Source organism: Cyanistes caeruleus, chromosome 17 (assembly GCF_971803275.1).
Source record: "Cyanistes caeruleus chromosome 17, bCyaCae1.hap1.1, whole genome shotgun sequence".
Lineage (NCBI taxonomy): Eukaryota > Metazoa > Chordata > Aves > Passeriformes > Paridae > Cyanistes > Cyanistes caeruleus.
The window spans coordinates 14,326,275-14,599,910 of NC_141717.1; the positions used below are offsets into that span (position 1 = coordinate 14,326,275).

Consider the following 273,636-nt stretch of genomic DNA (forward strand, 5'->3'; position numbering starts at 1 on the left):
TGGTTGTTGTTGGGTGGTGGAGACGGGGGGGGGGGGGAGTGGAGGGGGGCTGGTGCTATATTTTTTGTTGTTGTAGGTTTTGCTTTTTTTATTATTATTTTTTCCTCTTTTTTTTTTTTTTAATACCATTTTCAGCTCACCAAGGAACCGCCAGCCAGCCAAACGCGATGCTCGCAGCGAACCCACAGCAATGCTGCTCGCTGGGAGGGGCCCCAGGGCAGCTTTCATCCCCAAAATACCTCTGAAAGCTATTGAAGCTCGAACTGGGGCCGTCTTCCTCCTTCCCTTATCCCAGTCCCCCTTCCCAACCCTCCGGGCTTCTCCTGCCAGGCCTGGAAGAAGCCACTCGGCCACACAGCAGGGATGGCCTCAAGCACAAGTGACTGCTCGGGGCGTTTTGTAGTGCAGCTGATTTTGCTCCTCAGCTCTGCTCCCTCCTCCTTCCCCTTCCTTTTTATCTCCCTCCACCTGCTTTGGTGGAGGAGGAGGGGGTTTGTCACCCTGCTCTGCCAGCTGTGGTGGCCCTGGGTCCCGACCAAAGGAGGGACACCGCGGGGAGGGGGGACAGGGGATAATTTCTTATCTCTGGGACATCTGCATGCAAATAGCCCCGTGCTTCTGCTGAGTTATCAGCACCTGAGGATCTCACCGACTGCCTAATTAATGTCTGCAGCTCTCTTTCCTTTACAGCTCCCTTTACTCCATGAACCACATTGCTCCTGCCACCTGGCCCTGCCAAAACAGTCCTTGTGCTCCTGCTGGGGGCTGGGGGAGGGATGGAAGGATGGATGGATGGATGGATGGATGGATGGATGGATGGATGGATGGATGGATGGATATACTGGAGAGGGATTTTGGACAAGAGCATAGAGTGACAGCACAAGGGGGAATGGCTTCCTACTGTGAAGGCAGACATGGGATATTGGGAAGAAATTCTTCCCCGTGAGGGTGGTGACAGGCTGCTGGAGAAGCTGCCCCAGCTGGGGGATTTGGAGCAACCTGGGATGGTGGAAGGTGTCCCTGCCCCAGGAGGGTGGAACTGCATGGGCTTTAAGGTGCCTTCCAACCCAAACCATTCTGGGATTCAATGATTCCAGGGAGGGAGGGAGGGAGGGAGCGATGTCTTCTCATGTCTGGAGTTGCCCTGTGCAAAGCAGCCACCACCCCCTTGTCCCTTGTGAATTGGGAACTCAAAGGGGAGCCCCTTTCCCCCACTCCTGAGTCCCCAACAGTGCTGAACCCTTGTCCTTACTGCCAAGGGAACAGCTGCCCATCCTGGTGTGACACCAGCCGTGCTACCCGGCCTGGGATGTGCTGCAAGAGCAAGTGCAAGGGCAGGGACTGGAGCTGAGCAGCTGGGAGGGCTGAGGTGCTGCTGACAGCATCAGTCCAGGTTGCCAGAGGTGGCTTTGGAAGGCACTGCCAGCTTGGCAATGCTCTCCCCACACCTTTCCCGCAATGATCAAGACACACTGCTCTATTTAATTAATGTGGCACAGCCTTCAGCTACTAAAATAAGTAAATAAAATAAAATAGAGGTTTCTTCTGGGTTTTTTTTTTTTTGTGGGTTTTTTTTTTTTCTTGGTTTTTTTTTTAAATAATGGGAAACTCCAAAGCTCATAAAGTTGGAACTGTGTCCTGGCATTAAGTGACAGGAGGGGATTGCTCCTTGCATCAGGCACAGACCCAAAACACTTAAAAGCAAGGGCAGGAATGGGTAATGCAGGTCTGCCATCCCCTTACCCAGCCAAGAGAAACGCAGTGTCCGTGACACAGATCAGCACCCCTTCATATTTCATCTCAACGCAATGCCCTTATCTTTGACCCAAAATAAAAATTATTCCTTGCTCAGCGATCTCAAAATACAAAATTATCTACGCGTGCACTAATGCCACGTATCAATCAACTTCAGATGCAAATCCCCACAGCGTTTAGCCCTAATTTTACCATAAAAGGATGGGTCCACGCCAAGCACCTCGCTCAACATTATTCTAGGGAACGGCAGCTTCCATCAGCAAATCTTCTCCTGGTCATTGACAAATACTTGGATCCTCAGCTTTTCCTAATGGAAACAATCTGGCCAGTTCCTGAGAAAGGGAGAAGCACGGAAGGAGAGCAGCACATTCTCTTCTCTCCCCCTGTTTCCAGCCTCTCTCCTTAAAAACCTCGTCAGGTCTGGAAGCTGGTGCAGGGCTGGGTGCTGGGGGAAGGAGAGCAGAGCCAGACAAACCCCTCTGCTCTCTCTGCAAGGGCAATGGGAGGACCAGCATCGTCATCCACACCGGGGAGAGCCTGCACCCCATCCCTGCTGACAGCAGCGCTGCTCAAAGGGAAGCCCGTTTGCCAGGATGTGCGGTGGGTAATTAGGGATTTGCAAGGCTGGGCACACTCTGCAAGCCTTTTTTCTTCCTTTTCACAGCAATGAGGGAGCGTTGGTGGGAAAAGGTGCTGTGCAAGCGACAGGAAAACACCAGGGAACACTTGAAAGAATGTCAAAGTGCAGATCAAACCCAGCCTGTATTAAATGTCTTTCCAGGTTGCTGCAAGGCTGGTGGGGTGCGGGTGGAACAGGCAGACAGCAGAACTACTGCAGGGCCACAATAAATACCAGTAGAAGCTCTGGAAAGGCTGACAGTCCTTGGGCATGTGCCACGCTCCAGCTGCAAGGTGCAGGAGAGCCCTCTCAAGGGGGTTGTTCCACTGGTGAGTCCCACCACCACCATCAGCGACCTCTCCACCAAACAGCGTTTAATGAATTCCCACCCTGATCCACTTCAGCACATCCAGCATCCCTCTCACTACGGGCTCAGTCCCGGCAATGCTGGGAGCGCGGCACGCAACGGCTCCATCCAAATTTCCGCCCCACATCCTCGAGGAACAATGGCCTGTGTGTCCCTCCGAGGCCCCTCCTGCCACACGCGGCCGCAGCCGCCCTCCGAACACTCTCCCTGTTGTTGGCTTTGGCCGGGAAGCGGCGGAGCAGCAGGTATTTCCTGCCATCGGCTGCCATCCCCGCCCGGCCGGCCCCACGCTGCTCCATCCCTGCGATGCCCAAGGGACCTGCCACCCCTCGGGGACAAACAGGCACCCGCAGCGCTTGCTGTCCCTCGGCAGGCAGGTGGCCCTGCTCCAAAGGGACACCAGCAGCTCCACGCACACCCCCGCTGTGCACATCCTGCTGGAAAAGATTTCCCTTCTGCTGTTCCAAGTCCCAGCTAAAATGAGGCTGAAAAAACGTGCAAAACGCTGGTTTTGCCTCGTTTCCTTTGTGTGTTTCAGTGTGTTCTGCAAACAGGGCACTTCCTCAGAGCTCCGCTTTGGCTCTCACGTTCGGGAATAAGAGAGAAGCTTTTATTTTAATAGGAAAACAGGATTATAAATTAGCAGTCAAGCTGTGAGAGCACAGAATCTTCTTCTTAAAATATCTGCACACGTCGCCTTGGCCAAAGCTGGGTGTCAGCACTGGGGACACAAGCACGGAGGGGTCCTGGGTGCCACCTCTCAGCAGGTGCTGGTGGCCGCTGGCACATCCGAGACGCTCATGAATAACCAGCTGCCAGCACCCAGCAGCGAGGGCTTACACCCGATACCTGCTGGAGAGGAAAATCCCAGGCAAACATCAGGCAGCTCTGCTGGCTGCAGCCAATTTTCCTCACTTAATATGTTTCCTGCACTCATCCCCCTCCCTGACCTCGGCTCCTCCTTGGAGCACGTTCAGCCCCAGACGCACCGCTGAGCACAGCCAAGGCCAGCGGGATCGCTGCCATTTCGTCCCTCCCCTCTGCTCCCCCGGTCAGGGCTCCTGTCACACTGCTGCAGACCCCAGCTTCCCCCTGAAGGCCTCCAGGCTGCCCAGAGCAGGGTAAGTGGGCAGTGATGAACACCTCACCATCAGTGGGGTGATGGTGCTCTGAGCACCCATGGAATGCTCGGGGAGCAGGGGGTGGGAAGGCAACATCCATCCTTTGTGAAAGATGCATGTCCCAGACTCCGATCCAGATGAGGATCTGAATCCAGCTCTGGAGGCAAGTCCAGATGTGGATCCAAATTCAGCTCCAAATGCAAATCCAGATGTGGATCAGAATCCAGTTCCAAATCCTGATCTAAATCCAGACACAGACCCAAGCGCAGAGCCTGATCCAAACGCAGATTGAAGCCCAGAGACAGCCCCCGCTCCAAACCCGGCTCCAGGCTCTGGTGTGTGTCTGCAGGGACCTCATCCTGCCCCGTGCCAGCACCCGTTAGGTGCACCCAGCACCGGTGTCACCCTCCAGTGCCCTGTACCAGCACCTGGCAGGTGCTGCCCGGGGGCTCCCTGCACCCACCGCCGGTGCCACTCTCTCCTGAATGGTCCCCGATGCCCAGCGCCTGCACCCATCAGGGTGCCCGGTACCCAACACCGCTTCCACCCTCCGCTGCCTGGTCCCCCAGCTCAGGAGCTGCCATACGGCTCCTGCTGCTGGCACCCAGCACCCGCTGCCCGGCGTGGAGCGCCCCGGTGCTCGGTGTGCCGTGTCCCGGCTCCCGCTGTGCCATGTCCCGATTCCCGCTGTGCCGTGTCCCGATTCCCGCTGTGCCATGTCCCGATTCCCGCTGTGCCATGCCCAGCGCCCGCCCCGCTGCCCGGTGTGCCGTGCCCCATTGCCCGGTGTACCGTGCCCCATTGCCCGGTGTACCATGCCCCATTGCCCGGTGTGCCGTGTCCCTGCCCGGTGTGCCGTGCCCGCTGCCCGCCCCGCTGCCCCCGCTGTGCGCAGCCCCCGGTGCCGTTCCCGGTGCCGCTCCCGGTGCCGCTCCCGGTGCCGTTCCCGGTGCCGCTCCCGGTGCCGCTCCCGGTGCCGTTCCCGGTGCCGCTCCCGGTGCCGCTCCCGGTGCCGCTCCCGGTGCCAGCGGCGGCGCTGCCGGCAGGTGTCGCCGCGGTCGCGGGCAGGCGGCGGGCGCGCGTGCACTTCCGACGGCGCTCGGTCATGCCCCCGCCGTCCCTCCCCTCGCTCCCGGCGCCGCGCGGGGCTCCCGCCCGCTGACACCGCTGAGGCGGCTCGCACGGCGCGGGAGAGCGGCGCGGCCGCCCGGGCATGGCCGCCGGGGCCGCCCCCGCCCAGCGCCGCCGCTGAGAGGCAGCGGGGCTCGGCCCGCCAGGTAAGGAGGGCTCCGGACGCGGCTCCGGGGGAACCGGGCGGGCCGCCGAGCCCGGGGAGGGCCCGGGGAGGGCGGCTGGTGATAGGGGCCGGCGGAGGGAGCGATGGGAGCGGAGGGGCCGGGCGAGCGGGGCGCTGCCGGAGGTGGGGGGGGCCCTGCCCGCCGCCCCGTTACCCCCCCGGGGCTTCGCGTCGCAGCTGCGGCTGCAGGCTCCCTCCGGGCCCGCTGTGGCACCGCGAACCCGCCGCCACATCCCCTTCTCTTCCCCTTCCCTTCCCTTCCCTTCCCTTCCCTTCCCTTCCCTTCCCTTCCCTTCCCTTCCCTTCCCTTCCCTTCCCTTCCCTTCCCTTCCCTTCCCTTCCCTTCCCTTCCCTTCCCTTCCCTTCCCTTCCCTTCCCTTCCGCCCGCGCTCCCACCGCACCGCACTCGTATTTCCAACCCTAGCGCGTTCCGGCCCCCCCCAATTCCCCCCCCAACCCCTCCTGGTGTCCCCCCAAAACGCGAGCCTGCCCCTGGCTCGGTGACGTCACGGAGGGGCTCCCCGGCCCCCCCGGTCCCGCGGGTGCGGGTGGCCCCGGTGCTCCCGGCCGGTGGTGCCGAAATGCCGAGCGGGGACATGGTAATGGTGCATCTTGGATAGACAGCCCTGAGCCCCTCCTGTGCCCTTTTGCTGCAGCTGTGAAATTCCATTTAAATTCCTGTGTGTGTGTGTGTGTGTGTGTGTGTGTGTGTCCCCATTCCCACTCTCCCTGGAAATGTGCAGCTGGAGCAGCACCTTGAGCGTGGCGCTGGGATCCCGGCGGAGGTGCTGAGCTGCCCCTGGGGTCGGCATCCCCAGGGCTCTCTGGCCGCTGGAAGCGTGGCTGATGTTGCAGACCTGCCGGAGGTTCTCACTGACGTCAGAGCGGGATGCTGTTGGGGTGCCTGTTTGTTCCCCACTGCCTTTGATGGAGGGTGATGCCATCCCTTAGATGTGAGCAGATCTTGGCTTGCTGAAAGCTCTCGTGGTCACTGGCCCCTGCCCGCTTTACCCTTGGCTGCCAGCAGTGCCCGTGTTGGCTGCCCTCAGGTGACCTCCCAAAATGAAGGTGTGGAGGAACAAACCCAACACCGGGGTTTTGCATGGGAGAGTGCTCCTAGGGCCGTGTGCCAGCCGAGGGAGGGCATCACTGGTGGTGCCCTTCCAAGGGCTCTCCCAGCTCAGCTCCAGCTGCCCCTGGCATCGCTGGAGCCTCTCTGATGGTGCAGAAATGGTTCCCTGCTATGTGCCAGGACTTTGTGGAGAGCTTGTACCCCACAGCTGCCTTTCCCAGGGTGGCAGTGTGTGTGCCCCAGGTGGCTGAGCGGATGTGGGTGCTGTCACCTGTGTGCTGGTGGCAGAGGGTGAGGGGACCTGCGGCGGGCGAGGCACAGGTTGGCTCTGTGTGGTGCCTGCTGGTGCTGAGGCTGCTTCTCCTGGTGACTGTCACTGCCTGATGAAAATGGACCTCAAGCTGCTGGGAGATGGAGTGGGGAAAGATGGGAAGAAGCCAAGTGAGATGGAGAAAAGGACATGTTCCCCCTGAGTGCTCTTTCCTCCCTGCTCCCCATGGGATTGAGGTGTGCCTCGAGGCGTGGCGAGTGATGATGGTGAGGGGTTTGATGAGGGTCTGTGCACGGGGCTGGGAGCACCCACCCACACCCTGAGCAGCAGCTCTGCAGCCCTGGCCAGGAGCTGTGTGAAGTTCAAGGCAGGAAGTGAGAGAAAAAAAAAAAAATTAAAAAAAAATAAAATACCACAACTGGTAGAAACCACCAGGGAGATTTAGGGAAGCAGCAGTGCTGTGCTGTGGAGCCCAGAAGAAGTGTGTATCCTCGTCTGATGAGGAGCTGCCCGTGCCAGGGACCGCAGACCCACCTCTCCTCTCCCGGCTCTGTCTCCGCTGCAAGCCCCAGGGAACAATTGCATACAGAGTGCTTCGTTTCAGAGCCGCCACAGTCATTTCAGAGACCTTTTAGGCAGGAAAAGTGCTCTGTAGCGTGTAATTTGAAGGCTCTGCTCTGAACCTTCACTGTCGCTCTGCTAAATGATCCTCTGCTCTTCCAAACCTTTGCTGCCTGGAAACCAGCAGCGGTGACCTGGTTCCTGGCCCCGCTGGGTCCCTGGTCTCCCTTCAGCTCCGTGCTAAGGTGAGGGGAGTTGCAGGTTGCAAGGAGCAGCCCGGGGTGGTTCTCTGCCTTGCATGGGGCCTCTCAGATGTCAGAGTCCTGGGAGATTTCAGCCAGTCTTAATCATCTCTCGCCTCTGCCTGAGCTGCAGAGGTTGTCAGCGCGCACTAAGGATTTTCCAGCCTGGAGGGTTGAATCCTGTGAGGGCTCTGCAGGAAAATCTAGGAACTCCAGCTGATTTTCCCCCGAAATGCGGGAGGTGCAGGATTCTTTTCTGTAGCATCCCTCAGGCTTGGCAGCTCACGACGGGGAAGGACCATTTGTTCTGCCATCGGAGGAAATGGCACAAATTTGGTTTAACTGATAGAGCTGTGCCACAGCCTCGCTGGGGGCACCAGAGGTGAGCCTGGAGGTGCTGGATCATCAGTTAGCCAGGGAGTGTGATATCACCTGGGGTTTTCTTGTCTTTCCTCTCCTTCTCATCCTTGTTAGCTGCCCTACAACTTTTGTCTGCTGGAGGCACACCTGCAGGAGCAGAGCGAGCTGTGCATTTCCTCTCACCGTGGGCACTGCCTGCCCTGCCAGATGCAGGCAGGGCCCCGAGTTCTTGGCAGCCAGGACGTGCAGGCAGCCTGGCAGGGGGGTGCAGGAGAAGGGTACAGGATGGGGAGAAAGAGAAACATTTGGATATGAAAGGTTTGGCTGTGACCTCTTGGCACAGTCTGGTCCTGTGCCAGGTTGGCACAGTGCGGGCACCTGTGTGGCTTCTCCTGCCTCGCGCAGCTTCGCTCTGCTTTGGATTCGCTCTGTTTTGGATTTGCTCCTGGTTCCTGCTCAGGCAGCAGAGTCCCAGTGATGCAAATCAGACACACAGCCAAGGCAGGAGGCTTGAGTCTGTCCTAGAGGGCTGCATCAGCCGTGCTAGTGCACCTCGGTGTAACCTGCTCTTAAATCCTGATGGTGCTGGGGACCCCGCCCTGTCCCCAGGCGATTGCTGCCACCCACTGATGACAAGACTTCCACTTGGCTTCCGCTGCTTGCATCCTATCCCCCCCAGGAGGTCATGGCAGCAGGGCACGAGGCAGAGGAAAGGCAGTTTCCCTTTCCCTTCTTCACCTCTCAAAGGGATCCTCCACAGCTACAGCCCTTCCAAAGAGCAGGCAGGATGCATCGCAGCTGGGGTGGAGCAGGCAGAGCCGTGCATTGTCCTGCCACCATCCTGTCCCACTGCCTGCTTGAAAACACGCTCCAAATCCACCTGCTCGGATTTGCGTGGATTTGGGATTTCCCTCAGGAGGACTGGTCCAGCTGCTTGAGGCCAGCAGCAGCGAAGCTTTCACCTGGTGTGGAGCAGGAGGAGGAGGAGGTGGGAGGCAGGTGCAGGTGCTGATCTTCCAGCATCACATCCAAGCACAAGGAGCTCGCTCCAAGCAGCGCTCACCACCTGCGCCCACCAGCACCCAGCTGGCAAAAACTACACGTCCCAGCAAGCAGAGGGCCACCACCAGCCCTGCAAGATGGAGAGTGGCATCCTGGGGTTGGCAGTCACCCCCGGTTCCCCTGGGGGAGGTTGGGATCGCTGCGGGAATGCCGCTTCACCGCGGGAAGGTGGCAGCTTGGTTTTTGCTTTGGTTGCACGGCCTAGTTTTGAGAGCTGGAATATGCTCAAAGCTGGGCTTTCTGAGTTGCTTTTTTTGGTTTTGTTTTGTTTTAAATGACAGCATTTCCCCTTTAAATTTACATCTCTAGCTGGGGAACACAGAGCCTAGTGAGAGAGGGAGTGTGAGACTTTTATAAAAAGAACGAGTCGGGTTTTATTATCCCTTTGAGACGAGCAGGGAAAATCTATACTGAAGGCATGAAATAGCAATAAAAATGGACTTTTTGCCAAAGCAAAATTAATTGAGTGAATCTCAGTCCTCAAGCCTGAGCTCTGAGAGGCTTATGAGTTGGATATGAACCACTCTGCCCCCTTCTAGGCTCTCATCCCCCAAGGAGGAGAGGCAAATCCTCCCTCGGTGTGCGATGTGATCAGCGCATGGGAGCAAAGGACTCGTGCTTGGGATACAGCGAGGGTGAGGATGCCTCCAGCCCTGGTGGTCCCTGGAGCAAGGACCTTCTCCAGGTCCTTTAGCCTGGGGATGCTGGCGGTCATTCAGAGGTCATCGCCCCAGCGTTTCCTTCACTGGGAGTCACAGCATCCCATCTGGACTGTGGATTTGGGGGAGTTCAACAAGAAAGAAGAGGAAGACTGGACACAGGCTCCTTGAACCCACTGTAGAAGCCCAGAGAGGATTCTGCTGTCTTACCCTGGCCTGGGCTTGCTCTCATTGATCATTTTCTTCTCTCATCTCTGCATCCTGCTCCTGCCACGCTCTGGGGTCTGGCTTTCCGAGGTGCTTTCTGGGCAAATCCTTTGCAGAAAAGGAAACCTCCCCATCCTGGGTTTTGCTCTTCTGGACGTCACATGCAGTGGCACTGGCTCTGCTTTCCCCCTTTTTAGGGGGAGGGTGGCAGGAGGAGCCGCTGGACAGAGCAGCAGGGGAAAGGCGGATTCTTTTCAGCAGATGGTGCAAAGAGGATGAAGCTGTGTAAACCTCCTGAGTCCACTGGAGAGACGGAGATTAAATAGTGAGAGGGCTGAGAGGCAGCTCCAGGCGGGAGAAGGAAGGAGAAAAAAGGAAAATGGGGGTGGAAATGGGATTGGAGAGTGGAGCTGGGGAGAGGAGTGTTGGTTTGAACCGGCATCCCTCTCCCACTTGATGTCTCCCCTCCAATTCGGAGGGCCTGGATTCAGTGCCATAAAAATATAGCCCTTTTCAATCCCTTATCTTGCAGGAGCAGAAACAATTGGCCTGCAAAGAAGGAGAAAACAATCTGTTTGACTGACAAACAAAACCACATTTCTGCACAAAAGGAGGAGGAGGAAGAGGCAGCTGTCTGGCTGCTGCTTCGGCTTTTTTCCTTTCCCCTCCCTCTCCTGTCCCCTCGCTGACGGTGTCAGAGCAGAGCCTCTACCCTTGCCAGCAAAACACCCGCCGTTCTGACTGGCTGGGTTCAATGTCAGGCTCCTGCAGCAAATGTCATTGTCCTCCCTGCTGTCCCCAGCCACGGTGGAGATGCACCAGCCCTGCTGTGATGCCCTCCTGGGGATGGTGCTGGCACAGGGGGCACCCCAAGATCAGCGGGGCAGAGCCCACTGTTGGGAGAGGAGCTTGGGAGAGGAGTTTGCTGGGTGCCAGAGGCAGAAAGTGATGCCCAAGAGAGGGACCAGGGCCAGCAGCTAATGGGACAGAGGGGACACAGGAGATCTCTTGTTGGGGGACCTTGGGAAGTTCAGCCAGGTTGTGGGTGATGCTGATATTGCAGCATCCATGGAGCACCTGAGTGCTGCAATTGGAGGTGCTGCTGGAGCCTTGTCCCTCTCCAGAGCCAGCCCTGTGCCTCAGTTTCTCTGTCTGCGAGGTTAGCAAGGTAACAGGCAGATGCTGTAGGAGAGCTGGGGCATAGAAGTGCCCTGTGCACCTAAAGTCATTATCCCAACAAATTGTTATCCCTAAAAATTCATTATAGCAACCACTGTACCAGCCAAATTGATGCTGGGGGGAATCCATCAGACAGGCAGGAGCAGAGCCCATGGGAATCTCTGTTCTCCATCTCTCCGGAACAAACTCTTCACTTGGAGGATTTTTTGAAAAAGAAACTGATTTTCCCCATGTGATTCCCTGACCAGGAGCAGCAGCAGTTTCCTGCCTGGAACAGTTTTCCGAGGGGACTCTGCTCTATGGGGACATGTGAAGCAAACACCCACGCTCTGAAAACAGCCAAATGCAATAAATACCCAGTGCCTAAACCTGGAAAAGCAGAGGCTGGAACAGGGCAGTCTCTGCAGGGGCTGGTATTGCTGCCACAGAGGGAACCAACAGTAAATAAAGGGGCACAAGAAGCAAACACTGAAGCCCCCAGGACACTCTTTTGATGCAGTTGCTGGTGACCTACTAGAATCCACTAGAAATATGATCCTTCGCTGCTGGGTGGTTCACTTTTTCCTTCTTCTATTTTTTGAGGAGCTTTTTTCGCTCTGCAGCCAAGTAGCAAAATAGCATGTAAGAAATCAGAGATTCCAGGTGAGTTAATAACAAATAATGAGTCTCTCAGTTCCTGAGTGGTTCTCTGGTTGCCGCAGTCCAGGCATATAACAACCAGGCTTTCCTGAGCATCCTCATCCAGGCTTGTTGAAGCTACAGATTGATAGCAACATCCTGATGAATTCAAGGGAGTTGAAGAGATGTAGCTTTTACATTCTTAGATTGTCAGAACAGAAGCTTTGGGGAATATTTGACCTGAAACATTGGAAGAATTTGATTTATTTTTAATTCCTGCACCTAAAATGCAGGATTTTCTGCTTTCTTTTTCGTCTTTCATTTCAAAGAAGCAGAGGAAATATCCCTGCACGCATCAAACTGCAGGAAGGAGAAGATACAAAAGATGACTGGACTACTTTTTACAACTTTGGCTCTTGACTTTCCTTCCCAGAAGGGGAAGATGCACTGTCAGCCTGTCTTGTGATCAGGCTGTATCCTTTTGTTACCCTGATAAATGTCAGCTGACCAGGCTGGGATGTGAAAAAGCTCCATCTCTACCAGATCTTTGCTGCTCTTCCTCTCTCAGTATTGGTGCAGGGAAGAGCCCAGCATCTCCCCACCTGAGCGGTGCTTGCAGACTTTGCCTGGCCCTACAAGGTCCCCATCTCCTCCATGCCCTGCTGTGGTCCCCCAATGTCCTCCAAAACCCATTCTCTTTGCCTGCTCCTGTCCCCCAAATTCTCCCTGCCTTCTCCCTTCAGATCCTTCCTCCCAGCTGGATGCTACAGGCAGTGCTTTGGCCTCCATGCTCATTGCTGCTAGGTGAAATGCAGAGCTTGTGCTGTGATAAAGTAAATTGACCAAAGAGACAGATTTTGGCTCCTGGACAAGAAAGACCATTCAGTTTTCAGCAGATTCTTGCTTCTCTGGTCCTGCATGCTCTAATCATGGCCATGGGAACAGCTCTCAGCGTGAGGCCAGAGCTTGGCTCAGCCCAGCACTTGAAGGGAGGTGGCAGAAGCAGAGTGGGTTCTGCTGGAGCCCCATCTCTCAGCTTCAGACCCTGGGGATACCTGGATACTCACAGTCCCTGTCTGATGGGACAATATTTCCCATGGCAAAGCTAGTATTTGGTGATGCAGCACCCACCTGTGTTTAATCCAGACCTACCTGGAACCTCTCCTTTCCCTGGGCATCTCCCACCCCTTCCACCAGCCACAATCACACAGAAGCTTGTCCTTGGTGTTCCTCTGTGCTTGTGCCTCTTGGGATTTGGCCAGCATGTGTCAAAGCTCCTCTTCCTCTCCAGCTGCTCTCCGCTCGGCTGCGTCACCCGGAGCATCCCTTCCTCCTGCCCGGGGCTGCTTTGAACATCCTGTTTCCCAAGTTATTTCACCCTGATTTCACCAGGTCACGGGCGTGTTGGCTGTGGTGGCACAGCCTCTTTGATTAAGTGGATCTCCAAGCATGACTTCCATCTGTCCATCAGTCTCTATTGCTAATTCTTGCAGCATTTACAGCCAGGCAGGGGCCTTGGTCATTTGGAATAGTCACTGGTGGTGGCAGGACTGTGCTAAATGATCTATTCCACGCGTTTCACCTCTTTTCTGTTCGCAAATTGTTGGTGATTTTTTTTTGTAGTTGCATTAAGTATTCCAAGTGACTGCGATTTCCCCCATCGTATTCATTATTCAAAATTGTTCTCCAGATAATTTCTGCAAATAATTCGCGGTCTTTGCTCTTTTGTGAGTACTCGGTCTCAAGAATGAGAGTCTTTTTAATTGGGATCTCAAATCACATGATGGGTTTTGGCTTCCCGATTGGGCAGCCTTAATTTTTAGACTTGAGGTTTGGGGAGGGAAACTGTTGCAGTTAAGAATTTGAAACTCACTTTCTTCCAGGATTTTTCGTTGATGCTTAAAGTTAACAGAAATTAACAGTCTGTCTCACTTTTTTTTTTTTTTCTTTTTTCTTCCCCTTCCTGGCCAAAAATCCCTGCCGGTAACTTGTTGGCAAGAAACACTTGGAGAATATAAACAAAAAGGTGGCACCGAAACAGCTAAATTTAACATATCTAAAAACTGGAGTGATGATTCACGGTGGTTTGTTGTGTATTATTCACCTCACTCTGGTAAAAAATAATGATCAAAATAATTTAGAAACATAAAAAGTCACATAGCAAGGGGACATTTATAGCACTTGGTTTCATAAAATCTTCCATCAGCTGCTCTCTGTGTGCCTGAGAAACATCCTGTGGGCTGGCTGGTGTGTTGTACCCTGGCCCTCAGTGCTCCAGCCCTGTGCTGAGGCTGCTGCCAGCTCGGTGGAGGTGGAGAAAAGGAAGGTTCAACCATCCTGGCACCCCACACTGCCTCGATCCTCACCCTCGGCAGGCAAGACTCCAGTTGCCTCTCACAGAGCTCGACTCCAGGCAGAGGGTGACCGTAAGTGACTTGCCCAAGGTCACACTCCAGCTCCGTGGTTCAGCTGGAAATAGCTCCAAGGTCTCCTGATCCCCCCAGCAGCCCCCTCGCTGCCGGGCGAGACGGAAAGGTGCGGAGTTCACGTGTCTTCTCTAACCGACAGCCTGGCTCCTGCCACCTCACCTAAAACCTCAAACCTCCTTGGCTCTGTTTTCTGCCCTCCCTGCCATCGTGTTGGGTCAGTACAGCCCCCCAAGCCCCCCTGAACAGCCTGGGCTCCCGTGGCATATTTATGCCTCCGGAGTGAGCGTTGTGCCGGCGTTCCCGTTGGTGCGGCACCCGCACAGCCCGGCTGCTCGCTTCCACCAGCTGCTGCTGCCGATTTCCCTTAAAAATAAAACCCCTCTAAAGGTACAGCAGGGACACCTTAAATGCAGAGCCGTGGCGTGCAGTTAATCATATCCTCTTAACGGGTTTATTCGCTCATTAAATATTTAAGACTCGTTTCTCTTTATCAATAGTGTGGAGGCGTGCAGGCCCCGGTGCAAAGATTTATGCACACAATAGGATCGGTGCATTTAGATTTGTTTGAAGGGATCTGAGAGCCATTTAAAACCCGACCGAGGGGGACGGTTGCTGCTGCTGCTGTTTTCCTCCAGCGAGGTTTCTGCCTCCTGACTGTGGTTGGGAGGTGGCAGGAGGTGAGGGTGGGGGGCACAGGCTGATGGCTGCCTCTGGTACCCCCATAGTTCCTTCTGAAATAGCTGTGCCCACTTTTTGAGGGATGCTGGGGTCTTAGAGGGGGGCATGTTTGGCTTGACTGTCTTGTACTGATGAGGATGGAGGCAGGACCCAGTGTTGGGAGCCTGTGTGTGGAAGTGGTGTTTTGATCCCTGTTTCCCACTGCTGTCTGTGGGAAGAGCTTTGCTGTTGTGGCTCAGATGTGAATTCCAGCTCGTCTGGCGCCGTTCGGGAGCCGTCATGCAGGTGCAACATCTGTTGTTCTTCTGTTGCTACCTGGGCTCTGCTCTTCACACAGGTGTAAGAGCAGTGGTGGCCTGTTTGGTTCATAGGATGGGGAGGGACAAAACCCGTGCCATCATCCTGCTTCATCCTCCCTATCATCTGCCCCTCTGCCCACCACAGACCTCCATCCAGAGCATCTTCATCCAGTAGCCAGCATTTCCTCCTGCCCGGTCCCTGGTGCCTACATGGGGCTTTGTGGCTTCCAGCTGTTTCCAGATGTGTCACTCACCCTGGGTGCAGGGAAGCAGCTCCTCCCACTGATGTGTGTACACCTGTTCCCTGAGCTCCGAGGGCTCTGGGATGTGGTGTGGGGTGTGGGACAGGGACAGAGGCCTGGGTGTCCAGTGCAGCTGCACAGTGTGACCTGTCCTTTCATGGAGAGCATTGCTGGAGCTTGCAGGGACAGCAGGTCCCGGCATGCAAGACTCAATCTCCATCTCAGCAGCCTCTGCTTAGATCAGGAGGGAACATCTCATGCCAAGACCTGTCCTCCCCAGGCTGCAGCTCAGAGTCAGAGATGGCAGCAGCTGACGCCCATTTTTTTTCACCCCCTGTGGCATCCTGGCAGATTCTTCCCGCAGCTTTGCATGCAGCCAGACATGCCTGTTCCAAAACCTCCTCTCCAGGAGGTGCTGGGGGTGGATAGGAAGGGTGAGTAGCTGCAGTGGCAATGGGCAGAGCTGGCAGCTGCCTCCTGAGGGTGTGAGAAATACCCCGGCTGGATTATTGACAGACAGCCCAGAGCATGGGAAGTGCGTGCGTGCGTCAGATATTTACCCAAACCTCTCCTGCTTTGCAACGTGCCCACAAAAAAAAGGATCTGACAGCAATAAAACTGTCGGGCGGCTGCTGCTGCTTTTTTTTAAAGTTCTATGATAGCTTCTCCCCCCGCCTTTTTTTAATAGCTAATGCATCTGTCACTACTTTCCTAATGAGCTTTCCGAAAAGGGCCTTGGGGACCTCTACCTATCCATGTGGGCTTGGATCAGAGCGTACTCAGGGGAGGCAGAGAGAATTCAGCTCCCTGTTTCACCCTCATCCCCTCCTCAAACTCCTCTCTGAGGGCAGGTTGTCCAGAGGGAGGGGAAGGCAGCAATATCTCAGCACTCGGCGAGCTGGCGTGCACCCCCTGCAATCACAGCCAATAATGACAAAAAGACGGGGCTGCTGCCAGAGATAGAGAGCTGAGCTCCAAGCGTTACAGCAATGTCACAGCCTTGGGACTGCTGCTGGCTGCTACTGGAAAGAAATTTCCTCACAACAGGCAGAGTTATAGGAAGGAGCCATTGATTGCATTAAAAAACACCCTCCCCACCTCTTTTTTTTGGCATGGATTTTCAAGGCTTTTTTTTATTTTTTTTTTTCCTTTCCTCTCCCCCCCCCCCCCCTTTCTCTCTCCATTTGCCATTGAAGTTGCGTTCAATAAAACCCATCGCCCGAGAGCGTCTGTTAGCATGTTCTCAGCAGTACAATGGGCAGAGGACTGCAGTGTGCAGAGCCCCAGCCAGCCTCTGCAGACAATGAGGGGCTGGCAGCGGGGCAGAGGGGGTTTCTAGTTTATTTTATTTCATTTTTCCCCCACCTGCCAGCCCCCACTACTAATTGTAATTACAAAAGGCAAATGGGAAGGGACTGGGGGAGCAAGGCTGTGGTTCACTGGGGTCATGGTCTCCATCAGTCATTCTCCCAGCCTGTTGCTGGGTAAAAGCTCGGCTCCTTGGTTTATCAAAATGACTGTGCAGTAAATGCCTCTTTGCCCAAACCTCCCCACACACCCCCCTCAAAAAAAAGCTGTTTACTGACTCAAAAAGCCTGAATTTCCCATTACCATCCATGAGAGACTTTCCATTGACTTCTCTAGGCACAGAAGGGAAAACAGAGGGTTTGGTGACTCAGGCACAAGCCTGGGATCTCTTCCTCTTGCTGACGCTGTTGGCAAATCTTTTAGGATTTAGCCAGATTCATCCAGGGACTGAACACCACCACCTCTGTGCCATTGATAGGACACAAGAGGATGTACCACTTGGCAGGAGTGAATTCCTAATTGTGCTGTGCCCGAGTTCCCCTCAGCTGTGAGATGTAACAGTGCTCACCTTATGTTGCACGATGGTGGAGAAGCTAATAGCTGTTAATGCCAGAGAGATGCTTCCAGATCTCTAGATAAAAGGTGCTCAAGGAGGGAAAATTATTATCATCATGGGCCAAAGAGCTACAGGGGATTCGAAATCTCTTTGTGTTTGTAGGATGTAACCACTAAGGAGGGAGAGACTGGGACAATGGAGCATGCACAGCACTAATGGAATGAGCGTAGGAAAGAGGATATCTCTGGAGACCCTTAGAAACCATTTCCCAGTGGTAAGATCTACTTGGGTTGTTTGTTCTTCTTCCCAGATGAGAGCTGCAGTCGTGGACGCTTTTATCACTTACGAGCTGGACTAGATGGAGGCCAGAGAGCGCATTGTAGGGACGAGCCTGTGTGGCTCTCCAGTGGGTAGGTACTGATTTATCCGGTCTCAGCTTCCATTTCTGGCTTTCAGAGCTGTGCTTTATAATAGGGGAACCTGGAGTGGACATTTCAGGCCTGTTTTTCAAGCTTATGGGATGCAGGTTTGGCCTCTGATAGAGATGCAAGGGCATGACGTGGGCATCTTGAGGCTGCAGCAGAAGGGTTATTCATGCCTTGGGATACAGTTTGAGCTGAGGTGTGGGTTTGGAGCGGCTCCATGGTAGCATGTGGTGGTTCCTTGAAGACATTTCACTTGGAGATTCACTTTTTCCAGCTGATTCACGTCCTCGTGCGAGCCCATTTCTTGCCATGGTGACAGTGAAGCTGGCTGAGGCTCTGCGTGATAACGCGCCTGGTCCAGGCTAGAGGCTCCTAACGGGCTCTGAGCCCAGAGGGGCCAAGGGCTCTACAAACACAGGTTGTTCCCTTGAGATTAAAACCCAGCTAGACAAGCTGTTTGCAGTCTGTGGCCTGGCAATGCTGAGTACACCGCTGTGCAAAGTGTTGGGCAAGCAGGTGAGACACAGGCAGCATCCATCCTGGTTCCCCTGGAGTGTGGATCCTGCTTGCCCACAGATCCTCACTTCCATCCCGCTCCAAAATCACCATGTCGCCTTCCCTTTGCTCCCTGAGACAGCCCCATTTTGTGCTCTGGGGGAGATGCAGCCTTTCTCACTGGAGACCTGCAGCACACCATGCTCTTTTTTCCCCTCTCCTGTCTCTCTTTTTTATTTCTTTGTTGTTTTTTTTTTCTCCCTCTCCTGGACACTTTACTTAGCTTCTTTCTTCCCTCTCATTTTCTCTACCATCAAATGAAAGCCATTCAGACCAAAACGGTTCAGTCTGCTCTTTGTGTCTGGAAAACAGAACACCAAAGACAGCTGGACCTACCCGAGATGGCCACGGCCGTGGCAACAGTGGCTCTTTGTTAGTGCTGTTGTCTCTGCCCCTATCTCCAGTGTCTGGGGCCCTGTCTCTTTAAAGCTTTAGTGTGCTGTGTCAAAGCCAACAGAGAGTTCAGCTTATTAATGGATTCGCTAGGTTAATATCCCAACAGTTTGGTGTGGTGTATTTTTTTTTTTTTTTCCACCAGCATAATTTAGAAAGAGGGGGAGGGGGAGAGAAAGATAACCCAGACCCATTTCTGGGGAGGAGGGCACGGCATGGCTCATTGCTTTGGAGAAATGGAGATGGAATGGTTGGTCGGGGCCACGAGAAGGTGGTGGCCCAGCCCTTCGCCTTCCTGTCTGTATGTACATCTCTCTCTATCTCCTTCTCCTGCGGGGTTCCCTGCATCAAAGCTTCTTCCAGTTCTTATGCTAATGAGGTGCATTAATGCTTAATGACTGTGAACAGGCTTGTTTAATTGCACCTATCTGAGCAGGAGGCACGTTGCTGTATAAGAGGGAACGACCATGTAAGCAGCTGCATGCCCTCCTGGACAGTCTTAATTACATGTAAAACTGATGTGATCTAAACCACCAGGCTGGTGATTAGTTTAGTGAGGCAGGTGGTACTTTGCAATTCAGTGCCTCAGAAACTCTAGAGCAAGTGAGATCAGATTCTTTCGTAGGCTATGGAGGATAAGGCAAACCCTGATCATCCTTGAATTTGATGTTGGGTGGGGACAAGCACGGCATAGTAGATTAATTTAATTAATTTATTGCAGTTAGTTTGCAAAGACATTATCCGCCAGCGTCTGTGCAGAATACTGAGCAGTCCCATTAATGCAATGCTATTTTGCCTGTAAATCCTCTCCCCCCGCCCCTTACAGGAGGAATGAGCTGCGATGGTCTCAGCTTTCTGCAGCGTTATCTTGCGCTGGTTGAATGCAACTGATTGTCTGAACTACAAAGGGGCCCGGCTAATGCAAAGCCATCCCTATTGGCACCAGACCTAGATTAATGACTCTGCATGCATTGACTTGGCTCCAAACTGGATTTCCCTAAAGCAGCTCGCTGCTGTCTGCACTCCCATATCCCCTAGCTGGGCTGGAACTGTTGGGCTGGCGAGAGCCATGGAGCTGGGAGCTTGGGAGCTCTGAGTGGGAAGGCTGTGGATTAGGGGTGCACAGGTATGAAGGTACCTGTTATCACCAGCCATCTGCTGCTCATCACCCAGCTCACTGCTTGGGGTTATTTGTTTCGCTTTTATTCAGCAGATGGGGGATTTTTTTTAAAAAAATAAAACAACCTTTATTAGAAATCGCTTTGGCAGGGGAGTAAACCAAATCCAGCAGGCTTTTGGGATCAGTTGTTCTCCCACGATAGGTGTCTCCCAGCACACCCCTGCCCAAGTGGATGCTCACACCTTCCCCATCCCTGCACTGGACTATTCTCTGTCCCCTCACCAGATCATTCTCTATCCCCACACTGGACCCTTCCCCATTCACACACCAGACCCTTCCCCATTTCCACACTGTCCCCTCATTATACTCTGTCCTCTCACTGGACCATTCCCTGTACCCTCACTGGACCTTTCACCATCCCCACAATGGATGCTTCCCCATCCCCACACCTGACCCTTTCCTGTCCCCACACTGGGCTCTCACCAGGCCATTCCGTGTCCCCACACCAGACCCCTCCCCGTCCCCACACTGGACTCTTCCCTTGGCTCGTGTCCCTCAGCGCTTCCTCCCCGTAGCCATCCCATGAACTCAGATCTCCCCTTTCCCTGAGAGGCCCCAGCCGAGGCTCTTCCTGACGTTACTCCCACAACAACCACTTCCTTCCCGTCCCGGCACCCCAGCTCCACAGCCATCCCTGCCCAGCCCTGGCCCCTCACTATCTCCCTGATACCCCTCTGCTGTTCCTCTCCTTCCAGCCACCGCTGTTTATTTTGTAAAAGGACTTAGAGACTGTTTTCTCTGGAGTGAGGCCTATGGCGGAGCTGCCGGGTGGGTGGTCACTCAGTGTCCCACATCCACCCTAGAAGTTTCCTCTTGGTGTCCACAACACCTGTGGGGTTTTGGGGTTAGAAACCCAGCGTGTGGGACGTCTTTTTAGCCGACATGTCAGCATCATCTCCCCCAAATGAAGCGTTCCCCCAAGCCCGCCATGTTTCAGGCTCAGCAGGGAGGGAAGGCCTGGCCATGGCCTCCGCCTGCATGTGGTGTAAAGGTGGCAGGGCAGGAGCTGGGGAAGAGGCAGGTGAGGTGTGTGGTGGGGAATTGGGGTGCTGTGATGTCTTCCTCAGTTTCTTTCTCCCGGTGGGCACGTTTTGTGGTGGCAGAATGCTCAGCCATGGCAGGAGCAGCAGCTGGGGACAGGGGGTGGCAGAGGGAGGCATGAGATGGAGGCAGCTTTGAGGGGGAGAGCAGAAACCTGCCTGGATTTTGGTGGGAGCTCCGTTTCCATGTGGGCAAGCCCTGCTCCAAGGGGCTGCAGCTGGCTCCCCACGGGAAGAACAAGCCATGTGCCCTCCCAAGACATTTTGCTGTGCCAACGCTTGGCCTTGCAATGGCCTCAAGGCAGATTTTGGGTGGGAAAACAGACTTTTCTTCTCAGAAAAGCCTCCTTGAGCACAGCTCCATGGTGGTTGCACCAAGGCAGCCCCTGAGCATCTTGGTGCTTCCAGGGGCTACCCGAGACCTTGCTGTGGTGGCAGTGGCATGGCCACCCGCAGTGTCATCCCTGTGAGTGGGACAAGCACCCTGAGACATGCCATCACTGTGAAATCGGGAGTGTTTTGCTCTCCTGAGAGATGCTGTGAAACCGGCGCCACGTCAGGGTGCATCCCCTGCGGGGGGGGTTCAGCCTTGCCTCGTCTGTGGGCGAAACACCCTCGCACTGAACCCCCAGCCTGAGCAAAACCTTTTTTTAGCACTCCCCTATTTGCCAAGCGTACTTCCTTTCTTTTGATTCTTACCACCTACATACAGTCTGACTGCAACGGCAAAAAAAAAAAAAAAATAGGTGGGGGGGGAAAAAAGAATTGCAACATTCAGTCGAAGGCTTTTCTGTCTAATGACGTTAAATTTATTAACCAAAACTCCAGCTGCACCAGGCTGGGATCTAATAATATTCAGGCTATGGAGACATCAAGTAGAAAGAAGCTTAAAGCCCTTTTTATTTCACAGTAAAACTGTCAGTAAATAACTGGATTGTCTTGAGACTGAGAAAATGGGGATTTATCTTCCTGAACATGAAAAGTGTGCTTATTTTTTTTTATCAGCTTCAAAAAGCCCCAGCAACCTTGATTTTCCTTCCACACCGTTCTCAGCAGCTCTGCCAAGCCCCAAAACCACACAAATCAAGAGACAGGCTCTAAAGATATTTTTAATTAAATTAATTCCTTTTCCTTCCTTCCCCATTTCTCCCTTGTCCCCTCCTCCATCCTCTCTTTCTCTCTCCCTGTGTCCCCAGCTAATGACTTCTAAGCACTGTGACATTTCAGCACTGGCTGTCACTAACACCACACCTCCGTGCTGGTTATAAATTGGGCACAGAGACATAAAATTCCCCGCAGAAGGTCCCCGTTTGATGATATTCTCCGAGGTAAATCTCCAATAGCTCCCTGTTTTCTTTAATAACGCTAATAGGCATAGATTAATTAAACTGTTATATTACTTCCTTCTTTCTACCAGCACCAGTTAGAAATCTTATTACCTGCTCCTCTCCACTTGCCTTTTCCCCAAGGTGGTTATATTCCAACCAGTTACCAAGGTTTCTCAGAGCCTGTAGCACAAGGTGAAACGGCAGACAGCATCTCCATGAGGCTGGATCCTGCTCCCAGCCCTCGGCTCCCAAACCCCACCGGCCTCGGCAGAGCCCGGGCGGGCATAACTGGGGTCAGGATTAAGCCCGGTTTGTCTGAAGAGGTTCTGTCTTGAAAGCAACAGCAGGGCTATTGTTGAGTCTGGATGCCCCCTCTAAAAGGGACCACAGCTGTAGGAAAGGGAATTGTATACATCCATCAACTCCTCCAGGGCCTCAGGATGTATTAGTTAAGATTGCGGGATAGCATGTCTCGGCTCCACTGAAGGGCTCCTTTGAATGACATGTTGGATATACTGTTGCACATCTGGCCGCTGTATTATTGAATTGCTCTACGGTTGCATTTTCCAGACCGCGGGAATGTGTTGGTTCAGGAGTGTAGAGGGGGGGGGAAAGGATGAAGGGGACAACATGTGGGAAAATTAGAGGGATGCATCCCGCAGGGTGGGGTGGGTTTGGATGGAGCCGCGTGGTGGAGGCAGGGAGGGAGCGGGGGTGGGGGGAGCGAGGCAATGCTTTCACACAAAATGCCGTGTTGCCATTTGAAATCCACTCCAGAGCTTCCTGCTCTAATTAAATTTGTCACCATCGTTACTATAATGCCTGCCATTCCTCCGGTGCTTTTTGTTCTCTGGGATCCCAAAACATGACAGAGGCAAGGGCAGATCCTCTGTGTTTCCTCTGCGGGAGCTTTTTCAGAGCAAAGCAGGGAAAATGCTTTGGGGTAGGAGCACAGCCACTCCTGGTTTGGGGACACCAGAGTGAGGGACACTGAGCCTGAGGAGTCTGGGCAGCTCTTGATTGCCTTTCCCATCCAACCTTAATGATTCTATAAGGTGTCTCCTGGGACTGCTGATTTGCAGGAGCTTGGGTGAGTGCCCTGGAAAGGCCTGTTGAACACAGGACCCCTCCTTGGGCTCTCACTCGGCCCCTCTGGACCCGCAGGGAGGTCAGTGTTCCCACAGCCACCTATGCTCTTGGCACCACGTACGCCCTCTGGCCACTGCCAGCCTGCCAGGAGTGTCTGGTACGGCTGCTCTGCGCTGCACTGGGGCAGGAGGAATTCACTAATTACTCGCAGCTCTTAATATGGCCCCTGAACGCTGCCAGAGTGGCGTGAAGGGCTCAGAGCAGGAGACACAACCTGCTCCATCGTGTCTTCTGTGTCAGCTTGCAGCGAACTGAATGCAAAAAGGCTGTCTGAGCTGAAAACAGCAGAGCCCTTGGAAATTTAAAGGTGCAGAGCACAGAAAACAAAGGCATTTAAGCTGCTGAATATTCATCCTGGCGTCTGATCCTGCCAGGAGCAAAGCCTGCACAGCTTCCGTGAAAGCTGATGGGAGGGAACCTTGGTCTCAACCTCATCTTGGGCTCCAGCCCAAATCTGAGGGGGGAGAGCAAATTAGTCCTTAATGCACATATATCTTAGACTAAAACCTGATAAGGGAACTCTCCTATGTTAATTTACCTGAGTTATTTACTATACTGATTGCTGAAGGTACTCTGATTAGCGCATGAAATATTTCTATACCTTCGGTCTGATTAACCCATATCTGCAAAATAAATATTTGTCTCATTATAGTTATGCGATCGTGCAATCAAAGACCCTATCATAATGGGAAAGGGAGAGAGTATCCGTGTGGAAAAGGCAGGGAATGGCGACACAGAACGAGCAGGTTGGAGAGCAGGGAGATGAGGAGCAGGGGCATGGCTGCAGGGGGAGGCTCAGTGGTCCCAGCCTCTGGCTGGGGGGGTTGAAATGCCGGGGAGGGCACGATTCTCCTCCCGTTTCACCGGTGCTAATTGGGACTAATTCCGTTTGACTCAGCAGCGCTGCGCCAGTCCCAGCGAGAGGAGGGTCAGACCTTGGGAATCACAGGGGTGAGTCCCAGCAGGCTCCCAGCCTCCAGCTTTTTTGAAACAGAAGCAGGGAGTTCCCGGCAGCGCGGTGCGTGTGCCAGTCTCCCAGACGAGCTCTTAAAATAGCCCAGCGCACCAGGCTGTGGCACCGGGGGAGAGCGCGGAGGATGAAGTGTTCCGTCTTCCTGGCCCAGATCCGGGGAGAGGAGGGGTTGGCAGCTCCCTGCCCAAGGCAAAGGTGTCTTACAGTGCCATTTGGGGACGAGGGCAGTTGTCACCCTTGAACCAGGTGGCAGGGAGCAGAGGAGTCACCAGCCAGCAATGCCGGCTCTGTTGAGCATGCTGGACATCCTCCCTCAGCGATGGGAGCTGTAAGTCATCTGGAGGAGAGGATCCCCCCTCTGCCGTTACAGGGCTGTTTTGCATATGCTCCGTTAGGAAAAGAGGAGTTTTATTGTGGCTGTACAGAAGAGCTAAGTCAAGAGGTTGCTTTATGGCTCATGGATCCCAGCGTGGAGAGGCAGGCGTCCCAGATGCGGCATATAGCAAAGCCTGGCAGCGGCGTAGAGCACTGCTGCAGCACAGAGCAGGGCTCAGAGAAAGAGCTGAAGTCATTTTTCTTCTAAGGGCAGGGGGTAGTGGGGAGGAAATATGAAGGCAGCCCTGTTGCTAAGGAAATCTGCTCTTTGTACGGTCGTACATTTAGGTAATGCTAATGAAAGGCCATATAGTAGCGAGGTGCGGATGTCAGCACTGTGCACTCCTGGATATTTGATTAGCATTTCTTTGACTTTGCCTCCTCTAACAGAAATACCTGAGTACATGGATATTAGGAAAACAAAATCCCCCTTCTCGTCTGCCAAGAACCCGGTGTTACGCAGAGAAACGAAAAGCCTTACCAAAATATGACACTCCATAATGAATGTGTGATTTTTTTTCCCCCCGCACACACCCTGGAGAGGATGAGAGCAAACATGTGATGAGAACAGAAATAGTCACATCACTTAATGCATTGCTGGACGGTACCCAGCCGGCACAGCGATGAACCTGGCGTGAGACCCGAGAGCAGCAAACCAGCATAGCATCCCATTTAATGGCTGATGGCCCACAGATGTTTTAAACCTCAAGACTGCATCTCTCAGAGGTTTCCCTTTCGACTCGAGCATCAGCAGGCAGCTTTTGGAAGCAAAGGCTGCGGATGCTCTATCCAGGGACCCAGCACATCTGCGGATTAGCTGGTGTGTGTGTGTGTGTGTGTGTGTGTGTGTGTGTGTGTGTGTGTGTGGCATCCGAGCCCAGATCCGGTGATCTGGCTTAGGAAGCAGGAGAGGACCCACGCTGCTGCTACAGAGCTCGAGCACCGTGTCCTGCTCTCAAGCATTGCTGGAAGAATGAGTCAGCCGTTTTCCTTCTCTTGGGGGTCGAGTGGCTGCCCCTGTCTGAGTGTCACTAATGAAAGCACCCAGGAATGGAAGGGTTCTGTGCTTGCATGGCGTGCTTGCAACAGTCTTAAAGACCAGCTGCTCTGCGTGAGACTTCCAGAGAGCAAGAGCGCTTGAATGAAGCCCTTATATCTGTCTCTCTTTTTCTCTTTTTTTTTTTTTTGGCCACACAGTGCAGCGTGGGCTCTGTTCCTCCTCGCCTTTTGCTCTTGCTCCCTGGGGCAGCCCGCTGTGTCTCAGAGGCATGAGGAGTGAGTCCTCCCGGGAGTCCTCCAGCTCGTGTGAGGAACGGCCCCTCGGGGGGATAAATCCAGCAGCAGGGCCTGAGGTGGCAGAGACGTCCATGAGCGTCTCTCCTCGGTGACAGCAGCGCCTGGGATGGAGATTTGGAGGTTTGCACGCCTTCACTCCCTCCCTGCCAGCACCTGCCCCTCCCTTTCGCCGTTGTGCAACATCCCAAGGGCAATTACAGCAATGCTTACGTGGAGGAGTGATATTGGGAAAGTATTTAGTCATTTTAACTGTTCTGCTGGTGGCTCCCCTCCCTTAAGGTGGCTCCTATTTATTCTTTTCCTTCTCCCAGCAATTTGTCGCTGGACTCTCACTGCACCCTGTGTACCTTTTTGGTGCGTCCTTGGGTACTGAGGGCTCCTCTTGGCAAGGAGGAGTGGAAAAGCCACATTCCCATCCGATCATACTTTTCCTTTCCTTTCCTCATCCCTCCCCTTTTACTACAGTGATTTTAAAGCTTCCGCCCCTTGACAGTGATGCACGAGGCGAGGCGGGGGGAATGATCTTGTAAGCAAGAGGAAAGAGTCTGAAGAGCTTCTCCTGCTCTCAGAGGCTTCTGGACGTTTCTGTGTCTCCATCCCTGGAGTGATTTTCCCTGGGCCCAGTGTGAACAAGGCGATCCCTTACGGCAGTTTGAGTGTTACTCCACAAACACGCTGCTGGTCCCTGCCCCCACCGTGGGCTCCCTCTGCTCCTGCTCTTCCTGCGCCATGCCCGGATCCTCAGTGTGCCATGGGGGTTATCCATGCTCATCCACACATGGGAGCGACCTCCGAGCATCCGAGGGTGACCAAGGCTCCAGCAGGAAGTGGAGTTGAGCCTGAGCAGCCCCACCACTCGTTCTGCAAAACTGGGGAGTGTTCAGGGGAGGTTGGGGACACTGATGCACTCCCAGGGTGGGATATGGAAGAGTCCGTGGGTATTGTTTATCTTAACAAGAGAGTGAAAAGAGGAGCCTGCAGTAAAAGGAGATAAGCTCACGTGTGCACAAGAGCAACACGAAAAAATACATGATTAAGGTTACAAAGTCAGCACGGAGCATGTAAGAAATCCTGGATTTAAGGACATCTGAGCAGCTTATGGCCGTGGAACGCCGTGCATTCATTAGGGGACAGCCGTAACTCTGGTCTCAAGGTGTTTCCTCTGCAGTGTCTGTGCCTCAGGGAGTGTGTGGGATGGATGGAGCTTGGTTAAAAGCAGCTGTGTCCAGTTTGTGACTGTCCCCTCAGTGTTCTGTCTGCAGCCCCAGTGCCTCATTTGCTGTGCATTGTGCAAATCCTGCTTGGGGGTTGAAATTGTTCCTCCTGGACTTGTGAAAATGCTAAGCCTGCTCTTGCCTCTGTCTTTCCCTTCCTTCCCTGTGTCCCACCTCCATGCTGCTTGGTGGCTGGCAAGGGGGAATGGCAGGATCTCCACCACCAGTAACCCTTTTGGGGAGGTTGGGGAGGTCTGGCCTTGCCCTGGGACCCCGGAGCAGGAGGGAATACACTGCAGCTCCAGGAGGGCTGATGCAAGTGCAGCCCACATGCTTCACACTGCCAGCATTTGATTTTCCATCTGTTTTTTGTTTTGGTTCAGTTAAAGGCAGAGAGGAGAGGTGGGTTTTGGTGTGAACCTCCTGTCTGTCTGCATGCAGTGTGTGGGACAAAGGCATCTTAGCACGGAAAGCCCCAGAAGCACCCCAAGGAGTGGGCTGGGGGACTTAGAAGACATCGTTTCTCCTGAAGCTGTGGGAAAAGTGTATATTTAGGACAAGCAGCCTTGCAGCCTGCTGTATGTATACACTGTCTGAGAGCCGAGCCAGCCAGAGCCTGGAGGGGACAGATGGAGGAATTAAGGACATCTCAGCTGGGCAGCAGGACCAAGGGATGCTTGCAGGGGAGCTGGCTCCCACACCTGAACCACTTTGGAGACGAGGCTGGGAGTTACCAGAGCTTTTCTTAGCAAGAGAGCCCTCCACCGGAATAATGTGTTGTGGACATAAAAGGAGATCTGGAGAGGGAATATTTTCACTCTGGAAGCTGCTAAGGAACTTGCATTTAGCTGCTAGCAATCTGTTTCAAACTGGGTTCCTGTCCCAGGAAAGAGAAAGCAGAGCAGTCTCGCTGTGTGGACCGACTGTAAATTCTTTTCTGGCTTTGCTGGGGGAAAACAATGTGCTCTCAGTGAAAACCTCCCAGAAATCCAGGACGTGGGTATTTTATAAGTCAGCCCTTTGGAGAGAGCAGCTAAGGAGAGCAGTCAAGTAGATCCCCTGACTTTTATTTATTGGCAAGTCAGTGGAGTGGCTGGAGAAGGATGGAGATGCTGCTGCCCTCACTGAGATGGGCAGGTCACGGTGACACACGCGTGACCACAGGGGAGAGGCTGGGAAAGCATTCCTGAGAGAAGAGATTTGAGAGGGATATGTCTAGCAGAGCACAAAACTCAAAAAGCCATGGTGAAACTTTGAATTTAGGTGCCTGCAGCAGCAACCCAGGCAGCTTTCCATGAGGACCAATAGATTTCCCGCCTCACGGCATTTGCTTAAAAGGAGTTGGTAAATATACCCACCACTACTAACCATCCTTTTCTGCTGGGAATTACCATTAGCAGCTAAACTCAGTGTTTTACATATAAAAACACCGAGACTTAATTCTGTGCAATGCTTTCTTCAAAGTCTTTGTAGGAGAGACAGCTCCAAGCTGGATCTGGGCTGAGTTACAGGAGGTGTTGGGAAGGAGGGATTGTATCAGTGCACGACGTGTGATGGCAGCACCCAGGAGGTGCATGTGGTGCAAGATGTTGTGAAGGATGGGGTGTATGACCCTGAGAGGGACCTGTCAGACCTGTGAGTCACTGCACGTGGAAGTAGCTTCCATCAAACATGCACAAATGACACTCACTGGGAGACCAAAAATGGATGGGTTTTCCTGGATGTGTCAAGAATCAAGAATGGTTTGGGTTGGAAGAAACCTTAAAGATTGTCTCGTTCCACCCCCTCTGCCATGGGCAGGGACACTTTCCATAATCCCAGTTTGTTCCAAGCCCTGTCCAGCCTGGCCTTGGACACTCCCAGGGATCGAGGGGCAGCCACAGCTTCTCTGGGCAACCTGTGCCAGGGCCTCCCCACCCTCACAGGGAAGAATTTCTTCCTAATATCTAATCTAACCCTGCCCTCTGGCAGTTAAGAAGCACAAGAAGCACATCCCTGACTCTTAATTATCCCATCACATTGCAAATCCCTGCTGCAGCACCGGAGGCTGTGTGAGATGTTCAGCCTTTTGGATAGGCAGGAAGATTCCTATTCCCTCAGCCACTTTCACAGCAGGAGCTGGACTTTCCCAGCCAAGGTTGTACCCCTGCTGAAAGGAGCCTGGAGTGAAGATCCCCATGGAGTTACTTGTTTGGAAGGGAGATGCAGTCTCCTGCTCTGGTCTGCGGAGGAGTTACCAAACACAGGGAATTAGGATGGGATTTCAATGGAAGCAGATTATCCTGTTTCTCTCTGAGCACATTTCTGCCTCTGAATCAGCACATGACAGGCAGGGCAGCTGGGGCAGGCAGCGGGGCAGCTCCCATGAATGCCAGAGGGGACCGAGCCCAGCTCCAGGGAGGGTTCCCTGTGTTCCCAGTGTGGCTGGAGCAGGAGCTGGGATGGCAGGAGAGGGATGGAGGGGGAGCAGGCGGCAGGCACAGAGCTGCGGTGCGGGATGGGCGGCACAAAGCGCTGTCAGAACAGCAGGGACTCGCGCTGGCGACGGCTGCAAATGGAGATGGAAAGGGCTGGAAAGGAAAGGACTCGACACAGCTGGTCCCCTTCGGCTTTGATCTTGAAAGCAGAAGGGTGTTGGCCACAGAGCAGGAGAGGGGAAGAAGGAGGATGACTCATAAAAATATTGGTGTTTCCATGAAGATGCTGTTACCTGAGGACAGGAAGGAGGAGGGACCTTCCCTGCAAATGTGGAGGGAGCTGGAAGAAAAAGTCCCCCTTGTGTAGAAATTTCCAGCCTGCTTAGGAACACAGAGCTGTTTGCTCAGGAACCAGCAGTTTGGTTGTTTGCTGGGAATTGCAGGTTTTGTGCAGAGCAGAAGGTGGTTTGTGTGCTTGTTGCTTCAGGGCAAAAAAAAAAGAGAGAGAAAAATAAAGGAAGAGCTGGTTTTCTTGGAGGCCTGTGTGGTGGAAATGTATTTGGAAGAGGAAAGAGATCCCTCCTTCCTGCTGCTTGAGGAGTCAAGGGGTATGATCCAACCCCAGGTAGCTGGGGGGAAGTCAAACATTCCCCAGGATCTTTGGTCAGAGACTCTGGCCATGGGAGGGCTGAGGTTTGATTTCCTGACCACCACGGGGACTGTGCTGGGGAGAGGGTTGTGGTTTACTCACAGTCACGTAGATTTGCTCCATGTACCCATCCCTTCCGCTCACAAATGACAGAAGTGGCTTGACCGGCACAGGAGGATGCGAGAAGGATGGATGGACACAGGTGATGCCAGCTCTGTACCAAAGCAAGCTCAAACTTTCTCTCTCTGCCCCCTCCACGAGCCCTCGGGGGATTCCAGCTCACAGAAGCCATACATGCAGCGTCGGACCAGCTCTAATTTTTATCCTGGAGGCAAAAATCACTGGAAATAATGCTTCATCGCTCTGAAGGTCCTGACACCACCCTTAACCACCACATCACGAACCTCCTGTCGCAATTGTGATCTGCGTATGTGTCAAATCTTGCCTCGCAGATAAAAGCTGCTCCGCAGGCACCTTTTGTACTAAAATACGGAGCCTTTAAAATGTGAAAGAAACAACAAAATGTAGGACGCCACACAAAGCTGACCCACTGGGGACCGGGGGGGGGGAGAAAAACCCGCAAGAAGGAGGGCTTGACATACAAAAATTGTTTTGTTAACAAAGCATCATTGTTCCACTCTGAATCGGTTTGACTGGAGTGGTAGAAACACCCCATCTGGAGACAGATGGAGAGTTTTCTGGCTAAAGAGACGGCGGGAGGAGGGCCGGCTGACAAGCCAGCAGATAGCATTGTCTGCTGCTACCTTGGCAATGGAGAGGAGAAAGGGCTATGGCAGATTAGGCGTCCCCTGTGCCACCCGCCTTCTGCACGGGGAGGTGTGCGCCCAGGTTGTCTGCTCACACCTCAGGATAATCCTCCTTCTTTTCTTTTGGGGCTGGTTGGGTGTTCATGGGGATCAGACAGGTGTCTGGGGAAGCTGCAAGCCACCAAGGTGGCTCTTGGTGAGATGGTCCTGCTCCACCTGTGTGTTGTGCCAGGCCTTTGTGTGGTGTGGGTTTAGGAGCACTGAGGGACTAAAGTGCAAATGTTATCCCAGTGAAAATGTGGAAGGCTCACTCCTGCTTTTCCATGGGATTTGCCACTAACTTCCAGGAGAGCAGGGTTTGGGCTGCCGGGAGGATGCTGAGTGGAAGCCAGTGTGGTCACAGCTGCAGGGAGTGAAACTGGTGGGAGCAGCAAGAGTTGGTGCGATGCCAGAACGCCCAGGGATGTGTCATGTGTGGGGTGCTCAAGTTGATCCAGTAGACCTGCAGGATGCCTGAGCATTCTTGGAATTGCCCTGGCCACCTTGCTGAGGAATGAGCAAGGAAAAATCTGTGTTGAATGCTCAGGGCCTTTGAGCTACAGCACAGGTTAAACGTGAGGTGGTTTATGGCATCAAGCTCTGCTGGCACACGGTGTCTGCTCTGCTCCTGAGAGCTCACCAACAGCCCCTGCTCCCTCTGCTGCCTTCCATGCCTGATGGGAAACTCCAGGGTGGGTATGGCTCCTGCCAGAGCTTTGAGGGATCGTATCCTGCCCACCCTATCTGAATTCCTGATGACTTGCTAATTGCTTGACACACTCTACTTGCAATGCAAGAGACAGGCTCACGTCATCCTCTGTGGTTTGCCAGGGGAGAGTGTGAACCTCTTTTTGACTTGCCTTGAAATAGATGAAAAAGAATAGGGCTTGATATGATTAATGTGAAAACTTCAGCTCGGTTTCCTGCCTTGGCATCTGGGCTTTGGTCTTCTTAACATCACCGTGCCTTGTTTTTTGAGGATTGGCCGCACGTGGGAGCATCTGAGAGCTGATGGTGCTGGCTGTGCTGTGGTAGTCCGGGGGCTCCTCTGCAAGGTCTGTCCATAATCCCCAGCTGCTGGAGACATTCCAGGTTTGTGCAGCAGTCAGGGAAGGATTCAGGTGGTTGCCTCGAGGCACTGCTGAGATAATACCTCAAGGGGCTCCTATTCAAAACCACTGGGGCCTTTACAATTGCATGGTGGAAATCTGTTCAGATGCACCACGGCTTTTTGGGGAGCCAGATGAGCAGCCCAGCTTGGCCACTGGCTGTGGGCAGGCGGTCACAGAGTGGACCAGCACGGCTTTGATGCACCCTGCAAAAATCCGTGCAAGGATTAAAGTAAAAGGTGGATTTGGTCCTTGAGCCTCGGGGCTGCAGATGCAGCAGCATGGTGGTGGCAAGGGGTGTCCTGATGCTCTGGTGTCCCCAGACACATCCAGAGTGTTCCCATGGGATTGCAAAGCTGGATTCAATTTTAGCTTCCCTGCCTGGTTTACTGGGTTTATCTTCTGCATGCCCTGCTCTGGGATAGATCCCACCTGATCCAAGCTGAGCTGGTCCAGAGGGACACGGCACAGGGAGGAGTGTGAGGGTAACAGGAAAGTCTGTGTCACATCCTGCTGTTGAATCCACGTGTTTGCATCCATTGTGGCACCATGGGTGACTTTGGGATGAAGTGGCCTCAGGGGGGAGAAGTGAATGGGGTCAAGGAATGCAAGATGGAGTAGAACAGGATGGATTTGTTCACCTGAGCTCTCCTACAGTGTATTGTGGTTGTCCCAGAAGGAAGGGACCTGGACGTGTGAGAAGCAAAATGCTCGGACAGCCATCCCCTGCTTTTGCAGTCATTTGCCTGCCCTGGGCTGCTGGGAACACCGTTCCTACAGCCTGCTCCAAGAACCCATCCTTTAGCTGTCTCGGATTTCAGCCCTGCTGCTGCACCAGCTGCACAGTGCTGGCAGGAGAGGAGAGGGAAGGTGAGGCAGGGCGGGCAGCTCGGCTGCTGTCACAGCACAGCGCCCTTGACGTGGCGTGGATGCCAGGGACCAGCTGGGGCACGGACCCAGCCACCGGGCACTGGCTGCCCTGGAAGGAGGAGATGGGGTCTGGATTGCCAGTGATGCATCAAAGCATCCAAGAGTGAGGTCTGACACTTGCCTGGCAGCAGGTCAGGCTGCTGTTCTCTTTGCCCTACCACCTGGAAGGCAGGGTGCTTCCCTGGGGAGGTGCCATCCACCCCATCCCGCTGTCCTGGCATCAAATCTTTCACCTTGCTTTCCTCCGTGCAGAAAGGGGAGGCAAATTCGCATGCGAGCTCTCCCGGGAAGCAGAGGGATGGATTCACCTTGCTGAGAAGCGAGGGAATCGCTGGGAAAAGGTGCTGCAATAAGCACAGAGCAGATTAATCTGCATCGACTCCGCTGTGGCCAGTCCCGGTGTGAAGGCGCCCGGGGAGGTCGGGTGTGTTGGGGCGGTGTTTGCTGCTCTCTGCCTCCCAAACGCCTCCTGCTCTGTGAATCAGCATTTCTGCAGTCGGAAGGAGACAGCGGGGAAAGGCAGGAGGATGTCAGGGCATGGGGAGCCTGGCGGGGAGGAGGAGGATGGAGGGAGACCTCGTTAAAAAGGGGCAGCCTGTGAGTTGGGGGTGGTCTCATGCCGTGGCTCTGCAATCGGCTCCCTCCAGGTTTTTGCTCATTACCGCTGTACACCCCTCGTGTACCGTGCTGAGGTAAACGAGCGCTGGGAGCGATGCCTCCCCTTCCCACCCGTCCCCTCCTCGCTGCCGGCAAGGGGGGAATGTGGCAAGCTGGCACTGGGAGAAGGCAGGAAAGCGATGTGATCCACCACAGCTCCTGAGCCCAGAACCTGCGGAGATCCAGTTACAGCAGCGGGGTTAGAACAAAAGAGATTTGCCTCCGGGATCAATTCCTCTCCATTTTCCGGACTGTGCACGTGTGTGCGTGTGTGTGTGTGTGTGTGTGTGTGTTGGGAACAGCCTCGGTCTCTGCCGCACCGCCAGCCCGGGGCCCGGCTGAGCACCTACCTCCCTAACGCTCTGAAATGCTTCTTTTTCCCAAAACAGGGAGGGCAGGGTAATCCCCTGGGACAGGCCTAGAAATAGCAAGGCCAGGCCAGGCTTTGCAATGCTTGGAAATCAGCAGCCAAGCTGGGCAGCTGGAGGTTGCTGCAGCTCCAGCCTTTGCTCTGCCAAGGGCTGAGCTCTGGGTTGGGATGTGAGACCACCCCTGATCCCCGTGGTTCACTCCCAAGGCATTTCCAGGTGATGCCTCCTGGCCAGCAAGCAAAACCCCAATCCCTCAAAAGCTTTTTCTGCCCCATAATGGCTGTGCCAACACCATATTATCCGAAATAACCCACGGCCGTGCTGGGGCTGGGGGAATCATGAGCCTTTCACATGTGCTGCAGAACCGGCTCAAGGAATCAGCAGGATCCTGCACCCTGGGATGCTTGTCGCTCATTTCAGGGGGGTTGGATGGCTTATTTGGGGGTGGGGTTTTTTTGGCATATTGCCTTCTCCCAAATGCCGCCAGGGATGAGCCATGGAGAGCACAGATGTGCATCCCGAGCATTCCACAACGAGGTTCCTGATTTAAGGACTGTGATTAACCTCTTTCCGACAGTTGCTAACCAGGTGCAGGATTGTAACGGGAAGAGGAGAAAGCTCAGTGAAAACAGCCACTTTTCCTCCGTCACCTGGAAATGCACACAGATGCCATTTTCTGCCTGGAAATCATGCAGATTTTAGGGTTTATAATGGGTGCAGGGACACCCTGTTTGTGTCAGTACTGACCTGTAGCTGCTCCCCGGAGCCTGTCTCCTCCTTTCCTGCTTGGGATCCCATAAACAAGGCATCGATGGAGTGAATCCAGCACAGGACATGCTGGTGTGTGGGATCATGGGCCACCTGAGGCTATGCATGCAGGTTGCTCACAGGAAACAGGGCAGAAAATCACTCTGCATTTGCCCCCTGCAGTTTTTCCTGGGATTTTGCTGTTTGGAAAGCTGGGTATCCAGAGGAGAAGTGGTATTTCACAGTTAGGCATGAAAAGGGGAACCATTGCAGCTTGTGTTTTGCAGGCAAGAGTTAAACCAGGAGCTGCCAAAGTTGCTCATTTTCAGGAAATCTGGTATCTGTGGGATTCAGTGCTCCTCTGGCCAGGACTACAAAAGCTGGAGAGGGACTCTTTCCAAGGGCATGGAGTAACAGGACAAGGGGGAATGGCTTCACATCGACAGTGGGCAGGGATAGATTGGATATTAGGAGGAAATTCTTCCCTGTGAGGGTGGTGAGGCTCTGGCACAGAGAAGCTGTGGCTGCCCCATCCCTTGAAGTGTCCAAGGCCAGGTTAGAAGGGGCTTGGAGCAAGCTGGTCTAGTGGAAAGTCTCCCTGTCCATGGCAGGGGGTTGAAATGGGATGGGCTTTAAGGTCTCTTCCAACCCAGACTATTCTGGGATTCCATGACTGTCACTGGCCTCCCAGGTTTGGCTTTCATGTGTGTCACTCACAAATGCTGTATCTCATCCCAAATACCCCTCTGGCATCGTGGTGGGTTTCAGATCAGCTTCAGAGTTCCCTGTGGGTTGGCTGGGTGGTTTTAGGACCCCCTTGTTGTACCTCCTCCCCTTTCCATCTCCCCATTTCTTAACTGCAAATCCCTGTATTTCTTCCCAAAGAAGAGGCTGCAGTCTGTGTTTCACACTGGGACTCCAAACACTTTGCAGAGTCAAGAGCTGTTCCTTGAGGGAACAGCAGGGAAAGAGAGAGGGATGGGGGCCTGGGCAAGAGGACGCCCCCCAAAGTGGGTGAGTAGAATATAGGTTTGGGAAATATGAAGAGACAGAAAAATTTATTAAAAACAATTAATAGCTGCTCCAACCAAGAATTTAACCTGAAACCAAAGCCTTAGGGAGGGAGGAAATGAAGTGGCGTACTATTGTTATTTTATTGCCTAATATTTTTATTTTTTAAAATATGATATGCTAAATGCAAATAAGCATTTGTACTGAGCAGGAGAGGGAGGGGATGGAAGACATGCCGGGAAAAGTGAGTGGGATCTAGGTTTTGCATCGTTCGCTGAATTACTGGCAGGTCTTTTGTAACATCTGTTAAAAATAAAACAAACATTCATTTCCATTTTTCGCTGCCTGAGATGGCTCCTGCAAAAAAATTTCAACCTGTCCAGGAATTTGTCTTGAAAGTTGCCCTCCCTCTCCTCACGCCTCCTCTTCTCCAGGGGAGATTTCCTTCCTGGACTTCCCAGGGGCTCCATTAGCCCCACATTAAAGCCTTTCTACTTTGCTCTAAAACTCTCCATCGAAGTAAAAGGAATTCTAATAAACCACTGGGAAGACTCTGCTATTCACTCTTTCCATGGAAACACGGCGCTGCCTCGGAGCAGAGCTCCTCTCGACGGAGCCTGGGTCACGGCAGGAGGAGACCAAGGAGGGATGCAGAGATGGTTTCCATTATAAGAGACCTTTTGAGAGAAATAATCGCTGCTCTCCCACCAAGGAAAGCCTTCGAGATGTCAGGGGCCTCGGCACGGCGCGGGAGCGAGGCCGGCCTCGGAGGGGGTGGTGGTGGGAAGTGGGATGTGCTGGCCGCTGAGAAACTCATTAAAACATCTGATTAGTGGAAATTAAGGTGCCCAGCACTGATTCCTCACTCCCAGTGGGAGGGATGAGTCCAGGAGGGTTGGATGGACCCGGTGCTGCAGGAAGAGGCTGCACAAGGGGGCTCAAGGCTGGGGACGTGGGGTACGAAGAGGCCACGAGGTCACAGGAGGACAGTGGTGGCTCCACGCCCAAGGCTGTGCTGCACAGACCAAACATCACACCACGAAAATACATTTTTCAAGGCCATAAAAAGCCTGTTTGCTCTGGAAGGGGATTTCTGGCTGTTCCCTGGGTCCCAGATGGGAGCTGGACGAAGAGGTCAGTGGATAGATCCCTACCTAAAGCCACTGTGATATAATTAATTTCCAGCCCCCTCGCAGGCACAGTCATCCCGAGTGTTGCTGTTCTGACACAGCGCTGCAAGATGAAGGATTTTATTTTTTTTTTTATTATTTTTTTTATTTTTTAAAGCGTGAGGAAGCTCGTTAGAAATAGCCCGAAGGGCAAAGTTAGGAAATGAAAATCCATCGGATCCGCTCGGAGCCGATGCACGGAGCTTGATGAGAGCCGGAGCAGGGCTGCTGCTCCCTGCCTGCAAGGAGCCACTGCACGTGTGGGGTGTGTGGCACCCTGGCCAGGGGAAGAAAGCAATCCATTGGGATGGTTGGGAGTGGGGCTGAGTGAAAATCCACCAGGAAGAGGGATGAAAGAAAGATGAATGAGAAGGAGCCAGCTTAGGGCACCCAGTGTAGGTACTGGGGAGGTCCTTGGAACCCAGTTTTGCCAGTCACGTCAGGGCTGTGTGAAAGGGGAGGCTGGAGGGGAAAAGCTCGGGGAGATTTTCTCAGGATGCCTTATCATTTAGGTCGAAGTGGTGAGACACTGAGGGAGCCAAGGGAGCCAGAGTGCCTTTGTTTTAGCAGCTCCAGAAATAACATTGCTATGAGTCATTATTTTTGAGCCTCTCTGGGGCAGGAGGTGCCGGGTTACGTCCAGGGAAGTCTCTGACTTTGATCAGCAAGGTGAGCCCTGCTCTCATGGCAGGGAAGATGGGAGGAGGGTTTTTGATGCTGGCAGTGCTGTTTTGTGGTAGCTCAGGGTGAGATCTGCTCCGGGATGCTCCAGATCCAAATTTTATCAAGGAGTTGGAAACTTTTCTGTCTGAACAACTGAGCAGCATCATCCTCCAAGCTCACTTGGAGGTTTTAATGAGTGAAGTTAATTGGTGTTAGAGGTGGTGGTCTCCCACCCAGGCAGTGGTTGGGCTTAGATAGACATGACCGTGTCATGCAAACAGAGGTGATGTGGGTGTTGACACCTCAGAAATGCTGAGAAGTCATGAAATCAGCCTTTTTGAACCCGTAAATGGTAGGCACAGAACTGTAAAGGTTCCAGAAAAATAACAGTGTTTACCGAAAGCCAAAGTGTTTGGTGGTGATTTAATTTGCATATGGGGCTCTCTGGGGCTTGTGGTTTCAACCTTTCTTCCCACCACAGTGAGGTCAGGGCTGGAGGAGAGCAGGGCTGAGGTCTCTGTGAAATCACAGGACTGCTGGAGGTGGGGATTTCAAACATAGCAGAGATGGGAAATAACATGGACGGACCAGATTGTTGAATTTATTGGATTGTAGTGTAAAAATAACAAATCCTTTAGTCTTCTGTCAATCCCAGAGGAGAAGCTGGGGGTGACATCCTTTGGGTCCATCCCACCTTGGCTTTGCTAGGGTGGCAGTCACGGCTGGTGATGCCAAACAGTGCCAGGCTCTTCCGTGTGAAGGGCAGGGCAGATTGGTGATTACAGGGAATAACACCAAATCCCTGGAGAGCCACGAGGTCCCAGCTTGATTTACCATCCTGCAGAGAGGCATGTGTGAAGCTGGAGGTGGCTTGGAGCATATTGTGGTGTGTTACCTACAGACAGCCAGGCTGGGTCTGCCATGGAGATGGGGATGGGGATGGGGATGGGGATGGGGATGGGGATGGGGATGGGGAAGAAAAAGACAGGGGAGATGAGAACAAGCAGTCTGCTTTTGCAGGTGCTGTGTCCCCTTATGAGGCTTGGTCTGGTTTGCAGCTTGATGCCTCCTATCTCGAGTAATTAACAGGGAAAAGAGAGGGCCTGGTTATCCATCCTTCAAGAGCAAGGGGTTGAATTGAAAGGCAGCGCCTTGGAAGTGGATCAAATAGCTCTCCAGCCCCCCGCGTACGGCTCGGAAACTTGCTGCCGTGCTGCGTTATCAAGGTGAACAGCTTTAGTTCAATTAACGGGAGGCTGAGAGCGGAGTCGTGGGAGGAGGCAGGGCTGGGCGTTTGCTCCCTTCGGGCAGCGATCCGGTGTGCCAGGACCACCACAGCTCCTTGGCGAGGGGACCGGCTCCCCCTCTTCGCCTCTGCGACGCCTTTTATTTACCCCTTGGAAAAACCAGTGCGCGTGTGGAAGGGTTGTTCTTTGTTACCACCTCCCTTTCCCCCTCCTGCTAATAATAAGCCTCCCCAAAATCAATCGCTCCCAGCGATGAGTTGCCAGCGGCTCACCGTGCACCTAAAATCCCCGCAGATGACGGTGCCGGGAGCCCGCACGCCTGGATTTTTCCTGCCGGTCGCTGCCTGGGCTGCAGCTGGCTCCGGCACGCAGAAAGCTGCAGGTGTGATTTGTTCATTTGCCTCCACCTCCCCGCTTCCCCCCCTCGCTGCCTCCCTCCTGCTCTGCTTCCCTGCCGAGCCCACCTAGCTCATCCCACCCAGCTCATCGCGGCGGCCAGACCCGCATCCCACCCTGCGCCGACTCCGGCATCTCCCCGGTGCAGTGCTGGCGGAGGGTTGGGATGGCTGGGGCTGGAGAGAGAGAGTGTGTGTGTGTGCGTGGAGGGGAGGGGGGTTAATCTGATCCTACGAGGTTGGAAGAAGGAAAAAAAAAAAAAAAAAATCAAAACTATAAAGAAGGCAGCAGCCTCCTCCTTTTCCCTCTCCCCCGCTCCAGAGGATTAAGCCTACAAAAAAAAAAAAAGAGAGAGAGAGAGAGAGAAAAAAATGTCTGCAGCTTTCTGTTGACCCTGCATGATGGCATTTTTGCGCTCTGTGTGCTGCCTCTGCTGATTGCTATTCCTGGCACAAACACACACACACACACACACACACACACACACGCAGCCCCAGCACGGCTCACACGGGCACGGCGAGCCCACTCCAAAATCCCCCCCAAAAAAAAAAAAAAATTCCAAAAAAAAAAAATATAACAAAAACAACAAACCAAACCCAACCCAAACCGGTGCCGCTCGGTGTCCCTGGCCACCCTGATCTCTGTCGGGAGAGCTGCCAGCACCCGCTGCCGCTCGCCCTCTCCTCCACCCCACTTCTCACCTCGGTCCCCAGCTCCAGCGAGCACTTTCTGCCGGAGCCGCCCGCAGCCAGAGCCCTCCACCACTCCTACCGCTGGCATTACATTTTCAGGCTGGATGCTATAGGGCCGTTTCTAATTACCTTATATCCCCTAGTGGTCTATGAATAATGGTTAGTGAAGGAGCTCAGAAGGGCTGCTGAGAAGGGAAGAAAAAAAAAAAAAAAAAAAAAAAAAAAGGAGAATTGTGCTATTTCTCACATTTTTTTTTCTAAGGATCTAATCTGGCTACTGTGCTCTGGAAGAGGAGGAGAGCGAGCCAGCAGGAGAGAGAGGAGAGAGCGAGGACCATCGCAGGTATTGTTGCAAGCTACATCTTTGTGCTTTTTTTTTTTTTTCTCCTTTTTTTAATTTTTTTTTTTTTTTTTTTTTTTTTGCTGCTGAAGCCGCAGCAGAATTGGAATTGGGGGCGGTGGGTGAGTGAGGGGTGTACGGACAGAGCTTTTTCCGGATTTATTTTTTTCTCTCGTGCAACTCGTGTGCTGCTGCGATTGAATGGATGCACGGCGCCGGCATCGCGGAGTTTGGGGAGGGAGGGGGGGATTATACGTGTGTGTGTTGTGTGTGTTGTGTGTGTGTCCTGTTTGCAGCAGCAACGGAGGAGCCGGGGGGCGTGTGGAGATGGTGGAGGGGGGGTTGTTTTGCTTTTCTGGAAGTAATAAAGAAATTTGCAACCGGTCCAAAACCCCTCCTGACTTGCCGATTGATGGGTGTCTGAACAAAGATACAGCTGAGACTTGGAAATGTTTGTGTGTGGAAGGGGATGGATTTCGTTTTGCTTGTCCTGACTCCCTACTTTTGCAAAGTTAAAATAATAATGGGCACGGGGCTGCGAAAGCCTCTGCAGAGGGAAGTCTTCCCGGGGAGGTTTATTTAATTGAGGAGTTATGGATGTGCATGGTTTTATACTTCCAAAAGTTGCGGCGGTGCCGCGGGCGGGCGCCTGGCTCTCCTTGCCGTTGTCTGCACGTGAGAACGCTGACTTGATGGATTTTCTTTCTTTTATTCTGGTGGCTGGCGGGGCAGGAAAAAATGGATCTAGCAGATAACCCAAGGAATCGTGGGGTTTGCACATCTGGCTGCGCCTTTGGAAAGCCCCTCGGTGGGACTTTCACCTCCCGCTCCCTTTCTCCCACGGCAAATTTTGCCTCCAAATCTCCGTTGACATTAATAAACAAACAAACCAGGGAATAGCCGTGGAGCCCGGTGAGGGGGCTCGGAGTGCTGCCCGGGGGTGGGGAACCGTGTGCTTTTGTTTTAAATAACGAAACGGCGATGATTGAAAACATATGAATAGGATGCAATGCAGAGCGGGTGTGTTACGGGGCGGGCGGGGGGGGAAGAGCTGGAAAACTGCTTATACGACAGAAGCAGAGCTTGAATGAGTGTGGTGAGATGAAAGGAGAGGGGTCCGTCCCTCGCCCGGCTGTGAGGCTGCGATGGGGGGATGATTCCCAAAGGCAGAGGAATGATTTTGGGGGAAAACCTCCCCCCTCCCCAAAAAAAAACCCCAAAAACAACCCATCAAACCTGAGGTATGTGATTATATCCCGTCCAACTTTGCCGGTTGCGGCGTTAATGGAGCTAATTGTCCTCAAAAAAGAATAAAACCAGGGGAATATATGCGTGTGTGTGGAGGGGGGAGATGTACGGGGAGCAGAAGCAGAAACCTCACCGGTCCCCCAAAAAAAGCACCACCGAGGTGGGGGGTACCGAGGCGGTATCCAAACGTGGCCGGATTGTGTTTATCTGGGCGAAAATAAAGATGGAGCGACTGCCCTGGGGAAGGCTGTAATCCCCCAGGGAAGGGCTCCCAAACCGCGCCGGTGCTGCCCTTCGCTGCCTGCCCTTCGCTGCCTGCCCTGCCTGGCCTTGCTTTTGTGTTTGTTTGCTTCCGAGGAGGGGGGAAAAGGGAGCTGGGGGGGCCACGAAGGCGGGGAGAAGCCATGAGGGCGGAGAGCCGATTTAAATTGGACTTAATGGATTCCCAGGGCAGCTCTTTTAGATGAAAGTCAAAATAAGAGCCAAAGTGAATCTCAGCAGACCTGTCTGTTGCATTAGAGATGCAGCCCTTCCTCTCCCTCCCTCCCTCCCTCCCTTTATTCTTTAAAAGAGAGGGGGAAAAAAGTGTTATCCGTACAGAAGACGGCGTGGAGTTTCTCATTCCTATAATGCGAGCTCTAATTGAAGAACTTGCAGCCTCTTGGGAGAGTCTTTACTGATCGCTGCTTTTGTTATTCATGCCGTGCTCTGTTTTCTTGGGATTTTTTTGGGGGGGCTGGTGCAAGTCTGGCTGTGCTGGGTGTGATGCTGTGTCCCCCCCCAGGCTGGCTCTGTGGGCTGACGGCAGGTAGGACCCCCCAGTACCCTCCTCAGGGGTCTCAGTGGGATCCTCTGGGTATGTTGTGCTGTGCTGGAGGAGATGAGCAGCTGAAACCCCCCGGGAGCTGTTGGGGTGAGATGCTGCAGCCTGGCTGCGGGTGGCTCTCGTCCTCACAGGACCCCCTGGGATGGATCCTGCCCAGCGTGGCACATGGGAATGGGAGCAAAGCAGGGCTTCTGCCTCCTGCCTGTGCTCCCTGCAATGATTTTGGGGTGCTGTGGGATGTCACAAACCTGCTTGGTGCAGAGGGCACAGTGCAGCCCTGCTGTCACGGCTCTCCTGTCCCACGGGGGTCTGCGGTGTCACCTGGAGGGGACAGGTGTTGTGCCAAGGCCACGTGGATGCTCTGCCCACCCAGGCTGAGGAGCAGCACACAACCACTGAGCCTGCAGGACCCTCCTCTCCTGCCTTTCCTGTTGCTTAGGAATTCAGTGCAGGGGTGCACAGGGAGACTGGCAGATGGGGCTCCCCCCTGCAGAAGTCTCATTGTCCCCACTTCCCTCCCAGCCCCCTTGAGTGGCCAGAGGAGGTGGTGGCTGTCCCCAAGCCCTGTGTCCCCCACGAGGTCCCATGGTGGTGCTGCCCTTGGCAGTGGGCTGGTTTGATACAGCCAAAAGCTCCTGGAGGGCAGGTCCTTGTTGTCCCTGTGTCCCTTTCCCAGCCTTGGGCACCCATTTGAACTACACTTGAGCTCTGCAGGGATGAAAACAAGAGCCACAAGCCCCAGGGCTGCTGTCAGTGGCATTTGGTGACTGTGGGGTGAGTGTGGCTGGGGAAGAGGATGTGTGAGCAGGATGGGGCTCTGCCAGCCCATCGGCTTAGCACAGAGGCAAAGCAGTTAACCTGGACATCTGATCTCCCTGGGAATTGTGTATTGACCCTGACAGCGATGCATCAGGAGCGACAGACTCTCCATCATCGATCCCTCTCCTCCCATCACCAGGTGTCGACACCGACAGTCGTGGAGCCGGCTTTAATTTCAGGCCTTTGGCTCCAGCACGTAACACTTAGCCACGGTCCCAAGGTGCCACCAGGCTTTGCAAACAAACACCTCCACAGGCAGGTGACCGTCCCCATTTTGTGGCAGGGATGGCACTTGCTGTGGGTGGCCAGCTGAGCTGGGGACAGGGCTGGCAGGGACCATCCCAGGGCCACTGGGCAGGGAGACTTCGGTGGGGGATCCAGGGATCACCCAGAGTTCCTGCTTTGCCAGTCTTTGCTAGGAAAACCCTCTGATCTAGCACCCCTTGTGCCATCAGTGCTGAACAGCAGAGGATTTGCCCAAGCTGGGGTGTCCCAGTCCTTTTGCAGCCTCTTCTGGGTGACCTCATCTGGCCTGGATGTGTCTTGTTTTCCCCACCTTTAAAATGGCCTCTGTCAAACCTGCTGGGTGCTCAGGTGTGCGTGTCACCCCGCAGAGACCTGCTGGGGAGCGTGGTGGCTTTCTCAGGTACCTTGATTTTGGGCAGGGCACTGGGGCTGCCTGGGGCTGGCTGGCACATCGCCTCTCCTCCTTCCCAGCATCTTGAGATTTCCGAGACACACGCAGCCAAGCTGAGGCTGAAAAAGCTGCTTGTGGTTCAAGAGCATCTCCTCGACAGAGGAGAGAGGGAGGCTTTTCATTTCTCCCTTTCTTTTGGAGCTATCCAAGCTCCCCTCACCGGTGCAGGGGCTCTTCCCGCTCCCCCCTGCAAGGGAACGTTAAAAGCCAGGGGCAGTGGATATCTTGACACCCCGTCAATCCGAGCCTTTTACAGCAGCAGTCTCTGAAGGCTGGCACTGCTGCACAGAAGAAAACAAGTGAGAAGAGGGGGGGAGGCGAGAGCAAGCCTTTGCAGCCGGCAATCGATAATTGTGGTGTCACTCACTGCCTTGGAAGTTCCCGCATCCCCACGGTCGCTGCTGGGGGGAGAAGGGGAGGGTGAGAGCTGGGCTTTGCCCTGCCAGCACCGGGCATGGGGCAAGGAGGATGGCAGAGGGTGAGAGCCTGGCCCCGAGCAGGAGCCTCCCGCTGCATTACTCACCACTTGATGTAGCTTGAACCTTTCAACTCCCTCCCCTTGGGGATGGAGCGGGCTGGGCAGAAGGTGTTGACGGAAAACGCTCTCCTTTCTTAGCTTTGAGGGTTTTTATTCCCCCTTCCTTCGTGTTTTTTTTTTTTTTTTTCCTTTCCTCACCTCTCTCTATGTGCATTTTGGGCTTTAATAATCCCCCCAAAATATAAAAGAAACCCAAAAAACCCCCCAACCCAGCTCCCCCTCATGTGTGTCTCCGTCTTAGCAAAAGCCGAGGCAAAAGATCAAGGAATTCTTCCTTTTGTGCAGCTTTCAAGACCAAAGATGTGCCGGTGAAAAGGGGAGGCTCAGAGTACCAGGCACACACAAGTGTTAAAGGAGAGGCTTCCCTTTTGTCTCCAAGGCAATCAGCCAGTGAAGGGATCCACAAATTAATTAAAAATTGCTCTGTCTTGATTGAGTTATTCCTGCTCGCATCCCACCTGCCTATCAAAAGACTGGGAATGGCAGGAGGAAATTCCTATTTCTTTCCCAAACAGCTCAGACACGTACCACGGTCTGTCTCGCTTGCCTTTTATCCCAGGCAGCAAAGGAAATAAAAAAAAGAAAGGGCTGGCGCGGTATCCAAAGAGATCTCTCCCGGAGGATGTGTCCCCTCTCCTGCGCTAACAAATGCTGCGGTATTTGGACGATTTGGAAGAAAAATGAGCAGATTTACGTGTCAGGCATGGGCCAAATTGTAGTTGTAACTCCATGAAGTTGATGGAGATCCATCGGAGATTAATTTGGCCCCAGGTCTGGCGCTTGCTCCGCAGGGAATAGGCTGGATCTCTGCCTTGGTTGAAACAAGAGGTATTCAAATGGGTTTGTTGTGGCTGTGTTATGCCCAAGTGGTAGAACCGAGCAAAAATCCCAACTGGTTGTATCCCCGGTGCCAAAGCACCATAAATACACCTCGAGCTGTCAAGTCCTGCACAGTCTCTACTGCATTCACCCCTGAGAACGCTTTAAGGGGGTAGATTTATCTGCAGGGGCTGTACACAAGTCTCCCTGTGTGCTTTGCTAAGAGGCTTGAACTCCAGCCCGGTGTCCTGATGGGAGAAGCCTTTCTCCCCTCTTGTTTATGGGATTTCCACCCAAACCGAGCCTGTGCTGGGGCTCAGCGTGAACCCCAGAGAGCCCAGCCCTCCTTCACCGGGCTCAGGCTCTGGTTTGGGGGGGGCATCATCAGTCAGTGCCTCTGAGCAGGATTCAGGGGGGGTGGTTTGCTGCTTTGCAGTCAGACCTTGCTTCCTCTGCTTTATTGTCATCTCCGCTCTTAGTCACCGCTCGATGCCTCACCAGAGGACACTGCTCCTGCTGCATTTATGGCAGCCACTAAAATTGGCTGCTCCGACAGGGAGGGACAGCGAGCATCAGGGAGGCTCTGCCCAGCTCCCTTCTGCTCCTTGGCATGGTGTGGGGAGCACAGGGGAGCTGCAGGGCAGGTGGGTCACCAAATGGATCCCCTGTACTGAGGATGGACCTCCAGCTCTGCTGGGTCACTCCAGCTGATGCGTGAGGGAATATGGGAGCAGTGCTGGAAAGGAGCAGCAGCGGCCACGTTCTCAGGTGGAGATGGCTGGCGTGTAAATGAAAATGAGATGCTCGATAAAGTAGGAAAGCATAATTAAAAACGTTCACGGCTGCTGGCTCGCAAAGCGTGGGCACTCAGCGATCCAGCGAGGCACAGCCGTCCCCCCCTCCCCAAACCCCACGGCTCTCAGCTCGCCTCGTCCTGTAATAGCGTGTCCTTCACATGCCTGTCGCTACATGATCTATAGAACAGGGCTGGCCTCTCATACCACTGCCTTCCACCAGGCCAGTGACTGGATTCTCCAGAGGAGACTCTAGTCCTATCATAGCATGTCCTTCACCGTGACTGCTGCTGCACAGAGACACGGCAGCGCGGGGCTCTAATACCTTGTAATTCACTGTGACTGCTGTGGCAGGACCTGCACCGTGCTGTGCTGCCGCAGCCCTTCAGACCTCTTGGCTTTTGCATCTGCTCTTGGGCTTCAGAGCAAGGGCTGGGTGGGAAGGGACATGTGGTGGGGGGACCTTGGAGGTGTCCCGGGCTTGGAGCGTGGTCCCTGGCTCCCGCTGGGCATGGGGAGGTGCCGAGTATCCCCAGGACACGGACCCATCCTGCCTCCTGGGAGCTTTAAAGGAGGGAGTGCTGGGGGCCAAGCCCTGCCTTGGCAAGAGAGGAATCCCTGTGAGTGTGCCAGGGTGAGAAACGGCCCTGGGATGCAAGGAATTCATCCTTCCTCTGGGTGGTTTGGGCATCATAATAAATGTCAATATCTCTGCGCACACAAAGGAGAAGGGGACATTTGGCTACCGAGCGCGTTTGTTCCAGGAGCTGATTTACTTAGAGGACTTAAAGGGTTCTCTGATGCTTCCCTCTTCGCTGCTTAACCCTGTTCCTTTGCCAGTTAAATAGAAATGCAGCTGCCATCAATAAAGCCCTCCTGGAGGCTGTTCCATGGATGTTGCCACACTGTTTCCAGCGCTGTGCTGGACACTGTTCCCTCTTCCATTGATCTGGTTTAGCTCCTGCATGGGTAGGAGGTGACTGCACCCCTGAGCTGCCGATGCCCTGGCAAAGTGAGGATCCCTGTGAGGGGTGAGAGTTTTCCAGCCAAGTGATGGAGATCCCAGTGCTCACGGCATCCCCTTGGAGCCATGCCGTGCATGGAACAAGGTGTGGGTGACCATGGCTCAGCCAGAAACCAGATTGGGGGTTGTTGCTTTGTGTTGCTGGGTTTTATTTGGAAGGGAGGCATTGGAAAGCCTGGGAGCTGGAGCCTGTAAGAAGAGTGAGGATGTCTTGTCAGGGCTCCCAGGATGGCAGAAGAGCATGTTTGGTAGTGAGATGGACGAGGGAGCAGATTTTGGGAGCTAGTGCTTCCCTGCAGCTTGGCTTGTTTTCCAAAAACCAGGAGTTGGCATCTCCTCTTTTGCTTCCATACAAATCATCAGTGTTGTTGTTGCTCCTGCTTGGACTGAGGAAGGAGGAATTTGGCCCAGTGGCTTTTTTTCCTCCTCCTTCCCACAGCAGCCTAGCCTACAGATCTGCAAACAGCTGTAAGGAGAGCAGAGATCATTAGCTGGCAGGATCAGATGAGATAGTTTCTTAAAAGGATTGTCTGATTTCTCTATTGATCAGCCTGATTTAAAAGGGGGAGTTGGGTCAGAGGGCATAAATTATCATTGAAGGAGGGGTGAAGGCCTCAAAGGCTGTGCTGCACTTAGCTGCAGTGCTGAGGAATGTGTCTCTCGGCGGGGACGTGCAGAGCTGAGCGCCGTGGCTGCCGGCCAAGCTGGGTCTCCTCTACGCTGAACTGGGAACCGAGTCAAGGGAAGTGCATTTAAACTTGGGTAAAGAGCCTCTCTCTCTTCGCCAAACTGGTTTCTGCAGCCCCACTGTTTAGGGTCAGAGGGGGAAGGGGTGCAGCGTGTGGCCCCAGGTGAGGTTTGGGGTGTGGTGATGGGTTGGGGCCGCTGTGGGGTCCTGCTGGCTCTGAGCTCCCTCCCTCCCTGGAGAGAGGATGCTCTCACCCCGCAGAGACCTGCGACCTCTCCCTGGCTTTCCCCAGGCTCCCTGTGTGGTCTCCAGCAAGATGTTGAACCACAGGAGGTTTCTGCCTCCCTGGCTGTCAAATGAAGCTAATCTGCAACCTGAGGTTGCTGCTTTTCCTGTTCTTGTGATCGCTGCCCAGGGCTCCTGCATCTCCTGCCACTGGAGTCACGGGATTTGCAGGCTTTGCAGTGGCCCCCTCAGCTCTGGATTATGGGAAGAGGAATGGGAAAACATCCAGGAAAATAAGACACCATCCACATTGATGGTAAAGGGTCTGGTTTTGGGGACATGGCACATCTTCCACACCGGCTTGTTCTGCTGCAACGTGGATCCTTATTCATTATTCCCTCATTCTCATCCATCCTCGTGACGGAGGAGCCTAGGTCAGTGTCCCATCTCTACCTTCTCACAGGGTCTGCATCTCCCACAGGTCTCTGGGGCAGGACTTTGGGGATCTGCAGTGGGGTTGTGTCACTCTGACAGGGTTGTGTCACCCCAACAGGGCATGAGCTGGAGCCTGGACAGTCTGTCTCAGCAGGGAAAACTGCAAAGCACTTGTGGGGTTCCAGATCATCCTCTGATTTGGGTTTTGTGCCCTTTCCAACCCCAGTGTAGCTTGTTCCTCTTATTTCTGGCTGTGCTGAAATAAAGCGGTGCAAGAAGTGTGATTTGTGGAGCTGTGGGCAGGTCTGAGGTGCCCTGGTGAGCGCTGGGCTGGGGCGTCTGCCTGGAGTAGCTCCATGGAGGAGGCTGACACAGCCCCAGGCTGGAGACATGTCCTGAAACTTGGTCCATCTGCCCTTTCCCAATGCTGTTCCACGTGCCAGAGGTTCAGCCAAGGCTGCTGCCTGCCCCGGTGCTGCCCATCCTCTTGTTCCTGCCCTCCTGCATAGAATCATTGAATCACAAAGGTTGGGAAACCCCTCTAAGACCATCAAGTCCATCCATTAACCCAACACTGCCAAGCCCACCACTGAACCATGTCCCCAGGTGCCACATCCACACATTTTTTGAACACTTCCAGGATGGATGAACCCTCTACCAATGGGCAGTCTATTCTGATGCCTGACCACCCTTTTGGTGAAGACATTTTTCCTAATATCCAACTTCAACTGCCCCTGGCTCAACTTGAGGCCATTTCCCCTTGTCCTATTGCTTGTTACCTGGAGCAGAGCCAAACCCCCACCTGGCTGCACCTTTCTGTCAGGGAGTTGTGGAGAGTGAGAAGTTTTCCCCTGAGCCTCCTTTTCTCCAGGATGACCCCCTCCAGCTTCCTCAGCTGCTCCTTATGCTCCTCATCCTTCTCCAACTCCATTGCCTTTTCCTGGACACACTCCAGCACTTCAGCATCTTCCTTGGGAGTGAGTGGGACATCCCCATGTGCCCCATCCCTGTGCATGGGGACAGCAGCGTGGTGGTTCCCCATGACGTACGGTTTGGAAGGAGATGAGCCAAGTCATTATCACAGATCACTTCTGCCAGGTGGAGAGCAGGGGACCAGCATCCCGGCCCAGGGCACGGCTGGGAGCGGGCAGAGGGTTCAAAGGCTGAGCCAGGGCAGCAGGGGCTCACAGCAACCTCACTCCCACCGAGGAAGAGAGCATCTCTTCCAAGCATCCACCAGCATCGGCCTCCCGGCACGGCTGTGGGAGCAGCCACCAGCGTGCGGCAGCTGGGCCGGCATTATCCTGGAAATGTCATCCGAATGCCAGCCCGCCGGTGAGCGCCAGGACGTGGCAGGAGGCGGTGACTCGGCTCGCCGGCATTGGCTACCATTTTAGAGGAAATGTGGAGCGGCGGGTAATTATTTCTCGTTCTTAATTGAAATTTCAGCCTCAGTGGTTCGCGAGAGCGGGCGGGAGCAGGAGCACAGGCGAGCGTGACACGAACACAGGGCTCGTTCTGGGATGAGGGGGAGCACGAGTGAGCTGAGCCTGTGGGGTGGCAAAATATCTCCCAGCTCATGCAGAGTCCAGCACTCCGGGGAAGGAATTCCCATAGCCCTCAGCACGGCCTGCTCACAGTTGCGAAATCAAACCGCAGAACGCCAAGATTTTAATTTTTTTTTATTTTTTAACTTATTTTTTTTAAGCGGGGGAGGATGCTTTATTGTTTCTTTATTCCTGTATTTCTGTTTTGCTTCGGATGAAGGGCCAATTAACTGGAATTAGGCGCTGCAGCCTGGCACCCCGCGTCGGCTCGGAGCAATCAGGTGTAGCGCAGCATGGCTGATGAGAGCCAATCAAGATGTATAAATGAGGTGTTGACATTCAAACAGCAGGTACCCGCGCCGCCCGGCCGCAGCCGCGCTTGCGTGCTGCCAGCTCGCCACACCGATCCAGGCCCAGGAGCCCGATGGGGCAGCTGGGTCTGCTCTGGCTCCAAAGCGTTCAGTGTGGTGGTGGGGATGATGAGCTGCCCATGCTGGGGGTAGTGGACATCCCTGCCAGGGTCTGTGTGCTGGAAATCCCTGTGCCCAGTGCTGATAAATCCCCTGGTCGAGACCCTTAGCGCTGCTCCAGGGTGGGCAGCCAAGCAAAATACTGTTCCTGTGGGGAAACTGAGGCACGGGGCAAGATGGTGGATAAGGTCCATAATACTGGGGCCTGGTTTCACCCTCAAGGTTTTGTATTTCCATTTCCAGGGTCAGTTTTGCCTTCAAGTCCCTGAGAGGTATTGGGACACGTTTGTCCCCCCTCTGTCTAGAGACCATGGATGGTGTGTGACCACCGTGGTGGCAGGTGCGGGGCCAGCTCCCTCCAGCAGGTTGTCACCTTCAGCTCTTGGGTTTGCCATAGCTGCCACTGTGGGACACCCTGGGAGGTGGGGACCAGGGGCACCAGTGGCTCATGGCACAAGCCAGAGGAGCCATCCAGGGAGGAGAAAGCAGCCCCGTGGCAAACAACCTCATCAGTGTTTCCTGTCTCACGATGGAGAAATCGCACGTGGCGAGAGGCTCTAAAAATAGGCTCGGCAAACTTTTAACCACATTTGCAGATGTTAAAGGTAAAGCCAGAGCAGTCTTGGGGAAGAAAACATCCCTGGCTGTGCCTCCCTGGTGCTAACCCCCATCTCTGCCGGCGGTGGGGAGCTCTGGGGGGCAGGAGCCCCGAGATGGGCAGCGGGGCCGAGCCTCTGCCTCGTCGCGTTGCTCTCCTGTGTGTCCCCATTAAGAGTGTGGCAGGAGGACATTAGGAGCAGGAGCACGTACCGGCAGGCTCTGTCTAACAGCGCTGCCGCCTGACCCTGATTTGTAGCAGGGCTGAGCAGGGAGGTTTGCTGTAGTGTTACAGCTTTTCCTGTGGTAATAACCGGCCGGGCAGCACTCACATGGCACCGGGAGCCCACAGTGGCACAGGGAACCCCTGGCTGCTGGGGTGCATGGGGTGGGAAGGAGATGCTGTAGCTGGGTCATGGTACATTTGCTTTCAAGAGAGCTGAGGGGGCATGTGGGGACACGGTGCTGCTGCTGGAGTTGTGTCTCCCCATGGCAGCAGTGCTGGCTCCCAGCATGGTGGCAGAAACACAGCTGGATCTGCCTGTCCTTGTCCCCACCAGCCCAATGACTCCATGTCCAGTGGCTTGTCCTGCGCACTGCAGTGGGTGCATGCCAGTGGTGCTGCTGTCCCCTTGCCTTGTGCCCCTGTGTCGCATCTCCAGGGCTGGAGTCATTTGGGGACAGTGGCCAGGGCTGCCAGGTCCTCTCCCAGATGAGGTGTCCCTGATGGCACTCAGGGGATGTTGTTTCATTTCCCCTGTTCCTGCCAAGCCCAAGGGTGACAAACCAGAGGGTGCCAGCCCTGTGTACACAGTGGCCACAGCGAGGTTCCTTTGTGGGGATCTCTGTGTGGGGATGGATGAATGCCATTGCCATGCATCCCCAGGGACTTGCAGAGGCAAAACTGACCTGGTAATGGAATGGAAATAAAAAACGTGGAGGGCTGAGGTGATCCCCAAGGTTGTGGTCCTTGTGGAGGGGTAGCAAAGGACGTTCTGCCCACAAGAGGTGGAAGAGGCAGCACCGTCTGCCAGCATCGCTCTGTGGTGCTGTGGTCCCTGGCCTGTGCCGGCCCTGCAGCCCCAGGTGGGAGATAGCAAGAATCTTTAACCTCACAAACATGGAAAGTTGACTCAGACCATCAAAAAGATGAAAGAGACAGAGAGAGGGAACGATTAAAGGGAAGAAATCGAGATTCTTCACATTACCTTAGCTGCCCGCTGCCTGATACCGACAGCTCACACGCCCTCGGCACCTCTCGCCTGCAGCTCGGTGCTGGGGCAAGGGAGGGCACATGACTTTCTCCTCGGGAGGGAACTTCCCAGGAAGATTTTAATAGTTGCTGTTGGTGTGATGTCTGGGGGAATCCGTTGCTTTCTATCTGCCACTGCCTGGCTTCACCTTCTGCCGGCAACTGATGCGTCCTCACGGCTGCGTCTGGGGTGATGGTTTGGGTTGTCAGCCTTCACCTGCAACCCTGGAGGGGAAAAACTGCCCCTCAGAGTTTTATTTAGCTAAAAAACCGACCCAAACCCAACCTCAAACAGGTGCAGGCTGTGGGGGGCCTGATGGTGGGATGACCAGGATGCTGGGGAGCAGCACTGCTCTGCAGGAATCTCCACTGGCCACATTGGGATCGGTGTTTTGGCAAAAGACATCACCTTGCCAGTAGGAATAATAGCCAGGAGGGGGAGGGGACTGGGGCAGGCAGACAAGCAAATCCGTTTTATCAGACGCCGCATATTTTATGAAAGCACATTTCAGCTCTTCAGCCTTGGAAAGCTTTTCATACCCTTTAATTTTCTAATAAAAAGGAATTACGTTTGCTGAAAAGCCAGTAACAAGATTCACTGTCATTGTCTTTTGTACAGACCATAATTCCTGGCTCGGGCTCCTGCCTGCAGCCCCGTTGTGTGGTCCCAGGTGTGGGTCCGGAGTGCTGGCAGGGGGCAGGGGAGGGCTCTGCCGGTGGGAGCTTGTGGCAGGTGCCCAGGAATGACTTGGGTGAAGGTGAGGGCGATGTGACACGTGTCTGCATCCACAGTGATGCCTCTTGGTACCCAACACAGATCCCTGAGAAAGCAGCATCTGGTTTTGAGGTGGTTCCTGCTGTCTGAGTGTGCCAGGTGGGACGGCCTTTGAACCAAAAGTCAGTTTAATTGCCTGGTCATTGGCCTTGTAACCGCGAGCTCGAAGCGACGTGAGGTCCTGACGAGGCTGGTGGCTGGCAGACAGCTTTCCTGGTCTTTGATGTGGCTGGGACAGGTTGTGGTTACCCATGTGTTGGAGCAATGGGGTGTCTTTGCTGAGTGAGGACAACGAGCCAGTGTCCCCTGGCTCTGCACCGGCCCTGCAGGTCTGGCTGGTGAAAAGGTTCAGCTGGACAATTCCCGGTTATCTCCCGCCATCCCTCCTGCAGGCTGCTGAATCTGGCATGCAAACAGCAGCCACCACACGTGAGACCTCATCAAGCCCAGGGCACTCCCAAAATCCAACCAACCACAGGTTCTGACAGTGGGCAAAACACGTCTGGGTGCCAGCTGGGGCCGGCACCAAGAGCCACCAGCTCCCCGCAAACCCTGAGCACACGCTGGTGGCGTTCGCAGCATGGGGAGCCCTCACAGCTCACTTGCACCCCACTGTCCTCCAGGGGTGCCTCCTCCTCCAAGCTGTGGAGCCTCAGCTCTGCCCGTGTGGCCCGGGCTCCCAGCCGGCTGCCACGTGGCGCCGGAGCCGCGATGCCGCAGCCGCTGGCGCTCCGTCTCCTTCCGAGTTGCTCATTTGAAGTTTCAGCTCGCCGGCTGTTTTCGTGCAGGTGGGATGCAAAGCCAGCCCACAAACACCAATAAATATCTTCTATATCCTCCCTCCCACCCCCCCACCTCCAATTCTCGTTTTCATTCTTACTTCCCAGCTGGTTTTGGGGGGGAAAACGGGTTTTCAAAGCTTTCCCTAAACGTGTGTAACAATAGGAAGCGTTGCCTTTTAGCCTGCGGCCGGCACAGTTTTAAATGAGGTCCCAGGTAGTCATGGTTACCTCTCCTCTTCAGTAAGAGATGACTTTTATTTCCTGCCTTTTGTATTTGCACATCTCAGATATACATTCTCCTAAACCATAATTGGTATTCACGGATAGACAGGAACGCAGGAGCGAGCTGCCACAAGAGGGGAAGAGCCAGATGGACGCAGGGGGTGTCAAGGTCTCCAAGCCCCTAAACATCAGGAAATCTTAATTTCAAGTCATTTTTCCTCCCCTGGCAAGGGCGGGGGAGGCAGACCTGTCTCTCCACAGCCTCAGGGCTTGTCCTGATCCCACCTCCCTTGCAGCATCCTGGTTATTCCGGTTGCTGCGCCAGAATTTGGGATTTACCCTCTGATCCTGCAAGGCTCTCCGTCATCCTGCGTCCCCCCTAAGCATCCCTTGATTGTGCTGAGCTGGGAAGCTGAAAGAGGGGCTTCCCTGTGCCCCTTGTCCCCAAGCAGAGTCCTGACCCCCCCAGGCACTTGGGGGTCCAAGCCTGCACCCCTGGTTTTTGGAGGCACGAAGGGGAAGCAGAGCTGTGGGGCTGTTCGCTCGCAGCGGGCACAGCCCAGGGAGCGGGCGCGGGAGGGAGAAGCGCTCGGCAATGATTGATGAAAGATCATAGCCTCATTCCACGGGATCATTGCTCAGAGTGTGGGCAAAGCTGCGAGTCCCAAGGGGACCATCGCCTGGATGCATGTGAGCCTGCGATTCAGGGCAGAGGGGATGCAAAGCCACATATTTTATGCCTTTTTTATTTTTTTTTCTCTCTCTCTCTCTTTCTCTCTCTCTCTCTCTCTCTCTAAAGCACCAGGAAAACAAAAACCCAAGCTGTCTAATCAGAGACAAGCAGATTCCACCCACTTCCTTGGAAAACTTGCATTTGCTAGGAAATCATCTCACTGCATTTACAGCAAGCAGAGTGCCCCAGCGGTAGCTCGTGCCTTTCTGGCAGGATGATAACCAGTGCTGAACAATTATTGCGCTGGAGCGGGAGCAGCAGACATATTGGCTTTTCTCAGCCAGCAGGAAAGAATTTGCAAAACTAAGCAGGCGACTGGAGCAGCTCGGATTTGCAGCGTTGGATGCGCGGTGCCGCGGATTCACAGCTCACCAGATTTGCTGGTGGCAGCATATCAGGGACTTGCACACCGCATGCACCTGGGCTCCTATTTACATGATTTTTTTTTTATTTTTTTTATTTATTTTATTTTTTTTTGCAAGGGAAGGGCTTGTTTTTGCTGCCTGGAAAATGCGTCTGATTCCCAGTTTCCCCTGTGGATGCTCAGCCCCCCAGGTGTGCGCTCAGGCAGTGGGGAGAAGTTGTTTGCTTTTGTATTTTTTCCCTTTTAATGAGAAAAATGTGTACTTGCCACAGAATCATAGAATGGCTTAAAGACCATCCATTTCCACCCCCTGCTACTGGGCAGGAACATCTTCCACTATCTCAGGTTGCTCCAAACCCTGTCCAACCTGGTCTTGGGCACTTTCAGGGATGGAGCATTCACAGCTTCTCTGGGCAACCTGTGCCAGGGCCTCACCACCCTCACAGGAGGGTGTTCTTGAAAGGAATTCTCAAAAAATACTGTCAAAATTGTTGTCAAGGAGGTTGTCCTTAAAAACCAGTTCTGGGAAGAAAGGCAGCAGTTCCATCAGGATCCTGCCCTGTGCCAGCCTGGCTGCCCATAGCATCACCAGAGGAGCAGGGTCTGTCCAGGAGTTCCCAGGGGAACCCTCTTGGGCCACAGCCACAAATCCCCAATCAAGGCAAAAGTCCTTTGCTCAGTTGTAATTTCAGGCAGAGATGTATGGGATTGCTGGAGCAGCTCCCATCCCTCGGAGGTTTTTGGTTCTTCCACAGGTAAAACCCTCCCTGACTGCAGGTCCCACCTCTGCCTTGTCTTCTCCATGGGCTGGGCAGAGTAGAAGCAAAGAAATCCCTTCCCTTCAGGCTTGTGGGGTTGGGAACTGGATCTGTTCCCATTTCCCTCTGCCCACTCTTAGCACTCCCTGTCTCTGCTGGAGCATTTCCGAACGGGATGCTCCAGTGTGGAGAAGAGGCACGGTGGGGTTTTGGTGTGGATCTGAACTGCATTCCCACTGTGGGTGCTGTTTGGCAAGGACAGAGGGCAGAGCCTGGCCTGGGATACTCTTCCCATCCCTGCTTGGGATGTAAACTGCGCATCAGTTGCACCAGCAGCTGATGGAGGCTCCAGTATATTAGCAGCATTAATTAAGTTACAAAAATTATGCATGTTATCAGTTATGAGACGACCTTTCATAAACTCCGTTATTAAAGCAATAAAGCATGACCCGCTGGTCCTAACCAGTCTAATGGCTGGCTAAGAGCACGGTTTTTCACATAATACTTTTAGCAGGTCATTAGCTGAGCAATAAGATAACGTGGAGAGCCAAAGTGATGTGTGGGAATGGCAGTGGAGACAGAGACAGTGCTTGATGAGGGGACATGGGGCTGGGGGTCACCTGTCCTCCCATATGGCTTGTGCGGGTGTGCACGGCTCTGGTGGTGGGTGATGGTGGAGTGCTGGGTGCTCCCAGCCTGAGCAGTGCTGAAATCCCAGTGCCATGGGGCAAACCCTGCCCTAGGGCAGGTGTGGGGCTGGTGTGGGTCCCTCTGAGTCCTGGTTTCACTGCCAGAGCCCACCCTGCAGAAGGGAGATGGGGCGTTGTGATGTGGCCATCCTGACTGCAGTCCCAGAATGAGGATGGAGACCCTGACCTTCCATGAGGCCAGGGGTGGCATGGGGTGGCCTGGGCTCTCTCCACCTGAGTGCTCTTGGTGTCTGGACAGTGCTGGACTCAGCATATGGTTGCTGTTGGTCTCTCTGGGCTGAGACCCCAATTTGGGGGGCATACAGGTTGGTCCCCTCCCTGCTGTGCCTGTGGGGACATGCCAGGCATCCAGGGCCACCCAGAGGAAGCCACCGAGCCCTGGCCCCCAGGTCCTGCTCCCTCCACACACTGGTGCTGTTATTGAGCTCATCCCAGCTGAGTATGATGCCCTCCCTCCCCCTGGCTATGCCATGAGACCTAGGCATGCCAAGAGCTGCGCCACAATCCAGCACCCCCAAAGCGCCTTTCCCGGTCCCCGCCAGCCGTTTCCAAGCACTGACCCTCTCCATAAACAAAGGAGAGGGAGAGGGAGGGTGGCTGGCATGTTAATATACTCTCCCCCCCTCTTTTCCTCCCTTCATCCCTCTGGGAAAGGCCTTTGCAGATATAAGCAAACCTTGATTAAAAGCTGCCTGACAGGCAACGGCAGCAGCAAGCAGCAGGCAAGGAAGCTCTCCAAGTCCAAAGGGAGCTGCTTCTGCTGCTGCCGCTGCTGCCTCCATTCTCAGATGTCCCTGATCCTTTAATCAATCACAGCCGCGGAAGAGAAGAGCAAACAGCCGTGCCGGGGCAGAGGTATGTGCACGCATTCGTTCCAGCCGCAGCCGAGGCAGCAGGGCGGCCGCACGCCTTGGGCTGGAGGCTCGGAGCCGTCCCCGCGCCCGGAGCTGCTCTTTCATCTCCTGGAGACACGCAGGGGCTGTGTCCCTGCCGGTGCCTCCGACAGCCCCGAGGGATCCGGCACGGAGGATGGTACCCCGTGGGGTGGAGGTGGCAGGAGGAGCCTCTTGCCTTCTCCCCAGGTGCTCCAAGACGCATCCCCGGGTAGAGGATTCTTCCAGCTCCCATCCCATGGGTTGTGCCACACCGGCGCTTACGTGCCTGGCTAGCAGCGAGAGGGGAGAACGGGGTGTTTGTAGATGTTGGGGATCTGTGGGAATGGGGGTAGCCACAGCCTGGCTGTTGTGGCTAACACTGGACTGGCCAAAACCCATCCGTCCTTTGATGGCACATCATGGCTGGGCACACGGAGCAGCACCCGTGGCTCCTGCGGTGTCTCCATCAAGGGGCAGAGCCCCATCCTGGGCTGTGTGGGGTGGGCAAGGATCTGCTCCAACCCCAGAGGGACAGGCAGGGCCTCACGCCAGCTGTGGCCATGCCCGGAACCACCAGCCTGCAGAGAAACCGCCCACCCCCAGGATGATTTGTCACCAAGTGCTGTGTGTCACCGCGGGGCTCGCTCCTTAGAGAGGCTGGAGATGGGGGCGGAGGGAGGGGAGAAAAACACGTCCTTTTAATAAAACCCAGCAAAATCCTCTCGTTCCTGACGTGCTTCCCCAGCTCGCGTGCGGCAGCGGGAGCTCCTCCGGTGCGAGGCCGGCAGGGGCAGGCAGGGACCGCGATTTTCCTGCTTATTTTTGCTGTTGCTTATTTTTAGCGCTGCGTCTTAATATATTGTGACAGTGCCCTGGGACGTAGCGCGCCTCCGGTCGCAGGAGAAGGTGTCTGGGGCAGAGCTGCTCGACGCCACGAACGAGCCGCAGCCAATCGTCGGCACAAGGCCGGCTAACGAGGCACCCGCCACTAACGGGGGTCCCCGGGGGAGGCCGGGGGCAGTGGTGGGGATGAACCTCTGCATTGAATTTGTCAGGGTTCTGCAGGGAGGGACTTGCTCTCGTGGGAGTCACGGGTTGGAATATGATTTTAAATTAGGCAGTTCTGCTAATGACGGGCTGGTTGCTGGCAGAGCTGGTGCCAGGCTGGTGCCTTTGTAGAGTGGGTGCCTGTGCAGACAGGGACATGGATGGTTTGATGTTTCAGGTACCTCATGTGTACTGGGGGACTCCAGTGCTGTGCTGACTTCGATCTCCCTCCCTGGAGCTGTTTTTTGGGAAGGGTTGAGTGGTTTCCGTGCCAAGATGTGCCTCACAATTGCCTTTTTGGACCTCCAAGTGAGTTTTGATGCAAGGCAGAGGCAGCTGGCTGAGGCACAGGAGCTTACCGGGATCAGGGTGAGATCCCACCAAGCCAGAGGTTGCCAGCACTGGCTCGGCCATGGGTGTAATTCCAGTGGGGATGCTGTGTCCGTGGGGAGATCTGAGTGCTGGGTTTAGCACTGGGAGCCTGTGTGCATGGGCACTGACTGCCCCAAGCCCATTAGTAATGGATCTTTGTGGAATCACCCTCCTCATTAAGGCGAGCTACCCCGTGTGTCAAAGCCACTTTATAAGGAAATTATACTCGGCTGCAGCTGGGATGTGCGTATGTAAATACAGCAATGAACAGTCCTGATTGAGACATCATGGGGCAGCTCAGCCCAGGACCCCTGGGAATCTTCAGTCCTGGGGGAAATGGGAATTCCTGAGGGGCTGGAGGGTGTGGAATGCACCTCAGCCGCCTCCTGGGGTCTGGCAGCCCCTGTGTGCACTCAGGGCTTTGGCAAGAGCCGTGGAGCTGGTTAGGGCTGGAATGTCTTCAGGTGTTGGAGGCTCCAGTCACCACATCCTCCCAACAGCATTGCAAATATCTCCTCTCTGTGTCTGGGGGAGTAGAGGGGAAACCCCTCTCTTCCATCCCACCCCCCAGTTTTGTCAAGATGTCACTGCGTGCCCAGCACTGGTGGAGGAAGTGTGGAATCCCCCTCTGCTTCTCAAGTCATGACCTGAAGCCCTACTGAGCTGGGATTAAATCCTTCTGGACCACACATCTGAGGTGCTGGAATGCTCCACACACGCACTGTAAACGTTGGGATGCTCCAGCATTTGGAAGAAGCAGGAAGAATTTACCAGAGCTGAAGCCATCACAGGGCTTTGGTGCCCCTAACAGGACACTGAGGACACCAAAGGACACCATGAGACACCGAGGTTCTTCACACAGCACCTGTGCTCATCGCTCCTTTCCAGGGAGGAGTGGACACCAGGCCCCTGGGGATCGAGCTGGAGCATCCCCACGTGCCAGGACACTGTGGAAACAGGGTGACAGCTTGGCAGGGAAGTGAGACCCTTCTTTTTTTTGGCAGCGTGTTCCTAATCAGCAGGACCCGCGCGCCCCGCCGCAGGCACGCCGCGCGCTGCTATTTACGGAGCTACTTGAAATACACCTGCAAGAGAGGAGAGGAGAGAGGAGCGCCAGCAAGTAAATAACCCAGCAACCCGCCGGAATGAAAACAGGGAGAAGAGATGGAGGCAAAAAAAAAACCCAGAATGAAGTGTGATGTGGAATTGAGGGGCTCCGTCCCAGTCGTGCCCTGGTTTTGTGCCAGGGTGCTCACTGGTGTTGGTGGTTGGTGGGGAGACCTCATCCCATTGTTGGCCATGGGGGATCTCAGCACATCTCTGGAACAGGCAGGGGGATGGATGGATGGATGGATGGATGGATGGATGGATGGATGGATGGAACCTTTTGCCCACCTCCCCACTTGCTTTGTTTACCTCGTGCTGCTGTTCAGCTCCTGCCTCCCCCCACCCTTTTCTGAAACATTATAAATCAAACAGCTTAAAATGTAAAGCATCAAAAATTCTAAAACCTTCATCTATTATTAACTGTGACAGTAAATTCTACCTCTGAATGTTTCACATAGCAACTGTTACCAGGACTCAGCATCCAAAGCTGATGTTCCAGCAACTTTCCATCACAGTGCTGCTGCCACTCCAACAGTGCCACACCAGCCTGGTGAGACCTGCTGCCACTCCCAACACTTTCCAATGGGGTTGGGATGCCAGCACAGAAACCCTGCTCAGATTTAGTAAATACAGCCCAGGATTAGAAAGGAACTTGGTGCCTGCATGTGGGAGCTGATGGTGGGATCCCCAATATTGGTCCTATCTCTGTGTTGGTCATGCAGCCCCCCAGACTTCATTACTTTCACCGTCATGTTATATGAAGCACCATAAATAACAAAGATGGGAATGCAGTGGTTAAAATGGATAGATAGGGAAGGATTTTGGCAGGGGTTGTTCTACCTGCACTTCGTCCCAGTGCTGGAGTTGTGGAGTTGTTGTGGCAAAGTGGTGATCCTCACCCTGGCATGGGCAGGGGTTCTCACTGCTCTGAGCACTGGGTTGTGGTGAGTTTGGGGTGTGCCGGGTGCCCACAGGGACCAGGAGCCAAGTGTTCACTGCTGAGGTTTGTTCACATTTCGGTGTTTGCTTGCCTTCCCCATGTGCCATCATGGTTCTGTTCTGTGTTGTGTCCCCTGCCTAGAGGTTGAGCTGGGCTGGTTTAGGTTGGATTTGGCTGTGTGGCAGCACTGTGAGCCTGGCTGGAGGTAGGGAGAGCCGTGGCTCTGCAACCCCGTGGAATGCTGAGCCTGCTCTGGTTAAAACCCCCCCAAGTGCACAGGCACCATGACCAGGGCAAGGCACCAGCACCCCAAGCACCCAAAACCACACAAATTCCCCCAGCAGCACCCAGCAGGCCATGCCTGGTGCCCCCATACCCTGGCACAGGCATCCCTGCCTTGCCATCATCCTGGCTGTGCCACCATCCCTGTGGCTGCCCACTGGGATCTCGAGTCGTGCCATGCCGTGCTGTGCTGGCTGCGGGGCCAGGCAGCAGCGGCTGCTCTGTGTCTCCCCAGGGACAGGCAGCAATTTTCCTGCTCTGAAGAAGCTTGTGAAGGTTTGAGTGAATCTGGGAAGCAAATCTAATTGGCAACCTGGTAATTCCTCGGGGGGACATGTACTTTGGTCATATCTAAGTACATTCCAGCCAGTGTTTAAGACACGCTGAATCCAAACTTGGACAGTCAAATACCAGCAGCTCTAAGCTCCTTATCTATTTCAGGCAGATTAACTCCTTAATCATCTCTTTTGGAAGTTCCCTGCCCCAAATTCCTCTCCCCTCCTCTTCCCCCTCCCCAGTTTTTCAGCAGGAACAAAAGGAACCGATTTTGCGGGGTGCCAAAGGTGGGGACGGCGCCCGCTGTGATTGACAGAGTCAATAACCTGGAGCCGGGAAAAGGCCTTTGGAAATCTGCTTCCCACTTCACCTGCCCCAGTATTTGTCTTCAGGATTTGAAGCTGGAGAATGTATAATTCCAAAATAATTTACCACACAGCATCAAACCTCAATTTATTATTTTCAACCTTCCTTTCTTTTATATATATATATTTTTTTTTATATGATTTGTTTTTTCAACACCGTTTTATTCTTATTTTTCCTTTCCCCCAGGGGAATCTTGCTCAGCATCCCCTAGCAGGTGACCACTCTGCAGCCCCCAGCCCTGCTTGTGGCAGGGGGATGCTCATCCCCTCCCTGGCAGGCAGAGGAGGCCGTGCTGAGCCGTGGGGACACAGCCGGTGCTGGCCACTGTCACTCATGGGAGTGTCAGAGCATTACACTTCATTACCGAGCTGTCTGCTGCCGGCAGGGGATGGCTTAGGGCAGAGCTCGACAGCGGCACAGCCGGGTTTGGCTCTGCTGCATGGACCTGTCTGAGGGCAGATGCTGAAATGTGGCATCTGTGGGGTGCCCATATCCGATGGGTTTTGTTGTGATGGCAGTGGAAAGCTGCTGGTTGCTGGATCACAAGGTTGGCTGCCTCAAAAGTGAAGGCAGGAGTTGCCACAGGAAGGCAAAATGGGGACAGGGTAATGCCCCCTGTACCAGGAATCCCAGTGAGGGGGTCTCAGTGAGACAGGGACTGGGGATCTCTCTGGGATAATTGAATAGCGCTCCTCTAAAACACAGGTGTAAATGTCCCATGTGCCCGACATGGGGGGGACACTGGGACAAAGCCTCATCTCCTCCCGGACAGGAAGAGAGAGTTTGGGATGGGGAGAAGGCATGGGATGGTGCCAGGGTCTGTCCTTTGCTGTCAGCAGCCATCCCACAGCACCTGGGGCCTCCTGGTTTTGGATGTGGCAGAATTTGCTGGAAGTTTTCCTGATAGAAAAACTGGCTGTGACCAGAGAGCCTGGACCAGTGGCACATTCAGAAGAGCTGGGAATGTCCTGGGAATGCCACCTGTCATCCTTCAGGGTCTCCAGTTCCGTTGGGGATGGAGAGACCCACTGAGGAGGAGGTCCAGGATCCTCCAGGAGCTGGGACACGAGCCTGCTCCATTCCAATGCTCCTGGGCTGGCACTTCCCACTGTCAACAATGGACCCCAACAGAAGCCCAGACCACTCTACAGTGGGGAAACTGAGGCACAGCTAGAGAGAGGTCCTGGTTCCAACCCAGTGGATTTTCCAGCTGAAAGGTCAGCAGGTGCCAGGGGACCAAGAGCCATCCCTGTCACATTCCCCAGGGAGTGCAGCCTTATGCATCCAACCACATCCATGAGCAACCAGCTCACGAGATGCAGAGCAGATCCAGGACTGGGATCCTTTCCCTCTCCCATACTTGGGAGAGCTTTTATTTGCTTTTATTTTTGTTGCAAGCAGGATGAACCCCCCTGGGGAATCAGCATCCCAGAGGAGGGTGCCAAGGGCATGGCGTCTGCCTTTCCTTGCAGGGATGGAGCTTCTGTCCTGCTTCAAGGGGAAACTGAGGCAGGGGAGACAAACAGGATGTGGGAGAAGAAGGGAGGGTTAATATTAGCGGTCACAGTAATGATTGGAATGGTTAAGTATTATTGGAATTGAAGTGAGTCAGGCCGAGAGCAGGAGGGGAGGGATGAAGGAAGGGAGGAAGGAAGAAGGATCCCAACCTGTCAGGCAGAAAATGAGTAAAGAAGAAAAATGTGAGCATGTGGAGAACTGGCCTGGCTGTCACGCTGGCCTCGTGCTGCTCACTTGGGGTGAGCTGGAGGGTTGGCTCAAAGTCACCATGGTGGTGACAACAACCCCACAGCCACAGTTGTGCCCCTCGGTGCCCTGGCACTGTGGTACTGACAGCTCCAGGCAGGCCAGGATTTGGGTTTGGGATTGCTGCATCCCTCCTAACCTCGGCTGTGCTTCCAGCCTCCTGCAGGGTTGGTTTTCCTCTCCCCTCAGAGCCCCAGGGTCGATGTCCAGCCGCTGGCTGGGAGCGGGATCATGTGGAGCCTCACTCCAATGGCACATACAGCCATGAATTTTGCTCTGCAGTGGAACATAGTTCACCTCCAGAGAGGGAATTTGCCCAAGAAGGCTCAGGCTGAGCATCTGTTTTGCTGTAAGCCTCCAGCCTTTTTTTTTTTTTTAATTCTTTTTTCCTTTCTTCCCCCTTTTTTTTTTGTCTTTTTGTCTTTTTTCTTTTTATACCTTTTATCTTTTCCTTTCTTCTTTTCTCTTATTCTTTTTCTTCCTCTTTCTCTGTGTTTTTCTTACTCTTTTTTATTTTCTTTTTCTTCTTTTCCTTTCCTCCCTTTTTCTTCTTTTTCCCTTTTTTCTTCCTCTTCCCCCCCCCCTTTTTTTTTCTCTCTTCCTTTTCAAATCCTCCCTTACCAACTGACATTTTCCACCACCAAGAAAAAAAAACCCAGCGACTTGCTTTGACTCCCAGAACCTCCCATCATCCTCCCCAGCCCAACCCTCTGCAAACCTCCCATCCCTGACATTAAGGACCCAATCCCCCCGTTCTAAAATAAAGGAGGAAAAACCAAGGGGAGAGAGGCTGGAGCTGGCGGCTGAGCCGGATTTCCATGTGAGGGGATGAGGTTGGGGCGGCCACGGGCTTCCCCTGGCAAGCGACAGAGGAACCGGGGCCAGCAGAAACGTTGAGTCATGAGTGCGGTTCGCAGGCGGTGGATTTTTTCCCAAGGAAAATTCCTCACTGGGGAGGAGCAGAGCTGGGAGGGGGGGCAGCAGTGAAGGACTGTGGCCCCTAAACGAGCCGCTGATCTGGGGATGGGGATGCGCCCCATTGCGATGGGAATTCCCTGGGCAGGTTCCAACCCCCGGGGAGGGCGGTTTGGGGAAGGGGGGGTCCTGCCTTGGGAATTCCCCAGCAGCTGGATGGGAGGAGCAGCGTGATCTGGGTGGGGGCTGCAGGAGATGAGGACCCCATCCTTCCCCCTCCTCCTCCTCCTCCTCCTTCCCCACATCCGCCCACCCCCACGCAATGGGCGGCGCAGCCCCAGCTCCATTTATCATCATCTGCGGGCAAGTGAAGTGTGCAGGGAACAGCTGCTCCGGTCGGCTGAGCGCCGAAATGGGGCGGGACGCGGGGCTGGGGGGGCTGCGGGCTGCCCTGGGGTACCAAACCCCCCCAGGCGCTGCACTGGGACGGAGCACTGGCGTGCTGGGAGATGCTGGTGGTGATGGGAGGGATTGGGGAGGTGTATTAAAGGGGTTCACTGGGGAGGGGGACCATTATTGGGGTGCATTAAAGGGGTTTATTTGGGACAGCGCATTAAGGGGTGCACTGGGGAGAGGGTGCATTAAAGGGGTTCACAGAAGGGGACATTGAAGGGGGGGCTGCTCTGGCAGTGGGGTGTCTGTGGGGTGCAGGGACAAACAGCAGCAGCTCCACAACTGCGTGCAGGGTTTGCTCCCACCCCCGGCGAGCCCCAGGGGTCCCTCTGCACTGCTGGGGGGGCTCAGTCTGGGTTCCATCCCCCCAGTTCCTCTCATTCCCAGCTCCTGAGGCAGGACGCCCTTTCCTGCTCTGTCCCACACACCCCGGCTCCCCCCCGCAGCCTCCCCTTTTCTCTCCTCCCTTAATAATCAAATTCTCCGGAGCACTTTGCGGTGTGGCAGCCAGCCAGAAAGGGTTTCTTTAAACTCCACCAGCTCACAATTAAACAAATCCGGGGCTGACGCTACTCGATAGGCGCTTATTCCCCTCCCTGAGAGCTGCCGGGGGATCCGGGGGGGTCCAAGCGCTTCGTTCCCAGCTCCGGTAGCACCTCACCGGATGGGGCTGCACCCCTGGGTGTGGGAGCCGGCTTCGGAGCGGGTTTGGGGTGGGGAACGGGGTGTCCGCGGTGCCAGCGCTGCTCCGATGGAGGAGCATCCCCCTGCGAGAGCACGCTGCTATTTTTAGTCGCTGAGTCCTTGTTGATGGCACAGCAGCGAAGGCGAGGGAGCAGCCGGAGGAGCAGCAGGGCTGGATCAGGCCCCGCGGGATGAGGCAGCAGCTGGGAAGCAAGGCCGGCGTGCAGGGAACCGGGGAACGCCCTTTGCCCCCTGGGGCTGAGGCTTTGGGGGTCTCGGGTGCTTACCGAGGGTCCCTGCCACGGGAAGTCCTGGGCTGCCTTCAGAGGGCTCCGGATCCGGCCATGCCATGTCCCTGCCAGGCAAGGGGAAGGGGGAGGAAAGGGGAGAAGGCAGGGGAGGAAGGAAGGAGGGAGGAGTAGTGGGGAGGAAAATAACACGGAATCCAGCCACGCAGCACAAATCCTCCCGAGCAGCAGGCGGGCTGCAGGCCACTGTGTGTGCTGGCCTGGCAATGCCATGCATCAGCTCCCGTGCCATGCATCAACCCCTGTGCCATGCATCAACCTCTATGCCATGCATCAGCCACCGTGCCATGCACCAGCCCCTGTGCCATGCATTAGCCCCTGTGCCATGCATCAGCCCCCGTGCCATGCATCAGCCCCCGTGCCATGCATCAGCCCCCGTGCCATGCATCAGCCCCTGTGCCATGCATCAACCCCTGTGCCATGCATCAACCCCTGTGCCATGCATCAACCCCTGTGCCATGCATCAGCCCCTGTGCCATGCATCAGCCCCTGTGCCATGCATCAGCCCCCGTGCCATGCATCAACCCCTGTGCCATGCATCAACCCCTGTGCCATGCATCAGCCCCTGTGCCATGCATCAGCCCCCGTGCCATGCATCAACCCCCGTGCCATGCATCAACCCCCGTGCCATGCATCAGCCCCCATGCCATGCATCAGCTCCCGTGCCATGCATCAACCCCCATGCCATGCATCAACCCCTGTGCCATGCATCAACCCCCATGCCATGCATCAACCCCCGTGCCATGCATCAACCTCTATGCCATGCATCAGCCCCCGTGCCATGCATCAGCCCCCGTGCCATGCATCAGCCCCCGTGCCATGCATCAGCCCCCGTGCCATGCATCAGCCCCCGTGCCATGCATCAGCCCCTGTGCCATGCATCAGCCCCTGTGCCATGCATCAGCCCCCGTGCCATGCATCAACCCCTGTGCCATGCATCAGCCCCCGTGCCATGCATCAGCCCCAGCACCGTGGCAGCATGACCCTGTGCACCATCACGGCCCCAGGCTGTGCCCTGGCGCTGGGAGGTGCATCAGGTCCTTGTGTGTCCCCCATGAGTGAGATGGGGGCTGTGCTGGGGTGTCCGTGCTCCCTTGGCACCAAGGGGATGGATGCTCTGTGGTGGCTGTAGCCAGCAGTGAGCACAGCACAGGAACAGGGTGGTGCTGGTGCTGGTCACCGTGGTGGCCCCAGGTGCCTGCCCTCTCCCTTCCATGAGCCCTGGCCACAGCACGGCTTTGCCAAGGGCAGGTGTCCAGCCACTGCCATGCACCGACAGCCCTGTATTGATTCCCATCTCAGAGGCAGTGGCTGGAAGCTTCTTCAGGGTCAGGAGAGCACATCCAGCAGGGACAGTGAGTGGGCAGGGCCCCTGGGACCAGCCACAGCCACCTCCCTCTCCGGGGGAAGGCCGTAACCTCCCTGCTGTCGACAGCTTGATTTGATGCCATTAAAGCGTTTGCTCGCAAACAGCCTGCATCAGGCACAACATCTGGCACGGCCCTTCCCCGGCAACGCTGTGGCAGATCCGAGGGCAGAGCTGGCCTCTGGCTCTGCCAACAGCTCCGGGTGCTGCTGGTGATGAGCGTGTCCCCTCCCAGGGGCCCACAGGGACATGGGACCGTGGCTCTGGGCTTGTAGGATTTCAGCTGGAACGCGTTCCCTCTGTGCATCCCCACCTCTGCGTGCCGGTGACTGATCCGTCCCCTCGCACCGTGCGCTTTTGCTCATCCCGACATTGTCCCATCTGTTTGGAAAATTAACAATAATTAATTAATAACAATAATTAATTAATCACGATAATTAATAATAAAGGAGAAAGGGGAGAAAAGCTCCCCCTAAAGCTTCAGCCTAGGGTCTTCTCAAGCCAGTTTCATTTTTCAAACCCACTCCCACACAGCATGAAGGGCCCTTTGCTCCCATTAATTCTCCCACCACAGCCCAGGGCTGCCCCACAGCCTGCCTTTGATTTTCCTGCCTTTGTTCCAGCAGCACCGGCACAGGGCTGGCACAGGACACCATGCTGTGGCAGGGGCTTTTTGTGCCAGCTTTTCAGATTTTTTTGACCCATCTTTTCCCTGGAATTTAGGCTTTAGCTGCATCCAGTTGTCCACAGAGCCTGCAAGAGGGAACTGCAATATGTGACATGGAAAACATCCCAAAAGGGGATGGGGAACAGGGAGGGATGGGGTGCTGGGCTGGTGTGGGTGGCACTGAGCCTAGCTCCAGTGGTGCCCGAGGACACTGTGTGCTTGGTGCATGCCTGAGCAGCTGGTGTTTATGGAAACAGAGCTAAGTAAAGCCCTGTGTGTGTGTGTAGACCCCAAAAAGGTGCTGAGGTGTTACTGGTGGGTGCTGCAAGGAAAAGGGCTGAGCTGGGACTCATCAAACCAGCAGTGTAGTTTAAGTGGCTGTGGCAGAACTGCCAGCAAAGGGACCATGTGGTGTTTGCCATGTTGTGGCAGTGGCATGAGGGTGATGGAGGGACATGTGGGGACACACAGAAATCCATGTCCCAGCTCAAGGCTTCCTGGTTCCACAGGGAAGTGTGCCAGGAGCTGGGATGGGCTTGGACAGACGCTGCCAGCGTCAGACCCCATCCTCTCCTCTTGTTATACTCATTGCCTTGAGGGAGGCCGAGGGGACAGCACTGGGGATGTCCCTGGACAGCAACAGACCCTTGGGGCTGCCCTAACCCAGACTGACAAATCTCTGTCTCATCCAGGCTTGTGTCCACCCCAGGACCTTCAACCCACTGGTGCTGGGGACAGGCAGGATGCATCCCCCTGCCACCAAGCCCTTCATTAGCCCCCACAAGCCACTTGACTGCCTTAAGAGATCAAACCAGTGACCCAGGTGTGTCCCTGCCCCCAGAGCAAGAGGGGTGAGGAAATGGGGAGCTTTAATGACGACGGTGCCGAGGCACTCGGTAATGACGGCTGCTGGCGGGAGCAGACAGCTTCCAGATGGCATCGCGCCGGGGCAGGGGGATCGCTGGGGCCGGGGGGGCTGCGGGAGGCAGCAGCCGGCAGAGATGGGCAGAGCCAGCCAGTTGAAATGACTTTTTTTGCAGCAGAGCCTGCGGTTCTGGCCCTCCGCGCTGCTGCTTCCAGTAATTAGCCCAATAATTAAAAAGAATGGCGATAAGAGGGGTGTGCAGAGGCGCTGGCAGGATCCCGGCATCCCTGGGGAGGCGCGTGAGAAGGGCGGGAGTGATTTGCGGATGTGAGGGGTGGTGGGTGTGTGAAACACGAAGCAGAGGGACCCCGACATGGTGTGGGGGGTCACTGCACCAGGTGACCAGGCAGGGAGGGGTGGGCAGCAGGGATGGGCAGCTTCAGCAGCAGCAGGGGCAGGAGGGTGGCTGAGCCCACTGCAGGCGGGGAGGAGACAACCAGACCCCAGCACCCTCCTGCCCATGGGCACAGTGCTGCGATGCAGGGAGATGGGATAGAGGAGGATGCAGGATGCTGCAAGATGGAGATGCAGCGCCAGGCAATGCGATGCAGGGCGACACGGCACGATGACACAGAGCCAGCTGCTGCCCTCCGGGGCGGTGCAGCGCACAGGGATGGGATGCAGGGCAATGGGATGCTGTGCAGGGCAATGAGATGCAGGGCAATGCAAGCCGATGCAATGCAGGGCAGCACGATGCAGGGAGATGAAATGCAAGGTGATGTGGTGCAGGGTGATGTGAGGTTAGGCAGGAGGAGGCGATGCAGGGCAATGCAAGGCAACACAGTGGTGCAGGGAGTTGAAATGGAAAGTGATGCGATGCAGGATGAGGCAAAGCAATGTGATGCAGGGCGATGCAAATCAGGGTGATGAAATGCAAGGCAACACGAAGCAAGGGTAGGTAGTGGGAGGCGATGCAATGCAGGGCAAATTGGGGCAATGCAATTCAGGGTGAATGCAAGGCAACAAGATGCAGAGGTGGAACACCAGGTGAAGTGTTGGAGAGCAATGCAAGGCCATGCAGGCAATTCAGTGCACCATGGGGTGATGCCAGACAATGCAGGGCAATGTGAGGTGATGCAGCATCACGTGCTGTGTTCCAGGGCGGCTGTGAGATGATGCCCAGTGGGGCAGTGCCCAGCAGCTGAGGTGAGGCGAGGCAATGATGTCCCCATGGTGCAGTTGACACCGGCCTTCTCGGCCTTCTCGGTCCCCGGCCCACCGCGGTGGCGACGCTTCATTTGAATTCTCGCCTCTCTCTCTTCGCAGATAACAAGCCCGCGCCATGCAGTCCTTTCGAGAAAGGTGTGGTTTCCATGGCAACCAGCAGAGCTACCAGCCGACTTCACAAGATACATCACGCCTGGAGAATTACAGGCATCAAAGTCAGGCAGGGCCGAACTGCGAGCGGCAGAGGCTGGTGGCGAAGGAGTACTACAGTCAGCAGCAGCTGCCGTACGCGGGCTATGAGAACAGCGCCGTGGAGAAATACCACCGGGGAAACAAGCAATTAGCGGGGCAGCAGCTGCAGGGCAGGCCAGCCTTTTCCAATTACACCGTGCAGGAGAACAGCCCTTATCCGGCCCGGTATTCTGGGGACGAGAGCCTGCAGGCGTGGGGTGGCCAGCCACAGGCACTGCCCGGCGGTGTGGCCAAGTATGAGGACAACCTGATGAAGAAGACAGTGGCATTGGCGGGTGGGCGGCCATACCATGAGCCAGCGGCCACCTCGCTGCCCTTCCGGACTCATTTCCAGCAGCAGCCTCAGCAGCAGCAGGCGCAGCCACAGCAGCAGCAGCAGCAGCAGCAGCCGCCCGCACTCCCCTACCCCAAGCTGCAGCGACAGAAACTGCCCAACGATGTCTCCTCACCCATGCCCTTCTCACAGAGCCCTCATTTCGGGCAGCACTCCCAGTCCTTCCCTGCCTCCTCCACCTACTCCTCGGTGCCGGGAGGCAGCCAGCCAGCACACTCCTACAAGAGCTGCACGGCGCCCTCGGGGCAGCCGCCGCTGGAGCGGCCCCTGGGCAGCGCTGCCAGCCTGGCCCCTGGCCCCCGCGTGCCCAACCTGCACGGCTACCAGCCCAACCGCATCGGCTACGAGCAGCCCCCACAGCCGCCGCCGCAGCCCCCGCAGCCGCCACCACCGCAGCCCCCACAGCCACCGCAGCCCCCGCAGCCCCCGCAGCCCATGCAGGGGCGGCATCACGCCTCAGAGACCCTCCACTACCAAAACCTGGCCAAGTACCAACATTACAACCAGCCAGGCCAGACCTACTGCCAGGGCGATGCGCCGCCCGTCCGGACGCCCGAGCAGTACTACCAGACCTTCAGCCCCAGCGCCAGCCACTCGCCGGCTCGCTCTGTCGGCAGGTCCCCATCCTACAGCTCCACTCCCTCCCCTCTGATGCCCAACCTGGAGAACTTCCAATACAGCCAGCAGCCGCTGAATGCTGGTGCCTTCCCGGCCGGCATTGCTGACCACAGCCATTTCATGCCGCTGCTGAACCCTTCTCCCACTGATGGGACGAGCCCTGATGCTCAATCTGGGAACTGCAAAAACTTGCAGAAGGAGAAGCTGCCCGAAAACCTGCTGTCAGACCTGAGCCTGCAGAGCCTGACGGCACTCACCTCCCAGGTGGAGAACATCTCCAACACTGTCCAGCAGCTGCTGCTCTCCAAAGCAGCTGTACCCCAGAAAAAGGGCATCAAGACCCCAGCAAGGACCCCCGAGCAGCTCAAGGGGCAGCACTGCAGTCCTGAGAGCAGCACCTACTCGGCAGAGCAGGTGGGGACCCCCCTGTCTGACCCACTGAGCACCCCCCAGTCTGTCCACGCTGAGACACAGGACACTGACTATCTCAGTGGGTCAGAGGATCAGCTGGAGAGGAGTTTCCTGTACTGCAACCAGAACCGCAGCCCTGCCCGCGTGAACAGCAACTCCAAGGCAAAGCCTGAGTCAGTGTCCACCTGCTCTGTGACCTCTCCAGATGACATGTCCACCAAATCAGATGACTCCTTCCAGAGTATCCACGCCACCCTGCCGCTAGAGACCTTCACCAAGTATGTGAGCAATGAACGGGACTGCCCCCGACTGCTCCTCAGTGCCCTGTCCCAGGAGGAGCTGGCTTCTGAGATCATCGTCCTGCAGGATGCCATCAGCGAGAAGGCAGACAAAGCCTGGGCCAACTTGCCCATGCTGGGCAAGGAGACCACCAAGTCCCCCTTCCAGCTGGAGAACCACCGGCCCAGCCTGGACTCCATGGTGAAAGGTGCCTGGCCCAGCCAGGGTGACTCCAGCACGCTCACTGAGCCCCTCAAGCTGGACAAAGCTTCAGGGGCCAGCACGGGGAAGGACTTTAGCGAGGAGGTGTACGAGGGTTCCCAGGTGGAGTTTGCAGCCACTGAAAGCAAGGATGTGCTGAAGGACACTGCCCCACTGGCCTTCAACTCCAAGCCCAGCATGCCGGCAGCGACGTCAAGCGCGGGTGCCACCGGCTACAGCTGCTACTCAAACACCACCGCCAACTCGGTGGCGTCCGAAAATGCCATGGAGCATTTTGACTGGCCGGAGGAGAGCCTGGGTGAGGCCTGCCTGCGGTGGAAAGATCTTCAGGCCACCGACCTCCCCAAGGGCTTGTTCCCCAGCAAATTGGTGAGCTCCTGCAAGGAGAAAAAAAACGCCTGCGGCTTGGACCTGTGCGATGGAGAGCAGCCAGCAAAGAGTGAGCCGGTCCAGGACTTTGGCCAGCAGGTGATGGAGGAGGAGGAGGAGACACTGACCTACGATGAAGCAACAAAGGCAGACAGTGAGAGATGGCTGCAGGATACCCGGCACTGCTGCTCAGCTGGGGACTTCAGTGAGATCCCCATCATCTCCTCGCCAGATCTGAAGGAGTCAGACCTGGAGGCAGAGGAGTACTCCTCACTCTGTGAGCTGGCTGGCTCGGAGCAGAAGTCAGTGACGTACGATGCCTCACCACCCAAGCCTCCGGAGATGCCAGCTGTGCTGTCCTCCAGCGAGGTGCCTGTGTCTGCTGAGGAGACTGTCAGCACAGTGGAGAAGGAGAGCTCAGCTTCCACCCCACGCCTCTCTGGCCAGTCTGTCATCCTTCTGGGCCCTGCTGTGGGCACAGAGACCAAGGTGAAGAGCTGGTTCAAATCCTCTCTGCCCCACATCCAGCCTGAGGAGGAAAATGGCAGAGGGGAGACGTCCCACCTGGAGGCAGCTGATGCTGAATCCACCTCAGCGGTAATGGTGAAGCAGCAAATCACACCCGAAAATGTGCTGGGGAAGATGGAGCCTGTCTCACGGGGCAAGAGCCTCCGCAACAAGAGGGTCCACTGCCGGCTGCCTGAGGGGGATGGCCCCGGCAGCACCGTGCTGAGCCCATTCGATGAGCTGCCAGCAGCCAGCAGCGTGGCCGGTGCCTGCCTGGGGCCAGACGGACAGACGGAGGTACCGAGCAAGAGTGCCCAGAGCCAAACACCCCGGTTTCCAGCCGAGGGTCTGCCGGCGCGCATGTGCACCCGCTCCTTCACCGCCCTGGCCGAGCCCCGCGCCCCTGCCCCCCTGGAGGGACTGAAGGCCCCCGCGCATCAGGAGAAGCTGGGGAAGAAGCCTGGCTGTGGCGTGAAGCAGCGGGTGGCTTTCAAAACCAGGAAGCGCAACAGCCGGCCCGCTCCCAGGGTGGTCCAAAACACCAGTGATGCCACCCTCCTGGTGCCCGGCTTGGTGGCGGCAGAGGAGGTGGCAGGGCCGACACCGCTGGAGGGGGATGCAGTGGAAGCCGGGGAGAGGGACCAGAGGTCGATGATCCTGCGCTCCCGGACAAAGACACAGGAGGTTTTCTACACCAAGCGGCAGAGGGGCAAGCGGGCAGCTGATGTCCGGCTGAAGAACTGCAAAGCACCCAAAAAGCTCATATCCAACAACCATCTCCCACCTGCCTTCAAGCTGCCAGCGCCAGGCAGCCCCCACAAGGAGGGCAAGGTGGGTGCCCGGATGAAGCTGCCCAAAGCAGGGCCGGGCGTGGGGGGCAAGATGTCGGAGCGGCCGCTGCACTCACTGAAGAGGAAGTCCACCTTCATCTCCCCCATCCCCACCAAGAAGAGGAACCTGGTCCTGCGGAGCAACAGCGGTGGTGTGAAGGAGGAGAAGCCAGAGGGTCCCCCCAGCCTCTTCAAGAAGATGCCGGTGGCCAAGAAGGTGAAAGCCAAGCTGCCCCCCAAGAGCTCTGGCGAAGCCATCCCAAAGCCCCCCCTGCCAAAGGAGGCTCCTGATGTCTGCATCAAGATCACCTCCCGGGCGGCCTTCCAGGAGGCCACCAAGACCAAAGTGCTGCCTCCCCGCAAGGGCCGCGGCCTCAAGCTGGAGGCCATCGTCCAGAAGATCACCTCACCCAACCTGAAGAAGTTCACCTGCAAACCAGCGGCCACAGCAGTGGCAGCCACAGTAGCTGCCTACGGCTCCTCCCTGAGCCCGGCTGGGGCAGAGCGGGTGGTGAAGCACAGTGGGGTGGCTGTGGCAGTGGGCGATGCGCGGCTGCCCAAGCTGGCGGCGGCACAGAAGGTGCCCACAATGCCGGTGGCTGAGCCGCTCTGCCGGAACCCCAACGGCCGAGCACCAAAGGGGAAGCCGGGTGGTGGGAAGAAGCTGCCCCATGACGGCTGCCAGGGAGAGGCTTGTGGGTCAACGCCGGGGGGGACCCAGTCCAGCCCCAACATGGTGGCCAAGAACCTGGGGCTCCTGCCCAAGAAGAGGAACCGCAAGGGCAAAGCAGCAGCGCTGGGCATGGCCAAGGTGCCCCTGAGCCCTGCTCTGCCACCAGCACTGCCCCGGGAGCGCGTAGCCGGCCCGGGAGGTGCGGAGGAGGCGCCTCGGGAGAAGAAACCAAAGACTGAGGAGAAGGAGGCGGGGAGCAGTGATGGCCCTCCTGAGGGACGCTCCGCCGCCGGGCCGGCGCGGGGGCCGAAGCCGCGGGCCAACCACTCCAACTACAACGGCTACTCCAAGCGGCAGCGGAAGCGTCTGGGCCACGGCAAGGCCAAGGCGGTGCCGGCGCGGTGCAAGAGCCGCGGGAAGCGGCGGCGGCAGCAGCCCCAGCAGGCCCCGCTCCTGCACCCCGCCGAGCCCGAGATCCGGCTCAAGTACATCTCCTGCAAGCGGCTGCGGGCGGACAGCCGCGCCCCGCCCTTCGCTCCCTACGTCCGCGTGGAGCGGCGCGGAGAGTTCTCCACCACCTGCACCGTCGTCAACTCGCCCGGCGACGAGGCGCGGCTGCAGCGGGGACCGGCCGGGCCGGCGCCTCGGCCGCGGGCGGCCCTGCCCGCCTCCTCCACCATGCACATGGGGCCGGTGGTGTCGAAGGCGCTGAGCGCCGCGTGCCTGGTCTGCTGCCTCTGCCGCAACCCCGCCAACTACAAGGACCTGGGGGACCTCTGCGGGCCCTACTACCCCGAGGACTGCCTGCCCAAGAAGAAATCCCGGCTGAAGGAGAAGGCGCGGGCGGAGGGGCCGGGCGAGGACTCCACCGTGCCCGCCGCGGCCGAGCGGGCGCCCCGCGGGACTGAGGGCGGCTGCGGCGGCGGCGGGAAAGCGGCGCGGCCTGAGGCGGCCGCCGAGGCGGCCAAGCAGAGCTCGCTGCGCTCCAGCCCGCGGGGAATGTTCCGTCGGCTGCAGAGCTGCTACTGCTGTGACGAGAGGACAGAGGGCGAGGAGGCGGCCGAAAAGCCCCGGCGGCACGAATGTCACAAGGCCGAGTCCCCGCCGCAGGAGCCGGCGGGCGACACGCAGGAGCACTGGCTGCACGAGGCCTGTGCCGTATGGACCGCTGGGGTTTTCCTGGTGGCGGGGAAGCTCTATGGGCTGCAGGAGGCTGTCAAGGCGGCTGCCGACCTGGTAAGAGCTCGGCCACACGCCCGAGGCGGCATCTTCCGCTGGCCTCCTTCAGCCAACGTCATTCCCGTGTCTGCGCCTCCGGTCGGGATGGAAATGAATAGTTCTGCCCTGGGAGAGCAGGGCAGGTGCTCAGCATCATGAGTCCCTCTGAGTCCCTGCGAAATCTGTGCTGCTGCGTCTGTGATAGCGCCTGAACTCTCCCTTTTAGGCACAGAAATAATCTATGGTGTTGTGTTTTAGGAAGGCAGCTGGGCTCCCCTGGGATTGTCACATCCCCTGGCCCAGTGGTGTGTTGCACGGGGTGGCTCAGAGCAGGACAGGTGCTGCAGGGTGGGAGATGAAAATGGGCACAATGTAGCCTGATGCCACCGTGGTGGGCAGCAGGGGAAGGGGAGCTGGAGGGAGGGGATGACCCTGCTCCTCTTCCACAGTGATTGGAGCAAGGCCACATCGCGTGAGCAAAATTGGGAGGTTGCTGAGGGGGATGAGAAGTTGGGGCTGGCCCGTTCCTGAAAGTGGTCAAGGCTGGATGGGTCTTGGAGCAACGTGGTCTAGTGGAAAGTATTCCTGCCTGTGGGAGGAGACTGGAATGAGAGGAGGTTTTTTCAGGTCCCTTCCACATCATTCTGGGATTCTGTGACAGGGATTTTTAGTGCTGGAGAGGAAGGGTACAGCCTCCCATCAGAGGCTGTGCAGGGGGTTTCCAGCAAGTCCCCCAGTGCCAGATTTGGGGGCTGGCTGTGTTCCCAAGCCAGTGTGCTCATTTCATGGCTGGCTGGAGGCTGCTGCCCTCGCTGCAGAACCAGGTGCTCCCATCCCTGCGGCAGTCACCAGGCACAATCCAGGTCATGTCCCTTCACCTCCTGGCCTGTGGAGTATGGCTGTGGGCTCGTTGTCATCCAGGGGAGTGGTGTGACAGGTAGAAACCTTGTGGATGGCTGCAGACAGCCAAGTGACAGGCATGGTGTGGTTCACAGTGCACTGGCACAGGAGGAAGGATGTTGCCTGGGAGAGGCAAGGAGGGGCTGGAGAGGATCAGGGGACACTCACGTTGCCCTTGCTGGGGCTGTCGTGGTTCTCTTCTTCTGTGCTGGGCTTTGACAGGGTGTCTCTGTCTCTCCACATCTCTCCTTCCCTGCTCCGAATTCCTGGGTGTGTGTACAGAAGTGCTCGAGCTGCCAGCAAGTGGGAGCCACTGTGGGCTGCTGCCAGAAGGGGTGTCCCCACACCTACCACTACGCGTGTGCCGTCGACACAGGTGAGCCCGGCCACGGGGTTGGGGCACGGGGTCCTGGGCAGCTGAATGATGCTCCAGGGTCTCTGGATCTCTGACCCAGCTGAATGATGCTCCAGGGTCTCTGGATCTCTGACCCAGCTGAATGATGCTCCAGGGTCTCTGGATCTCTGACCCAGCTGAATGATGCTCCAGGGTCTCTGGATCTCTGACCCAGCTGAATGATGCTCCAGGGTCTCTGGATCTCTGACCCAGCTGAATGATGCTCCAGGGTCAGGGGTGCGGCTCGCTGGCTTGCCAGGATGGTGGTGCCCGCTTTGCCAGCAGCACTAGCAGGTGTCACAAGCTTCTCTGGCCTCAGCTGAGCCCTTCACACAAATGCTGTGAATGGTGGGTGGCCGTGGACCAGGGGGACACTGCATCCCCCCACTCTGGGGCAGCTGCCTCACAGTGCAGGGTGTCCCCTGACACATCCTTGTCCTCTCCTTGCAGGTTGCTTATTAACTGAGGAGAGCTTCTCTCTGAGATGTCCCAAACATAAGGTAAGCCCAGAGCCCCCCTGTGCACCCCTCAATGATCTGCAGCTCTCTGTGGCAGGAGGACCTGCCTTCAGACCCCGAATTCCTGGGGACACCCATCCTGGATGCTCAGCTCTGTATGGGCATCACATCCCTGGGGATACATCGGTGGGTGCTGCTGGGTCTGGGACACCCCAGCTGGGTCTGAGGGGTCTTATCCCCTTCTCTGAGCACAGAGGAGGTGGTGAATGGATGGCTGAGCCCCTTCTCAAAGCGCTGCGTCCCGGGTGAATGCCCGGTTATTGGCGGGGGTGGCCGAGGACAACCCAGGGCCACTCCCCGCCTCTCCGTGATCCTCGGGCTGACAGCTCCGTTCTCCCTGCAGAGGCAGCCGGTGTAGCGCCCGCGGGTACCCGCCCCACCGCCAGCGAGGGACCGGCAGAGGAGGCAGCGCCTGGAGCAGAGCGGGGCCGGGCCGGGCCGTACCGGGGACCCGCCACTGCCCGGGACCCCCGGGATCCCCCGGGATCCCCCGAGCCCGCTCCGAGCGGGCCGAGCCAGCGCCGGGCTTTCCCTCCCGCCGGGTCCCGGTAAAACCCGGTCTGGATACGCGGGGGACGGATCGGGATCCCCCACCCGCGATGGCTGCACAGGGGGGCGGGGGGTGTCCGTGTACAAGGGGGGGTCCCGGCGATGTTGTCTTACTGTGGGGCCGCCGGACCCTCCGTGGGTCCCGGCTCTCAATATCACACTGATCTGATCTGAGATGTTGCCTTCAGCAAACCTCATTGTGTCTGTATATAGTTCAACGAAGAAGAGGATAAAAAAAGACAAAAAAAAAGACCAAAAAAAAGGAGAAAAAAGAGAAAAATGGGAAAAAAAAAAAAAAAGGCAAACAACGGCCTGCTGTTTGAAACACCACTCTGCTTTTTCCGTTTTGTTCTTCCATCTCCTGTTTGTCCCCACCCGCACCCAGGGTGCTGGGGGGCTAAGGGTGCTTGGCCAGGCTGATGGGCACCCACTGGGCTGCCCCAGCCCCGCTCCCAAACCCCAAACCCTGACTCATTGCACCCACCACCCTCCCACTCCATGTGGCGCTGGCACTGCTGGGCTGGGGACACCTGGTCCTGCTGTCCAGGACCCCCCAAAACTCGCCCTTCTTCTTGTGCTTGGCCTCACCAGAACCCCTTCTGTGGCTCCTCTTGTAGGAGCTTTGCTCTCTGTGCTTGTGCTGAACCCCACAGCTCTGTGTGCTGAACTGGAGGAGGAGGAGGAGGAGGAGGCATTTGTTTCCTCCCTTCCACATGGGCCTGGCTCACCCCTCACTGCCCTGCCTTTGCTCAGCTCCCTCGGCTTTTGCTTCCTGGCCACCTCTGGAGCTGAGGGGCTGTCCAATACTTTGGTGACCCCAGTCTCCACAGCCCATCTTTGTGTCACCCACACCCTGACACAGGTAGCAACCAGCCCAGGGTGAGCCAACCCCAAATCTCATCCTAAAAACAGCCACTGGCTGCCCCCAACCTCTGCAGCATCCTGCAAAAGGGGGCACACTGCTGGTCCCATCCATGTCCCCCACAGAGCCAGCGCCCCATGTCCCCACCACCTCTTGTGTCCCCTCCATCTCACCCACCCCAAGGTTTGCTGGCCACACAATGTCTGTTGTTTCAGCAGCTGCCTTGGACACAGGAGTGAAAAACAAAAAAAGGAGGTGAGAAAAAAATTTTTAAAAAGGGAGAAATAATAATAATAATAATAAAAAAAATTAATTTAAAGAAGAAAATAAAAAAATCCCTGTGTCCTTGGCAGTGTTGCCTGAAATCTGGCTATTTTTAGTGACATCTTGTACATATGACTGTAAAATGGTAAACCGTGTGTATTATATATTGCCTCATTATATAGTGTATATATATGTATACATATACATATATATAATATATATGAAGACTGTAAATGTTAAGACTAGTGTTCTTATTAGTATATTGCTTCACACTGAAGATTGTGTGTAACAAGCTGTTTCTAAAAGATGTTTATTTTCCTTAAGAGTAAAAAAAACAGGTCATTGCATTCAGAGCGTCAATAAAGATACAACGATTGTTTTGGAAGTACGTGGCGCCCTGCTCGTGGCCTCTCTTTATCCTTGGGGGGCTGCTGGGGTCCCCCCCGGGCTGTGACAGCCCCTGGCTGGTCTTTTGTCCCCAAGGGTCTCTCTGGAGGGGGTGTTTGGGGTCCCTCAGCCCCCAGTGTCCCCATCCCTGCCACCCTTGCCCCCCATCGCGTGCAGCCCTGTGGGGACAAGGGGTCCACAGCTGTGGGGGGCCCCTTGCCCCCTACTTTTGGTGTCTGTCCCCCTCCAATCCAGCACACACCAGTATAAATAATCAGCTTTAATTGTCTGTACAAAACTCTCCGACTATGAAAATACCGTTTAAAAAGGGAAAAGGGGAGTGGGGGGAGGCGAGGGGAGGGGGGGGTCTATGTACAAGAGGGGGTGAAGCAAGGACACAGAGGCACCCACCAGCCCCCCAGGAGCCCCGTGCCACCCTGCCATCCCTTCTCCCAAAGCCTGCCCGTGCTCCGGGGTGGTGGCAGCTCTCAATGGGGGGGATCAGTGCTGGGGACGAGGGGCTAGGGTGGGGGTCCCCTCTTGCCTACCATGGGCACGGCTGGGGAGGGGGCACTTCCCCGCTGCCGTGGGGCCACGGCTCCAAAAGCGAGCCCCAAACTCAAACCCTGCAGCGGTGGGGCCGGGCAGAGACCCCAGGAGGGGCCCCCGCTGCGGGGTACAGGTGACAGCGGGGGGCTGCAGGTGGCACTGGGGGGGTTCGGGTGGCACCGGGGGTCGCTGCCGCTCCTGCCGGTGCCCTGCAGTACCGCGACGGTGTCACTAGAGGTCCCCACGCCCCGTCCCCCACGCGGGCTGGGGACACGGACACGGTCCCCGGGGGGACGGGGAGCCCACCCGGGGTACCCCACGTGTGGCTGCCCCAGGCTGGGACCTCCACCCCGCACCCACGCCAGCTATCACCCCACCCCTCCCCACCCACCCCTTCACCTCCAAACCCGCTCCCTAACATCATCCTGCGGGGAAACTGAGGCACGGCCTCCCTCCGCCCCACATTCCGCACCCACGGGGGTGGCCGGGGGCTGGCGGCCCCTTCCCCACCTATCCCGACGTGACGGTGGTGCCGCTGCCCAGCTTGATGATCATCTGCTGGCAGTCGTGCAGCGTCTGGCGGTCACCCAGCTTGTCCAGCGTGCGGGCAGCCTCGGCCAGCATCCCCACGCGCTGGCCCGGGCCCGCCAGGAAGCTGGGAGGGAGGTAGCAGCAGGCCAGCAGCAGCGCCTCGGCGTGTTCCCGTGGCGTGGGGTGGCTTTCCGGCTCGCCAGCTACGGGGGACAGAGCCGAGGTCAGCACCGAGGGTGCCCATGGAGGTCGCTGAATAAATCTTGGGGGGATGGGGTTATTTGCCCACCCTGGAGCTGGTGACACCATCAGTGGAGGGGCTGGGAGCTCACGTGTCCCAGCTCCTGGGGTGCTGCAGGTGGGGTGTCCCACCCGATGACCCAGAATCTCTGGTGTCAGAGTGCTGCAGGTGGGAAAGGGGTGTTCCACCCTGTGTCTCACCCCGTATCCCACCATCCAAGGTTGGTGGGGTGCTGTGGGTGCAGAATGGGGTTTCCCACTCTGTGTCCCACCGCCCAAGCCTTGTGGGAGCTGCTGTAGGTGTGGACCAAGGTGCCCCACCCCATTTCCCATCCTCCAAGGTGGTGACAAAGGTGTCCCGCCCCATGTGCCACCACCCAACAGGCTGGGATGCTGTCGGTGCAGAGCAGAGTGTCCCACCCCTGTCCCACCACAAATCCAAGGCTGCTGGGGTGCTGCAGGTGAGGACTGAGGTGTCCCACCCCATCTCCCAACCCGTGCACACCTGTTTTGCTGCCCTGCACCCCTCTCCTCCGCAGGCTGCGGTCCAGCAGCTGGTGGGTGCGCGTGGGGCTGGCCCGGGCCATCAGCCTGGCAGTGGCTTCGTGCAGGAACACCTGGATTGGGGGGAGCGGTGAGCACAGCCAGCTGCAGGGCACCAGGGGACCCAGCAGGTGACGGGCCGGGGGCTCACCCGGCGCATGGCGGGGCGCAGGGTCTGTGCCAGGCGCCGCAGGCTGCTGAGGTCCTGCTGGAAGCCGCGGAGCTCCAGGGCGGATGCCTGGTAGAGGCAGCTGCGCTGCTGGCTGGCCCCCATCTGCTGCTGCCACAGGTTGGTGCGGGTGACCAGGAGCAGGTCACAGAGCAGGAGCTGGACCGCCTGCAGGGACAAGGGCATCGGGGTGAGCAGGGGGTCGCACAGACGGACGGGGGTGCCGAGGGGGGCGCTGCGGGCAGGCGCTGCTGCGCGGGACCCCCGCCGGGCTGCATGGCAGGGGCATTGCACTCCCAGTCTGACACATGCAATGCAACTACAATGCACCCCCGCGAGGGTCGGGGGCACCTCCCGCCAGGGCTGGGGGCTCGCGGCCACCTCGTCCCTCCCCAGCCCAGCTCACCTTGTCGATGGTGCCCTTGGAGGGGCTGCCCAGCTCCAGGCTCTCCCGCAGGCAGCTGCTGGCCTTCTCACAGTGGCTCAGGGTGGCCTGGCTCCCATCCTGTTTGCTCAGCAAGGCGCGGACAGCTCGGAAAGAGTGCAGGGCAGCACGGGGAAGTGGCTTCCTGTAAGGTGGAGGGGACAGGGTCACTGCAGACCCCTCGCTGTGCACGGCTTGCGCCCTTCCTCAGCACACACCAGGCGCTCCAAGTTCAGAGAGGCCGTGCCAGTGCAAGGGGGAGAGGAGACACGCAGTGAGGTGCCACCCCTGTCCCCGATGTCCCCAGCACTCACTCAGAGCTCTGCAGTGCCCGGGGCATGGTCTCCACCAGCGGGTAGAGGCGCTCAGCCCCCTCCTCATCTCCCTGCAGCCAGTGGATAACGATGCCAATGAAGGATGCCCACCACTTGGACACGGGGTCGGTGCCTGCGGGGTGGGAGGGACACAGGAGCAGGGTGTTTCCACTCCCACGGCCCTCCACATGAAGTGATCCCAATGGGGGACACGCCAGCCTCACCTGTGACAGCCGCCAAGCCAGAGGCGATGGAGGGCGTGGGGCCAGGTGTGCCACTGACATCTGAGCAGCCATTGAGCAGCTGGAGGTACTCGAGGGCGTCGGAGAACCGCCTGTGGAAAGGGGCTGTGAGGGGGCTGGCCCCACACCAGGCAGGAGGAGAAGGTGCCCACCCCAGTACTCACCCCTCTCCCTGGGCAGTGGGGCGGCCGGGCTCAGGCATGGCCACGCAGCACAGCGCCTTCTCCAGGAGGTGCTCACGGAAGAGCTGGGTCACCTGTGCCAGCGGGTCCACTGGGGCACAGAGATGGGGTCAGCAGGTACACCATGCCCCAAATCGGGGGGTGCAGGGTTTGGGAGCTTGGGGTCACCTGGGTTGCCGGCAGAGCTGTAGATGGTTTCCCTGGGAACACCCTTGACTGCCCAGTCCCCGTCAACGAAGAAGCGGTGGCCCAAGGGGTGGCAGAGCCACTGCATGGCAGGGGGCACGGCCCCGCCGTGGGACAGGGCCACGCGCCGGGCGCTGCAGAGGAAGGGGCGCTGCGGGGAGAGCAGGGGGTGAGGAAGGACCTGAGACCCCAGTCCCAGGGGACACAGGGGACACCCCAGAGCACCACACTCACCGCCAGGAAGTGGAAGCAGCGGTGCAGGCTGGCCTTGATCCGCAGGGCAGCCGCCACGTAGATCTCGGCCAGCGCTGCCACGGAGATGGCGTCACCGGCGCACTCGGCCAGGTTGACAGCGCTCAGTGCCAGGTTGATGGCCAACAGATGCCCCCCAGCCTGCTTCCCTACAGGAATGGGAACGGGAGGCTCAGGCATGGGGTCAGCTTGTGGGGACATGCAGGGCACAGGGCTCCTTTCCCTCAGCCCCACGGGGCCGTACCGGTGAGGTGGAGCTGGTGCAGGCGGTGATAAGCCATGGCAGCGTCGCGGGCACTCTGGCGGACGTGGGCAGCGGGCGGGGGGTCCGGGCGCAGCCCCCCAGCGCGGGCAGCCAGCCAGCGACCCACCCAGAGGCGCTGGAGCAGGTGGCGCAGCAGTGTCCAGAGCAGGCTGCAGGCCAGGTCCCCGTGGGAGGCCGGCAGCGGCCGCCCCAGCGCCCCGAGCGCCGTGCGCAGGTGCTGGGCCCCCTGCGCGAAGTCCCCCTGCGCCCCGGAGAGAGAGAGAGGGTCAGTGTGGCCAGGATAAGGGGACAGGGCAGGTGGGGCAGGGGACGGGGGGCACGGTGGGACGTACCCGGTCGAGGTCGAGGTCAGCCTGCCTGCGGTGCCGCCAGAAGAGGATGGAGGGCTCGGAGTGGGGGCGAGTGACGGGCTCCCCGCAGACGAAGAGCCGCACCACCGCACCCAGCACCAGCGCCGCGTTCAGTGCCCAGAAAGCCAACGTGGGCCACAGCCACTGCGTCCACCCCCATGGGTCCTCTGTGCAGGGATGGGGTCAGCAACACCCCACCAGTGCTGTCCTGTGCCCACCCCAGGGTCTCCATCCAGTGGCCTTCATCCCACGTCCACCAAAGAGCCTCCACCCAATCGTGTCCACCCCAACAGATTCCACCCCAGTGATCTCTGCCTCACACACACCCCAGGATATCCATTCCACTGGCCTTCACCCTGTGCCCATCCCAGCAGCATCCACCCAATGGCCTCTGCCCCAATCGTCGCCCATCGCAGACCTACCCAGAGACCCTGATGGCCTTCACCCCATGTCTACCATGATCACCTCCCCTGCGATGGTCACCACTCTGACATCCCCCATCCCAACAGTCTTCACCTCGCACCAACCCCAACAGCCTTGAGCCAGGTAGCTCTGACCAAACACCCACCCCAACATCCTGCACCTCGATGGTCTTCAACAGCCCATGCCCACCCCGACAGCCTCCATCCCCCACCCATCCCAACAATCTCCATCCCAATGTCCGCCAGCCCACTGCAGAGCTTACCCAAAGTGCCAGACTCAGCCATGATGCTCCTGCCGGGACCAGCGGTGTCCTGACTCCCCAGGGGGGCTGGGGAGCCAGAACCCTGGAGAAGGGAGGCCAGGGGGTTGAAGGAGAGGCAGAGGAAGACGAAGGTGCACAGGGCCATGCGGGAGCGGTCCAGCATTCCCTGGCTGCTGGGCGAGGGCGGCGGGCGCTCCTGCTTCACCTGCATGGGGAGAGCTGCTGTGAGCCTGGGACATGGGCATGGACGAGGGGTGGGGGGCACAGGCATGGGATATGGGGCATGGGATATGGGGCACGGCATCCAGAGCATGGGGTACACGGTGTGGAATACAGGGTGTGGTGGTGGGGGGCAGGCATGGGATACAGGGCATGGGGTCCAGGGCACGGTGGTGAGGCACAGGCTGGAACACAGGGGCACGGATTTCAGGCTACGGGCATGGGGCACAGAGCACATTTTAGGGTAGAATAAAACTGCCTCCACACCCAGCCCCAGATCATGTGAGAAGCAGCCTCAGAGAACAAGACCAGGGCTCTCAGCTCTTTCCCCATCTGGTACACTTTGCTCTTGGCACCTCCTACACAAAGCAGGAGATCCCCTGCCCCACTCAGGGCAGGGGGATCCTCCCACAGCCCTCCCTCACCTTGCCATGGCCACAGAGGGGGCTGTCGGGCTCTGAGTCGCTGCTGCTGTTGCTGCTGCCACCGCTGAGCGAGAGTGGGCTGCTGTGGGACGGCGAGCCCACGTCTGAGGGCGGTGGTGTCAGCATCTCCATCACCTCCGCCTTCACCACCTCCATGGGGGCCTCTGCCTTGGCCCCCCGGCTGCAGTGGGTCCCTGGGTCCTTCACAGGCTCTGCAGAAAGCAGAGTAAGCTGACGGCTGCTTGGGCGCACGGAGCTGAGCCCTCCACCCCAAGAGCTGCCCTTCCACTCACGGTTCTTCTGCATGGCCATCTTCAGGGCGAGGTTCTCCTGCTTCAGCTTCTGGTTGCTCTGCTGCAGGAAGCGGATGTACTCGATAGCCTTCCTCAGGATCGCCGACTTGTTGAGCTGCCAGCGGGCAGGGATGGATCAGCCCAAATGCCGGGCAAAGCCCCCCATTGCCCAGGCCTGCCCCACTGCCCCCTGCTCCCACCTTGGCCTCGGTGCCCACCACCAGGTCCTTGAGCTCCACGATCTTGTCGTTGATGGAGGAGCGGTAGCGCTTCTCGATGGCGTTGTGGGCCGTGCGCTTCTCGCCCCGGCTCTGCACCAGCGCCGGTTTCCCGCTGGGCGCCAGCCGGTTGATGGGCAGCTTCTCGGCGTCCACCACCAGCGGCACCGTGGCCAGGATGGTCCCTCCGCTCACCAGCGCCTGCAGGGGTGCAGGGTGGGGTCAGGGATGGTCCTGAAGCATCTCCCCACCTTGCAGCTCCCGGTGCTGGCACCTACCGGCACCTGGAGCGGGGTGGCAGAGCCGCTGGCACTGGTGGCCAGGGAGGCGATGGTGGAAGTCTTGGCGCTGCTGGCGTCTGTCTTGACGGCCGTCAGCAGCAGGGAGTCAGCCTTGATGAAATGGGGCTGCAGGAGAACCTGAGGGGCAGTGGGGGTCAGCGGGGCCGTGGGGGTCAGCGGGACCCCCCACCCCCGGCCCTGGGCTTACCGGCACCGACTGGATCTGTGGTGACACAGACTGGCTGCTGGGGGCGGCGGGGGCCAGGAGCTGCTGGGGTGCCACACTCTGCACGGGGCCGGGCAGTGTCACGGGCTGGCTGGGTTGTGGGGTGGGCAGGGGGCTGGGCAGGGTCTGCCCCACACTCCCAGGCTGCACAGCTGGGCATGGAGCAGAGAACAGCGTTAAGAGAGCCCCTGGCACCAGCCAACCCCGCACAACCCCATCCTGCAGGGAACACATCCCCCCTCCAGCGAGACCTTCACCCTGGGAGCCCCACTCCACCCCCTGCACCCCCAAATCCTCACCAGAGAAGCTGTGCTGGTTCTGGTAGCCCACCAAGGGCTGGGGAGTGAACGGGCTGGGGGACGCAGGGACGAAGCTGGGGGCCAGCATGACTCCGGGCTGGGGCTGGGGCTGGCTGCTGGGCACCACCGGCGGCTCCTCCTTGACACCCAGGGGTGGCGCCGGCAGGAGCGGGGCCGGGGGCGGCGGGGTGAAGGTGGCCATCCCGGGGGGCCCCGTGTAGGCGCTGCCGGTGGGGGCGGCGGGGGGCGGCTTGCTGGGACCCAGGAAGGTGTTGAGGGTGCCCGGTGTGGAGGGGGGCACGGCGCTGTCCGGGGCACTGAACTGCGAGTCGAACAACCCCGAGAAGTCATTGTCCGGCGTGTTGATCAGCTGCAGCATGTCTGTAAAACACCCCCCGTGCCGTCAGCTGCTGTCCCGCACCTCCCAAGGTGGGCCTGGGCTGGCCCCCTGCTGCCCTCCCCACAGTTTAGCATTTAGGAGGCAGATCCCCATAATTCAGAGGCAAAACTCCCCGAGAGCCCAAGAATCTGCTGTGCCTGGATCCTCTCAGCCTTCCACCCATCCTGAAATTGTGGGAACTGAGGCACGGTGCTCAAAACGGGGGTGCCAGGGCTTAGCCAAGAGAAGTCAGCGTTTTTCAGCTGGTCTGGGAGTGGCAGGGCACATCTCAGCGTGTCTCTGATATCGATGGAGGCTTTGCCAGCTCATTCGTTCATTCATTCATTTATTCCGTACTGGGAGCCCCAACAATCCCCAAATCAGCCCCTGTATCGAGGGGAGGGGGTGCTCAGACTGGGACAGTGGGGTGGCATCCCCGGGATGTGCCAGACCGCAGTGCCAGGTGTGTTTGACCACAACAGTGCTCAGGAAGGCAGCTGGGCAAGCACAGGGCTAAAACAGCCTGAGCGAGGGTCTGTCCCACTCAACGGGACCTGGGCGCCCTGGGGTGTCCCCACAGACACATCGGGGTCTCTGTGACACCTCCACTGAGGAGTCCTGGGACTCTCCCACCATGCAGAGGTGCTCCTATCCCGGGCGCATCCCAGGACCCCCCACACTCCGCTGCCCCCAGGCTCACCCCACCGCACGCAGGGACCCCGGGATACCCCCCAGGGCACCCCCCGCCCCGCACACACCCCCGGGATGTCCCCAGCGAGCCACACGGCCCCCGGACACCGCCCTCCCCACGGGGTGCAGCGCTCCGAGAGGAACCACGGCGGTGACCCCGGCAGGCGAGGAGGAGGCGGCTGGCGAGGCGGGGATACCTTCAAAGGTGCACTCCATGCAGGCGGGAGTGGGCAGGTCCCCAGGAGGAGGCTGCAGCCCCCGCTCAGCCCCGTGCCCGGCAGCGGAGAGGCCCCGGGATATTTTAAAGCCATGTTCTCGCCTCCTCCCCGGCGCCCTCCCCGCGCCAGGGCTGGAGCGCGGCCGGGGATGGGGTGATGCGACTCCGCCAATCGCCGCCTGCGCGCCCGCCGGCCGCCCCCGGCCAGCCCCCGGCGCCCAAGGTGAGCCCGGCACCGGGTTACTCTCGGGCACCCGCCGCAAGCCTCCCGCGGTTACTCGGGGTCACACTCCGCTAACCCCTCTGCCCGCCCCCATCGCCCCCCCAGCCCGCTGTGACCCCCCTTTCATTGCCCAGGGGTCACCCCGCAACGATCGGGGTCTGCACGCAGCACTGGCACAGCCCAAACAACACCCAGCCCTCGGCATCCTGCCCCGGGCAGGTGGGTGTCCTTCCGGGGGGCTCCCAGCCCCCCCCTACACTCAAGAGACGCCCCCCGCCCCCCGCCAGGGCTGCCCCGTGGTGCAGAGCAAAGGCTGGGGTGGCAGAGAGGGGGTGCTCCCTCCTGTCCTCCCCCCGCCTCCTGTTGCCCAGCCTGGGGGTGGGCACGGCTGTCCCCCCCTCCTGGCACCTTCCAGGTGTTTCTATCGCGCGGCACCCGCTGTCACCCACCAGTGCCACCTCCTCCCCCGTGGGAACGTGTGGGGCAGAGCCACTCATCTGTGGGTCCTGGCAGGTCCCAGCAGGCTCAGGGCACCCGCATCCCTGGGCACACGCCCGACATCACCCTAGGGTTGGGACAGGGATGAGGGACAAGCCGTGGCCAGCCAGGGACCGGTGACAAACCCACTTTGGGCAGCTGTGGGGTACGAGGTGGCCCGGCTGGCTGTGATACAAAGGAGCACGGCAAAACCCCACAGCGGGAAAACCTCATCCCATACGGCACCACTCAGCCCTGGCATAGCTCCTGCTTCCCTGCCCACGCCAAAACGTCGCCAAGAAAAGCAGGTGGCACCTGGACCTGCTTTGATCCACCCTGACTGCCACCGGGACGAACCTGCAGACCCGGGATGGCATCTCCACCCCAGATCTTGGAAGGGAGACCACCACGGAGCACACAGCGGGGCAGGTCTTGGAAGGTTCACGTCCCGTGCCCGCCTTGCCCCGCGTTCCCCCGGCTGTGCGGGCTGGCGGGGATCGACAGAGCTGCTGGAGAACGTGGCAAGGGGGGCAAGGGGCTTGCCGAGAGCTGGGACCCCCAGTTTTTTGAGATCACAGATTTTTGGGATCCCCGATTTTTTGCTAAAGCCTTGGAAACACAGAAGTCGGCACACGTGGTGTGCCGCTCTATGGCGGTGGGAAGCGGGTCCCCTTGAGGAATGTGTCCCACTGGGAGGTGGGTTCCCTCCGGGAATGGGTGCCCTTGGAGCATCCGCATCTCACGGAGCCCAGAGTGGCGGGGAGGGGAGTGGTGCCAGCCCCGGGGCTGGGGCAGAACCTCCCCATGTCACCACATCCCGCTCGGATGGGCTGGGAGAGCCCGGGCGGCCTGGAGGGAACGACCGAGAGTAACCCCGCCGGTGACGTCACCGGGGGGCGGGGCTACCGGCGGCACGATGCTGTGACCGGGAACGGGGGGGCATCGTCGGGGCTGTCCCGGCAGCGGCACCTCCAGCCCGGGGGTCCCGGTGTCCTGTGCTCCCCCACCCCGAGCCCCCCGCTATGGACCGGCCCCGGTAACGGAGCCAGCGCGGTTCTGCACCGACTCCGCGCTCCAGCAGCTCGGGGTCCCCCCTCCCCACGCCGGGCCCGCCACCGAGCCCGGTCCGCCGGCCGTGCACCGAGTCCTGGCTCTGCACCGATCTCGCTGCCCCGGCCAAATGCCGGTACCAAGTTCCCTGACCGAGCACCGAGCCTGGACCCCCCGGCCACGGCCACGCACCGAGCGCGCCCGACTATTCACCGAGCCCCGGTTACACCCCAGCCCGGTACCGGCCGCGCACCGAGACCCGGTTATGTCTCCAACCCGGTCCTGGCCTTGCACCGAGCCTGGTTACACGCCAGCCCGGTCCCGGTTGCGCTCCAAGCCCCGGTACCCCCAGCCATGTCCCGACCACGCTCCGAGAGCCGGGAGCGCACCGTGCCCAGCCCCCGGCCGTGCACCGAGCCTGCTTTTCCCCCAGCCCGGTCCCGGCCGTGCCACAGCCCGCTCCCGGTCATGTACCGATCCCCAGGACTGCACCGAGCCCAGAGCCCCGCCGTGCACCGAGCCCCGGTTACAGCCCCAGCCCGGTCCCGGGAATGCCGCAAGCCCCGGCCGTGCCCCGTCCCGTCCCCGCCGGGACGCACCGTCGATGTCGCTGAGCAGGGCCGTGTCGATGTCGCTGGCCCCGGAGAGGCCGAGGGAAGGTGCCAGCCCCTCCAGGGCCGCGTCGTCGAAGGCGAGAGCGCTCATCCCGGCGGCTCCGGTGGCTCTCGGTGGCTCCGGTGGCTCCGGTGGCTCCGGTGGCTCGGGCGGCTCTAGGGGTGGCGGGGCCGGTCGCCCGCCATGGCCGCGCTGGCCCGGGCACAGGCACCACGGGGACGAGCCGCCAAGTTGCTCCCGCGAACCGTGCCCGGAGCTGCCACCGGGAGGGGGGGATGGACGGAGGCGGGTCCGCCGCCGCGTCCCGCCCCGCGCCGCCTCCCCGCACCGCCCCGCCGCACCGGGACCGCCGGAGACACCGAGCGGAGACCCCCGGCTGCACCGAGCGGGGACCCTCGGGGTCACCGGGCAGGGACCCGCGACACCGGGCAGGGACCCAGCGACACCGGGCAGGGACCCGCGACACCGGGCAGGGACACAGCGACACCGGGCAGGGACACAGCGACACCGGGCAGGGAGCTGGTGCAGCCGGAGCTGGGCAGGGAGAAGCGCAGGCTGCAATCCCTGAGCAGGACACGGTCCTGTGGGGATGTCACCGACCCCTGGGGACGTCACCAAGCCCTGGGGATGTCACTGACCCCAGGGGATGGGCACCGAGCCCTGGGAACAGACACTGAGCCCAGGAAAATGTCATCGATCCCTGGGGTTGTCACTGAGCCCCTGGGGACGTTATTCCCCCCTGGGGACAGGCACCAAAGCCCTGGGCTGGGCTCTCATCACCTGGGCTGGGCACTGAGAGCCCCCTGAGTCCCAGACGGGGCACGCAGGGAGCAGGTGGCAGGGCCGGTGTGGGCAGGTGGTGGCCCTGGCTGCACAAATCTCTGCACCTCATGGAAGCCACGTGCCAGGGCGAGGTTGGGCCACTGAACCAGCCCTCTCAAGGGCCCCGGGCCTTCCCTGTCCCAGTTCCAGCGCTCAGAGCACGTCCCACCTGTGCTGCCCGCCCACGGCATGGCCTGGCATGGGAGAAGCTTTCACTCCCCTGCTTAGGGACACACCAACGCTGCCCTGCGAGCCTCAGCTGAGCCCGTGCACCCTCCTGGAGGCCATCAGCTGTGGGATCCAGGAAAAATGCTGGTGCCATTGCTGTGGCTGCTGCCCAAGCGTGGCAGGTCTCAGTGTGGGAGTTGTGTGCCAGGAAAATGCTGTGCCCTGTGCACTGCAGAGCTCCATGATCTGTCCTGCTGCTGGGATTCATTTAGGACAAGAAAATGTGCTGCAACATCAGCTCTCTGGAAGTTTGCCCTCTCCTCTTCTGTGCCACCAAGCACAATCTGAGGCTGCCTGGGAATTCATTAAACCTGGCTGCACCTTAGAAACTTCTCTTTGGTCTCACTGGCTCCCACACGGAGGCACAGCGAGCACCCCTGGGCGATACAAGATCCCCTGCGTGGCACAGAGCACCCCAGGGCTCACTGGGGACCACACAGAGCTGGGACAGCAGAGCTGGGGATGCAGAGCCCTGCTTGTCCCCTTTGCACCCTCACCCCACTCCAGCCTCCTCAATCTGGGGACATTGACCTGTGTCCGAGCTGGGGACGAGCCCAGGGAATCCTGGCTCAGCTCTGTGCCAGCAGCTGGGGCAGCGTCACCCACACATGGGGCACCATCAGCAGCTCAGACATCCCTCAGCCTCAGCAAACATCACTGGGGGAGCAGTGATCACACGCTCGGGAGTTCCATGGGACGTGCAGGGGACCGTGTGCTTGCCCCCCGTTTTTATTGGGGTCACTGGGGAGAAGCCAGGCCCCGTGCTGGGGGAGTTTCCCTTTCCTTGGTGCAGTCCATGTGCTGTGGGAGGAGAGGGCAGCTTTCCAGGGCTGGGGAGATGGATGTGCCGTGGCCCCCCATGGATTTAGAGCAGCCTTGTGCAAGCACAGGGGTCACAGACCTTTAATAACCCATGCAAGATCCGGGGCACAGCCTTCCCTGAGGGATACACACAGGCAAAAGCACACAAACACAGAAGGGGGAAAATCACACATAAACGTGGAAGGGAGAAATAACACACGCCAACACAGCTTAATTTTTGCACAAACTGAATGTGAAGCTATATTTTTTCCAAGCCCCTTCCCCAATCCCTATCCAGAGGCTCCGAGGACGCCGGGAGCCCACCCGTGCTGGAGGACACAGCAGCATCTTCTCCGCGCTGGGGAAGGCCGAAGCTGTTGCGGGCGATGGATTCCACGCGGGGTGGGGCTCCCGGGGGTGCGCTGGCTTGCGGAGCAGGGAAAACCCCGCCCGTAGGACCAGGGCCACGCAGCCAATAAGCGCGGCGGCCCCGAGTGGAGTGATTCTACATCACGGCTCGGGATTACATCATGTCAGTCCTGCGGGGATGGAGCACGGGCCACGTGCTCGCTCCGGAGTCGCGGAGACGTTTTCCTGAGAGCAGGCTGGGAGGAAACCGCAGGATGAGACAGAAAACAAACCGGCCCCGGGATGGTTGGGCTCTGGCCACCGAGCCGGCCGGGCAGGCTGGTGCGGCTCCGCGGGGCTCCGGCTGCGGAGCATCCCCCCGGCCGCTCCGGGCCGCGCCTGAACGCGGCAGCCCCAGCACGGAGCATCCCCCGTCCTGCTGGCCCCTCGCTCGGCCAGCTGGGCTCTCCCAGAGCGAGCCCCCGGCTGTTTTCCCCTTGCCAGCACACCTCAGCCCTGCGCTGGAAGCTCCGTGCCCAGCCTCTGGCATCCTGCCTGCCCCGGGGGTTGTTTTGCTCTGGCAGAGCGCGGCGTTAATCATTAATTTCTGTCGCAAACACATTTAAAAGCCTCTTCTCTCCTTCACTGCCTGTAACTCGGCTGCCAACTGTCCCTTCCTGAGCCACAGCTTGGGGAGGCGCAGCCAAGTTTGGTGGCACTCCAGTGCAGCCCCCGCTGCGGGTTTATTTACCCTCGGGTGGAATGGTGAAAGGTAAACGCACCTGTGGTCATTTCCCATTTGCGCTGGCATCCAAAGCTGCTGCCCAATGCCAGGAAGCAGCGACACTCGGCTTGCCCGAGGCCGTGCTGTGTGCCCGGGCTTGGCAGCCCACGGTGGAGGGCAGTGAGGTGTGGAAGCCCCCAGCCCACGCTGGGAGCTTGCACGGAGCAGGTTGGAGGAAGAGAATCCCATCAGGGTTCACAAACCTGGGGAAGCCCTGCTCAGTTTGGGGAGTTGGGTCACCAGCGGCTGGAGGGGCACACGTGGGAAAAGCAAAGGAAAAGCAAGTCCCCATGTGTTTGTCTTGCTCTTACACTCTTCCCTTTGCACCCACTTTGGCCCTTGATGGAGGCACAATTTGGGGTTAGAGGGATCTTTCCCTCATGATGTAACCGTGGGGCTGCAGAGGACAGTGTGGTGAAGCCCCTGGAAGGAGCAGCCCCTTGTTCCCACATCCCCTGCTCCCACAGTCCCTGCTCCCAAATCTCCCACATCCCCTGCTCCCACAGTCCCTGCTCCCAAATCTCCCACATCCCCCATTCCCACAGTCCCTGCTCCCAAATCTCCCACATTCCCCATTCCCACATCCCCTGCTCCCACAGTCCCTGCTCCCAAATCTCCCACATCCCCCATTCCCACATCCCCCATTCCCACAGCCCCTGCTCCCACAGTCCCTGCTCCCAAATCTCCCACATCCCCTGCTCCCACAGTCCCTGCTCCCAAATCTCCCACAGCCCCCATTCCCACATCCCCTGCTCCCACAGTCCCTGCTCCCAAATCTCCCACATCCCTCATTCCTACATCCCCTGCTCCCAAATCTCCCACAGCCCCCATTCCCACAGTCCCTGCTCCCAAATCTCCCACAGCCCCTGCTCCCACAGCCCCTCCTGCACAGCGCTGGACATTTCTGATCTGGTGTTTTTTGTGTGATTCTGCCCTGTCAGGGCAGTAGCAGCTCCACACCTTTCCCAGCAGATCCAGGCCAGGATCCTCCCTGAATGTATCCGACACTGAGCCAGGCACATGATCCGTGTGAGGAAAACAAGCTGGGGCAGAGCTGTTAAATGCTAATATGTGACTACAGGGAGGGGAAACCCATCTTCCCAGCTATTCCACACCCCCCTTCCCCAGATTTAAACAACCAGGGTGGATCTCCACATGCAGAACAGAGGGCACCATTCTGCCAGACTGGTTCAGTTTTGGCCAGTGCCATTTCTCTGGGGTTCCTAAGCTGGTGCTCTTCCTTCTCTGCCCATCAAACCCACCATCATAATGGGGATGTCAGAACAAATTCCTGGCTGATGAGTCAGGAAAGTGGCCCTTGGATGGGCTGGGAATATCACATATCACTTTCTAGGTCACCAGGGTGGTGATCCACAGTCGCCCTCCAAGGACTATCAGTGGTGGGCAGTGTCCCACCAAGCACCCAGGTTGTCACCACCGTGTCTGCCTGATGCCACCCTCAAAAGATGTGCCAGAATTTGGTGGGACACAAATTTAGCAGCACTGGCAACACAGCACAGAGGACAGCACGAGCCATGCAAAGACACAAAGAGCAACTGCTGGGGACAAGCCTTCTCCCAGTGGGAATAGCCAGGTTCTGTCTCCTGGAGGAGACCAGCTTTGACATCTGGTGGGTACCCAAGGGCTGCACATGTCGCCTGTGCTCAGGCCAGGCAGTGGAGCCAGGCGAGTCCCCAGCTGAGAGACAGATGATAGCACCCCCAGCTCACACTGATAGTGAATTTATTGGAATATCTCACATGCAGGAACCAAGGAGATGATTTCTGGAGCAAGTTAAACAATGGCAGATTAATACAGTTGTCTCATCTTTAACGGAAACACTCTACTTGAATACAGCGATGTTTTAGTGTTGGGTTTCTCTGCTTTTTGTGTATTTTGTTTCTCTTTACATAGTCGATCTCTTTAAACAGTTATGTCCCTTTTCTCCCCCTACCCCATTCCCAAACAAAAAAATATCCAGTATCTTCAGTAAATAAATATTATCCACTTTTATCTGGAAAGCCTACAGCTGTAATATACAGAGAAGCTATTACACAGGTTACGTTTGTAGGGTTAACAACAGCTCATAGGAGCATGTAGGGAATGAGGAGCTCGTACTCATAAAAACACGGAGCAGGGTGGGAATTCTGGAGTAGTGGATTTGCCATGGGCTAAAGAGAACCAGCAGCAGAGCTCGGTGCTGCTCAGTGCCAGCTGGCTTTTGGTGACACACAGCCTCACCTCTCTCCAGGTGAGGAGGAGGTGTGCAGAACCTGGGCTGGGAGCAGGCAGGCACAGCCTGCTCCGGAGGCTGCGGTTTGGGTTGGATGGGTGGAAGGGGCTGTGTGGGCACCTCGCCTCCTTGGCTGGTGGGAGCCCACAGCAGCGGAAGGGTTACCTCCAACACAGCTCTAAATCCACTCACTGCTTCACTAATTCCATAAAAATAACTGTTGTGAGCTGGTTTTTTCCAGGGGAGGCTCCACAAGGCTTGTGGTCAGCCCTGAGGAGGTAAACAATGACGGAGCTGGATGGGGATGGACAGGGATGGAGATAGCACAAGCAGTTCCCACTCCAGGGCTCCCAGCACCCACAGGAGACTCATGAAACAGAGTGTTGGAAATCCATCTTGTTTGCTCTCCTGGGCTGCACATCCTGTCCCTGTAGGGGATATCAGGGGAGCAGGGAACAGAGGAGCAGGGTCAGGCTGTGCTGGCTGGGAGCTCCTGCATGGAGGGACCATCACCCCTGCCCTGGGCCTGAAACCACGGCCTGGATCTGTTCTTCCACCACTGGAGGGAAACATCTCGCCACCACAGCCAGCTCCCAGCCCTCCATGTCAAAGTGGAAACAGCCAGTGTATCCCATCAAAAAATGCTGGATGAAGTCAAACAAACAAATAAAAAAATCCTTCAGCTTGGAGTTGCAAGACCAGCCCTGGGGATGACAGAGCTGGTTTGATCAGCACATCCCAGAGATGGAGGCTGTGATAATCAGAAGGGAAAAGGTATGTTGGAGGCTACGTGAGGGTCCCAGTATGGACCAGTTTCAGTGTTTACACTGTTCCCTTTAAGAGACACCGTGCTACGTTTTTATGAGCAGTTCTCCTATGAGCCTTACCTACACCCTAAACACCCTAAATGTTTGTACAGCACATTGTTATCTATTACACCTGTCAAAGATGCAGCTGAAATCTACACAGAACAATTAAAAAAACCAAAACAGAACCCAAAGGGTATATTTAAATAGAAACCATTGATTCCTTACATCTCAGCACATGAAGAGTTAACATAAGAGGTTAAAAAACACACTGGAAAGAAAATATATAGACAAAATAAATATTTTAACCTAGAATAGGGCACGATTAGAACTTACAAAGGACCCCGAGAATAATTTAGTGTCGTTGAGTGTCAAGCTGTGATTCCTAAGATGCCTAGAAAGCGCTGGGATGTTATTTCTTATGGAAAGTGGATCAGGCTGCAGCTCCATCCCTGTTCTCGCAGGAGCCACGCGAGTCCTCTGCCCACTTGCACAGAGGAAGCACTTAAGAGTGAAAGCGAGGAAGGATAAATTGAGAAGTTGGTCTCCTGAAGTGGAAAGCCCCTTCCCTTTCCCTCAAACAGTTCCCACTGCTCTGGTTTTCAGCAGACCACAAGAGGACAGGGAAGATGAGAGATCCTGATACAGGACATTTGGGAAGCTCTAGCGTAGCTCTTGTATTTGTTAAAGAAGGTTTGGGCTAAACCACCTGTTCTGCTGTTCCCTTTGGTGCTTCCAGCCCTGAGAGACAAGTGTGGTGGATCTGGGCTCCAAATCCATCCCAGGTCTTTCCAAAAGTACGTTTCCTCCCAAGGAAGGCATCTCCTGGGAGCTGCCCTACTTCCAGCAAAGCCACCACTTGTGCTGGTGGCACCTGCCACTCCCTGCAAGCAGTGCCACGGCTTTCCAGAGGATAATGCACAGTGTCAGCAGGGACCACGGGTTGCCTGGGGCTGCACACACCGAAAGAGCCCCCTGAGCTCTGCCAACACACACTCTGTATTTTCCCCCCAGCCCCAGCCTTCTCATTCCACCTCTTTTCCTCCCAGCTGGAGAGAGCAACCACCGACAGCTCTGCAGAATCTTCCAGAAAGGAACCAGATTCTTCCTAAAGCAACACCTTGGAGGTCACAGGACAAGTTTAGCGTGACAGAAAAAAGCCTTAAAAAGCACACTCCCCCAGTACCTTTTGGCTGAGGGGTGGGGGATGAAGGGCCAGCACAGCTGCAGCAGTGGGACGCTGCAGGGGCTCGGTGACGGTGACATCCGTGCCACTCTGCACCATCTGACAGTGTCCCCATGCCTGAGCAATGCGATTATCTCCTCTGGCTTGGCAGGGAAGCTGGATTAACATGCTTAGAATCACCTGATGTGGCCATTTACAGGGTCAATGTGTTTCAAGGATTTAGAAGAGAAAATTCACACTTATAACACCCACAGAGCTTTCTGCATTGACAGGAATACCAGCAATTCATTCTGTGCTGGCAAAACTGCTCAGGCGATCACCGGACACCGTCTGAAAGCAAATCAGCGTTGCCACAGAAGTTTCCTCAGGTTTCTGGGGACTGGTGGCCACATCTGACGTGTTGCAGCAAGCTGGCAGTGCCAATCCCTGAGCATTAGGCTCACCTTGTGTTGAGCAGTGGGGGCAGTGGGTGAGAGCAGGAGGGTGCAATGCAGCTGAGGGAGACTGTTCCATTAGCCACGGAGAAGATGGAATTGGAGAAAGCCTCTGCAGACTCACACAGAAGGGCTTCAACTGGAGAGAGGGCCAGCAAGTGGGGAGAAAAGCTTGATCCTCAAGTTATCTCCATCTTTAAACTGGTTTCCCCTGTCCATTTGTAAGCCGTGCTACACAGAGCAGTGATGAGGTGTCACATCAGTGCAGAGGGGTGGCAGGACAGCCTTGCCTGGGCCCAGCTACATATGGAGGGATCCTGCAAGAGGCTACAGGCAGGGCAGGACAGATGAGACGATGAGCAGGGAGAACACAGAGTGAAACCTGACCTGGGACGGCCTGGAAATCCTGCACCAAACAATGTTTCCCTTCAAAGATTAATGTGTCCGCTGTCAAAGTCCATCAGCGCTGCAATCAGGCATTTGGTAACAGGCTTTGTGTGTCACAACGTCCCAAAGGGGGTGGTCCTCAGAGAGAATGGTATGGGCTGATAAAATGCTATGCTCAGATAAAAGCTTCTATCACTTGGCCTAGAACAACTTTCAAGAGAGCTTGACACACATCAGCATCCTGGGAAGCTCAGACATGTCAGGTCAGAAGGAGGTTGCCTAAGCCAAGGAACACCCTGAGGAAGAGGGGCTGGAGCCTGCTGCCTGCACGGGTGTTTAGATGATAAAGTGCCTCTCTGTCAGGATGGGAGATGCTCCTGCCATGCACTGCTCAGCTCTCTCTTTGATCCTGCCATCCTGCGCCACTGGCTTCCTCCCAAGGAACACGCTGGGGGATGCGGCGATGGCTGGAGCTGCCTGCTCCAGCTCTGCCTGTCAGCTCAGCAAGGCAGGCACACATGCTGGAATCCCTTCTGGCAGCCCCAGAGGAGCAGGAATCCTGGCCATGCCTCTGGCAAGCAAGGGAATATGCTTGTTTGCACAGAGACTGCAGCCCTGTAGGAGCCGGGAGCTAATGAAGGGCAGAGGGATCAAAGGACATTCCAGAAATTACAAATAGCACGGTCACAATCATTTCAACACTTTCTCAGGCCTAAAACTGAAAGGAAATGAGGAGTTTCACCTCCAGCACTGGCTGGCAGGGCTAATCCCTCCATGGTAACCATCTCCCTCAGCATTCCATACAAACCTCTGAGGTTTGCCTCTTTTCCTCGTCCCTACCCCCAAGAACCAGCGTGTCTATCCTACCAGGCATGGCAGGGAATCCAGGAAGCTCAGTTCACACCCAATCCTTGAGCAAGTCCCATCCATCTGCATGGGTGTTTACACCAAATGCAGAGCTCTACAGTCACCAAAGAAGGAATCTAAGGTAAGGAGAAAATAACTGAGCTATTTTAAAAGGCAAACACACCAGGAAAATTCCTGTGTGGGAATGGTCTCCCAAAGAGCAAGGTGCTTCCCATGCCATTGTTACAGCAGCCATTTAGCCCAGCATTTTCCATCCTTATCAACTGCCAGAGCTACTGGACATGGCCAACAGACTGCTTCAAATTAGAGCAAGCCCAGATAAAACACAAGGCAAAAAATACCCTGTGAGATTTAGAAATGAAACGCCACAGAAAGTGGGGAAAAGCGACCACCATATGGTACCAGGAGATGTGTGAGTGGGAGAGTAAAGGATTTTAACTTGTGAAGCACATGTTGAAAGGGGAACAGTTGTTCCTTGCTGTCGAATCCAACACGAAAGCCAATACATTAACATTTTATCTAAAAATAAAGACACACTCCTCCTGAACATTCCAGCTCAGTCAATTACATGCTGATTGACAGAGCCGTCTACTTGGCAGGACCTGCCTACAGAAGAGGATGATCCCTACATAAATTGAAGGGCAAGGCTGCTCTCTTCCCCCTGGGCTTTTGTTTCAGCCCAGTGTGACGTACTCGTGCATTCTGAAGGGGTTTTCAGCATCAAGAGCTGGTTTTGTGCAGCTGGGACAGGAAGGAGGGGATTAAGCGAGTGCTGGAGAATCGTGGTCTGGCAGGAATAGTGTTGGATTTAAATAGAAAGAGTCAGCTTGTGGGGGTGGATCACTTGGGGAGGGAGGGAAGGAGAAGCAAACTATGGAATGGGGGGGACGGGAGTCGTCGTTAGCCAAGGACTGTGGGAGGACAGAGTGGCCGTGCGGCGACATTCGCCGGCGGAGCACAGGGCGGGAGAGCGGCTCCGCGCCGCCTTCACAGTGCAAACAGGGCATCCTCCGAGCGCTCCTGCTTTTTCCTGCTGGAAGGATTTGTCGGAGGAGTGGGGGCTTCCAGGGGAGGGGATGGCAGATTTGGAACCATCTCCGCCGCTTTGGCTCGCTCTTCTAAAAATTTGTCAAACTCTGCAATGCAAAAACAGAAGGAAGACAGGTAAGGACGGGGGCCGTGGGTTTGGCCCCAGCGACAGAGGTTGGCAGGGGCTGAAATTCCAGGGCCTGGCATCCTGTCGGGCTGTGTTTGCAGGCACAAATACTGGTACAGCCTGACTTCCTCGGGAAAGGGTACAGCCGTCCTTGGAGACACCCGAGCTCAGGCAGCAGCTGGAATCAAACCCACACTATGCCACCGGCTGTGACAGAACCAGGGAAACATCATTCCAAAGGGCTGAGCAGCTCGGGGACACATTCCTGCTGGCACAAACACAGAGCACAGCCAAGGAAGATGGCAGGGAAGCACTTACAGCCAGGAGGGCTCCCCACACCATAAATATGAACCTTTTGCTGTGAAATGCTCTCCTCCCGCCTTTCTGAGCATGGAAGCATTTGCTGGGGAACATCAGGCTGGGAGAAGGGAGCATCTCAGCAGGGATCAGAGCAAATTCCATCTGAGCACTAACCTGAGAATGGCTCATAGCCACGGGCATCTCTGCTTACCTTCACTGGTCACTCCTTCTTCCAGTTCGGTGCCTTTCTGCAATAGGAACAAAAAGGCACGTGAGCACAGGCAGTGTTTCCCCTTCCCTGTCATCCCCTCCACCTTTAATACAACTGGACAGTTTCCACCACTTGTTTCCACATATTAACCACTGGAGCAGGGCGACCTGGGGAAATCACACGGCTCCCACGTCGGGAGGCCAGTGGGGACTGACATTTCACTGCGCTGCAGAGCAGGAGGGCGAGCACTGAGGTGCTTCTGAAGATTGCTGGTGGATAGCTAAGCTTTCCCTGTTGGATCTCAATGTCAGTCCAGTGCTGTTTCCTCTTCAGACAGTAATTCTGGTCCAAATCTGAGCTGTGTGAGTCATACACACACTGCACCAGATGGCATCTTTTCTGTCACACCATCCTTAAAAAAGTCAGGACTGTGGTTTGCATTGTGTCTTCAAGTAAAATGCATTTTTAGCTGACAAAGGACATGTGCAAAATTGTTTGGGGTCAACATTCTTCCTGTGAGAGTTTGTTTTAGGTTTCATACAAAAATATAGCAGCTTTCCTGTGCCCATGCTGTACAAAGACAAGACCAGGGTGAACTGGATGAAGGATACTGACAGCAGTTAATGTTTGTCCATCAGAATCAAAGGCTGGGAATGCCACAGGGTCACTGCATTTCCACCAGTTTGTGCAATTCAATGTGCACTTCAAATAAGGAAATTAAAAGTCCAGGGAAAGGCATCCTTGTCAATCTAGCAGGATGTTTAAGCTGGGTAAAAATACTGGTTGAAAACCTCAGGTTGAAACTGCTTTGAATACGTAAAGTATTTGTTTATACTTGGCTTCTCTAGCAGGAGTGGGAAGATACTGACTGGCCTCACATTTTAGAGCCTGAGCATCTCCTGGCTTCCTACTGCACTGAGGTTTCCAAAGGTTCACATAGCAGCCCCTTCACAGGCAGAGTTGTGTCCAGTGGACCCCAAAAAGGGTAAGGAAATAACAATTATCTAACCTTCAACTTCCTCGCCTGGGAAACAGAGAATTGAAATGAGCTGCTAACAGAACAAGGAGGAGGGGACCCAGAGTGAAAAACAAAAATCCAGTCCAAATTTTCACAGGCATCTCTCTGCTGCACCCACATAGGGTTGGAATGGGGACCCAGGGACATCCCCAGGCTTGCTCAGGCATTTCCAGGACACTTCTCTGCTTTGTTCCTTTTGAGCAAGTCTGTGCTGGGGATGACAGATGCACAGAGCTACCTCCATATCTCTCCATCAGATCTTCTCTCCCTCTAAATTAATTTAAATAGCAAAGGCAAAAGTTTATTGGTTAAGCAGAGTGGACAGGCTACATTTACTGTATTTTTTTAACAAAATGAGGCCAGTTTGTAATTAAATTTGGAAGTGACTCCTGTACTGAGGCCTGACAAACCTACCTGCAGCTGGAACCCAGTGACATTTCAGAGACAGCCAGTCAGCCTGCCAAAATCAAACACTGAACCCGGAATGTGTTTAAGCACTTCAGGCACCTTTGGAGAGCTGGAGAATTTTCCTCCTTGCAGTAAAGCCAGCTCCTCCAGTGCCAGAGCACAGGGCTGACGTGCCAGAGCGTGCCTGCAGCTCTGCTTCCAGCTAAATCCCACAGCTCCCAGCTGGGAGCTGAGCAGGCAGCAGCAAAGGGCTGGGGGACACCCTAAGGGAATTGGGAGTTTCCTGCCTGAAGCTGGAAGAATGGAAGGAGATGATCCTTGGGGATATGGTGAGGTTCAGTTCACTAAAACCATGTTTAAAAGAACAGTGTGAGCACAACCCACCACCCACCCCCCAAAATGCACTTGGTGGATTTGAGTCATGCTTACAATTGAAAAAAATCAAAACAGAATAAATGTGTAATAGCTGTATCCTGCTTAAACCAAATGTGTGTTGGGACAGGAAAACAAACTCCAGGGTGAAGGCAAAGCTACTTTTAGTTCTGCTTTCTGTTTGTTTGTTTAATAATTACCAGACAATAACCATTTAGGAGAAAGTTATAAACATCGAAGAGAGATTGTTATAAATTTTTATAATTACTATTATGAAACATGTCAAGATTGCCTGCCAGTTTAACAAAGACATCTTGATTTGAAAGGAATCTAAACCCTGATCCAGCATCTCTTAAAAGCATGCCTCAACATAAGCATGAACTTAGATCCTGTCTAAATAATGCAGCTTTAAACATGGACTTTAAGTCTGGTGCAGAAAAATTCAGCCCATATTTAATGCTTCCCTATTTGAGGATCAGAATCCCACGTTTTCTGGAACACATGCTATTCTGTGATGTTCACATGGAAAAGGGAAAATAAAACAGCTCAGAAAAAAAAGTGTTTTGGTTGAATTGCTGAACACGACTCTGATTCCTCCTGCTTATATATTCCCTTCAAAGGGAACCAAACTCTCCGCTTGGGAAGTTTCACTGCTTCCCGCTATGAGAAGTACCAGGAACTCAGCAATGCATTGAAAGTTACCCGTGCAAGTGAAAAATGAAAATATAAAGAGTCTCACCAAGTCGGTACTGAGCCACTCCTCAATGTCATCCATGACAGAGGACTGTGCAACAGGGATCTAGGGAGTGCAGCGAGAGAACAGCAAGGCAGGCAAAAACCAAAACACATCCACAATCATGGCCACAGAGCGATGGAAAACGCCAGAAATAAGATTAAAAACAAAACAAAAACAAAGATGTAAGATGTGCTGGAAAAAAAAAAAAAAAAAGGCAACAAAATATAAATGGCATTTCAAATAAAGAAACAACTTTGGAAAGGAAATTGTGAACAACAAGGCTAAAAAAAACAAGAGAAAGATTATGGGGAATGACGTGACTGGATGCCAGCGTAAGATGAGTAACTTCTTGACCACGTATTAAAACCATCAAGATGGACTGATGATTCTAATCTTGATCGTGAAATGCTTTTAAGGGTAGAATACTGGATATCAGTTAGGTTTTGAAATGTTAAATTTACACCATTTGTTTTTTTAAAATGGGTATTAGCCACAGTGAAAGGTTAGAAAAAAGAGGGGCTCACAGTCCTCAGGCAACACTCCTATGAAAACAATTTGGTTTTCCCCACAGGTGGAGAAGTCAGAGCTCAGGGTACAGTCATGCTTCCTCCCAGATCCTCCTCCCACCACACCATCGAGCCCTGGCAAGCCTTGGCACAAGGGTTTAAAGCAAAACTTTCACAGTTCCCAGTTCCTGCTCCTCTGCCAAGGGTGACCCTCGGCAGCAGAGCCCAGCGTGTATCAGTGCAAAGTGCAGAGTCTCAAAGGTGAGGGAGGAGGAAGAGGATGGGGCAGAGGAGGAGAGCACAGCCCCAGAGCTGCAGCAGGGCTCTCCAGAGCAGGTTCCAGGGATAGTTTAACACTCAGGCATGGAAGGTTTGCCTCTGCCCCTGCAGGGCAGAGATTTCACACAGTGCTAAGGGTAACTGGGTCAGCAAAGGGAAATTACTGAGTATTAGGTGTAGAATTTCCTGACTTAACTACACTGCTTAAATACAACAGAGGCCTGCCGAGGTAAACAGGAAAACACCACAATAGATCTAATAAGGACAACCTGAAAAATAGTTGGAAAACAATGTTAGACATGCGAGTTCCAGGCCAGGGCAGTGGGGCTGGCAGGGAGGAGGCCTGGCACTCTTAGAGGGACTCTCCTAGACAGAAAAGGTGTCAGGGGTTCTCCACAGCTTTGTCTGAAGTCTCTCACAGGAATCACCTGCCCTGGAAGTGATAAAAATCCCTGTGGATGTGGTGCTTCAGGACATGGCTTAGTTGTGGCCTTGGCAGTGGTGGGTTAATGGTTGGACTCGATGGTCCTGGAGGTCTTTTCCAACCTTAATGACTCTGTGATTCAATAAAAAGAGCTGGAAGAGGCTCTGCAGATGCATTTCCTGGGAGGTGAAGTTTTCTCAGGCACTTCTAGCAGAGAAAGATGGACAGATGCTGGATCACAGAGGCTGAGGCTTTTTAGCAAAGCTCCTCAGGGATTTTTTCACAGATTCAAATGGCCATTTGTACTGAGGAGGCCAGTTAAGACCTTGCTTGAGGTGAGGTGCTGAAGTGGGTTAGTTGTGTCAAAGAACTGGAGATCCAGAACTCAATCCTGGATTGAGCATCTCCCCCAAAGAGCAGCACCAGGAAGGTGGCCAGGTTCTGACTTGACAGGTGGTTGGACAAAGTGACAATTATTTCTGGGATCAGAGGTACAAGGTGTCATTTTGCTTCCAGCAAATTCATAAAGATCCCAAACAGAAAATAAATTCCTGTAGTTTCCTCTGGAATGGGCTGGATTTAGGATATCTGCCCCTTTCTGATTTCCTGCATCATGCACACACAACGTGAGCTGAAGCTACTCACAAGGGAACAGCTCTAAGCACTTCCCAACACATTCCTTCCCAAGGCCAAGCTGCATTTTGTAAAACTGTCTCCTTGGTTTAACAGCTTTATAAAATATTGTCTTCAGAGATATAAAGTAATGGATCTATTCAGTCTACAGCAACCTAAAGCCTACTGCAGAAGTTGAATTGCTGCCTCTCTCCTGTGTTGCTTAACCTGCATGCACAAGGTAACACTGTGGAAGGTGCAGCCTCTGAGCTGTTGCTTGGTTTGCAGCTCAGAAAGGTGCTTATGTTTCTCTAAGGATAAGAACACGTGCATGGAAGGGAGGAGGAAAATAGCTGGTTTATTTTTCCTTTCCTGTGAATAAAATTTACAGGAACACAGGGGGCTCCAAGAGAGCTAGAGAGGGATTTTAGATAAGGGCCTGCAGTGACAGGACAAGGAGAAATGGCTTCAAGCTGAAAGAGATTTAGATTAGATATTAGAAGATATTATTCCCTATGAAGGTGGGGAGGTTGCCAGAGAAGCTGTGTTTGTCCCATCCCTGAAAGTGTTCTCCACATCCAGGTTGGATGGGGCTTGGAGCAACCTGGGATAGTGGAAGCTGTCCCTGCCCATGGCAGCAGGCTGGAATGAGATGAGCTTTTTTCCCAACCCAAACCATTCCAGGATTTTATGATTTTATGAATATAAGAGCAGCTGTTCTAAAAAGTGTGGCAGTACTGTGTCCCTGTATTAGAAGGAATACAGCATCTCAAATCTTGATTATCCTGAAAACACGACAGATGACTGCTCAAGCACTGAGTTCCTGAGAATCACAGGACTCTTGAATTTGCAGAAGTCCTCAAAGAGCAGCTCAGCAGAACGAGAGTTTGTGCTGTGGTGTTTCGTAAGAATTTTAAAAAATGAAAGAAAAAAAAAAGCAAAAAAAGGGAATTCTACTTTCAGCTAGAGCTAGTTACAACAAACAAACAAAGCCCTCAGAAGTGCAAGAGCACTTCTTGCAGAGAAGCAGACAAAGCTGTAAGGTAAACATCTGAGTGTGTCAGCTGTTTTCTATTCAGCACTGACCTTTTAAAAAGCTTCCCCTGTCTCCCAGAGCACCCACAGAAGTGCTGAGGTTCTGTATCTATTTGCTCCTTCCATGCTCAGCTTCCAGTTTATTTCCCTCAGACTCTGAGCCCCATTTCCTCATAAAACACGGGTTACATGTGTTTGGTTTAATTTGTTCAAGAATAAAGATGGAGGAAACTCTCAAAGAGCAACTGGAAGTTTTAAATTATTTTAATGATAACATTGTACCATTCATTTTTCATTTTAATCTGACCATACAGAGAAGCTCAGTTTTTGCCAGTCAGTTGGGTACTTGGCAAGTCTTCCCCTTTCAGAAGCCCTAAACTGAAAAATGCGCAGGGGAATTTTGTTATAACTAATCCCTAAATTCCAACAGGGGCAATGTAAAATTAACTAGTTTGCACATTAAAAAAAGACAACAGTTTCTGGGAACAAGCAGCAGTGGCAGCCACAGACTACATGGAAAAAACTCTGGAATGGGACACTCTTGTTGATAGTTTGATTATGCAAACTTCCATGGTCTAGTGAAGCTCTCAGTCTTGGCAAGAGAGCTCCCCAGATAGTCAGTGCTGGCTGCAAGAGCTGATTGTAAAAAAGATATTGTGAATTTTTATTTTTTTTAAAGTCTATACTTAAAGTAAATGGAAATTAAGTCACAAAATATTTTTGGATGCTTTAAGTAACTGGCTTTAATTAAAAGTTGGGCTGATTGTTTAAATTCCTTTTTTATTTAGTCTTTGGAAAATCCTACAAATGGGATCATCTCAACAGTCCTGAAAGGGAAATGGAAATGAGGGTTGGAAGAACAAAAGTGAGTGTTCAATCCCACAAAACCCACAGGAACCTGGAATTGAAGTTCCTACTTATCTAAGTTAGATTGTGTTGATGTTCTCACTAGCAATCAAAAGCCAAAGAGTATTGCCAATATATTTCCTCAGAAGTCATAAAATCCAATATTCTACCCTTAAAAAGACAGTTTAAGGTTATTATTATCACATTTTATTTCTATTAAAAATGATCCCACTGGAAAAGAAGCAGGTATGAAATGACAATTCAGGTCTCTGGGTGAGCTCATTAATGTTCTTAAAATGTTTAACAAGGTTTATGCTAATTGTTGCTAGACTACTGCCTTGTAATAGCTTAGTTAATTCCACTTACTTCTAGATGTTTAACAAAGCTGACACCAGTTCTTGGTTAGTTGCTACTCACTCCCCCTCGTTGGTTAGCAGTAGTAAAGGTCTGCCATTCCTACAGCAGCACTAGCAGCACTCTAGCGGGCTACTCCAGCTTACTACTACAGCCTTACCATCTATTTAAAGCTGTTGTGATCTTGAAATAGCTGCTTGGCCTCAATATTAGAACACTCTTGACTTTAGGTGCAAGGATTAAATTAACTCCTTGTTTCCCCATAAGTGTGTTTCGGCAGTGGGGAGCTCGGCTGCAGAGCCTGTTGTGCCCGTACAATAACCAGCACATCTGGATGTGACAGGCGTGTGCCAACAGTGCCAGCCCTCGCTGACACGGGGCACTGGGATGTGCTCTGGAAAACACCACGCCTGGGTAAGGACACCCCCGTGGTCTTGGGCTAAGGGAAAGCACCTGCTTGCCTTCAACAGGGAGAGGGGTCCCACCAGATGGAAGAAATGAGATCTTCACGTGTCTGTTTTGGGGTTTATCCGCAATTCAAGCGCTTCAGTCTCTAAGAAGATGTTATTCAACAGTATCACGTTACCCAAGTCATTTCCACATCTCAGATCTTATCTCTCTCTTGAAGGCACATAGCAGCATCCCACTTGGTTACTAATTAACAGAGGTTTCTTTTAATCTTTACTCACCTATCTTCCCTGCAAAGAAGGCTCTCCTCTCTAGCCAGGCATGCTGCTGGCGGTCAAGATAGAATGCTGAGTGGTGTTCACATCACTTCCTGTGAATTCTGGTTCAGTTTCATCCTTCCCCTGCCACTGTCCCAATTAATGTCCTGACATGGTGGCTTAAGCAACACCTGCTTCTTACTTTCATAACAAATAATCCATTTGGCATGTGAGTGGGTTGACTGATTTTTCTAAGAAAGGAATATATTAATGCAAATCTCAATAGCTGTCCAATCTCATGAGAAGGGAACTGAGACCTGAACTAAAACATGGCTCTGTGGTAAAGTCTGTGCCTAAATGCTGCTGCTGTGGAGCCTGCATGGCAAAACCCTGACCTCACACTGCAGACAGATCTGTCACTGGAACAGCTCACCTCCCATCCCTCACACATGTGAAAACCAGAAACATTTTCTCTACTATAGTTTTTTAGGTAGAGCTGGGATGGATAAAAATGTGGCTTGTGTCTGTCTCCACGGTTCTGGCATCATCTTGATGGCAGAACTGAGCCACAGGTTAACTGGAAACAAGAACAACGCTGCCAAATTCACTGGGAGAGGAGAGCCAGAGACTGCAAAGGTGTGTGGTGAACTGGGATGCAAAGAAATGGAGTGGGAAGGACTCAACCCAAAGCTGAAATGTATCACAATGTTAGGTCGTGAGGGATGTGAGAACCACTCTGGCAGGTAGGGAATTCCTTTTGAGTGGTCTCAGTGTTGTACAGGCACAGGGAACAGCAGTGTCAGCTCACCCCTTTCCTCCTCATCAAAGTACAAAAAGTCCCCCACAGAAGGAGCACATCAAATTCACACCTGGGATTCTAGCTACCCACTGGCATTGTAAATGCTACAGGTCATATTAATAAATACTGTTAAGAACTACGGCCAGTTAAGAGAGAAACGGAGTTAATGATTAGTTTAGTTTTATTTAAGGTATTTCTCTCTTGTATTTAGCATACAAACACGGTGACAGGTTTGTAAGAGCAGCAACTGGTTGGACAGCCAGGACCCCTTCCCTCCCCAAATCCATATACCTCCATGAATGCTGCAGTATCCTTTTTCCAGACTGAATAACCACAAGCCAATGAAGGAATATGCTGTTTGCTTTTTTAATAAAGCAGTGGTGTGAGTGGTGTGAACAGCAGGGGTGCCGATTTCATGCTTCCCCGCTCTTGTAAACAGTGGAAAGGCAAAGAAGAGGAACTAACTCAATCACTGGATTATTCATTATGGATGAACATCTAACAGTGGCACAGCACATCCCTGGCTGCAACAGAGCCACCGAACAGCGAGAGCTCTGTGAGCCACAGTCAACAGTACCAGAGGCAAAGCTGATACTGCTGCTCATTTTACAGCTTTTCACTCTCACCTTGTGAGCTGACAGCACCAAAATGACACCCTGGCTCCCAGGGACAGGTACCCACACTGGGCTTACCCACGTGTGTGAGCAGGCATGGAGCTGCTTTTGTGCAGGCAGATACAACACCTGTCCCATCACTGTGTGTGCAAACTTCTGCCAAATTTCTAAACTGGCCCTGAGAAATAATTTGGATTAGCCCTAGATCCAGAAGAATAAATACAAGTGTTTCATAGAGTAGATACTGCACACTCTGGATTTTCTAAACTTTGAATTTTCTGGGATGTTTCTCTTTTTTAGGCACTGGAAAGCTTAATCAGGGCTTTCCCTGGAGTGAGACATTCCTGCTCCAAGGGATTCCTGGTGCCCAGCCCCACAGACTGCACTACCAGCACAACCCAGAGCAAACAAAATTCTCCATGCACCTCTCTCAACTCGCCTGCAGCCAGGACTGTCTCAGGAGGATTTTCTGCAGTTAGGTCACATTATTGGTACTAATCTCAAACACTTAAAATGATGGATTACATCATCCAAAAAAACGGTCTTAGAACTTGGCTTTAAGGTATAGCTGAGGCTATTTTTCCCTTCTTCTGGCTTCTGCACCTAAAGCAGGCTTTGAACTTCTCTTTGCAAACACATTGATGAAGGACAACTTCAAAGAAGGTCAGAATGTGCACAGGTTCAGTGATCTTCAGAAGCCTGATTTTATCAAGGCACTGGCATCACCAGACATAGGAATTAAATCCTTAAAGCCAGAAACACTATTGTACCCCTACTGGAGTCTGATTCCTAATGGCACTGGGGTTGAAGATGTCAATCTGGTCAGCCGTTCTCCCATTCCATTTCTTGCATAAAGAGTGATCCCTACATTACTCAATTCAACTACATATGGTCCTACAACTTCCCTATGTTTATTCCAGACCATGAAGTTAAGCACTACCAGAAAAGGCTGCTTTACAGACACAGAACAAGTGTTCTCTTTATGAATAAGATCCATGAGACTTGTGTTTATCCCTCGAAAAGTGGATACTGCATAAATAAATCAAGACAGTAGAAGGAACCAACTGGATCCCCAGGCCTCTTCTGAAGGTGATGTGGGATCCTACAAATGATTCGGTTGTTTACAGGTCTTTGTGCTGTATAAACCAGAAATTGGTGCAAATCTTTCCCTTTGCCCCAGGTAATGATCTAGGTGGGAAATAAACTCCTTGTACTGTCCGATTTCAAGCGGTTCAATAGGGCAGGACGAGAGGTGAACAGAGGATGGTTATTCTGGGTCAGGGACTGGGGTGGGCAGTAGGAATTGCTTCACTGGTGAAGTCCTCACCATTCCTTGTGTAATTAGCCACTTGTCTATAGGCTCCATGTCTGAGTTCCCACCTTTACCTCTCCTCTGTGTTGAGAACAGAAAGGTCCATAAAGAGAGAAGCCACAGCAACAACCCGTGATAAAGTAATAAAACAGTTAAAAACTTCACATACACAGACACACACATACACACACAGAGTTGCCTACAGTAGCTTCTGGCAGCAGCTGTGTCCCCCTCTGCCTGTCAGCTCTGTCCAAGGGGGGACAGACCTCACCCAGAATTCTGCACTTCCTACAGACAGTTCACAGCGTTTTAGCACTCCCTCCATGATGTCCTTAAAAATAAAAATAATAATAAAATAAACCAATCACTGGCTAGTAGTGAGGCTGATGTTTGTCATCTTCTTAGAAGAAGGAAAAGTGAGGCTGTACAAGCTTCTGCAGCCAGTCAGACTGCAATGGAAACTCTCGTGTCACACTCTGTGGAGTCCCCCTTGTTTATGAAGCCATGGGTTGCAGCACACCCTGCTCATGTCCTTGACCTCAGCAGGCAGACTGCCCCACACAGACAGCACAGCAGCTCTGAGATGGTGTTGAGTGGAGGGGAAGTCAGGGCAGTTTGCTGCAGTGTCCTGGCAGCTTTTCAAGCTGCCCCTCTTGAAAAGCGCAGAGGTCAAAGGACTGCTGATGCATCCAGCTCCCCTGAGCAGGCTGCAGAATGCGTGGCACAGCACCACAAACACTCTAAGATGGTTTTGTGTCCTTCAGCATCTCCTCCCTGAGTCAGGGTGGGATGCAGAGTCATCTCCAGCTCTGGAGGGGCTCAGCAGAGTGCTGTGGCTCCAGCCCAGAGCTGGGTGAGCTCAGCAGAGAGCCACTGGTGTGTTATGTACATCCACCCTGCCACCTGCACACACAGGACACCTCTCCTGTCCCCATTAACACAGGTAATGGAGAATCAGCTGCAATCTTTTATGATTCATTTTCTGAGGGAAAAAAAAAAAGGGGAAAGTGGGGGGGAAATCATTCCAATTTAATCTACTCTCTGTGTAACACCAGAGAATTGTTTCTTGGACACCTTTCCTCCCAGTTGTGATCATGCAACAACTCTGTGGCAACAAAAGCAATTCCCAACATGGAAAAGCAATATTAAGAAAACAGTGTATTTTTAGCTCATCTTGTTTCCAGCTGCTAAATCACATTAAAAGACAGCTAATGCCACGTGATCAGCCTCATCTCTGCAGACCATTCCAAGAATGACTACATTAGAAACGTCGGATGTGCTGAATTCTACCACTGGACAACTGTGCTGGAACGAGACGTGTGTGAAGAATGTGTTGCAAAGCTTTTGGCTCCTCCCCAGAGCTGTTCTTAAATTAGCTCTACCCAAATTAAAGCCTGTCTTTTCATTTACTGAGCACTGCCAGTTTTTTGCTACACATGCTGGGGCTGGTAACTTTAGGAGAGTTTAATTTTTATTTCCTTTAAGAAGAGACACTCACAAGCCTCACAACAGTTGAGAAAAAGCATTAACCAATTACAGAGCGACTGCATTTCAAAACAAGCTCTTCTGACTGCATGATACAGTCTCCAGGACCTTTGAAAAGAGGCTGGAAGTCTCAACATCTCAGAGCCCCAAGTTCCACAACCCCTAGGGCATTTACCCCAAAAAACTTTGACCCTCAGATGAGCATAGCCACAGCCCTTTGAACTGACAGCACTCAGGGAAGAGCAGCAGCTCTGCTGGTGTGAATGACACGTTGTGCTGGTGCCTAAAGCAGAACTGGCTGGAAACAAAAGTGTTAATAAATAAAGACATGACCCTGAGGCCACTGAGGGAATACAGCCCCCTTGACCAGTTAAATTCAAGCCTCTTGCATTTGTTTAGTCAGGAACAAAGAGTAGAAACTCAAATCCTTCCCCAGGTCCTGCCAGTAACAGCTGAGTGATACTGGAGGCTTGGGATGTCACACTGGATTCAGGAATTCCTGTGAAGGAATATTTCTGCCCCTGCCTCCTCATGCTTCCCCTTTTCCCTCAGTAAAAGCAGTACTGCTGCCATGAGTTTTTGTGGGGCTGAGCTCCAGCTGGTCATGGGGCTGACCTGGGTTATAAATGACCCTTTCTGCAGGAGGACAGGGACAGGAAGAAGCAGGTAGGTTTGTGGGGTATGCTCTGTAGGAGCTGAGGCCCTGCTCCCACTGAATGATGGCCCAAGCAGGCAGGCAGCTGTGATCTGACCCCAGCTGGCTCCCAAAACAAATTCTCCCTGGCTTGGAGCACAAGCTGCCAGGCATGCCAGCTGCCCAGAGCACTCCCACTACATGTCATTAAAGAACCAGGGTGGATCAGCCAAGGCAAGGGGAGGCAATTCTCTCTGGTGAGAGGCATGTGCACTCTGCATTTGCTCTCCCATACTATGCTGGCTCTGCCGTGCTCCCTAGTGGTCATCACAGCCCAAAATTGGACTGGAAAAAGCTCTGAACTCGCTCTGGTCTCTAAAAACTTACACCCAGCTGCGTACAAAAGAGCAGCACATTTATAAAAAGCAGGGTGGTAGAAAGGGGTTGAGGGATGATCTGAAAGCTCCTTCACTGGGGGATGCAGACAAAGCTGCCTGAGTTCTCTCACCCGTGTTTTAAGTGTCAGCTGTTGTGAGGTGACAACACATGGGGCTCTTCTGCCCACACAAGAGAGCAAGAGCCTGCCCTGGGCAGACAGAACAGGCTGCAAGTGAGGGCAGTTATGGCAAATAATGTGAAGTATTAAAAGTCTGCATCACTTCTCTCCCTGTAACTTGCTTGTGTATCCATGCACTTGGAGCAAAGTCTAATAGATTAAGACTTTCATAAGCAAAACCAAACCAAGCCAATGCACATCAGTGTTCACAGAACATTCCCCATTTAATTCTTAGCAGTGATTCCAGCCAAAGAGCTGGACTCCCCAGACAAGCTGCAAGGACACAGGAGAATTTACCCACTATGATTGTGAAGTCTTTTAGACTGGAGTGCAGCAGATCATTACTGAGCAAGTATTTGCTCCCAGATATCAGTTTCAAAATAGCCATTACTACCACGCTGCTGGAATACAGAATGAGAAGCTCAGTCAAAGCAGCCGCCTCCAGCTTGGATTCCACATGGATAACAAACACAGAGCCGTGACCTACCCCTCCCGTGTTCTGTTTCCGAACATCCAGGGCAGATGCCAGTCCTTTGACAGCCTGTGGATCCTCGTACGTCACACTGGAAGAAAAGAACAAACCACAGAACTAGAAAGAGAGCCCAGCTGTCACTCAGGAGCAATCATGGAACCATAGGAAGCCCTGGGTTGGAAGGGACATTAAAAGATCATCTCATTCACCCCTGCCAGGGGCAGGGGCACCTTCCACTATCCCAGGTTGCTCCAAGCTCTGTCCCATCTGGCCTTGGACACTTCTGGGGATGGTGCAGCCACAGCTTTTCTGGGCAACCTGTACCAGTGCTTCACCACTTTCACAAGGAAGAATTTCTTCCCACTATTTAATCTAATCCTACTCTCTCAGTTTGAAGCCATTCCCCTTTGTCCTGTCACTCCAGACCCTTGTAAATAGTCTCTCCTCATCTTTCTTGCAGGCTTCCTTCAGCTACTGGAATTAGGTCACCCCAATACCTTCTCTTTTTCAGGCTGAACAATCCCAATTCTCCCAGCTTTTCTTCATGGGAGAACAATACTCTGGATACCCTGATTTACTCCCCTGGGAGCCATAAAGCACATTATTTTTCTTAATAAGACTTAAAGAGTACTCTGTGTACCCCAAGAAGATGAGCTTGCTCTGTACAAAGGCCACACATTAGTTTTGGAAAGTACCTTGAAGCAAAGAGAGTAAGATCAGTATTATGAAAGACAGGCAAACAGGTCATGAGGCACCCTAAAAACGTCCAAGAGCAAGTGGGGGACTGTGAAAAGAGGCCTGATTGCAGATTATGTTTAACAAAGATTTGGAGATGACATCTGGAAGCCTGACCTTGATATGTGCATGGCGGGGGGAGGTAGAGCGAGACTTGAGGAGAGATGAAATTATGCAGCTGCAGTGAAGCAGACAAAGAAATGCACTATTTACAGAGCTGTCAAAAGCTTCTTAAATTGCAATGCAAAAGGGGACATGCAGCAGTCAGGTGACAGAGGCAGCAGCATCATCTCGCAGAGCACACTGGCAAACCATGAGCTGCAACAGACACAAACACGAGCCCATAAATCAGCTCCTGGGAGGGGCTGCCTGCCTGAGCAGGGGGAGCCCTCTCTCCTCCTTGTGATGGCTTCTCCCAAGCTGTGAGCACAGCACTCAGAGCTCTCACACCCAGAGCTGTCAGCTACACACCACAGCGAGTCACACTCATGCCTTTCCTCCTCCCTGCTGCTCCGTTTATACAGTGCACAATCCAAGGAAGACAGAGCAATCCTCCCTTGTGAAATCATGGATGATCCGTGCTCCTTGTTCCATTAGGTACGGTGTGGGAAGAGTAGTTTTGTGCTTCATTTAGCACAAGAGACAGAGGGACCTCGATTAGATCTCTCCTGCAATGTATCTCCTTTCTAACTGCACATTAAGGCTCCCAACCCAAAATCTCTAGTGGTGGCTTATCCCTCTACATTAGAGCATTTCTTCTCAGCACTGATACAGCTGAGGCAGTACCAATGGCTGTATTGATAACTGCAAATAAAAGAGCCCAGTATAGTAACAGGCTCAAGTTTTCTAAATTTTGGTTATTTAACACCATTTCTTAGCTTGAGACGAGATACTGATGATGTTCTGACTGCTGGCAACCATTACTTCCTCTAAAATCTGAAACCAGGAGGCAAGATAGAACATAGGAAAGAAAAATACCTGAGTGTGTCTTTTGTTGAATATCACTTGACAGGGATCAAAGGATTTCTTAATAACTGCATAGGTTTATTTTACATTAAAATAATTTGACCTGTTAAATGCCCTTGAAAGTGCCAGATTTGCAGCTCTAGAGATGCAAGCCCTATGCATATAAACAAACCAGAGGTAGCATGGAACCAAGCAAGGTACAGTGCCTTGACAGCCTGTGAGAGTCTGACTGGGGCCAAAAGGAGAGTTAACTGGATGGTAATTCTTCTCCAAGAATTCCAATTGTTTCCAAGCCTTTGATGACAATAATTCAGTCACCAAAGCACATCTATGACCTTCAGGTGAAGGACCCCTCTGTTCCTGTATCTCAAACACGGGTGGAAGGGATGACAAGCCTTTAGAAGGCAGAAGTACAGGCAAGCACACTTCCAAGTTTCCAGTGAGTTCATTAACTAAGAGAGTCTATACCCAGCCAGACTGCTCTGTCCAGCAGCAGGAACTTCTCCACTTGCTCATATTAATAACAACAAAAAGGATAGGGATAGGATTAAAAGTACAAAAACATACACCAAATCTACTTTTTCAGTGTGAAGTCAAGAAGTTTCAGATTTATGCCCTCAGAAAACAGCAGTGCCATGACTCAGTGCTAAAGACAAACTCCAACTTACTTCTTTCTCTGCTCAGCCAAGGAGCTGCCTCTTGTCTGTGCAAACATGTCAAAGTCATCACGAGGATTACTGTGCTGGAGGGAGCTGAGTGTGCCACTGACACTGTTTGTGCCCAAGTCTGCAACCAGAGAAGAAAAAATAGTGAACCAGTGCAATAACAAACCATCATCATTAACAGCTGCAGCACTGAGGAGTTCTGTTCAAAAAAGGTTGGAGGATGCTCATCATGTGCTCTTAAAAGAAAAATACAGAGATTATCTAATTCATCCTGGAAGTACCATTCCATAAATGCTCCTCATCAAGAAGCCAGTGTTTGGGAATTGGTAATGAACCTGTTGCCAATATCTTGAAATATTCACTGGTCACTAACACAGTCCAAAATTTTGGGCATGGACAGTAGTTTTCTCTGCAATGTTTTCTCTCAGTTATTGTGAAATCAACACTTTCAAACTAAGGGATATGGTCTTGGTGCAGTGCTGAAAGAGGTGGAGAACCTTCAATGAAACCCAGTGATCCAATCACACAATCTTTGGTGTGATTTAATGTAAACCACCTCAGAGTTTCATAAAACCTTTCACCCAAAGGTTTCAAATATTATTTGTAGAAGGGGAATCAAGAACATTCACCAGGATGATTTCACAGAGAACTATAACTAAGCAGAAATAGTAGTACAAGTTCTGCCATGAACAATAATCTGCACCCTTTCCACCAATCTTCCCTCTGATTAATAAATCCCTCCCTTCGTGCCAGGCTGGTTCTCAATTGCAGAATGTCACAGTGCAGGAGAGTGGGAATGCCTTCTAATCCCCCTAGAAGCCAAATACCCAAACCTTTTGGAGGACACATGGCAACATTAATAGGTAGTGGAGAGCATGATCTAGATCAGGCACTCACCAAGCCCTGCAAGCTGTGAAGAAAGTGAAGATGGAGGTGCTGAGTTTCCAACCATTGGGCTCACCACAGCTGGAGAGCCAGGACCCAAATCTATTAAATTATCTTCTGTCACCTCATTCAGCACCTGTCAGGACACAAGAAACACAGAAGTTACATGTCAGAAATTTCTGCTTGCAGTACAACATTAAACATCACAATTTTCCACATGAGGTATAAACTGTTTTCAGAAACAAAACTTCTTTGTTGTGACTGAAGTGTCAATACAGAGTCATTGCTGAAGTTTGCATCACACTGAAGAAGTGGTAAAACAAAGTAAACAGAGGAAATAATTATGAATGCAGAATAGAAAACATAATAGAAGTACAGATCCATCATTAACTCAGACCTTGAATGGTATAAAACAACCATAGAAGAGTTTTCATTTAAAGAAAATTATTAGATAATTAGAACTTTGCAGCTTTGAAAGGGGCTGCTTAAATACGAGATGAGAGTGGCTCCTAAAATTATGAATGGCATGAAGAAAATTAACCTGAACAGTGGTATTGTAAGACACAGTGAAGAAAAATTAGGTGAAGCAAACAAAAATCATTAAGTGACTTGATCAAATGTAAACAAAATATTTGTTATATATAAATTCAAAATAAATATGTAAAAATGTATAGTGAAACTGTGGAACTTATTGCTTAAGGACATTGTGAACTCCTAAGTCCACACAGATTCAAAAGCAATCAAAAAAGTTAATAGAGGAACAAAAATCTATCAAGGATTGTAAACACAGAGATGTTTTAGTGTGAAGTGACTTCCTGAACTAAAAGTTGTCCCTTGGGGTTTGTCACATTCTTACTTTTCCTGGCATCCATCATTAGCCAGTACAGGCAGGACACAGGGCTGGGGAGGTAAAAGGTGTGATACTACTGATAGTACTGCAGCTGATGGTACTGACAGTACTACAGAGGGAATCAGTGGAGTAGGTACTTACTCCATTACTGGTGTTCTGTGTTGAGCGTCCCGATCTGTATCGTTCAAATCTGTTTAGGAAAAAAAACCAAAATCCAACATGGATTAAGAAAGACACCAATAAATAATAAAAACCACGAGTTTATAACCAAGCCATGACATGCTTGCCACTGAACTTAGTTTTCTCTAGCTCCAAAGGGAAGCCTGAAAGCTTTAACTCCAAACCAGGACAAAGGGAGGATTCCTGAGAAGTTGCACTCTTGGCAAAGGTGGATTTTAAATTGACTAATCTGATCTTGCAGCACAAACATGCTTGAAAAACACTGCAGGTTTGTTGTGTTTTTTTTGGTTTGGGGGGTGGTTTTAATAATTAAGTGCTTTGTGACAGACTGTTGTGTGAGCCAAGGGACAGGAGGAACTGCAGCAAGATTGATGCCCACAGCTCAACAAGCCAAGGACCGCAGCTCATCTCACGCCCACTCAGCAGCTCTCTCTTGCTGCAATAATGTAAATGAGGAGCCACATGTGTGTGGCACAGCCCAACCCAGGCACGGGTGGCACAGGGGACAATGAACAGCAGATTCACTGCTTGCAACACCCTGAGTCGAATCAAAGATGGTCACAGTTGGTGCCCAAATAGGTTGGTACTTTCCAACAAGGAAAAGTAATGATGTCGGATAAAACCTTCGTACTTCTAAGGAGAAGTCAAGCTCTGATCTCTTCTTTACTCTGTGTACCTGGGGCCACAAATCTAAACTCAGCTTTCATTAAAGTCTTCAAGGCCAGGCTGGATGGAGCTTTGAGCAATCTGGTCTAGTGGAAGGTGTCCTCACCCATGGCAGGGGGGGTGGGATTAGATGAATTTCGAGATCCCTTCCAACCCAAACCATTCTGTGATTCTATGAACTCAAAACAGCAGGGGAACTACCTGCTCCCATGGCCTGTCTGAGGCCAGTCTGATCTCCTTCCTTACCATGGAAAAGCACCATGATTTCTTGGAGGTTTGAATTTTTCAAAGTAGTTTCAGAAGTAGTCTCTCTTTCCAGCAAAATGCCCGTAATATTCATATAATCCTCCGGGTTTTCTCCCAGATGGACAAAATACAACAGGGAATGTCAAGCAAACTAAAATGTTTTCTTAATGTAACAGAGGAAAATGCAGACTTAAAAGGCAGCAAAACCAAATTCAGGCCCAAATTTCAATTTTAGGAAACTGTGGGTGTTTGCTATTACTGGAAATCCAACTCCCTTTGCTGGAAAAACCTAAGACACCTCCCACCTCATTTCTCACCAAAAGGCTTCTGTTCATTTACATCCCAAGGCTTCACAGCAAAGGCCAGAGCTCCTGCTTGAGTCACTGACGGAGCTTGGTCCCTGTGCTAGGAATCAGAATGATGGATGTGGAGTTTTTGGAATAGCAGAGGAGGAACTGGAATTTATTGAATGCTCAGACCAGTGCAGCTATTCCACCACAAACGGCTTGCTAACATCACTCAGCTCCCCTTTCATGAATAATAACTACAAACACATCAGCCACAGTCAGCAAAGTCACAGAGGGGGGGAAATAGAAAGAAAGTTAAGGGTGACCACACTAAACCTCTATGATAGTTGCACTCTGCCACTTGTAGAATCCTGCTTGTGCATGAAACACACAGCATTTCACACAAAAAGCCAGCGTTTGTTTCAAAGTTTGCCCCATCTCCTCTGAACGAGGAAATCAAAGGCAAAATCGAGGGCACCGAGTCGTCTTTGCAGCCTTTGCCGTGACAGCACAAATTCACAGATCTCGAGTCTAATTTATTTTTAAAGGCTTGAGAAACAAAGCCCTGTGCTAAGAGCAAGGAACAAAGGGTACTCTTTAGTGCCTCGCTCCCCAGGCCTGTCATTAAGGGGAAGATTAAACTTTCCCAAGACTGCGGCATCACGCGTCACCTCCTGCAGCAGATGTGCCTGACAGCGCCTTTGTCTGACGTGTCGAAAGTCCTGTGCCCCAAGTCCTGTCCCTGGGGATCATTCCTGCAGACCAGCTCTTCAAAACATTAACTCTGAACAAGACAGGCTGCTTTTTCTTTTTCAAGATTTTAAGTGTTGCTTAAAAACAAACCCTTTGCATGCACGATGCTCCTGCCCACCTCAGGCAGCTCCCCTTGAAGCAGCACTGGGACTGGAAGGCTCAGAGATCAGAGGGCAGAGAGAGCTCATGGGAATCTCCCTAAGCCAGGAAGCAGCACAGAGATTTGTGCAGAGCCTGGGCTAGCAGGGGAACTAGTAACTGTGGCTGTGCTATTTTTGGTCCCAAGTCCTGTACAGCCCTGCACAACAAGGACTTGCAGGCTTGAGTCTCTGCATTCAGATAGTTTTCATAAGGTTCCCTTGCATTTTATGGATATGGCCCACAAAAATTCAGTGCATAGTACAAAAAAAATAATCATGGTATTGAAAGAATCAATTGAAACAGGAATGCTACCATAAAAGGCCATAAAAACACTGTGTGAATGATTCCTGTGGTTTGGTTCTCTGTGTCATGTTAGACCCTTGGCCCAGGAGGCCCAATTTCACCAACTGACCTATTTTATTCTTAACTGAAAACCCTGAATGAATGTAAATGGTTGCTGGGAGAGGTGCCCCACCTTTCATATCGGAGGAAGACGTTATTTAAATCATCATTCACGTGCAGCAGCTCCTCTGTGACTTCTTCATTGGACACTCGTGAGATAAGCTCCACGATTCTCTGCTGCATGGCTCTGCAGGTTCGGTTCAGTTCCTAGGAGGAATGCATTGTGCACACACAGTCTGATAAGCAACAAGCAATAAGTAGATTTAGTTGAGCTCTGTTCACAGCCAAACATATCCCCCAGCTGAGAAACACTAAGACAAGTTTATCTTTGCATGATTAAATGTCACCCAAAAGCACATCTAATCAAACGCCCTTCAAAAGATGATGGCACAAAACCTTGAGAGCCTATTCACAATTCAACTTCCTGATTCTTCTTTAACTCTGAGCACTTCAGAAAATAAATATCTGTATTTTAGTCATCTTTTTTAAGAATAAAACATGCTAATACAACAGCTTCCCAGAAGAGAGCTTTCAAGGAAAATTCAATCTGCTCTTTTTGGCACTATCATCCTTAAAAACTAAATTATGTGGATGGTGGAACATGTTGGGGGAAAAAGGTTCATCAGGGCTACCACAAGTACTAAGTGTGTGCTAGGATGAGAAGTGTTGGTGACACAGAATTTACCAGCTACAGAGCATGAGGGTAAAGACAAACCAAGGAGCAGGAGCATGAAAAGGTGAGTGTTCACACACCCTCCAGCACTGAGACACACAGAAATGTTCCCTTCCACTGAACAAGAGCACAGACAAGAGACTGCACAAAGGCTATGGGGAGTTTCAGAAGAATTGTTTTAAGGAATGCAGAGTAAGGGTCTATTTGTTTTAGAAGTCTATCATCAAGAAATCTAGATTTCAGTTTGCCTAGACCAGGATTTCTCATGCTTCCAGGACATCTCTTCCATCACCAATTACTTAGCAGAATTCTGTAGTCCTGAAAGGCCTCAAGAACAAAGGTCAAACTGGTCTGCTGAGGAGAACTGCAGAAGAAATGTGACATATGGCAGGGTGCCTCTGATCAGGCCAATGGTTTTACTTCAATAAGCACTGACATTCCAGCTAAAGCATGTCCCTCTGTCATCTTCCACTCCTCCCAGCTCCACTTCACAGCAAAAATTCAGCACTAAACAAGGATGACTTGTTGGTACACAACCTCCAGGATGAAAGCAAAAATGTGTTTGTTTTCCTTGCATGGTCTGACATCCTAAGCTCTGGATAAATTTCACCTAGTGCAATCCAGCTGCCTTAACAGCTTGAGGAATGTGTTCTCCAATGTCAGTTTTGATCCCATCACTTTCGAAGCAGATTGTGACATTTCAGAGGTTTGTTTGCTGCCTTTCCGAGAGGGCTGACAGTACCTATCTATTCTGCTCAGAGCTGGCTCTCTAGCAGGCTGTTTACATTTGATTGTTGGAGAAAATGTCAGGAATTATTTAAGGAGGAGGGCTATATAAACCTCAAAGCAAGGAGTCCTTGCATGCAGCACCTAGCTCACAGCTCTCAAAAGACTAACCATCCTTTGTGATCAAAAACAGGTTCTCCCCAGCTCTGTGATTCAGATTTAGGCTGCATCAGTCACAGAAGGGAACCAGCTGGAATAAAGAATCGTCGCTGTCTCTCCATTTTACGATCAAGTTCTTTCACCTTAAAGCTGTGCTCTAAGGTTACACTGTCAAGATGCTGGTGGTTGTTTCTCAGTGTAAGCAAACTGTTTGGTTTCGGCCTGTCATGGTTTCCTGGAAGCTGCTTTTGTTTTGAGCAGTTCGACCCAAATGGGCAGTGACTGAAAGGCTCTTTATTGCAAAGCCTCTCATCAGCTGCCATGATGGCTCTGAGACAAACACACAATGCCACTGCATGGGAGAGACCAGTTTTTGGATGGATTTCAAACTGATGTATCATAGAGAGCAATTCCCTGCCTTCCTCCGAAGGGATTGCTGTGGCTGCCCATCCTCCCCACTGGAGGATCAAAACAGAAGGCTATTTCTGAAGCTGTGGAAAGGCAAATCTCACATTAAGGGCAGCAGCTGGAATGTCTGATCACAATGCTCCTCATCTGTGCTCCTCATCTGTGGGATTCTGTGACTTTCCTCAGCCAAAAGACCACCCCACGACCACTGGCCTTGGGAAATAGGTGTGAAGCCTGAGACACCAGCTCAATTTATACTGTTATCTCTCTTGAGGTGCACAGTGCTGCACTGGATTGAGATTTTCCAGCAAAGAAATCCCTCCTGATTACAATCTAGCCCTTTGGACACCTGAGCACCTGCCTTAAGACACCACACCTTCAGGAAAACATATTTTCTGGAAAGACAATTAGTTCATAGATAAGATTTCATGTGGCACAGAATCCACAGACCCTTAGCATTCTTTAGTCCAGATGGAAATATGGCGAGTTTTTTCCTGCACAGTGACTGGGAGTGTTTTGACACTGTACAAGTGGTGATAGGGGGTGTAAAAGAAACAGGAATGCTCAGGGCTTACAGGACCTGTGGCAATTCTAAAGCTGCTTAGTGGTAAAGGTGACCTAATATTCAACAGCAGGAAAAAATTCTAGCTACACAAAGAGGAAAGCACTGGAACAAGTTTCAAGGGAAGTCAGGAAATCCTTGTCACTGGAAGACTTAAAAAATGAAGAAAATCAAGTGATGGCACTTGCCAGGGTCAGGCACAGCCTACATCCATTATGAATCCAAGCACGGGCTTGTAGCTGTGAAGTAACAACAAAACACACCCCCCAGAGAAACACAAGCACAGAAAGGATCAGAATCATATTTTCTATGAAACTTACCTGGAGTAACTCAAGGTCTGAGGAATCTTCTTGTCCAGGGACCATTTCTGTCAGCATTTCAGACATCACTTTTGTATTCCCACGAACAATATCCAGCTCACTGCGCAGCCGGGCAATCTAAATTAGGGTAACAAGACAGAAAAACACTTCATAATCTTTTGGTTTAAGCAGTTCATTTTCAAGAACTGACTTTGAGATATCTCTGGTTCTGTCTGACTTGATATCTCAGGCTCCAGACATTCTAGCAGGAAAAAACCAAAAAAGATAAAAAGTTTACCCAGGAGAAAAGGAACAGAAAAAGAAAAAAATTATCATCACAAACCCAGATGTGCTGTGTCTGTATGGAAGGGAAGCAATTGCAAACAACACCTAAAGCCAGACCTTGGCTGTGTTGCCTCACTTCACTGTGGGGAAAGATTCATATTTTAAGTAGAATCTTTGGCTCTGAAGTTATAATTTTGTAGGAAGAAAAGAAAATCCTGTATTAGGACATTTGCAAGGGCTTGACTTCCTGCATCTGCAAGACATTCTGTGCCTTGAAAGGAGATGGGCTAATGGGAATAACTGCTAAAATAACTGAGCAGGCTGGACCAACAGATTGTGCTGCCATGACCAGGCCACAGAGACACATCCAAAGCCCAGATTTTACAGTATAACAGGAAGAAAGATTACTAAGTAGAGCCAGACCTAGGAGATAAAGTCCAAAGAGTTAAAATGAAAGTTCCTCTGCAAATTAATTTCTAATTAGATTTGCTGAAAGAGTCTCACTTGAAAGAATCAACATGCCAATACCTGTTCAGAATTAGCAGTGATGGGACCAGTCACATTCAAGGCTGGGGCCTGAGGAGCAGAATACGCCGTTGGAGAGGACGAAGAGTAAGAACTGCTGCTCATCCTTTGCTGAGACTGGGAATTGTGCATATTTGCTGCAGGATCAACTTCAGGAACACTCTGCCACATCAGAAAGACAGGAGTTCAAAAGCTGAGCTGGGACAGCACTTGCTTTGTCAGCAACCTCAGGCCAAACAGGCTCAAATATAGAACATAATTGCACCTTGTGGGAAAGGTCAGTGCAGCTACTAGAAAAGACTGGCAGCTTCAAAAATCTTCCATGCACAAGCATTTAAATCCATTTACTTTTACAAGCAAAGTGAGAAGCAAAATAAAAACAAGAGCCAAAGAGAAGTCATTATAAATTATTTTAAACTAGGAATTAAGTTGCAGGCTTCCAAAAAATGATGTGATACATAGATACTGAATTTAATTAACCTTGACACAAGAATTGTAATCTCTCAGTCCTTGATCACTTCCATTTGTGCTTCAAAGATTCATTAACTTCAGTTTTCAGAGTGAATAATCAAAACACCTGTGATCATTAAGTTACTTCCAAGCAGCAGTTCTGTCAACTTTCCAGACTTTCCAGAAGTGTAAAGTTCTCACATTACCGTGGGATCAGAGAGATTCAGACTCTGTACACCTCTAATAGACAGGCAGACCTTGGCTCAGGGTTATCATCAACAAAAGCAACCCCACTTTTGAGCAAAAGAAGTAAATCTCAATCATAAATCCTTTTGGGCTCTCTTTGAACAAATTAGTTGCCTTTGTTTGGTGGTTTTGTGGTACAAGATTAAATATTACAAACTCTTTCCCTCTTCTCAGATGGATGTTGACTCAAGGGAGGAGATAGCTTATCAGTCTGTATCATGCCTCTTTTACATGCCCTTTCACTATTAACATGTCCTTCCAGGAGGGAGAAACTGAGCCAAATTCAGAGACATGGGAGGGGAAAAACAAGTAGTTATCCAGCTATTTAGACATCCTGGGAAAACATCCCTGGAACTGCAAGGCTGCAGCTTACCCTCTGTGGTGTGTGTATTGGAGACAGAGCATCAAGATCTGCCATGGGGAACTCAATGCCTTTCCTCTTGAGTTCTTCATAAATATGCACTACTCCAGTTAAATCAGGGCTACTTCGGAAGGCATCAGCCCAAGCCTGGAAAACACAAGGTATTATCCATAAACCTTCCAAATGAAGCTCCAGCCCCACACTAATCTCAGATACTAACTGAAAAAGCTTTCATGGATTTCAGCTTCAAAGGAAAGCTGGAATCATCAGACCTGGTCTAAAAACTCCTGCAAATATTAAGACCCATAGATTTTATTCAGATATGAAATAGACAGGAATGCAGTGCAGAGTAGCTGTGAGTAGCCCCTGACAGCACCAAAATCCATGAACATACATGAAATTCTCTTCCCATCTCCTCTCCTCAGCAGTGATTGATGCTGATCTTTCCTAGCACATTGTACAGCAAATGACCCACCAGAAAAGGTCTGTGTGAAAGATTCAACAGATCTAACCAAAATTCACAAAGCTCTACAATCATCTTAAGTAATCTTCATTCACTTTGTGAAATGAATCCTCATTTATTGCCAAAGGAAAAACACAGCCATCAAGTTGTCTTCAGTGTCTGATTTGGACCAGACATAAATTCTAAAAAAAAGTTCCTGTCTGAGGTTCTTGTCTTGTGAAAGAGACAGTCCCCTGAGCAGCAGAACTAACAACGCCTGGGTTCTGACAGAGCATATCCAACACTCAGACACCCCAGTGTGGCACAAAGGATGACTTTAAAAGAGAGAAATTCCCACAGCCAGAACATTCATAATATCTCTCCTGCATCAATTCTCTGGTGTCTAAAAAGACTTCAATTCTCATTTGAGCTTTTCCTTCGGTGGGAGTACTAAGTGCTTCTCTTGGCTAGCCAGCCTCCTGCACTCACAAAGCTGCTGGGAGCACAACATGCTGAAAGCCTCAACCCCTATCACTTGTGTTGGAAATTAGCCAAATATTAAAAATGTAGAGGAAGGAAAAACTTAAATATTATGACTCAATTAAAAAATGAAGCATTCCACAAACCCCCACATGTGTGGAGCAGTGTAGCAGTGTGCTGGATCCAGGACTACAGCGAGACGCGTGTGTGGGTTCTGAACTTAATTCATTTAGTCATCACTTTTACACTAGTTCTTTGACTATTTTTACTTTAAAAGCTCTTTGAACCATTTTTTATATTTGAGAGAACAGAAATCCAAGATAGCAAAGTAAGATAAGAAATAATATTAATTTTTAACTTGCTTTTCTATCCTGTTCAATTCTAAGAAAGAGCATTTCCTACCATCTGTGCCCAAGAGACAATCCATTATCAGGTGCAAGCAGACAATCCTGGGGTTGCTTCTCAGCTTTGTTAAGAGTAAATTAACTGCATCAACTGTTCTGATGCAGTGCAAGTCCAAACAGCCCTGCTTGAGCCAGAGAAAACAGCTCTGGCAGCACACAGCCATTGTTTCCTTGGAACCGACCTTCCAAAACATCCCCAATTCTGATGGAGATTTTGACTGCACAAGTAACTCCACCTTTGCCATTTCACTGCCTTTTCAATTTTCATCAGAAGCCATCTGAATGATGCTTCTACATAATGGTGTTCACCACTTCAACTCTATTTGCAAGCAAAAGAGAAAAGTGTTAGGCGAGAGATGTTCTATTTAATAATCATCACTCTAAAGAAACTTAGAGGCAAAAATATGCTGCATTCGGCCCCACAAGTTTTTAGTGAAGCTTGTTTGTCCAGGAGCATGTACTAATGCATCCCCTCTTTCATTGGCTTTCTGTGGATTCTGCAAAATGATCTCATTTCTTCTGCACTCCACCTTTTAAAAATATTCTCTCTTCTGCAATTCTCTTCCCTGGAGAAAGGAGTTCCATTTATATTCTTCTTCACCTGAGCTGGGAGCATTATCTACATTAGTGTGTCTCAGAGGTCACAAGCAGGACAGGCACTATTGTCTTAAGTGCTGTCTACACACATTGTAAGGCAATCCCTGTCCTAGACAGCTTACAATCCAACTAGGCAGCTGCAATATAAGCTCTGCTTTATGGATAAGGAGCTACACTAGAGCTTAGGAGTTACACTAGACCTGCCCATTGTCCAAACACACGTAGGACAGAGGGGAGATTGAATTCAGAGCTTCTAAGACTTTGGGCCAGACTATCAAATGTAGATACTTCAGGATAAATCCCACTTGGATCCTCAGTGTGCCCAAACAGGTCACTCAAATACCACTGTAAATGGTATTTATATTATGGTACCCCCTAAATTGGGGGCCATCTCAGTGTTTGGACACTGGGTGACAGGTGAGCTCTTACCAGGGGCACAAGGGATATTTCCAAGGCCTCCTAGCGAGGTGAAGAAGGAAGGATAAACACTATATAACATATGCTAATTCATGTACTCTGGGAAATAGGTTGAGAAAGTGAGACACAAGATGCTCAACATCTCAAAACAAGTCTCTAGATAAGAAATTGATGGCAGCTTTATCTACCCTTGTTATGGAAAGACCCAAGAATATCCCAGCTGTGTGGCTGAAGACACAAGCTGTTTGTACAGCTCTCTTCCATGCTTCCAAGTCTGGGCTATTAATCCTCTCATTTCTGTTCTTATTAATTCCCCAATATCAAATTGGGTAGAGAAAGGGATAAATGCAATGTTGGTGGAGCAAAGCTGAGATCAGCCCTCTGGGACAAAGTTAACTCCAACCCCAGGGAGCACAGCCTAAGCTGAGTGAAGCTGTCACAAAGTATTTTGGGGGTGTGTGTCCATAGGGCACCTATGATGAGTGATGCAATCACTCTCCCAAACTTGTCAGGCAATCTGGAAAACAAAGTCCCCTACCACCTCCAGCTAAAGACACACGAACAGAACCCACCCACAGGCAACCTTCATAATTTTCAGGCTTTTTATATCAAAAAAACATTTAGTACCCAGAGTGAGGCTTTTAGCTCTATTGCACTAAGTCTCCTCAGATAAAGCTGTTTAATACACTGAGGCAATGACTGTGGCTTTCTGATTATGTTACAAACACTCCCATCTTAGCTGCATTCACGACTGGGAATCCATTTAAACCCAGAGCACAGCAAAACCAACATTCCCTAAAACAACATGGAAACACACCCGGTTTGTCTTTATGGGACAGTTTTTAACCTCATCTCCTGGTCACTGCATGCATCTGCTCTCCCACCATAGCAAGCAGAAACCTGAGGGCTCTGTCAGATGCACAAGAATTGCTTTCAATAATTTCATTAATTTTGTGCTAATTTTAAAAAAAGCCATAAAATCATAAAGCAGAAATAAAGAGACCCCACAGACCCCGACGCCATGCCCACTAATTCCACCACCCTACCCATTTCCTGGCTGAAAATCACTTATTTACATTCTCATGCTCTAAGGATGCCCTATCCCTGTATCCAAGGAAGAAATAAAGCCTCAGAAATCCAAGTGCATGATTTGCCATAAAAATCAGAAGTATATCTGGCAAATGATGCTGTGCATTTGCAAATACAAGGAACACTGCAGCAGGTTTATATCATTTTAAATACGCAGTGTCTTTTAGTCTCTGGTGTACGCAGTAGCCTGTGGAAGCTTAGTGATAAAGCTTCCTATAATTGTCAGATTTCCTCCAGGCAGGCACCAATGTTTCCTCATGTGTGGCTAATGGTTTGTGGAATTAACATGGCTGTTTATTGTTGTGCTGCACAGAAGGAGAAGTGGCAGACAGGCCCATGTCTGAACTTCCCACTGCAGGCAAGGATCTGACAGCGCGCTTTTACTGCACAATAACCAGAGAAAAGACACCAAAACCATTTTAATTCCTATATGGTCATTTACTTTTCTTTGAAAGGAATGCAGAATGCTTTCTAATGGAGGGAAACAGCTCCATTTTCCGGTCAGGGAAACAGACACAGAAAGGCAAGTGTTCTGCAGCTGACACCAAAAGCACAATCCTCTGAAATATCCTGGCCTCGGATGACAAGCTCATCACTGAGGCAAGCCTCCAGCTTCTAGATATGACTGTTAAATTGCAAAAGCATCCATTTACCTTTTATTAAATACTCCTGTTTCACAGTGGTACCTCTCTAACTAGAATCCAGACAGTTCTCCCTGGATAAAAGATCTATGTGTGTACATGTCTGCTTTTTCCCACCCATCTGGATATATTGTTTGAGTTTATATATAAAAAACCTGCCACATTTTTAACGATGACAGCGTGTTTAGTGATGCGTAGCATTGAAGCAGACAGTCCTCATTTCAGGCAGCAACATATGGAAGCAGAGACAAGCTGTGTACCTGAATCAGTGCTAGGACTTTATCCTGTACTATAGTGGGGGGGTTGTTCTTGGGTGAGATGATTTTCACCAGAACGCCATCGATGAAGTCACGGTTTGCCACCAAGACATGGAAGCGATGGCCACAGTTCTTCACACAGGTCTCCAACACCTACACACACAAAAAAATCCAACATTCATTGTTGGAGCAAAGCTTGATCACATACACAGCACCTGTTTTTTTAATTTATTTTAAATTTTTTGATGGGAGGGTGAGAAGATGGAGAGAAGACTACACTTTTACTACCTCTCTTCTTCCCCAATTTTGCCAAAAAACTTCTCTACACATTCAGCTGTACCTCACCCACTGATAGCATATCGGGCATTTTTGTGATCTACCTTTCCTGTTTTCAAGGTAAAGAAATAGAAAGTTTCTTCATCTTCAAAGCAGAACTTTTCAGCTGGTGCAGCTGAACAGCCAAGTACACAGCAGCACATCAGGAGCAGGTAAGACAGAGGACATCCTGTCACAGTGAGATATTATCGTGCTGTGCCACTCCACCATTTTCTATGTGCCTGGAACACAGCTGGACCCAGTTGCTCTGAGCTATAAGCCATGTTTTAGAGTTGGGAATTCAGGTGAATGATCTTCACTCATTCAAAACACTCCCCTGTGAATGCTCTGACAGGTTATACTTTGACACATTTTCCCCCTGCAACCTAGCTGGAGGCACCTTCCACTTGCCATTCAACTGCCATGGAAGAACAGCTGTTGATTTCTCTCTGAAGAACATGATTAGCATGGAGATAAATCCAACACGTCACTTCTCCTTACAGCCATGCCTAATAACCACTGCGACTCTGTACCGAGGAGTCTGTAATTACTCTCCTCCTTCAGCTGCTTTCATCAGCCATGATGACACGGGCTCATTCCTGATGGATTTTGCTCTTTCCTGCACAATGGATAATCTCATGGTTTGGACTTTGGTAATCTGTCAAAATGACAATCCAGGATAGGAAATGGCAAGAAGACAGAAAGTACGGTTACGCCTCGTCAGGGAGATGCAACAAGAGCTCTGTGAAAGAATCGTACAGATCACCTCCCCACAGCAGGATAACTCCATCTAGTTACTGCCAGAGCCAGCCCAGCACCCCACTCAGGAGAGCTGCACTACCCAGGACACCTCCAGCTAAAGCCATCAGCAGGAAAGGTCACTGCTAAATTATCCCACACCTTAGCAGTGCGGCCTAAATGCACAGAATATAATTTACACTTTATTGAGTGAAATTAGATCAGCATAAATTAATGTGTTGTCTCCTACAGAGATTCATTCACAAGGGAAATTGTGCATCAGCTACTTATGAAGCCAAAAATATGGCAAGTTCATCATCCTCGCTTGCAGATATGCCCACAGCTGTTGCCTTGGAGTGGAGGAATGGCTGGACACAGGGAAATGAGAGTAGAAAGGAAAACCTCTAAGAGTAACAGATCCATTTGAGCCACTTTAACTTTCCTCAGTCGGTGCTTGGGATGAATAAAAGCCACAAAAAGAAGCAGAAATCAATTGAGTCAGAAAACCGCTATGCAAAGCTTCCAGCAGCTCTCCCCAAGGAAGTGAGGAGGCAATTGGAGAGAAGAAAAGGGCAGAGCAGTGGCTGTTAAAGGAAATAGTGTGTACATTCAAGAGAGTGCCAGGAAGAGGAAAATGACAAAAGGGTTCTGCCCTTTGAGGCATTCCAGCCTGCCCCCACTCACCGTCAGCGCCAGCATGACCTCTCTGTAATTTTTATTTCCATTCAGCCTCTTCTTCAGCGCTCGAATGGCATCCTTGGGCCTGAAGGAGAAACACACCATTTTAACAGACAGCTCAGACAGGCTTTTCACATCCCATCAACTGTGGGAAAATGAATCCTTTGCCATTTCCAGCTGGACATAAGCATGTGGGTTAACTTCAGATCATCTGACTACAACCAAACCGGGGTCATGGAAAAATATGTGAGGAGACAAGGCATCACAGAAGTCAAGACTGGAGGAATGCCCCAAGTTTCCAAAAATCTGTGCTGTTGATTAGGTAGGAAAGACTGACAGCCACTCTGACAAGCTTAGGGAATAAGAGCAGTGATCACTTCTCTTGCAGACTTCAAGCAGGAATGCTTTCTGGCACTAAAGAAGGTGTGTCAGAAAAGCTGGCTATACAAATAGCTGAAATTGAAGGCATTGCAGAGATACAACTGCTGAAAAACAAAGGTAGCACCCTCTCCTAGAAATTTTTCATGCCAGCCCTCCCAAGCAGAGATTGACCACAGAAAGTATCACAGAATAATTTGGGTTGGAAAGGCCCTCTTAGATAATCCAGTCCAACCCTTAACTCAGCACTAAGCCCACCACTATATTACATCCCCAAATGCCACATCCACATGGATTTTGAGTGCTTCCAGGAATGGTTGTTCCACCACTTCCCTGGGCAGCCTGACCCAGTGCCTGACCATCCTTTCAGTGAAGAATTTTTTCCTAATATGTCATTTAAATAAGTTTCTCTCCTGGCACAACTTGAGGTCATTTCCTCTTGTCCTGAATCCTACAGGTACTGCATCATACAGTATTTTCTGGCAGCAGGAGAGGTCTAAGGAGCAGGAAAACCAAGCAACTGATCTGCAAACTGCATTCAAACCATGAGCATCTGCCCCCAGCCTCGCTGCACCTCCTCACATGCTGAGTACAACTGGACGAAGATTGTGTTCAGGGACCTTTCCAAGTCTGCTGAAATAGCACATACCCTTCTTCTGTCTCGTTGATAATGTCACAGATCTCCATGTTAAGTGTCCAGTCTTCACTCTGCAAAGAGCCATCTGTGGCCTTTTCTGTAAAGTAAAGAAAAATAAATCTTTTCACATCTTCCTGGTTAGGTCTATACCTCAATCCATCTTCAGTTACTCTGAGCTGAAACTATTCAGAAACAGACAGAAAAATACAAATCCCTGCAGACAGTAAACAATGTCAATCCTTCCATCCTGGTTTTAGGGATCAGCATAGAGGTTTCCAGACAGAATCAATTATCCCTCCAGCCCACATAGATGGGCTGTTCTTCAAAGACTCCTGAATTCCTGGGAGAGTAGGAAAATGTCAGCTAATTCCAATTTAAACTCTTCAGAAGCTGCACTGCTGGCAAGTTATGAGCTAGGAAAATATCCCCCCAAACCAACATGACCTCCTCCCTGTTTCAGTAGATAATACCTCCCCATGAATTAAGGGAGGAAACATAGCAACCTGGAGATAGAATTCAAGGAATTTCAGCATGAAAAGATCCACCAACACATGAAAATATTTAGCACATAACAGTTCAGGTCATGATATCGTGACATCTGTCCCATGCTATATGCCCCTCTCCACGCTGGGGCTCTGTACACACCTCCTAAGCTCTGCCTTCCTCCCAAATCTTCCCTCACTATTTCTGTGGCAGGTTAAGTCACTCTGGCATCACTCAATTCCCAGGGAAGGATGACCTATAGCACTGTGACAGTGGCAGATGCCAACTGTTGGCAGTTTAATTTATAGACATCTGCAAGAGTAGCATAACCATAACTTGTAGTAATCAGTTGACAAGAACTATTTCCTCCTTGGGATTTCCTTCTAAATCAATATAGTTCTGTCTAGCAGTGCCTGGAACATCCCTGGAATTTTTCACACTCCTGACTTGCAGTATTCAAATCCTATCTGCTACCCACAGTCAGGAATAATGTCAAGCTGAATGTAAAGCCTGTCACTAGAAAGATCTAAAAAGGGGCCCTTCGAGCCAAGCATGACCTTCTCTAAATTAGTCTGGGTTTTTCTACAGATCCCTGGCATCCAATGCTGGAAGGCAAAGAGGCAAATCCACTTTTAAACATTTCAAAGCAGAAACAAAACCACAGGTACCATCTTCTCCAACTATCCTTCTGTATTCATCTAATCCCAATCTGTTCCCCAGAACAAAGCAGATTTTGTTTGGAAAGACCAGGCTCCAAGGACTTCACACATCTCTTTTTGTTTATCAACACTGTTTTTTTCCTGTTAATATTTCCATGACTGTGACTCAGGATACAAATGCCCACAGGCCATAATTATGGGACATTATTTGGAGAAAGACTGTGCCTAGGTAATTCAAGTTTCAGTGACTTGTCTACACCAAAATCGTGGTTAAAGCAGCTCCACCAAAGACAGCAATTACAGAAGTTTGAGGCAGATATGCAAAACCCCAGAAGAGAGAGCTGAACAGAAGGGAGAGGACATCATGGAAAAGGAGATTATTCTATATGGAACAGGAAAACATTTGTAACAGCCCTCACTTCTCATTCTGAGAAGCAGCACTACAAGGTACCCATTGGGGAGGGAATGGAGGCTGAAAATCTCCCAGCTGGATCTTTTTTTGCTGTCATCACCTCATACTAAAGTTCACTTTGGTCAATGAAAATTCTTTATGCTTTAGAGATGCACAGCATCCATAATGTCCAATAAATACTGGGCAGATTACTGAGTGGTTTTAATTTACCGTGTTTACAGCACAGGCAGAGCTGTTAAATGTTTTCTAGGATACAAGAATTTATCTTTGTGCAAAGCTACTTGTAAGAATCACTTCTATTAGTTGCTTTTCATTCTTACAGTCTACATAAGGTTTTATTGCTATAGAATGTCAACTGCCTTCACCTCCATATAGTCTTTATCGCTTAGGAAAACATTTTATTTAACATTAGAAAAAAACCCTTAACATTCAGAGATACAAAAAAAAAAAAATCACTACATCTGATCTGCTAGAGAAGGTGATCCCCAGAGCTGCAAAGGATTTACAAGCCTAATGCTCCAAAATAAGAGATTATGCCTTAAATAGAGAGTATTCCTGAAGCTGGGCACATGATTTGTTTCCTTAATCTTAAACTATATTAATGAATTTTTGTGTTCTTGACAGCATTTGGCATCAGGCAGCAACTTAGCAATGTTCAGACTCTCTGCTCTGCTATAATCACTTTTTATATATGATTTTGGAAAATGCTGATCCTGCACGAAGTTGTGCTGGCAGTCAATTCACTCGCTGGTCTTGTAAAACTCATGGAGTTAAGGTTTATTTTGACAAAATGTGGATATGGCAGCACTCCACAGGTAAAACTTGTGATATTTTGCCAAGAAATGCTGCTGCAGCACTGTACAGAGGTTAGCACTGGAATGCTCATCTGTGGTCCCTGATAACCTCGGTCATATTCCCTTCCAGAGACATTCCAGGGAAAACAAAATCCCCTTTCTCCCAAAAAACATGGTTACTACCTTTTTATTTTTGCATTTCTGCACAGACAGCTGAGACTGTGTGGGTTTAAGACATAACAGTTGCCTTCTTGAGAATTATTTTTTTTTCCCCCTTGGGTAATTTTTAATTCAAGTAAGAGTCAGAAGCTAATTTTAGTCTCTTCTTCAGCAACAGAGAGCACACGAGCACTTGTCATCTGGAGTTGTGTGTCCTTTGTAGGGTGTGTGACCCAGATTTGCTGCTGCAGTGCTCTCTCAGCTGTACAAAGGAGTTCACTGGCTGCAGAGAAGGTTTGGGTGGGATTTGCCTGAAGAGCAGTATTGTGCTGTGATGAATTGCAAGCCTGCAGAGCTCTTCTAGAACCAAAACACAGCAGGTTGTAGTTCTGGATTTCTAGTGAAACAGCTCTGCACTCAGCTGTAAGAGAATCCCTACCCAACATAGCCAAAATACAGTAAATTAAAAACACCCAATAACCTGTACAGCATTTCATGGACATTTTGGAAGGTTCCTCCTCAAATAGCACCCAGATATGACTGACAAGATTAAACAGATTTTGGAAACTATCACAGAACAAAGGAATGGCAGGGAAATCGTGCAAATCCCATTTGAAAGAGTAATCAGTTCCTTGACCTCTTTCATGCTCATTAAAAGGCATTGAAATGGCACCAGTTCCTTCACACACGGACTCTGGAATGTGACCAAAGGATTCCAGGGTGCAGTAAGAAATCATAAGAGGGAAGGTGATGAGGAGGAGTTTGCCCTGAACTGAAGAGTTTATGGCATAGTTTAATTGCATCACAGAAGGGCTGGCAGCTCCCAGCCTGGTGCCAAGGGCTCCTTGCACAGCTCCTGACTCGGGAGCAGCTCCGAGCGCTGGGATAACGCCGGGTTTGTGTCTCACACAGAGACACCATACCACCAGTGAGATTATCAGAAAGTCTCTCTCTGAAACAAGATGCTATCAGTTCCCACCACGTGTCCCAAATTAAAGTATAAATGTTCTGGTGGGAAGAAAGACAATCTGGCACTCCACGCCTGACATGCAGCAGACCTTGGGCACTGCATATGCACACACAGCATCAGCTTATCTGTAGTCTGCTACAGGAAAAGGGGAATAAATCATGCTATTTTTTCCATTCACACCTTCCCTCTGAGATCCAACTCTTGTGGCCACATTTCCACGCTCTGCCAAATGGCAATATCAGCATTTCCCTGCTCACACTGAAATCCTGTATAAGTTACAGCACTCTGAGGGTTCAGCAGTGTAAAGTTCCCAGTACAAACAGTCTCGATGCACACACCCCCAGCCAAGCCTCTGCCCAAACAACCTGCTCCGACCTGAAATGTCACCACAAGGAAATCAGGTCAGAAATTCCTGTACAATCACAGATTGCACAGGGCAGGGCAGAAACTAGCTTCTAAATACAGGAAGAAAACAGAAGAACTTTTATCACCCATCCTGAAATCAGGTCAAAAGTGACCTCACAGAGAAACACCAACACTGGTTGTCCTGAAGAAGCTCCTCTCTGCTCTTTTCAATGCAAACTACTGCTCCATGTGCATGTTTATACAGCTGAGACTGGAATTCTGACTGCTGGAAGCACTGAGAGCAGCTATTCCAGCCTGAATGATGACAGGACCAAGGTAAAAATCTCTCCAAAAGTCCATCTATAAGTACCAATAAGTCTTTATGGTGCTGTAGAATGGTCTTGGGAGAAAAGGCAAAAGGGAAAATTAAATGTAGCACTTGCATGAAATAACATTAAATGGAAACAGCACAACTGCTGTTTTCTGTTTGAATATCAGAATCTCATGAATGAACAGATCTTTTTGTTCAGAGAACTCACAGTTTTTCTCTCTTGGGTCTTCTCCAGATGTTGCTTCAGAGACTCTCAATTCACACATTTTTCTATTACACACAAAAAATCACCTTCTATTTATGCAAGAAACCAGTGCATCGTGTTAGAGAGATCCAAACCCAAGAAAGATCCAAGTCCAAAATTCTCCCCTTCCCTCCAACAGTGTTTGGTGTTCAAATAGCATAAAACATCTTGGGGTTTGTGGTTGTTCTTCTTTTTTCCTTTTTGCTTGGAAGTTCATAAGATTGCAGATCTTAGATCTTTGTCTTGTCTCTTAACAGTCCACCTGCCTCCCAGCTGTGCTCCACCACTGAAATTAGTGAATCAAACAGTCAGATATGTTATATTTCACTCTGCATAACAGGGATCAGAAGAAACCACTGTATCACCAGGTTTTTGCTTCCATCCTGCTGCCCCCCCTCCCTTCAATGCAGTGTTGCTCTCTCAGAAGTGAGGGGCATCAGCTGAGGGTAAGAGAAAAACGCTTTTACAGACTGGGCTTTCAGGAAAATAGCAATAGTTTTACAAGGCAATGCAAAGCAGACAAGATTTCTCAAATGAGCAGGACAATTACATCTCTGAGCTGTAGCCTATAGAACTGTTTTACACTTTAAAGCACCATTACATTTTGTGACTGCAGTTGTCTCTCTAGGATTCAATAATTCATCAATGATCCCCCTGCAGCACCATCAATAAGATCCAGGGAAAGACCATAAAGAGGCCATGGAAACATATTTCAGCTGTCCAAGTAAAATGAAGATAAGACCAAAGACCTCCAGTACTCACAAAGCTGCTGAGTTAAAGGCATCACACTTGGGAGACAGACACTCAAATAACACACTTGGATACTCCTGGACCCAACAGTCTATTCTTGTTTTTCTATATTTGCTTTTAAAAAGACAGTCACGGCCACTTAGACATTATGGTAACCAACAGGAGGATTGTTCCTTTTTATCAAAACGCTCCTATTAAAATATAAATGTGACTCATTCAAAATTCAAGATCAAAACTCAACTCTGGAGTGACTTACTCATAAAACCCTGCCAGCTTCTTTGTTAGAGCGCACAGCTCCAAGAGCATTTTTCAATTAGCCACCTCACTGCTCCAAGTCCTTTTTCTACATTCCTTATTTCACACTGTTCTGAAAATGCTGAGCTTCACACTTCCAAGGAAAAAGCCAGTCAGCTAGAACAAACGGGCTCAATCTGAACGGCAAAGCACTACAGAAAACGTGATTTGGGTTGGACTGCTGCAGCACTGGCCATCCACTTGTCATGAGCACTGTGATTTTTCACTTGGTTTTTTAGCTATGCTCACACTGAAACTCTTTAGGATCGAGTCATTTATCCTCTGTTAATTGTTTTGCCGAAGTTTCTGGTGGTGAATAAATGAATAGCTGGCAATGGCTGCAGAGTCTATGTTAAAATAAAATAACGAGACACTGTGGACATGCATACATGCAATCCTAATGAGTATTTAGCTCGAGTGCTGTTGGAAGGCACAGCAGTAAACTGGGAACTGTCATTTTCTCCAATTAACTTCCAGGTTTTCTTCTTTTTGAAGGTGCCACCCAAATGCCAAACTTCCTCCAACCTGCTTTCCAGATCACACATACCTGCAATCATGAATATATAGTACGCAATTACAGTCCTTTTTAAGGACCTCACGGTACTCACAGTCATGCTACAACATTCTCGTGATTTAGATATGCTGCAGAAAAAACATCACCCATCATCTCCCACAAATTCAGCCTCTCAGGTGCAGGAAACTCCAGGTGATTAACTGAGCATAGCTGCACTGCAGTTTCAGAAGCAAGGTGAATGGATTAATACATACTAAACAAATATTAACAGCTGTACAACAAAGAAAACTTTTCTTTCGTGCTCAGATCAGAGCTTCACCTGAACAAAAAGAAAACCAAAACAGAAAACCCTATATTAATATCAGAGCACACAAGGGAACATATCAGCATGGTTCACTTAGTTTATCACATCTCAAAGGTCTTGATACATTTGCAGGGTGTAAAACCAGCCGGACCTTCCCATCTGCAATTGTACTGCACAAAAAAAGGCCTGGCAGGAGAACCTGGTCCAGGCAGCTTCTGCACTCAGATGTCTCTCATCTCAGGCATAAATGGTAGTTTAGTCACAGTCCTTAAAAGCATTTGGAAGCTGGATCCCAAGCAGAACGGTGTGTTTCTATACAATAAAGACTTTTGTTATGAATCTTCTCCCTGAAGTTCTCCCATCAGCAGAAATTGTTGCTGCTGACAGCAAACTCCACTGAATGACATGTGTATGTGAGTTGCTGTCTTCCAAAACAGATGGCAGAGAGACACTACTGCGTCTTTAAAACACAGTGAAATCCATCTGACTTCTCCACTCTACACAGCTTTAGAAACAAAGCACAGAAAAACACCTTCCTCCCATGCCCTGACACTCATCAAAGCTCACATGTTGACCCATGTACTGTAAATAGCCGTCCTTCAGAGCGAGGTCATACACCAGCAGCTCCCAGCTCATCAAGCCATTTGCATGATTCAGAGGCACTTTCCCCCAAAATTCAGCCTTCACTGCACGTTTCCTCATCTCTTTTAGCAGTGACCTTGGCTACATTCCCACCTCGCTGCCAACCCACGATTTTCAGATGATGGTGCTACTTTACGATTGACAAACAGGGACCTGCTCACGTCAGGAATCGATACGCCCAAGCCTTCAATCAGAAATGTCAAAGCCATTTTAAAATCTGCGCCCTGTATTAATGGATTTTAATGGATTTGAATGGAGATGTTTGATTTACAGTAGGGGAGCAAGAAATCGATGATCCTTTATGACATGTCACATCTCGTGACAGTGTCCCCTCGTCCTGCTGTGTCGGGGGGATGATGACTTGCCACTTCACAGACATCTGTGATCTATTAGGCAACACTTCCAGTAGTTTAATATCATCCCACTCTGAGTGTCCATCTTTCTTCTCTGGATGAGAGGCATGAAAGCATAAATTAAAATCTCCTGGGTGATGAAATGGTCTCCTTCAGATTTGCCTTTTCTAAATTTAACTGCGACTGCTGAGACGTGTCTGTATGATTCTGTGTGGGAGAATTTATCAGCACGGTGTTGTTTAAACAGGTCAGTGCATCAGGATGGGTACCCAAATCTCCTTCTCCTTTGAACACTGTCCAGCAGCCAGTGTTTTATAACAAAATCATCAACATTTAGTCATTTCCATAGACAGAACTTAGATTGTACCCCACCACTTGCCGAGGAGTTTTCATCCCGTTTTAGTTTCTCCATGGAATTTGGACCATTGGAGGGGCTATGTCATTCCTTAACTTGGGCTACCAGTTCCTTAACTGAGAATCTTAGGTATTAAAGCACTGACATACTGGATGAGTAACATCTGTTGATTAACTCTAGAAATACCAAATTTCTTAACAGTTTTGGCTCTCCAAAAAACCCCCCAAACAAACAAAGAAGCTCAAAAAAATCGTCATTTTCCAAGCACCCATTAGTGGCTGAGAACTACTCATACAGACAACCCAAATAATCCAAAACCAATGACTGCATTAATTTTTCCTAATGCCAGAAAAACCAACTGCTAAAAGAAAAGAGCAGACTCCATTCATTTTATCAGCCTTAACTTATGAATCTCAGAGAAAGGGGCAGCTGAAAGTAAGGAAAGCAGGCAGAGAGGTATCACAATTCTATATCCCAGCAGCACAACATGCTGTAATAACCATCAAGAGCAAGGAGGTGTCCTGATCTGTGACTATCTGCCCCATCCAGGACTTCAACAACATCCAGTAATTACAGGTGAGCCCAAAAAAAATGACTTTATGAAAAGTTATGGATGATCAGTGTGTCAGTGAGCTATATTTGAAATCTATCAGCTCTTGATGGCCAATTTTGTACTACATGAGTAAAGCAAGTCCTAATAACTCACTTGGGACTTCACTCCAGTACTTACAAGCTACGTGCTTTTCATATTCATAAAACAAAACTAATTGCCTTTCATGGATGAAATGTTCTAAGAATTTTTAATCCACGTCAGCTGCAAACTCTAAAAATCCATCCCCATATATTTCAAACTCCCCCTCCCACCTGCTCACTTGTAACATGTTTGCTGCAAACAAACTAGGAGGCAGAAAGAATCATCACGCTCCTACATTAGAATTATTTGTATTATTTTTTACAGGTTACTCCTAAAATCAGTTGCCCACATTTTCACATGCCTAAAATAAACTGAAAACACTACTGAGTGAGGGGAAAAACTAGGCAAAATCTCCCATTTCTACAAGGAGGCACTCACAAGAACAGGTTTACTCCTTTGCTGCAGTGTGCTACATGAGAGTTCTAAGCAAGTATTCACAGGTGATAATTAAAATGTGTTACAAGTGAAATGCAACAACTCTTGCATTACATATTCCACATGCATGTTCCCACCCCCAGCTCTCCTACAACTATGAAGGTGAGAGCTGTGTCCTAGACAGAGGAAGCTTTTGAGGGTTGATGGGTCATGTTTTCTAGTGTGAAGGCTTCAGTTTGCATTTCAATTTTTCAGCCTTCCCTTGCACTGCTGTACAGGATGACACCAGGCCTGTGCAAGAGGCAGCAAGCTCCAACCCCATCCCAATTCTCCAAAATCTCCATGGCTTGAGGATCAGCGTTTGGAATACACTAAGTGTTCACCATGGGAGAGGGGAGAGCTGGCTCCTCTTCCAGTAGGTGACAGGAATTACTTTTACCAATGTTGTGGTCACTGAAAGGCTCTGCTGCCAGCTGCCCATTCCATGAAGCTATGGCTGCAGAAGCTTAGCAGATAAACACTTCCAAGCAATCTCCTCAGGAAACCCGAGTGCAAATCAGGCAACAGCAATAACGAGATACGTATGTGCAATCCCATCTTGGGGGCTGAGAAATGTGGATTTCTTGGTCTCTAATAACCCTACTAAAAATTCTGTTCCATTTTTACAGCCCTGTTTCTCATGTGCCACTGCTGTAGATAAGCCTGAAAAAGACTGATAAATAGAAAATGTAAATACCAGAAGTTTAGGTCAAGTATGCAAATGCCTATTTCTGAGACTGTCATTTTAATTTTCCCTTAAGTCCCCATTCACCAACTTGTGTTATCTAGGCACACGACTTTGTAAATTCTTCAGGTCAGGAGCTGTCCCAATCCATTTCACGTTCCACTGCAATTGCCTCTATTACATCACACCATTACTGTGGCAAAATTAATAAAAATGTAAATGTATCAGGGGACTGCACCGTAATTTTGGAAAATAACTCTACTGGTTTAACTGTCTTGGACAGTTAAAGTTCTAAATAGAACACAAATTTTGAGCAAGGTTTACAAACAGTTTGGCTTATTTAACACATGCAGCAGGGGAGCAAACCCCAGCAATGAAACAGGCTGATCTGGTGCAGAGCATGGATGGGAGGGTCACCTTCCCAACTGAGAACATGTTCAATCTTTTGGAATTTGCAGAGAACCAGCTCCTGCTGCTTGGGAAAACCATGAGGATAAGCAGCCTGTCCTGCTCAGTGTGACCAGCCCAATGACAGAGCTTCACCAGCTTTGACCAAGGTCAGCCTCTCCTGGGCATTCCTTCTTGTTTCTGGGTGAATCACGACTTTCTCCACTTCCTTTGGGTTTAATGTTCATGTACACTGTGCACATCCTTCCCCTGAGCCCAGCAGCAGCTTCCTAAGCAACCAACAACTGCATAATGCTGCCTTTAATGAAAGGGAGCCTTTAGAGGTGCAAAGGCTGAGTGAGGCTGCACCGCTCCAGCTCCCTCCTGGTGATCACCACAGCCAGGAGATGATTCTGCACCCAAACTGAGCTTTGCTTTAAGGAATGCTACATGTGAAATACCTCATTACCCACAGCAAGACTCCAGGCCAATACCCATTAAAGAACCTGGTAGGAAAAAGGGGTTTTTCTACTCATTGGCTATGCCAAGTCATTGGCACGGATGGGGATTTAAAAGGCAGTTTTAATTATAGTAGGTAAAACCCACAGATGATCAAGCTGCAGTGTCAGAAAACCATCAGAACTGAACACTGACCCATTTGGGTTGTTTGCTGAACTTTAATCACTTTCCAAGTCTGACAGCTGCTCAAACTTAATTGCTCATTACACTTGTAAATAAAAACTGATCTCACTCTCTGATTAGCCATCTTATAGTTGCCATAACAACTTCTTGTCTAATAAGTGATTTCAGATTTACCATTATTTGTACTAGCAGAAAATTTCACAAAGGTCTGAGTTCGCTCTTTTCAGCAAAATACCCTTCTAATTAAAACCACCGAAAATCAGTAGAGAAAGGGCAGCTCAAAGATAATGAAAAATACAAGATATTTACTACAACAGCTTAAATGTGAGCTCAGGGTAACACAAACCCAAATACATGCTGCATCCAGCCCAACCTCTACATCCCACTATCAATCATCTTATTATCATGCCTATATCCCATAACAACTGCTCAGGAAAATAGACAGAATTCAGGAAATAACTTGGGTCACAGTGTGGAGACTGATCTCATGACTCACTCCAGATCAAATATTCCAATAAAATTTGCATATTTTCTCTCCTAATCCTTAAATTAGGAACCAATTAACTGGTGAAATTCCTCATGTTAAACTGATCAGAGAGCTTATTGGTGAAAACTGAGGAATTAAGATCCTCAACAACTTATATAAAAGAGGGGAAAATGTTGAGCCTAACAGATGTCCATTGCTTCAATTGTAATCAACAAGGTTTTGGAAGAAAAGCTACAACATAATATCTCATCTCTGGATCACTTCAGTCAAAACCTTATTTAGGCAGGACTTCTTGGACAAAATTATTAATTAAAATTACTAATTAAAGGCTTGAAGATTTTTTTTTTTAAAAAAAGTTATCTGTATTTCAGTAAGTATTTGGTCACCAAAGCTTAAGCAAAATGCCTCTATTTAATATACAGACATATTTATTAGTCTCAGATGACAAAGCTGTGAAATATCTCTCACCTGTAGGCCCAGAATATCATAAAACTTTCCAAAATTTGCTAGCAAAGCTGCTGAAGCTTGCAATTTATTTAATATGCTCTAGGTAGCTTTTTGTGTTTATGGGCAAGGAAAGGCACCCCCTTCCTTCCAAAAGGAAAATAAATGCAGAAAGCTATAATTGAGACAAAATAAAAGTTAAAAAAAAAAAGGAAATACCAGATTTTTTAAAGGGATTTTCTGCATTTATTAAGCTAGGCAAAAAACAGGATTTTTTTTTTGTTATTTGGGTCAAATAGGAAACCAGTCAAACTTCTTGCAGTAAATGTATCCCATGAAAATAAAGAGGATGCAACATGTTCAAGTTAACATCTTCAACATTCCTGACCACATTTGGGATGCAACAAAGTCTTTCCTGCCTTAAGAACACGAAAGGAGTGCTCTGAAAAATTCTTGGTATTCAAACACAGTTTGAACAGCTTACAACACAAATCTGTGCCTTCACTTTGTGTGTGTTTTCTTTGATCTGAATTTGAACAAAGAATTTCTTCCCAAACTAATTTAACCCAGAAGGTTTCCGAGGACCAGCTGGGGAACAAGCTGTCCTACTCTCAAGAAATAAGGAGGCTACAAGGTAACCAACTTATTCAACAGGTTTCTTCTGAGTATCTCCTCATTTTTGAGTCTCCTGATGCTCCCTGAGACTGCACTGAGCTGCCAAATGCTCTGAACCAAGATCAAGGAGCATGGGTAAATAATCCATACACAGCCATGCCAGGAATTGCTCAAACACAGACAGGCGTGGATTTTTTTCATCCTTAATCTTTGATTTTGAAGTGAGTTGGTGCATTGTGGAGCCCACCTTTTAATTCTGGCAGGTAGAAAACAATCATGGACTATACATCTAAATTTAAAGACAGTGCTGCCAATAATAGACTGGATGGATTAATTTGCATTTCCCCTTCTTGAGCAATGGGAAATGTTACCTATAGCTGGAAGATCTGACTCCCTGGGTTGTATAAAAACATGCTCACCTGAAGCAAAGGAGCTGCTGGTATGGGAAGAGAGACCCAGCTCTAGCAAAGCTTTTAGACCAGTATCTTTTGTACTGAAGAATCATCAATTTCAAACGAACCTTCTGCCACTGACAGTAACTGAAACAATCGGGCAGAACCATCAGCAGAATAACTACACAAATACAGAAGATAAGGCTTATCTATCCTTGGTAGGATTTTTATGCTCAGCAACAAGTTTCTTTTACATAGAAAACTAAGAATTCCCCAGGCAGATGCAAATGAAAAGAGGAAAACTAGTTCTGGATGATCTGTGCAGACTCATTGCTGCATTTCATGGGCTGAGCTTTCAGGGCATTTTCTCACTTCTCAGGGCTCCCACAATATCCTTCCTCCCTCTGCTCTTTAAGCCTTTATCACCTACTCATTGAACAGATTTTAAACCCAAACACCGAGGATGAAATTACTTTTAGTCACGTAGGAAACACCAGATGAGGAAGGAGGTGGCCAGGCCAGCCTTGAAGAGCCCCAGCTCTGCAGGTACCAGGCAGCACCTTCCCAGGGAAGGATCATCTCACCAAAACTTCTGCAAGAGCTGCTGCTGTCCCTCCACCAAGCACTGCCACTGAGAATACCAGAAATGCCTTCAACACTTTCAAAAATTGTTAATTAAAAACTCAACATAGTTTATAAAATCATAGGGAAGTCTGCCTACCTTAAAACTGTTCCTCATTAAGGAAAACACAGAGTACTTTTTGGGGGGGAAAATTGTTTTGGATGAAATATTACATCAGAAGGAAGGGTTTGTGGGGATTTTCTGTGGTTTTTTTAGGCAAGCATATTTTAAATATGCAGTTTAAAAAAATCTGCTGAGTTCATGAACAGAGCAGTAACAAACTGGGAACAAGCTGTCCTCACTCTCACATACACATGGCTATTAGAAGCATATGGAATATACATTTAAGCGTACCATGCTGAAAGAGATAAATACAAATACCCAAAAATACATGTTATAATACCTTCATGAACTACAATCTGCTTTTGTGCCTATAAAATAAATCCAGTCTTAGTAACCCAGTATTAAATGGCATTATACTAATTACCCAGCTTCACACGTGTATGTAGTTTCTCCAAGTTTGCCAGACTCACAACTCAGTATTTATTTGCTCCTTTAAAAGCAAAGACATCCATTTATGTATTTCATGGAGATTTTCCTTACAACATAATCCATTGTCATGAAGTGAAAGCAGATCCAAATAATCTTATAAAACTAAAAGCACTTTATCAGGCTCTTTTTGCATGACAAGCACAATTCTGAATGAGCTGTGGGGAGTGGGTTTCTAACAACTGACCAGCTACAGGAGCACCTAGAAAAGTACTTCAGCTCTGAGGAGAGAACTTCTGTGCCCTTTTCACTGAAAAATTCATCTTTTTGATACAGCAAGAAGAGTGACTGCCACCTTGTATGGAGAAAAACTTTCCTTAGAATAAGGAACAATGCTTCAGTAGTTGTGGGTAAATGCAAAGGATGTTTTATTTCATTACAAGGCAATGAATGATGAGAGAGAGAATTCAGAGCCCAACAGCACGCTGCAAAAATGATATTTTACAGGGCCCACATCCTAAGATTATGCTGTGCACTTTAAACACTGATTTCTAGCATTGGGGAAAGGCTCAGCTAATGAAAAAATTGTTTCACTTACAGCACAGCAAGGTAGTAAGTTTACTCTGAGGCAAACTTAGGGAAATTTTGGACAAGAAGGCCTGGATTAATGCCTCCCACAGGAGTACCAGGGGCTGCTGGCTCTAATGCATTTCTCTGTTCCTACATGTAGTCATCAACTAATTTATTTAGGAACTGTTTTTATTCTAAGAATCATAAAAATCTTAGAGATATAAGAAACCTGAAGAAAAGGCTCAAGTGCTTCTTATAGAAGGGAAAATAAAAAAGTGTTTTAAACCCCTTTAGCTGAAGCATTTTTCCCATTAAAAAGAATAAAAAAAGAAAAAAAAAGGGGGGGGAACAAAACAGCAGCTCTGAAAACAGCCTGTATCCACCATATATATTATCAGTTTAACAGCCTTGAATGGAAACTGCAAGTGCTTTGATAAAAATAAATTGAAGAGCTGTCTGCCTCACTGTTGCTTCAATAAAGTGCCTCTGTATCTTTTGCTGAAACCTTGTTTTTGTAGCCTCCTTAAACAATACTCTGTATTAAATCACCATGCTGTTTCTTCCCCAAAAAACAGACTCCAAGTGCCCAGACCAGCACTGTGCATTGACACTTCTCTTCTGCAACAGGGACCAGGGGTGTAAACCAGCAGCACCTCATTCCCACTCCCAGCCATACAGGACAACTTCATTTCTACTGTATTGTTAAAAATTAACTTTCAAGTCTCACTGCACTTATTTCAGGTGCTGAACTTCATTCCCAGAGGAGGTCTTTGGCTCTAGGTCAAGCAGATTTGGGGCTGCAGTGAGAAGAGCTGAGTTCATCAGCACACACAGCCCTGACCAGAGTTTGACCAAAACTGACCTTGTTGCCCCTGTCCAGCACCCTGTGAGGAGCCCATTTCACACCTCACTGCCCCAGGTCAGCCCTTTGCACCTGCATGAGAAGGGCAACAGCAAGGTTTGGTTTGGATTCAAACAAATAATCACTTCCTTGAAGCCTTTGCAAAGTCTCCAGAGGAAAACAAAAAAAATCCCAACCTAAATCAGGCTTTCCTGTGTCCTCACATGAAAGCCATATGGCCACTATCAAATAAACAGAATGGCCAAAAAAGAGTCACCAGCACTCCACATTCTTGTAATTCAATCAGCTTTAATCATCAAAGATGTTTTCGCTAACCTGCAGCAAGGGTATTTGTTCTAATAACCTTGAATAGAGTGGTGACACTTTAAAGATGGCTCCATTGAACAAAGAAAGATAAAAATGCAATTTATGGCAGGATGGTGAATCTCAAGGCAAATTCCCACTACTGTAAATTGCAGCTTTTTCTCCAGGCTGATCCCTCTCCACGCAGCAAGCAGTCTGTCAGTGCTGCTTTACTACATATCTTCCTGCTCTTCTGCTCCCCACTGCTCAGGATATTCTTCAAGATGGTATTCACAGTGGTGATTGGAAAAAATAAACAGTTCAGTCGTAAGAACTGGGCCAGCACCCAATGCCACAAAGGATCTTGTCAATCTCAATGTTCTTGGCAGCCTACAAAACCCATGGCACCCAATTCCACCTTTAGACTCTCACCAGCCTTCATAAAGACCTTCTGAAAAACACCTCACAAAACCTTTGGGAAGTATTGGATTCTGCTACAGAATTCTGGGTGAGAATTTTGGTTTATATGTAAAATGATGCTATAAGCTCCCTTCACAGCAACCTTCAGGTAAAAAGCAATATGGAATGAAAATGGGGGGTTTTTTTTGAGCTCAGGAATCTCTCAGATACAGCTGCCTGCCTTCCACACAACAGCCCCACTAAAAACCAACCACTCTTCTCAAGAGAGGACTTTGTTTGAGACACAAGGACAGCTGAGTGTCCACAGGTCAATCAATGTATTATAGCAAAATTAGGTGAGGTTAGTAATTAGCAGCCATGGTGATGGCTTATGTTGTTTCTGCTGTGTCACCAGTGGGAATTAGATAGAGGGTACCATATAAGCCAGTCCAAAAATCAGGTAGGTTTCAGCCATGAGGAACCTGGCTGCCATTTCAAGTGGCACTTTAGATGCAGGAGACTCTATCCATCTCCATTACAAATCCTCTGAGCTCATCCTAGCATTACTTTCCCACATTAAGCAAAAGAGTTAACATAAAAAGCCTGCCTAGCTTCAGACATTATCCAGATAAAGAGGAGAAAAGAGAAAATCCCTTGTATTACCTCTCTCAGCTCTCCCCAGACCTTTTCTGACATCTTTATTCTTTCAGACCTGGCATTTATCTGCAGATATTGTAGAGGCCTAATTAAATCTTCTGGTGAACCTCTGCTACTTCCTGGCAGAGAACACACATTCTTGGTGTGCTGATGGACCTACAGGATTTTCTGCACTTCTCCCTTATGGTGAGTGTTAGGCCTTGCTTGAAAACATCACAACTGTGTACAACACAATATGTTTAAACAGAAATACAAAATTATTCCATTTCTTTCAAAGAATGAAGAGAAACATAAGTGAAAATTATATTCCACAAGCTCATTGGAAAAACAAACTGTGGAAGCACTGGGCAAATAGCAGTGTCTGAGAACAAGGCATGCTTTTGTTTTACTGCTGTCTCAGAAAGGGATAACTGGCAGCGATAGGAGAAGCAGAAAAATTTGTCTTCCAAAATAAAATCTGCAGTTATCTCTTCCCCCTGGGAGTAAAAAAAACCCAACACATTCTGAAAGTGCAGCTGAATTTTGCATTAAGGGAAGCTGCACACCTAACCTTATCTGATGGAAGCAGCTCAGTGTTCAAAGCCTCAAAGTTGGCAGCGACCGCTCATTCAGCGAGCAAAGGGATGTGAGAGCTGTGAAAACCTTTGCACTCTGGAGTTAAAGAGGCAGAAGGCTGAAAAAGCAGATTTTACCCCTCCTGCCCCTCAACAATTCTTCAGCTCCTTCAAACCACTGAGTGATGCTAAAAGAAGCTGCCAGTGAAAAGAGGAGAAAGTGCTGCCTTCCCTTCCCAGGCTGAGGCAGAGGCCTGGCCCAGCAGCAGCTGTCCTGGCAGGGGTGCTCTGATGGCCAAACACAACAAAGGCAATCCACTCTAAAATCACCTTTCACTTGAGCTGTTCTCGTTATTCTCCTCTGATTCCTGGCACTTCTCTCCCTCAGCAGAAGAAATAAACACCCCAGATGGCTGAGAATAAACAGCAAGTTATACATATGCTCCATATAGCCTGGCAAAGAGAGCCCAGCCATGCTCAAAGCACAGCGTGAGATTCACCCATGCAAGGGCCTTTTACCTCGACCAGGGGGTGTCCCTGCACATGGGGATGAGGAAAGGACTAGAAAAGAGGTTTGAGGCATGAACTGATACTCAGCAAAATTTTCTCCACTATGATTTTCAAAGACTTCCATCAATTCAACATTGAATAGCTATAGGCTAGACTATGTATAGCTGTATGTTATAGAATCACAGAATGGTTTGGGTGGAAGGGGACATTAAAGATCCTCTCATTCCACCCCTTCCATGGGCAGGGACACCTTCTACTATCCCAGGTTCCTCCAAGTCCCATCCAGCCTGGCCTGGAACACTCTCAGGCATGGGGCAGACAGTTTCTCTGGGCTACCTGTGCCAGGGCACCCTCACAGGGAAGCATTTCTTCACAATATTCCATCTACCCCTACCCTTTTGTCAGTTTGAAGCCATTCCCCCTTGTCCTGTCACTCCAAACTCTAATAAATAGTCTCTCTTCATCTTTCCCGCAGGTTCCCTTCAGGTATGGGAAGGCCACAAAAACCCAAGAAACCCCAAGGCCTTCTGTTTTCCATGCAGAACAATCCCAGTTCCCCAGCCTTCCCTCGCAGGAGACACGCTCGGCTGAGCATCACCTTGGCTTTGGGACTGCCCGCCCTCCTGCACTGCAGGAACCTGAGCCTGCCTGTTCCTTCCCACCGCAATGTCAGAGATCTTAAATTTCTTCAGGGCCCAACGGAGGAAAGCAGGAGGAACCTGCAGAAAGGAAAACAGAGCCCACCCAGCTGAGCTGAAAACTCAGAGTTACCAAACTCTGCACAAATGATGCTCAGGCTTTCTCCTTTCTCTTCGTTGCTCCAACCATGGCAACCCAGACCAAAACATGAGTAGCCATGAAAGAACATATCTGTAGGAGGGAGGGAGTAGCCACAGCAGCCCAGGGAGGCCTTGACTGGCCACGCAGTGAAAGTTTGCTCAGAATAACCTGCTAATGGCACCAAAGCGCTACCAAAACCACAATTCAGCCTCCAGGCTGAAAACCGAGTTCGTATTTGGGTCTCTACACCAAACCAGCACCTCTGCCCACTCAGAGGTACAGGAAGGTTCCAGTACTTTGGGAAAAAGCAGATCAATGACAGGGTGGTCTGGAAGAAGGCACTCAACTTCAGGAAAAGGAGATGGGGCGATGTAACAACTTTCTGCATCCATCTCGACGTGGAGTCGCTCTCTTCTCATGGACAACAGCCTGTCCAAAGGCCCCCCTTTGATCCCTCCACAAACCCCACTAACCCCAAAGTCCCCCACTGAGGCCTCCAGCACTCTCCAAACGTAAAAGCCTTCCAGCACCTCCAAGCCCCCATCACCCCTGTAATCCCTGCTCCCCAGAGGCCCCCCCAACTCTTCCAGAGACCCCCGAGAGCCCCCAGAGCTGCCTCACCACCTCCAGACCCCCCCATCAACCCGCACTGATCCCCGTAACCCCCAAATATCTCAAATAAGCCCCAGAGACCATTACCGAGCCCAAATTTCCCCCATGGGCTCTCACAGACTCTCCACCCACCGCTCCCAGAGCTCCTCACAGACCCCCCAGACCCCCCACAGCCCCTCACCGACCCCCAGACCCCCCCGCTGCCTCCAGCCTCGCCCGCCGGCCGAAACCTCCGCTGTCTCTCCGGACTCCCCCGGGCCCCTCCGCGCTCCCCAGGCCGCCGTACCGAGGCTCTGCCCCACCGGGGTGCTGAACGGGTTCCCCAGCAGAAACTCCATCTTGGGATGACAACAAACAGCGGCCCAGCGCCCACCCCTCCCGCACCGCGCCCTGATCGACAGCCGCGCACACCAATCACAGCGCGCTCTGGCAGGCGCGTCCCGCCTCCCTGCGCTCGATTGGACAGCTGCTGGACGCACTGAAAAACCATTGGTTAATGAACGTGTCCATCACTGTCAAGCGAAGGGCCCGCCCCCGCGGTAGTCCCGGCCGTTTCACCGCCCTCCTTTTGATGGACAGCGGGGACACCGAGGCTGCCATTCCCTATTGGGCAAAGGCCGAAATGCTCTGTAAAATTATTGGATAAAGTTAACATAAATCATCCGAGCCCTCTCCGCCCCGAGGGCACGGTCCCGACGCTGATTGGCTGACACGGATTTCTCGCGCTCTGATTGGTAGCTAGCCTCCCCACCCACTCCACGCTCATTGGCTGCTAAGCTGGTCACGTGCAACCCTTAGCAACGCATCCGGGCTTCCTTAGCGACGGGCGCTGAGGCGCGGGTGGGAAAAGGAGAGTGGGAATTGGGAAACGGGAACGAAACCGACCCAGAGCTCAGGGAACCTGCGGGTGAGAGGTCTGATGGGCCGGGATCTGGGCCTCGGTGGGTCCTGGGAGCGGGAGGCGGCGGCCCCTTCCCACACGCCGAGCAGGGATGGTTGGAACTGCCATTGGCCGAAGAAACTCTGGACAAGCGCACATTCCTGGGAGTGTTCAAGGCCAGGTTGGACACTGCAGGGGCTTGGAGCAGCCTGGGATAGTGGAAGATATCCCTGCTCATGGCAGAGGTGGAACAAGATGAGCTTGAAGGTCCCTCCTAACCCAAACCATTCTGTGATTGTAAAAAAAGAGAGAGAGGAAGGTCAAGGATGGATAAATCCAGAGCCAGGTGCTCCTCGCTCTGTAGTGCACGCAGCCACAGAGAGATTTGGTTTGTTAATGAGATGCCATAATGAGAACAGAACTCTCTAAACTCTGACATTTATCATTGCTGTCCAATGCAAAAATAAATCAGAACTTACTCTGTAATTATAAACATCTTACACAAGCAAAAGTTTGAAGATTCAAGTCCTTCACAGTGATTCACTAACTGCACAGTTCAGAAAAAGACAAATAGTCTCATTTGCCTCCAGGGCAACATTAGGGATATTTAAATTTCCATGAGAAATTTATTCACTGAAAGGGTTGTCAAGCATTGGAACATGCTGACAAGAGAAGCTGTTGATTCCCCATCCCTGGAAGTGTCCAGTGCCAGGCTGGATGGGGCTTGGAGCAACCTGAGATAGTGGAAGGTGTCCCTGCTCATGACAGAGGATGGAATGAGATGATATTTAAGATCATCTGGAAAGAGTAGCTAGGCAGTGATTTAATTAATTTTTCTTTTCTGTCCTTTAAGGCTGATTCCGTCTCACAATGAGTCAGTTTCTCAGTAATATTGAGCCAAACATTATTGATGATGAAATGGTTCAGAAAGCCATTGAAGAGAGGAGTCCAGATAACCTTGGAGAGCTTGCAAGAGAGGAGAGTGTTAAGCCTAAGGTTGTGACACAGCTACAACTTAGTTTTAAAAGTGAGTATCAGAAGATTATACATATTTTGCCTCTTCTTTTGCTAGAAGGTAATAGAATAAGTGGGTAACTGGCAATTGAGCAATCATTATTAGCTTGGATTTATGATGTGAAAATTAATGTCTGGGCTTGGACTTTTGCTCATACTTGTACAAAGGAGCTTCATCAGAGGGAGCTGCGTGCTTTTGCTGATGGGTAACTTCAAAACTGCTTCACTTCCCACTCATATTGTCACTGCTGTTCTCATTTAACATTTATATTGTGGTGACACCTACAGGCCACAGGCCTGTTGGGCCCCTCTATACATGGCCAAATCCAGCCCTGGGCAGGCTCTGCCATGGCTGGTGATTATGTGAGAGCTTGGGAGATTATGGTGATTACAGTCCAATCTGATGGCATTCTCTGGTCATCCATAGCATTGCCATGGCTTGCCTCTTACTGTCAAACCTGTTGTAAACTTTCACTCAAAAAAATGAAAAAGAAGAACATTCGGTTTAATATTTGAGTATTTTGTGGGGGGTAATTTCACAGGCAAAATCTGTTGTTGATTATTCTTTGTGTGCTCCAGTAAAATAATGTGTGTATGAGTTGATTTTCTTAGAAAATACTCCCTTGACCTGATCCTGCATAGATTTGTTTGCAAATACAAAATCCAGAACTGTGTGACTATTTCGTGTGTGCAATTCCTTGGTTTATGATACCCTCACTAAATAAGGACAGCAGCACAGCAGATGAAATCTTCTGGGAAGCCATTGCAGGGGAAAGAGAAATGGGAGTGAGAATGTTCTGTATTTCCTGTCACCTTGGTCCTGATACTTTGGTGTGATGACTAACGGCCTGCCCTTGTGATTCTGTTTTTGGAGGAAACTAAATGCAGGGATATCGATTAATTCTAAACTGCAGCCTTCACAGAAAGAGTAGACTCCAACTTCCTTTCCTGTGATGAGAATCCTGGGAGCAGAAGAGTCATTTACAAGAGCAGGAGCTGGGCACTGCTAGACTGCAAATGCAGAGAAAAGCAGAGTCTCATCCCAAACCTCCTGCTTGGAGCTGGAGAGGAAAATGAAGGTCAAGGCCTCTTAGTAGTGGATTCATAAAGCCACTGGAGTGCAGGGCCATAGTCAGCATCCCCTGCACGCCTCGTTGGCCTCGCTGATGAGCAGCGTGTGCTGGCGCAGGACACTGAGGTTAAGTGGGCTGTTTCGTTGAAATCTCATCCAGCCAGTGCACCTCTGAGCTCTCCAGGGCACTCATCACATGCTGAAAATCCTTTTGGAGGCAAGACTGGACGTGTTTTCCTTGTGCAAGGCAATGTGTCTGCTAAAACGAAGCTGTCTCACATGAAAAGCAATTTTCTTTCTATTTTTGTTTTTTTTCCTGTGGCTTTAGGCATCCTGCAGATTGATAATCTGTGGCCATTAGAGAACCTGACTAAACTGCAGCTGGACAACAACATCATTGAGAAGATAGAAGGTCTGCAGAGTCTGGTTCACCTTGTATGGCTTGGTGAGACACAGGCAGAGGAGGGTGGATGCCTTCACAGTTGCAAAGCAATCTGTGATAAACCACGATGTCACCTTACTTCTCAAACACGACTGATAGGAGCTTACCCTGGGAAGGCTGTCAGCTGTCTGTGTGTCTCCTTATTTGACTGTCAAATGTCAAAATGCCTGAGTATCAGAGTTGCAAAACAATCCTTCAAATATTTAAAAACTGGGTTTAATACATTTGGTGTGGCAGGAACAGGAAGCTGAGGTTTCGAGGTTGTTTCCAAGGTTTGTATTGTGTTTAGGGGTGACTTTCAGGAATATTTATGGGAACACCTCTGTGATAGAGAAGCCTGTATTGTGTTTTCAAAGCTGCTGCAGGCATTCCAGAGCCTACAACCCACCATCTTTATCCCTATATCCTTCAGGGTTTGGTGTCATCGTTGTCCCAAGGAGTGCCCATCCTTGTAGCCTTCTGTGACTGCTTGCAGCTACACAGCTGCACAGCTTAGAGCATTCCCTGGAACTGCAGCCACGTTGCTGGCTGGAATTCTAAATATATCCTCAGCATGCAGGGCTTCAGCTTGTAAGCATGTTGTGAAATGTCTAATGGGTTCCTCTGCCCAGTTGTCTGCAGTGTTCTGCTCCACAGATGACTGATGCACTTGTGAATCTGATCAGTGTAAGCAGAGTGTTTTGAAGCACACTCACATATTTTGTTTGCCCAAAGGCTGCAGTGGTTCAGCTGCTGCTACACAAGTGTCTCAGCTAGCCAGGAGACCTCATAAACTGCTTTAGGACTCTTGGCTTGCCCTTAGTCATGGTGAGTGTTGGTGTTAGGAGAGATGTTCTGGCAGGGGAAGAGGACATTTCAGTAAGTGAAACAGCTGAAGTGAGCCTTTGCATGATTCCACTGACATGGAATTGCCATATCTTGGTCCTACAGGAGTGGCCACAACTGTGCCATGGGTGTGGCAGGACAGAGTGCAAGAAACAAGACAGTGTCAGATTTATCACAGAAATTCCCCTCTAAGGGCATTTCCCCACCTCTTGTTTTGTGTTTCCCCATAAGGCACAAGTCCCTTTCAGGCTGTGTATGTGGACTTTGCATGGACTAACTTCAGGTTTTCCTCTCATTCAGAAGTTTCACAGACAATTACAAGGAGGAGATGGAAATGAAGGATGATTTAATGCTGAGCCTTTCCTGTGGGATACAGACCACCCCTGAGAAAAATCTGTGCATAAATTCCTACATCCAGAGCTAAGGGGAGGAATCAGGGTGTTCTGCAAGAAATAATTTAATGTTTGATTTCTAAATTCTTCCCCAGACCTGTCCTTCAACAATATTGAAGTAATCGAGGGTCTGGATACTCTTGTCAAACTGCAGGACCTCAGTCTCTACAGTAACAGAATATCTAAAATTGAGCACATGGACACATTGCAAGAGCTGCAAATTTTCTCCATAGGGAAGAATAACCTGACCATTCTGGAAGATGTGAGTGTTCCCTGGCTTTGCAAATATTCTCTGTTGAAGGATCAGCTATTCTAAAACTGGCATTTGCCATCGTGTCCAAGCCCCTCCTTAGGTGATAAAATTCTCCTTAGGATTTCTAAGTAGTCTGAGCTATGGTTTTGGTCCTCTGGTGTTAAGTACTTACTGCAGTAATTTTTCTTTTAAGTTATTGAATCGTGGAGGCCCAGTTCTGTGACTGCTCTCAGCCATGGCAAAATTCCTACTGTCTCCCATGAAAGCTAGAAAAGGCATAAGTGGCTGCATATGAGAAAATTTATTTATTTTATAGGATTTATTTGGGGCTCTTTTTAGGGCATCTTACTAATTTAGGACCTGTGATTTGTGCACCCCATCTGCCTTCTCTCTCCACCCATTGTCTAGATATTCCTAACATGAATTTAAGTATTTCCTTTCCCCAAACCATTAAAAACTCATAATTGACTGTCGTGTGAATTTGGCAGCGGAGCAGAATACATACTCGACCGTAATAAAAGCAATAAATTCCAAGGCTGAGTTTCCCCAGCTCTGGGAAATACAGAGCTCTTTCCCTTTGGCACAGGTTGTCTATCTCAGGAGGTTAAAAAACTTACGGACACTGAACCTCAGTGGGAACCCTTTCTGCAGCCAGGAGCACTACACCCTGTTTGTTGTTGCTCATCTTCCAAGCCTGGTGTACTTGGACTTCAAGCTCGTGAGAGACTCCACGGTGAGATTTCTGCATTCCCTGCTTGGGAAATCAGGCAGCAGCATCTTACAGAGCCTTTGCTTTGTTGGTGTGCCAGCAATATTCCAGCACTGGGGGCAGGTTCCCTGCAGAAATCAGGCTCACAGAAACACACAGTGTTTATTCTGCTTCCACATAACAGCTGTGAACCTGTAGGCCAAATTCTGTCAAATCTGACAGAGAGGTAGAGGTGTCAGAGCATGATGTCTTCACAGATTTTGTGAAAATCAGCAGCTGTGTGTGGGAGAGGGGCCTGGTTCGTGTTGCCACAGAGAGGCTGCAGTGTGAGTGCAAGTCTTCTTAGAGAATCTCAGAGGAAATCAGTCTTGAGACGTGGATCCAGGGGGAAGGAGCCTTGGTTGTCCTGCTGCTCACAGAGTGATTTGTTTCTGTAGTAAACTGACAATCCAGGCAAGCAGGTGCCTGGATGTACTTCCCCCTTTTGATTTCTGAGAACAAGACACTTCATCCTCACCAGTAACCTGTGGAACTGCTTTATCATCTCAGGGATCAAAGGAACAAAGATGGGGTTTTTTGTTCAGGGATTTTTTTAATTTTTTTAGTAACCAAAGAACATGATTAATTGTAAACTTGCTTGGCACAGAGCAGGAGCTGTATTTGGAATGTACATTGCTCATACCACAGGGCTGGAAGGGCTTTCCAGGTCATGGAATGCAGTCTCTGCTCATCAGGGACGTCAGAGAATTGCATACTTAAATTTGTCAAGCTTCAGTTTCAAGCTAATGAGGTTCTTGCCCCTGGTACTACCTTGCCATCCACTCCTCCAAAGAGCCTTCTCCACCCTAGAAAATGTATTAACCTCGCTGACTGATCAAATTTGAGCTCAAATTCTAGAAGTCAAAATAGAACTTACTGCTAAAAGAGGAAAAAAACCCAACAACTCTAAAGATGAGAAAATGGAGAGAGAAAAGCTCCCTGGGACTGAATTATCTCAGATGCACTGAATGCAGAAACAGAGCAACATGCCAGCAAAAAAATGGGATGAGGATTAGATTAGAAACTTTATAAGCAGTTTAATAAAAAGCCCATGAGGAAATGGAGATGCAGATGCCTCTCTGGTGCATGTTCTAGAAGATCAGTTGCTTATGCCCAGCCTTGTTGAGCAATGTTGGATAATCTAATACAGATATTTTATTTCTATTTCTCAGAGAGAAACTGCAGCTTTAAAGTATCAAGATCTTACTAAGCCACTGGAACAAGAGGAGGCTCATGTCCTTGCTCTGCAGGAGGTAGAAGAGGCAAAGCAGAAAGAGCTGGAGTACCACCAGGTAAGTTTTTTTTTGGCTGGTTGTGTATTGGCTCAGGACAAAGAAGCACAACACATATTGACTTGTCTTTTCCCTGCTTGAAGATCCCTCTGTGATCTCTGAATCTTATCTTTTGGATGGAAACAGGAACTGCTGTGGAATACACATGACGTGGGGGAACATAATTCTTTGAGCTGAACAATGAAACTACAGATAGAGATCCTGCAAAGCTAAATAGTAAATCATACCCAGGGAGCTTATCACCCTGACATGAGATTAAGAAAATTACAGGTCTGAGTGAACTGTTAACATTTTCATAGGTTTTTTTTCCCCACACTAAGTTAAGCTTTTCATTAGTTTTATGGTTAAACTCTCCAGGACTTTCGGAGATCACTGTAGTCCTGTGACCAGACTGAAAGCAAGACCAGGTGGAATGCTTTCAGCTGTAGCCTGGCTCTGTATTCCAGACCTCTAGAAGGTCACAGTGGCTTAATTTTACTGTTTAGTGCCAGGGAGGATGCCTGCAACTCTTCCTTTTGTCCCTCCCCAAGGTTCACTACCTCCTTATCTGAAAGGACAAATAGCTTTGCCATAAGTGTTTGCATGTGGTAATGTCTTACACTGGCAACTGGCACAGGTTGCCCAGAGAAGCTGTGGCTGCCCCATCCTGAAATGTTCCAGGTCAGATTGGATGGGGTTTGGAGCAACCTGGGAGAGTGGAAGGTGTCTCTGCCCATGGCATGATCTTTAATGTCCCTTCTAACCCAAACCATTTTTTGATTCTGTGATCTGATAGGAGATTAAACAGTGTTTGCTATCCTTAGGCTACAGGGTTGTAGCAGCAAAGCCCCTGGGATGGGTTTCACTCCAGTTGCAAGGTGCTCTCATGGCTTGGTTGGTGTTCCTGCTTTGTTCATGTTCTGCACCAACATTCTGCTGCTGCTGAGGTGCTTGTAGGAGAGACACATCCTGAGGACTGGCAGCAGGCTGGCATCTTTATTTTACTTATTTTTCTCTGTTTCTCTTCAAAGACAGCCTTTGTGGAGTACCTGAATGGATCACTCCTGTTTGACAGTCTGTATGCAGAGGACAGAGAAACTGCCAAACTGGCTTGCCTCCCTGGAGTGGAGGACCTGCTGCAGGCATATCCTTCCTGGGTTTGGAATACCTACAGCTAAAAGGTAATGCCTTGAGTTAAGAAGGAAGTGCATCCACAGGGACTCTTCATCTGTTGCTTTTGTCCAGAGCTGAAAGCTACATTGATCTAAGATCTGAGACAGTCTGTGTTCAATTTTGGAATGGTACCAAAAATTACACTACAAGGCTGTGAGACCACTGACAGCTTTAAGGCTTGATATCTTGTGAAATATGAGGGCTCCAAACAAATGGTTTATATTACTGGCAAGCTGGCCAGCCCAGCTTGAAACATCCCATTTGTAAAACCACTCGTTTCTATCCCCAACAGGTCATGAGATCCCAGCGTTTTAAATTCTCACCGTTGTAATTACCATATTCCTTTTCCTTCCCTTGAATCAAACACAATTTCAGTAGCCTCCTTTTCTGACCCTTCAAGAATCAAGACTTTGTACTTTCTTTAAGTCTGGAATCCACTTAAAGTTTAAAATGAGCTGGAAGATAAATCTCTGTCAGTTAGATTGTAAGAGCACAGTCGCTAAAATCATGTTGAAATTGAAGTGGTAGGAGATAGGAACAGACTAATCAGAACGATACAAGTCGCATATCTCACAACCTGCCAGAACTGGCAACGTGAAGTTTCCAGGCCAGCACATTTTTCTGATCATTGCTCCTACACAGGGGAGCAGAAAGCAGACACTTTTTTTTCTTTTTTCTTTTCTCATTCAGATTAATAGAGTATTGTCAAGGCCAGTAACTTGACCTTCCTTAAAATTGCATTACGCTTTTGGGGGAAAAATGCATCACAGCTTAACTACAATAGACTCCAGAAACAATTCCATTGCCAAGATAATAGCAGAAGAAAAATTGACATTATTTTTGTGATGCTACCAAGTCAGTAGTTTATCCTGTGCTCTGGCTGTGGGCTCCAAAGCTGTATTTATTAACTACACAGGCACTGTATTCACACTTGTGAAGACAGATAGGGTTGTAGGCTTCCTTCTGCTGCTGTGTCAGAAGAGTCAGACAAGTGAATGTATTTTCTCCTCTTGCTCAAGGCCTTTTCCCCCCCCTCAAGTTGCCACAGTTTTCTCCATACCCTTAAGGCAGCAAAATCCTGTGCATAAAACGTGGATGGGTGACCCAGTCCTGCCCCAGACAGAATATTTGGCAGCTCCCAGCAAGAACCACAGACTTTACATAAAAGTAGCTCGTAGCTCTTGTTGCTCAGATTTGCAGAGGCAGAGGGAACATAACGTGTTGCTCCACTGAACAAGCAAAAAGCCTTGACTCTGCTGTCACATACAAGAAGGAGTTTGTCTTAGTTTCTGAGAACCTATATAACTATGGACTGGAAGAGTATGAAAAACGAGAAGCTGCAGTCTCTAAGTTCTACAAAAGACTCCGTGAAATTCTGGCAGTCAACCAGCAAGAAAGCAAGAGAATAATCTCAGGCTTTGAGAGTCGGAACCAAAGGGTAATGCTATACTTTTGTTTGTTCAATACATGATTTCTCAGCTTTTAATTATGCTGAAAATAGGGATAACTCCATTTAAATTAGGAAAATTATTCTGGATTGACAATGTTATAATGGAAATCAATACTTGATGATTAATAGCAGAATCACAGGGTGTTTGGGGGTGGAAGGGATCCCTGGAATCATCTGGTTCTGGTCAAGGAGGACCACCCACAGCAGGCTTCCCAGGACTTAGAATATCGCCAAGGATGGAGATTTCCCACAGCCTCTCTGGGAAATTTCTTCCAGTGCTCAGTCATGAATATTTTTTTTTAATTTATGCAAAGAAAATTGTTTCATTAACTAATATCATGCCATTGACATAATGTGAAAAGTTTTTTAATACTTTATGCTGGGAAAAAATGGGGATTGAAATTTCTACCCTTTGGGCAAACTACAACCAGCTAACACAGCCTTTATCTATACTGGAAATTCAGTGTAGAACAAAATTAATGTGTCATAATGTTATCTTCTATAAAGGTAAAAGTCCTTCAAGGGTTTACAGAAAAATGTGGCTGAACAGGGTGGAGTTTTTTTACTTATTTTTTTCCCATCCAGAAAAGTCACCAAAATTTAAGAAAATAGAAATGCTCAAACTTCCTTTTAGTTTAAATATTTTTTTATAAGGTTGATTTTTAAGATAGAAAGATAGATAGATAGATAGATAGATAGATAGATAGATAGATAGATAGATAGATAGATAGATGTTTACTGCTACTCCCCTTCTTTTTGAATCCTCCAATAGCTCTTCCTTCATTGAAAAACCAGGAAGAAAAGGAAAGAAATTGCAGGGTATTCAGTTTATTTTTAAAATAATTTTCTGCTTCAGTTCATTTTCTCAACAACACCTCAAAGAACTATAACCAAAAAATTAGAGAAAGTCATTTTAGTGTATTTCTAGTCCTTTAAAGCAGAAACTCTCTCTTTTCATTCTGCTCAACTACAGCCACCCATTGTGGCTGCTCAGGGCGTAGCTTCTAGCTGGATCCCTTTCTAACCATGTATAATAGATGGATCATGATTTTGTTTCCACAGGAAAAAAAATTAAATAAATAAAAAAGGGAGGGGTAAAGCGTGGTAACACTGTCAGCTGAGAGAGCAAGTCCCTGACAAGTGACACCAGCAGAGTCACGAGCGCTGGCTCCTGCTGGAAACCAGGTCACTTTTATTTCAGTGCTTGTCACAGGCTGATGGCTGCTGAGTCACTCTGCTCCCAGGGCCTTGAACCTTGCTGACTCATGCTGGAAATCTGCATCCAGCAGCTCTAGGAGCTGGCAGCACTGCCAGAGTCACCCAAGAGCAGAATGGTTTGGGTTGGAAAGGACCTTAAAGATCATCTTGTTCCAACCAGAAGTTTGATATCAATATTCAGTTAACTTGAGCTTGCATTCTCTCTATATCTTCCATAAAAAAAAACCCTAAACCAGCAAAACAAACCCTGCAAAACCTACAAAAACAAGGAAACAACAACAAAACCCAAAGAAACACAGCTGAGTCCAGATTTTATCGCTTCACCTCTGTCTGACCTGCAGGCTCAGTTATGGATTGGGCTGCAAGGGGTGACAAGGGGGAAGGGCCTTAAGCTGAAGGAGAGGAGGCTTAAATGGGATATTAGGAAGAACTTAGATTAAATATTAGGAACAAATCCTTCCCTGTGAGGATGGGGAGGCCCTGGCACAGATTCCCACAGAAGCTGTGGCTGCCCATCCCTAGAAGTGTCCAAGGCCAGGTTGGACAGGGCTTGGAGCCACCTGGGATAGAGGAAGGTGTCCCTGCCCATGGCAGGGGGTGTGATGGATGATCTTTAAGGTCTTTCTCAACCCAAACCATTCAGGGATTCTGTGGTTCTCTATAAACAGGACACGGGGATTAGCGTGCCAGTTTTCATATAAATGTTAGAGAAGTTGGAATCAAAACCAAACACAGTGTTTTAACATCATTTCCCCATCATTTAAAACTGTTGGAAGAGTTCAAAAGGCACAGAGGTCCCAGCAGACTGCAGTCTGTGAGCTGTTCTTAGGGCTGTTTGTCTGTCTGTAATCCTTTCGTGTAAACTTGGGTAACCTGTGAAATCACTGCGCTCTCTGAAGTTGGTTACGGAGGATTAAAGGCCTTGAACTTTGAAGTTATTGCTCCCAGAGGTGCAGCTTGAGTGGCTCTGGAGCCTTTTGAGCCTCCTAACTTGTTTACATTAGAGAAGAAGACACCTTGCTCTCCCCTTCCCCCTTTTAACACTGCAAAGTTTGGGTAATCCGCCCCATTTCCAGACACAAGCCTTAACAGGGGTTTTTAACAGAATCCTTTATTTCACCCCATTCCATTCCCTCTCAGAAGTGGATTAGACATAATCAAACGTATATATTTTTCCTCCTTTTTTAAACAGTTGATTGTTAACTGATTTTAAACAGACTTGAAAATAATACATTCAACACAAGAGGATTTTTTTTTTTTTGATCCAAGAAAACATAAATCTTGCCTGATACAAAAGTGACGTCAATACATAATTCTGAAGGGCAATAAATCCTTGCTGTAAGAGGAAGCAGGCAATGATAGGTATTCCATATTCAGAATACTAAATCCTGACCCTACTGGAAGTCAGTCAAGATTCTCTTTGGCAGGAAGTGGATCAAAATTTAGACCTGTGTTTCTTTCTCTGAAGCAATTGTTAATTTCTTCTTCACAGCAATGTCAAGAATTAAATATTGTTCTTTTTTTGCTTGAAATGAAGGGGAACCGAAACTGGAAGCACAGAAGGAGCAAAGTCTTCTGCTGAGTGGAGGATGAGGAAAGAGTTTTCCCAATCCCCCTGCAGCAGCAAACCTCAGCACTGTTGAGTACCTAGTATGTAAATCTGGAGCCTTCCCTGAATCATCACATTTCATTCCAGCTAATCAGCAGCAGGAACTTTTCTCACACATGTAACAAGTTAATTAAATTGCGATGGAGTGCTGAACACAAACTATAAGTAATTCGTGTATCTCTGTGTTTAGAGGCTGGATGAGCTTTATCAGGCTGGGAGTGGTGATATTGCTGAGTCTAAACGAGCCCAGGGCAAGGAGGACATCCATCAGCTGTGGGATGCACTCATGACCTTGGAAGCGCTGGTGTCCAACGACCTGGAGGTGAGTTCCAAGCTCCCACCTGGGAGACCTCACAGCCAGAATGTTGGGGAGTCACTTTTCTGTCACTGCAGCCCCATGCAGCAGCTTGCTCACAAAGAGGGGAGCACAGCACTTGACTCAGGGGGATGTTCTGTCCCTGCTTTATTCTTTCTCTGCTCCAAGTTGATGAGGGTGAGATCAGGCCCTGGCTGTGGATACCTTACAGCAGATTTCTGTTTCTCAGAGCAGAACACAGTATGTCCATCACGTCTATCCAAGCTGGTTTCCCACACTTTAGAGACAGAGAGATTGTGCAATCACTTTATAGGTCTGCACAAGTTGCTGCATAGCATGGGGTATGCATTTGGAATTCTAGAGGTGTCATTCTTTGAAGCTGATCTTTGCTATAAGATTACACACATTCCTGCTTGGCTTGCTGCATTTGCTTGCATAATAGCTGCCTTTTCCTCCCCAGACTTTTCCTCAAAAACTAGGGCAGGGCTGCTGATGTGCATCTTCAAGGAAGGAAAAAAACCCAAAGTAATCTGTTTAAAAATGAGCAGGCAGGAGCTGTGGCCTGTGTGCAGCAGTTTACTTTTGTGAGCATGGATAGCAGAAAGCAGCAGCTCAAAATGGATCCTCACTGCATCAGCATTGAGCCTTTTTTGTGTTTTCTGAGCTGGCTCTCACCTATCTGCAGTCACTGATGGGATGAGCAGAAACATTTCTCCCTGTGTGCCCTGCTGGATTTGCAGGATTCAGGTACCAAGACATTTTAGTGCAACACTTCCCAGGTTCTCCATCAGCCATTTCTGAGAGAGGGAACAGGCAGCAGCAATTTTAATTTCTGAGGACTAAAGCAAAAGCTGCAATAAAGCCCAGGCAGGGGTTGTGCTTCTGACAAGAGGCTCTCCATACAGACAAGGACAAGGAGGCTGCAGCATGGCAGGGTAGGGAATACAGCCCTCTCCAGGCATTGCTCAGGAGAGGGTAACAAAGGATGCCCTGGCTTACTCCACACACTGGGTAAAGGTAGTGTTCAGTCAGCTTCCCTCCAATAAACTGGTTCTGATTTTCTGTCCCTGAAGAAAGGAAGAAAATGTTGCAGCACTTTGAAAACACTTTAAATGCTCAAGGGAGTTCAATTTCTGACTGTGCTAGTAACAGCAGTGAGCCCAAATTACAATAATTTGTAGATTCCTCCTAGACTCCCTGACTCCATGCTATGTTTATGCAAGTTTTCATTGTGATATTTCCTCTTTTTCCCCTCTGTTAAGGAACTGCTACAGGATTTTAAAAGAAGCATTGATGTCATAGCATCAACATTCACTGAAAATATTCAAGGGATATATCCTTTTTCACAGTATGGTAACCTGGACCTCCCAGTCATGTGCCTACAGCTCATCTCTAAGTCCAAAACTGAGCTACCAGTATAAAAACTTTATATTTTTTTATTTTAATCAACAGAAAATATCTTTTCCCAGCTTTGAGGAACTGTCATTTAAGGTGCCCAGCTTCTTTACATGAAGACTTTGGAGAGCACAGAAAGATCAAAATTCTCTGTACTGAAAGTCTGTAGAATTTAGGCAGCTTTCACCCTGTTGGGAATCTTCTTTCTCCATGCAGAGAAGACAAAACACAGGAAAGATCTGGTTAGACTGTTTCCTAGGCACATTCCTGCCATTGCAGTCAATGACTTACCTCCAATTCTGTTGAATATTCTCTAAATTGTGTTCATTTTTGTATTTTTGATGTGTGCTGAAAAAAAGTTACATGAGAATACTGAAGTACTTGAATGTCAGGTCATGCATGCTCCTTTAAATCTAGGAATCTGATGGCCTGGTGCAAATAATTGCACTGCATTCAGAGCTTAGCTTTTACCTGGAGGCCTCTTCCAATTTCCCTGGCAAACCTAGGTCCCCTCTCAATCCTCTGTCATATTTGGCAGTAAGGATGAGACTCAGTGTGCAATTAAGAATTGAAAGTGTGTATCCTGATATCCTGACACCACAGCAGCTTCTGGGAGGTCATTTAATCTCCACAGATGAGTGGTGTGGTCAGTTTTTTCCTTAACCGTATTCTCTACGTTTAGCCGCTGCCGGGACCTGGAAAATGAACACCATGAAAAGCTGGTGGAGCTTATCATCACCACCAAGGAGAAATTGGACATGGATGAGCTTGAAGAGGATTTTCCAGATGATGCTCGAATGGTGAGGGCACCAAAACAATTCATCTCTGAGAGGGAATAGGCATGAAAACAAGGCCATAGCCTCTTCTCTGAAGGGACAGGATTTCCAGGAGGCTCAGTGCTGCCAGAGCCATACCTGAACCACAGCATAACCTCCTTCCTAGGGGGTCCAGCTGCTTGGCTGAACTGTGGTGCTTCCAAACATCTCCACTCACTAGGACAGGGGATAACTGCACTGCAGGTTTCCCTGGGCACTGCTGGAGCTGGTGGCAGCAGCCCAGGAGAGGTGCTGAGGAAATCTCTCTCCTGCCTCCAGCACAACTCACTGCTCTGGCTGATTTCCAGGCACTCAGGCAGCATCTTTGCTGCACTCCCTCACAGCTGGTTTTGTTCAGACTCTCCCTGCTCCCTCAGCAGAATCTCAACACTGCTCTGAATTTCTTGCACCAGGGCTCTGTTTGCCTCAGTGATTTCAAAATCCCTTCCTGGAGCTCCTGAGCCCATGAGCTGATCTGGAGGCAGGATATGACACTAAATAGAGCCTTCCACTGAGCCCTCAGTCTTGCTGTGCAAGCAAAGATCCCAGGAGCCTTTCCAAAAGCACAAACATCTTTGCAGTGCTCCACTCAGCAACGCTGCTGCCCTTTTTGCCTCCATTATTCCTTCATTTAGTGGCTGAATTACTTGAATTTGCATTAGCTGTGGTTTTGCTCTGTCCAGATTATCCCAGCCCCCTGTCACTCCAGGTAATCAAGAGCTGACAGACACGAACCAGACCCCTGAGCCCCCGGGGGAGCTGCTGCTTTATGGCCTGTGCAGATGGTGGCGGTTCCGCACCGCTGCCATGCACCCATTTTGCTTCACTGCCATCCATTCCCACAGAGAAGGGAATTCATTTGCCCAACAGCTGCACTTGGCTCCAGGAGGAGACTCATTATGGGTTAGCAAAGCCTCCCTCTATTTAGAGCCACGAGGGAAGTCACTGCTTCCATTAGAGGCTGGGACTCTCCAAAAATGAAGATTTACAGCCAGCGCCAGCAGTGCAGGAATCCCTTCCAAGTGTGATTTTCCATTTCCAGGCATGCTGGAGCACATACAGCCTTTCTTCAACACCAGCTGCACAGCAGCCCTGCTTGCACTGAACTCCCCATTCCAGCACGTGGGGCCAAGGCTGCTGCCTCTAGCTCTCCACCTGTACTAGGGATAATGCCCCGTTACACCGTAGCAAAGCCAAGGGTAAAGCCTTGGATTCATCCTGATGAGCAGGGATTTGCCAGAGAGTGTTTCTCCCTCTAGGCACTGCTGTGCTGCTCGTTCATTGTGTGCTCACCCCCTCCTCTCATCCGGTCACGTTACTTCCCAGCTCCTCGTGGATGAAAACACCATTGTCAACGCCATGAACGTGTCCCACAGCATCCGCCTGCGGAAGATTGATAAGAGAGAGAGCGACATGCTCTGCAACATCTACCAGTGGCAGATCTCAGTGACAGAGAAGGTAAGAGACCCTCACACTCAGGGGGACGGGGCACAGATAGGTCTGGCCCTAGTGGCAGGGACACTGTGAGGAGAGACACTCCTGGACCTTTGTTGGAGCCCTCTGTGCTCCAGGGACCTTGACACGCCTGCAGATTCACTGCTTGGTTTCCATCTGTCCAGGCTTTCCAAACAGAGAACGACAGAAACCGTTCCTGTATCCAAAAAATCATTTGCTTCATCAACTCTCTGCAGAAGGAGCTGGATAACACAGGGATTCAGAAGCCTACAGAATAGGGCTGGGCAGCTGCCTCAGCTGGGGCACACAGGACAGGACAGGAACAGGACATTTCAGACCCAATGCATATTTCTTCCATCCTACCATAAACTGCAAATGAAAGCTACTTCTTGACTCTGGAAAAGCATCCAAAGCCTTGTCTCTTCCATCACATTGGCACAAAGCCCGTGCAGACAACTCAGACCTGGTCACAAGGGGTTATGGATCAGCTCTGAGCTGATTGAACCAAATCATCGCAGCATATCATGCCTGAAAGCTTCGGTACCTGCGAGCTCAGTGGCAGGAACCCGTGAGCCGCTGGCACGAGGCAGCAGCTCGGGAGAGGAGCGCTCTCCATCAAACCACCCCCGAGATAACAGCAGGTTTCCAGCTCAGCAAGCACAAGGCTGGCGGGGGCTCCGTATGCCTGGGAGCCTCATCTTCTCACCCCTTCTCGCAATCGGCTTTCTGCAGCGTGAGCAGAGCAGCCCCCAGCCAGCAGGAAGGGAAATCAATGGTTCCACGGGAGCTCACGCGCCGCCGCTCGCGACAGCCAAGCGAGGAGTCATTAATTCCCCTCCTTGCTCGGTGACAGCCGCTGCCACCTCGCTTGTGGGCAGCTTCTGAGGAATGGTGCTGGCTGGGCCGGCGCTGCTCCAGGCAGGCAGCAAGGAGAAGGTGGGAAGGTTAAACGAGAGGGTGGCTGTGTGTGCACACCAGGGACACAGCAGGTCTCAGACAACCCCGTGGCTGGTGCTGCCTGTCAAACACAGATTCAGCTCATCATGCTCTGTGCCTCTAAAGATGGCTGGAGCCCAGGTTTTACCTCTCTTGCTCCAGGACTACACAGTCGTCTCCTTGCTACCTCCTCAGCTGCATGGAGTGGTTCATACAGTAGTTATTGTGTGTGCTCTGGTCTGATTTTTAATACCTGGAGCCATCCCAGCACCTGCCCACAACCTGGCAGCTCAGGACCCAGCCCACAGTTTGGTGACTAAAGCAAAGACACACAGCTTTTGGTACCTCACAGGGGCGAGTCTTTAATGGAACACAGAGACCCTGGTGTTACAGACAGGCACGCCGAGGGATGAACAACAGATGCAGTAGAGTCTGTTTTCAGATTTCCATAACAAGTGTGTGTCAGGAGCTGGCAGCTATGAAGACATGTGGCATATGCTGGGTATGTCTGTGCCGTGCCCTGCCCAGGAAGCTGTTTCTTCTGTGGGAGCTCCTCTGATGAGTTACAGACACCAGGAAAGGACGGAGCTGCTGGCTTGGGGATTCAGAGGAAACTCACCTTGACCTTTCCTCCTGGTGTGCTGCACTGCAGCAGGCAATACAAGTGAAGAATTGCCCACAAAACCACAGCACATGAAGCTGATCCCAGGAAAAGTGGAATGGCAGGAAGGTGGCTACCATCCACTGCGTCAGGCCAGCAATTCCCAGCTGGACATTTTCTTTCTGTGCCCTGCCCAGCTGCCTCAGTCCTGCAACAGCTTGTGTTTTATAGTTGAGCTCTCTGAGCAGAGGTGAACAAAGAGAGTCCCAGCTGCTGTGCGAGCACGCAGCTCACACAGGTCGTAGTCGTGGGCCCACTCCACATTGCCCCAGCGCCGAATCTGAAGGAGAGGAGAAAGATGGATTATACTCAAAGCACCTCAGCAACTCTCAGCTTCCCTTCTCATGTTTGTGAAGCATAGGTAACCCCCACCAGAAGCTGAGATGATCCTTGACTGCTGAGGCAGGGATATCTTGAGATGAGGATGTGATTCATCTGTACTGGGGTCTGAGGCAAAGCCTCTTCATGGGAGGATGAAAAGATTCCCAACTTCAGCCACTTTTGGGACACAAGGAGCTTCACACCAGGCTAATTTCCAGCAAGCTTGATATCTTGGTGTCTACCAAAGCCTCCAGGCTGGATAACCCTCAGCAAGAGAAGCCAGCCACAACTTTGCACTTCAGATTAGAGAGGGAGAAAAGGAGCCATCTGGGCTCTGTGAAAAGCAACTGGCAGCCCTGGGAGCACTCTGGGCTGGTGTGCCTGTGGTGCTGCTCTGCAGCAGCACGCTCTGAACGCTCTCAGACAGGGAGACTGGTGGAGTGGAACGTCTCCTGCTATAGCAGGCACTTCCCCTGCCAGTTATTTGTGGTGGGGGATGCATTTGTCATGCTGAGATTATTGCTATTTGAATTATAGGGCTGTTTTGTAACACAATTTACCTGGTATTCTTCCTCCAGGCGAGACAGAAGCACAGCTTTCTCTACTGTAATGTGCCTGTCAATCAGGCTCATGGACAGAATCAGCGATTTCAGCTGGGTGATTACAAATTCTATACCTGAAAGGGAATAACCCAAACCAAACAAGATTCATGGCTGTTTTCTGCAGCATTACAGCAGCATCTTCACATGCTCTGAAGAGACAGGCAGGCTGTGGTACCCCCTTGGGGAGGGCCAGGGATCCTCCCACCTGCACCTGGGCACTCAGATCTGTGGTTAACAGCAGGCACAGAGCATTGTGCTGGCCCTGCCACCACAGTGACAAAGGCCATGCCCTGGACACCACCTCCTTTTATTCTGCCATAACCCTTCCCTGTGCATAGGGAAGAGATATCTATCCAGGCTCAAGCATTCTGTGTCTTTTGTGGGTTTCACTGCCTGCTGCTCATTCAGATCTGCAGCAAAGCAAACCTCCATTTCTTTATCTTTCAGTGTCATTCAGCTGATTCAGGCAAGATTAAGTGGGATATAAGGATGAAAAAGTGAGCACAGTGCACAGTGTGGGCACTTTGGAATACTAAGCCTGATTTCTTTTCCTGGTAACAACAAAGCTAGGGATTAAATCATTAGAAGGTTTGGCATTAAAGAAGTTATTTGTGCTAAGGTGGAGCAAGCAGCTCATGGGACAGCACAGTCAGATCCTGAACACTGAAGAGAATCCCTGCCTGTGACAAAAGCAGGTCAGGGCTTGGCCTGCAGATTTAAAACATAAACCTCCACACTTGGAGCAGAAGAAAAACATGACAGTCACTCTCCTGCCCTGTGGAGAGGAATCACCTCCTCGCTGGCCCAGCCTGAGAGCAGAGCTCCCAGCCCAGCCCTGCTCACCTTGCAGGGCCCACATGTTGTAGGATGCCAGATGGCTGACAAAGGTTTCCTTGGTGCTGGCTGGAATGTTTGGCCCCAGGATGCTGGTTGAGGAGCCAATTGTCACGTTGTACCTGGAATGATCACCCAAACCCTTAGCAAAGCCCAGGGGAAAGGCTCAGGGAGCTCGTGGCCAGAGCTCCTGGGCTCAGCAGGGCAGGGCTTAAAGCAGCCAGGAACCCTTTGAGCTCTCACCTTTTCTCAGCCCAGGTGACCACAGGATCCCACTCATTCTTCTGTAGTTCTGCCAAGGCTGGAGGCTCCTCCACACGATAGCTGGGACATTATGGAACAAAACCATGCTGGATGGTCCCTCCCAGGCTGAGACACACCTCTGGGAAGGACACTGATCCCACCAGACCCACAGCAAGTGGAACAGGGACCTGCTGTCCACCCAGGCAGCAGTGACAGTGAACAATCCCCCAGCTCCTCCCCAAATTCAGTGTTTTTTTGTTATTCCAGGAAGGACAATTCTGTCTTACTACAAACAACAGCAGTGAACCAGCCAACTGAAAACTGTAGGAAGCCCCAAGCCACAGGCTGAAGTGAGGTTTAGCAGTTAGGGGAGGGTACAAACCCCACTGCAACTCTCTGTGGGATCACTCCTGTTTCTCCTTGCCCAGTGGCTCAGCTCAGCATTCCCTGACCCCTAGACTGACCAAAGCCACACAGGCAGAGGGGAGAATTCTGTTCCTCTCTCTCCATAGGAACTGTGCAGCTGCCAGTGGAGGCTGGGACAGGAGCCTGGGCATGAACAGGCTTGATCCTACAGCTCATGGAAACTTTAAGGAATGAAGGGCATTTTGGGACTGGTACAAGTAGTCTGAGCTATCTGTAGTGGCACAGCAATACCAGAGATTGACTGACAGATTCCCACAGGCCATTCAAAGATGTTTTCTTTTCTTCAAGATGCTCATTTCCTGCTGCTCTCACCCCTGTCCAGCATGGAGGTGCCCAAAACAGAGTTCACCAAATCCAATGCTCCCTCTTTGGGTGCACACACTCCAACCAGGTTTGTACGTGCAGCACTGATCTAAATTAATTCAAACCCACAAGCAAAAACCAGCACAGATCAGAGCCATGCCATGACTGGATGAGAGCAGATGTCATCCCTCACTTTACCCAACCAACCCTCTTTCCAAAATCCAGCTGGGCCCCCATCTCATACCAGACTGTGTCTGTCTCCAGGAACTTCACAGCTGCTCGGATCAGCTGTGTTTTGTTTCTCTGCGTGGGATTGTCCAGCGCTGTGTTGCACAGAGTGGTCTGGGGATAAAGGCAGTTGAAACTGCTGTTATTCCAGGCTTGAAAAAGCAGCAGCTTCCATGTTATAATACCAAGAAGAAGCAGAGGGATTTGTGGCAGATGAACTGCTGCAGGGGATCAGGGCCACAAAATGGCTCATGTAATAGGTATCTTCTGAAACCTTTCAGAATCCCTGGGAACAGCCCATTAAGCAGCAGGGAAGAAGGGCCATGGACTGCTCCAGAGCTCACTGTTTCCTCCTGCCCATCACTATTCCTAATAACACTGTCCAGCCCCTTCTCAAGTTCCCCCAGTGACACTGATTCCCTCTAGACAGGCCAGCCCAAGAAAACCCTAACTTTCTGCACATTAGAAGCAGAACAACCTGCTGCCTCCTCATTCTGCATTTGGAGGTCTCAGCATTGCACCCTGTTGTGCTCACCAGGTGCATTGTGTAGAACTTGATGGTGTCTTTCTGGGAATCCCACTCTGTTGCCACTGCAATGGCCAAAGCCTCGCTGGGGACAGTGAAGAGCTTGGCCTGGGGCGTTTTCAGCTTTCGGTGGTCCAGGTTTATTTCAAAGCCTCCTGGGGAATCAGAGTAGAAATCCTGGGGAATCAAAGAGGAGCAGGCACTAAGGAACAACAGACAACCCCACAGAGGGAGCACATTCAGAGCTGGAGCTAACGGGAGCAAGGGACCAGGAATACTCAGGTTTCCCACCATCACTTGGATACACTTGGTCTTGGAAGCTGCTTTCCACCATGCAGCTTTGCTGTAGATGAGAAGGAGGCACAGCAGCTGGTGACAGACATGCCACTGACACAGCCTGGGCTGCAGGAGCCACGCTGACGTGGTGTGGAGTGATGACACCTCTCCCAGGGATCAGCCCCTCCATCCCATCCTGGCAGCCGTACTCACCTTCCCCCTGTGAGATGCTCACGTTCTGGTAGAACCTCTTCCTCTCTGGGGACAAAAACAGAGGGCAAAGAGAACATTCAGAGGGCAAACAGAGAGTGTACAGCTCCTTCCCCTGCTCCCCATCACAGCTCAGAACAGAGCTTTGGTGCTGTCGAGGTGAGCTGGCCACAAAACTCCAGCCCTTCATCCACAGTTTCCAAGCTGTGAGCTCCAGTCAGCTCCACTCAGGAGGGAAGCAGCAGGAAAGTGGTGACAACCAGGATTCTGCTGTGCACAGCCAGGGAGCAAACAGAACCACCTATAGCCCTGCCAGGCTGGGGGGCTCAGCTGCCTCAGAGTGTGGCAGGGCTGGTTTCCCAGGCATCACCACTCCTCAGGAGTTTTGTTTCAGGGTCAACCTTTCCAGATTCTGGACAAATTTATCCCTGAAAGACACTCCTCCCTGCAGCCCAAACATTCCAGCCCAGCTCAGAAATATTCCTGCCCCACCAACAAGGTGAGCCTGAGGAAATGTCAGGTCTCATTTTAAGAGCAGCATCTTTTGCTACCAGCACTCCTACATGCACTCCTAACACGTGAGAGCAGGATTACACACGTTCCAAAGGCTCACATCCCTCCCACAAGGCAGGCAGAACCCACGAGCCATTCCCTTGACAACAGCAACCAGGTTGTAAATCCCAAACCCATAAATCTGTCTCGTGAAGGGCACAGCAAGCAGGTCAGGCTGCAGGTCTGCTATTCCAGGCTATAAAAAGCACATTCCCGCTGGGGAAATGGAAGGATTTGCTCAGGCTCGGAAATCTGTGAGTTTCGGGGCCTCAGAAAGTGCTTCAGGCAGAGTTCTAAAAACAGATTAAAGTGTGTGTACCCCAGAGCAGCCCCGAGGCTCATCAGTGGCTCCCAAAACCTTGCTGTGAGTCACCGCGACTCTGCAGCCTCACCTCGGACAAAATGAGATTAATTTTACTCTTCTCAAAACCACATAATTCCAGCAAAGTCTTTGGGCGGGATGGGTGGACCAGAACACACCTGAACCACCCCCCATCCGAGTCCCATTCCCTCAAAATCCCTAAAACACAACAAAACACAGAAAACGAGCGTAACAAAGTGGTTCAGTGAGGGCTCGGCCGTGCTGCCAGTGAACCCTGCCCGCTCCAAACACACGTTAATGCCGGGGAAAGTGCGCTCAGCGGCCGTGGGGAGCGCAGTCCCCGCGAGGCCGTGCCGACCCCAGCCCTGCCCGACCCCGGGGTGAGGGTCCCCAGGGCAGGACCCCCTCCCCAAACAGGGCTGGAACCGCTCCGGTGCTCCCTCACCTGCCGGCGGGGCATAGGCCCGGCGCCCGCATGGCCCCACCGGGCCGCTCCCAGCAGCTGCAGGAGGCGGTCGGGGAAGCCGAGCGGGCGGAGAGTGGGCCCACCACAGCCGGCGACAGCCGCGCCACATCGCGACAGACGACATAGCAACCTCGTCCCGACCGCGCTCAGCGCCGCTCGCTGGGCGCCGCCATCTTGCCGCCGGCCGCAACCAATCCGCGCCGCCTGCATAAAAAAACCTACATTTCCCAGTAGCTCCAGGCGGCAGCACAACCAATCAACGGCCGGCGGCTCTCCAGCAGCCAATCAGAGCCAGGGGACGCCCCTCAGGCACGCGGGCGAGAGCCAATGGGAGCGCGCGGAGGCGCTGCCGGGAGGCCCCGACCCAGCGGCGGCCGCGGCGTGAGGGAGCGGAACGGAGTGGAGCGGAGCGGGTGGCGTTCCCCGGCCGCGCCCCGGCCCCGGCCACGCTGGCGCCCGGGGACCCCCCCGAGATGCCGGTTCGGAGCGAGAGACGCCGCGCTGGAGGGGCGGCGGGCTCGGCCTCCTCCCCTGCCACCGGAGCGGCCGCCAGCAGCCTGGTGCCGCCGCCCCCCATCAACACGGCGCAGCCCGGAGTGGCCACTTCGCTGCTCTACAGCGGGGCCAAGTTCCGCGGGCAGCAACGCAGCAAAGGCAACGCCTACGAGGTGGAGGTCGTCATGCAGGTGAGGGGGGCGGCGGGGCGAGCCGAGCCCTGGCGGGGCGGGAGCGGCCACCGCGGCCTGAGGCGAGCGGGTCCCCCGCTCGCCTCAGGCCGCGGTGGCCGTTCCCGCCCTGCCGGCCCCTTGCGACAGCACCCGCATCACCCTGTCCCTCGATATTAGGAGGAATTTCTTCATGGAAAAGGTCATTAAACATTGGAACGGACTGCCTAGGGAAGTGGTGGAGTCACCATCCCTGGAGGTGTTTAAAGACAGGCTGGACGTGGCACTCAGTGCTCTGGTCTGGTTGGCAAGGTGGTGAATCAGTCACAGGATGATCTCATAGATCTTTTCCAACCTCAGTGGTTCTGTGATGATTCCAAGCCGGCGGGGTATTTTTATGTTCAATTCTCCACCTTCCTGGTGGGATTTGTTGTGGTGGGGACATCCCATGGCTGCTCAGCTCCACTGCACGCTGCCACCTCACAGGGGCTGCCTGTGGTTTTGTGCTTAAAAACGCTGCTTTTGTGCTTAAAACCGCTGCTTTTGTGCCAAAAACGTGGCTGTTTTGCGTATGTCAGCTGAAGAGAGGGAGCTGCCTGCTCTCCCTGTGCTGAGCACAGGGAAACGTTACCATCCTTTGATCACAGGTGGAGAAGATTCATCTTCTCACGGCAGAGGTTTGCACTTCCCTGAATAACTCACTGCATGTTTTGAAAGTGGATCTGGAGATGTCAGGGAAAAGCTTGGAAAATCCCTGCTTTTAGAGAAGCAGGCAAATCCTTGCCTAGTTTCTGCACAGCAGGAGCAGAGAGGCGTAGCCTGATAACTCGAAATACAGGTGGCACAAAAGCTTTAGAGAAAAGGAGAAAGGCCTCCTGCAAAAGGTTGGGGGTGTGGATGATTCTTCCAGGGATGCTTTTTCTTGGAGAACACTGTGAGTCAGATCCCTTCCGGCTGGAAAGGGGATTTGCTTCCTGCTGCAGAGTTCTGGGCAGAGGGTGGCTTGGGAGCAGGGCTGGGATGTGGAGGCTGCCAGAGGTGAGCTGGGCACCTGCAAATGATCTTTCCAGGTGGTTCCTACTGCGGGAAAGGGCTGGTAGCATGAATATTGGGCACTGAGCTGGACAGTGTGTACCAGCTGGAGCTGAGATTATCCTTGGAAGGGTTAGAAACTGCTTTGGATCAAGCATGCACCTTCATGCCTGTTTTTATGGTTGGACTTTGCACTCTTTTCCAGCATGTGGATATGGAAAACTCCTATCTCTGTGGATACTTGAAGATTAAAGGCCTTACAGAGGTGAGTTTTAACTGCAAAACAACACAAAAAGGGGCTGAGTAAAGGCTTTTTTTTTTTTCTCCTGGTGGGGTGGAAGAAGCTGCTGCCAGAAATAGGAAGTGGAGGGATTGAGCATGTTGTAGATTTGATTACAGGGTATCAGCTGGGGAATGATGCTGGCTGTAAATGCCACAGGTGATTATTCAGCTGGGAGCTTCATGGAATCATTAAAAGTTGGAAAAGCCCTCTAAAATCATTGAGTCCAAACACTGACCCAGGACACAGCCAGGTCCAGCACTTCCCTGGGCAACTTTCCCCAGTGTTTAACCACTTTTTTTAGCTGTTCTTAATATCCAATCTAAACCTCCCTTGGTGCAATTGGAGCACATTTCTTCTTGTCCTGTCCCTTGTTCCCTGGGAGCAGAGCCCGACCCCCCACCTGGCTGCACCCTCCTATCAAGGAGTTTGGAGAGTGAGGGTCCTTTTTCTCAGCCTCCTCAGCTGCTCCTTATCAGGTTTGTGTTCCAAACCCCTCCCCACAGCCCAGCTCTGAAATGGCTCCTGGCTTCATAAAGGGAGGAGAGAGGCAGAGAAAAGCTGGAATAAGTGCAGTGGAGGTTGTGGGTGTGTAAGAGTCAGCCTTGGAGAGGTTTGGGGCAGGACAAGGAATGGGAACAGCAGCCTCAGATTGCCTGGAGCTCTCCCTGGGAGATGTTTTTTGCTGAGCACATGGAGCTTTTTCTGCTCTTGGGTTTGTCTGTAGGTGACAATTGTGACTTCACCTTTGTCTCTCCTCTGCCAGGAGTACCCAACCCTCACCACGTTCTTCGAAGGCGAGATAATCAGTAAAAAACACCCATTCCTAACGCGCAAGTGGGACGCCGACGAAGACGTGGATCGTAAACACTGGGTAAATAAATCTGGGGCAGAAGGTGGGTCTGGGCTGCTGGTTTGGAGGAGAACTGCAGTGTGTGCCCATGCAAGAGCTGGCAGAAAGGCCTAGAGACCTCTCCTTTCTGGCTGTCTCTCTCCTTCTCCCACTGGGATCTTTGCAAACAGAGGTCTCTTCAGCAAGCTGTGATCTGTGATGAGGGAGGGGATGTCTTGTTCTCCTCTTGTTGACCATGGGGTTGGAAGGGAGCAGGTGCAATCCCCATCTCTTGACCCCCTAAGAGAACACATTCTTTATTTTTGGAGACTTACTGCAAAATGGAAGGGAGAAGGGGAAAGGGATCCACTGGCACAGGTAGGGCAGCTGGTACCTATGTCCATGCTCAGGGTGGGGTGTACCTGCTATTGTGTTTTGAGGCCACAGCAGCCACCTGATCACATCCCCACCTTTACTTTGGCTGTTGTTTGCCGAGCTTTGATGCTCGTTATACTTCTGTCAAAATCTCTTCTTCTGGAAGTCCAGGTGCTTCTCCAGCCAGGCTGGATATTGCTGTGAGTGTCATAGATTTCCCTCCTAAATAGCAGCTGGTACTGGAAGTTCAATTCCTGGAATAAACATACTTTCTTTTATTTTCTTTTCTTTTTTTTTTTCTTTTTTTTTTTTGTTTCAGGGAAAGTTCCAGGCTTTTTACCAGTATGCAAAAACATTTAACTCTGATGACTTTGATTATGAAGATCTAAAAAATGGGGACTATGTCTTCATGAGATGGAAGGTAAACCCTACCTGTCTCCTTCTCTGATGAGTTGCTTGCAAGGCACTGACAGAGACTTGAGGTGTCAGAGAGCTTTTCCAACTATGATGGTTTAATGAAAGATCTCACCCTGCCAAAACCCACTGTACTTGCAAGTTCCAGTGTGCCTCATGTCTAGCCAGCTAATTGTGTCCTTAAGGGCTACAGTCGTGGCTGAAAACACAACAGGAAAATCTTGTTTGGTGATGCTCCAGAGGATGAGAGAGTTGATGTCTGCAGTCCCTGTGTGGGGCCTGTGTTTGATGCAGACTGGCCAGTCTGCAGCTCTGTTCTTCACCTGGGATCATCACAGAGTCACCATAGACGGGTTTGGGTCGGAAGGAACCTTAAATCTCACCTTGTTCCACCCTCCTGCCATGAGCAGGGACACCTTCCACTATCCCAGGTTGTTCCAAGTCCTGTCCAGCCTCACCTTGGACACTTCAGGGATGGGGAAGCCACAGCTTCTCTGGGCAACCTGTGCCAGGGCCTCCCCACCCTCACAGGGAAGAATTTCTTCTCAGTGCCCCATCTAACCCTGCCCTCTGCAGTGGGGAACCATTTTGCCTTATCCCCTCACTCCATGTCCTTGTGCAAAGTCCCTCTCCAGCTTTCCCATAAGTGTTGAAAGGCTGCAGTGAGAACTCCCTGGAGCCTTCTCTTCATTTTCAAGCTCTGATTCCCAGTTTTGCAATTGGCTTCTGGTTTGCATGGAACAGGTGTTGAGCTGAAACTTATCTCCTGCACTCTTAAAACTCATTCTGTTCTCAGTTATCTGCTTCCCTGTGAGGTGCCTACAGTGGCAGGTGGTGAAGGGACACTGGTCTCTGCTCTGGGCTGCTGAGAGTGCAGGGACTGCTCAGCCAGGAGTATCATCATGTTAGTGGCTGCCAGTATTTGGTTTGGGAGGGCAGATTGAGGTGGGGTGTGGCTGTCTTTGACCAACATTTTAAAATGCAGCCTGTGTTTTGCATGCAGGAGCAGTTCCTAGTCCCAGATCATACCATCAAGGACATCAGTGGTGCTTCCTTTGCTGGTTTCTATTACATCTGCTTCCAGAAGTCAGCAGCATCTATAGAGGGCTATTACTACCATAGGAGTTCAGAATGGTAAGGAAGCTTCCTGCCTCCTGAAGATTTAAACCAAGATGTGACTCCTCTCCTTCTTGTCCACAGCCTTGGGAGTGTCCAGGCAGGAGATTCAGGCTGGTGGTTGGACCTTGGGGCAGGAGGGAGGGGTGTGGGTTGTGACTGGCCTGAGCAGGCTGGTGCAGTCCATTGTTGTGGTATAAAATGCTGCCCTTATGGAAAAGGGGAGGAAATTTGGGCTGGTTGGAGGAGGGAAGATGATACAGGGTCTGGAGAAGTGTTGTGAGGGAGCTCAGTTCTCTCTCCTAAGGAACAGCTTGGCTGTTGCTCCCTTCAGGCAGAAATCTTGTCAGGCCAGTGTTTTGTATTCTGAGGTCCTTGGGGTGTTGCTGTTAAGACAAGAGAACAGTCAAAGCTAATTGGTGGGGGTTTTGTTGGAGACAAGTAGCTGTGGAGATCTCTTTTCCCTTGCATCATTGTCATGAGCAGCAGGTGGATGGCTGGAAGCTCTCAGGGGGAGGGAAGGAACCAGAAGGCTTTCAGACACATTCCCTCAAGCTGAGCTTTGAAAGACTGGAGTGTAATTTGCACTTGTAGCAAACACTGTTTGAACTTGAAAGTTGTTGAACTTCAAAGGGAGTCCAAAAATGCACCACAGTCAGCCCACCTGGAAAGCTGCCTCGCTGCAGGTGGCTCAGAGGGACCAGAGTGGGAATTACAGAATTATTAACACTGGAAAAAAAACTACAAAATCATCAAGTCCAACCTTTGGCTGAATACCAGCATTCCCACTAAACCTTAAATGTAATGTCTGTTTGATTTCTGGACATGTCCAGGGATGGTAACTCCACCACTTCCCTGGGAAGGCCATTCCAGGTCTAAACCACTCTTTCAGTGAGGAATTTTTTCCTCATGTCCAACCTGAACTTCTCCTGGCACAACTTGAGGCTGTTTCCCCTTGTACTCTCGTTAGTTGTGTGGGAAAAGAGCCTGACCCCCACCTGGCTGCACCCTCCTGTCAAGGGGTTGTAGAGTGATGCTGAGTCCTGTCAGGATTTTGGCACTGTGGGAAGTGGGTGTTGGATGCCTGAAAAGTCTGGGATTGTAAAAGGAGACAGAAGAGCAGCCAGCACAGTGTGTGCTCTGTGGCTGCCAAGCAGGAGCCCCATGTAATCCTCTCCTCCCTCTCTTCTCTGCCAGGTATCAGTCATTGAATTTAACGCACGTTCCCGAGCACAGTGCTCCTATCTACGAGTTCCGATGACAGCTGTCCAGATCTGATAGTGCCCAGAAGCAAACCGGGCAGGAGAGCATGGCCTGCCAGGAGAACTGTGTCCCTGTGGGAGCACGGGAATGCACGCTTCTCTCCTGCCCCTTGGACTTGAGAGAGAGAGAGAGAGAGCCTGGATGTTAACTCACCCAGCCTGAGGAGCTGCTGGAGCTTGATTCTCCCTCCTGTCGAGTGGCCATTTGATCTTTACTCTGGTTTTAAGCTACTTTAATGCACTTTCTTGTTGCACAGCTCGTTTCTCTGTCACTGAAGTTCCTCCCGGCTCTCCTCTGGAAGCTGTTTCTCAGTAGCTGGAATCAGTGCTCAGGCCTCTGAGTAATAAGGAAATGTAAGCTCAAGGCTTAGGTTTTCCTTGTTATATCCCGATGTGGGTTGAAATCACCAGGATTCAGGTTTCTTGCCCAGATTTCCAGCTGCGATTCTCCCAAAGCCAGGTCCTGGGTGTGAGGCTCAGCTTTGGAGTCTGTTGGGGAGTGTTGGCTGAGGTAAGGCTGGAATGAGGCTTTGCTGGCTAACAAGGTTAGCTGGAGCTGCAGATCTTTCAGGAACGCCAGCCCTTTGGAGCTGGGAGCTGTTCCGGTGTCTGGATACGCCATTGGGAATTAATTTGATGTACGGACTTCCAGGCTCTCAGTAAAGTGGATCTGAACTCTGCTTGTAGGTGTATATTTGCTCTTTACTTAAGTTAAGGGTATTAAAAAAAAAAAAAAAAAAAGTAAAAAAAAATAGACAAAAAAATACTTTTATTAAAAAATATATCTATTTTTATGGTTCCTTTTCCAAAGGACCCTATGGCAAATGCACAAGTACTCGATTCCATGTTACTGTTTTCACATTGAAAACCAGGAATGTCTGTGTTTTTATATCCGTGTCTGTATCCAGCTAAGCTTTGGGAACGTGACTGGAGCCCAAGCGCTGAGCAGCATCAGCTGGGACTGCTCAGCGTTTGTACTCCCCCTTCATGCTTCACCACCACTGCTTGACACCTTTTTACAAGGAAAAACAAGAAAAAAGTTTTAAAAAAAAAACCCTTTCCAGTAGCTCCCTCTGACTCTGAATGTTCCAAGTGACACAACTTAAGGCTCCTGTGCCAAAGTGTGCGTGTGTATGTGTGTGGGGTGGTTTTTCTAAAGACACTTTAAACTTGGCCTCAGTTGTGTTTTTACCTTGTCAGCTCCACCTGTGGGGCTTTGTGAGAGTTTAGTTTGCCTTTTTTCTGGCTCTTTTAAAGCCCAGCTTCCTCCAAGCAGACGTGTGGCACGGCTGGTGCTGAGGATGGATTTTCCACCCGGGAGAGGGGATTGGAGCTTCCACGTGCCGGCACGAGGTGCTTTGGGTTTTGCTTTTTAACTAACTTCCTTTTTTTGGCAGCAGTCATCGCTTGTTTAAGCCTTAATGAGGAAGGATTCAGGGCTTGGAGAGCCCCTTTCCTCTATTCCAAGTTGGGATTTTGAGTGCTTGGAGGAGTGGCCGGGGCGGTCTCGGGAGATGATGCGGAGTTCGGCCGCTTTGTGCGTGCTGTTCTCCGTGGATCAATCCTTCTCCCTGGCATGTGTGGAGAGCGATGTGGGGGAGAAGGGAGAGACCTGCCCTTCCCAGGGAGTGTGTGCTGGTGCCTTGGCTCTTGCTGGAGGATGTGCAGGGACAGCACTGAGGTGATTTGGGGCTAGGAGCAGAGCACTTGGGAAGTGAATTCCCGTTTTATTTTGTTCCTCTCAGAGAAACTCAGCCCCTTTTGAGGAGAGGGGTTTCCTCACGGATGGTGCTGGGAGGTGTCCTGGTTTCAGAGGTGAAAACCAGTGGTGCTACTCCACTGTGACCAAGTGTGGGGGTGAAACCTCCTTCCCAGGTGCTGTGTGAGTGCAGGGACCCAGCTCCCACGGCTCTTGCCAGCTCTCTGGAGCTGTCTGTGCAATGCTGGTTGTGGCAGCAGTGTCCCTGTGCTCCCCAGAGCTGTCACTGCCAGTGGGACACTTGGATTTCTGATCTGGTTTAGCTGAATTAACCCTGCTTGTTGGCAGAAGCTGAGTTAGTGTGGCCCTGGGAGTGTTTAACATGAGTAACTATCCCTAAACCAATGAAGTTGGGTTTTTTTTAAGACAAGATACATTGTGAGAAGGGTGTGGAAAGAGCATCGCACTCTGTGCCTGCCTTCTTCCCACCATCCTGAAGGGAATTTCAGTTTAGATCCAGAACTGACTGGATGTGTGGCAGGTGCAGAGCAGGTTGTGGAGCTGAGGGTTTTGCAAGAGCTGTTGGTGTGTGGATTTTCCCTGCTCAAAGGCCTTTGCTTTGGTTTTTCCTTTTCTTTGACCTGTTTGAGTTGAGGGGAGATGTTCTGTATGTCGTGGTGTGGTGAGAGAACGGCCCAGGGGAGGATTTGGGGGGCAGAGGTGAGAAATGGAATGTCTGGGCTTGGGAGAGGATGTGGTGTCTCTTGAACCACTCTGTCTGCAGCAGGATGTCCCTGTGGGAGCAGAGGGTGTCTGTGTGGGGGCCGAGGAGGAGTTTTGTGGAGCGATCAACATCCAAATTAAACATGAACTCTATTGAAGGGGTCTGTGTCCGTGTGTGTTTGTCCACCGCAGCATTTCCTGCTTCCAGGGGATTGCTGCGCTTCATCTCCTTCCTTGAGGGCTTCTCCAGGAATCCCAGCAGCCTCTGATGGCCTTAATTCACAGGCTCTCAGAATCATTAAAGCTGGAAAAGACCCCTGAGAGCATCGAGTCCAGCCTGTGACCGATCCCCACCTTTTCATTCGGTGGCACTGAGTGTCACGTCCAGTCTCCCTGAACACCTCCAGGGATGGGGACTCCACCAACCTCCCCGGACAGCCAGTTCCAACATCTAATCGCCCTTTCCGGGAAGAAATTCCTCCTGCTGCCCAACCTGAACCTCCCCTGGCCCCCTTGAGGTTGTTTCCTCGTGTCCTGTCGCTGGTTTCCTGGGAGAAGAGCCCGATCCCCCCGCCGGCTCCGCGGTCCTTTCAGGATCCAGCCTTAATTAGAGGAGCAGGAGGAGGCAGTCCCGGTGGGGGGCTCCCCTTAACGCCTCCCCTGCGTTCTGACACCTTTCCCTTTGAGCCTGTCCCTCCGTAACCTCCTGTCCCCTCAGCTCTCGCCCCCACCCGGGGTCACCTCCCTGGGGACCCTCCCGGTGGCCCCGCGGTGGCGGCGGGCGGAACCCAGGGCGCGGGGCTCGGGGCGCGGCCGGAGCTCGCAGCGCGGCGCGGCCCGGACGTGTGACGGGGACGGACGGCCGGGCCGGCGGCGCTTCCGGCGGGCGCGGAGCGGGGCCCGCCATGGGCATCCTGGAGAAGATCTCGGAGATCGAGAAGGAGATCGCCCGCACGCAGAAAAACAAAGGTGCGGAGGGCGGCCGGGGGCTGAGGGACCCGGGGACAGCGGGCGGACAGAGTCCGGAGGAGGGCGGGCAGATGGGCTGGGGATTCTGGGGGTGTGAGGGGACACAGGTGGTCTGTGAGTTATGGGGGAGCTGTGAGGGCTCCGAGGGAAGAGGGGACTGGGGACTGTGGCGAGTCTGGGGGTCAGGTGGGCTGGGAGAGAGTCCGGGGGCTGTGGGGGGCTCGGGGTTGTGGGGTCTGGGAGCGGGTCTGTGGAAAGAGGTGCTGCTCAGGGCAATGGGGGAGGCAGGATGGGGGTGGTTTGTGAAGTTGGGGGGGTCTTTGGGGACACTCAGGGCTGGATCGGGGTGCTGGGAGCTGGGTGAGCCCTGGGGCTGGGGTGGGGGCTGCTCTCCTTCCTGCCCTGTGCTGTAGCTGCAGCCCCCCAGAGCTGGGGGACATTTCCATGCTGCTGGCACAGGAGGCTCCTGGTGTTTGAGGGGTCTGGGGGCTCTGCCAGAGCTGGAGGCTGTGGTTAATAATATAAATAAACCTGTAAGCTGCTAGCTTCGTGCCCTTACCTGTTACAAAATGAGACAACTACCTTCTTTTTTTTCTGGTTTAGATGTAAATTCAAATGTTTTGCTAAGAATAAGGCAGTAAAGTAGTTTCACACGTGTGAGCTCTGAGTTAAATGTGTCTTTAAAAGCTGACAAGAGGAGAGGAAAATAATCTGCTGATTTTCGAGTGCTGAATGTGACCAGGTGTAAGGAGGGGCTGTTTCCAAGAGGGGCTGCTCCCCCTGTGATCCCTCTCTCCTGAACTGGCTCCCTTCAGCCCTTCATTCCTGCACCTGCTCTCCCTCTGCCTTGCTCCTTTAACTCGGGAATTTTTTGGCTGTTTCCCTCCACTCTGACTTTGTGCAGATCCCTGGAAGATTTGCTCTCAGTGCCCAGGGTTTCAAAAGCTGATGGAACAGCTGGGGGCAGCTCTGTGCCTGGCAGTGGTGAAGATGTTGACCAAGATCCATAAGTGTTTCCTTTTAGGAAAGTTCTCATTCCCAGAAGTGAATCACCAGCAACTTTCTGCCAACCAGCTGTTGGGTTTGTGTCATTGCAGCCACTGAGTATCACCTGGGCCTGCTGAAGGCAAAGCTTGCAAAATACAGAGCTCAGCTGCTGGAACCCTCCAAATCCCCGGCTGCAAAGGGCGAGGGCTTCGATGTGATGAAATCAGGAGATGCCCGAGTGGCACTGATCGGTTTTCCTTCTGTGGGGAAGGTCAGTGAGTGTCTGTGGTCCCTGTGTCTCCAGGCTGTGGTTTGCAGTGGCTGCAGAGCAGGTTTGGGATTGTGGAATGGTTTGGGTTGGGAGGCACCTTAAAGCTCATCTCGTGGGATCCCAGCTGGAGTCCTGTGCACAGTTCTGGTGTCTCCAGCGTGAGAAGCACATGGAAGTGTTGGAGCAAGAGGCCACAAGGTTGGAGAGAGGACTGGAGCACCTCCCCTCTGCAGACAGGCTGAGAGAGTTGGGGCTGGAGAAGAGAAGGTTGTGTGGAGACCTCACAGCACCTGGAAGGGGATTCTTTTCCAGGAACTGTAGTGGCAGGAAAAGGGGGAATGGGCTCGCACTGAGAGAGGGGGAATTTAGGTGAGATGTATGGAAGGAATTCTTCCCCATGAGGGTGGGGAGGCCCTGGCACAGGTGTCCAGAGAAGCTGTGGCTGCTCCATCCCTGGAGATGTCCCAGGCCAGGGATTGGAGCAACCTGGGATAGTGGAAGGTGTCCCTGCCCATGGCAGGGGTGGAATGAGATGGGCTTTGAGGTCATTTCCAACCCAAACCATTCCATGATTCTGTGATCTAGCTGAAAGTTGGAGATCAGGAAACACTCCTTCATTTTGTGTGCTCTGCCCTGTGAAACTTGTTGTTGCCTGGAGTTTGTTCTTGCCCAGGCCCAGCACTGCTGGGGAAAGGAGGGGCACACAGGATTTACTTCAGTTCCATGACAATGTCACCACCTCAGCCCCTGTGCCTAGAACAGCCACAGCACAACTTCCACAGCCTGAGGAGTGCTTTGGTGTTGCTTGTTTTGCTGAACCTTTTCCTGCCTGGTGATGCTGATCTCTTGTGTTTCAGTCCACGTTTCTGAGTTTAATGACCTCGACTGCCAGCGAAGCTGCGTCCTACGAGTTCACCACGCTGACCTGCATCCCAGGAGTCATAGAAGTAAGTAGGATTCTCCTCCAGCTGTGTAAATTTGTGTTTGCACCAGCCACACTTGTGCTGCCACTAAGGAGCAGAGACATCCAAAGGTCTCCAAAGCTGAATTTTGCTTTAAACTTTTGAGAGCTGGTGTAGCACTTCTCTGAACTCTTCGGGATTGGCTTCTTGATCAGGATTTTTGTGCTGCTCTTGGACTGACCAGAACACTACAACAATTCTCAACTGAATTTTGTATAACCATTGTCAGTGCCAGTGACCAGCTGGCTGCAAACCTTGACAGATTTGTTTTTAATGAAGTTTTACAGAGGCAATCTGTGCTGTGATCACTTCCAAAACAAAATGCAGCTACTCCTGTCCTTGAGGGGTTTTATTAGTGGTGACTTCAGCATCCATCAGTAAAGCAAATGATAAAGGGCATCAAACTGAAAAGTGTCCAAGAGGAATGAGGAAATCTGGGTCAGGATGGAAAGGGGAGTTAAATAATGAAAGCAGCTGTATTGATGGGAAAAGGAGTTTAATGTAACACATTCAAGCAGAGCTGTGAGCTGCAACAACAGCTAGAGCCAATGCCCTGCAAATCCTAGGAATGAGAGTCTCCTGGTTTTTTTTTCCTGGTACTGTAAGACCTGCAGCACACCTGAATGGTTTGGTCTGTCACAGTAAGAGATATGGCACTTGTTCATTACTGAGTTTTCTCATTGGACCAAGAAAAGAGGGGTTGTTTTTCTTTTCCATTCCCCAAACTTGGGAATACGTGATTGTTGTGCTGTTTTCCTGGTGCTTTGTCCAGCTGCAGTCACAGGATGCTTTAGGAGGTCAGGATCTAATGCACAGCTGTGTTTGCTGCTGAACACAGCCCATAGCTCTGGAGTCTGCCTCAGGACAGAGCCATGAGCTTTGTGCAGAGTTCCCCTGGCCTACCAGTTCCATCCAGTTCCACTCTCCACAGGATGTGGACCCCCACACGTGTTTGTGGCTTTGGGGGCAGCTCAGGTGCCCTGCAAAAAGCGTTCAACTTTCAATCCTTCCATTTCCTTTTCAGTACAAAGGAGCCAATATTCAGCTGCTGGATCTGCCTGGAATCATCGAAGGAGCAGCTCAAGGTTGGCTCATGTCTGTGTTCATGTACAGGAGGGATTTGCCCTCAGTAGTGTCCCTGGGAATCTCAGATACATACACAGGTTTCCTGGGCTAAGAGTTCCTACATTGTCTTCCCAAATTTTGGAGTCCTTGATCCATGTGAGGCACGATTCCTATCGCTGAGCCCACGGAAGGGTCTATATGTAGCACAAAGATGGTTTTCTGGAGGTGGGAGCCAAAGCAAGCCAGTCACTTCTCACCTCCTTGCCTGAGCGTTGAGTGGCTCATCTGTTTTCTGGTGCTGAGGAAATCTATAGAAAGATGCTGGAGGGGCGGAGGGGGAATTACAGCTAAACACTAACCTTGTTTGAGTAATTCCCTGAGTTCCTGCCAGTCCTCCCATGACTCCAAGTTCTGGGAAGAGACGTTGGCTTTGTCTCTCTGTGTTGTCATTGTCCTCATTGGCTGGTTGTGTCTGAAAATAGCTTAGGAAATCAGGGAGTCATGGAACATTTGGGAAGGGACACACAGGGATTATCCAGTCCAACTCCTGGCCCTGCACAGGACACCCCAACAATCCCACCCTGTGCCTGGTGTTGTCCAAACACTCCTGGAGCTCTGGCAGCCTCAGGACTGTACCCTTTCCCTGGGAAGCCTGGGCAGTGTCTGACCACCCTCTGGGGGAAGAACCTTCTCCTAATATCCAGCCTAACCCTCCCTGACACAGCTGCAGCCATTCCCTTGGGTCACCAGAACAGTGCCTGTGCTTCCTAAGGTACCTTCTGGCACTGATCTCCTCTCTGCTGAGCTGCCAGGGTTCCCAGCAGCTGACTGCAGCCAGAAGAGCACTGCAGGATCTTTTTTCTTGCTTTCAAGCTGCTGCACGGGGCAGGAGCTTCTGTTACAGAACTTAGCTGTTTCCTCTTGCTGATGTGCCTCCACCTCCTGTCTCCCCAGGGAAGGGCAGAGGCCGGCAGGTGATCGCTGTGGCCAGGACAGCAGATGTCGTTATCATGATGCTGGATGCCACCAAGGGCGAGGTGCAGAGGTGAGTGTGTGCTGGGCACGAGGGGTGGGCCAGGCTCTGGGCTTCCCACGTACCCAGAAAATGTGCCAGCTCCCTGAGGAGTTGTGGAGAGCACCTGGGGAATGAGGAATTAAATTATTGAGTGTGAGATGGGAGTTGTATTCCGTGAGAAGCATCCTGGTGACTGGAGAGGGTGCTCAGCTGAAGGGTCATTCCTACGGCATGGCTGGCAGCCTGGATTTCCACCACAGGCTCTGACCTGCATTTAGGGGCATTTTAGAGTGTAGTGAAAGCTCGTGGCAGGGCTGTGCCAACACAAGACTCAAAAAGGGAAAGGTCTGGGTGTCACCTGGCCACGCTCAGCCTCACAGGTGCTGTGTCCCTGCAGGGCCTTGCTGGAGAAAGAACTGGAATCTGTAGGTATCCGGCTGAACAAAAGCAAACCAAATATCTACTTCAAGGTGAGGCTTCCTGAGCTCCTGCAGGCACAGCTTGTCTGCCTGCTAGCTCAATGCTGAGCTCACTCTGTGCTGCCTCTCGTGTTGGGCAGGCTGAGGGGGCTGTGGGTTTTGCAGAATGTTCTTAAATTGCTTTTTTGCCTCTTGCAGCCCAAGAAGGGTGGAGGCATTTCCTTCAACTCCACTGTCACATTGACTCAGTGCTCTGAGAAGCTGGTTCAGCTCATCCTCCACGAATACAGTATCCTTTCCTAAAATGGGAGACCCTTAAACCATCAGCAGCTCACGGTTCCAGTGCTTCCTTCTTTGGGACAGCCTTGGTGTCACTTTGGTGCTGGCTCGTTGGCACCTGGCTGTCACCAGGGAGCTCAGCCCGTGTGGTGTGTTGGGATTTGGGCCTTGACAGCGTCCCCCTCAGAAATCTTCAACGCTGAGGTCCTGTTCAGAGAGGATTGTTCCCCTGATGAGTTCATTGATGTGATTGTAGGAAACAGGGTCTACATGCCGTGCCTCTATGTGAGTATCCTGGGCAGCCTGGCTTTTGTCTCATCCAGCATCTCTTTTCTGGGACAAAGGAAATGTTGGAACTTCACAGAATTGTGGAATGGTTTGGGTGGGAAGGGACCTTAAAGCTCATCTCATTGCACCGCTGCCATGGCAGGGACACCTTCCACTACCCCAGGTTGCTCCAAGCCCTGTCCAGCCTGGCCTTGGACACTTCCAGGGATCCAGGGGCAGCCACAGCTTCTCTGGGCACCCTGTGCCAGGGCCTCCTCACCCTCATAGGGAAGAATTTTTTCCCAATATCCCAACTAGCCCTGCCCTCTCAATTTAAAACCATTCCCCCTTGTCCTATTTCTCCATGCCCTTGTTCCTCATTCCTAAAACAGTAAGGATTTGGGGTTTAAGAGGTGGAAAACAGCTCAACAGGGAGTTTTTTATAGGCTTTGGATGTGCAGCCGTGCTGTGTGTGTTCCCTGGGCCCTCTTGTGGCTGGTGCTGCCCTGGAGCAGCAGAGCTTCCAATCGTGGTGCCGGGGCTTTGCTCCCACGTGCGGAGCCTCCAACTCCCCTGCTGCCAGCTCCGTCTGGTCCCTCGTGTGCCACATGTCCCTTTAGGGCTCTGTTTGTAGCCACTGGGTCTGTATGAAATCAAAGACACCAGAGAACGTGTTCCAAAGGGAGAATTTAAAAGGCCAAAATTGATATTCAGGCTTCTGAATTTTAATAGTTTGTTTTACTGAGAGTCTTGGCTTATCCTCTGACAGGAGCTGTGTTTCTGTTTCAGGTGCTGGAGCTACCTTGGTATTTGTACATGTTGCTGAATTGCCTTTCTAAGGGCTGTGTTGTTTTCCCTTTGGTTTAGGTTTATAACAAGATTGACCAGATATCCATGGAGGAGGTGGATCGTCTTGCTCGGAGGCCCCACAGTGTTGTCATCAGGTAGGAGCTGGTCTGCCTGGTGTGGGGGGTCATTTCACACCCCTTTCCACACTCCCAGGAAGGGACTTCTCCCAGGGCTGCTGGGGTGAGAAGCAGAGCTGCTGTGCAGCTTTTCCCAGATTTCCTTCCCCTGGAGAGGCAGGCAGCTTGACTTCTTCATGCTGTCTGCAGGACAGAGTCAATCTGGCTTGTTTTCTTGGAAGTGCTGATATATCTGTTGGGGCTTTGCTGCTTCAAAGTTGTTCACCCTTCTGGAATCATGGAATGGTTTGGATGGAAGGGACCCTAAAGCTCATCTCATCCCACCCCCTGCTGTGGGCAGGGACACCTTCCAATAGATCAGTTTTCTCCAGGCCCCAGCCAGCCTAGCCTTGAACAGTTCCAGGGATGGAGCAGCCAGAGACTCTGTACAATCTGTTTCAGTGCTTCTCCACCCCTTTAGTAAGGAATTCCTTCCTAATACCAAATCTAACCCTGCCTTCCTTCAGTTCAACATCATTTTACCTTGTGGTTTTCTTCTCCTTCCTTCATTAAAGCCTTTCCCCTCATTCTCCAGCACTTTATTAAAGACATTTCACCTTGTTCTTCTGGATCCCTAAATCACAGCAGCAGTAAACAGATGATCTTGGTGTTTTGCAGCTGTGGCATGAAGCTGAACCTGGACTATTTGCTGGAAAAGCTCTGGGAATACCTGGCACTCACCTGCATCTACACCAAGAAGCGAGGACGTAAGTGAGCTGAACAGAAGGTCTGAAAGGCACAAATGCTGCTGCTGCTCATGGACAGGCTGCCAGCAGGGCTGGTGCCTTGGCAATGCTGGAATTGTACACTCCCTAATCATCTTTCAGCTCTTGGGAAATGCTTCCTTCTCTGTCTGACCCTGCCATGTGTGGATCCCACCGTGGCCTTCCTGTTGTATTTTACAAGAGCTGAATTTTCATAAATCTTTGCGTGATATAAGGGAATAAAGTGTCCAAGTTCACAGCTTTTTCCCTTGTTTTGCACACTGTGATGAGCTGTTCAGCCCATCACAACCCAGAAGAAGTTTCCTGTTCCTGCTGCAAGAAATTTGGTGATTCCCGTGCCCTTGATTCTCCTTTTGCTTTATAGCCCACTTGCAGCTTCTCCCAAAGATGAAGGCACATCTGTAACTTGCTCTGTTTGGTTGTGAACAGCTGAACTTGGGTGGATGTGAGGAGATGAAGGAATTTTCTGAGCTTGTTAAGCTCTGAAATCTTGGGGATTTTGGTTTTCCTTGAGCAGGTGTGTTTTGACTTGGGTGGTTTTGTTTCTCTTAAGGTTTTGGGATGGGGTTAGATCAGGTGGGTTGTGAGGAAGCTGCTGACTGTGTGGAGTGGGTAATTGCACTTGTGGGTAGTGGAGAGCTGATTTGATGCTTTTAGGTACTGGATCCCTGTTCTGTCTGGGAGCAGGAAGGAGGAATTTGGGAGTAGTAAGCACAAGGTGATGTGAGATGGTGTCAGCATTTTAGAACACACTTGATAGAAATCCAATGCTTTTTTCCCCCCACTTCTGCTTCTCCACAGAGAGACCAGACTTTACAGATGCCATTATTCTACGGAAAGGGGCCTCTGTGGAACATGTGGTAATTTTCCTGCATCTTTTACATTACCCTGTGTGCAGAAGGCAGTTCCTCCTGGACCTGCTGTGATTTGTGCTTCATAAAGCTCAGGACATGTCAGTGTTTGATTGGGCTTCTCCTTTTGTTGCCTTTACTGATTTTATCTGCCTCATGTTTCTTTCACAGCTGCTATAAAAGGTTTAAACAGTAATTATTTAAAGCAGCCCAGTGAAAAAGCACGTGGAAGCAATGGAATGGGGCTTTATGTGGGCTGGTGATTCCTGTATCTGTTCTGTATGGTTTTATATACCATTAACTGGCTCCTAAAGTCTTTATTGTAAATTCTGGCATAGACTTGAGTTTCTTTTAATTCCTGGGTATTGAAAAAGTTGTTTGCAAAGTGGTGTCATGTAAGTACTTCAACTTCTGCCTGTCTGTCTTGCAGTGCCATCGGATTCACAGATCATTAGCCAGCCAGTTCAAATATGCCTTGGTGTGGGTAAGTGTTAGACAACAACTGGAATATCCCTGTCCTCAGGTGTCTCTGGTCATCTCACCCTTCTCCCTGTTTTTTGCTTCAAAGGGGACAAGCACAAAGTACAGCCCTCAAAGAGTGGGCTTAACCCATATGATGGAGCATGAAGATGTCATTCAGATCGTAAAGAAGTAACTGCTGGTGCCTGGCCTCGTCTTTAATCACTGCAATTGGAACTGACCACGTAAAAACAAAACACACATACACAAAAAAAAAAAAAAAAAAAAAAGGAAAACAAAAAGGGAGATGTGTTCCAGAGCCAAGAAAGCTTCTGTGAAGCTCCTTCTCTTGGAGAAAGGCAGAAAATGAGGCTACTGTGCTTGCAGGTGGGGATGGGGAAGATTGGTTTCCATCTTGCAGCGTTTCAGGCCAAGTGATGTTTTGTATAAATTTAAAAGGAGCTAGTTCTTCTAGGACACAGTTCCATAACCAGCAGTGTCCTGCCCCTTGTGGGGTTTGCACATGAATCCATGTGCATTCCCAGTGGGAAGTGTTTGTGTGAAAAAAATTTGGCCCTGTGCTTTGGGCTGAGAGAACATTGGTGATGCTTTGCTGCTTATCCATTCCCTTAATTTAAGCATTGATCTGAAACAGAATCAGAGCTCTCCCTCCCCTGCTCGCTGGACACATCTCTGCAGCTGAGACAACCCCAATTTTTAATGGTCCCACCTCGATTAACATTAAAATCTGGCACTCTGTGCCTCTCCATGGCCTTGCAGTGGGGTTTGTAGGACATCCTGGTCCAACTGGTACTGAGATGAGATGAGAAATTAAACTGGTAACAGTTAATTAGCCTGGCCAGACTGCAGTGGGGTATGATGCAAGGACTGTAGTCTGGGGTGAGCGTTCACTTCTGGCATCTCACTCATCGAGGAGCTGCCTTGGGAGCTTCCTCCTTTGTTGGGCAGGAGTTTTCCTGCCCTTTAATCCCCAAGGTGGAGATCTCATCCACCATGCCCCTAAATTCCAGTCATGGCTCTTAGGAGCTCAAGGTACCACCCCGTGCCAGGAGTTTAACCCCAGCCCTGTTAAACATTGCTTGTCTGGATATTGTTCATCAGAAATCTGGGATTTTTTTAATCATGCTTTTCCATTGAATACTGTTGCTAAACAATTCAGAGTGCCTGACAGAGGACAGCTCTTGCCTTCTGGGATCAAGAGCTGCCAATAGCTTTTATTTTCTTTCATTGGAAAAGGGTTCGGTCTGACGTGGATGCAGAACTGTGAGGATGGGTGTGACACCTGTCTGAGCAGGGTTCCTCCCCTCCTCCCTGCTCCTCCCCACCCCTCACAACCTGATCGAGCAGAAATGGAAGGATTATTTTATTTGAGAAAATAAAAAGTTGTTATTTCATGTGAATGGTGGGTAGATGGCTTGGTGTGTTTCCTAACTCTCTTTTTTGCCTTTGGCCTCCTGAGGAATCCTGGATGCTGTCACAGGAGATTTAGGGAGCAGTAGAAGATGAAGTGGCTGCAAGAGACTGGTGATGGGAGATAAATAGATACTATACACAGTGCCCAAGCTAAGAAGGTGACTTTGAACTCTGTAAGTTCCCTTCCCTGTTCCTGGCTTTGTTCACAGCTGGAGTGCAGAGGAAATCCTGACCACGGAGGCAGTGAGTGGAGAACAAGCTCCAAAATTATCCACATTATCCCTGTCTGGCAGTGGAAAGCTGGCCCTTCCCGGTGTGAGCTGGGTGGGATGCTGTTCCAGCACATTAACTCACCCTTCCCATTTCCCATGAAGGTCACACAGGCAGAGTTGCCCTCACAAAGACTAATTTTGGTTTTGTTTTGTCCCTGGGTTTCTGATTTTTCCATCCAAATCCTGCAGCCTGCCAAGTCTTGGCACAGAGCTGGGTAACCAGAACTGCTGACAGGGCTTCATCCTCAGCCCAGGTAGTGCAGGTGCTTGGTGTGAGGCTGAAATGCACAGTGTTACCTGCTAAATCCTGTCCTTGAATAGCTGGTGCTACCTCAGTGTGGGCTTCAAATTGATTTTGGCATATCACTGTTAAAACCCCCTCTGCCTAATTAGCTTCATTTAGGAAAATGGGCATTTTATCCTGTTTAAAATGAACAGACACATGATTAAAATTGGAATGGGGATGAGGTAAAAATAGTTAAGCTAGAAGAAGCCAACTTCTCTTTTCAGGGAGAGTAGCTTTTTTGGCAGCAAGTATATAGCTGCATTTGAAAATGCACAATTTAATTGCAGTATTCCTTCTTCCAGGAGCTTCCCTAATTGTTTTGCACTTAGGTTAAAAGCAGCAAACGTTGCAGTTTGTGCTGTGAGTTTGCCTCCAAGAGATCTCCAAGTCCTGAAAAGACAAGATCTGAAGGGCAATGGGGAAATCTGTACTGCAGCCTCCTGAGGTTTATGGAGTTTGCAGCATTTCAGTGTTTAAAGGGGCTTATAAAAAAGGTGGGGAGGGACTTCCCACAAGGGCATGCACTGGCAGAAGTGGGAGTGGTTTTAACCTGAAAGGGGAGATACAGGTGAGGTGTTAGAAGGAAATTCTTCCCTGTGAGGGTGGTGAGGCCCTAGCACAGGCTGCCCCATCCCTGGAAATGTCCCAGGCCAGGGCTTGGAGCAGCCTGGGATAGTGGAAGGTGTCCCTGCCCATGGCAGGGGTGGAAATAAATGAGCTTTGAGCTCCCTTCCACCCCAAACCATTCTGGGATTTTATGCATTGACTAGAGCCCCTCACTGGGGAGCTGGTGGAGGGAAATGTGATCAGACTCTCGTTGTGTGTTGGCAGAAAGGCTCTGCAGGAGGGTGGGTGCAGGCAGGAGCTGTGGATTTGCCCCCAAAAGAGCAACACCCTGCATTTCTCTGCTGTAAGAGGAAAGCTTAAAGAAAACTGCCCTCAGCCATTCTCTTGCTCTTCCAGCTGCCTCCAGGCTCATTCATGCTGTTCCCAGGGGGCTGTGCTCATCCTGGCCCATCCCTGGGGCCGTTCCCCTGCCTGAGCACAGCCGTGCAGCACTCCAGGTGTGGAGCAGGGTGTTCAGCTTCCCCACAGCCCATCAGCCACCCTCCATCCAGCGCTGCAACCAACGACAGCTCGAGGCGTGCTCTGTTTAAAATGCCTGTTCCAGGCAATCAAGCAGGTTTGATTGGCTGAACACTCCTCTTATAATTTAATTTAGTCAGGAATCGTTTGCAAGGTAATAAAGAGTGACTCTGCCTCCAAATACATTCATTTAATTCAATGAGAGATGGTTGCTGCGGCGGGCTCGCCTCAGCCAGCTCCCCTCACCCAGCTCCCCTCACCCCATCATGGTGACATCTCAAAGTGCTGCTCAGGGCCGTATATAAGAGTCACGATCCACAGTGACAGCTTAATTGTCTCAAATGCTGACAAGGGTCACCCCAACCAGCCATGGAGAGTGGCACGGAGCCGGCTGGGGAGGCTGCGGAGAGGAGGATTTATGGCTGGCAAATAGTTTTGAATTCCTCTGGTTGCGCCTGCTAAATGATGAACCTGCCCCGAGGGGACTGGGGCTATTGATTGTAATTTGCAGTTAAGCCCTCGCATTCTGAGGAATCAGCATAATAAATACCCACCGCATTACGGCTGGGACGTGCCTGCCTGCAGGGGAAGGAAGCAGAGGTTTTCCCGGCTTGGGTGCTGCAGCAGGATGCTCTCTCTGCCCCTGGCAGGTTCCATCACTGCAGGGAAATGGTCCCCAGATGGGTGGGATGCAGGAGCCCAGTGCTGGAATGGGGAGAATGGAGTGTTGTGAAGGCAGGTGGAGTGTCCTGCTTGTCCAGGGAGGAGAGGATGCTCTGGTATTTTTGGGATAATTGGTGTCTAGATCCCTGCCAGAACCTCTGCAGCTGCTTGGTCCCAGCCACCTTTGGAGAGGGGTGTGAGGAGGTGCATCTGTTCCTCACTCCCATGTTCTGTGATTTCTTCGTAACTTCCATTGGTTTGGGGGAACCAGAATGGGTCAGGGCCATTTTCCAGCTGTTCACATCTGAGGCTTATCTACATCCTGGGAGGGATGTGGGACAGTCCAGCTGTGCCACCAGGGGTGCAAGGGACAGGGACATGGGAGGAGTCCCTCCAGCCACTCCCTCCCTGCTGCTGCCCAGCTCAGTGAGGGAAGATCAGCTCCCATCCTTCTGCTCATGAGTGGAGATGAGAATAATAGCAGTCATCAAATATGCATCGGGTCCCTGGGTGCAGCAGTGATGGTCCTGCAGCTGCCAGGAGAGGGATGGTCCCCGTGGGGAGCGGGGCTGGAGCTCTGAGAGCTCTGAGCCTGCCCCACACAGGGCCACTGGCCACCCCAGGTGAGTGGCTGTGGGTGTCCCAGCTGGGTGGCACCTCCCTTGGGCTCGCAGGTGCTGCAGTGGCTCTGCTGGGAAGGGACTTTGTGTGCAGTGGTGGTTTTTAAGCAAACACTGTTGTTCAGGTTCTCCCAGTCAAGGTGTGTGGTGTCCCCTCTCCTCTGCCTGTCCCTGCCTGTGCTTGCTGTCTTTATCCTCCCTTATCTTCTACCTTCCCACATTCCCACTGCCCTCCAGAGCAGAGCAGCCTCCCTGGAACACTCCCTCCTTCCCTGGAACCCTCTGCCCCATGTTTCCTACCGCCCCTTCCCCACATTCCTTTTACCTCGGGGCTGTTTTGCCCCAGGAAAGCTCCTGGGCTTGGCTTTGGGACTGAGGTGATGGCACAGTGCTGTGACCTGGCTCCAGGGCTGCCAGCCAGCATATTCCTGGGTGCACGCCAGCATCGTGCCCAGCTGGTCTGTGCTTCCAGCATCTGCTCTGGCCTATCTCTTCCCATAACACCTCCCTCGTGGGGAGCAGGCAGCAGCTGGCAGGCAGGGATTGCCATGTATTGCTCATGTGCTGGGTCCCCATCCTCATTTTGAAGGCAGGAACTGGAGGGGGTGGAAATTAGCCAGGTGGGGGGCGTGATGGGTGCTTGGGGAAGCAAGGAAAGACCTCACTGTGCCTCGGGGGCTTGCAGGGCTGTGCTGCTGTCACATTGCTGGAAGCGTCCAGCTTCTCCCTATGCTCCCAGCATCCCTGGAGCATCCCTGGAGCAGTGACTGGATCTGTGGCTGGGCTTCCTCACCTGCTCACAGGTGTTTGAATGTGGATGAGTTCTGCAATGATGCAGAACTGAAGACAGGGAAGGGGACGTGGTGAGAGGTGCTGCCACAACCAGGAGGTGCCTGGGCTGGCTCCGTGGTGCCGGAGCGCGGAGCTCCCGGGGCAGGGCAGCGCCGGGGCCGGCGTGGTGTGGTGTGGTGGCACGGAGCCCTGCTCCGGCTGTAACTGGAAACAGGCTGTAAGCGGAGCCGGGGCCGGCTGGTGACCGCAGACCTGCCTGGAGACGTGGAGCTGCTGCCTCTGGAGCTCTGCCCGCCGATGCCGGCACTCCGAAGGTACAGTCCTGGGCAGCCGCGCGTCCTGCCGGGCTGGGGCGGGTGAACCCCCGAGGCCGAACCCTCCATCCCCTCCCTGCATCCGACCACAGGATGCATCCACCGCAGCCTGCGGCGGTGGGACCGGGGCTGCCCGGGGGTGAGGCGGCTTTCCCTGCCTCACCCACGTGGCTGGAGACATTCAGGACAGACCTGACCAAAGGATGCTCTGGGTACCTTCTACCAGAGTCTTGATACCCATTGCCACCGCAGAGACCCCTCACTGCCAGGTTTTGCACCCAGGGTCCCTCCTGAGCGCTGCTGCTGGATGCAGCCGTGCCCAGACACCCTGGAAGCAGCCACCAGGTGTGATGCTCCTCCGACCCCCTGCATTTACCTCCACCCCACTGCACCTGGACACAGAAACTTCTTGGCCAGCTCTGCTGCGCCAAAGGCAGAGGTGAACCCTGTAGCCAGGATGAAGAACATGGGGAAGTGTTTTTGAGGTCTGGTATGGAAGGCAGCATCTGTGTGGGATGAAGCCCCCTCTCTCTCCCTTTATTCACCCCCTCTGAGAGCCCTTGTCATGGGCAGGGAGGCACAACCATGGCAACAGCACGGGAGCTGTGCCAGCACCCAGGGCACTGAGAGCACTGAGGGGCTGCTGCCCTGCCCGGGGGGACAGAGGTAGGGACCGTGGAAGGCAGTGGGGTGGTGGCAAAGGCTGCTGCATGAGTGGTGGGATGCAGGGAGTGACCTGCACCAGCTTTTCACCAGCTGGGTACGTCTTTGCTCTCTGCCAGCAGAGAGGGAAGGGCTGTGTCCCTTCCAAGGTGGTTCCCTGCCACGTCGTGGTGCCCAGGCTGTGTGTGCCCATGCCAGGAGGAGGGGTGGGGTGGTGGTGTGGGGCAGGCCCTGTCAGCCCCATATGGCCCAGTGGCCCTGGCAGACCTGTGCATGCACTGTGACAGGTAGGGCTCCTGCTGATCCCGTGTTTCTTATGCCTGCCAGGTCCCGCTCTGTCCCTCTGCCCACCCTGCACTGCAGAGCTGCCTCCATCCGTGCAGACCAGGCTGTGTCTACCCCAGAAATTAATGCAGGGGGGAGGCAAAGCCATGGGATCACGGTGGATTCCCCTCTGCTGTAGATACGGCAGGGAGGGACAAGGTTTGGGGACAACACAGTGCCAGGAGGTGCCAGCCTTTGGGCTCTTCTGATCTTGTGGGAGATCAATGGGTTCAGTCCAACAACTGCTGGTGGTTCTTTGGTTCTGCAGCTGCTGCACAGCTGGATGCTTCTGTCTCCCCACACACACCCCCTGTAAGGGGGTGCAGCGGGTGCTGGCCCTGCCCACACCAGCCCCACTGCTGCCCGCAGGTGATCCATGTGGGACAGCGAGTTCCCACCGCTGCTGCTTAAACTTTGATGAGCTGCAGGAATCCAGGCCTGGCATTAACATTTGATGTGGTCACCCCATGCCTGGGCACGTGTGTGTGCACAAACACGCCGCTGGCACTGCCGTGGGTCACACGTGTGGCACACGCAACCCCTCTTGCCAGCTGTGTGTGGGCACGTGTGGCACCCTGCACGAACCTGCCACCTGGCATGGCATGAGGAGTGTCCCTGAGGGCTCTGGGCTCCTCAGTGCTTCCCAGCACGGCTGTGGAATTTGGTCTGCTGTTGGTTCCTTCCCTTGTGTCTCTCCCCTTGGCTGTGTTCCCACTGCTACCCTGGGCTCTGTAGAATCGACACCTCTCTCGGTGCTGCCATTTGGATTCACGGATCTCTGGGCTTCATCCATCTCCGTGCTGACTGGAGGAAGAGGTTGATTCTTCAGGGAGGGGCAGAGGAAGCCCCGAGGCTTGGCGAGGTGGCAGGGTCCCGTTTTGGGGCACCGGTGCTGCCCCCGCAGCGTCCCCCTGGGGGGATGCTCCCAGCAGCGAGGGCCCTTCCCTGCTCCTTCGGAAAAGTCTCGGGGCTGGCGTGGTGCATCCCTTACATAATTCATGCCTCCGCAAGCCTGGTGGTTGGGTTACAGCCGCATCGCAGCCACCGGCACCGCGCTGCCGACTCGCGGGGTGCGCGGGAGGCAGGAGCGGCTCCGCCGGGCTGCCCCGGGGCCGCTTCACCGGCCCAGCGCCATGCCAAGCGGGCGGCCACCGGCGCCCGAGGGAACCGCGCACGGGCATGTGCCTCGCCAAAGCCGGGCTCAGGTAAACAGGCAGCCGGGACAGGCGGCGGGGGCCGGAGCCGGGCGCTGTGCCGGGAGCGCACAGGGCATCATCTCCCAGGGCCCCGCTGGGGCCGGAGCATGAGCGCCCGACACTGCCAGGATGGCCGGCAAGAAAGGGGAGCCCAAAGGGAAGGCAGGAAAAGGGAAAGGGAAGAAGGGCAAGAAGGAGGATCCCAACGAGTCAGAGGATGGCTCGGATGCGGAGCTGCTGAAGGCAGAGGAGACGGAGCAGACGGAGGTGGTGGAGGAAGAAAAGGAGGAAAAGGTGGAGGAAAAGGTGGAGGAAAATGAGGAGGAAAAGGTGGAGGAAAAGGAGGAGGAAAAGGAGGAAAAGGAGGAGGAAAAGGAGGAAAAGGAGAAAGATGAGGAGGAGGTGGCTGCAGAGGAGCCCAAGAAGGGGAAGGGGAAGGGGAAGGAGAAGAAGGGGTTGCCCAAGGCAGGAGTGGCAATGAAACTGGGCCGTGGGAAGAAGGTGCAGCAGGAGACGGAGGAAGGGGAAGGCGAGAGCAATGCTGCAACAGGCAAGAAAAACATAAAGGGCCCCTCCAAACTGATGATGGGGCTGACAACCGACAAGAAGAAGAAAGGGGCCAAGGGTGCAGAGGCCAAGGGACAGCCCAAAGAATCTGTGGAAGCCAGCCTAGCTGTGGAGGAGGAGGCAGCAGCACCTCCGAAGGCCCGGGCAAAGCGAAGCCTCCGCAGCACCTCAAAGCTTTTCCTGGGCTTCAGGAACCTGGGGTTGCGTCGGCCCAAGAAGGGGCAGTTCAAGAACACATCCCGCTTCTTCTGGGGGCTGCATAAGCACAGCACCAAGAAGAGGAAGAAGAAGAAGAACAAGGCGGTGCTCAAGTCCACCTCCAACCTGATGATGCGCTTCAAGCAGGTGGGCAAGAAGAGGAAGGAGGAGGCCAAGAAGGAGGAGGCAGCATCCAAGCCATCCTTCCTGCTGCTGCGGCGGGGCGGGCAAGACATCGAGCACGGCGCATCGCTCTTCCGCCGGCGCCCGGAAAGGAAATTCAAGCCCCGGGCGCAGGTGCTGAGCAAGGCGGCCTCTGCCACGGGCTGGCTGGCCAGGAAGGTGCTTTCCCGGCGCGGGCGGCTGGTGGGGGGCAGCCGAGCGACTGACACGGCCTGGCTGTCCCGTATCGGTGCCAAGAAGCTGCCGTTCCCCGCGGAAGATGAGATCCTCAGGCACCGGGCCAACATGAAGCGGATCCCTGGCGGTGTGGGGCTGTCGACGCCCGGCACTCCGCGGCAGGGCAGCATGGTGAGGCGGCCGTCGCGCCGCCGCTCCCAGCCAGCGGCCCAGCAGCCGCCGCTGCCGCGCTACGGCTGGGCCGAGGAGGAGAACGGAGCCCGGAGAGGCTATGGCAAGGAGGATGGAGGCTATGGCTCTCGTCGTGGCTATGCCAGGAAGGAGGATGGAGCCTATGGGCCCTATGGGCGCAGTCACCCCAAGGAGGAAGATGGAGAGTACGGCCCTCGCCGCGGCTACGCCGAGGAGGATGGAGGGTACGACCCGTGGCACGGCTACAGCGGGGAAGAGGAGGGAGCCTATGGCCCCCGGCACAACTACTCCGAGGAGGAGGAGGAAGGCTACATGCAGAGCCCAGCCTACCCAGCAGGGTACGGCTTCGAGGATGCCGTGCCGACCCCCTACTCTGACTACCCTGGCTATGAGACAGAGGAGGAGTACGACTCCTACGGGGGATTTTGGGAGGACGGTGAGCAGCCAGGGCACCCCTACGGCTACTCAGAGCTCGAGGATGAGGGAGTGTATGGTGGTGGGTCTCCCCTCAGCCTCTATGACCCATACAGCAGCGACCCGGAGTACGGTGAGGAGGCAGAGGGGCCCTTCGGCTACAGGGGGGACCCCTACGAGGATTTTGGGGAGTCTTTTGCCAGGGGGTACCCTGGGGGCGACTACCCCGAGCATCGCATCCAGTACAGCGAGGGCGGCTGGGCGCCGCATGCCCAATCCTCCTGCAACCCCTACGCCCTGGGCCTGGAGGAGATCGCTGAGGGCGAGGAGCCCGAGGAGTGGGAAGAAGAGGAGGAAGAAGAGAAGGAGTATCCCTTTTCCATCCTGAGCACCTCCTCACTCCGGGGCATGCGGGAGACGCTCTCCTCCAAGCTCTCCCTCAACAGGAAATTCAGGCTCTTCCCCCGACCCCAGGTCAAGCTTTTCGGCAGGGACCGCCTGGACGTTCCCCTGCCGCCGTCCCCGCACCTGCCCGCTGCCCGAGACGAGGACGACTACGACGAGTACGAGCCGCCGCCGCCTCCGGCAGCCCCCGGCCCCGCGGCATCCCCGGCACGCCCCCGGCTTTCGGCGGCGCGGGTGTGCGGGAGCCCTCTGGGCCAGTTCCTCCAGCGATCCCTCTCCATTCCTCCCAGCCGCCCGCTGAGAGGTGCCTGGGGATTTCGGGGGTCCCGCACCCCCCAGCCCTCCAACAGGAGCTCCGGCCGCAGGCTGGCGGGGATGGAGAGCACCGGTTTGGGGAGCCGGGACCCTTCCCCATCGGCGGGGCCCTGGGGGCAGCCCCCGAGCCCGGAGCCGGGGGCAGCGCGCCGGCCGTCGCTCCGTAACCCCTTCGCCAACCCCGGGCGCTCCCCGTCACCGCCGCCCGTCCGTCCGCGGCCCGGCAGCACGCGGGGCGAGGGGCCACGGCGATCCCCGTCCCTCGGTGCCAGCCTCCGGCGCTTCGGGCCCGAGCCCCCCGCCCCGCCACCGGCCGCCCCCCGCTCACCGGGGCCGGGGGGGAGACGCCTGGGGGGGCCCGCGGCGGGGAGACCTCTGTCATCGCGCCGGAGCAGCCCCCCCGGGCTGCCGCTCCCCCAGGCCTGGCCCCGGCTTCCCGAGCCCCCCACCAAGGCGGTGAAGCCGCTGCAGAGGAGCCCCTTCCTGGCACCATCGTCCCGCCCCGGCAGCCGCCGCCTCGGCCCCCCCGGCCCCTCCTGGGATGAGGAGCTGCCCCCCTGGCAGGGTGCCCCGAGGGGTCCCGCCGGGGTCCCTCCTCCGCCCAGCCCCGCTCCCAGCACCCCGAAAAGTTTTATCCAGCGGATCGGGCAGCCCCTTGCCGGGATGGCCCCCCACTCCCCACCACCGAGGCCATCTGCTGAAGTGGGGGGCCGCAGCCTCTCCAAGGGGCGCTCCGTGGCGCAGTCCCTGGCTTCGCTTCTCGTAAAAAGCATAGGCTCCACCAAAGCCCCCTCATCCTCACCACCCACCCGCCATCCCTCCACTCGCTCGCCCTCCTTGCCCCGGCGCCCATCCCGGCTGGACGGGAGCACCCGCAGATCTCCGAGCCCACCCTCGGGGCGCCGGGGCTGGGCCGACGCCGGGCGCCCCATCCTCCCCTCCAACCCCCGCGGCAGCCGGAGCCCCTCACCGCCCCGTCGTGCCGCTTTCCCACCGCCCCACGGGCGAGCCCCCGGCTCTCCGGCCATCCCCCGCCACGGCGCTCGCCCGCCGGGGCCGGCGGAGCCCATCGAGGGTGACGGGGAGGCCGGGGAGGAGGGCGCGGGGCGCTACGCGGTGGTGACGCCGCAGGTGCAGAGGTTGGGCTCCTTCCGGCGCGCATCCCGCATGTACAAGCAGCACTGGTCCAAGCAGCACGTCGTGCGGGTGCGGGAGATGCCCGACGTCTGGACAGCCGAGCAGGGTCTCCCCCAGCAGCCCACCCAGCGCGGCCGGCGGTGGGCGGGCCAGTGGGGAGCCGACATCGCCCGATACCTGTGCCAGCGCCCGCCGGCGGGCGGCTGGCGGGACAGGCACCCCTGGGCAGACGGGTACCTGGGCAGCAAGCAGCCCTGGCGCACCAAGGTAACGCCCGCGGGGAGCCCCCTCGGGGGGATGGAGCCGGGGCCGAGCTGGCAGCCGGCGGGACCCGGGACAGGGTGGCGAGTTAAGGTGCCCGACGGCTCTCCCGGGCACGAAGGCATCCGTGCAGAGAGGGGTTTGCGGTGCTCAGGGTGGGGTAAATGGCTGCGGGTGGTCTGGGTGCTGGCGGGGGTCCTCCCGCGAGGAACAGACTGGAAAAGGGGATCATCAGCTGTTGTGTGTCCCCCCACGAGCGGCCCCTCAGGGGACACTTGATTCTGGCGCATGGAAATGCAGAGACCCGATCCGGCGGGGACAGGCGCAGGTGGCACGGTGACCCTGCGGGGTGTCCGCTTTCCTGCCCACCGCCTGGCCAGGGGCCAGCGCAGGCTCCCGTGTGACACCTGGCCTGTGTCACCCCTGCGCGTGGCCGGGGGGAGCAGCCTCAGCCCCCTTCCATCACCTCCACTGCAGGTGATGCCATCCCCTCCCGGTGAGCGGGACCGGGATTCTCAGGACCAGGTTTTCCTGGGACCAGCCCTGAGGTGGCCTTGGTGGCCTCACATTTCTGTGTTCCAGCACTGCTGCTCTCACCTGACACACAATGCTCTTGCGGGGGGACTGGTTTTGGGGCTGTGAGGTGTTTTCTTGGGGTTCCTGCCATCACTGACTGCATGTCCCATGGTTTGGGGGTCACAGACGGTGTTTTGGGGTGGTGGTGGTGACTGGGTGGGAGGTCTGAGGGTGTTGGCACATCCCTGCCATGGTGGGGTGGTTGCTCCATGCAGATGCAGTCACTGTGCAGCCTGCCCATCATGCGGTACCAGGAGCCACAGGAGGAGGATGGGCTGGAGGACATGACCCAGCTGGAGTGAGTGTCCCTGTCACACCATGACTTAGTGCTGTGGGGGACAGTGGGGCTGCAGCTCCCAACCTCATACCTGACCCTGCTATCCCATCCCATCTCATCCCATCTCATCCCATCCCATCCCATCCCATCCCATCCCATCCCATCCCATCCCATCCCATCCCATCCCATCCCATCCCATCCCAACATGGGCTCTGCTTCAGCCTCCTGAGATGCTGAGGAGACTCTGGGGACAGCAGACACTCCCTTGTCCCTGTGTCACCCCCTAATTCAGCCTCTGCTTCATGCCAGGGACCTCCAGGAGGCTGCAGTGCTGAGCAACATCCGGACGCGGTTTGAGCGCCAGCTCATCTATGTAAGCTTAGGGGGACACAGCATCCCCCAAAGACTGTATGTGTGGGGTCTCTGGGGAGTCATCACCCCCCGAGAGCTCACAGCCCCACACCTCTCTCCGGCAGACCTACATCGGCAGCATCCTGGTGTCGGTGAACCCGTACCGGCTCTACAACATCTACGGGAAGGAGCAGGTGCAGCAGTACGAAGGCAGAGCCCTGGGGGAAAACCCGCCGTGAGTACCAGGCTGTCCCCAAGTGCCCTGTGGGGATGGGGTCACTCCCACCCTCCATCCCCAACACTTGGGTCCTGCAGCAGACCTTGGGGAGCCCTCGGTCTCTGGGTGCTGGAGCAGCTGTGTCTGTGCTTGGGGCACTTTGGGGGGTCCCTGTGTGGGGCCAGCGTGGCACAACACCCCCCTTGTTCTTCTCCCCACCCCAGGCACCTCTTTGCCATCGCAAACGTCGCCTACTCCAAAGTGATGGATGCCAAACACAACCAGTGTATCGTCATCAGGTGGGACATGGCTATCCCCACACACAGCCCCCTAATTAACACCACCCTAATTGCTGGGTCACTGCCACCAGCCTGTCTTGGCCCCGGGGATGGGGTGCTGGTGGAGGTTTGGGGTGGTTTGGGGTGGGCACCCCTTGCTTGAGTGGTGATGGCCCCAGCCATGCCCCCGCTCTGTGTTTCAGTGGGGAGAGCGGCTCAGGGAAGACCGAAGCCACCAAGCTGATCCTGAGCTACCTGGCAGCTGTCAGCCAGAAACGCAGCACTGCCCCACAGGTGGGGACATCCCTGAGTCCCCATGTCCCCATCCTCTTCTCCCACCTCCCAGCGCTCTCTTCCTCACTGCTCTGCTGCTCTCTCCTTGTCCCAACGCTTCCACCTGGACCATGGCAGATAGAGGTACCAAGGGGACACGTGGGCTGGGATGGTTCAGGGGGATGGAGAATCGTGGTGGCATCTTGGCCATGGCACCCCAGCTGCAGGGGAAAGGCGGGAGGGACAGCAGGAAATCAGTGCATGCACAGGGGTGGAGTCTTTGTGTTCTCTCTCACATCCTCATTTAACCTGGCTGTGGTGCACACCTCCAATTTGGGCACCCACGGGTGTCTGCATGGAGCATGGGGTGGCAGAGAGGGTGGCAGGGTGACAAAGGGGCTGCTCTAGACTTGGAGATGTCCTGTGGAGTGTCGGGTGCCCAGGCTGACCCCCCCAGCTCTCCCCATCACCACAACAGATCCTGGAGGCGACCCCTTTGCTGGAATCCTTCGGCAACGCCAAAACCGTGAGGAATGACAATTCCAGCAGGTTTGGGAAATTTGTGGAAATCTTTCTGGAGGAGTAAGTAATGCTGAGTAACATCTGTGTGTGACTGCTCCCACCCTATGTCCCCTGCTGCCCCAGGAGTGTCCAGCCCAACCCAGCCCCTTGTCCCTGGGAGGACACATGGGACAAACCTGGTGTTGGAAAGGTGATGGCACCCAAGGACAGGTGGCTGTCCCTGGGGTAGGGATGCCATGACTTGGCTGGCACCTTGACCATTCCCAGTTCCCATCCCTGTCCTCATATCCCACCCCATCCTCTCTCAGCCCCACTGATCCTGACAGGGGGTATCACCCCGGGGTGCAGCACTCCAGCCAGGTGCAGACTTCTCTCCCTGCCCACCTGTCCCTGGTGGGGGCATCTGGGGAGCAGCACTGAGCTCCCATTTTGTTGGGGGGCACTGGGGCATGGGTGGAAGCGCTGGGGGGGCACAGCCCCTGCCCACACCGAGGTTGCCAGCCGGGTTCCCACTCTCACCCCTGCAGCGGTTTGATCTGCGGTGCCATAACCTCGCAGTACCTGCTGGAGAAGTCCCGCGTGGTCTTCCAGGTGTGTGGTGAGGGGGTCCTGGGCTCTGCCCCCCACTCTGCCCCCTCTGCCACCCCCTCCCCAGCTCTGTCCTCTGCTCTCCAGGCTAAGACCGAGCGCAACTACCACATCTTCTATGAGATGCTGGCAGGGCTGCCGTCCCAGCAGCGGCAGCGGTACTGCCTGCAGGGCGCCGAGACCTACTACTACCTGAACCAGGTAGTGTGTCCCCTCCCCAGCCTGCCCACAGCCTGATTTCTGGGGTGCTCAGAACCTCAGGGTGCTGGTGGGTTCCTGAGCCCTCAGTGTGTGGGTGAGGAGGATGCTCAGGGCAGGGTGACCACCCATGCTGGGTGCTGACACCCCCTGGAACCCACTGATGGACTGAGAGGGTTGTGCCAGGGTGGGAACTGCGAGATTCCTGGCAAGGATGACGCTGAGGATTTCCGCCGGCTGCTCAACACCATGGAGGTGCTGAACTTCAGCGTGGAGGAGCAGAACAGCATCTTCCGCATCCTCTCCTCCGTCCTCCACCTGGGCAACGTCTACTTTGAGAAATACGAGGTGAGCTCCACGGGGAGCCGAGCTGTGCTCCTTGGGCACGATTTGGGATGTGGCAAATGGGGGATCACCCCATCCCACGGCATTTCTGTGTCCTGCAGACCGACTGCCAGGAGATCGCCACGGTGGTGAGTGCCACGGAGATCCGGACGGTGGCTGAGCTGCTGCAGGTGTCCCCTGAGGGCCTGCAGAAAGCCATCACCTTCAAGGTGACGGTGAGTACAGGGGGCACAGGCTGGGAGGGGGTCTCTGGCCCCTGGGGACCATGGCTGATATTGCTGAAACTCCATCATGCCATTTGCCAACCAGGAAACGCAGCGGGAGAAGATTTTTACCCCTCTGACTGTTGAAAGTGCCGTGGATGCCAGGTAGAGGGAAGGGGGCTGCACTGCAGGAGGGTGTGGAGGGGTCAGGGATGGCAGGGGAAGTGAAATTCCAGCTGGGAAAGGGGATGATCAGGTCCCCCAGTGTGGATTAGACTCTGTGGTGATTAAAACTGATGCTGTGGTGGCTGCTGGCTGTGGCAGTGGAGTACACTGATGCCATTCCAGAGCTCCAGAACTCTGCTCATCTCTCCCCTTCCCAGGGATGCCATTGCCAAGACCCTCTACTCCCTGCTCTTCGGCTGGCTCACCGACCGCATCAACAAGCTGGTGTACCCACGGCAGGAGGCCCTCTCCATCGCCATCCTGGACATCTACGGCTTCGAGGTGAGCAGGATTCATCCCACCTCTGTCCTGGCTCAATCCCAGCTCCATCCTCCCAGGCTCCATGGATCTTCCTTCTTGCAGGACCTCAGCTTCAACAGCTTTGAGCAGCTGTGCATCAACTACGCCAATGAGTATCTGCAGTTCTTCTTCAACAGGATTGTGTTCCAGGAGGAGCAGGTGGGGCTGGTGGGCAGTGCTGGGCTCTGCCCTGGTGCTGGGCTGGGGACACAGGGCTGACCTGGTGCCCACCCTGCAGGAGGAGTATCTCCGGGAGCAGATCGAGTGGAAGGAGATCCCCTTCAGTGACAACCAGCCCTGCATTGACCTCATCTCCCAAAAACCCTACGGCATCCTCCGGATCCTGGATGACCAGAGCTGCTTCCCCCAGGTGAGGGGCTGCCTGATGATGAGGTGCAGCCAGCACTGGGAGGTCACTGTGGCTGGGGAACCACCAAGGCCCAGGGCTGCTCTTCTCCTGGGCTGTCCTGGACTACCTGGGAACCGGTTCCTCCAGGCTGGATAAGCCCAAATCATGGAATCACAGAATGGTTTGGGTTGGAAAGGACCTTGGAGATCACCTTGTTGCAACATGCTGCTGAATGTCCCGAGCTGTGTGTCACTCCTGTGTCCCTTCCCAGGCCACTGATCACACATTCCTCCAGAAATGTCACTACCACCACGGGACAAACCCGCTGTACACCAAGCCAAAGATGCCGCTGCCCGAGTTCACCATCAAGCACTATGCAGGGAAGGTGACCTACCAGGTGTGTGACACTGGGATATCCAGCAGGGAGGGTTAAAGAGGAGGTTGGTCCTGTGCCAAGGAGAGAAATGCATCTCTGGGGGTCTTACTGGGGTCCTGGAGCTCCTTGCCTCACCTTGTCACCCTGCCAGGCTCCTCACCATGAGGTTTTGCTATTTGCCAGGTTCACAAGTTTTTGGATAAAAACTATGACCAGGTCCGTCAGGATGTGCTGGACCTGTTCATCAGCAGCAGGACCAAGGTAAGGCTGGCTCTGCAGTGACATTGGGCATCAATGGTGCCCTTCCAGACATCCTTTTCCATGTCCCCAAGCGTGTCCCCACAGCTGGTGAAGCCCAGGGGGACCAGAAGCAGAGGAAGACTCTGGCTTCACCCATGGAATCCTCTGGGCTTTGACCCCTCAAGCATTTGGCACAAACAGGGACATGGGCTGCTGCTGTGATTTGTATTATCCATTTCCTCATCCCCATCCCTATCCAGCCACAATTAGGGGGATGCATCTTGCCCAGGGCTGGACAAAAAAGGACTGGCCAGGCTGTGAAGAGGATGTGGGAGAGCTGCACCATCCCGACCACCTTCCTCCTCTCTACCCTTTCCTGTCTCCCAAAGGTGGTGGCCAACCTGTTCTTCGGCCATGCCCAGGTGTTGGCGCGGCAGAGGAGCCTCATCAGGAGGAGCAGCACCAGGACACGGCGGTACAAGGCTCCGACCGTGGCCGCACGGTTCCAGCAGTCGCTCCTGGAGCTGGTGGAGAGGATGGAGAGGTCAGGGTGGGCAGGGTGGGCAGCCAGGCCGTCCACCAGGCTGTTGGCAACTGGACCTGAGCCTGAGGTGGCTGGGCTGGCTTTGTCCCCTGTTCCCTGTGGCTGACAGGGTCACTGTGTCACAGGTGCAACCCTTTCTTTGTGCGCTGCATCAAACCCAACAACAAGAAGGTGAGAGCCGGGGCTGTGCTGCCTGTGCTGGTGCCTGTGCTTCCTGCCCTGCTGGCACTGGGAGTGCCGTGGGCACATGGTACCCGGGGGCTTGCCCCAGCAGTTGCTGATGCTTCTCCCCATCCCCACCCCAGGAGCCAGGGCTGTTTGAGGCTGACGTGGTCAGGGCCCAGCTGCGGTACTCAGGGATCCTGGAGACCATCCGCATCCGCAAGGAGGGCTTCCCTATCCGCATCCCCTTCCTCGTCTTCATCGACAGGTGCCTGAGGGCTGCAGGTTGGGCACTGCCATCCCAGCCAGGGGAGACCACAGAGTTTGTGGTGTTTTTGGGGGCAGCATCTGGGCTAGGGTTCCCCCACAATGGGAGCTGGGAACCCCTCATGCCAACACACAGCTCTGGGAGATGTTGCATCTCCAGGCGCAGTGTCTGTCACCACAGGGAGGGTCTGTGCTGGTGTCCCAGCGGGGCCCTGTGTGGTGACAGTGCCATGGGCTCACCCAGGTATCGCTGCCTCGTTGATATGTGGTCCAATGTCATTCCCAATGGACCCAACTGTGTGGAGATGCTGAGGAGCCTCTGCCCCGTTAACCCCAGCATGTACTACGTCGGTGTCACCAAGGTACTGTCCCAGGAGGGGCTTGGTTCTGGGGATGCCCTGGGTGTGGTGGCCAAGGCAGGGAGCTCATGGCCTCACCGCTGCTCCCAGCTCTTCCTGAAGGAGCAGCTGTACCAGGCGCTGGAGAGCAAGCGAGCCCGTGCCCATCACCTGGCCGCGCTCACGCTCCAGCGCTACGCTCGCACCTTCTTCATCAAGCGCCGCTTCCGCTCCCTCCGCCGCAAGATCGTCCTCCTGCAGAGCCGGGCAAGGGGATACCTGGCCAGGTGGGTGTCCCTGGGGGTGGCGGGTGGGCACTGCTGGGTGGCAGAGGTGACGGGTGCCCTCCTGCAGGCAGCGGTACCGGCGCATGCGGCGCACGCTCATCAAGTTCAGGTCGCTGGTGCACATCTACGTGAACCGCCGGAGGTACCTCAAGGTGAGGTGGGACCTGCCACATCCCAGGGGGCCCAGGGGACCTGCTGCCACCCTGCTGCATGTTCACTGGTGGCTCTGGAGAGGACACAGTGGCAACCCCAGACTGTGAGCCCCCCCACGTGCCACCTCCTCCGTGTCACATTGGGTATGGGCAATGCCTTTTTGGGGTGACAACCCTGCTGATGTTGGGGAGGGGTTAATGGCAACCCAGGGTGCTGTAATGCCCCAGAGCCTCCCTTCCTCCGGTGGGACTCAGCACGGCTGCTCTGCTTGCAGAGGAAGGAGGATGCTCGCCGGCGGGCCGAGGAGGAGAAGGAGAGGATGAAGCAGGTAAAGATGTGTGGTGGGAGCACACGTGTTGCTGTGCCTTCATCCCTGCCCACCCCCTGCACCTGGTACCCGGGGCGCTGGGGCAGGGACCAAGCGTGCACATCCCTGTGCTGCTGGCAGGAGCTGACGCGGAGGGAGGTGGTGGATGTCACCCACCTGGAGATCCCGGCCGAGCTGATGGGGCTGCTGGAGGCCGCTGCAGGTGAGCGGATCCCGCACCACCATGGCTCCCAGCCCCTCGTTCCCCCCGCCACGGCCGTGCCGTAGCTTCCCGCTGTGCCGCAGCCGCTCGGGAGGTGAATGCCGGCTGCGTGGTGCTGGTGCCGCCGCCGGCGCTGCAGCCCGACCCCCAGCTCACCCTCCCGCTCGACATCAATGACTACCCCATGGCCAAGTACGTGCGGGGCCACTTCCAGGTAAGGTGGGCGCCGCGGCCCGGCGGAGGGGAGCTTTTCCCGACGGGCAGACAGCTTTTGGGGAGTCCCTGGCACCCCGGTCACGGTGCAGCAGTGAGGTTCAGGGTCCCCGTGGTGGCTCCTCGCACTGTCCCACCGGGCTCTGCCGCGGCTTCCACCCTGGGGACACCACGGGTAGCAAGAGAGGCTGGATCCGGGGTGGCTGTGGTGCTGTGGGGAGCTGGCTGCCACCTCCCTCCCTCCCCGTGGGTTCCTGTCGTCTCCAGAGGCCGGGGGGACCCTGCTGAGGTTATCGGAGAGAGACCCGCTGAGCCCTCCTGGACGCCCGACGCGGGGCGCATCCGGAACGCTGGGGCGGGAGACCAGGTCGCTTTGCTCCCGGGACCCCGGCCCCACACACGGTCACTTTGCCCCATTCCTCCTCCTCATCCCTGTTTTTGCCCTGTGTTTCCCAGTCCCCGGCATCCTGAATGACAGCACCGGGGCTGGATGAGGCTCTCAGCCTTGCCAAGGTGTTGGCAAAGAACCACAGAATGGTTTGGGTTGGGAGGGACTTAAAAGTCCACCCAGTTCCACCCCCTCCGATGGGCACGGACACCTTCCACTAGACCAGGTTGTTCCAAGCCCCATCCAACCTGGCCTTGAACGTTTCCAAGGATGGGGCAGCCACAGCTTTTCTGGGCAACGCGTGCCAAGGCCTCACCACCCATCTCCGGTGCTGCTGGCACAGCCTGAGCCCCTCCCTGCCCCACTCCCAGGAGGCTGCTGGCCCCATCCTTCACCCCAGCCCTTTGGCAGCCCCACAGCTTCCACCCAGCATCAACACCACGCTCAGCACCATGGGGCCAGCCCCTCATGGCCTGAGGCTGTCCCCAGGTAGCCATGGGTGCGGGTGTCACCGCAGGAACCGGCATTTGGGATGCTGACGGCCCCACTGAAAGCCCCCCTCACCCGGCTGGATGAGGAGCTGTGCCACGAGGCTCTCAGCCTCTTCCAGCTGGTAGGTGGGATGGCCCAGGATCCATCACCGCAGTCCCCTGCCCGCTCTGTGCCCGGGGTCAGAGGGAGGACCTGGCTGTCCCTGTGGCAGATCCTGCGGTTCATGGGGGACCCGGGGCTGGGCGGCCCTCAGGAGACCCTCTTTGGCAACTACATCGTGCAGAAGGGGCTGTCGGTGCCGGGGCTGCGGGACGAGCTCCTGGCACAAGCTGCCAACCAGGTCTGGCGGAACACCAACGTCAACAACGAGGAGCGGGGCTGGCTGCTGCTGGCCACCTGCCTCAGCGCCTTCCCCCCGTCCGCCGCCTTCGACAAGTACCTGCTCAAGTGAGCTGGGGATGGGCTCTGGGATGGGGAATGGTGACAGCTGGGACCCTCAGGGATACACTGGTGCTCGTGCACTGCTGGGGCTTCTCAGGGCTCTCCTGGCACCTATGGCTGAGGATGCTGCCTAGTCCCCAACTGGCACACATGGCCAGGTCCTGTTGGGAATGCTCTGAGGTCCCTTCAGGATCCCTCTGGCCAAGCTGGCATATGGGATGGGATCCCTCTAGGTTCCCCAGGGCCAGCCTGGCACACGTGCCCAGTGATACTGGCCAAATCCCACTAGAGATGCTCTGAGATCTCTCCAAGGTGCCTTGAGCCAGCCTGACACACGTGCCCAGGATTCTGCCGAGATCCCTCCAGGGGTGCTCTTAATCCCTCTGTGGCCCCCTGTCCCAAGCTGGCACACATGATCCTGCCCACGCTCCCCCTGCAGCATCCTCCCTTCCCCACAGGTTTGTGTCTGACTACGCCTTCGCTGGCTACAAGCCGGTGTGCCAGCGCAAGCTGATGCACGCCATGGCCCACTCCCAGCTGGGCGCCGCGGCCGCCCGCACCTTCCCCCCGTCGCTGCTGGAGTGGACGGCGAACCGGCGGCAGGCCAGCATGGCCCTCGACCTGCACTGCTTCAACGGTGCGGGCAGCGCGGCGCTGGGGCGCGGTGCTGGCCAGGGTCGGTCCCACGGTGACCGCCCTCGCAGGCGGGGGGGACTGGTGGCACCCGCTCACCGCCCGTCCCTCCCCAGGTGACCAATTCTCCTGCCCCATCCACTCCTGGAGCACAGGCGAGGACCTGGCAGGGGATGTCCTGAAGCACAGGTAGGTGCTGGCTCGGCACCCACCCACCCAGCGGGTCACGGTGTCACCCGGGATGTCTTTGGTGTCCCCAGGATGTGGGAGCCCGAGGGCCCAGCTCGTGGGCAGGGTGTCCCTGTGCAGCCTGTGCCTGTCCCCAGTGTCTGGCTGTTGGCAGAGGGCTGGCGGAGGGCTGGCGTGGCTGGTCTGTGGCGATGAAGGCGGGTGCCCAGTGGGCTGAGCTGGCTGGACACGACTATGTCCTGGACCTTGTCTCCGACCTCGAGCTGCTGCGGGGCTTCCCCAGGCAGAAATCCTGCTTCCTCATCGCGTGGGACGGCAGCGAGAGCCACAGCAGGGACAGCCGGCCGTAGGTACCCGGGCAGGGATGGGTGCCCCACTGTGGGGCTGGATGGGTGCTGGTAGGGGTGGGTGGGTTCCTGAGGGGAAACCTGGCATCCAGTGGGTGCTCGATGAGAGCATCCTCCCTCTCTGCAGGGTGCTGGGACACGGATTTGATTTGGATGAAGTGCCTCCTCCCCCAGCTGTGAAAGCCCCCACACTGCCCTCCATAGAGACGTATCACCCCCATGGTAGGGCATGGTTCCCCCCAGCTCCTGTCCCCCAGTGTTGTGACAAAGCCCTGCCATGCCAGTGGTTCATGCCTTGTCCCCTGACAGATGGGGAACTGGGGGAGCCACGCAGCCAGAAGGGTCTGGACCGGTACCTGGACAGTCTCTTTGACCCCGTGCTCTCCTACGGCAATGGGGTGAGAAGGGTGTCCCCCTGCCTGAGGCATTTGGGGCGCAGGTGGCTTGGCCACTGTGCCCTGACAGCTGTCCCCCAGGAGCTGGAGAAGCCATCCATCCTCTCGCAGAGGCTGAAGGGAGGAGGTGGCGTGGGAGGGGGGAACAGTGGCACTGATGCCAACCGGAGCGAACCTCCCGTGGCTGCGGAGACGCGTCAGCCGAGGGGTGAGCGCCTCGAGCACCCCACATCCCCACCCAGCTCCCTGCCTCAGTTTCCCTGTCTGATCCCTGCACCCAGAGCCCCACAGCTCTGACTGAGCTCTCTTCTTTGCTGTCACAGGCACAGAGCCAGACCCATCCCCACAGTGCCGGGCAGATGTCAGCCAGCCACCCAGACCCTCGGTCAGTGCCACGGGGCCAGGAGGGGTCGAGCCCCTTCTCTACTTCAGGGCACCTCTTTGGGGCAGCCCCTGAGGCTGGGAGCCCTGGAGGTGCCAGGTGTTGATAGCATCGTGTCCCTTGCAGGGCAGAGTGGCAGAGGGGACGCCAGCCCATGTCCCCCACCCCCGGCCATACTCACAGAAAGCCGGTAAGGGGTCCCGGTGCAATGGGGTGGCCACAGGGGCTCGTGGCACTGAGCCAGGGCCCCTGAGCCGTGTGCTTGGCTCCGCAGCAGCCGTGGGCCAGCGGTGGTCGGGAGAGCCAGTGCAGCATTCCCGGCTCAACTCGGAGCACTTCCCGCGGCCCACGCACGACATCCGCAACATCATCCGGCAGTGCCAGCCAGCCCCACGCAGCTCCCAGCCCCACAGGTACACAGCTGGGCCCCCAGCCAAGCCTCGGCCTTCTCCTGCCTGGGGGTGCACGTGCTGGTCCTGATGCTGGGATGCAGGGAGTGATGGGGTGTAGGGAGTGACGGGGTGTAGGGAGTGATGGGGTGTAGGGAGTGATGGGGTGTAGGGAGTGATGGGGTGTAGGGAGTGATGGGGTGTAGGGAGCGATGGGGTGTAGGGAGCGATGGGGTGTAGGGAGTGATGGGGTGTAGGGAGTGATGGGTGCACCGAGTGATGGGGCTGCAGGTGGTGTCAGGTACAGGGAATGCCGGGGTGCAGCTGATGCTGGGGTTCAGGTGATGTGGGATGCTGTCTTGGCAGCAAGCTCTTTGGGAAGAAGCTGGACCCCCACGAGGAAGCCCTGCAGATCCTGAAGGAGCAGCTCTCAGCAGCCCGGGTGCCATCAGCTGTGGTAGGGATGTGGCTGTCCCCGTGTCCCCCTGACCAGGCTGGGGGTGTCACTGGCACTGACCACAGCCCCTCTGTGCCCCACAGGGGCCCAAGGAGGTGGTGGCTGCAGTGAAGCCGGTGCCAAGTGCCAGGTACCAGCTGCGAGCACCCACAGGGCGTCCTGCAGCCACAAGAGCCCCAGGTATTGCTGGGCAGAGCTGTGGCCCTGGCAGGGCCATCGTGGATTGAGGCACTTTGCCCTCCCAGTGGCACAGCTGCTTCCTGTGCCTCAGTTTCCCCAGGTAGAGGCAGCTGTTGGTGGTTCCCCCCGGGGATTGCAAAGCTTTCTATCCCTTTGCAGTTTTTGTCTCACGGGAGCTCCCGTCCGAGGAGCAGCAGGTCCAGACCCAGCTGCACCGCAGCTGCAGCGAGGACTTCTACACCTACCACAACGTGCCCTGGAAGATATTCATCCGGAAGGAGGTACAGATTATGGGGACACTTGGTGACAGGTTGGTGCCAAGGTCCTGCTGGAATAAGGAGGTTTACACCCAGCCCTGGTCTCTCTCCTGGCAGGTTTTCTACCCCAAGGACAGCATCAATAACCCACTGCTGCTCGACCTCATCTTCCGGCAGGTGAGGCACCGAGCTGGCCCCTCAGCCCCCCGGGATCCCCTGGGACATGGGGTATTCCCCAGTGGGGGGATGATTTACTCATCCCACTGTGGCCATCTGCCTTCCCCTGCTGAGCTGCCGTGGAGGAGCTGAAGCTGTTGCAAGCTGGGGTTGCGGGGATTTTTTCTCCTCGCCACACAACCCCACTGCTCCTCACCCCCTTTCCCAGATCTTCAATGATGTGCTGTCTGACACCTGCATCCGGATCAGCCAGGAGGAGCGGCTCCGCCTGAAATCCCTCTTTGGTAACCCTGTGTCCCTCCTGGGGGCTCACACCCAGCCACTCTCGTGCCTCTCCTCATCTCCTGGCTATCTCCAAGCCATGACTGGTTCTGCTTAACTCTGGATAGTTTTGCCTCCAAAAGTAATGACCCCTCTGTAATTTAGTGCTCCACAACATCACAAGTGTCAGGTCTCAGCCAGCTGCTTGGGGGACACACATCTGTCTCTGCAACACAGTCCTGCCAGGCATGGCCAGGGCACGAGCATCCCTGCTTTTGCTGGGAACTCTGTCCACATCCTCTCCAGGAATGGGCTGCTCACAGGAGGTGTTTCCCCCTCCCCACAGCGGAAAACAAGCTGGACTCCTTCAGCCCCGTGGCCACCGAGGATGTCAAGAGGGAGATCATTGCTGCAGCCCGGGATGGCTGTGAGGTGTACTTCTCCCGCCTCTTCCCTGCCACGGTGAGGCTCCAGCCGTGGGGCAGCTCAGCACGGGGGGCCCTGTGTCACCGTGCTCCTGGCTGAGCCGCTGTCCTGGCCCCACAGGGCAGCGTGGGGACGGGTGTGCAGATCCTGGCCGTGTCCCACACTGGCATCAAGCTGCTGCGGGTGGTCAAGGGCACCAACGTCCCCGGGGAGCAGCTGCGGGTGCTGCGGGCCTACAGGTAGGGGTGGCCAGGGTGGGGTGGGTACCGTGGGTGCCACAGATTCCGGGTGTTTCAGCCTCTCCTCGCCCTGCTCCAGCTACCCCGACGTGCTCTTCGTGACCACCCCATCCAGGAACATGCTGGAGTTCAACCTGCGCAGCGAGAAGCTCATCCTCTTCTCCCCCAAAGCCCCCCAGGTCAAGGTCATGGTTGACCACTTCATCACAGAGCTCAGGAAGGTGGGAGGTGCCCTGGGGCCAGGGTGGGTTTGTCCTGGGGGTCAGACCCTGCCCATGTGCCTGCCTTTGGGGGGCTGGGGTGGGCAGGGGGCTGTGGCTGGATTTGGGAGAATGGTTCTGAGGCTGCGGGTGCTTGATGTCCCTGTGCTGGGTGGGGTGTGGGTGTCCCTACGTGCATGGGCTGTGCCAGACCCCCTGTGCCCAGGATTCCCAGTATGTGGTGGCCGTGAGGAACTACAGCCCGGAGGACAGGAGCCAGCTCAGCTTCCACAAAGGGGACATCATCCACCTGCAGTCACTGGAGCACCCTGAGAGAGGTGAGGCACCCCCCAAAGCCCCCCATGCCAAAATACCTTTGATGGGGGGCACGGGGCAGTAGACTAATGGCTTGCCCTGCTGAGGAGGTGGCTGTGCTCTTGCTTTGCATCCTGTGACACCCCGTGGTGTCCCCATGGTGTCCCTGCAGACTACTACTATGGCTGCGTGGTCCGCAAGAAGGTGATGTACCTGGAGGAGCTGAAGACAGGCACCCAGGATTTTGGTGGGTGCCACACTGTCCCTGTGTGTGTCCCTGGTGTGCCCTGAGCTGTGTCCCCTCCTGGGTCTGGGGCACAGTACGGGGTCCTGCCTCTGTCACCCCTTGGCAGGATGATTTGGGGTCTTTTTGGGACCGACCTGATGCAGGGAGATACTCCCCTGCACGTCCATCAGGTGACAGGCTTTGTGGCCCTTGGTCCATACCTTTCCTTGAGTGATGCCAAACTGCAGCTGCTTCCAGCCAAAACCCGCGTCCAGATCCCTGAGAAGGGCTGGGGGTGCAGAGGCAGGAGGGAGCAGGCAGAGAATTTTAGGGGTGACCCCACGGCTGCCAGCCTGGGGCCATCCCCACCATCTGTCCGGCACAGGGTGGAAGTTTGGGGCCATCCATGGCAGGTCAGGGCTCTTCCCTGCCGAGTACGTCCAGCCCGTCGCGGCGCCCGACTTCGTCCATTTGCCTGCGGAGAGGAAAGAGGAGCCCAGGGACAAGCAGGGCAAGGTGGCGGCTTCGGCGGCCGTGGCCGTGGCCGTGGCCTCCACTGCTGCTGCCCAGGAGCTGGACAGGAAAACCGAGGTGGGTCCTGGCCTGGGGCTGTCCCTCAGAGCCGGCTGTGCCCGGTGCCCACTGCCCCGCTCCGCAGGTGTCCCCAGCCGGTGCCACCTTTGCGGAGGGTGACGGTGTGGAGCAGCTCAGGGATGTCACCGGGGCCTGTCCCATGCTGGCCTTCGCCCAGCGGCATTTCCGTGCGGCACGACGTGGGACCACGTGAGTGTCCAGCGGTGGGACAGGGACGTGCCATGGTGGGGACACCTGTGCCCACCTGCTCCCTTGTCCCTCTGCCAGGGATTCCCGTGGGATGAAGATGCCAAGCGTGCTAGAGATGCTGACGTTCACCAAGGTATGGGCAAGTGGAGTCCTGGGGTGTCCTGCTGTCACCTGCAGCTCCCTTTGAGGTCCCAGCAGGGTGACAGAGCTGGCTCTCTCCCCGCTGCTCCAGATTCCTATTCAGGAGTCACTCATTGAATTTGTGGATGGTGGCCTCAACAAACTGGCTGCTGAGGCTTTCCAAGGTAGGCAGGGGCACGAGTGTCCTGCCCCCTGTCCCTCAGCCACCCCTAGCCCTGTCCTTGGAGGGGGGTAGGGCTGGGCTGGGATGGGCAGAGGGAGTGTCCAAGGGGAGTTCTGGTCCCACTGCTCCATGTGCCCACCCAGGGGAGCATGTCCCTGGGGAAGGGACACGCTGAGCTGTGCCACCATGTGGCTTTGTTGTCCCCAGCCGTGATGAAGTTCATGGGTGACCACCCCCTGCGGGGGCAGACAGAGCTGGACGCCGTCTGCACCATCCTCAAGGTAAATCCACCACTGGGCAGGTGAGTCCTGGGGGTGGCCTTGACAGGGGGTGGCAGAGAGCTGTGCCTGTCCCCCCAGCTGTGTGCAGAGCACGAGGTGCTGCGGGATGAGGTGTACTGCCAGATCATCAAACAGACCACCAACAACACCAGCTCCAAGCCGTGAGTCCCTACACCCACGTGGGACAGCAGAGGCTGGCACAGGGACACTCCTGTCCAGCCTGGGGGAGACGCGGGGACCTCATCCTTGCAGAGGGATGTGTGCCACCACAGGCACCCTCGCACTGCTTAGGGGATCAGCCCTGGCTGTTCCCACAGGGACAGCTGCCAGAGGGGCTGGAGGCTGCTTTACATCCTCGCTGCCTACTACAAGTGCTCTGAGGTGCTCCGGCCCTTCCTCCTGGCCTTCCTGCAGGATGCCAGCAGGCACCCGGAGCTGCCTTTCCACGGTAGGGGCCGTGCACACCCTAGGGTGCTGGGAAGGGACACCCCGGGTGTCACAGAGCTCAGGAGGAGCTCTGACAGAGCCAGCGTGGCAGCTCAGCCCCATCCTTCATCCCAGTCCCTGTTCCTGCCAGGCATCGCCAAAGCCTGCGAGCAGAACCTGAGGAAAACCCAGCAGTTCGGCGGCCGCAGCCTCTTCCCCAGCAGCATGGAGCTCAAGGCCATGGTGGTGAGGCCAGGGGCTCGTGGGTGCCCATGGGGTGGAACAGGGCTGGTGTCAGCTTGAGGTCCCCCCAGAAGTTCTGGGTACCCACATGGGGTCAGGTTCCCTCTGTGGGCTTGGGATCTCCCTCAGATGCCACCCTGGAACTCAGCTGATCCTTTCTGGGGATCTTACCAAGAGAGCACAGCCCTTCTTAGGGTCTGCTCTTCACCACATCCCCACATCCAGTGGGGATGGAGCTCCGTGGACATGTCGGGGGCATGATGGTTCAGCTGGACAGGATGGGCAAGAGACAGGATGATCCCAGTGGGAGGGTTCCTTAGGGACAGCTGCAGGATTTGGGGTGTCCTGTGGGTTTTTGCTGTGTGAAGGGCCCCCCTGCACCCCAATGTGTCCTCCCGTGCAGGCTGGACGCAGCGCCAAGCGCCAGCTCTTCTTCCTGCCCGGTGGCATCGAGAGGCACCTCAAGATCAAGACGTGCTCGGTGAGCCAGAGGGGACAGGAGGCTCAGTGCACCCCAAGGTTATGGTGACACCCCAGAGCGTGTGGATGTGGGAGGGGCTGCACCCTTTGGCTGTATCTGCTGTGGGAGAAGCAGATCCTCACTGGGATGAGCCTCAGTGCAGGACAAGTTGATGGCCCAGAGCACAACAGGGGGACGTGGCAGTGTCCCAGCCACCTGTCCCTGTGCCCAGGTGGCTCTGGATGTCATCGAGGAGCTGTGCTGTGAGATGGGGCTGCAGAATCCAGAAGCTTTGGAGGAATACATCCTCTTTGTGGTGACCGACAGAGGTGAGGAGCTGGCAGGGATGGGACAGATGGGACAGGACAAGACAGGATGGGACAGCCATGCGGGTGGTGTGGTGGCCATACTCAGACTCCTGGGTGGCACAGGGCAGAGCGTGCGGCCACTGACCCGCCGGGAATACGTCCTGGACGTGGCTGCCGAGACGGAGCTCCGGGACACCAGCTACACCTTCTGGTGCCGCCGCGTGGTCTGGAGCCAGCCCCTCAAGTTCGACAACGAGCTCTACGTCACTGTCCACTACAACCAGGTCGGGCCACCCCATCAGCCTCCCCTGGGGCCACCTCCCTGTCTCCCTCAGAGCGTGCCCCGTCCCCAAGCCGTGTCCCTGTGCTCTGTCCCCCTCTCCAGGTGCTCCCTGACTACCTCAAGGGGCTGTTCACCGTCCTGCCGCCGGCGAGGCCGGGAGAGCAGCACTTCCCGCACGTGGCCAAGCTGGCCGCCCTCCAGCACAGAGCCAAGGACCGCCACCACCTCCCCACCGCGTACGGCAGGGGACAGGGCACCTGCAGGGGGGGAAACACGTGTCCCACAGGATTTGGGACCTGCTGGCCAGCGCTGGCCCTGACCTCGGGCTCCCCACAGGCGGGAGATGCAGGACTACGTCCCTCCGCAGCTCTTCCGCCTGCTGAAGCCGCAGTCCTGGCTGCAGATGGTGACCCAGCACGTGCAGCAAGCCCAGGCACTCAGCGCCCACCAGGCCAGGGCACAGTTCCTGGGTGAGGGGACAGAGATGGGGACGGGGAGGTGACATTCACAGGGAGAGGATGCAGTGCTGATGAGGACAAAGTGCTAATGAGGATGTAATGCTGCTGGAGATGCAGTCCTGCTGGGGATGCAATGCTGCCTGGAGGGTGATGATGATGATGATGATGATGATGATGATGATGATGATGATGATGATGATGGGATGCTGCTAGGACAGGCAGCCTCTGTCCCTGCAGAGCCTGGATTGGACATGGAGGGCAGGATGGATTGGCAGGACAGGCCAGGCTGGTTCCAGGCCCTGCTCAGGACACCCATTTCCCTTGGCTGCTCCTGGGTGCAGGCCACCCAAGGGACTGGGCACACAGGGGTGGCAGTGAGCACTGAGACCCCGTCCTCTGCCCTGCAGGGCTGCTGAGTGCTTACCCCATGTTCGGCTCGTCCTTCTTCTACATCCAGAGCTGCAGTAACAACGCCATCGTTTCGCCCTGTATCCTGGCCGTCAACCAGAACGGCCTCAACTTCCTCAGCAAGGAGACCCACGTAGGTGTGGGGCTGAGTGGGACACACGGAATCATGGAATGGCTTGGGTTGGAACAAACCTTAAAGCCCATCCAGTTCCACCCCCTTGCCATGGGCAGGGACACCTTCCACCCGACCAGTTTGCTCCAGGCCCTGTCCAAGCTGGGGTTCCCTGTCCCCTTGGAGGGGTTCCCAGGGCGCACTGGCCACCCCCCTGTCCCCCTCCCAGGAACTCATCGCCAAGTTCTCTCTGAATGAGATCCAGTCCACGCGGACACAGCGGCCGACAGCTGGATCCAGCTATCCCTACGTGGAGATCACCCTGGGAGACCTCCTGGCGCAGGGCATCACCCAGCTGCAGCTGGAGCAGGTCAGGGACACCTGGGGACATCGCGGGGAGCCCTGCTGGGTCTCTCAGTGGTGGCACGGCCGCTGACCCCCGGTGTGTCCCTCTGCAGGGCCTGGAGCTGTGCCGCGTGGTGGCCGCGCACATGGAGAGGCTGCTGGGTGCCCGGGAGAAGAGGCTGACGCTGCCGCCCAGCGAGATCACCCTGCTCTGAGCCCGCCATGGCCTCGGGCCCCCGGCACCCCGGCAGCGGGGACAGGGCACAGTGACCACGGGGTGTCCCCCGCTTGGCCAGCCGCCGCTGTCCCCCTGTCACCGCCCCACTGTTGTTCCATGGTTTTATACACGCCCGGGAGCCCGGCATGACTCGGTGTCCGTGGTTTTGTGTTGCGCTCGCTGCTGCAGGGGGGATGCTGCCCTCCGTGTCTGAGTCCCCGTCAATCGCCATCTGTTTCCAAGTCCCGTGCCTCAGTTTCTCCCATCCATCCCAGGGCCTCTCTCCCCATCCCGGTGCCTCAATTTCCCCCACCGATCTCCGTGTCTGTTTCCCCATGCCGGTGCCTCGGTTTCCTCTCTATCCCGCCCCTGCCTCAGTTTCCCCGTGCGCCCCCTCTCAGTCAATCCCGCCCACCTGTCGCGCTCGTCTCGTCCGCCAAGGGGCGCCGGCGCCGCGCGCCCGCCTCCGCGCGCTTCCCTCCTCTGCCGCCGCCTCCGCGCGCGCGCGCTCCAACCGCCCAATCAGCCGCGGGCCCGCGGCGCTTTTGGCCGCCCCCCGGCCAATCAGCGCCGCGCGGGGCGGGGCGAGGCGGGGCCGCCGCTCCCGGTTAACGGCGCCGGTGGGTGCGCGTGGGGGGCGGGGCCGGGCCGCGCGCTCTGTCCGTGCGTGCGCGAGAGGGGCGGGGCCGGGGGCGGTGGCGGCGCGTGCGCGGCGGGGCGGGGCGCGGGGCGGCCCCGCGGGCGATCCGGGATGTCGGGCCGGCTCCTGGTGACGTAGCGGGAAGGGCCGCGCCAGACCCCCGCCCGCCGCTGTCCCCCGGCACGGCACGGGACCCCCCACACCTCCTCCGGTTGCCCCCCGCCATGGGCAGAGCCGCGGCGGTGGGAACGGGCAGGGCGTCCGGGGCCGCCGCTGGGAATGTGCCAGGCCCTGCCGCCGCGTGAGCACCGGCAGCGTTGTCCGCGCCCGCCCCGGGCCGAGCCGTGAGTGTGGCGTCCGCCGGGCCGCCCGTGCCCCGGGAGGGAAGGGAGAGGGCGGGAGGTCCTGTCTCCGGTGGAAGGGGGGGGCGGTGCGAGAGGGTCTGACGCGGTACCGGGATCCCGTCCTCACCTCCCCGTCCCGCGGGGCTCTCTCTCCCGGTAGGGCGGCGGGTGCCATGAGCAGCAGCTGCGCGTCCCCCGCCGCCGCCCGCCGCCGCCTGCAGCGCCGGGATCGATAGAGGCGGGGGCTGCGGACGCGCCATGGCCGGCAGCGGCTACACGGACCTGCGGGAGAAGCTCAAGTCCATGATGCCCTACCGGGACGGCCACAAAGGCGGCGGCGGCGGCGGCGGCCTCCCTAGGGAGCCCCCCGAACCTCCGTACGACCGCAAGCGGCGGCACCAGGAGGACTCCGGCTCCGAGCCCAGCGACTACGAGGAGCAGAAGGAGGAGGAGGAAGCTCGGAAAGTCAAAAGCGGCATCCGCCAGCTTCGTCTCTTCAGCGCCGAGGAGTGCGCCAAGATTGAGGCGCGCATCGAGGACGTGGTGTCCCGGGCGGAGAAGGGGCTCTACAAGGAGCACACGGTGGATCGCGCTCCGCTGCGGAATAAGTATTTTTTCGGGGAAGGCTACACCTACGGGTCACAGCTGCAGCGGCGAGGCCCCGGGCAGGAGCGGCTGTACCCGCGGGGGGAGGTGGACGCCATCCCCGAGTGGGTGCACGACCTGGTGATCAGGAAGCTGGTGGAGCACCGGGTGATCCCCGAGGGCTTTGTGAACAGTGCCGTCATCAACGATTACCAGCCGGGGGGCTGCATTGTCTCCCACGTGGACCCCATCCATATCTTTGAGAGGCCCATCGTCTCCGTGTCCTTCTTCAGCGACTCGGCGCTCTGCTTCGGCTGTAAATTCCAGTTCAAACCCATCCGGGTGTCGGAGCCCGTTCTGTTCCTGCCCGTCAAGAGGGGCAGCGTCACGGTGCTCAGGTAACTCGCCCGCCTTGCCGGGGCTGCGCTCAGGAGCGGGGCCCGCTCGTGTAACGGGGACCACGGGGCGCACCCCGGGCTCCGTCTGCCTCGCCTGGAGGAGCCCAGGGCTTGGCTCTGGTGGAAGGGGTGAAGCGGCCATGTGGGGGGTGTCGTTCCGATTGGGAACGGCTAGGAAGAACGACACAAACTCTCAAGGGAGTTTCAACACGAGAATTCTCTAGTTTATTGCTTCAGGCCTGTCTTATAGACAGATACGTGGAAGGGTACAGAAAGGAAACTCTTACTGGTTAGCAAAGTGCTACATTACCATCATTGGTCAGGGGCACTCATCGCCCCCCTGGCCTTCTCCTGCAAGGGAAAACAAGACTGCAAAGCAACACCTGCAAGGCTGTTCAGTGTCCCTGAGAATTGTTTTGAAATCTTTCTCATATTTTTCCCAGGCTGCTTTCTCAGGCAGCCTGAGGAGCCATGCGGCCTGCAGTCTGTACAGGCACTGTGGCTCAGATTTAGCATCCATAGGGGTGGTCCTGCCGACCTGGTGGGTGAGGATTTGGGTGGGCGCCCTCTCCACGGGGCTTGAGGCGGATGCTGGTGGGAGCGTGGCTCTGCTAACCACTGAGCTCCCGTAAATGGTTAAAATAACACGTTGAGGCACAAAATGGATCCTTTGCCCAAGAGTGGTCAGAGCGGAGCAGCTGGGTAGGGACGGGGCTCCTGGCTCTATTCTTAGCTCGTCCGGTGCTTCTGTGACCTGACCTTAGCGGTGGAGAGGAGGTGTGAGTGGCCTCCTGTTCCCGGCGTGTGACCTGGGAATGCTGAGCCCTCCCCTGCCCGGTGAGCAGAGGGAGCCCAGAGCCCCGCGTGATTGTCACTTGGAAGCGCAGCGGCTCACGGGCACAGGAAAGGACATGGTGTGTGTCGAGGAAGAGCCCTGGAAGGTGGAGTGACCCGCCCAAGGTCACTCGGTTGGCGGTGAAGCTGGGATTGGCACCGGGAACCGCCTCTTCCTCAGCCTGCTGCCTCCCAGGTGAGGGGACAGGAGGGGCTGGAGCACAGGGATCCCGCTGCTGTCCAGCTCCTGGGGAGGGCAGCTCCAATCCTGGCACAGGGACTGCCAGTCCCTCGTGTCCCTGAAGGTCAGAGTGCTCCCTGCCAGGAGCAGGGATCACCGGGACGCTGCCAGCACTGTATCCTCCTTCTGGGGGTTATTTTTTTGGACTGGTGAAGGTCCAGGCCGGTTTTCCGGGCTCCCAGGCTGTAACACAATCCCTTGCTTTGGCTTGTAAATTGATCGCCGCAGGGTTCGGGAAGGAATTTTTCCCCCCACAAACACACGGCCTCCTTGACTGGTGCATCAATAATAAATGCTGAGATCTCGCGTAGCTTTTATCTCGGAAAAGCTGCACAAACATTAACTAATCCTCGCCGTAGCCCGGTGTTAGGTAACTTGTGTGGATTAGCCAGGGATGAGGGAGGCTGCAGAGGGAGCCGGGAACGCCGCTGAGGACATTTTCTCATTCTCTGGTGGTTTGACAGGGCTCAGGGGGCAGAGGTCAGGGTGATTTTGTGAAATGGGACCCAAGGGGACCCATCCTGCCCTGTATCTTTTTACTGCAGAGCAAGCTCCGTCCCCAGGGATGGAGACTGCCGGGTGTGAGGCAGCTGCTCTGCTCCCTGACTTCTCCGAGATAGCAGGAGGGAAACTTTCTACCCTAATTTTCCTGCTGGTGATGCAAACCCCTCTGCTGTCTTTCCTTGTCAGGCCTGGATAAATAGTTGTTCTTCCTTTTACAGCCAGAGGCCTTTTTTAAAGACATTGAGAGTTTTTATCCTGCTTGGAAGCATTCTGGCAGAGCTGCTAATGCAGGGTCAGCCTCAAGTCTTGCAGTCAAAGCCTCTTGAAAAACTCTGGAGGAGGATCTGCAGTGGAGGATGGCAGGAGGAAGGAGAGATGCTTTCTCTGCTCTAGGACCAAAGAATGAGGTTTTCTTATTCCAGATCCTTGCTCTTCCTTCAAAACTGCTGGGAAGAGGCTGCTGGCTTAGGGCTCCTGGAATTGGAGTGAGGTGTCTCCCAGGGGTGTTTGGGTTGTTGGCCAGTGTCACTGAAGTACTGTAATCAGTTTGTTAATGTGGCTGAAGCAATCCTACAAACCAAATAAAGATATCTTAAATATATTTTCCCACCAAATCCTAGGGCTGCTTTCCAACTCACCCACTGCAGCTTGATCACGGTCAGATGTTCTGACTTCCAGCAAGTAGTAGACTTTAAAACAGGGATTATTTCAACTTTGGTACAGCAGTTGGCAGGTACTTTACACTCACTTGAGGGAGATTCTGTCGAAGTGACTGTTCTGTGTTGATAGGATCCTGGCTGGAATCAATTCCTTGCCTCACAGCAGATCTCCTTGTCTCCCATCTAACCCCAGCAATGAGGAGAGGTACAGACCTTGCTTAGGGGTGTGTCACCAAATCCAGCCCTTGGTCATGACTAAGTCAGCTCCCCAAACTTGGCATTTTCTCCTGTGGATAAACAGCTGCTGGAGGCAGTTGCCCTGGAGATGGGGAACAGGCACAGATAGAGGTGGCATGCCTGTAATGTCTGGGATTCAAATCCTGCTGGGTCAGTGGCTGCTCCTGGCGTGCAGCCTTGCCGGGGAAGCCGTGTCTGTTCAGGGCATGTGTGGAAGTCATGAGGATCTAAAGGAAGCTGTCAGATCCCTGTCTTTGACCCCACAGCACTCTCAGGCTGGCCCCAGATTGCCCCTGTCCTGTTCCTGCTCCTAATTTCATAGCTGCTGACCCTGGAGGGATTTTGCAGAGTGGCTTTCCCCGTTCCTGTCCCTCGACTTTGTTTGCCTGCCCTGAAGCAGGATGTGGTGTTTGCCAACACTGAACGTGCTCCAGACTCCTTAGAAAGTGTTCAGCCCTCAAATGACAGGTGAGGTGGAACAAGATTCACGTGGCTGGGCTGTGCCCCTCTGCCAGAAGGCAAAGGCTGAGGCACCCCATGTCCTTCTAATGAGCCCTTCCCTCTTCCAGCAAGGCCCTTTCTCCTCTCCTTTCACATCTGCAGGGAAGATTTGCTCTTGTAAGTTTCGAGATGTAGAAGATGACCTCCTCCAGTCCCCTCTTCTCCCACAGCCCTGGGAAGCAGGTGCCTCCTGCAGGTTTGTCTCAGTGGCAGCCAGGGCCAGGAGGAAGCATCAGCTCGGTGTGTGCTGCTGGATCCCAGTCCTGTGACCCATCAGCTCCTTAGGGAGGGGTTAAAATATTTTTCTTATTTTAACAGTGATTTGGTGAGCTTCAATCAATAGAAGCAGTGGTGGGGAGATGGAGGAATTTGCCTTTTCCTCGGGGGAACATGTGCCTTGAGAATGCTTGGGCTGGGAAAAAGGGAGGGAGCAGGGGGTCTGTGGAGCCAGCTGGGATGGGGGGTTCCAGGTGGATCCCTGCCCTGTAGCTGCTGTCACAGGAAGCAAATCTCAGCACTGAAACTGCTAGGTATGTTGTCTGAGTGTTGGAAAGAGTGCAGCTGCAGGAGGAAGGAAAGGCACAGGTAACACTTCCCAAGTTTCGGGAGCTCGTGCCATACGGGCTTCCCTCCCGCAGCTGCAGAGTGCTCCAGGTCGTCTCCTGGCTGTTTGTGATGGCAGGGGAACGCTGTGATGTGTGTCCCTCCTGTTGTCTCGAGGCGTGCCTGATGGAGGCATAATCAGAGCAGGTTGGAGTCGCTGGAGGATGAACCTCCTTCCTTCCCAGCTGGAGGAATCTCTCTGCAGCTGTCTGCTCCAAAATAGCCTGATCTCTCAGAACAGGCTGTTGGTGCAGAGGAAGTTCCATGTGTGCCAGTGGTGATGAGGCAGAGATTTGTTCAAGCTTTTCTTGTTAGAGTCTCTAGAACTTCAAGGCTTCCTTTTCTGGTGACGTTTCCACAAAAATATCCACTTTTATCTCTCTGTGAATCAATTCTGGCTCAGCAGCAGCTCTTCTGGATGGAACAAGAGACTCAGGGAAGAGTTGGGGGTGTAAGGTTTGACAGGTTAGGTTGGGCTTGGGGCTTGGTTTTTGGGGTAGTGTATGGAAAATGTCGGCACTTCCCCGTGTTCTTCTGGAAAACACTCCGGGATGGAGATGCCACACTCAGGTGTTCTCATGGCCAGGAATTCATGATTTTCCTTTCCAGGTTACTTTGGGTTTGTTTGATCTATGTGTAGATCCTTGGTCTCATTATGGGTGTTTTTCTTGGGGGTCTGCCCCTTCACCCACCCTCAGGACATGTGCAAGGCTGGGTAGTGAGTGAGAAGTTCATGCTGGCACAAGGCAGCACAAGTATGACACAACCAAATAATCCTTTTCTTCCATTTCTCTGCCTGTGCAGAGGCACACCATCACTGTCTGTGATACAGTGCAAACAGAGTTTACCCACACCAGTTTGGCACTGGGGCAGACTGGTGTGTCCCCCTTCAGGGCCTCAGACCAGAGTGGTGAGGCTGCTGTGCGATGCTGTGTGCATCTGGGAGCACAAACTTGCTGGTGCCACTCTGGAAATGATCTGGAAAGGTGCTCTTGCCTGGGGAAGGAGTGCAAAGAGTGTCCAGGCTGATAGCATGATGGAGATTTCAGGTCTGGGAGCAGACCTTTCCCTGGTGTTGAGGGTGCTGCTGAGGATGCTGAGTTGAATTTTAACGTGGGTGATATTCATGAATTCACTGGAGCTTGACGCAGAGATTCCAGGAACATAATAGAGCATCATCACAGGCCCCTTGGCATAACGCTGCCGTGTTCTGCAACACCTGGAGCACGGTGGGGATGGACACCACCCCTGCTTTAACTGGTCAGGTCTTAGACTTTCAGCTGTCCTCACAGAGCAGTAAATCTGTGTGTGAGGAGGTGTTTCTGGGTGAGTGGGTGGGTTATCTAACCACATCAAGGAAACCCGGTCCTGTCCCCAGGGAAGAATTGCGTGTGAGCTCTGTTCTCTGCTCAGGGTGTCCTGAATAACCTGCCAGCCCCTGACCCTGGCGTGCCAGCAGTGACACGGAAAAGCCTTGTGGGGACACTGGGCCTGGTGATTTCTGCTTCAGGCTGGGTGTGCAGGCTTGAGCAGCCTTCGCCCAAGTGCCTTCCAAGGTGTTCCTGCCCTCGTTGGGTGTTTCAGGAAGCTCTGAAGTTGTTCAGCTTCTCTTTTCCCCATCCTGGTCTGCAGAAGGCTGTCAGTGAGCTGACACTCTCCAAACGGCAGGTAGAGGGCAGGCCCCACCGCTGGGATCTGCTGGCTCTCACCCTTGGAGTGCCTGGGTGTGCTCCCAGCAAGGTTTGTGTGTCAGGGCAGGTGTGGTGGCCGCTCTCCACGGACCCACCGTGATTTCACCTGCTGTGCTGGCTGCAGGAGTCCAGCTGAAAACAGAAGCAGCCATGAGGAAATGCTCCAGTGTGTTGTTGGGAAGCCTTGGCTGCCCTTGGCTGTGGATTTTCTCCAGCCTGCTGAAAATGTGGAGTATCTGGAGTCATGTCATATGGTGAAACACTCCTGCTGACAACAGCTACTGCTTGAGCCTGGGCTTTTCCTCGGCTCAGGGAGTTGTTTCACCCTGTTACAGGGAGGTTTTAGAGGAGTGCATCTTGGTTTGCAGGTCTCAGTTTGTAGGTTACCCCATCAGTACTGGCTATGGGCTGGTGATGATCTTGTGGTGGCTGAGGATGGCCATGTGATGGGGAGGGTGATGAGGTGTCTGTGCTCAGGGAAAGGGGGTGAGAGGCTCAGCTCTTAGCACAGCTGCACCCCTTTGTGGCTAAGAAACCTCCTTGATCTGTTAAATGTTTAGGTCTGGGTGTGCTGCACATCTGAGCTATGAGAGGTGTTTTTTCTCACAGGCATGTTTGAAATGATGCTTTGGAGGAATGTGCTCATTTTCTTTCCCCTGTTGCTTTCTATTTTCTTCATACATTAATGGTCTGAATCTACAGTTCTACATTTCTACACGTTTTATTTCACAGTGCTGGAGCAGGTGTCAGTTTCCTCTGGGGTATGCTGAAAAATTGAGTCATAAACCCCCCAAAACCCCCTGACTGTCCTCATTCTTTCCCGATGTTTGTTCCTTCCTGTAAGTCTAGCTCCTGTGTGCCTGGGGGAGGAATTCCTGGTGGAAGTTAGGAAGTACTGGCCAAACTGAGCTGTTGAGGCTGGAAACCACTTTCTGCTTCTGCCTGGCATCTCCCTGACAGTGGCTTTTTGTTTCTGTTGTCAGTGGGTACGCGGCCGACGAAATCACACACTGCATTCGACCACAGGACATTAAGGAGAGGAGAGCTGTCATCATCCTCCGAAAGTAAGTGTTGAAGCCCTCCAGACAGCAAAATAAACATGGATGTGGTGTCATGATGCTTAAACACTTGAAAACTGCCTTCCTTGTTAATTTGCTGGCTTGATCTCACACCTTGATTAGGTGTCACTCTGACGCTGGCTCGTGTCGTGCCGTACCTGGCGGTGGAAGTGGCTGGAACCTGTTCCTGCAGGGTTAATCCCTTCTTGGCTTTGTGCAGCAGCACTTCATTGTAATATCTGGGGTTGCAAGCCATGCTGGGGCCCAAACTGGCTTTCCTTGGCTGCCCAGCTCCAAACACCTGGGATATCAAACTCTGGTTTTAGGCTGTGTGTTCAGGTGTCTGGTCATGGGAGAGTTACCTGGACAGTCTTTTGAAGCTGATGCTTGAGATGAAGAATGTCCTATGAAGGAGAGAAAGTTTATTTGGTATATGGGTTTTGTTTCCTGGGGAGAGAGGAAGACAAGCTTTGGAGGGAAACATGTAGAAAGTTCAGTGCTCATTACAGAGCTTGTCCTTTGAGTCTCTGTTGGGGAGCCAGGCTCCATAAGCTGATTTAGAAAGGGGCTTCCTGTTCTAGAAGTGCACTCTTGATGGCATTTCATCAATCAATGTTTGTTCCTGAAGCTCTTAAGAAAATGGAGAAAAAGTAAACTAACCCCTCCCCAAAGTCCCTCAGTAAAACCTTATTTTCTGCCTAGAAATGCCCTCTCTCCTCATTTCCTTCTACTAGGAGACCAAAAACTGTGACTGCCACACATTGACCCCTGCAGACTGTGCCTTGGAAGGTGTTAGCAGCAATTCTGCTGTCAAGAAGCGTCTTTGTAAATGAAAATACACAACTTTGAGTCCTGTAAACCCAGCCAAAAACGTGGGCATTGGTGGCAGGGCTATGGTTGTGGCCCAGGCTGACATAAGGCTCGCAGGCAAGCGGTCTGGATTCAGACTGGATGAGCTTTTAGATGGCTTAGTTGGTTTCAAAACAAGTCTGGCAACATTATGAGGACATGGCACAAAGCCAGCGGAGTGGAGTTGGACATCTGGTTAGAGAAACCCATGGAATGAAGGCAGGAAAAACAGCAGCCCTGAGGCATTAGGCAGGCAGAATCAGCCCAGACCCAGGGAGGCAGGATGAGATGTGGCAGGAGATAGAGTGGGATGAAAGGCAGGCTGTAGCCAAACCACCCCACAGCTGGGTATAGCCACGTGAGGTTTGGAGTGAGAGGCTGTGATAAGAACTTATATCTGTCATGTTCATGGTGTTGAAACAGCCAGGGAAAAGCAGCACAAGTGCTGACAAGGAGGCATCTCCAAGTGTTGTAGCTGCTTTGGTTGAAGTTTGGGAAAGAGAAGCTGCCTGTCCTAGGTTGTGGAGCAGTTCCCTGGAACAGACAGACTCAGATAAATGAGCTAAAGGTGCCCAAACTGGTGCAGATATTGAACACACCTGTTTAAACTGGCTCTGCCTCTTGCTTTCTCCAGCCTTGCTAAGCCGAGGGTATTGGATTGTTTCAGTCAAGCCTGGCTGCCCTCAAAGTGCATCTGGGCAAGAAGGGACCTTAAACCTCACCTTGTTCCAACCCTTGCCATGGGCAAGGACACCTTCCACTAGACCAGGTTGCTCGGGGCCCTGTCCAACCTGTGCTTCTCTGGGCAACCTGTGCCAGTGCCTCACTGCTCTCTGAGTAAAGGATTTCTTTCTAATATATAATCTAAATCTTCCCTCTTTTAGTCTAAAACTCTTCCCTCTTGTCTTATGACCATCTCCCCCCATAAAAAAGTTGTTGTCAGTGTTTTTTATAAGCCCCTTTAAGTCCTGGGAGGAGCAGTGAGGTGTCCCTGGTTGTACCAGCTGACCTGGTGCATTCCTGCTGAGGGGACAGAGCCTGTAGCTTTGCTGGCTTTGTTTGCTCATCCACCCTGATTTTTGGGGCCTGATTTGCTTCATGTCAGAGCAGAAATGTCTCTGCCCATCAGACAGTGAGGGGCTGACCCTACAGACAGGCCAGATGAAACCACACCAGGATTTTTCCCTTGAGCAAAGCATAAACCCCCTGGTAATTATTTCTGCGTAGCCCTGGTGAATCCATGGCAATGTTTGCCAAAGGCTGTGCTGTGATTGCTGCCAAGTAGAGCTTATTAATTGCTGCTTATCCCTGGCCAGGGTGGCCACCTCGTGGGCCACCGTGCCCTTTGCCTGCGCCAGGACCGTGGATGGCTGCACAAACGCCATTCCCAATCCCCGGGATCATGCGACTTTCCCTGGAACAGGGTGTTATGCAACCAGGAAAACAGCTACTTCCTCTGGTGGCCTGCGAGCACCAGAGGCTCGGGAGCAGCCAACAGCCTCGTGAAACTCCTCTTCCTCTTTTTCCTGGTGAGGATCAGCCCTGAGCTTTCCTGAGCAGATCGGTTGGATCATCCCAGTTGGAGCTGGGATATTGGGCTCTGAATTCTGCCAGAGCCTGCTGGGTCCCAGACATTTCAGTCTGGCTCTGCTCCTGCCTCTGCTCCGAGCGTGTTTTCGCTGACGGCAGCGGGAGAACAAAGCTGTGGGAGCTGGAGGAGCAGCAGGGTTTTGCAGGGTTCTCCAGAGCAGTGTGCTTACCAAGCAGGTCATAAACACTTCAGTACTCAGTGTTTGCTGTGTGTTGGATCACAGGGCTGCCGGGAGCCAGCGGGGTTTGGAACTGCTTTGAGCCTGAGGAGGGGAGGAGCGGTGCTCTCAGTTTATGAGATGCTGGGAGAGGTAACGTGGGAGGTGGGCATAGAAATGAGACCTATTGAACCCATTGAAAGCAATTTTAGAGGCTTTTGTTGCCATTCTGCTTTCACTCTCATAAATAGAGTTTCTCTATTTAAGTCAGGTAGGTACATTGTTCTCTATTTTTGTGTCACCTCTCCTTGTACCTGGCCAGAGGGAGCATGGCTGCTGTTCCCTTGCCCTTGCAGTGTATTGAGGGTTGGTTTGTTTGAATTGCAGCCCTGCAGTTACTGTTGTATTTGAGAGTTGTTTAAACCACCTGACTTTTCACAGGCAGGATCTGCAAGGCCTTTGGTGTTCAGGCTGGACTGGGTCCAGCCCTGGAGCTGAGAACAACTCAGGATGACAGCGTGGACTAGCACAAACTCCATCCTGGCAGCTGCCTTCGGAAGTGTTCCTTGTTTCTGGCATGCTGGGCAAACTCAGGCTGCCATGCCCAGCTCTGCCTGTGCCAGACTGGCATCGCCCTGATTAGCTGAAGAGGCTCTCCCTGATGGCAGAGAGAGGCTTGGCAGCTGGATGTGCTTCCTAATGGAAGTTTAGATTGGGATTCTCCTGGGAAACCTCCCTCAGGAACTGAAGTTCAGCACTGGAGAACAAGTAGTGGTTCTCCCCCTCCTCCAGCTGTGTATGGCTACAATCCTGTGACAGTTCTCCTTTGGGATAAGCTGTGCTTGCTCTTCAGCAGAGCTGCTGGAAGGGATGTGGTGCAGCTTCTGTTTGCTACACCTTCTCCTGACTTGTACTTCAACTCTTTGCACCTCTTAGTCAGGCTGAGGAACACCTGACCCCGGGAGATCTGTGGGCAGGAGGGAGTTTCCAGGTGGAAGCAGTTATTACTGTTGCAGGTGATGATACTTTTGTAGGGCATCTCCCACCCAGGTGGCTTAACTGGAGCTGTGAGTTACTGCCAGGTGATTTCATGGGATTTCACAGCTGCTCCAGCAGCTCAGCTTCTTGTCCCAGAGCTGGGGTTGCAGCACTTCTTGCATTCATCTCATGCCTGTGTGTCCCCAAGCCAAGGCAGGATAAAGGGGAATGGCTTCAAACTGACAGAGAGTGTGTTTAAATTAGGTATAAGGAAAAAAATCCTTTCCTGTCAAGGTGCTGAGGCCCTGGCACAGGTTGCCCAGAGAAGCTGTGGCTGCCCCATCCTTGAAAGTGTCCAAGGCCAGGATGGACAGGGCTTGGAGCAGTCTGGTCTAGGGGAAGGTGTTCCTGCCTGTGGCAGGGGTTTGGAAATGAGATGATGTTTATGGTCCCTTCCAACTCAAACCATTCTGTGATTCTGTGAAGCTTTTAGTACCACAAAGCTGCAGTTTGTTGTGCTGTGGAGGGTGGTATTCCTGCCCTTCCTCCCAAGCTGTGTGCTTGGGGTGGGGAATTCTGCTTCAACACTGGTGATTCTGTAGAAACCCCTTGCAAATTCTCTTTCTCTTTAAATATTTGCAGAACAAGACTAGATGCGCCTCGATTGGAAACAAAATCCCTGAGTAGCTCTGTGTTGCCACCAGGTTATAACTCTGACCGCCTGTCGGGAAACAACCGGGACCAGATCCTGAAACCAAAGCGGTCCCATCGCAAAGCAGATCCTGATGCTGCCCACAGGTAGGATCATCTCTCCTAAGAGCAGTGTTTGGGATGGTGTCTCTGGATCACTGCATAGCTGAGGTTCCTGGCCTCAGAACATATTTAAAACCATTCTGTTTTGCACCTGCCAGGTGCTTTCTGCAATGCCCGGATCTGTTTTATCAGAATGAGCTCTTTATGTGCTCCTCCCAGACTTGTGGAGGCTGAGCTCTGGCTGTAAGCAGCTTACATTGTTTATCCTGTGAGTGGCATAATGAAGAAGCAATAGATTTGGCTGGCTTTTGATAATGCAGTCGTTCAGAACAATAGTTTCCCTGCAGCTAATCATTTTTGACCTCTATTGCCAAGCAACCTGTGCAGCTGCGTTAAACTATATTATGAAAGCAGTCCTGGGGGGGGGAATGTGAGGGTTTGCTGGCTGGGAAAGGTTAAGGATTTGGGTAGTTTCTCAGGTCTGTTTTGATTCCAGAGCTCTGTGTTTGTGTTTTTGTGTGAGAAACCAGACTCTGTGGATGTTTAAGCGTGACCTTCAGGGAAGCTGCTTGCTGAGGTTTCAGACAAGCTTGAGCTCTGCAGCAAGGCTTCCCTTAAACACCTTGGTGTGAGCACTCTCATGGCTGTGAGGGACAGCCAGTGTGCCAGCTCTCCTGCATATTCCAATCCCAAAACTTCCTGAGGATGTAGATGGCATTCTCTGCACAATGGGCACAACCCAAAAGTTGACTTGGTCGCAGGGCTTGGCTGCCGTGCGGTCCCAGCCCTGTTTGAACCTGTCCTGGAGGGAGGAGGGCGGGGATGGTTTGTTTGTGAGCAGTGTTCATTCACCTGGATGCAGGCTGGGAAGATGGATGAAGATCTGAAGCTGGGCTGCAGATGCAGCTTCCCTGGGAGCTCGCAGAGGGCCGGTGTCCAATTAGAGGAGCGATCATGCGGGACAAATGTGCACATCCGTCAGAGCTGTTCTTCAGCCTGATGTGACCTTATCAGGCTGTGGGGGATGGCTTGCATAGGCCTCTGCAGCAGATGGGTGTGAAAAACATGTTTTTCTCTTTCTCTGGCCTCAGAGACTCCGGTATAACAGGTAATTCTCATGGATATCATAGTGGGATCTCTCAGGAACCACTCGGGTAAAGTAAATGGTGTGTGCAGCCCACCAACCCAGTCCTGCTAGAAAATAATCAGAGGCAGCTCTGCAGAAATAACAATTGCACCGTGCTAATGTTTGAGAGGACAAAGGATTTTGGAGCTGAGATTTGATCCTGCACCATAAGGAGCTCAGCTCTGTGCTCTAAATTCTGCAGTAGAGACAGACCCTTCTGCCCAGGGGATTTTTCTTTGGGCCACCAGCTACAAGAAAAAAAAAAAGAGGTGACTGGAAGTGTTCCTGGTGAAGATAAAGGCCAAAACTTGCCTTGGGAAGGGTGAGAACTGGCCCATCATAGCCAAGTTCTCAGCTCCCCTTGGGAGGTGCAGCTTGGTGATGTGTTCCTGCTCTGCCCAGTAGCCAGTGCTGGGAAAACAGGTGGAGCTATCACGGCGAGTAAGGTGCAGACAGCGTCCAGGAGAGCGCCTGGATCCCGTCACGGTGTGCTCTCTCTCACTCCTGTTTTCTCCCTCTCCACAGGCCACGGATTCTAGAAATGGATAAGGAGGAGAACAGGCGCTCTGTCCTCTTACCAAAACATAGGAGACGGAGCAACTTCAGCTCTGAGAACTATTGGCGAAGGTCTTACGAGTACACGGAGGACTGTGACGAGGACGAGGAGGACGGCAGCCCCGCCAGGAAAGTTAAAATGAGGCGACACTGAGGATTGCACTTCCCAGGCTCGTGGAGCTGATGAGATTGGCCTCCAGTCTGTGAAAACTTTCTCCTCCCTCTGGCTATCTTCCATCTAGCTTCAGTTTTGGTTTTTCCTTTCAGGCTGAAGAGTAAACAGGAAGGATTTGCTTTTATGAATGGAGGAATGCTGAGACATACGTGAGGATGGAACATGTCCAGTGCACATGGTGTCCTGAGTCATGGGTCAGGCGGGCATCTCTCCCTTAGGAAGCAGATAAAGTTATGCCAGGTTGTCTGTTGGGATTTCTTTTGAAAACACCAAAAAGTTTAACTGTTTCATTGCGCAAGATTCAAGAATTGTATTTTTGTTCTGGTTTTTTTTTTGTTGGTTTTTTTTTTTTTTCTTTTTTGTTTTTGGTTGGTTTTTTTTTGCTTTAACACTTTTCCTTTCCAAATGTTCTAAATATGATGTTTGACCCCAGGAGCTATAATTCCATGGTGGGCTCATATTCCTTGTTTCACCAAAGGGCTCCTTGGTCTCTTCTTACCTGGTGGTTTTTGGGTCTGTTTTAAGGGTGCCCTGCAGTAACTGGAAGTTTGAAGCTTTGCAGACCCCTCTTGCTGCGATCAATTTCAAAGGGTTTAGGACATTTTTGTTGCACTTTAGTGTTTTAAATGCCGAAGGTTTCCTTTCCAGACCCTTTTCCCAAGCCAGCATGGGCTCGCAGCCCTGTGTCCCTGCGCTGCCCTCTCCGAGAAGAATGTACTAGAGCTCTGGTTTCTCAGTGCTGGTCTGACTGGGGGCGTGCTGTGGTTGAGGAGGAAGGAAACGAGGCCCAGCATTGTCTCGAGATCCATATTGGAATCTCAGGGCTGCCAGGTGAGGGATCACACTGAGCACATGCTGCTTCCCAGAGCTGGGGATAGCCAAGAGGAGTAGGAGACGCTGTGCTTGTGAGGGCTTGTGCCTTGGGACCCCCGAGAAGAGCCTTTCTCCACTGCCCCTTCCAGGTGGAGAGAGAGTCAATGCAGCATTCCCAGCAATCCCATCCCGAGGGACTGGCTGCACTCCCACAGAGCAGGAACAGGAGCTGCTGAGGCCTTGGGGGAGCCGAGCAGCTCTGTCCCCTCCGAGGCTGGCTCTGGGAGCAGGGACACTGCAGGGGTCGAGTTTGGCCCCAGTTCAGTGCATCCAGCACTGAAGTTGCCTGCTTTCTCCTGACTTATTCTTGCCTGTGATCCTGGGGTAGGGAGCTTCTTGGTTGCTACAGGAAATGCTGAGAAGAATCAGGTGTTCAGCCCTGTGGAGTTGTGTTAAAGCATCTGCCATCATCATCTTCTTCTCCCACCTGGTTTGTGTTAACCCAGACCAAAGCCTTGGTGTTTGCAAAGTTTGGGGCCCGATGCCATATTTAGAGCTGTACTTTTAAGGAAAACTTCCTCCAGTTGATTCTTTGAACCCAAGTGTTGGCAGTTGTAAGGAGTAGTCTTATTTTTAAATTTTTACTGCTTTGCCCTCCCTCCAATTGTAGTTTTTCTTAGTGTCGTGTCCCCCACACACTTCATGGTCTGCACGCTTGGCAATAAAAAGATGTAATATATTTTGAAACCTGTTTGCTGCTGTCTTGAGGGGCTCCTGGTCTAAAACAACCACCCAGGCGTTGTTCCCTGCAGTGCTGATCAAGGACATTTGCTGACACCTGGGTCCCACTGTCCCTTCCCTGCTGATTTTCACCTAGTGTTGGGGTTCTGTTCAGGCTGGATTTTGTCACACAAGCTCAGAGGATGTTGCCATCACCTTCAGTGCTGGCTGTGCGGGTGTTGGTGAGGTCTCCAGTGTCTGTCTCTGATTATCCAATGGTTTCCCTGGTGAGAGCCCCCACTGGCTCCGTGCTAAGGCACAGCCTCTCAAGGAACACGTCTTGTCAGTCCAGACATCCAAAAGTTTGTGCTTCTGCTGCTTGTGAAACCTTGCAAATGCTGTTTTCAGACCACATGTAGCATTTGAAGCGCTGTTCCTCACCCTCTCAGCTTTCTGCTGTGAATCCAGGGCAGCTCTTGGCTACAAACCCCTGTTTCGGAAAGCTTGGCGTTCCTGTGATAGCAAAACCGCATGCAGGGAGCAGAGATCTCTTCTCCTCCTGATGGCTTTGTCTTTCTGGATCCATCCTGGCCATGCCCCCTACCCATTGTGGTGCCGGGCTCTGCTGTGGGTGCAGATGGTGACAGAGGTCACTGCCAGAGGTCTCAGCTCTCCTGGCTCACAATTTTATCCCTCCCTCTCCAATATGAATACCCTGCTGTCAACTCAGAATGAAGCTGGAGCAACCAGCCTTTCCACAGCTTCCCAGAGCAGGACTTCCATGGGGTGAGGTGCTGGCTGTGTCTCTGGGCATCCTGAGGTGGTCTTAGCTCTGAGATGGTCCCAGCCATCACCTCATCCTGGTCCTTGTGCAGTCTGTATGTATGCAAGTTTCCTTTCCCAGCTTGTTTTGGTATTCCTGCATGTCCTGCTCGGGAGCTTTCCCCTCCTTCCCTCTTCCCATCCCTGCAGTGGGTCAGAGCTGGCAGCTGTGGCTGGGGGGACAGGAGGAGCTCCTCTCCAGCCACAATCTGCTCTTGGTTTTTAACCTGACTGGTTGGGGCTTGACACCTTGGAAAGAGAAGGAGCAGGATGCAAGCAGGCAGAACCCACAGCATCCCTCAGGAGAGGAATCCCCAGCGTGCAGACAGGGTCATCTTCCCACTTGTACAGGCATTTTCTATAGACATGGATGTATATGTGTAGATAACATGGTTTTTTTAACTCTTTTGCACTGAACAACATCAGAGTGAAACCTGGATTCGAAACTAGAAGACATTTTTCACACAGATCCAGAGGTCTGGATCCTTCTTGTAACCTGTCTGGTTGAAACTGTGGCTCAGAATTCCCGATTTTCTCTGTTGGGCTGCACACAGGCCTCAGGTCAGGCCGGTGGCATGGGGCTGGTGTGGAGCAGGGAGTGGGGTGAGCTCCAGTTTGGAGGCAAAACTTCTCCCATCTGCCCCTCGGGGTGGGCTCATGCACAGCCCTGACCCCTTTGGCTTTGTCGTGTGTCTGATGTGGTTGTGTGTGGTCCAACCTCTCCATCCACCCACAGCGTGTCCGTGCTCAGCCCCAGACAGGAGCTACATCCAGTGTGACAATCCGTGTGCCCAGACCAGGAGAACTGGCTTTCCTAAGGAAGGGGGAGGAAGGTGGGGTTCATCCCTGCTTTTCTGCAAAGAGCAGGAGGAATCGGGGTTTGTGACTGTTGATGCATCTCGAGAAGGGTCAGTGGTGCAATTATCCAAGCCCATGGATCAAAACAGCTGCCAGGCTTTGAGGAGGGCTCAGAGGGGCCGGGGTCTAGACCCCCACCAGCAGCAAAGTCTTACACCTGCCAAAAGTGTTCCCTTTCTCTGATAGGAGGAGAAACATTCAGCTGAGAAATGTCTCTGCTCCTTCCCCTGCCCACACTTAGAAGTTATGGCTGACTTTAATTTTTGTTTTTTTAAAAGATTCTAATTTTTTTTTTGTTACCAATAAAAATAAAAATTACAAAAAAAAAAAATAAAATAAAAAAGAAAGTGGCAATATTTTTTTTCTGTAAGCTTTTCCTAGGAAAAAGCGTGGTTTGTAACAAAGTTGTACAGTTCTGAAGTTTGAGATACGAGAAGTACTGTGTGAAACGCTGTAAATGGGGCAGAGATTATTTTATGTACAGTCTGACGTGGGGGAATCTTTTAATTCCGGTTGATTCTTAGGAAGAATTTGGTTCTTCACTGTCAGGGTTTGGAATTTCATGGTTTCATTATTATTTTTTTTTTTTTCTTGTATAGATTGCTGCATTAATTGAATAAAAGCAGAAAGCATCACCGGGCCTGGCTGTTTGGTAGTTCTGGGGGCTGGGATGTGCCTCGATTCCCCCTGGCAGGAACGAGGTGGTTGGGAGAAGGGAACTGGTTCTAAATAAAGGGAGTCACCGGCTCCCCGGGGACAGGGTGCCCAAATGTGGTGGCTGTGCTGTCCTAGAAATTAGGGACAGGGATCTCTGCCTTCCTCCTCCTCGTCTTCATCTTCCTGCCTGCACCCTGTGCTTCAGCTTCGTGCTGAGCACCCTCCTTGTGCCTCTCTCCTGCAAGAGGGAGATGGCGGGATGGGTGTGAGGTGCTAGAGAGGGGATGGATGGGGTTTGCTGGTCTTGTGTGGCCTCGCTTCTTCCTCCTCTCTTCTTTCCTGTTCTCCCTTCTCTCTCCTATCCTCACCCTCCTCTCCATCTCTACTCCCTCCTCTTCCTCTCTTCCTCACACCTCTTTATCTTTTATTCCTTTGCTCTGCCTCTCCTCCCCTTTTCACTACCCCTTCTTTCTCCCCTCTCTTCTCCTTCTTCCTCCTCAGAGCAGACCCACATGTGGCGCCAGCCTCCCCACCCTCAGTGTGCCGGGCTGTGCCTGCCCTTCAGCCCCCTCCATCCATGAACGCACAGCCCACCACCGCAGCATCGTTCCCCGCTCACCTCCGGGCTGTTTTCCACCCCAAAACCCTGCGTCACCCCAGAGCCGCATCTCCCCAGGGCCGGGGTTAGTCAGCAGGGAGGGGAAGCCATGCCCTGCCCGGGCTGACTCACCCCAAAACTGGGTGCCGGGCAGGTTGCTCCCCGTCCCACCTGGGATGATGCCGTGGGGGGAGTGGAGAACAACATTCCCGGAGCCCTGGCGGGAATAATGAGTCGCCAGCCGGGAATGAGGCTCGAATGCTAATTCTGAGAGCCGGCAGGATGCTCCAGGCCTAGTAGTCGGGGCGCCGCCATGTTGATGCACCCCATGGCTGTGGGGCACATGATGAGACCCTAAATCCACGACACCCCACGCTTTTGGGGGCTTTATGACCACGATGAACAGGCTTGGGGTGTCCTCGCTGTCCCTCACCGTGCCCAGAGGAAGGAAAAACACGGAAAGAAGAGGATTTAAAAATTAATATAAATAAATCCAGCGTAGAGGGCGTTGAGTTGGAAGACTACATATCCCATCGGCAGCCGCGGCGGCGCAGGCGCAGCTTGGGGGGCGGGGGCGCGGCGCGCGGCGCGCGTTGCCGGGCGGTGATTGGCGGGCGGAGCTGTCAGTCAGCGTTCCGCCCCGCCCCCGCCGCGGCGGTGCCTGCCCGGGCTCGGCGGGCGCGCGCACCGGGACCCCGCACCGGCACCGGGGACCCCGCACCGGCACCGCGCCCCCTGCCGGCCCCGCCCCGCGCCGCGCCCCGGCCCCGCCACCGCCACCGCCGCCCCGGGACCGGCCCCGGGACCGCCGGCCGCGCCCGCCCCGCCCGGTACCGCGCCGCCGCCACCGCCGCCGGCCCAACCATGATGAAGTTTCGGTTCCGGCGGCAGGGTGCCGACCCGCACCGCGACCGCCTCCGCCACGACCTCTTCGCCTTCAGCAAGGTGCTCCTGGGGCGAGCGGGGGGCGCGGCGGTGGATCCCGGGGGGCGGCGACCACCGGGAGGCACCGGGGGTGCCGGGCAGGGTGCAGCGTGCGGGCAGCCCCCCGGTGGCGCGGGGCTCTGGTGCCCCGGCGGGATGCTGCCCGCGGGGAGGCGAGCGGCGTGCGGGGCACCGCCCCCCGGGACCGGCGGAACCCCCGGGGGAGCCGCGCACCGGGACCGCCCCGCTCCCGGGGAAGGGGCACGCAGAAAGGGCAGGGCTGCCTGGCCGGGGGACCCCGGGACCGGCTGCTGGGCCGCCCCGGGAGGATGGACCCCCGGGAAGTGGGTACCGGGAGTCCCGGGCGCGGGATGCGCCCCGGGGGTTGCGCTCCTCCCCGTGCGGTGCAGGGCGCGCTCCGGGACAGGATGCGACCCCCTCAGCAGCGCGACATCCCTGTCCCCAGCCCCTCTAGGGAGGGGTTCCCTGGAGCGCCCCGGTTCCCGCACTCCCCCTGTCCCGTGGATTCCCCAAGGCCTCGCTCTCGTGCGTTTTGGGGTGACCCGTGGTCCCACACCCTGTCTGGCCTTGGAGCATCCCTGGCTGCATCCCCCGTGTGGGGCTCAGCCTCTCAGCCCAGTCTCCCCAGGGGTGCAATACTGGGGCGCAGGACCTCCTGTGTCAGCAGGAAGGGCTGTGGTGATGACCCCGTGGCCTTGGGGTTCCCTGTCACCCCAAAGATGTGTCTCTGGGGGGCCTGGGGGAATATCAGAGGTCAGCGCTTATCCCCCTCCTCCCTCCGAATTTCCCCACTTGCCCCCCTCGTTTGGGATGGGAGAGACCCCCAAGTTCATCAAGCTCACAAGCCCTGGGGTGCCAGACCCTTCTCTCGGGATATCGGGCTGTGCCCACCTGGGACTTGGTGCCCCTTGTCCCGGCAGTGCCGCGCCATTGGGACCAACCTCCCGCCCTGGCCGTGGGGCAGGAGACCACCGGCAGTGGTCCCTGGAGGAGCCCAAAACGTGTCCGTCATCATTGGGCAGCATCCTGGCACCACTGTGGGGTACTCACCCAACTCACGCTGGGGACGATGGCCAGAGGGCCCTGGCACCGCAGGGACCCCCGGGCTGTCCCGCAGCGGGACCGGGCTGCGCGGTGTCTGCTGAGGGGTCACAGCCACCTCCCAGTGCCCAGCACAGCCCTGGCCCCACAAGTCGCTGCCGCGGATGAGGGTCCGGCCGTGGTGCAAGGCTCAGCCCAGGCAGAGCCCCTCTGGTTTTGGGGAGCACAGTCCTGGGTGGGTGTGTGCCAGTGGGATGTGCAGGGGGGAGGCTGAGGAGAGCCCCTCTCCGTGCGTCCCGCCTCTGGGGCTGCCGGCTGCCCACCTGCCTCCCATTAATGGTTGTTTTTCCTCCCGAGCTCCAGATCTGCCTGGGATTTGCTGTGATTTGGCCGGGAGCGCGCCTTGGCCGGCCGGCACAGCCTGCGGGGGCTGCGGGTGGGGGGCTGAGCCGGTCCCCCTTTGGGACTGGGAGTGCTGGGGAACTGCGACAGCGCTTTTTGGGGAATCTTTGCCGGTGTCATCGTGTTAGTTTCTGGCCTAAAGCATCACCCTGTGCTGCTGCTGTCCCAGCTCCTTCCTCCAGCGCAGCGTGCATCCCGGGGGGATTCAGCATGACCCACCAGCATCCACTTCCTCGCCCCTTGGACGTGTTGGGACCCGCTTGGATGGGCCGGGATGCTTTGGATGGGCTGGGGACGTTTTCACGCTGCTGAAGGTGTCCCTTGGGAGGGGAGCAGGAGCTGGGGTGACAGCGGCGGCTGCGGAAAGCTGCGCCTCTCGGATGCCCCAGACAAAGGGAGCAGGTCAGGATCCGGCCAGTCTGGCTCCGGCGGCCTCCGTATCTTCTGATCGCGCCGTCGCTGCTCAGCCGCGCTGCCCTCGGCAGCCCTGCGGTCCCCTCACCGCGGGCCGGGGCGGGGGGTGCCCCCCGCGTCCCCCCGCTGCCAGGGCAGCCCCTCCCCAGCCGGCGAGCCCGGGCACGCCGGACGGCCGGGACTTCCTTGGGAAGGTGCCCGCGGGCGACACGCGGCTCCGGCGGGGACGTCCCTGGCGCTGGCGGGTCCCGCTCGCCTGGTTCTGCCGCCCGATGCCGGTGATGTGGCAGCGGGGGTCCCGCTCACCTCTCCTGGGGTGTCCTCACCCCGGGGCTTTAGAGCAGGGGAGTCCCGTCCCCAAAGTGCTGGCGGGCGGTGGGACAGCTTGTTGGAGGTCAGATCTACCCCGGCCCGTGGTGTGGCTGTTGGGCTGGGTTTTGGGGTGCTGGGTGGCATTTGGATGAGGAGCGATGTTCTCCCTGCCCAAGGCTCTCCTTGGTGGCACTGGGAGATTGAGCAGCATCTTTGTGGTCCCCCCTCGCAGGGGTGATGCTCAGAGTGGTGCAGGGCCGGAGCTGTGGGGCTGAGGGGGGCTGTGGAAGGTTTGGGGGTGTCAGAGGTGGGGGGTGCCGCTCTGACCCGCCTGTCCCCATGGCAGACGGTGGAGCACGGCTTCCCCAGCCAGCCCAGCGCCCTGGCCTACGACCCCGTCCTGCGTGTGATGGCCATCGGCACCAAGGCGGGAGCCGTCAAGCTGTATCCTTTTCCTCCCACACGAGCAGGAGGTAAGGAGCTCCCGGACCCTCCTGCACTCACTCCTCTGGCCGTCCCCATCCCGAAGAATGCTTGGAGACGTGGCCGTGCTGCTTCTGGCCCATCCCGCAGCCCCCACTCGGCTGACGTCCATCCCTCGGTCCAGCTGTGCTGCAGCTGGGCCGGGCGGCGAGGGGGCGGCTGGAGGAAACCCCCACCTCGCCCAAAACTCCGGGGGTACAAAAAGGGCTCGGCCGTCCCGGGGGGGGTCATCCCGGGTGAGGGTCCTTCCTGCCGTTACCCCACTTATGCTTGGGGGGCTCCTGCCCATCCTGGCCTGATCCGCGCAGCCCTCGGGGGCGCAGCGGGGGCTCGGGCCGGCCCAGCGCCGGGGAGAGGGGCTGCGGTGGGCGTGCAGCCCGCTCCCGGCTGGGGGGCCGAAGCGGGGGACGCCGAGCGGGGCCGGCCGGGCTTTGTTGCCGGCAGCGTGCAGGGAGATTTCAGAGGGCTGCTGGCGAGCGGCCAGGGCTGGATGCGGCCCTTGCTCGGGGGGCCCCGCGCCGCAGGAATGCGGGGTGGGGGCGCGGGGGCGGCTGCGCCCGCAGCGGGGTCGGGCTGTGGGGGGCGGCCGCTCTCCCCCTCCCCCAGGCCGGCGGCTCGCTGCCTCCCGAGCACAAAGATGGCGTGTTTTGTTCTGCCGGGACCGCCCGGGTGCCAGCCCGGCCGCGACGTCGCCGGCTGCCCCGCTCGCCCGCCCGGCCCGCGGTGCCGGTCCCAGCTGAGCATCCCCCCCGGCACCGCGGGGATGAGGTTGCGGGGGGCTGCGGTGCCCTGAGCATCCTCTGCGGGGATGTTTTTGGGGTGGTACCTAGCGTGGTACCCCGTGCCTGTACAGCCCCGCTCCTGCTGCCTCCGAAAAGATGCTTCTGCAGGTTGGCGGGGGAGCCGGGCCCGGGCGAGGCAGCAGCCGGAGCTGGCCTGACTGGCGTTACTGGTTAGTGGGGGCACCCCTGGGTGCTCCCCGGCCAGGCTGGGTGGATCAGGTTGCAGACAGCCTGGCATTGAGGGGCAGCCAGCACCTGGGAGGTCTCCTGGGGCAGCTGGGGGTCCCTGGGCTTGGAGCATCATCCCGCACGCTGGTGACACTGCTGTGCCCCAGCCAATTGCCCTGAGAGCTCTCAGCTCGTGGCACTATTTTGGGTGGGGAAACACCCCAGAATGAGCAGGGATAGGTGGCATTCCCCATCCATGTAGCACCGAGAGCCCTCTGCATGCTCCCTGCTTCATTCCCGTGCCCTGTTATCTGCTCAAAACCCCAAAACCCCGTGGCTGTTGCCTGGCTCTCCGGCTCAGCTGTGCCCAGCACTGCCAGAGACAGCTCCTGCCTGTCCTGCCGGGCAGAGCCGCCTGGCTGGCTCCCCGTGCCCGCAAGGTGGCCAGGGACAAGGACCCCCAGCACACGGCATGCCCAGACGTGGCTGCACAGTGCACTGGGGACACCGGGCTGTGGGGAGCAGCTGGCTGGGTCTGGGGGTGCTGGGGATGCCAGGCCGGGGTGCTCCGTGCGGTGCTGGAGCCGCTGCGCGGGTCCTGCCGCGGTTCCTGCCGAGCGGCGTCGCCGAAGGAGCCGGGACCAGTCGGGTGAGTGAGGCTGTGCCGGCGCATGCCGAACCCCACCCCGCTGCCGGTGCGTGCCGGGGCTCCCGGCGCCTCTCGCACACCCACCCCGGCTGTGTGTGCTGGCCGCAGCCTGACCCGGGACATCCTGGCAGGAGGAGCTTGGTGGATGCCAGCCTGACCTGCAGTGTCCCGGCCTGGAGGTGCTTGGTAGATCCCAGGCTGATCCAGAGTGTCCTGGTTGGAGTTGGAGGTGCTTGGTAGATCCCAGGCTGATCCAGAGTGTCCTGGTTGGAGTTGGAGGTGCTTGGTAGATCCCAGGCTGATCCAGAGTGTCCTGGTTGGAGTTGGAGGTGCTTGGTAGATCCCAGGCTGATCCAGAGTGTCCTGGTTGGAGTTGGAGGTGCTTGGTGGATCCTGGATGGGGGTGGCGGTGCCAAGGCCAGCTCTGGCATGGGGTGCAGCCAGGGATGCTCTGGCCTGGCTCTCCAGGGGACAGGGGTGTAACCTGGTGTTTGCAGGCAGAACTGAGGGAATTCAGAGGTTTGCAGGGGAAGGGTGAGGTGCTCTACCCTCGTTGTTTCTTTGACGGCTCCCTCAGCTATGGCGCACCAGGTGTGGAGCTGACAGGCCTGCACAAGGAGACGGCCACTGTCACCCAGCTGCACTTCCTTCCCGGCCAGGTACGTGGGGGTCCCAGGGGGAACCTGGCAGGAGCCCCCCAGCCCCTCACACACGCCGCTGTCATCCCCCCCATCCCCAGGGCTGGCTCCTCTCGCTGCTGGACGACAACACGCTGCACCTGTGGGAGGTGTGCCAGAAGGAGGGCTGCTCCCACCTGGAAGAGACCCGCAGCTTCGGCCTCCCGGGACGCCCAGGGTCCGGCAGCGCTAAGTACTTGTCTGGGGGGGACGGAGCCGCTCCCCCGCGGGGCTGCGGCCGCAGCGGTGCCGCTGCCAGCTGGGAACGGCGCGTGGGAGCTGCCGGCCTCCCCGGGCGGGATGGTGGCCAAGGTCCTCTCCGTGATGGTGTTTTCCCCACTGGGATGCTCCTCTGATCCCAACTGAGATGCTGAGTGCAGGGAACAGCTCTGGACTTTTTATGGCACTGGCAGGGCCTGGGGATGATTAATGGCTCTAATGGCTGTCGGCACTGAGGCCGTCCCTGTCCTTGTCCTCCTGCACTCAGGGAGATGGGAATGTAGGGGTGGAGCAGGGGAGGTCTGGGGTCTCTGTGATGTTCCCAACACAGTGCTGAGCCAGCCTGTTTCCCCCCCCAGCTGCTCCCCTGGCATCACACGGGTGACCGTGGTCCTGCCGATGGCTGCTGGTGCCATGGTCTGCCTGGGCACTGAGGGTGGTGCCGTGTACTTCGTCACCCTGCCCACCCTGACGCTGCTGGAAGACAAAACTCTCTTCCCAGATGAGATCCTGCAGAGGTGAGAGCCCTGCAGCCCCCATGCCCTGTCCCCAGCACCCCCAGCCCCCCTCTGACCCCCTGTGCATGTCCCCCCGCAGTGTCCCCGATGACTACCGCTGCGGGAAGGCGCTGGGGCCCGTGGAGTCCATCCAGGAGCACCCACGCATCGGCAGCCGGCTCCTCATCGGCTACAGCCGGGGGCTGGTGGTCCTGTGGGAGCAGAGCACTCGTGTTGTCCAGCATCTCTTCCTGGGGAACCAGGTACCGGGGCTGGCGTGGGGCTGGTGGGGCTGTGGCCGTGTGTGTGTGCCCCCATCCAAGTGCTGAGCCCCCCGTGTGCCCCCGCAGCAGCTGGAGAGCCTGGCCTGGGAGCAGGGCGGGAGCAGCATCGTCAGCTCCCACAGCGACGGCGGCTACATGGTGTGGGCAGCGAGCGGCACCGGCCAGAGGAGCCAGCAGCCCGTCATGTCCACCATCCCCTACGGTACAGGATGGGGTCTGGGGGGGCTCTGGGGTCGGGAGCTGATCCCCTCCCCATCCCAGTGCTACAACCACAGTGTCGGTGTCTCTGTTTCAGGGCCGTTCCCTTGCAAAGCCATCAGCAAAATCCTCTGGCGAACCTGCGAGTCGGGGTAGGTGGGTGGGCTGGACATGGGCAAAGGGAGCACTTGGGGGTCCAGGGTCTGATGGCAGCTGCTTCATCCCGCCCAGGAACCCCTTCATCATCTTCAGTGGGGGGATGCCACGGGCCAGCTACGGTGACAGGCACTGTGTCAGCGTGCTGCAGGGCCAGACCCTGGCCACGCTCGACTTCACCTCCCGTGTCATTGACTTCTTCACCGTGCAGAGCGCAGAGGTGCCCGAGGGAGGTACGTCCTGCCAGGGCCACCCCGGGCAGCGGGTGATGGTGTGGGGGTCCCCACGTGCAGCAGCCATCTCACCCCTCCCCAGGCTTTGAGAACCCCCGAGCCCTCGTGGTGCTGGTGGAGGAGGAGCTGGTGGCCATCGACCTGCAGACGCCGGGCTGGCCCACCATCCCTGCCCCGTACCTGGCACCTCTCCACTCCTCTGCCATCACCTGCTCCTGCCACGTCTCCAACGTGCCCCTCAAGCTTTGGGAGAGGATCGTCAGTGTGGGCGAGCAGCAGAGCCCCCGGCAATCCTCTGCGGTCAGTGATGGGGATGGTGGGGAGGGGTCCTGCTGAGCCCCTTCCTGTGGGCTTCAACCCTCCATCCCCTCTCCATCCCTCCTTCCAGGCTTGGCCCATTGATGGGGGAAAGAACCTGGCCCAGGAGCCCACACAGCGGGGGCTTCTCCTCACTGGGTGAGTGTGCTGGCAGCAGGGAGGAAGCCTGAGAAACCCAAGATGCCAGGGGACACATCTACACCCATTCCTGTGGTGGGGAATGGGATGGGGTGGTGATGCCCTTCTTTTTGGGCGGGCTGCCTCTTTTTCTGGCTGGGTATGAGTGTGTCACCCTCTGCACTGTCCCCCGTGGTGCTCCCCCTCTGGCACGGTGGCTGCCAGCACACAGGCAGCTCTTGTTAGCCGGGCAGATGTTGGGGCCCCACGCTGACAGGACCCCCCCCGCCCAGGCACGAGGATGGCACGGTGCGGTTCTGGGACGCCTCGGGGGTCTCCCTGAAGCCCCTCTACAAGCTGGGCACCGCCAACATCTTCCAGACAGACTGTGAGCACAACGACAGCCTCAACCAGGCGGGCGAGGAGGAGTGGCCTCCGTTCCGCAAGGTGAGGTCCCCTGGGCAGGGTGACGCCTCTGCACCCTCCTGGCTCTGCCAGCGCTGGAGGGGCCAAACCCAGAGCTGGGCACGGGGGATGCACCTGCCGGAGCCATCCCGGCTGCGCCCCGGGGACGTGTCCCCCGGCTCAGGGCACAGCTGCTGTGTGACGCACTGTGGGGACACAAGGGACGCTTGTTCCGTGGGCCCCATCCCGCGGGTCTGCCCCAGCATGGGGGAAAGAGCCAGGGGCTGCGTGGGGACAGGCTCCTCCTGGGCGTGATGCCCAGAGTGGCCCGTGTGCCACAGCTGGTGGAGGGGTGTGGGGTGCAGGGGGGGCTGCCCCACAGCTGTGTGTGGGGTCCTGGCTGTCCCTTCAGCTGTCCCCTCCCGCAGGTGGGCTGCTTTGATCCCTACAGCGATGACCCGCGCCTGGGCGTGCAGAAGATCGCGCTCTGCAAGTACACGGCCAAGATGGTGGTGGCTGGCACGGCGGGGCAGGTAAGGTGGCACGGACAGAGCAGGGGCTGCCGAGCACCTCTTGGCTGCCCTGTTGGGGACCCACAGCTTGAGGGGGGCTACAAACCCTGCAGACCCCCACAGTTGTCCTTGAAGGGCTCCTACCCTGGGTTTAGTCCCTGGTGTGTGGCTGTCTGTCTGTCTGGGGGGGCGGATCCAGCGTGTCCCTCTGTCTGTGCTGTCCCTGCAGGTGCTGGTGATGGAGCTGAGCGATGAGAAGTCAGAGCACGCGGTCAGCGTGGCCACCGTGGACCTGCTGCAGGACCGTGAGGGCTTCACCTGGAAAGGCCACGACCGGCTGGCCCCCCGGAACGGGCCCCTCCACTTCCCCCCTGGCTTCCAGCCCAGCGTGCTGGTGCAGTGCGTGCCCCCCGCCGCCGTCACCGCCGTCACCCTCCACTCCGAGTGGAACCTCGTGGCCTTCGGCACCAGCCACGGCTTCGGGCTCTTCGACTACTACCGGCGCAACCCCGTGCTGGCCAGGTATGGGGGCACATTGCTGCTGGGGGGCCCCTGGCGTGATGTGGTGGGTGCTGAGCAGGGTGGGTGCCCGCAGGTGTACGCTGCACCCCAACGACTCGCTGGCCATGGAGGGGCCCCTGTCCCGCGTGAAGTCCCTCAAGAAGTCCCTGCGCCAGTCCTTCCGCCGCATCCGCAAGAGCCGCGTGTCGGGCAAGAAGAGGCTCAACGCCAGCAGCCCCTCCAGCAAGGTGGGCAGGGAGTGGGGGCTACCGTGGCAGCTTCCCATCCCCGGGAATCAGGAGCTGACCCCGTGCCCCCTCCCCAGGTGCAGGAGGCCAACGCGCAGCTGGCGGAGCAGGCGGGCCCCCCCGAGGTGGAGATGACGCCGGTGCAGCGGCGGATCGAGCCTCGCTCGGCCGATGATTCGCTTTCGGGGGTCGTGCGGTGCCTCTACTTCGCCGACACCTTCCTCCGTGATGGTGAGACCCCCTCCCTCCCCTGGAAAAGCCCCCAAACTGGGTTTTTGGGGAGGGGGCTCTGACACTGCTCCACCCCCACAGCCGCCCACCACGGCCCCACGATGTGGGCAGGGACCAATTCTGGGTCGGTGTTTGCCTACGCCCTGGAGGTGCCATCGCAGGAGAAGTTCTCGGAGCGGGCGGTGGAGGCGGTGCTGGGGAAGGAGATCCAGCTGATGCACCGGGCACCGGTGGTGGCCATTGCGGTGCTGGACGGGCGGGGGAACCCCCTGCCCGAGCCCTACGAGGTGTCTCGAGACCTGGCCAAGGCCCCCGACATGCAGGGCAGCCACTCCATGCTCATCTCCTCCGAGGAACAGTTCAAGGTGAGCGCGGGGCTCAGCGTCCCACAAAATGTCCCACGTCCTCTTTGGATGTCCTCATCACACAGGGACTGGAGGTGACCAGTCGGCTTTGGGGGCTCTCCTGTGCCTGTGCTAGGGTGGTGAATCCAAGGGGAAGGTGCTCCCCTAAACCCTGCAGGTTCCTGTCCTCCCGAGCCTGGCTCCTCTTGCCCCTCCAGGTGTTTACGCTGCCCAAAGTGAGTGCCAAGACCAAGTTCAAGCTGACAGCACACGAGGGCTGCCGGGTGCGGAAGGTGGCTCTGGTGAGCCTGGCCAGCGCTGGCTCCGAGGAGCGGCTGGAAAACTGCCTGGCCTGTCTCACCAACCTGGGGGACATCCACATCTTCACCGTGCCCAGCCTGCGGCCCCAGGTCCACTACAGCTGCATCCGTAAGGAGGACATCAGTGGCATTGCCTCCTGTGTCTTCACCAAGCACGGCCAAGGTGAGGACACAGGTGACATCTGTGTTGATGGGATGTTGACCTCACCTGCAGCCCTGTGGGGGATCCCTGAGGCTCCTTGTTGTCCCCCCCTGCAGGCTTCTACCTAATTTCACCATCGGAGTTCGAGCGCTTCTCGCTGAGCGCCAGGAATGTGACGGAGCCACTGTGCCGGCTGGAGATCGCCCGGCTCCAGGACACCTCCTGCCTCAGGTGGGCTGTCTCGGGGGTGTGGGGGGCTTTGCTGTGGTGGAACCCCTGTACACCCACCCCAGGACACTGGTTCTGGCCATAACTTCTCCCTGTTGCCTTCCAGCAACAGCTCGACGGTGACACCCAAGCTGCCACAGGCGAACGGCACCCACGTCCCACGCGGCTCCGAGGGCCAGCCCTCCCCCTCGGACAGCGACCGTGAGTGACCACCCTGTCCCTGCACACACACTGTGTCCCACAGCCCTGCTCCGAGCCTGCCTCTGTGTCCTGGCTGTCCCCAACTCCTCCTGTCCCATGACTCCCCAGGGTCCCCTGAGGAGCACCCGGCCGCCTTCTCGCCCGGCCCCATCGACTCCCCCAACAGCAGCATGGAGAACCCGCTGGACACCACCGGGGACATCACCGTGGAGGAAGTGAAGGATTTCCTGGCGTGAGTGGGGTGGGAATGGGGTAAGAGATGCTGAGGGGCCGTGGCAGTGCCTCTCACCCTGCTCTGCCCCAGGTCCTCGGAGGAAGCGGAGCAGAACCTGAGGAACGCCAGCGAGGACGAGGCCCGGCCCACGGGGATCCTCATCAAGTGAGGTCTGTGAGGGGCTGGTGGTCCCTGGGGTGGGAGTGGGGTTTGGAGCTGGTGCCCCAGTGCAGTGCCCTGGCTGCCTGATCCATCACTGAAGGATGGAGTTGTGATCCCTGGGGCTTCCAGAGGAGGGGGAGCAGGAGCAATGCCTGTGCTGAGCCCCACCAGCTCTCCCTCTGAGGAGCTGCCTCACCCACAGGCATCGCCGGCCTCCCTGACCCATCTCAGTGCTCGGATTCCCGGGATGCGCGACTCGACTGGACCCCCGCGCCCCCTCCCCATGTAACGTAGACTCGTCTCCTCTCTAACATCCGCGCCGGCCGCCGCTGCGCCCCGGCTCCGGCACTCCCCACGCACCTCCCTGCCCGGCCGCCGGCCCCGGAGCCCCCGAGCTGGGGCCGTGGGGCACAAACTCTTCCCGGGGAAGATAAATTCCTTTTTTATACACGGTCGAGTGTCACTGTCCCCTGCTCCAGAGCCCCCTTCCTGGGGGATGCTGCTGCTTCCCCGGCTCCACGGGGAGGGCTGGGGCTTGTGGACCCCCCCTTGTCCCCCGGTTTTGGTCCCTTGGGGCAGTGGGGGGCCAGAAGCCCCCGGGCACGGCCCCTCCGTACCCTGGTCTGTGTTTACATGCCCAGCTCCCTGCAGTTTACAGCCCCGTTCCCTGCCTGCCAGGAGGCTCTGCCTGCCGCACAGGGACTGTCCCCAGGGGATCCCCTGGCTCCCAGGTGGGCAGCAGAGGTCTCGAGCAGCCCGAGGAGGGGCACGGTGGGGGGTCACAGGTGGCCTTTTTCTCTTAGTGGCTTCTCCAAGGGCTATTCTCCAGGTTGGGCTCTGTGCCTGCTGCTCCTTTCCGACACTAATTCCTGCCACGGGGTGGGTTTGGGATGTTTGGCTGTGGAATTACACACCTGCTCCTGGTCCATGTTGGTGCTGGGGGGGGGCAGATGGGGCTGCCCCAGCCCCCTCCTGCCCCAGGCTGGGCTGCCCCACCCTGGGGGTCTCACTGTGCCAAATCCCCTCTGGGCTCTGAGCCTGGCCTCGTCCCCTGGCCCGTGGTGGCTGTTCCCATGGGGCTCAGCTGGCCCCTGCCCCTCTCCTTTTGGGGACCTGTGGCCCCCCCGGGCTCTCCTGCGGTACGTGTGTGGCTGGGGGGGTTCGGGCTCTGTTGCTGCCGGCCGAGGCCGGGGCTGTAGCGTCCCTGGTAGAACCTCCCCCCCCAACCTCATCTTTTTTTTTTTTTTTTTTTTTTTTTTGGTAAGATGAATTTAGCATTGTTTAGTTATTAAAAATACTGGTTTTTAATATTGAGAATAAAGCATTTAATATCAACTGTCTGGGCTGCAGGTGTTTGCTGAGCCTTGGAGCCAGGTGAGTGCTGGGGATCCCCTGAGCTGCGGAGGAGCACGATCAGGGTTGGGGGTGACCCCGTTTGGGAATGAATCAGAGCCTGGGACAGTGTCGAGGTGAGAAGTACAGCCTTTATTGATATGATCCAGATGGGCTGATCCCTGCTGGGGGTCCATCCCCCAGGACTGCAGGGACCAGCTGTAAGGCCCAGGGCTGAGAGCCCCTCACTCCCCCCAGTTCTCCTTAGCAAAGCATCCTCCCACCCAAACCGGGAGCCACTCCTGTCCCCAGTCACAGGGGGAGCTCGGCACTGCTTTGGGACAGCAGCAGCAGCAGCAGCCCAGGCAGGGAGTGACAGGGGCCCACACCACCCCAGCTGTCCCCCAGGAAGGGAAGGGGCTGAGCTGGGCCCCGTGCTGGGAGAAGGGGGGACAGAGGGACAGCCCCAGTGATCCCCACGGCTCGGGGGGCAGCGGCTCCAGGCTGAGCCTGGCATTGGCGGCAGCGCGGGGTGCCGGGGTCCGGCCGTGCCTGGGGGCCGTGGCCGGAGCCCCGGGTGCTCCCAGCCCTTAGGTGGGCGGCTTGCGGAACACGCTCCAGGCGTGGAAGCAGCGCGTGAAGGGCCAGGGCTCGTTGCCTTTCCGCACCAGCCGGAGCTTGCGGGGATGCGCGGGGTCCTTGGAGCGCATGTGCTGGATGTAGACCTGGGGCAGAGCGTTGCCGTGGGGGTCCTGACCCTCACCCGCCTCCAGGGGTGGTATTCCCCAGCCCAGAGCTCTGCACCAGCCACATCAGGGCCCCGAGGGGAGATGGAAATGCCCAAATCCTCCCCAGAACAGTCCCAGGATGGAGGGAGGTCTTACTTGGCACGCCTTGAGGCTCAGCTTGATCTCCACCTGGCTGGTCTGGGTGCCCACCCACATGTAGACCTGCAGAAAGGATCAGCAGCCGGGCTCAGCCCACAGAGCCACGGGGAGATCTGGGCCCAGGACAGCCTCATGCCCCCAGCTCACCTCCCGCCCATTGTCCAGCAGCATGATGTCATCATCAGCCAGGTCATCCTGGCAGAAATCTGAGCACTTTTCTGACACGGAGAAATAACCTTTCTCATTGGAGCATCTGCAGGGAGATGAATTCATGAGACGTGAGTTTGTGAGGACTCGGCTGGTGCAGAGGGGAGGGATGTGAGGGATGTGATGGATGTGAGGGATGTGAGGGATGTGATGGAGCAGCTGTTCTGGCTGGTTGGTTCCCAAGGGGAATGGGGCTCTGTGGGAGGAAGGGAAGCAGCACAGACTGGAGCAACTCCCTCCAGGCCAGTGCCCACCTGAAGAGCCGTGAGTGCTTCATGTAGTCGGCATCTTCATCGTAGGGCTTCTGACCCCCAATGCCCACCCAGAAGAAGTTTTCGGGTTCTTCTCCCTCGTTGATGACCTGAAAAGACAGGAACAGGGCTGAGTGTGGCCTGGGTGGTCGCCATCACCCAGGTAAGGTGAGCCCTGCTCACCTGTTTGCTGTAGGAGTCATCAAACATGTGGTTCATGATGTCCTCAGCCAGCTTGGCCTCGTCAGGGTCAGCGGCCCGGCCCACCCAGGTGTAGACAATGCCCTGGTTGTCCGTGCTCTCAAAGGGCACCTGGGGGACAGTGGAGTCAGGGCTGCCCAGGGGGGCACCCAGGCAGCCCAGAGGACACTCAGCCACGAGCAGTACCTTGAGGATGAAGCAGAACTCGGAGTTGAGCAGAGCAGCGTCTGTGTTGATCTGGATACACCTGGAGACGGAGCCCCCGAGGCACAAATCAGCAGGAGACCCACCAGCTGTGCCCACAGCAGGGATCCCACCTGGATCTGGCAGCCGTGGGTGCTGCCTGGCACGGAGCAGCCCTGGGGCACTGACCTGGTGCAGAGGGCCCCGCCGTTGGTGCGGATGTGGTACAGGCTGGGCTGGGGAGTGCTGACCCGGTCCTTCCGCTTGCCCCGGTGGATCACAAACCTCCTCTTGAAGTGCGAGAGGAACTTGGGGTTCTCCTGCTGCTGGGTCATGCGCACCACCTGGACAGGGGTGGGTGTCAGAAGGGGCATAGGGACTTCTCAAACACAGCTCCAAGCCCCAGCTGCACCCTCCTGCCAGCTCCCATCTCTGCTGCTGTCCCCTGCTTCAGCCTGAGAGGCAGAGAGGGGATGGATAAGGAGAGACAAAGCTGGGGCACCCCTGTGTCACCCCCAAACTGTGTCACCTCCAGCTTGCCACGGAAGTGACTCTCAAACTTCTTCTGGAGGCTGAAGGTGAAGGTGAGCCAGCCCATGTTGGAGGCCTCCCGGCCCTGCCAGAAGTAGACGATGCACTGGGAGTCTTCCTCAGGCTGCTTCTCCTCCTCTTCTTCCTCACCTTCCTCTTCCCCTTTGCCTTCACCCTTCTTCTTTTTCTCCTCATCCTCCTCGTACTCCACTGGCACCCAGTACCTGAAGGCAGGAACAGGGAGTGATGTGAGGGATGGCACGCTTGGGAGGGCTGGGCAGGGAGCTTGGGGACAACGTGGTCCAGCAACCCCTGAGAGGGGACAAGCCAGGTGTCACCTGCACAGGAAGACGTAGCAGTCGTGGGTGTGGAAGTGGCCAAACTCCTCCTCGGGCAGGCGAGTGAATTTCTTGCCCTCCAGCACAAAGCCCTCCATGCCATCCAGGTCCTCGTTCCACTCCTCCATCAGCTGCTCCGCCTGTGGCCCCACGTGTTCCGTCAGCCCCCCAGCTCCTCCATCAGCACCCTGCCCCGTGCCCTGGAGGATTCATGGGGGTCCCCAGCCCTACCTCGCTGAGGGGCATGGGGGGCTGGCGGGGCAGGAAGAGCGCAGTGAGGTCGGCTTTCATCTGGTCCTTCTTCTCGGCGTCCTTGCGGACCTTGCCGGCCAGGCCGCCGTCCTGCAGCACTGTCTCGGCGTTCCGGGTGTAATCCACACGCAGGACGTCATCCCAGTTCTTGAACTTGGACTTGAACACCTACATCACACAATCATTAAGGCTGGAAATGTCCTCCAAGATCATCGAGTCCAACCTGTGACGGATCCCCACCACATCAGCCAGACCAGAGCACCGGCTGCCACATCCAGTCATTCCTTGAGCACCTCCAGGTGTTCAAGGTGTAAATTGGGGAGCAGGTAACAGACCCTGGGCCACAGCCCCTTCCCAGGCAGCCAGCCCCCATCTGAGGGGTCCATGTCCTACCTGGCACTCGGTGCCCTCCAGGTTCCTGGTGACCATGGCGTGCTTGGGCCGGTGCAGCATGCTGCACAGCTCCTGGCTCAGCTTCAGCGCCGCCGCCCGCACCAGCCGCGACGACTTCCTCCCGATCCAGATGAAGACGTCGGACCAGCAGTCCAGGATGTACACGCTCTTGGTGTCCAGCAGGCTCTGCAGCTGAGGGCACCGCAGGGAAGAGGGGGTCAGGCACCTGCAGGCGTTCCCAGCTGGAAAACACCCTGTGCTGCTGGCTGAACCTCCCTCTCCCAGGGCACTGCTGGAAGCACAAGGGGCACAAAACCAGTCTCACTGGTCAGACTGGGAGAACTTCCCCACCCCATCCTACCAGGCGCATCTCTGGCATCAGATCAGCCTTCAGCCTCTTCTTGTGCTCCACAGAGAGCTTGTAGTTGATCTGGGGAAGCTCCAGGTAGCCCAGACCCAGGCCAACCTGCAGAGGGGATGGGGACAGAGGTGAGTGGGGTCTGCAGGACCCCAGCAGGCCTGGTGGCCCTATGGATGTGGCTCCCCACCTTGTACAGCTTGGGCTTGTGGGGCTGGAAGTCATCAGGGACACAGGGTCGGATCTCCTCGGGCTGCCCCCCCAGCACCTCCCAGAATTCGGGGGTCTCCTGGCCCTGGGTGAGCAGCGTGATCTCGGCCTTGCCCTTCCGCTCGTTCTTGTTGATCTTCTCGGCGAAGAGCCTGCAGTGGGAGCAGGTGAGATGGCAGCTGGGCTCCCCACACCCCCGGCACCCCACCAGCCCTACCTGGCCTTGGTGGTGCTGCTCAGCGTGGCCTGGCTCCCACGCCACACCAGGAGGTCGAGGCCATGGTCCAGAAGGAAAACAAACCTGGTGGAGAGAGGTGAGAGGAGTCAGGAGAGAATGGGATGTGGGGTCCATGCAGGGCACCAAGCGGGGTTTGAACCCATCTTGTAGAAAGGTGCTGGCACAGCCCATCTGCACCACAGAACTGCAGCTAAAATGTCCCTGCTGAACCTTCTGCAAGGACCCTCTGTCCCCTGGCCACTCACCGGGGGTCCAGCGATGTCCCCTTGAGTGCCACCGGCTCCAGCTTGACGTTCTTCTTCCCATAGACACGGTAGAGCCTGGGGAAGGGACAGCCACGGTGGGACGTGGGGCACTGCCTGCCCCACACATCCCCCCAGCTCCTGTCCCCAGCTGTACCTGGTGACATATTGCGTGTCCTCAACGGTGAAGAAACCGCTGGCCGTGCCACCCTCGATGTAGGAGATGTCATTGTCAAAGACCTGGGGGCAGAGAGGGGGTGAGGGTGGGACAGGAGGGCTCGGGGGCTACAGGGGAGCTGGGGGTTGGCCTCACCTGAAGGAACTCTTCACTTTCATCCCCCATCTCCTCCCGGATGCTGCGGCACTCGGCGCCCAGGTAGTTGCGGAGGTTGACGGCGTGGATGGCGGAACAGGCCTTCTTGTCCAGGGTGGCCTCCTGCCCGATCCAGTAGTAGATCTCCCAGTTCAGGGAACCATTCTCATCCAGGAAGGTCTGGGAAGGACAGGGTGTGAGATGGGATGGCTGCAGCTCCAGGGAGAGACGTGGGGGGACCCTTGCTCCTCCCTGGGTACCTTGAGCACGATGTAGCAGTCGGCTTCGTAGAACTTGCCGTGGAAAGCCTCGTCCACCAGCGTGGGCACGAAGTTCTCGATCTGCCAGACACAGAGGCCGGGCAGCTGCCCCACATCCTCACTGAAGAACTCTGAGTAGTCCAGCTGTGGCTTCTCCAGGCCCTGGTCCCAGCGCCGTGTCTTCAGGTCTGGTGCCTTTGCCTCCCCACTCTCCTGTGGGATCGCAACAGGTCAAATTAGGGACAACCGGAACCCTGCTGGCACCCAAGGTGGGCCAGGGCCACTGTGATGCCCTCAGGGCCTCTCTCCCACCCCAGACCCTACCTCTATCTTCTTATTCTTCTCCTGGGCCACATCTGACATCCCCTTCAGCACCTGCTTGGCCTGATCATCCTGGGCGGAGTCCTTGCGCCGCCGGAGCCGCATCTTGCGGGCCAGCGGGTCCTTGGTGCCGCTCCCTGGGGACACGGGGACGGGGTGAGGGCACCCTGTGGAGCACAGCTCACTTCCCAGCCTCTCCCAGGGCCGTGCCAGGCAGGGGCTGGGTGCCCCCGTCCCCACAGACATACCCGCGGCGGCGGCTGCGACGGTGGCGGGGGAGGCTCCGGCCAGGCGGAGCTGGTTCTGCAGGGAGAAGTCGATGTTGTACCACTCCGAGGAACGATCCGCCGGCTTCGGGGGCATCACCAGGTTGGGGTTCTCGCGCACGTCCAGGATCTGCCAAGGAGGGCACAGAGAGCTCAGTGAAGCTCACAGGGACGCTTGAGAGTGTGGCACGGACCTTAGAGCACTCCAGGCCTCAGGGAGATGAGGGGATGTGGAAGGAGCCCTGAAACCATGGCCTGCCTGAGCTGAACCACGTGGCAAGATTGCAGGTCCTGAGCTCCCCTGCCCTCAGCTCATCCAGCCCACCCTCCAGCCCTGGGGTTCCAGGGAGGTGCTGGGGCTGTGCTGGAGCCAGCCCAAGGTGGAGAGGTACTGGGTGCCCACCTCCACATCCGTCAGGAAGTGGATGGCCTCCGGCAGCGTCACCAGGCGGTTCTTGTTCAGCACCAGCTTCCTCAGCTTGGAGCACCTGTGGGACAGTGATGCTGGTGACAGGCCAGCCCAGGATGACCTGCGACCACACAGCCTCTGTGTTCCCTTCTGGGGACACAGCAGATCCAGCTGTGCGTTCCTTACCTGCACAGGCTCTCAGGGATCAGCTCCAAATTGTTGTTGGCTGCCATGAACTCCTCAAGGTTGGTGAGCTTGCCAATGCCCGAGGGGATCCCATCAAAGTCCAGCTTGTTGGAATTCAGGTACATCTTCTTCAGCTTGGTCAGCTTACAGATGGCTGACTGGGGAAGGGAGAGATGGTGGGGTGAGGGAGAGCCACAGAATCACGAGCAGGGACGGCACGGAAGGGCAGGGACATACAGGCAGGGAGGTGAGCTGGTTGCGGGACAGGTTGAGGGTCTCCAGCTGGGTCCACTGGTCGATGCAGAGGGACAGCTCCGTGATCTGGTTGCTGCTGAGGTTGAGGCGCCGCAGGCTGCCCAGGGTGTAGAGACACTCAGGGACACGGCTGAGGTCATTGCAGGACAGATCCACGTCTGGGGGAAGAGACAAGGGGGTGACACCACCAGCCAGAGCAACACTGGGGCTGGGAGAGCCCTTGGAGGGCTCTGTGGGGCTGGATGCCCCGGCCCTACCTGCCAGGTTCACCAGGCCCTCGAGGCTGGTGGGCAGGTTGCTCTGCGTGCGCTGCGTGTTGCGGAGGTGCAGGGTCTGCAGGGCCGTCATGGCCGGGAGCTGCCTGCAGACCAGGGAGAGCCACAGGGCAGAGAGAGCGTCAGGAGGGAGCAGAAACCCCAGTCCCAGCCCTGCCAGAGTGGGAACCAGCCTGGGAAGCGGGGCTGTACCGGAGCTGCGCGTGCAGGAGGGGGTTGTTGTTGAGGATCAGGGTCTGCAGGTGGACCAGGCGCCTCATCTGCGGTGGGAGACTCTCCAGCTTGTTGTCGCTCAGGTCCAGGTAGAGCAGGTCCGTCAGGTTGATGAAGAGCTGGTTGGGGATGGTGTCGATGCTGCAGGGATATGGGGAAACTCAGGACCTGCACTGGCCCCTCGAGGAGGGGCAGAGAGCAGGACCCAGAGAAAGTGTGACCAGCAGAGGTGACCGTGGCCAGGAGGGGGAGATGGTCACCCTAGCCTGGACCCACCTGTTGTGGCCAAGGTTAAGGACCAGCATGTTCTTGGCATTCTCCAGCTCCCTGGGACACTCTGTGAGCTGGTTGTAGCTCAGGTCCTGGGAAAATGGGAGCACAAAGCAGCTGTCAGCCCCTGCCCCACACCCAGCCTGGGGACTGGGGGGTATCTCCAGGGGCACAGCAGGAGCTGGACCAGCGCACAAGCCAGGGAACCCATCCATGGCATCAGCCTTTAGGGAAGCATTGCCAGAGAGCGATCCTGCCAACAGCCAGGAGCTGGAGCTCTGACATGGCCTTGGGACTGGTGCTCCCAAGGAGCACAAGGAACCAGCAAGGTGCAGGAATGGGATCCACGAGGCTGAGCTGGCTCCTGTATCAGCTGAGGAGACTCTGCACCCACCAGCACCGAGAGGTCATCCAGCTGGAAGATGTCATCGGGGACTCCTGAGTTCTTCAGGCTGTTTGCACGAGCCACAATCGCCTGCAAAGGGGAGAGGGGCAGGAATGCAGCTGCCTGCTGAGCCCCCAGGGTGCCCTCAGATCCCAGAGGTGTCTGGGGACCCCTGAGGCAGGAGGGGGACGCTCACCCGGAGGCAGGGCAGGCCGGAGAGCTCTCCATGGAGCGTGGTGAGGCTGTTGTGACTCACGGAGAGGTGTTCCTGCAGGGAAGCCCCAGACAAGCCCCAATGAGCAGAGAGAAGAGCTGGGGCTGTGCAGGACAAGGGCTGGGTCCCCACATTGATGTGGAGGCTCCTCCATCCCAGGAGAGCTGGGGACTTGTGCAGCCCTGTCACACACAGCTGGGACACTCCCAGTCTGGTTGGTTGTGCTGCTTCCACATCCCTCATTCCCTGGGGTAGCCCTGGATGGACACCTCAGCCCTGCTGTAGGGTTTGGGGTGCTCTGGCCCACACAGTCCCTGTGCAAACAGATCCCAGTCCTTGGAAACACCTCTCACTGGGTGATCTGGAAATGGGCACACGTGGGCACTGCCGGGGTAGGAGGAATTTCCCTGGGGAAATGTTTTCCTCTGAGCATCACCAGCCCCGGCTGTTGCCTGCTCAGGAACACAAGGAGCTGGCAGGCTGTGGGAGGGATGCCAGCATTTCAGTCTTGCTGTGGCCCCCGAGCACCTGGCAGGGCTGGCAGGAGCGCGGCTCTGAGTGGCACAGAGGGATTCCCTGCACCTGCCACAGGGACAGGGACTTCTGGCAGCATTTAAAGCTCTGGGTTTGTCTGACACTGACGGGATGAGGTCCCTGATGTGCCATGGACACCACCAAAGCCAAGCTGAGCCACAATTCCACCAAGGGCCTGGTGGAGCCACCCGAAAAACAAAGCCAGATATCCTGCTCTTCACATACTTCAGCGAAGGAGAAGGAAAAAAAGCCCCTAAAACCTTGATCCTCTCCACTGCAACCATCACCCTTCCCTTCTGCTACAGGACAGAGGATCTAAGCATGGTTTTTAATCTGGCTTTCTAGGGAAACAAGGTGAAACTGAGTGCAAGTCCATCTCAACCCCACTCCTGACAGCTCTTGCATCCCATTTTAACCACACATTTTAGCTCAGTGCTATTATTAGACACTGGAGCATCCGCTGCTGAGCCACGAGGCTGGCAGGGAGGAGGCTCTTGTCAGATCCCACAGCCCCAGCGGGACAGGGGAGCCCCATTCCATCCCAAAACATGGGGCTCACCAGCTTCTGCAGGGCAGCGAGCTCCTCGGGCAGGTAACAGAGCCCTGTGTGGTTCAGCTTCAGCCAGCGCAGGCTCGTCATCGCCTTCACATGCTCGGGGAAGTATCCGCCCTGGGGAGGATGAGGAGGGTGAGGAAACCGCCTGTCCCATGGGATGAAGGTCTGGGGATCTCAGTCTGAGTGATGCTCTGTGGTCATGGGAGGCTTGGGATCGGGAAGTCCTATGGGAACTGCGGGGTCATGATGACCCAGTCCTGAAGGATTGGGAGCTGTGGGGATTTGGGTCAACCAGTCCCATAAAATTGTTAACTAGAGGGTTGGGATCACCCAGCCCTAAGGGACCTGCAGCTGGCAGGCGGGTATCGATCACTCCTATGGCACTGGGAGCTGGAGGCTCGGGGATCACCTGCCTCTCTGGGACCCCGGGGGCCGGGCTGCTCAACCATAGCGGCTCCATGGGCGTCAGTGCCCACGGCACCGGGACTGCTCCGGGTCACCCACCCCGGGCGGGGCCGGGATTCCCCCGCCCCGGGGGCCGAGCCAGGCCTGACAACCCCGCGGGACGCAGGCCCTCTGGGGCCCTGTGGGCCGGGCTGTCCCCCGCTCCCGCTCCCCCGCACCTTGAAGTCGTTGCCGCTGAGATCGACGCCGCGGACGAAGGGCAGGACGCCGGTGGCCGCCATGGCGGAAGGGCGGGGGAACCTGCGGCGGCACCGCGCCCCGCCAGGCCCCGCCCCCGGGCCCGCCCCGGCCGTGACGCACAAGGGAAAGGGGCGGGGCCAGGCGCTACTTCCGCGCGCGGGTGGGCGGGGCCTCGCCGCGCCGCGCTCCCATTGGCTGCGGCCGCGCCGGGGGCGCGCGGTGAGTGCGGGGCGGGGGCAGCGCCGGGCCCGGGCCGGTCCCGGTCCCGGTCCCGGTTCTGGTGCCGCCTCCGGTGCCGCCTCCCCTCGGTCACGGGGGTCGGGGGGGCTCCCTTCCCGCGGGCCGCGGTACCACTCCAGCGCCGCCGCTGCCCCCCGAGGCTTTGCGGTAGGGCCGGCTGAGCAGCGGGTGACCCTTCCCTGGCGTGTCCATTCCTTCTCCGGGATGCCCCTTCCTTCCCTGGGGTATCCGTTCGCTGGGGTGCCCCTTCCTTCCCTGGAATGCCTCTCCCCCCCCCGGGGTGTCGTTTCCTCGGGTGACCCTTGCTCCCTCGCCGCACCCAGGCGTGCCGGCGGCGGCTGCAGCGTTTGTCCCGGAGGAAAGCGGGCCAGCGGAACCCCTCGTTCCCCAAACCCTGCGGCCGTGCCTGTCCCGGGGGGACACATCCTCCAGCTCGGGGTGACACTGCTGTTCTCCGCAGGGCGACCATGGCGGCGTTTTGGCAGCAGCGGGGCAGGCGGCAGGAGAACACCGGGCTGGGCAGTGTCATCGACGGGCTGGGCAGCGTGTTCGATGTGCTGCTGGCCAACGCCAGGCTGGTGCTGGGCGTCAGCGGCGCGGCCGTGCTCGCCATCGCCACGCTGGCCGTCAAGAGGGTAAGGCTGGGGCGAGGATCACAGCAGCTGGGTAGCCCCAGTGTGGTGGGGCAAGGTGTGCCCCAAACCTCGGTGTTTGCTCCTGAGCTGGTTCCTTGTGTATGGCACGAGTGGCACCGGTGCTGGCAGCAGCGCCATGGGCATGGAGCTGCCTGCTCCAGCCCTGTGGGACTGTGTATCCAAGTTCAGTTTATCTGGATAAACTTGGGATACAGTATCCCATCCCAAAAGGCACCTGGGGCTTATTTGGATATCTGTTTTCCATGTAAAACCTACAGGAAGATGATGGGCACACTTGTGGCTCCCCAAACTGGATGTTTTTCTGAGCAGAAGCCTTGAGTGGGGCTGTCCCGCCATGTGTGTGCTCCGGAGGGACTGTTATCACCCACAATTCATGGAAAACAAAGATAACAGCTTGTCCTCTTGGCTTTTCCTTCCCTCCAGCTGATCGACCGTGCCACCAGCCCTCGGGATGACGGCGATCCCAAAGCAGAGCAGAAGTCCCTGGAGGAGAGCTGGCAGGACTTGGCATTGATCAAGACAACACCAAAACCCCCCAAGAAGCAGAGAAGGGAAGACCTCAGTGAGCCTCTGCTCTCTGCAGCTCAGCCTCTGGTGGCAGGTGAGGCTCCCAGAGCCCAGCCAGGATCACCTTGTTGTGCTCCAGGAGCTGGGAGCTCCGCGTTATTTTTAGCTCCGTGTCCGGAAAGCCGACCCGACGGAGCCTGCCCTCCTGAAGCCACAGCCCCTTTTTAGGCAATGCCTGTGGGAACAGGACCTCTGCTGACACCCAGGGTACCCCGGCCAGCGCTGTGGGGCGGGGGTGGCAGCGTTGGCTGTGCTCGTTTTCTGGGTCAGCTCTGCCTGTAGGAAGGTGCGCTCGGGAGCTGCTGCAGACAAAGGCTGCCTTGTCTTGCTGTCCACAGAGATGGCGTTTTTCCAAGTGGGAAACTGGCCCAGCTCGGTCCAGGGCATGTCCTGAGATAGTGGACCCAGAGCAGGATTGTTTAGAGATCCTTGTGTGAGGAGGTGGAGGGGCAGGCCCTGATCTCTCTGATGAGCAGTGAGGACATGCAGGAACACAGGAGCTGTGTCAGGGGGGTTTAGGCTGCATATGAGGAAAAAGGCTCTTTCCCCAGAGGGTGCTGGGGCACTGCCCAGGCTCCCCAGGGAATGGTCACAGCCCCAAGGCTGCCAGAGCTCCAGGATCATTTGGGACAGGGTGGGATTGTTGGGGTGTCTGTGCAGGGCTGGGAGTTGGACTGAATGATTTTTTGGGTCCTTTCCAACTCAGCATATTCTCTGACCCTGGCAGCAAGTCCCTTGCCTGGTTCCCATCTCTGGCTGAGGAGTAAGGCTGGGAACAGTCGGGTTTTGGGGTTGGCTTGGGCTCTGCATGGCTGAGAAATGCTGTGGGCTTGATGAAGTCCCTTGGTGAGGCTGATGTCACCTCCAGAGGGGTGGGCTGAGAGCTGGGCACCCAACTTGTGCCTTTTCCTCTGCTGCTGAGGGTTTCAGATGATGTGCTCAGAGCTGTGACTTCTCCTTCCCCTTCTCACAGATCCCAAGGGCTGCTCTGCCCCTCTGGGGGCTCCTCAGGTCAAGTCCAGCCCCCTGCGCTGCCTCACGCTGCAGGAGAAGCTCCTGTCACACAGCAGCCAGCTGGCCGTGCCCGAGATCCAAGTGTCCCTTGTCCCACAGCTGGCCAGGAGCATCTGCACCCACCTGCAGAACTTCCTGCGGAGCAAGTGCCCGGAGCTGCCCTTCGGCCGCCTCTTCCTCAGCGGAGCCCTGCTCGATGGCCTCGAGGTCCTGGCAGCTGACCACATCCACCTCATGCTCCCGGTGGTGCTTGACACCGGGCTCTGGAGCCTCATCTCGGGAGAGGACACCGTGGTGAGGAACCCCCAGTACTGGATGATCAAGAGGATCGATCTGGGGTATTTCCCTCGTGGGTGCAGCCCCTGGGACAGGTTCATTGTGGGCCGGTACCTCTCTTCCAGCGTGCTCAACGAGACCCTCCACAAGCTGCTGGTGGCCTCCATCAACTGGCCAGCCATCGGTGGCCTGCTGGGATGTGCCATCCACCCTGTCGTGGCCTCCCGGGAGCTGAAGCTGGAGGTCAAACACGATCAGGTTGAGCTGAGCATCACCCTCTTCCCAGTGGTGGAAATGGAGGACAAGGTTCTTCTGGCTGTTCCTCCTGAAGGACTGGTGGAAAACCTCTGGCTGGAGAGCTTTTACAGGGCGGAGGTCTCGAGGGTGAAGCAGCTGGATGCCGGCGACTCCGGGGTTCGGCAGCTCTGCCTCCGCATCCTGAACGGCGTCTGCAGGAGCCAGCCCAGCCTGCACAGACTGGGTGGCAGCCCTGTGACACACATCATCCTGCACCTCAGTGACACTGCTTCGGACTGGGCAGAGGAAAGCCTTGCTGACAGGTTCCAGCAGGTGCTCGAGGAGCTGGTGGCCTCTCTGGAGAAAGGAGTCCTGCCTTCTTATTTCAACCCCAAAATCAACCTGTTCTCCGGGTTGTTGGAAGAGGAAATTGATGAGATGGGCTTTGTGCTCTACAGGGCCATATCCGAGCCAGAGGTCCTGCTGAAGTGACTGGTGTGTCAGGAGCTCCTGAACGTGGGGTGTTGCTCCCCTGCCTGCTGCTCCCTGCTGTGAGGGCTGTGATGCTTCTAGTTGACTAGTCAGTAAGAGGCAAAGTTCTTGCACTTTATGAGAAAAAGAAATGTTTCCTGTGTGAATAAAACGTGCCTGAGCAGAGGTGGGTGCTGGCAGAAGGAGCCTTTGGCTCAGAGGCTCTGCTGAACCCAAGGATGTGAGTTCTGTCTGCTGGGAGCCCAGTGAAGCATGTTTGGTCTCTGGCTCCCCGTGTCCTCTGCCTGTCCCAGCTGTCAGGTTCCCCTCACACTGTGAGACCAGCTGGATCTGGAGGGGAGCAGCCCCTTCCTGCTGCTGTGTCCTGCAGACCCCTCAGGTGCCACATCCTGGGTTGGTCCTGTCACCAGCACCCCACGTGGTCTCACTGTGCCAGCACTCACCCACGTGTAGGATTTTGCCAATCCAAAATAAACCCTGTGGATGATCTGGGTGATTGTCTGGGTGCTGGATGGTACAGCCATAGCAAATGGGGGCTGGGGGTTTATTCCTTGGAAACCCTTCCAGCTGGCAGAAGGGGTGAGCTCAGCCCTACCTCTTTGTTCTGACAGTGTTGATGCTGCCCCGAAGAAGGGGCCCTTGTCCCGTGCAGTGTTTTGCTGGAAGATGGTCCTGAAAAGGAGCTGCTGGTCCTGGGGAAGTTCCTGGTTTCAGCTGGAGGCTGCAGCAGGGCTGTTTCCCCTCCCCGGTGGGTGGGTGGCTGCCAGTGTCTGTCTGCAGGTCCTGTGTCACCTCCCAGTCTGTCTGGTCACCTTTTCACACATGTATTGCTGCTGTCTTGAGGTCCTTGTTCCCTGGAGCCCCACGGTATGGGGTGGGAAAGCAGGGCTGGAATGATGTTGTGAGCAGAGTGTTTGTGAGAACTGAAGTGGTTTATGCTTTTTATTAAGAAGATATATTTTGTTTGGGTATTTTGTTGTTTTTTTTTTCTTTTCCTTTGAGTGGCTGCTAGTAGGCTTTGGTCTGGCTCTAGTCCCAGAGAAAAGGAATTTATTCTTGTATTTAATGGGAAGAGCTGGTTTTGCACGTGGGTGGAGCTGGAGAAATCCTGTGGACTTCACTGTGAGCAGCTGTTGTGGTTTAGTTTTCTTTACAGCTATCATCTTGTTTATGGGAGGGAAAAAAACCTGCTTTTCCTCCCAGTCTGACAATTATTTGTTCCTCCAAACTACTTCCCAGGTGAGAATAAACCTTCCCTGTGCACACTGGTTCTCTGGTGTCAGCTCTCTTTTGTCTCCTTCCCCCGGTAAGAGCTGAAGTGACACCCCAGTGATGTTGTGGCCATCCTGGGAACCACCCAGGGTGTGTCCCTGCTGCCTGGAGAGCTTGGTGATGGTCAGATCCCATCCTGCAGAGTCTTCCTCCTCCTCTTCCAAAGCCCTGGACCCACAGAGTGCCTGGCTGCAGTGTGGGAGCTGTCTGGACACAGCTTGTACCACTCACAGGGCTCAGCTGAGCATTGAGCAGGGTGAGACTCCTAAAGCTGCTCCTGGCTGATGCGCCAGCAAGGTTTAACCTGCTCCCTGTGTCCTGCTCCCCACTGCTGTTGCCATCCCAAGGTGTCTGGCCAGGCTGCTGCCCTGCCTTGGCTCAGTGGCTGCATTCCAAAGCCTTGTAATGCTGCTATTTTAGCCCAGGGTGTGTATTTTTAGGCCACGGCTGTTAATGATGAGAGTCAGGGCTACAGGGAAGTGCAACCCAAATTCTCCTGACTTTCTGCATGGATTTAGGCCTGATAGCAATGGACTGCTGCAGGGTTTCAGACCTGTGCTGTTGTGGGCTCCCCTCCAAGTGCTCCAGCCTCCTGCCTGTGCCCAGGAGCAGGATCCTGAGCAGCACAGGAGGTCCTGGCAGCACAGCACACAGAGAATCCTGCGGATCTCCCTCCTTTGATGAACAGAGGAAGCCCCAACAGTGAGGGAAGAGGCAGCCTGGCTTCCCAGGGAGTTCAGTCTGAAATCACAAGAGGAAAACAGAGTTTCTCTTCAGCTCAGCCAGCTCTGTCTGTCTGTCCCAGATCAGCAGATGCAGCTGGTGAGATAAAAACCACTTTTCCCATCTCTTTGTAGCTCACTTCTGAATTACTGTGAGGAGTTTCTGCCAAGAAAGCTCCTGTATTGTTCCAGTGATGGGAAAGAGCAAGATTTGGCTGGATGCTTTTACAGTAAAAGCTTCACTATTTTATGTAGGAAGAAATAATTGGGCAGAGTTAAGGTGTCACTGCATCAAATTTAAATTTTAAATAACATTTTAATAAGAAACTCATTAGTCTGACAAAAATAACTTTCATCAGCTAACAGCATCACAAAGGCATGTCTGAAAGTTTGAGGAAGAACTCGCCCTCAGATTCAGGAACCATCTAAAATGAAGGCTTTTTCCTGAGCACTGCAGCTGAGCTCCAACCAGGGCAAGCACCAGATCCAGCTCCTCTGCACCTGACCCTCCTTCACTGGCAGGAACAACCCAGGTAAGGGGCACAGAAAAGGGGAATGTTGCTCAGGTAACATCAGCTTAGAAGGGAATTTAATTCCACACTGTGGAAAGCCAGGGACTGAGCAGAGCTCGGCAGCCCTGGTGTCTGTCCTGGTGGCCCTGATCCAGCTCTTCCCTGCATGGAAAGGCCAGGAACAACCACCAGGATAGTGCAGGGGGATGATTCAGCGCAGTTTTCTCCACAGCCTCAGCTTCCAAGTGCTTCTTTGAAATGTTCAGACTTTCCCAATCTGCTCAGCAGAAGAGCAGCTGGAAACAAAAGCTGGTAGTGCAACCACTTCTCCAAGCTGGTTGAACCCTTGCTGTAACAAATGGCATCCCTTGGCAGGAGCAGCCTGCAACCAGCCCCACCAAAAAACACCCAGGGGACTTGTTCCCAGAGTCCAGCTCCTTGTGGCAGAGGTGGCTCCTGCAGTTCACAGCCTTGCAGGCTCTCAGAGGTCCATCCCAGCTCAGTGGTTCTGAGGACAGGTTTTCCTCGTGTGCCCAGGCTGGTGGCAAATGCTGCAGGTCCGTGGTTTCTTGGCAGCAGATCCTGAGGAGAGACTGTCTGGTCTCTTGGCCTTGCTTCCCAACCCTCTGGAGTATCCATTGCTGCCAAAGTGGTTCAAAGAGTTATCTCCAGAAGGGCCTAGAGACAAAGAACTTGAATTTAAGGATCTTTGAAAACATGAATAGGTGAGAAACAGCATTCAAAACAGCAGATCAAGGATTCTCAGATTAGTCCTGAGCCTGCATTTGCTTCAGACTTGTCTGAACAGTGAAATGTTACCCATTTGTGTTGTAGCATTAGAGATATGTGGGAACAGCACAGGGGAAGCTGATCTGCCTGCCTGAGTGCTCTGGTCTGCAGCTGAAGCAGAAAAAACATGGCACAGAAGAACTTGGGTTTCAAAACTCGATTTTACCCGTTTAGGCCCAAATGTCTGAGGAAAAGGAGGATCTCTCACAGACCACATCTCCCCCTCTGTAGCTGGTTAGGTCCCTTTTTGTTAGTTCTCTCTTATGCATCCTTATTTTGTCATTATTTTTCAGCATCTTTCCATACAGTTTCATCTCTGACCAAAGCTCCAGAGTGATTTGCCCTTTCCCTGTACCCCTAAACCAGGGCAGAGGGAGCACAAATTCCCTGGCATGCCAAATGAAATTCAATGTCTCCAGAGAGATGGACACTATCACCTCCCTGGGCAGCTGTTCCAGAGCTCTGACACCTTTAATGTAAAGAAATTCTTCCTCATGTTGAGGTCAAACTTCTTGTGTTTTAGTTTCTGGCCATTGCTCCTCATCCTGTCGCTGAGCACCGCCAAAAAAAGTCTGGCACCATCCTTCTGTCACCCACCTTTGAGACATTCACATGCATTAATGAGATCCCCTCTCAGCCCTCTCTTCTCTAGCCTAAACAGCCCAGCTCCCTCAGTCCTTCCTCATCAGAGAGATGCTTCAGACCTCTCACCATCTTTGTGCCCTCCGCTGGACCCTCCCCAGCAGCTCCTTGTTTTGCTCAGTTTAAGAACAGCCCCCAGCCCGGCCATACCTGGTGCCACGTTCTCATCTGCCCACTGGAAGAAGCCGCACTGCTGCTCCCGGGGCTTGGGGCAGGTGTGGAACTGCCGCCCCTTGTTGGGCCCGTCCTTCTGCACGGTGCGAGTCACGGCGGGCTGCTCGCACCTGCACATTGTGCCACCTCCAGCATCCAAGCTGCTGCTTCCCAAGGGCTCTCTCCCTCCTCCTGGGCGCTGGAATCCCGCTGGGGCTCTCCCAGCAGCGGGCTGGAGCAGTGTGGAGCTGCGTGGAGCCGCGGTGCCTCTGTCCTGTGGCTGCTCATCAGCCCAGAGGAAGAAGTTGCAGGTGCTGGAGCTGCACTTGTAGAACTGGCGCCCTTTGTTGGGCCCGTCCTTGCGCACGGTCAGCAGCAGCGCCTCGCTCCCACAGTTGCACACCACAGCATTGCCATCGTCTGGAGCAGCTGCAGGAGCAGCCCTAGGGGTCCTGGAGGAGTTGATGGAGAGCAAATGTCCCCGTGCCAGGTTTGAGGTCCCCCTGGCTTGCCTGGTCTCACTGTTGGCTCTGTTCAGTGAGTGGTTGGCCTGCAGGTGATGTCCTGGCTGGGGAGTGGACAATGCAGGTTGGGATGATCTGTGCAAGTACTTGAGGTCCAAAAGTTCTTTCAGCATCTCATCACAGCCTCCGATGCAGCCAACGAACTCCAGGGGCATCACGGGGGGAACGCTGCCTTTCTTGAATTTAAACTTCAGTCTGCAAGGAAAGGAAGAGTCAAAGTCTCCCAGTTTCTCATCAAGAGACCTCAATTTAGCCTTGAATTCTTATTTATTGTTTTGATTCTGCTATATGGAGGCCAGTTTCCCCAACTCATATTCTTTCCATCCCCAAGCCAAGTGCAACTCCATCTTTCCAAGACTGCAATGGAAAATAGTTGCCCAGCCTAATCCATGAAAGTCTCTGCCCCAATCAAGGGATAACTGCCCTACCTGTGAACTGGGCGGGGGGTACACACATCACAGACGCTCTCGTCCCTGCTCACATCCAGCACGAAATCAGGGAACCAGACTGCAGTTCTACAGGCTGGATAGCTCATGCAGCTGAGGTAGAACCTGCCATGGGACAAAGGCACTGCGTGAGGAAGAGACAAACTCAAGACAGTTGGGGATCTATTCTTGTGTATTCTTAGCTGTCAGAAATTGTCAAAACTGCAATTTTATGGGGGAAATACCTACTGGAGAAGAGATTCAGCTGAGTCCACACAGCTCATGTAACTGGTGGAGTCAGTGAGCTGCAGCCCAAGGTTTCCAAGCTTTTACCAAAGGAGGTAAATAAATGCCTGGAGAAGCACAAACCAACACAGGAGGCTACAAGAGGGAAGGTCACCAACCCGCCATTCTTCCTGGTCTTCAGGACCATGTCACTGTTGCACTGGGGACATTTCCGAACAGAAACGGGCATGGCTGGGTACACCTCATCCTGCTCTGGAATTTCTGCAGCTTCTCCCAGATACTGAGCCAGGGCCTGGTCCAACCTGTAAAGAAACGAGCAGAGCATGCTGGATGTCTCTGCAAGGAGCAATCAGGTCTGCAGTGACTCAGCCCCCCACACAGCCCCTCTGAGCTTCTCCATGAGCACATTGACTCAGCACCACATTTCTGCAACGGGCACGGTGTGGGTACAACAGCAGAGGTCAGTGCATGTTGCCATCCCCAAATTTAATTTTAACTCATCCTGGTTTAAACCCTCAGCTGGGAGGAACTCCTGAGAGCGTGCCAGGCTGCAAGTCATCCCTTTCCATGCATCTACACACAGAGGGCAGAGCTCCAGGGAAACAGTGTGGCAGGATCCCTCATTCCACGGAAACAGTATGACAGGATCCCTCTCTCCAGGCTGAGCCCCAGATGAGCAGCCAACACCTCCAAGAACAGCAAAGCAAGAGGAAGAGAGCAGACACAGCACTCACTTGTTGGCTCTGGCCACAGCTTCAATGAAGACTTGCTTGTACTTCTGGACCTGCTGCTGTAACACTACAGATTTGTCTTTCTTCCCCTCACAGATTAGTTTTAGATCAGCCTCCAGCTCAGCTCGAAGGTCAGGCTTGGACATCTCGTAGCCCATGGAATCATAGCCTGAGGAATATGTGGAATGGTAAGCAAAAGGAAGGAGCAAGTAAGGACTCTGCCATCTCTGTAAGGGCTCTCCCCTCACCTTCCACCAGCCCCATGCCCAGCTGGCCGGGCAGGAAGCGCTGATCTGCCGTAAGCCCCACGTACATCCGCGTCTTGATCGTCTCAATGTGCTCGGCGTGGGTGGCATCAGTCCCTGCAAGCAGAGAGATGTCAGTCAAACCAGGGCCAAGAAGTGATTTCCCCTGTGCCCAGGGACAAGGACACAACTTATGGTGAGGAGCAGCACTGCCTTTGTGCCCCTCTGGCACTGAGGCCAGCAAGGTGCTGGTGGCACAGCCTGGACATGCAACTAACTGCCCATGTCCCTGGGGACTGGAGGCACACTGCAGGCTCCTGAGGATGTTGGACTTTGCCCTCTATATCCCTTTATTCTGCACATTTAAGTGATTTCTTATCTGCAGCAACATTTGGAGAATTCCCTGGGGAGAATTCCCTCTGCCAAGACCAAGAGGCCACGCAACCCACTACTGACCAATGCCGTGTTTTTCCATGAGAGCAATGAGATCTGCTTCTGTGAGGAGCAAGGGAGGACTGGTTTCCCCATCCACCATCTCCACTGTGGTGGGCTGAAAGCGAGACCCTTTCTGATACAGCGGGATAACCTGAAGGGAAGGAGAATCTCTTTGAAACTGCTTCCTGGTCCATTCACTCAGGACAAAAGGCTCTGAGTGAAACAGCCAGAATTGGTCAAAAG

The 273,636-nt window shown here is 54.1% G+C and overlaps 13 protein-coding genes across 34 annotated transcripts in view; 8 read left to right on the forward strand and 5 right to left on the reverse strand.

Moving 5' to 3' along the window:
* Positions 1-5,040: 5,040 nt before the first annotated feature.
* On the forward strand, positions 5,041-77,874 carry RAI1 (retinoic acid induced 1). 2 transcript variants are annotated; one of them, XM_086853778.1, is made up of 6 exons: positions 5,041-5,139; positions 39,957-40,037; positions 69,971-75,602; positions 76,767-76,860; positions 77,329-77,378; positions 77,740-77,874. In XM_086853778.1, exons 3-6 carry the CDS (start codon positions 69,987-69,989, stop codon positions 77,752-77,754), a joined length of 5,775 nt encoding a protein of 1,924 aa, XP_086709904.1. In that variant the 5' UTR covers positions 5,041-5,139; positions 39,957-40,037; positions 69,971-69,986; the 3' UTR covers positions 77,755-77,874. The 2 variants fall into 2 exon arrangements, with proteins under 2 accessions (XP_086709904.1, XP_086709905.1); XM_086853779.1 differs by lacking the exon at positions 5,041-5,139 and adding an exon at positions 17,261-17,312.
* A 1,849-nt stretch (positions 77,875-79,723) lies between these two features.
* SREBF1 (sterol regulatory element binding transcription factor 1) lies at positions 79,724-90,283 on the reverse strand. Of its 2 annotated transcripts, none has more exons than XM_086853781.1 (19): positions 89,987-90,283; positions 86,352-86,732; positions 86,035-86,204; positions 85,824-85,964; positions 85,528-85,746; positions 85,328-85,442; positions 85,035-85,246; positions 84,391-84,595; positions 83,688-83,872; positions 83,335-83,596; positions 83,073-83,239; positions 82,821-82,989; positions 82,635-82,743; positions 82,453-82,562; positions 82,229-82,361; positions 81,897-82,059; positions 81,473-81,658; positions 81,284-81,395; positions 79,724-80,741 (listed from the first exon to the last, which is right to left on the reverse strand). In XM_086853781.1, exons 1-19 carry the CDS (start codon positions 90,090-90,092, stop codon positions 80,518-80,520), a joined length of 3,369 nt encoding a protein of 1,122 aa, XP_086709907.1. In that variant the 5' UTR covers positions 90,093-90,283; the 3' UTR covers positions 79,724-80,517. The 2 variants fall into 2 exon arrangements, with proteins under 2 accessions (XP_086709907.1, XP_086709906.1); XM_086853780.1 differs by lacking the exon at positions 89,987-90,283 and adding an exon at positions 87,618-87,651.
* A 4,428-nt stretch (positions 90,284-94,711) lies between these two features.
* On the reverse strand, positions 94,712-151,570 carry TOM1L2 (target of myb1 like 2 membrane trafficking protein). 4 transcript variants are annotated; one of them, XM_086854981.1, is made up of 16 exons: positions 151,228-151,315; positions 132,248-132,332; positions 131,227-131,305; positions 129,493-129,642; positions 125,175-125,309; positions 124,109-124,267; positions 123,317-123,433; positions 120,542-120,675; positions 117,935-117,983; positions 116,956-117,079; positions 116,062-116,179; positions 113,708-113,783; positions 110,561-110,626; positions 103,103-103,162; positions 100,566-100,602; positions 94,712-100,034 (listed from the first exon to the last, which is right to left on the reverse strand). In XM_086854981.1, exons 1-16 carry the CDS (start codon positions 151,277-151,279, stop codon positions 99,886-99,888), a joined length of 1,590 nt encoding a protein of 529 aa, XP_086711107.1. In that variant the 5' UTR covers positions 151,280-151,315; the 3' UTR covers positions 94,712-99,885. The 4 variants fall into 4 exon arrangements, with proteins under 4 accessions (XP_086711107.1, XP_086711108.1, XP_086711109.1 ...); XM_086854982.1 differs by lacking the exon at positions 110,561-110,626 and having other exon boundaries at positions 151,228-151,344; XM_086854983.1 differs by lacking the exons at positions 103,103-103,162; positions 110,561-110,626 and having other exon boundaries at positions 151,228-151,570.
* DRC3 (dynein regulatory complex subunit 3) lies at positions 151,430-170,390 on the forward strand. 9 transcript variants are annotated; one of them, XM_023936899.2, is made up of 13 exons: positions 151,430-151,675; positions 152,675-152,848; positions 154,236-154,352; positions 155,662-155,828; positions 156,406-156,552; positions 157,740-157,859; positions 158,870-158,982; positions 160,275-160,449; positions 163,479-163,610; positions 164,867-164,937; positions 165,676-165,799; positions 167,141-167,272; positions 167,434-170,390. In XM_023936899.2, the coding sequence occupies exons 2-13, from the start codon at positions 152,692-152,694 to the stop codon at positions 167,545-167,547; spliced, it is 1,569 nt and encodes a 522-aa protein (XP_023792667.1). In that variant the 5' UTR covers positions 151,430-151,675; positions 152,675-152,691; the 3' UTR covers positions 167,548-170,390. The 9 variants fall into 9 exon arrangements, with proteins under 9 accessions (XP_023792667.1, XP_086711113.1, XP_023792668.1 ...); XM_086854987.1 differs by having other exon boundaries at positions 151,459-151,675; positions 154,236-154,319; XM_023936900.2 differs by having other exon boundaries at positions 151,642-152,002.
* On the reverse strand, positions 168,542-174,419 carry ATPAF2 (ATP synthase mitochondrial F1 complex assembly factor 2). Its single transcript, XM_023936904.2, has 8 exons — positions 174,155-174,419; positions 172,839-172,883; positions 172,359-172,504; positions 171,840-171,937; positions 170,867-170,947; positions 170,633-170,745; positions 169,748-169,863; positions 168,542-169,146 (listed from the first exon to the last, which is right to left on the reverse strand). The coding sequence occupies exons 1-8, from the start codon at positions 174,297-174,299 to the stop codon at positions 169,009-169,011; spliced, it is 882 nt and encodes a 293-aa protein (XP_023792672.1). The 5' UTR covers positions 174,300-174,419; the 3' UTR covers positions 168,542-169,008.
* A 106-nt stretch (positions 174,420-174,525) lies between these two features.
* Positions 174,526-182,731, forward strand: GID4 (GID complex subunit 4 homolog). The gene is made up of 6 exons (XM_086854990.1): positions 174,526-174,861; positions 176,078-176,137; positions 176,919-177,026; positions 177,679-177,780; positions 178,777-178,907; positions 180,087-182,731. Exons 1-6 carry the CDS (start codon positions 174,649-174,651, stop codon positions 180,148-180,150), a joined length of 678 nt encoding a protein of 225 aa, XP_086711116.1. The 5' UTR covers positions 174,526-174,648; the 3' UTR covers positions 180,151-182,731.
* Positions 182,732-183,390: 659 nt separating this feature from the next.
* Positions 183,391-193,228, forward strand: DRG2 (developmentally regulated GTP binding protein 2). The gene is made up of 13 exons (XM_086854805.1): positions 183,391-183,542; positions 184,640-184,800; positions 185,658-185,747; positions 186,787-186,847; positions 187,782-187,872; positions 188,240-188,312; positions 188,460-188,550; positions 188,728-188,825; positions 189,675-189,751; positions 190,391-190,479; positions 191,299-191,357; positions 191,779-191,832; positions 191,917-193,228. Exons 1-13 carry the CDS (start codon positions 183,479-183,481, stop codon positions 192,001-192,003), a joined length of 1,095 nt encoding a protein of 364 aa, XP_086710931.1. The 5' UTR covers positions 183,391-183,478; the 3' UTR covers positions 192,004-193,228.
* Positions 193,229-199,586: 6,358 nt separating this feature from the next.
* Positions 199,587-222,287, forward strand: MYO15A (myosin XVA). The gene is given in 65 exon segments (XM_086854967.1): positions 199,587-199,787; positions 199,959-203,312; positions 204,098-204,180; positions 204,469-204,532; positions 204,636-204,745; positions 204,952-205,026; positions 205,209-205,299; positions 205,417-205,422; positions 205,757-205,860; positions 206,328-206,391; positions 206,476-206,589; positions 206,773-206,934; positions 207,033-207,146; positions 207,241-207,299; positions 207,518-207,641; positions 207,723-207,818; positions 207,898-208,029; positions 208,280-208,405; positions 208,568-208,645; positions 209,014-209,168; positions 209,294-209,339; positions 209,474-209,598; positions 209,842-209,959; positions 210,047-210,222; positions 210,290-210,374; positions 210,650-210,703; positions 210,824-210,905; positions 210,989-211,119; positions 212,024-212,119; positions 212,210-212,445; positions 212,898-213,076; positions 213,189-213,261; positions 213,416-213,607; positions 213,736-213,830; positions 213,918-214,006; positions 214,085-214,211; positions 214,327-214,388; positions 214,512-214,575; positions 214,660-214,798; positions 215,141-215,231; positions 215,315-215,411; positions 215,571-215,692; positions 215,786-215,845; positions 216,054-216,129; positions 216,453-216,568; positions 216,653-216,771; positions 216,851-216,992; positions 217,198-217,309; positions 217,459-217,533; positions 217,898-218,191; positions 218,193-218,295; positions 218,374-218,428; positions 218,528-218,600; positions 218,807-218,880; positions 218,959-219,041; positions 219,198-219,328; positions 219,458-219,552; positions 219,953-220,030; positions 220,242-220,338; positions 220,441-220,601; positions 220,703-220,836; positions 220,937-221,070; positions 221,466-221,599; positions 221,808-221,948; positions 222,037-222,287. Coding segments are annotated over 65 exon segments (10,380 nt in total). The 3' UTR covers positions 222,139-222,287.
* Positions 222,288-222,604: 317 nt separating this feature from the next.
* Positions 222,605-240,467, forward strand: ALKBH5 (alkB homolog 5, RNA demethylase). Of its 2 annotated transcripts, none has more exons than XM_086854804.1 (5): positions 222,605-222,760; positions 223,285-224,107; positions 230,361-230,441; positions 234,653-234,808; positions 236,415-240,467. In XM_086854804.1, exons 2-5 carry the CDS (start codon positions 223,383-223,385, stop codon positions 236,596-236,598), a joined length of 1,146 nt encoding a protein of 381 aa, XP_086710930.1. In that variant the 5' UTR covers positions 222,605-222,760; positions 223,285-223,382; the 3' UTR covers positions 236,599-240,467. The 2 variants fall into 2 exon arrangements, with proteins under 2 accessions (XP_086710930.1, XP_086710929.1); XM_086854803.1 differs by lacking the exon at positions 222,605-222,760 and adding an exon at positions 222,829-223,124.
* Positions 240,468-241,874: 1,407 nt separating this feature from the next.
* Positions 241,875-253,825, forward strand: LLGL1 (LLGL scribble cell polarity complex component 1). Of its 4 annotated transcripts, none has more exons than XM_086854807.1 (23): positions 241,875-242,032; positions 244,548-244,645; positions 246,861-246,942; positions 247,023-247,153; positions 247,539-247,697; positions 247,777-247,939; positions 248,027-248,162; positions 248,256-248,310; positions 248,390-248,547; positions 248,630-248,847; positions 248,936-249,003; positions 249,276-249,429; positions 249,816-249,920; positions 250,129-250,421; positions 250,495-250,648; positions 250,726-250,879; positions 250,961-251,244; positions 251,442-251,706; positions 251,802-251,916; positions 252,020-252,114; positions 252,223-252,346; positions 252,419-252,498; positions 252,693-253,825. In XM_086854807.1, the coding sequence occupies exons 1-22, from the start codon at positions 241,952-241,954 to the stop codon at positions 252,495-252,497; spliced, it is 3,171 nt and encodes a 1,056-aa protein (XP_086710933.1). In that variant the 5' UTR covers positions 241,875-241,951; the 3' UTR covers position 252,498; positions 252,693-253,825. The 4 variants fall into 4 exon arrangements, with proteins under 4 accessions (XP_086710933.1, XP_086710934.1, XP_086710936.1 ...); XM_086854808.1 differs by having other exon boundaries at positions 247,023-247,138; XM_086854810.1 differs by lacking the exon at positions 241,875-242,032 and adding an exon at positions 243,435-243,877.
* Positions 253,826-253,954: 129 nt separating this feature from the next.
* On the reverse strand, positions 253,955-263,375 carry FLII (FLII actin remodeling protein). Its single transcript, XM_086854806.1, has 30 exons — positions 263,194-263,375; positions 262,574-262,684; positions 261,463-261,534; positions 261,276-261,356; positions 260,888-260,973; positions 260,591-260,752; positions 260,381-260,484; positions 260,106-260,281; positions 259,869-260,026; positions 259,677-259,761; positions 259,256-259,403; positions 259,011-259,144; positions 258,687-258,899; positions 258,427-258,606; positions 258,271-258,353; positions 258,117-258,191; positions 257,851-257,934; positions 257,614-257,785; positions 257,427-257,531; positions 257,066-257,257; positions 256,652-256,840; positions 256,421-256,560; positions 256,081-256,306; positions 255,741-255,895; positions 255,555-255,615; positions 255,351-255,479; positions 255,171-255,277; positions 254,857-254,962; positions 254,707-254,772; positions 253,955-254,547 (listed from the first exon to the last, which is right to left on the reverse strand). Exons 1-30 carry the CDS (start codon positions 263,254-263,256, stop codon positions 254,413-254,415), a joined length of 3,798 nt encoding a protein of 1,265 aa, XP_086710932.1. The 5' UTR covers positions 263,257-263,375; the 3' UTR covers positions 253,955-254,412.
* Positions 263,350-267,967, forward strand: MIEF2 (mitochondrial elongation factor 2). 2 transcript variants are annotated; one of them, XM_086854818.1, is made up of 4 exons: positions 263,350-263,434; positions 263,916-264,090; positions 264,535-264,712; positions 265,652-267,967. In XM_086854818.1, exons 2-4 carry the CDS (start codon positions 263,923-263,925, stop codon positions 266,695-266,697), a joined length of 1,392 nt encoding a protein of 463 aa, XP_086710944.1. In that variant the 5' UTR covers positions 263,350-263,434; positions 263,916-263,922; the 3' UTR covers positions 266,698-267,967. The 2 variants fall into 2 exon arrangements, with proteins under 2 accessions (XP_086710944.1, XP_023792675.2); XM_023936907.2 differs by having other exon boundaries at positions 263,424-263,602.
* A 1,020-nt stretch (positions 267,968-268,987) lies between these two features.
* The window catches only part of TOP3A (DNA topoisomerase III alpha), an 11,499-nt gene continuing 6,850 nt past the window's right edge, over positions 268,988-273,636 (reverse strand). For all 4 annotated transcript variants that reach the window (XM_086854813.1, XM_086854812.1, XM_086854814.1 and 1 more), the window contains exons 14-20: positions 273,415-273,544; positions 272,962-273,075; positions 272,717-272,882; positions 272,141-272,284; positions 271,740-271,862; positions 270,785-271,506; positions 268,988-269,881 (exon numbers count right to left, since the gene is read on the reverse strand). In XM_086854813.1, coding sequence (XP_086710939.1) covers positions 269,703-269,881; positions 270,785-271,506; positions 271,740-271,862; positions 272,141-272,284; positions 272,717-272,882; positions 272,962-273,075; positions 273,415-273,544 — 1,578 coding nt within the window. In that variant the 3' untranslated portion in view covers positions 268,988-269,702. The remainder of the gene's footprint in view (positions 269,882-270,784; positions 271,507-271,739; positions 271,863-272,140; positions 272,285-272,716; positions 272,883-272,961; positions 273,076-273,414; positions 273,545-273,636) is intronic.

Excerpts from the sequence above, each read along its gene's own strand:
- RAI1 (XM_086853778.1), top strand. The coding sequence starts at position 69,987 with ATGCAGTCCTTTCGAGAAAGGTGTGGTTTCCATGGCAACCAGCAGAGC. Across the intron at positions 75,603-76,766 it reads TCAAGGCGGCTGCCGACCTG|AAGTGCTCGAGCTGCCAGCA; the intron begins GTAAGAGCTCGG and ends GTGTGTGTACAG. Across the intron at positions 76,861-77,328 it reads CGCGTGTGCCGTCGACACAG|GTTGCTTATTAACTGAGGAG; the intron begins GTGAGCCCGGCC and ends CTCTCCTTGCAG.
- SREBF1 (XM_086853781.1), bottom strand. The coding sequence starts at position 90,092 with ATGAGCGCTCTCGCCTTCGACGACGCGGCCCTGGAGGGGCTGGCACCT. Across the intron at positions 85,747-85,823 it reads CCACCCCGCTCCAGGTGCCG|GCGCTGGTGAGCGGAGGGAC; the intron begins GTAGGTGCCAGC and ends GCACCCCTGCAG. Across the intron at positions 82,990-83,072 it reads GCTGCTTCCACTTCCTGGCG|CGCCCCTTCCTCTGCAGCGC; the intron begins GTGAGTGTGGTG and ends CTCTCCCCGCAG.
- TOM1L2 (XM_086854981.1), bottom strand. The coding sequence starts at position 151,279 with ATGGAGTTTCTGCTGGGGAACCCGTTCAGCACCCCGGTGGGGCAGAGC. Across the intron at positions 117,080-117,934 it reads CACAGAACACCAGTAATGGA|GTGCTGAATGAGGTGACAGA; the intron begins GTAAGTACCTAC and ends GTGTCCTGACAG. Across the intron at positions 116,180-116,955 it reads TTCACAGCTTGCAGGGCTTG|ACTTGGGCACAAACAGTGTC; the intron begins GTGAGTGCCTGA and ends CTCTGGTTGCAG.
- DRC3 (XM_023936899.2), top strand. The coding sequence starts at position 152,692 with ATGAGTCAGTTTCTCAGTAATATTGAGCCAAACATTATTGATGATGAA. Across the intron at positions 152,849-154,235 it reads GCTACAACTTAGTTTTAAAA|GCATCCTGCAGATTGATAAT; the intron begins GTGAGTATCAGA and ends CTGTGGCTTTAG. Across the intron at positions 158,983-160,274 it reads GTGGAGGACCTGCTGCAGGC|ATACAAGAAGGAGTTTGTCT; the intron begins ATATCCTTCCTG and ends CTCTGCTGTCAC.
- ATPAF2 (XM_023936904.2), bottom strand. The coding sequence starts at position 174,299 with ATGTCGTCTGTCGCGATGTGGCGCGGCTGTCGCCGGCTGTGGTGGGCC. Across the intron at positions 172,505-172,838 it reads GAGCATCTCACAGGGGGAAG|GAGGCTTTGAAATAAACCTG; the intron begins GTGAGTACGGCT and ends CTGATTCCCCAG. Across the intron at positions 170,746-170,866 it reads GTCACCTGGGCTGAGAAAAG|GTACAACGTGACAATTGGCT; the intron begins GTGAGAGCTCAA and ends TGATCATTCCAG.
- GID4 (XM_086854990.1), top strand. The coding sequence starts at position 174,649 with ATGCCGGTTCGGAGCGAGAGACGCCGCGCTGGAGGGGCGGCGGGCTCG. Across the intron at positions 176,138-176,918 it reads AGATTAAAGGCCTTACAGAG|GAGTACCCAACCCTCACCAC; the intron begins GTGAGTTTTAAC and ends CTCCTCTGCCAG. Across the intron at positions 177,027-177,678 it reads ACGTGGATCGTAAACACTGG|GGAAAGTTCCAGGCTTTTTA; the intron begins GTAAATAAATCT and ends TTTTTGTTTCAG.
- DRG2 (XM_086854805.1), top strand. The coding sequence starts at position 183,479 with ATGGGCATCCTGGAGAAGATCTCGGAGATCGAGAAGGAGATCGCCCGC. Across the intron at positions 188,826-189,674 it reads TCTACATGCCGTGCCTCTAT|GTTTATAACAAGATTGACCA; the intron begins GTGAGTATCCTG and ends CCTTTGGTTTAG. Across the intron at positions 190,480-191,298 it reads CTACACCAAGAAGCGAGGAC|AGAGACCAGACTTTACAGAT; the intron begins GTAAGTGAGCTG and ends GCTTCTCCACAG.
- ALKBH5 (XM_086854804.1), top strand. The coding sequence starts at position 223,383 with ATGGCCGGCAGCGGCTACACGGACCTGCGGGAGAAGCTCAAGTCCATG. Across the intron at positions 230,442-234,652 it reads GCTGTCATCATCCTCCGAAA|AACAAGACTAGATGCGCCTC; the intron begins GTAAGTGTTGAA and ends AAATATTTGCAG. Across the intron at positions 234,809-236,414 it reads GATCCTGATGCTGCCCACAG|GCCACGGATTCTAGAAATGG; the intron begins GTAGGATCATCT and ends CCCTCTCCACAG.
- LLGL1 (XM_086854807.1), top strand. The coding sequence starts at position 241,952 with ATGATGAAGTTTCGGTTCCGGCGGCAGGGTGCCGACCCGCACCGCGAC. Across the intron at positions 249,921-250,128 it reads TGGCTGGCACGGCGGGGCAG|GTGCTGGTGATGGAGCTGAG; the intron begins GTAAGGTGGCAC and ends CTGTCCCTGCAG. Across the intron at positions 250,880-250,960 it reads CGACACCTTCCTCCGTGATG|CCGCCCACCACGGCCCCACG; the intron begins GTGAGACCCCCT and ends CCACCCCCACAG.
- FLII (XM_086854806.1), bottom strand. The coding sequence starts at position 263,256 with ATGGCGGCCACCGGCGTCCTGCCCTTCGTCCGCGGCGTCGATCTCAGC. Across the intron at positions 258,900-259,010 it reads AGAAGAATAAGAAGATAGAG|GAGAGTGGGGAGGCAAAGGC; the intron begins GTAGGGTCTGGG and ends GCGATCCCACAG. Across the intron at positions 258,192-258,270 it reads GACACGCAATATGTCACCAG|GCTCTACCGTGTCTATGGGA; the intron begins GTACAGCTGGGG and ends TCCCTTCCCCAG.
- MIEF2 (XM_086854818.1), top strand. The coding sequence starts at position 263,923 with ATGGCGGCGTTTTGGCAGCAGCGGGGCAGGCGGCAGGAGAACACCGGG. Across the intron at positions 264,091-264,534 it reads CCACGCTGGCCGTCAAGAGG|CTGATCGACCGTGCCACCAG; the intron begins GTAAGGCTGGGG and ends CCTTCCCTCCAG. Across the intron at positions 264,713-265,651 it reads AGCTCAGCCTCTGGTGGCAG|ATCCCAAGGGCTGCTCTGCC; the intron begins GTGAGGCTCCCA and ends CCCTTCTCACAG.